The following is a 214809-nucleotide window of genomic DNA, read 5'->3' as shown; positions in this document are numbered from 1 at the left end:
CCCATTCTCCTATCTCTCCCTTATTACACCCTCAGTCCCCTTTCTTATTTCTCTTATTTCTTCTCTCTCCACCTCCTCTCCCTTCTAATCCAGTGCCCACCCTCCTATCTCCTCCCCTATTTCTCCTTCTTTCTTCTTCTTATAATCTCCTTTCCCTCCTCCTTCCTACTATTCCATATCTTTCCCCTCCTCATTCTTTCATCTTCTCTTTCCTTCCCAAGCTCTCTTCCTCCCTTTCCTTCTTCCTCATCTCTCTCACCCCAAAGCCTTTCTCCCTCTCCCAGATCCTCTCACTTTCCACTCTTCTCCCCTCCATAGCCCGTCTCCAATTCATAGTCAGGTGCTTGGGTAATGAGGTGGCTAAGAAGAGAGATAAATAAATTGAACCTCTGATTATGGGACTCTCATTCTTTACAGGACCATAAAATTAGATCTGAAAAAGATTTCAGAGGCCATTGAGTTCAACGCCTTCATTTTATAAATTTTTTTAAACAATAGCTTTTTATTTTCAAAATACATGCAAAGATAAGTTTTCTATATTCACCATTGAAAAACCTTGTGTTCCAAAATTTTCTCTCTTCCTTCCTCCCTAGATGGCAAGCAATCCAATATATGCTAAATATGTCCAATTCTTCTATATATATCTCCACAATTATCACACTGCACAAGAAAAATCAGATCAAAAAGGGAAAAATGAGAAAGAAAACAAAATGCAAGCAAACAACAAAAAAAGTGAAAATACTACGTTGTGATCCACTCAGTTCCCACAGGCCTCTCTCTGGGTGGAGATGACTCTTCATCACAAGACCATTGGAACTGTCCTGAATCGCTTCATTATTGAAAAGAGCTACGTCCATCAGAGTGGATCATTATATAATCTTGCTGCTGTGAACAATGTTTTCTTGGTTCTGCTCACTTCACTTAGCACCAATCCATGTAAGTCTCTCCAGGCCTTTTAGAAATTCTCCTGCTATTCATTTCTTATAGAACAATAATGTTTCATAACATTCATATAATGCAACTTATTCAGTCATTCCCCAGCTGATGGGCAGCCATTCAGTTTCCAGTTCCTTATCACTACAAAAGGGTTGCTGCAAACATTTTTGCACATGTGAGTCCTTTTCCCTTTTTTATGATCTCTTGGGATACAGGCCCAGTGGAGACACAGTTTGATAGCCCTTTGGGAATAGTTCCAAATTGCTCTCCAGAATGTCATTCCCTTCATTTTACAAATCAACAAAGGTTGATGCAGTGAATTTACTCAGTCACACAAGTAGCATTTGAACTCAAGTTTTCCTTACAGCAAGCTGGGTCCTTGCACAAGTTCGACATTGTGTGAGAATGGGACACATAGAATTTAAATACAAGGCAAAATATAGTTGGGACAAATTAAATTGAGAAACAAGGAATGTTTTAAAGGTCAAAAGATGAGGAATTGGCATCTAACTTGAGTGAAAGGGAGGTAGGCTATGGTAGGAATATAAATGTCTTCCTAGAGGAAATGGCATGGATTCAAGCACTGAAAAATGGGCCTGATTTCAACCGGCAAAGCCAGAATGAAGGAGGATATTGTAGGTTGGGATAGAAAAGCTCCTTTTAATAGAACATATATATGACCTGATGGGGAACAGAGCAGTTGGAAGTTAAGTTAGAGAAGTATTTTAGGGTCAGACCATAGAAGGTATTGAATGCCATATGGAAGAATTTGGACTTTCTCCAGTGGATCATGGGGAACCATGGAAGTTGTTGGACTGATGCAGGTAATCAGGGTTTCAGTCAATCAATGGATATTTTTAAAGAATATACTATGAGCTAGGCATCCAAGCCCTGGAGATAGAATGAAGAGATTCTGGTAAGATGACTCTTAGTTGGGTTAGATAGGAGAGTGGGGGAGGGAGGGAATGTAGAGGACCATTTGATAGGGGTCTAGAGAAAGAGGGCTGGGAGGCAGCTGGAAGAAAGCCAAAGAACAGGAATTGGGAACTGATTGGATGGGCTGTTCTCTCTCTATTTCTGTTTCTATCTCTTTCTTTGTCTCTGTCTCTATCTCTATCTCTTTGCCTGTCTCTGTCTTTCTCTGCGTCTCTGTGTAGGGATGGGGATTGGCGTTCAGCCTGGGACACTGGGAGATTGATGGATCCGGTGACAGTGACAGATCATCTCCTATGGGGGAAGGGACAGTGCCAAGAATCAAGGGATGAGCTGCCTGGGTAGCAGGCATTCTCAGTGTTTCCAGAGGGGTCCGTGCTGGGAAGTACAGGCCTGGGAGTGGTGGGAAATGTGAAGGGGAGCCCACCCTCCCTGGCCCCCGGAGAGGGTGGCCCAGGGGCGCCGCGTGCCCTCTGCTGCCAGCTCAGCTGAACCATTTACTGTCCCCACGTTGGTGGGTTGGCATGGGTTCAGTCGGTGGAAGGGAGAAAGCCCCTATTCCAAGGGGTGGGCCGGGGGCGCCGATGCTCGTCGGGGCTCCAGGAGACTCCTCTCCGAAGGGCATATGGTAACGGGATGGGATGGAGGGAACTCCGGGTGAGCGAGGCCCGAAACCGAGAGGGCAGCGCGTCCCCCGACGCAGTGCCAGGTGGGGCGGGGCGGGGAGTTCCTGCGATGACTGCACCGCCGCCTGTTTACCTCTGGCAAGTTTGCCGCGGCGCAGGGGCTGGGCAGGACTGGGCTGTCCCGACGTGACGTCCGGCGCCCCGGACCCGGGGCCAAGGAGAAGAGGCTCGGCTTCCATAAATAGCGCGGGGAGGGAGCGCCCAGGGAGAAAAGGCGCCGCCGTCTAAAGTCTTTCGGGCTCTCTCCCGGGCCAGAGCCGGACCGAGCTCAGCGCAGCCCCGCTAGCTTTCCGCAGAGACCCCCACCCCCCCGGACCCGGGCGCGGCCCCAGTCGCAGCCATGCCCTTATCTCGCGCCTGTGGACTGATGCTCGCCTTGGTCTGCCACCTCGTCAGCGGGCAGAGACAGGCGCCAGTGGGTAAGCGGGGATCCGGGGGCGCCACGAGCCCGCACTTCTGGAGCCGGCTCGTGCTGGGCAGGTCCCCCGACACGATCAGGTCTCCTCCAGCCCTAAGCTTTGGATCTGGGGATACTCCAAGGAGTTCGGGGGGAGCTCCTGGAAAATGCTAACGGGGACCCTCGCGCCACACCCCAAACCTCTGCAGCCGGGACGGGGGTGTGGTTCTCTGTGCATGGTTCAAAATTCGCCGAGCCCCGGCAGGTTGTGAGGTGGTAGGAACAGCCTCCGTGTCCGTGAGCTTCCCAGCCCAACCTGCTGCCCCTGGAAGCCCAGCATCCTTGCCCTCTCTGAACCACTTTAGCTGGGAAGGACTTCAGATCCCTGGGAGGGGTATTTTCCCCAGCTCCAATCCCAGACGTAGCCATCTCAATCAGGAGTACCCGGGGAACCCAAGAAGCCGGCCAGCCCCGAAGTTAGCAGCCAAAGAAGTCCCCAGGCCGAAGGCTGAGGGAGAGGGACGTGGTCGGGGGACGGGAAGCCCACACTGAAGGGGAGCTGAGTTTCGGGCCGCTTGCGCCCACCTGACAGAGGATTGAGCTTCAGTCTCTCGCTCCCATCAAGGTCCCCAGCCCTGTCCACCATCGCCCACCCCAACCATTACCTCAGCCCTGGCTCCCCTCCTCCCACCCCCGCCCCCCGGCCACAGCAGCTGAGCACTAAGTACAGTCTCTACCCCCTCCCAAGAATCCTGGGATTTCCCCCCAGGGGAGAGTCCTATCTCACCTCCGAAGGCTACCAGGAGTAGCCTCCCCCCCACCCCCCCCAGCAAGGCAATGTCTTTCCCGGATACCCCATACCCCCAGACTCCGCCCAGCACTACAACGGGTCCTTCTCTGCTCAGGGGGAGACGTGGCACCCCAGATGCTCCGGGAGATGAAAGAGACCAATTTGGTACTGCAGGAGGTGCGGGAACTTCTCAAACAGCAGGTGAGGAGCCGGCCGGGCTGCCAGGTCTCCCAGAGCCCCGGGGCTTCTTTTCCCCCTACTTCCGGAATGGAAACAGTCAATGGTAGCTTTTCATGACCGGGCCGGGGGAGGGGGGGGGCCGCAGCGCGACTCTTTTTCCCTTCTCTGGCATCCTTCTCTCCAGGTAGGCTGAGGTTACTAGAACCTCTCACAATCCCCGGCCCACAACTTCTCTATCTCACCTCTTCTTCCAGGTTAAAGAAATCACCTTCCTGAAGAATACGGTGATGGAGTGTGATGCTTGTGGTGAGGGCCCAAAGGATGGCAATACTGGGGGGGGGGGGGGAGGAGACACAGAGATGGAGAAAAAGACATGGAAAGGAAGAAAGACAGGGAGAACGGTCAAAAGAGATAATGGAAGGAGAGTTAAGATAGAGGAAGGAGAAATGGAGAATTATAAGGGAGAAGAAAGGGGAGAAACGATACAGACACCTAGAAGTTAAGGGTGAGAGGGAGAGGAAGATAAAAAGAGGGGGAAAGAGAAGAGTAGTTAGACAGCAGAAAGCCAGACCACCAGAAAGTTAGACCAAAGCGTGTGTGGGAGAGGGAGGAAGGGAGGGGAGAGAGAGGGAACGACAGAGACAGACAGAGACAGAAAGACAGACACAGAGACGCAGAGACAGAGAAACAGAGATAGAGGGAGATACAGAGACAGAGAGAAACAGAGAGAGAGAGAGGATAGACCCTCGGCACAGAGAAACAGGCACATAAAGATAAAAGCAGAGGTACAGAAAAGAGACACAGGCACAAAGAGAGAGAAAGAAACGCGATAGAAAGACAGGCAAAGAAAAACAGGTACAAAGACAGAGACAGACATAGATAAACCCACAGACTAACATACAACCACAGATAGAGATATACAGAGACAGAGACGGAGCGGGACAGACACAGGCAGAGCGAGAAGCCGAATCCGAGGGAAAGACACGGCGGCAGAGGCTGTCTCGCACCGAGCCCGGGACCGGGCGGGACGGGGCGCCCGGGTGACGGTGGGGGTGGCTCTGACCGGGCTGTGCCCCGCTCGCCCCTTGGCACCTCCAGGCATGCAGCCCGTGAACAGCCCGTGGACGAGCGTGCGGCCGCAGAGAAGCTGCGAGCCCGACTCCTGCTTCCCCGGCGTCACCTGCACCGAGACCCCGGGCGGCGGCTTCCGCTGTGGGCCCTGCCCTCCGGGCTACTCGGGCAACGGATCCCACTGCACCGATGTGAACGAGGTGGGTGGGGCTTGGGCCGAGGGCGGGAGAGATCCTGCCCGGAGGAGATGAGCCCGGGGGGCTGCGCCAGGCTCGGCCGCTGCCCCGCCCCTCACTTGGCCCCTCTCCCCCCAGTGTAACGCGCACCCCTGCTTCCCCCGGGTCCGCTGCATCAACACCAGTCCGGGATTCCGCTGCGAAGCCTGCCCTCCCGGGTACAGCGGGTCCGCCCACGAGGGCGTGGGCTTGGCTTTTGCCAAGGCCAACAAGCAGGTAAGTGCCCCATGCATGTCCCTAGAGGTGGGAGAGGCTGTGTCCGTCACCTTGAACTTGGGCCCAGAGCCCCAGTGGATTCATTACCTTGAGCACGGGTCCGGGTGGGATCCCTACAACTCACATCCCACCCCCTCCAGTTAAGTCAAGTCCAGACCTTCCAGTGATTTATACCAGCTCCTGTGCCGGCTGAATAGTTCAGCCTCTCATACCAGCTTCTGGGGACAAGAGTCTCTGCAATTAGGCGGTGATAAGGGTACAGGCGCCCTTACATCCAATCCTACTCCATTCAAAGCTTCTAGAGCCACAGAATCACAAAATGGAAAGAATTGCAGAGATCCTGTACTCCAGACCTTGTTTGAAACATGAATCATTTCCCCACAAAAACATTCCTAAATTACGGAGCCAAGAAAGACCTGTTTGTCCTGAGAGTGTTGGAAAAGTATTAAATGACAGCAAACCATTGTATAGGTTAAAAAATGTCAGATCTGAGAGAGCCCTTAGAACCCAGAACTGGGAGGGCCCTAAGAACACAGTATATCAAGGTTGGGAGGGCTTTTAGAACCCAGGTCAGAGCTGGGAGGGCCCTTAGAACCTGGGATGTCACAACTGGAAGGGCCCTCAGAACACAGAATGTCAGAGCTGGGAGGACCCTTAGAACCCAGTGTCAGGGCTGAAAGGATCTTATAACATAGAATGCAAGAGCTGGGAAAACCTGTAGAAATTTCAAAGTCTAAGCATCTCATTTGATCATGTCCTCAAGGCTCAGGGTTATACAGATAGCCAATGACAAAGCTTTGACTCGGATCCAGGTCTTCTGATTTTCAGCCCAAGGATTCTACTGGGCCAGGCTTTGAGGAATTAGGCTGGAACCTTTACACCAATTGCCTCCATATTCTGGCTGGGCCATCTAACCCATCTGAATGGGTTAGATTTTGACAATCAAAGAAAGTCTTCTGTTCGAGGGGGCAGGGAAGGCTACAAAGTGCAAAGGGAACAGTGATTAGAACTGTGTTTCAAAATAAGGGAGGAGATTAGGGGTCAGGGCATGAGGGGCTTTGAAAGGTAGGCTGAAGCATCTGGGACTTTTCCTTGGGCTCATGGGCATCTTTAGGAGGCAGAGAAGGAAATTCAGGTTTTGAGAAGATGTCTCTTGTAGTCTGTGGGAGGGAGGTTTTGAAGAGGAACAGAAGAAAGTCTGAGTAACCTGTTAAGACATCGGTAGAGGAGCAGCTAGTTGGTGCAGTGGGTAGAGCACCAGCCCTGAAGCCAGGAAGACCTGAGTTCAAATGTGACCTCAGATACTTAACACGTCCTGGCTGGGTGACCCTGGGCAAGTCACTTAACCCCAACTATGGGGGGGGGGAGAAGATATCAATAGAAATTCCAGACAGTAAGAGAGCTGGAAATGAATCAAATAATAGCAGAATTCTAAGAGATAAGAAAAATGCCTTAAAGATGAGAGGTGTCAAAAGGAATGAGCTACATTGTAGGGAGTGAGTTCCTCATTACTAGAGGTATACAAAAGGACATGAGGAGTGTTATAGAGAAGTTTTGTAGAGAAGTGTTGTAGTGTGATGGTCTCATTATACTTGAGTCCCTTTCTAGCTCTGAGTTGGGGTAGGGAGAAGGGTGAGAATTTGGGGTCTTTAGACATAATCATGACTCATGCTTCCCACTCCAGGTTTGCACTGACATCAATGAGTGTGAGACTGGCCAGCACAACTGTGTCCCCAACTCTATGTGCACCAATACTCGGGTGAGGGGCTGAGGACACAGGGGAGGGAATCGACTGGAAGAGGGGAGGGATCAAGGGGGAAAAGGGAAAAGGATGGAGAAATGGGGAGCAGTGAGGGAAGATGAGAAAACAAAGCCAGGCCTTTCTGGGAAAGGGAGAAGGGGCAGCAGGAGCAGGGGATGCCCCCAGGAGGAGATGGGAAAAGGAAGGAACCCCAAGGGCTGTGGGAGGGAAGGAAGGGCTAGGGCACTGATACTTTCTCTTCCCCTGGGTGCTGAGGCAGGGATCCTTCCAGTGTGGGCCCTGCAAGCCAGGGTTTGTGGGAGATCAGGCCTCTGGCTGCCGGAGGAGAAATCAACGGATATGCCCTAATGGGGAGCCCAGTCCCTGTCATGAAAATGCTGATTGCATCCTGGAGAGGGACGGCTCTACCTCATGTGTGGTGAGACTTGGGCTCAAGGCCTGGGGGTGGGTGAGCACGGAATATAATAAGGAAGGGATGCTGTTTCTGAGAAGAGAGGATGGGGTCAGAGCCACAGAAGGGTCCTAGGAAAGCCAGAGGGACCCTGGGAGGGAAGGATGAGTATGTGGACGGGCCTGTGTCTACACCTGTCTGTAAGGGATCCACTTATGTGTTGGCCTTAGAGGGCAGGCTTTGGATCAGCCCCAAGGAGGGAGTGGGCACGGAAGAGGAGGGGGAGGAGAGGGAAGGGAAGTGTCTGAGGGCAGGAGGAGGCTTAGTGTCTCCGCGTGTGTGTTTGTGTGTAAATGAGAGCGCGCACAAAGCCGGGCAGGGCTGGGAGTGCGCTGGGCAGTAGGACCTCTGAGCCCCTTCTTCCCCTGCAGTGTGCTGTAGGCTGGGCTGGCAATGGGCTCCTTTGCGGTAAGGACACCGACCTGGACGGCTTTCCGGATGAGAAGCTGAGGTGCCCGGATAGGAAGTGCCGAAAGGTGAGCTGGGAGAAGGGCCCCTCCCCCTCCTGTCCTCTTGGCTGGCCCCTTTCTCAGAGTGGCCCAGAATTCCTATGCTTCCTCCCTCTTAATCTTTTCCAACCCTGAAGAGGATCCCAGAAGTGGGCGGATTTCTCCCCAACTTCCACCCAAGTAAGATTCCTCTCTGCGATATCTCTGATCCGAAGTCATCCAGGCTACGCTTGGAGACTTTCAGTGATGGAGAGCTCACTACCTGTCCAAGAAGTTCATTCTACAGTTGGCCAGCTCTGATTATTAGGAAATCTTCAAATTAGGCTGAAATGTCTCTCTCTGCAACTTGTAGCCCAGAGGAGTCCCTAGATCTCTGTCAGTTTGTGAGCTGGACCTACTTCCAGCTATCCCGACCTGTCCTGGTGCGGAGGACTTTTGAAGCCGTCTCTTGGTCCATCCCACCTCTTCGTTTCTTGTCCCCTTGCCCCAGTCCCCGAGCTTCTGCTCCCTCGCCAGCTCACAACCTCATGCTTCCCCAGGATAACTGCCTAAAGGTGCCCAACTCGGGCCAAGAGGATGTGGACAAAGACGGCATCGGGGACGCCTGTGACCCAGACGCGGATGGGGACGGAATCCCGAACGAGCAGGTGAGACGCAGGGTGGGTGCTACTGGGGAGGGAGCTCGGAAAGGAGAGGAGACAGGGAGGGGAGGGGCGCTGCAGCCACCCACTGCTCCATCTCCTCCTCCCCGCCGCCCTCCAGGACAACTGCGTCCTGGTCCGGAATCCGGACCAGCGAAACACAGATGAGGACAAGTGGGGGGACGCCTGCGACAACTGTCGTACGGAGAAGAATGACGACCAGAGGGACACTGACCGCGATGGCCGGGGGGATGCCTGTGATGATGACATCGATGGGGACCGTGAGCTTTGGCCGGCGGCGGGGGTGGGGGGCCTACGGGGATGGCCCGACCCCTTTCCCTTCTTCCCCGGGCCTTTGGTTAGAACTCAGACCCACAAAAATAATAGGACGTAAAGCAGAAAAGAGTCCGTCAACAAACTGCCGTGGACATTTATTAAGTGCTTACTGTATACCAGGCTTTGAGCTACAATGAAGAGCAAACACCTGATCCTTGGTCTCAAAGACCTAACAATCTAATGGGGGACGACATATAAATAACAAATAGTGTGTGTATGAATTAAATTGGGTGTTTTCCATTGAGAAAGGCCGAGCAAGCTAGCATTAAGGGAGATCAAAGGCTACTGCAGAAGGTAGAGTTTAGCTGAGATTAAAGGAAGCCAGGAATGGGGGCAGCCAGGGAGAATGACTGGGTGGTTTGTGAGAGGGACGTTCCAGAGACCAGTGCCACTGGCTCAGAGTATGTGGACGTGGGTAACATGGAAGAAAGCTAGAAAGGTAGAAAGGGACCACGTCATGAAGAGCTTTAAAAATCAGAAAATTTCATGTTTGATCCTACAAACAATAGGGAGCCACTGGAGTTTATAATATAGGGGAGGTGACCCTGGCCAAGATATGTACAAAGACCGCTTGAGGAAGATGGCTTTGACAGCTGAAGAGAGGATGGACTGTAGTAGACACTCAGATTTATGGCAGGCAGATCCATGAGCAGGCTACTCAGATTCCCAAGTACACAATGGAGAGATGGTGGCCAGACCCTAGTTCATCTGAAGATCTGGGGGTTCTGGTGGTCTGCAAGCTCAATATGAGTCCACAGTGTGATATAGTGGCCCAGAAAGTGAATATAACTTGGGTGGCAGGGAGGATTAAAGAGTCTGAGTTCCCACTGTCCTCTTTTAGGCTCTGGCCACCTCTAGAGGCCTGGACTTAATTTGGGGTGACTTTGAGATCTTAAAAAACTCAGAGATGAAATCAGCAGGCCTTGGCAATAGATTAAATACAGTCGGGAGGTCGTGAGAGTGAGGGGTCTAGGATGAAGTCGATTCTGAATGTGAGGAACTAATGGTAGTGAACTTGATAGTAAGAGGAGGTTTGAGTGGATGGAGACAAAGGAAAGGAGGAAAATGAGTTATGTTGCAGACATTTACTGGACATCTGTTCAACACATCTTATTGGAGATTGGAGCCTGGAGATCAGGAGGGAGATTAGGAGCGTAAAGATGAATTTTTTTCATCTATGGGCTGTACCAGATGGTCTCTGAGGTTAGAATAGAGCTGACAAATCTCAAATCTTGTGATCCCATACAAAGAAATTGTATGTTAGGGAATGTAAGGATGAATCTGACAATGTAGATCTATTTCACTGGAATAGTGTACAGATTCATAAACTGAAAGGGAGAGAGGTCTGAGTTCAAATCCCATCTCTGAGACTTACTAGCTACAGGAGCCTACCATTTCACCTGCCTCAGTTTAGCTATCTGTAAAATGGGGATAATTATAACACCTCTCAGAGTTGTGAGGAACAAATGAGGTAATACATAAAACACTTAGCAAACCTTAAAAGGTTATAGATTAATGTCAACTAGATATTATGGATATTAGGAACATCCAAAAGTTGGAGTTGAGCATCCCGCCCTTTAGGATGCACGGTGAGTGTTAGGGGAATGTTGGGAATGCAATCCAGATTCCCAGAACAGAAGCTCCTTGAGGGCAAAGACTGTTACATATTTGCCTTGTACCCACAACACCGAGCACGTGTCTCAAATACATCAAGTACTTAACCAATTCTTGTTGGTATTCTAGTCTGTAAGAAAGTGTAGCAGGTGTAGACATACTCCAGAAGGAGAGAAATAGTACAGAAATTCAAGAGGAAGCACAATATATGAAAAATGATTTTTAAGAATTTGAAAAAAAAACACTAGACATTTGTAATAATCTCACAACAATAATATTCATTATATATTAATAATATTTATGTCATGTTTTAGATTGCAAAGTGCTTTCCATGTTTTAGTCTTACCACAACTATTTCAGGAAGGAACTATTATCCCTTCCATCTCATGGATGATAAAACTAATACTTGGAAAAGAGTCTGGCCTGCCCAAGAGGCTGTCCCACCAGACTCCCAGCATCCTCCATATTATTTCCAGGGGTTCCCTCCTTCGCCTTCCCGCAGATTGGCCCGGCCCGGCCCTCCTGATCCTTCGGGTAACATCTCTCTTTTTCTCTTCAGGGATCAGGAATGCTGCCGATAACTGTCCCCGGACCCCCAATCCAGACCAACGGGACAGTGACAGAGACGGGGTGGGAGACGCCTGTGATAACTGTCCACAAAAAGGCAACGCTGACCAGGTAAGTCTCGGGCGGGACTATGGGAGCCACAACAGCGCCGATCTCCGACCACAGCAAAGCCCCCCGGCTCCTTCCCTTCCCTTCCTTGAACCAATTTAGAATTTTTAGCCCCAGCCCGCCCTACACCTCGGCCCCTGACCAGGTTAGTCTCCCCTCCCCCAATCTGTGTGACCAGGTAAAACCTCCAGGTGAGGGCCAGCTTAGACCCTCCCCACTTCCCGGTCAGAGCAGAGTCCCTCCCCGCCTTTCTCCGTGAGATGAGCCCTTGGTCTTTACCATCAAAGTTCCCAGTTCCTAGCCGGGGGCCCGAGAAAAGGAGGATTGGGGGGAGCTCAGTAACGGCTGGCTCTCCAAACGCCCCGTGGGTTGTTTCCTCAGAAAGATGTGGATCACGACCTGGTAGGGGACGCGTGTGACAGCGACCAGGACCAGTAAGGAAACGGGGTCTATACGGCTGGGGAGGGCGTTGGGGAAGGGGCGGGCTGGAGCGTGGGAGGCTGAGGGGAGGCAGCCGCCCCTCCCCCCTGACCCTTGGCCCTGCCTCCCTCCAGAGACGGGGATGGTCACCAGGACTCTCGGGACAACTGCCCCACCGTGCCCAATAGCTCCCAGCAGGACACGGACAAGGACGGGCTGGGCGATGCCTGTGATGACGACGACGACAATGACGGCGTCCCAGACAGCCACCCCCCGGGGCCGGACAATTGTCGCCTCGTCCCCAACCCGAACCAGGAGGATGCTGATGGTGAGAAGGGGGGGTTGGGGGAGAGAGCTCCCGGGGGACGCCCGCGGACGTCCGGGAGGAGAGGGGAGGCCGGCTGCGGCGAGAGCCGGGGGGCCCGGATCTCAGCTGGCCGGAGGGCAGCCGCGGGCTTCACGACCCCGCTCCGCAGGCGACGGCGTGGGCGACGCCTGTCAGGGCGATTTCGATGCCGACAAGGTCGTGGACAAGATCGACGTGTGCCCCGAGAACGCAGAAGTCACCCTCACGGACTTCCGCGCCTTCCAGACGGTGGTCTTAGATCCGGAAGGAGATGCGCAGATAGACCCCAACTGGGTGGTCCTCAACCAGGTGCGCTGGGTCCCAGGGCTGGTGATGCCTGAGGAGGAGGGGCCTGGAGGGGGCGTGGCTTATGAAGGGGTCTGGAAGGGAGGGCGTGGCTCATAGGGAGGGCCTGAGAGGGGGAGGCGTGGCTCTAGTGGACCAGAGTCCGGCCTGCCTTCCCCTCTTCCCTCCTCCCTTTCCATCTGTCCCTCTGCAGGGGATGGAGATCGTGCAGACAATGAACAGTGACCCAGGGCTGGCTGTGGGTAAGCCCGGGCGGCGGGGGGGCGCTGGGGCCCAAGCTGGGGGTCCCCGATGCTCAGCCCAGGGCCCTCCCCGCCTTCTCTCCCTTCCAGGCTACACGGCCTTCAACGGGGTGGACTTCGAGGGCACGTTCCACGTGAACACCCTCACGGACGACGACTACGCGGGCCTCATCTTCGGCTACCAGGACAGCTCCAGCTTCTACGTGGTCATGTGGAAGCAGATGGAGCAGACGTACTGGCAGGCGAACCCCTTCAGAGCCGTGGCTGAACCCGGCATCCAGCTCAAGGTGGGCCCCCGCTGCCCCTCAGGGCGCCCGGGGCCCGCTTCTCCAGGGCCCCTCAGACGGACTGCTGACCCTCTCCCGGGGCCTCCTTTCATTCTCCGGGAGCCCTCACACCTTCTTACCCGAGCGCCCAAGTTTTCCTCCCAGAGACCGCTCTAAGCCACTTTATATAGGCCCCCAGAGGACCTCCAAGATCCCCAAAGTCCCCTAAAAGACTTAAGCTGAGACCCCAAATCTACCCCTAGAGTTCCCCACCGGCCCGGATTCCCCGGGGCCCCCTGAAGAATTCTCCCCCCTTCTGCTGCCTCCCAAATGGGCTGCTCCGCAGCCAGGAAACTCCCTCCCTCCTCCTGCCACACTCTGGGAACCCCTGCTCTCACCCACTTCACCCCCTCCCTCCTTCAGTCCTCACAGATCCTCCCTATTTGTGACCATTGAAAACCATCCTGATTCCTCCCCGGAGGCCTGAGGGGGAACAGAGCCCTTCCTCACGGTTCAGCGGGCCTTAGGCTCTCAGAGTCTAACATTTTAGGGATAAGCAGACTGGGACCCGAGCAGCGCCTTGCTTCGGCAGGAGGCAGTAAGGAGCGAGGCTGCATTTGCAGTCGGGGCCTCCTAATCTCAGCTCATGGGCGTTTCTGTGTTGGGGGCCAGGCAGTGAAGTCATCCACAGGCCCGGGAGAGCAGCTGCGGAACGCCCTGTGGCACACGGGGGACACCAACGATCAGGTGAAGCTGCTCTGGAAGGACCCGAGAAACGTGGGCTGGAAGGACAAGACGTCCTATCGGTGGTTCCTGCAGCACCGGCCGCAAGTGGGCTACATCAGGTGAGACTTGAACCCCACTCTTGACCCAGCCTCCACCCTGATTCACTCCGATCCGACCATCAGGGGTGATCTAATCCTGACGCTAACCCTTATTTTCTACCCCAACTGTAGCTGCAATCCCAGTCCTACTGGAACCAATTCTGAGCGTAATCTTTGATTCCCCAAATCCTTAAGCTTGAACCTCAAAGCCAATCCGTGACTCTGGGAACTCTGGTCCCTTCTCCACCAGCCCTTTCTGACCTCTGCCCTTCTCCTCACTCTTGCCCAACGCCATCTTCCCTCTGGTATTGGGGAGGGAGGAGATGATGGTTTCTGAGGGATCTGCCTGAGCCCTGTGCTCCTATTCCAGGGTCCGCTTTTATGAGGGTCCTGAGCTTGTGGCTGACAGTAACGTGGTACTGGACACAACCATGCGAGGAGGCCGGCTCGGCGTCTTCTGCTTTTCCCAGGAAAACATTATCTGGGCCAATCTTCGTTACCGATGTAATGGTATGAAGGGGATGGGGCACTGGGGGAGATAGAATCCTGGGGGTGGGAGGGACAGGACCAGAGTCTTGGGAAAGGAGGCACACCAGAAGGGATCATGGGAACCCCCATAAGCATCTCCTGGCCCAAGATGCAGTAGCTACAGGGGTCAAATGAGGACTTGGGTTTGGGGTTCCCAGTGTGGGGGGCAGATATTGGCCCAAGTCTCAGTGGTTCCCGGTCTCTTGTTCTTGCAGACACAATTCCAGAGGACTATGAGACCTACCGCCTACAACATAACTGAAGTCAGAGGAAGGGGGTGGCCACCTGCTCCTGGCCAATGCCCCCCAACCCTTTTACCTACACACCACTAACCCCAGCCCTGAGGGCTGCAGGAGCCCCTCTAACAGCGGGTCCCGAGGGCAAAGCCAACAACCCCCGGCAACACCCTCAGTGCCCTGTATTCTCTGCAACAAGGATGGGGGAGAGCCTGTGGGGGTGGCCACCCCCTCCCTATGGAGGGGGAAGGGAGAAAGCAGGAAGGACAATAAAGACCTCAGTTTATTCCCACTGCTGTAGTGGTCAGTGCTGGGTGGGGAGGGGGACACTGCACAGGACCCCTGCCCCCCATGGCTTCCCATAGCTTCCGGTTTATGAGCCCATGGGCCAACATGGGCCTCTATGTGCCTGCATCTGCATGTGGGCAGCCCCTGTGTGTGTTTGTGTGGATGCGGCTGAAGCCAGAAGAGAGGAAAAATGGACTAGCCAGAGACGAAAACATTTGAATTTTATTACATTTCCTTTACAAAGAATGCAAAGATACAAAGACAAAGCGTCCACAGGAAAAAGAGAATGGGGCTGAAGTGGGGGGGCCAGGGAGCCCGGGTACAGTCCAGATGGGCTGGGCCAGGCCGGCCGGGCGCCTGCAGCCTGGCCTGGGGCAGACACAGATGGGGGCCACCTCCAAACTCCCACTTCTACCTCCCCAGAGAGCTCTGGAGCCCCGGGGGCCGGAGGGTGCAGACGGTGGACAGAAGGGGTTTTGCATATATCAGTGAGACCAGACACAAGTCCTCAGTGCAGAGACAGGCTGTCGGACCCTCTGAGAGAGGCAGCTTGTCGCCATTTCTGAATCCCATTCATTCCTCCCCCCAATTCCTTTTCCTGTTTGCTGGCCAAAGGCAATCAGGGGCTCCGGACTCCTGGGGATGGTCTTGGATAGAACCACCTGGGTCTTCGACTACTCGCCCTGGCTGGGGCGGGGGGAGCTTGGGCCTTCCCCTCTCCTCCCAAGGAGACAAGGGCAGGGCCCAGCACCAACACTGACCTATTCCCAGCCCCCCCCCCCCCAGGCAGCCAGGCCAGATGGAAATGGAGCTCCTCCCAACCGGGCATGGCCCCAGGACTAGGAAGAGGAAAGGTCAGCACCTGAAGGAGCCCTTCCCAATAGGGTGAGGGGTTTAGAGGTGGCTATACCAACCAGCCCCATTTCTCTGGATGTGGCCACAGGGGCTGAGGAATAGTAGTTTAAGGCCTGACCAACAGCTCCAGGGAACTGGGGCTTCAAGACCTGCCTGCCCTGTCCCTGGGAAGTCTCCGGCTTCCCAGGACAGGAGGAGGAGAGCCCCCCCATGTACCCCTTTTGCCTGATTGAGCTGGAGTCTCGTTTTCTTTGTTCCCATGGGCCCAGCTGTATACCACCTTAATTCCCTTGAGGGTAAAGGCTAGTCCCTTACCTAACCTAAGTGAGAAGGAATTAGGGGGTGGGACTCAGTGAGATTAGGACTGTGGGATTCTACCTATGGACTCTCCCTTTCACCCAGTCTAAGTTCCTGCCACTGACTGGGCCTCATTTGCTCCATTGGTAAAATGGGGAGAACCAGCCCCCAATTTTGTAGCAAAGGAGCAGGGAAGTGCATAGATCCTCTGAGCTCTTAGCACGTAGGTCCAGCCAAGGTGAGAAGAGGAGGGAGGAGAAGGGGACGAAGGATATATTTAACTCTATCCTTTGGGGGCTGATTCTCCGATTTATAATGAGGGCTTTTTGTTTTTCTGCCTGCCCACCAACTCCTCAGAACATAGGGTGGCTGTCAGACAGAAAAGAGGCTTCCATCCCTGGAGGTTCTCTGGAGGTGGCCATGAGGCTGGGGGACCATGCAAGCTAGCAGATGAGCAGATGGCATCCCCTGAAAGCTGGGGCCCTCTCAAAAGGCCAGCCGGAACCAAGTCTTAGAATTCTAGAATGTCAGAGATGTGAGGACCTTAGCAACAGAGATCGGCAAGCCTAACCTTCTACATTTATAGACAAAAAGGAGATCACAGGGAGGAAAAGGACTTTTCCAAGTCACCTAATGAGCTGTGGCAGAGGCGGGAATCTCCGACCCCAAGTCCAAGCCTCTCCTTACCTCACAGCCCGAAGTCCCAGGCCCGGGCAGGGAAACAAAGCTGGCGGCTTGCCTCCACCTTGACCCCACGAGGGCTCTCTTTCCTCTCCTCAATAGACCTTTGGCCCTCCTGCCAGCCTGCCCCCCGTCTCCCCCCAGCCAGGGGAAGGAAGCCTTCCTAAACCCTAGACACTCCATGACACAGAGAGGGGACGCCTGTGGTCAACTCGGTCAGAAGGGGCCCAAGACAGGGACTGAGGGTCAGGCTAATGAATCAGTAAACGCATTTGGGTTGTCAAGGCCAGGCCTGGAGGAAACGGTCCCTCTTGGGGTTAGGACTGAAGTTCTGGGAGCTGCCACTAGGTGGATAGCAGTCCTGGGAGATCCGGCAGGCAGGGGCATTGCCCGCTGCAGATGCTGACAGCCAGGCAAGCCCAGGTGCTGAGCTCTCAGGGCAAGAGGGCACTTGAAGAAGTCCCCTGTGCAAAAGGATACTAGAATGTGGCGAGCCTCTTGGCTCACCTGGGCAGCTTGGAGGGCAATCCCCCGGGGAAATGACAATTCCCACCTGCTGAGCCAGGCCCGGCTAAGGCAGGATGCTCTAGTAATCCAAAAGGAGCCAGTTTGGTGCGGAGAATAGGGCCAGGACAAGGGGAAGGAAGGAACCCCTAGGTTCAAAGCCTGGCTCCGGACTTATGGTCTGAAGGACATTGAGTAAATGACCTCCTGTCCCTGAGCCTCAGTGCCTGAGGGCTGCGGTTGAGACCCCCCCCCCAGCACTGGCCAGCTCTGAATCCTTGGCTCCCATCAGCTGGGCCTGGACCCCAAGTGGGCAGGCCCTCACTGCTCCCCGTTCTTCTGGTCCCGAGCTACGTCCTCCAGTCTTCCTGCCCCTTCACCGAAGAGGGAAGAAGCCGGGGGGTGGCGGCTGGAGACCCAGACGCAGCATGTGTCCCACCTTTGGCAGAAGAGTGAAAGAGGACTGAGGCTGATACCAGCAAGTAAGCAAAAGGAAGGTGGGGAGCAGGGCTGTCAGTCAGGATGCCAGCTGCTTCCTGCAGCAATAGGGGCAGGGCATAAGGCATGAGAGATGCCAGAGGAGGGAGCTCCAGCGAGGGACAGAACTGTCCCTGGACCCTCAACTCAGCTTCCCTTTCAGGATGGAGAGGATGAGGGATGGCCAGTGTCTTTGCAGCTCTAAGGGGCCAGTAGTGTTCCCAGTAGGGGAAGAAGCCTAGACTATTCAGGACCAAAGGAACCCACGGGCAGGATGGGGTGCCAAAGGGTCTCCCCAGAGCTCAAGGAAAGTAGGCCTGATAGCATCCACTGCTGTCAAAGGGTCTTTTACTTGACCACCTTTCTGGAAGAAATCAGTATTCAGACAGATGACAGGGGGCTGTCCCAGTCAACAGGTTGAGGGGTCAAGGTACACCTCAGTAAAAATGACCAGTCAGGCAAGAGTGAGTGGGGGAAGAGGAGTGAAGGGCCTTTTTTGCAAGGATAATTCAGCAGACTGTACTGGGGACGTTTGGCCAATAGGAGGGAGGGAAACTGTGATTCACAGGATTTAGGGGGGAAAAGGCCTTTTAGGGATCAATAGTCCAATGAGGAACACGGGGAGCAGCAGAACATCTGCTCCCAGAGCTACTACGTGGACCCCAGTGCCCCTGTGTGTTGGCTGCCCCAGAAAAGGAAAGGAGAGGGGACATGGGAACAAGAGTTTCTTTCTTCCTTTCCCCCTCCTCAGCTTGGGCCTGAGTCACCCAGCTCCTGGATTCTCCAAAGGAATTGAGGGTAAGGTAGGACAAAAGCGTGGGCTGCCCTGTCTCTGTGTTCTTGGAGAGGGAGCTCAAGACGGAACCTAAAAACAGGTCCGACTGACATCGGTGAGTGCAGCAGGAAGGAGAGAAGTTGTGTTTAGATCTTCAAGGGCCTCAGGTACAGGTGAGCAGACTGAGACCCAGAGATTGTCAATGGCCACATGGACGTCAAGTGGCAGAGCTGGAATTGACCCCAAAGAACAGTTTCCAAAGCCAGCCTTCTCTGCCCTCACCCCCGCAGAGCAGGCTCAGCCTAAGAAACCCAGCTCTCGGGCTTGACAAGAATGCCTCAAAGTTAGGAGGCTGACCACCCAGATCACAGGATTCAAGGATAGGGAGTCTGTGGTCCAGGGCTTCTCCACCAGGGGTTTGCTAATGTGCTTTTGGTAGAACTGGTTTCCTCATAATGGCCCCAGTGGAGGTGCCATTCAGGACGGACTTAGGCCCGTCCCCCCAACACGGACACAGCTCACTGCGTGGCCAGATTTGGAATGAAGACCAAAGTCTGAAGCCCGGCTCCAAGCACTGAACCTTGTAAATGGAGGTGGCTCCCAATGGCTCTTGGCCCCTGCCACAGGGCTGCTGTGGGGAAAGTGTTGGGAAATCGGGGCCGTCATCATATGCGAGCTGCATATCTACCCAGAACTCTCCCTTCTAGCCCTACCTGCCAGCTCCAAGGTGTTGCAGCCTCTCACCCAGAGCTCAAGGGGGCTGCCGATTTTCCTGCCTGTTCCAAGAGAGGTGACAGATGTGTCACAAGACTTAAAGCCAGAAGGGACCTTCCTGACCATGTGATCCGACTCTCTCCACAGAAGACTCTTAGACCCAGAGAAAGTAAACCATCTGCCTAAACTCACCGAATCTGAACTTGGCTCCTTGAATCCAAACTCACTGATCTCTGTGTCAACATGGACACCTATCATCCAACCCCTGGTTGCCACCCCCCACACACACACACAGCTATTTCTGCAGACAGTGCTGATCTCCACTGTTCTCAACCCCACAGACCTCTGCAGATAACCTCTGCCATGTCCTCCCATGTGAGGGGAGCTGTCTGGCTAACCTTCCACTGCGTCAAACCTGCCCAAGCACTTCATGAAATACTGCCCCCCAACGTCCCCCACACCTCCCTGACCCGACCCGGCTGCCTTCCTCAATCCTGTGCAAGTACAAAAAGCAGATCCACAGGAAGGAAGGGGCTGGCTCTGTCTACAAAATAATCCTCCCATTGGCTTCTCAGCTCCCTGAGGGAAAGACACCTTAGTCAGTCATCTCTGTGTTCCCTACAGCACAGGGCACTAGAAAAAACAAACATCTGTGTCCTTAATGAGCAGCACTCGGAAAATGGGGAAAAGAAATGTTGGGGGTCGTGGATTTGTGGGTTCATTAGCAAAGATGAGTTGAAGAGTTCAATGCTCCTCAGAGAACGTTCCGCCAATCTTCCCCTCGCCTTCCCAGAGTTGCTCAAGTCCCTACTATAATACAAGCAATAAAAAGTATGAAGAAATTATTTGGGGGGAGGGTGCTGTCTCTTTTTAAGGGAATTCATCAGTGGCCCAAGAGAGAACCCACAGATGTGAAGGATCTTTATAAAATATGGAATCCAGCAGACAGACAAGCCACAAAGATGCTGGAAATCCAAAGCCTGATGAGGAGGGGGGGGGAAGAAGGGAGGGGCAGCATTTGTCAGCCTTATGTCTACCTTGTACCACATGGCCCAGGGACACAAGAGTGACAGACGGGGCTTTCCAAATGCCACGATTATTTCATGATCCTGTATTTCTAGGAGAGCTCTGCTAGAGAGACAGGCCAGACAGCGATGGCTAGTCTTCCCAGGGGCCAGTGTTTGCCCTGGAACCTTGCAGAGAAGGCTTCTCAGCACCTAGACACACACCGTGGTCCCATCGGAGTACCTGAGAGTCATGTAAGTGCCCTTGACTTTTGATGGGTGTGGGAAGCAGGAAGGGTGGGGAATTTGGGTTATTGGTTTTGTTGATTTCCCTTAAGAAAAACATTTAAAAACTTCTAGCAGGGGAGGTGGAGAAAAACAGACCTTGAGCCATTGTTCTGGCTCTGTCATTAATGAAGATGTTTGACCTGGGTAAGCGACCCCCTCCTGTGGATCTCAATTAAATAAGGGAAGTTGAACTAGAATTGAATCACCAAATCACTAAGGTCCTTTCCTGCTAATTTGTAATTAGAAATTCCTCCCAGCACTGACACCCTGTGTTCTAAGGCCCTGCCAACTCTGACATCCTGTGTTTTAAAGTTCCCTCCCCCAAGTAGCACTGACTCCCAGTGTTCTAAGGTCCCCCCACAGCTCTGACATCCTGGGTTCTAAGGGTCCTGCCAGCTCTGCCATCTAGGATGTTCTGGGTTGCTATGGCTCGAGGATACAGGAGCCAGAATAGTACCTACTCTCTCTCCAAGAGGAGTTCCAAAAAACCTCTTTTTTACAGGAGTTCCCTCTGTCCAGGAAAAGGTTTTGAGCAGCAGCACAGGACACTGGTCATGAGCTTATTAACATGCGGGCACAGCCCCGAGACATGTGTCCTGCTGCTGCCTCCAGTCCCATGCAGGTCTCATGCAGGCAGCACAAAAGTCAGCCGGTGTCGATCCAGGTTTACAGAGAATGCAGACATCAGTATTATATACATGATGCAAAACAACACCCCCTCCCCACCCCAGGTTCCTAGACAGTAATAAATAGCAAAAATCTACAGGGTCTCTTTGTAGTCACAGTATTTTCTACATGATGAGAGTGCAGTTTCCATTGGTTGGTTGCTTTTTTGCAAAAAAAGTTGGCAAACACAACAGTCTTTCCTGGGAGAATGTTAAAAAAACCAACTAGAAATCCATTGGCGGGCAACAGTGTGGGAATTAACCCTTTGAGACTGAGAGAATGAATGTCATTCAAATGTCCTCGGCACCCAAGTCAAAAGCAAATGGTTTCATTTTCTCCACTCAAGCAATTTCCTCATTGGTGGCTGGGGCTCCTATTTCCTGCCTCAGGCAGGTCCAGCAGCTTTAATTTCTCTGGCAGCTAAAAATCGAAGCCCCTTAACTTCCATGCCAGTCCTTGGTGCTGCTGCTCCTTTCTCTGACCTTCCCCATTCACCAGGGTTCAAAACCACCCCCAAACTAAAAATTTTCCAAAGAGGTTTTTTAATCCAAAAGCTTACATGGGTGACAAAAAAGAAAAAAAAATTTATCAAACCATTCGTCAGGTGTCACCCATTATCCCAGTGGTGGAAGGGTGCTCAGTGGGCAAGATATGGAATATTCTGGCCGCAAAATCTATCTTCAAAGTGTTAGCAAGATGGCACCCAGTGTGACATTCAATTTCTCAAAGGGTTAATACAAGTAGCAGGACTGCCTTTCTCTTTGGGGTTGGAGACAAGGAATTCCTGTCTGTGCCTGTCATCCCCTTCCACATCACACACTTCCAGAAAGGGACCAAACACAAGAGAGAGAAAAAGAGAGAAAGAGAAAGAGAAAGAGAAAGAGAAAGAGAAAGAGAAAGAGAGAGAGAAAGAAAAAGAGAGAGAAGAGAAGAGAAGAGAAGAGAAGAGAAGAGAAGAGAAGAGAAGAGAAGAGAAGAGAAGAGAAGAGAAGAGAAGAGAAGAGAAGAGAAGAGAAGAGACAGAAAAAGAGAGAGGCAGAGACAGAGACAGACAGAGAGACAGATAGATATTGGCTAAATTAGATGGTCCCCAATGCCTTGTCTGAGAATTGCATCCAGATGGGTTATTTTATTAAGGCCATTTTTTAAAAGTTCTACTTACAATTCTAATAATAAACAAACTCTCTTATGTACATGTAGTTTTGTCTTTGTTTTTTTGTTTTTGTTTTTTAAAAAAAAGACCACATTCTCCAAGGTGGCATTTAGCAACATCGTGTCCCTGTAAAAAACTACCCACCACACAATCTGGTTAGTGAATTGAACAAATACCTTCCAAACTGGATGCTTCATTAAGAGACAGTGGTTTAAAAAATATAACGTCTCACAAACAAGCATTTTCGTGCACAAGGTTTGGCTGGCCCTATAGGTTGGGGACACCAAGTCAATGAACAAACAGAAATTATCAGGGAGCAACAAAACTTGCAGGAAGCACAGAAAATTTGCACAATACCTTTGGCTGTTCTGAAGGAAAGGACTGGGCTCGTCTTTATGAAAGTAACTCAAGCTCTTATGGGTGTATGCCTCTTCCATTGGAAATGATCATTTGGGGGGGGTAGGAGTAAGGGTAGGGGAGGTAAAAGTAGAGAAAAGAAAAAACAAATACAGCATTAGCAGAGGAAAACAAGCAGGTGGCAGGAGCGTGGTAGTTAGAAGTGGGCAAGATTTTTTCGAGCCTTAAATGGAGGAGATGAAAAGCCCTCCCTACTCTCCAGGAGAGGGAAAAAAAATATTTCAGAAATTCCTATTTTAAGAACAAAATGATCCCCTTCATGTCACCTTAGTGCAAACGGTTAGAAAATAGTCCAGAAGCATGAAGGAGGAAGGTGGTTATGGCCAGCATGGCTGGAGGTATGGTTAAAGAGCTCGGCCTCCCCTGGATTTCTTGAAGCACACAGAAATTGAGCTATAACTCATGGCCTCCTTGGACTCCCCAAAAGGTTGCCTCCTTCCCTCTCCCAGTTCATTTCAAACCAAAATGGGCTGGGAAGAGTTTGACAGTGACCGCTCCTATGGAATTCTGGTCAGCAGTATGGGGAGGGGGGCAAGGAGGAGGAAACACAAAAGTAACTCTGATGTAATAAAGTTAAAAAGGCTTTTTTTTTTTTTTTTTTTAATTTTGGGGCAGTGGTATACATTTGACAAAAATCATATTGGAATGAGCTGCTCTCTATGTATTCTTTTCATGAGCATTTACTACCAACTAGCTAAAAATAACACAATTCAAATGACAAAGTTGGGGGGGCAGAAGAAGGGTCATAATTTGTCAAATCCCATTATGGCCGACTGCTGAATGAAAAAACCAGCTGGAGGGTTTGGGGAGTCTTGGTAAACAGTTAAAAACAAAACCAAACCTCAAATTCTCAAGAGTTTCATAATCCCCCCTCATCTGTCTGGTCTGGCAAGCCCCGAGTCTAAGAGTACATGGAAGTTTCAAACAGGAACTTTTGGGAGTCAGAGAATGGAATGGGAAGAACAACTGAGCCACAAGCAGGAGTCCCAGCTTTTCAAGCTGTGATCATGACTTCCAATGGGACCCCAGCAAGTCCTTGTTCCTGTAGGTCTCAGTTTCCTTCTTTGTAAAAAGAGGAGTTAGACTAAATGAAGAGTTCTGAATCTGGGATCCATGAACTTAAAAACAACAACAACAACAACAACAACAAACCCTTTGCTCACTCTATTTCAATATAATTGGTTTCCTTTAAATTGCCACATTTTATGTATTTAAAAACATGATTCTGAAAAGACTCCACAGGCTTTACCAGACTTACTGCCAAAGGGGTCGAGGATACAAAAAGGCTGAGAACCCTTGGGCCACAGCGTCCCCCGCATCTGGGGCTCTATGAGCCTATGGGAAGTTCTTCAACTGGTTCCACTATGGGCCTTCCCCTAGCTGTCGGCTGTGCTGCCATGCACCCAGGGGGCAGGACTGGGGAGACCAACAGAAGCCCGGCCTGTGCAGGCCTTGACTCACTCACCACCTTCTGGCGTTGGAGACAAGGAGAATTTGGCAGGGCTGATCACTTATTTGGAGACATCAGAAAGGTAACATTCTTTATTTAGACTTAGACGTTGATGTGATTGTTTCTGGTTGAGAATTGTTTAAAATTCCAGTTGGTTTAAAAATATAGACTATGATGCATATCGTTCGGGGAATCAAAACACAAGTAGATGCACTGTACAGACATACAGGGCATCAATGGCTCCATGGAGTTCGGTTACGTCTCGACTATCCAAATACTTAAATACAAAACAAAACAAAAACAGAAAAAAAAATCACAAATTCCTTAAATAACAGTATGTAAAGTTAACTGAAAACACATAACAGGTAATGAACAATAATAAAAAATAGGTCAAAAACGCCCCACCTTTTCTTGGACTCCTCCCAAGAAGGAGATCCTTCCATTCCTGCCCAGGATTTGTACCACCAGGGTAGGACTGGAAAGGTTTGGCAGGAGGGGGATGGGGAAGGGGATGAGGATGGGGAGAGGGATGGAGATGAGGTGGGGTGGAAGATGGGAAGAATAACAAGGAAAGGGAAAGCAAGTAAGTCTGTCCAACTTGGCCACAGAAGTCATTCTAGCTGCTTTAAATCTTCCGTTCTCTCCTTCATTTTCACCAGGTAATGAATTATAGTACTTTTTGTGTGCTCAGAAATATAAAAAGAAATCTCTCAAAATAGTGTTTATGTTTTGCTTTTTCACACCCTCTCTCTTTTTCTCTCTCTCTTTTTGGGGGAGGGAAGCACCCATTCAGCAAAGCCCTCTGGGATGGGTCTGCTCTAGCTGCTGCTCCCCGGTCTCAGAGAACACCGTTTTGCCAACGGCTTGAGAAAAGGCAGTGAGGGCTGAACCAGTGAGGAAACAAATCAGAAAACGCACAAAGCATATCCACATGGGGAAAGCTCCGTTACACTAGGAAGCGGCTGCAACCAAGTAGTCGGGGAGTCAGAAACCCCGAGCTCTGCTCTCTCCACCTCGGGGGCTTGAGGAGGGGCACCGGAGTCATCAGCCCGGAGACCCAGAGCCCGAAGGCAGGAGGGATAGGAGGGAGGGGGGGAGGGATGGGACGACAGTGGAAATGGCAACTTGAGGAGCACAAGGACGCCGGCCAATGGTTTTGGTATCTTACAGAGGGAGACTGCTCAGGTGGCGGGCACGCTGCTTCGTGGTGGGGGCCACATATACCCCCCTCCTAGTGCAAGAACACATTCACAACCTCACGCTGGGACTTGGGCGGGAAGGCGGATGCAGGATCCAAACTCATTCAAATGGCAACGAGTAGACTGAACCAGAGGGTCCAAGATGGCACCGGGGGGGTGAGGCTGGGGGTGGGGGATGAGGAGGTGGCAGCACTGCAAGCTTAGAAAGACAAGCTTTACTCAATTGAATGGGGCAGAGCGGCTGCTCTCAGGAACCCTGGAATCGGACCCCACTGACCCGTGGCTGTGTTCAGTCCGGCTGGGCGCCAGGAAGGTGGCACGCTCCTCGGCTCGAGGTGTCCGAGCCCTACAGCCGGTCCATTCGGAAAGTGTCCTCTGTGGCGGGGTCAGTGAGGACCATGTCGGGATCGTTGAGCATGTGAAGTCCATCGAGCGTTAAAGGGTCAATCTTGAGTTCGTCCAGGGGGAACTGGGAATCGGAATCAAAACTCACATCGCCGACTCCTGCCAAAGTGCTGGTCAGTTCTTTTGATAAACTGGGGGGGGACTCCCCTGTCACTGGAACGGGAGACACAAAAACAGGGTTAGCTTCTCCACATGGAACACCCTTGTCAGAGGAGAGCGGGCAGACCCAGCGAGAGGCTTTGCTCGCTGCCATCTCCGGCGAGCCCTGGGACAAAGAGAAGAGTTGATCCCAATGAGGCAATATCTGGGCTTTTTCACACCATGCTGCGCTGGGCCTAGGGGAAGATGTGATTGTCTTTCACATGAGGAAGACCTCCGGCCTTGGGGAAAGAGACCGGAGTAAGGGCCGAAACTGCGCCTGGAGCTGCCTCTTTGTGAGTGAGACCCAGGGAGAGGGACCTCAGAAAGGTCATTAGAACACACACAACATGGAGAATATAGGGCTGTTAGACAGCCAGGGCCTGGCCAGGAAGGAGCCTTTACAGTGACCCAAATTGCTCTTGAGTCCTGAGCCGCTTCCCTTAAGATAAAACACATGTGTTCACATAGAATCAAATGAGTCCAGGGAAGTTCCATTCTTTCCTCTACAAAATCAAACCCCTGGCACAAGGGGTGGGGTTTGCTGTCAGCAAACCATGAATTCTCTCTGCCCGCACCTGGTAATGGGTTAAGATGGTGCTCATTCGACTACAGCACTGCTCTGGTGGGAGCGGTCTTTTCCTCCAGGAGACCGTGAGACACTACATAAGAAGCCCTGGCCTGGGAATCCAAAGACCCACTACACTGACTCCTAGGGGCAAGCTCTGGGCAAGTCTCGGTGAGCTTTGGGTTCTTCATCTGTAAAACACTTACCAGATGCCAGTTCCCAGGCTTTTCTTCAAATTGAAAATCCGGGAACCTGGTCTCTGGGCAGAGAAGCCTGCTGCCCCAAAAGAGGGGCCAGAGCGGGCCACTGCTCCTCCACGCCAGGAATGCAGGCCCAAGTCACCCAGGCTTTAAAGGGTGCCATATACAACACTTTCTCCAAGAAGTTTCAGCATATTGGTACAAAACCAATTTCAAGCCCAACCCCCAATACAACTCATTCCTATGCCAACAACTTGACAGGCAGACCAACAGAGAGATGGACAGACTGATAGATAAACCAACAGATAGATAGATAGAACCATCAGCACAATCATTCCTATGCCAATAGACAGATGGACAGACAGATTCCGCAGCACAACTGATTCCTACAGCACAATTCAACGCCAGCTAGATACAAGGCACTGTATTAAGCATTAAAGAAAAACAGACAAAAACAAAAGTCCCTCAAGAAGCTTATTTCCTACTGGGAAGAAGTAACAGGTTTGTTAATTCATCATCATCATCAAAAATACAACCAGCAGAGTGCTACACTGTAGGTGACTGCTTAAGGAACAGTAGACTACAGTGTAGCACTCTGTTGTATTTTTGATGATGATGACGGTGATGGATGCTGGTAACAGGTGAAGATGGTCAATGGGAGGGATGGTGCTGATGGGGAAGGGATGGTACTGGTGGGAGGGGATGGTGGTGGGGGAAGAGGTAGTGTTGATAGGGTAGCAGGGGAAGGTGCTGAAGGTGACTGGGGATGGCAAAGAAGGAGGGCTATGGCAGTCTGGTGTCAGGTTCTAAGGGGAGAAGGAGAAGCTTACCTGTAAGGATGATGTTAGGGATGTTTCCGTGGCTTGAGTAGTTTAGCTGCTGCGAATCTTGAAGGCTGCTGTGACTCCCCGTCAGTCCCATCATGGCAGCCTGGGAGTAGTTAAGTGTGGAGCAGGGGCTGTACAGGCTGTTAGAGCTGATAGCGTTTTCAATCATATTAAACTGTTCCAGCTGAAGATCAAAGCACAAACCAAGCGTTACCCCAACCACATCAGGCCAGAGAATCTTGCTGCCATGTCCAGCTCAGACTGTGAGCACAAATTTCCCCCAGAGGACAAGCCAGTACATGCTCTAACGGGTTTCTAGGCTCTTTTTGACCCGTGTCTTTTTCCATCCAATTCAAGTGGATTAAATGTTTGTTCAATGAATGAATGAATGAATGATGAGGATGGGTTCTGCTGGTATTTTTAAAGAGTTGCAAACCCTACTTTTTCCAGAGTAGGAAAGGGCAGGAAATGCACTGCCTCAGGGCGCTGTTCTGGCATCTCTCGGCTCACGTTCGCACCAAAGCAGACGTGCCCATGGGCTCCGGCCCCAGTGCCCTCTGGGAGAGGCTTTGGACCCGACTCCTTGGAGGACAAGCTACAGACGTGGGGTGCCAGCTGCCCGAGGGAAACAAAAACCACCCACGTGGTGCCCGTTGTCCAGGAGACCTCTCACCCTCCCCACTTACAGAGTGCTCCTCAGATTATGCCCCACTTGGCCCTTCACAGTTCAGCCCAGAAGTGAGCAGGGATCCAGATTCACTTTGCAGATAAGGAACTAGAACTCGCTCACTCTGGGTTAAATGACTCAGCCACGGTCACAAAGCTAGAACATGACAGAGCCAGCACTTGAACCCAGGTCCTTGGATTCTGAGTCAGAGCACCTCCTTGCCATCTCCCTGACTCTCATGAGGTCCAGCAGGCCAACTCTGACATCAGGAAGCGGAGGGACTTTAGAGAACGAGCCTTTCTGAGGCCCAAGGAGGTCAAGCATTCCTGGGAGCACAGATCTCAAGCAGATGCACCTTGGAGGCCCAAGGCCACTTAATAAATGAAAAGACTGAGTCCAGAGTCCCTTAACTTCATCTCCCCTTAACCCCACCTCATGGCTAAAGAAGAGCCTCATATTCCCTAGGATGACATGGCCTGGGATTCAGGAGACCTGGGTTCCAATATTGATTCTGCTATTGCGTTCATAGCTTGTGACTAAGTTGCCAGGCCTCTATGGGCCCCTGTTAGACTAGGGGATTTCAAAGGTCCTTTTTTCTGGCTATCAAAGCTTCTCTTTCATGTGACAACCCTCCTAAGGGAAATATGACAGCCTGGAAGTTGGGATCAGACCTCGTGGTCCAGGTTTGGCGGCCACAGCCATGGAGGGAAGCAGAAAGTGGCCATTCTGAGCAGGAAGCGTACAGGGCTCACCTGATGGGACAGGGCATTAGCCTGCCTCGCTGTCATCTGCTGATCATAAAAGGAGTCCCCAAAGACGCTGCCCAGGACGGAAGAGTGCTGCAGATAAAAAAGAGTCCTGCTGTGGTGAGATCCCCCACACTTGGCAGGCCACTGACAAGAGGGCAGGCCGCTGAAGCCACCCAGAGCGGCCCTGCTCTGAGGCGGGCTCAGCCAACCTAACGGACAAGGCTCACTCAGACTGCCGGCCCAATGAGGGCCGGGACAAAAGACAAACGTCCTTCAAGGAGCTTACAGCTGCTGGGAAAGGGCTGGTTCTTCACTAACTATGCTAGCAGAATGCTACAACTGCTAGTGTGGAGAGAGCCACATTCTCCCCCAGGGCACAGAGCAAGACTAGCCATCTTTTCTACAGAGGTGACCCTCCCACAGCCCCTAACCTCATGGGCAGCTCTGGCAAGGCCACAAAGGGTCTTTGGATCAGGTTGCTGCTCTGGGGACTGCCTGCTAAGGGTCTCACTGGCTCAGAAGTCAGCTCGGCCCATGAGGGTGCCTAGCACACGCTCCTGGGAGAACAGCCCAACTCCCTGCAATCTCCAGGAAGGAAAGCCTCCATGATCTTCAACCCATCTTTTCCATCTCAAAATGTACAGGATACTTCAAGGACAGAAACGGATGAACAAAGAGGTGACAGCTGAGCTCAGCCACTCAGGAGGAACTGTGCCATCTCCGTAATTTCTGACTTGATAGAAAACTCATCATTCAAACACTGGCTACCAGCCTATCCCTTTCGCCCCAAGGACTACCCCACAAATGATGAGCCGAAGCAGCTCCTCCTGCTCATGTACTCTACATTACGATGGGAGCTGTAGAGAATGGGTCTAGAAGCCTGGAAGGGGAGATACTATCATGGCTTCTGACATCCCTGAGTCCTAGATCTACAGCCTGAGGCTTGAGGAATTCCCTGTTCAACATCCTTGACAAACTTGAAGAACTCCAGCTGTAGGGAGCTCACTACTTCCCAAGGCAGGCAGTCTCTTCGTATGAGAAAGCTTTGATAGTTACAAAGCTCTCTTTCATCTGGAGCTGGAATCTGACTTCCTCTTACTTCCCTTCTTCCAGTTAAAATGACTGAGAATCCAACCACAGCCTAAGAATTTTTCCTTCAATGATCAGGATAGAAATAAAAATTTTAGAAACTATCACCCACCTAGCAAAGATGAACATATAATTCAGGAACAGAATGACACTGTGTGGCCACATTGCAAAGATACAAAGATAACAGGATACAAGCACACAGTTAAAGACCATGAAGTCATTTCAGCAAACAAAGGCTAGGAAAACATACAGCAAACTTTCTTCCAGAATTCTTCCCTCTAGACTGCATGTACGCGCGCACGCACACACACACACACACACACACATACACACACACACACACACACACACACACGAGAGTTGTCCAGGAAGGTCTCTTCCAACAGCTCTTTGTAAGAGGGAATTGATGTCAAGCTCACAGAACACCTGCCTTTACAGAGCTATTAAAAAGAGAGAAAGGAAATCTGTCTCCCAACAAGTGAAGCCTGATGAAGGACACCCATGCTTGGAGACCCGTGGTTTGGGACAAACAGCTCATGTCCTAGTCCTCCTGAGAGGCCCAGGCTGAGCCGGTGAGGTGGGAGTCAGGTGCTCTCTGGGTGGGCAGGGGTGACTGGCAGTGGTTCCCTAGAATATCAGATGGTTATACAGGAGACCCAGGAATTCATAACCCAGACATCTGATTGGAATTCCAGCTGAATCTCTAAGGCAGCCAGTACTGGGACAGGGTGCTGCTGGAAAGGCCCGGGAGAAGGCCCTTCCCAGAGAGGTCACTTTTCAAGCTTGACTCAGCCCAAGCTACAGTTGAATGCTCCAGGAAAGGGAATCAAAGTTAACGGACAAAGATCTGGGTCCAAATCTTGGTTCTATCACTTACTAGGAATAGGACTTTAGACAAGTCCTTGTTCTCTCTCTCTCTAAGCCTCAATCTGTTAAGAAAAGATGGACTGAAGATGACTGAGGTAGCTTGCAGCTTTACAATCTTAGGATTTCAAGAAACTTTTCTTCTTTTTCACCCAGTTCCAGAATCATAATGGCTAATGGCGGCTTACAATTTTCCAAGTACTTTCATATATTAACCAGTGTAACTTTACTTGCAGCTTTCCATCTCAATCCTAATTGGGATGATTTTTCCAGGGCTTCACCCAGAGAAGGGAGAAACAGTTGTAGGGATACCACAGGGAACACTGTACTGCTCAGCCAGGAATGGCTGGCACTGAATGTCAACTTCAACTCCGATTTTTGTGACTGTAGGAGAAGATAAGAAAACTCACTGACTGGCTCGATTGGAGAGAGTAGCCATCCTGGCCATCTTTTTGTCCTGTCTCTAGAATGGTTTTCTTTAGGAAGATGGCATATCTCCATGAAGAGGGGATAAGAGGAAGGATAAAGAAGGAGAAACTCACTCATGATCACTAGGTACATTACAGGAGATGAGAGACTATGAGCTTTGGGTCTCAGAACACAAGATAAAAGTCCTGTCCAAGAGCATGCAACAGCTCCAGGGCAGGGACTGTGACCGCCTCTGTTCTTGTCAGCCCAAAGGTTATTTCAGAGGAGACCCTAATAAAGGTGGTGAATGACTGAATTGGTTCAAATCTCCTTCCTTCTGTTCGGCTACAACACAGTCATAGCATGCCGATGTCTACCTACCCTGAGTCCAAGATGTGGCAATGCTTGTTTGCCAAGTTCCCCTCAAAGGCCTAAAGGGCTTAGCTTTCCAAGCTTACCCTTAGTTTGGTCCAAAGCAGGGGCCTGATGTAACATTGTTAAATATCCCAAAGGCACTAAGGGGCACAGGAAGTGGATGCCAAGCCTGTGAACTGGCTAGTTGGTACCTGATCCAGTAGCTGACACAATGCTCTCACCAAATTGATCATGAGTGAGGTCGGGATAGATAGGCTAGAGCCATGTCTGGAGACAAGATGAAGCAGATCAGATTAAGAAGGGGTGAAGAAAACAGAAGCCATTAGGAATGCCAAGTGGGCAGGAGTTGGGAAGAAAGGCTGTGAGATATTTCCCTGCACTTACCCCCTGGTTACAGCCTAATTTCTGTCTTTAATCCTAAAGCTAAGGACTCGCCTCCCAACAAAGTTTGACCCAGCCACTTCTATGATACAAATCCATCCCAACTTACCCCATAAGAGGCAACTAGGACTGGATAACTTTTCTTTTCAACTTTGCTGCAAAATTAAACAGGCTCAGCAAACAGACTGAATATAGAAGGCTGGGGAGAGTGGGAGCAAGCTGAGAGAAGGCCCTGGCTTCAGCACCAGGGAAGGCTGATGCCAGGAATGTGATTGAACGAACTTCCTCCCTAGGGAAAAAGACCCAACAGAAATTCCCATCCCTTCCTTGATATTTATTCACCTTTTGTCATGAAGGTGGAGACAAAGGTAGGGAGTCAATAAGGAGCTTCTTGACCTCATGCATTTACTCTTGGAGTAAATCAGAATCATGAAGTACAAGGTAAAGCTGTGTGGATTGGGGCAAGAAGTTAATTGTTTACTGCAAGACACAACCCCAAGAGAGATCAAGCTAAAATCTTACGGGGGCAGTACCTCCCGGTCTGAGGATTGTTAAGTCAAGGTTGTCTGCTAAAATAACCCCCATTCACATTTCCATCTGGGGCTTGCAACTTTGGAGCAGGAAGAATAAGGTCTTTCTATAACTTTCAATCTACCATTAACCCAATGAGTGATCCTGGGCAAATCCATCCCCCTCTCAGGCCAGTTTTCTCATCTGGAAAATGGGAGTTGCATTAGGTGAGCTCTAAGATACCATCCAACTCTAATGCCCTAAGGTCTAAGACCTCTTCCAGCTCAGACAAGAGAACTTCCCTGAGCCTCTTGTCTAAAGGCAGGGGAATGAATGGATGGACACACCACTTTCCCAGAGTTCAGCTGAATAAAGATCCAGAAAGTTAGAAAACATTCTATAACAGCCAGAGCTCAGAGGATTTAGTCGATGGCATCAGGCTGACCAGCACTATACAAAGGTTTTCATTGGGAAAGTTCCTTCCAGGTGAGAAGTAGATGTCAGGAAAGAACACAACCAGCAAACAAAATGGAGAGAGAAAAGTAGCCCACTTAAAGGCACATTTTCCACAAATGTATCTATCTGAAGGAGTCACAAAGGCTTGGAATCCAGATGAGGATGCTCTAAAGGCATCAAGCCCTAAGAAAAACCAGAGGGAGGACCACTGCTCCTCTAGAAGTTATTCCGTAGCTCAGTGGAGAATGTGATGGATATTAGATACCGACTGGACAGTCTTCATCCAAATCTCTCCTTTCAATGAAACCACTGAATGAAACCTACCTAATAGATGTAATCTTCCAGCTTTCAAAAAGAACTCCAGAGCAAACCACTGACTAGGTATAGGGATCAGGCAGGCTTCCGTAAGTGCCCTTCCTGTATTTTGGGAGGTGTTAGTCGGTGGCAGGAGATAAAGAGGGGAAAGGGCAGGCCTTATGACCTAATGGAGGGGAAACTCAGGTCTTTGTGTGAGTGAAGATGAGCTGGGGGCTCCTCTATTTGGACCATCCAGTGTAAAGGGTCTTAAAGCCCACCATAAGAGCCATCCCTTTGGGTTAACTAATGGGCTTTCAAGAAATCCCCAGGGTGGGGAGTGAACCTTGTGATTCTGCTGGACTGGTTTCAGAAAGGATGAGGGCACTAAAAATACGAGCCTTATCTACTTCAGTTGGATTGCGACAAGACAACACTGAACAGCTCAAACAGTGAAGTCTGCCCAATGAGCAAAGGGGGAAGCATGGTCTATTGCGCTCTTCTGAGGTGGCAAGGAGAAGCGTCTCCTCGTTTCTCTTAGTCTGTGGGAAACAGAGCCAAACAAAGTTGCAGCGTTTCAGTCTCAATGGCCAACATCAATGCTAGTCTAGGACTTCCTGAGTTTGCCTGGCCTGTGGGAAATAGAGCCGGACATAGCAAAATTATAGCGTTTCAATGTCAAAAGATTCTTGGTCAAGTAGCAGTTCAGGAAAAGAAAAGGCAGGCAGAACCCATTAGCATGGGGAGTGGGGAAGAGAAGATGTGTGACCTCTGGGAATGTGTATGTCAATGGACTTTTTTGGTCTATCTCTGGCATATACCCCAGGAGAGGGAAGGAGAAATGGAACACCGGGACCAGGATGACCCTGAGCAATCTCCCTGGTTGGATGCACAAAGTAACACTGCTTACAAACCCCCACTAATTAAAACCTGGGATCCAGAAGTTGGATCCTGGGAAGGAGAGAGCCTTCCAGCATCTTGGACACACCATGGCCAATGGCCACGAGGCAGCTATCAGAGCAGACACCATGGCAAGCTGGGGAGTAGGTACAGAGGCTTGATAAGTATTAGGAGTCACTGGATGGAGGATCCACGCAGCTTGCAGTGATAACTCCTTTGTGATTCAATTCTTCTGCAGGCCTGCGTTTGTTCTAGACCAGTTCTTTGAGTTTAGCTTTCTGTACCGTAGTTTTCTCACTTTTATCCTCAATCTGTCTAACGCAGTGGCTCTTACAGAAACTATTCTACTGGGTTGGTGATGTCATCAATTTGGAAGTTCCTTCCAATGATGCAGATCCCAACAGTCTTGTTATAAAAAAAGCACTTCAGGCAATAGAAAGCACTTGTAAATGTGGGCTGGTACTGGTAATTATGACTCTTGTTAATAAAACCCCAAAAAGAGCCAGGTATGGCTTGAGATTGGTCCAAAGGGAAATGCATCCTTAGTGCCACAAGAACCTTTTGGACAAGACCCTGGGCGTAGAGAAGTGTACCAGTGAGCCGAGTCTGCCTGGGCAATGGCTCTGGGACCACAGGGCAACCAAGGGGGTGCTGGATGGCCAGGCCTGGGCGCTGAGGCTCGGGCAGGCCTGCAGACTCCCAGCTGATCAAAGCAGCAGTAAGTGGGGCCAGAAGCCTGCATCAGGGTCCTGAGTCCCGGGCTGCATTGCTAGGTGCTGAGGTCTCCATTTCCTCAGATATCATATCAAATGGGGACAGGGACCCTGTTACAGCTCTTTTCCCTCAGTCATTGGGAGGAAGTATGTCTGAGAAGCCCAAAAGCACAAAGACAGCTCTTTTCACTGTTCTGTGATCAGATCTGCTTTCTCCAGCCCCTCACCTCTCCTCTCTCTCTCAGTGGTCTTGCCTGATAGGATGTAGCAGAGACAAGCAGAAGATTCCCTCACCCTCAGCCTTTCTAGGCCCGATTCAGGCCTTGAAACCTCCTCTACTGAATCCCAGAGACATCCATTATACAAGGATTAATCAGTGAGGCGGAACAGGGCACGCAGGCTGGCGGGTGGCTGCAATGACAGCACCTGGGCCGTGTGCTGGTGTAGAAAAGGCAGACGCATCAGAACAGTCTTGACTGACACAATCAAGTTCCAAGCCTCGACTTCTGGTTCACAGCCTACGCTGTTTGTGAGTGTCATTGGTAAGGTCCCTAGAACCGATGGTGTCATGGACACCATGGGATTTAGGGCACCATCCCAGTTGAGAAGAACAGAAGCCTGGTCTCCTGAGTCCTGGGGCCAGGAGCCAAGGCCCTTCTTCTATGCTCTAGATCATTCTCATCCCGTGAGAGCCCCTAACTTTTGACATCATCTTTGTCACACTCCCAAGCAAACACTTCCTCTTTCAAATGCTCCTGCGGAGGCCTAGGGTCAAGAGAGCCCAGCCAAACCACCTTTTCCCAGTGCGCGGGAAGAAGAGGCCTCGTGGGGCTAGGGAAACACTCTGCATCTCAGTGACCAGACAGGATGAGACATCAGTGAACATGAGGCACAGACAGTGACAGTGAGTGACCATGGGTTGGCAATGGACATACTGGAGACGAGAAGCAAGGCTTGTGGAAGCACAGAGTCCCTTACTTGAGGGGAGCTGCCAGGAGAGAAGCCTTGATTGGAGACAGGAGAAGTGGGAGACTGGTTGGCTGGGGAGCCAGCATTACTGCGGTACTGCTGGAGTGAACCCTACAGAACAACACAGAATTAAAGACCATGGGATCGATGGAAGGTTGAAAGGTTACATGCTTACTGGTGCAGAGCTGGAAATTCTAAGCCTGGAGGATATGGCCACACACTGGCGGGGCCAGTGGGTCAGGGCAGGATCTCAATTACACGGCTCATCCAGGACAGTAGAACCCCATTATCACATTCTTTTCTGGCTGTACTCTCACAACAGTGCTTAAAAAAAAAAGCCTGCTACAGCTATCACACATCTGGCTACAAGGTAGGACTCGGAGTGATGTCACTGATACGAGATCAGAAAGGGGTTCTACTGTGTGTACAGCCTGCTGGCCAAGAGAAGCTGGGTACAGTCCAAACTCTCAATACCTTTCACTTCCAGTCTGTCCCAGCCCCCCCCTCCCCGCCCTCATCCTGCTTTCCCCACCCCTTCCCACTCCTCTGTGCTTCAAAGACAGGGCTGAGCACCACAGCAAGTCCCAACACATACACTAATTCATTTAATACACACTAACTCCAAAGTTTTACAACACTCTTCCCACCTAGAGGCTCTACTGATGGTGCTTTCCAAATTCCACCCTTTATACTTGAACATATTTTAACCTGTTCCTTTTGATATCCTTTTCACAAAGGTCCCTTTTGTCTCAAAGCGGCCACAGCCAGCACTTAGGTGGCCAGGTTATTCAAGCACAGGGTGAGTTAGGTTTAGGTAAAGGGCCCAGGGTTGAAATGATTTCTCACATTCTCTCGGAGGCTACTGGGAATGAGGGTTCGTTCCAAGGTACCTAAGGCAGGGGATCCCCAACCATGTTGAAGCTCCCTTCTAAGACACTGCTCTGGGAATTCAGGTACAAATGGTTTATTTGCAAATGGGAAATTTTACAAGGAATCAAACTACTTTCACACATGTCTTCCTAGGAGAAAGCAAAGTACCATGTGGGAGCAAGCCCACTCAGTGGTAAACAAGAATCAGCACTAATTAAACAGGTAGGAGAGTTCCTAGAAGCTTCTTCTTGGGACTGCTTGGAACTGCTTGGAACTGCTCCAGATGAGGAGAGCTCTCTATCAGAAGCTGGTGAAAGAAATGCCTAAGGACCTGCAGACCCTTCAGTGATTCTTTATACACTATCCTAAAGTCTCCTTCAGGATTTGAAAATGCTACAGATTGATTCCAGTTATCTCCACAAAATGCAGAGAGCTGATCTTGGAAAGATCTGGATTCAAGTTTTGTCTTCGACACCTGTGGGCTGATTCTGGGCAAGTCATTTAACCCTCAAGCTCTGTTAACCAGAGGTGCCGGCCGGCCTTGAAGAGCCAGTTTCCTTATGCCAATGAAATCACAAGTCCGATCCCTGTCTCTATATCTGTATCATTTCCATTACTTGAAAATAAAACTCAGAAGCTCTGAATTTCTAGGATTTGGCTCTTTTTATGTGCGAAAAGATTGAAAGGAAATACAGAACATTTTGACTGGATTCTGCAAAAATTTACACCTGGATGGGCCAGTATGCAGGTTCAGATTTGTCCTGTATATTTTCCCCAATACCTACTCTCTAGGGCTGGCCAAAGCAATGGCTACTTATCTCTTATCAGAGACCAAGTGAAATGGTGGGCTCTCCTGTCAAGGGAAAATGGCAATTCCCTTCACTCCTGTATCTCTCTGGAGCTGCCTAAAAAAGCCCTGGTGGTTGGTCTACAGCAGTTGTCATTTGCCTTCCCACTGAGGATAGTGGAGAACAAATAAGTCTATGATTCAGAAGAAATGGGGCACAGACCAAGTGCCAATCAAACTCTCAGGTTTTGGTGGGCACTCCAAGGTGGAGACTTTGTACTTTTTTGTATTCTTTTGTGGGACATTTAGCCAAAGGAAAGGACTCTGTGCATTGTAACTGGGGAGCTCGCTCTGATATTCTCTCTCCTTTCCTTCTGAAGCTCCTTCTCCCTAAAACTTTCAGGGAAGCTCCCAGGCACCTTAGGCAGCCCCTAGCTCCTCTAAGAGCCAATTATTGGAACCCTGCCCATCCCTAGGCAGCCCAAAGAAAACACCATCCTAGCCGGTTCTTTGATGGCAGCCCGGGCCCTGACGCTGACCTGTCTGCCTGTTCGGTGAGATGCCAGCCTGGTGCTGACTTCTGACAACGATCTGCATGCTGGTGAGCCAGAAAAAACACTCTGAGTCAATTTTAAGAAGCTGCCATTATCAGATGCATAGTAGTGACTCACTGTGTTTAAAATTAGGAACTTGACAAACTTTAAAAGCCGTTCCTCACTCCGCAGCCACAATTGATCACAAACAGAACATTCTAATGAGCTCTGGGGCTTGGATCGATTCTGTGCAGCAGTTGCTAGTACACAGCACAGGAAGTAGGACACTAGCACCAAAACCTAAAGGGATCTAATTGCACTCGCTAGCTTAGATTCCACTCTGACATCCCCTGTCCCCACTCGGTGACTCCCCCATGAGCTGGCTCCTTTGGGAAGTCACTGGCATAAAACCAGCCAAGGGGGCCTCGGGTCCACTGTCCTATCACTGGCCAGGGGAGGGGTTTCTCAAAGGTGGCAGTCAGTCATCCCTGATAGCCACGAGGTCACAGAAGGACCCCCCATGCAGCAGTGGAAAGAGTCCCCAGTCTGACAAAACTATGCCTCTTCTGACCCCCCCCCCCAAAGGAAGTGGGAAAGAGTGAAATGCCCCCATAGAACTAGGCATTGCTGGGAATGGCCTCGAAGAGGGCAGAGGCAGGATCTCCCTGGCCCGATTCTGTCCTCACGGTGCTGGCTCGGCTGCAAGGCCCTCCACCCCACCCCGGTACAGACACACGTCTTTTACCGTCTGTAGCCCCAGCCCAGAGCACCGCCAACTTACCGAGGTGATGTCTATCCCCATGGATGGCTGGGCCTGGTTGCCTGGAGGGGACTGGGGGATGGTAGATGGTACTGTGACTGAGAGGGGGGGGAGCGGAGGCCCCCGCTGTAAACCCGAACTCGCCATTAAGGGGGTGGTCTGGGAGAGGCTGCTTGGCACCTGGGGCTGCTGCTGGGGCGGCTGCGGCGGCTGCGGCTGTGGCGGCGGCGGCTGCTGGGAACTTGCTTGAGTGAAAAAGGAGTACGGGAGCTGCTGTTCCAAGGACAGGGCGTCCATAGCCACAGCCTGAGGAGGGGAGACACAAGACAGCAAAAGATATCAGGCTGTTCTGGCAAAAGCATCCGCTAACTACAACATGGGCAGTGAGGGCGAGTGAGCACCTTTCAAATCCAATCCACACACAATGTATGGGAGTCTGGGCTGACTAGCTGATCTCCAAAGCTGTCTGTGAGTCAACAAGCCCAGGGGAAGGGTTCTTATCTGCAGAGGCCAATGTCGTCATCTGAAAAATGGCACGGACAATAACCACAAGCGTCATCAGAGGTCACAGTTCTAAAGCTCCTCTCCTGGGCCAGGGCCTCTGCCTGTTCTGTCCTCTGACCCTCACAAGATCAATGAGGTTGGTCGCGAGTCCTAAGACTCCATGAGGGGAAACAACTCCCCTGGAGTCCCTGGGCTAGAAGCAGCCTGGAGGCCTGTCCTCACCAACCCGTCTGGCCTTCCTGAGCCAGGTAAAACCCAGCCTGGGCCAGTCCCTCCACCCCAGGTGCTAGGAGGGAGCAGTGTTCCCACTCTCACAGCAGGACCTTGAGGCACAAAGGTTTTCTCGCCCCCATCTCCCACCAGCTCCTTCCTGAGGCCTGGTGGGGATTCAGGTTCCCTAGGACGGGCCTTGGCCACTGAGGGCCTCCCTCCATGCTCTCCAGGACCCAGCTCGCGAGCTGCCATGAAGCTCACCCTCTCCTTCTATGGCTCAATGCCGTGGAGACACTGACCGGGCACAAAGCTAGGAGGTATCAGGGCTTCCTGATCCTAAGGCCGGAATTTCCTCCACAGGGCAAAGCTGACCCCCTTGCTCTCAGTGACACTTCAGGCTTGCTGGGCTATGGACCATACTGTAATTTTAACCAAAAAAACCACCGAGGAGGTTCGATTCACTGAGAAAAGTTAATCACACAGTGTATTCCAAATGCAAATGTGGCAGGGTTTCAGTTTCCCCATCAGCAAAATGAGAATAATCATTTGATTTCATAGCTTTAAGTGAAGATCAAATGAGAAAATGCATGAAAGGCACAGTGCAAGCAAGAGCATCACATATGTCTAAATTATTATCAATATTATTGACTTGGACAGGGCAACTATGAGCAAGTTGTCTTGTGAACTTTAAAGTACCACACAGTGAAAGGCACTAAAATGGTCATCAATCCCTCTGGGCACACGATATGGCCGGGCGGGCAGGGCAGGAAGGTCTATTTCAGTCTCGTGATGGATGCTAGCTAATCAATGCGAGCAAGACGCATATTTCTTCCCACTCGTTTTCTCAGTGAGAATCAGAAGGGATGTAATTCAAGAATTTCTTGTGAGACTCAAATAGGGTAATGTGTGTATAATATACACACTTTATAATATATATTTACATTCAAGTGCTAGGTCAATACCAGTTATTTACATTATTCCATGGAGATAGTTGAGAAGAGGCTGCGCCAAATAGCAAGAGGAGATGCCTCTTGGGAGCAGGTGCCATTCTCTGTAGTGCCCTTCCTGGTGTGGATGTGCCACAGTACAAGGACACGGTCAACTTTCCACACTGAATGTCCATGGCCATCCCAGGGTGCACCTGGGAGTGGGAAGCAATTCTATGCTGGTGTTTAGAATGGCATTTAAAGTCTGAAGCCATGAGGATTATGGGGAATTCTGGAATGTTGGGCCTGGAAGGGACCTTAGACATTATCTATCCAGTCCATTACTCCCATTTGATAGAAAGCTTACATGCATATGGCTTTAAAGATGCAGCAACCAAAGCCTGGGAGAGGAAAAAAGAGATACATATGGGCTGGGATTAGAATCTACAACTACTGATCTTAAGTCCAGGCCATCTCCCACAATACCAAGATATGCTCACAGGACAGGGCACACTAGAGGCACTTAAATATACAATGAGTAACAGCTTTCATTCTTCCTCTGGTATTGGTTTTTCCATGGACTATCACCACAAAAGCCCTCTAAGTGCAAGTATTATTATGCCCATTATACAGATGAGGAAACTAGAGTTCAAACAAAGTTTAATCTGGTTTGCAAGCAGCAGAGCCAGACCTTGGAACTCTCTTCACTACCCCACCCTGATGCCCTTAAAACTTCTGAATCTGGGCTCAAACACCAACTGGGACAAAAAAAAAAATCGCCTTTTGTCTCTTCTCGTGCAGACCTAACAAAGGTGCTCTTTCTAAGGTGGCAGCCTCCCGTGTACCTGAGTGATTGGCGACAGAGGGGAGAGCGTGGGAGACATCTGCTGGTTCTGCTGCCTTCTCGACTCTGCGTTCAGGGAGAGGGGACTGACCGTTGGTTGATGGTGCTGTTGTGAGGAGCCTGGAGTCGCCAGCATGCCTGAAATGCAAGAAGCACCCGGCTCATGGGCCTGGGGCCAGAGCCCTCGTGGATTCATTACCTTGAGCACGGGTCTAGGTAGGATCCCTACAACTCACATCCCACCCCCTCCATTTAAAAGTAAGTCAAGTCCAGACCTTCCAGTGATTTATACCAGCTCCTGTGCCGGCTGAATAGTTCAGCCTCTCATACCAGCTTCTGGGGACAAGAGTCTCTGCAATTAGGCCGTGATAAGGGTAAAGGCACCCTTACATCCAATCCTACTCCATTTAAAGCTTTTAGAGCCACAGAATCACAAAATGGAAAGAATTGCAGAGATCCTGTTTGAAACATGAATCATTACTAAAATTCCCCCACAAATTACAGAAACTGAAAAGGTCCAGTTTATCCTGAGAGTGTTTGAAAAGTATTAAATGATAATAAACAATTGTATAGCCAGATTTGAGAGAGCCCTTAGAACCCAGAGAGTCAGAGCTAAGAGGGTTCTTAGAACATAGAATATCAGGGCTAAAAGGGCCCAGAACCCAGGATGCAGAGCTGGGAGAGTCCTGAGAGATCATTTAGTCTCACTTCTTTTTTTTTTTTTTATACCTGAGGCAAATGAGAACCAGAGAGAAGCGACTTGATGAGGGCCACACAAATAACAACTGGCAGGCCTTGGACTTAAACCTGGCTTCTCCCGGCTCCAAATCCAAGGCTTTTCTCTGCAGCTTTAATTTCTTTGTCTTTAAGAAAACATCATCTAAATTTAATATACATCAACAAAACAAGCAAATTGCCAACCAAATAACATAAATTCTCATTAAAAATCTTCCATATTTAACAAAATTATACCAAACAAATGTTGTTCAGTCATTTTCATCATGTCCAACATGATCCCATTAAGGATTTTCTTGGCAGATACACTGGAGTGCTTTGCCCATTTCCTTCTTCCGCTTATTTTACAAGAGTAAGTGACTTATCCAGGGTCATGCGGTCAGTAAGTGTCTGAAGCTGGGTTTAAACACAGGAAGGTTAGTTTTTCTCACCCAGGCTCAGCAAATGAACAAAGAGTAAAGAAATGCCAGTGGATTTGGCCTGTGTATGAGATTCCTTCCAGAACTTAGTCTGATCCCTTTCAAATCAAGTTCTGCTTCCATCAGCTGTGCTTTCCTCAGTTAGCCATAGCTGCAGACAATGTGCATTCGGTTTCTGCACTGCTGATTTGCTTTCTATCACTTTATCCAGGTTTTGTTATGCCTCATCACTCTTTTGCTTAGTGATCTAACCAGAGCCCTTATTTCAGGCTGTGTGGGCCAGACCTATAGGATACCCTGGTACTCCTCTATGGTGCAGGGATGACCCTGGGCTCTCTGAAGCCCTCTACCAGAGCACAAAGCCTCATTCGCCCTAAAAGCAACCAGGGGACGGGTTGGGGTCCGTCCCAGGAGGACTGGCCTAATGGAATAAAGAGAGGCTAGTGCCCAGAGGCTGGGCTGCCAGGGGACAAATCTCCTGAAGCAGTGGGGTCACAAGTCCATGGACTCAGAGGCAGGTAGGCAAGTTGGGGGCCTGATGTGGAGCAGGCAGCCTCACTCTGAGTGCAATCTCTGAGCACATTAGTTCAGCGTCTTATTGTTACACCTGTCCCCTTCTGTGAGGTTGCTCCAAAGCGATATCAAAAGAACAGATGCTCTGGGAGACAGTTCTCCCAACTAAGAAAGGTCTCTGTGGGGAAGGAGGGGGGGGCAGGCCCAGGCTGTGGCTGGTGAACATGTGGAAGCCTGTGCCAGTGCTCAGCTTATTTCCTGCTCCCGCCCTTGCAGCTTTCAGAGAATGCCAAGGGGTCATCGCCCTGGCTGAGGGCTCTCCACCTTGTGACAGGGACAAGAGCACCCCTGGATACAGACACAGCATCCTGTCAGGAGGGTCAGAAGGCCCTTCAGGAAAAGATGTGGAACAGGGACGAATGATTTTATAGAGCTCTGGAGAAGGGAGCAGCTGGCTCCCTTGAGCCATGTGAGTCACCAGTGAGCCATGGCGAGAGACCTCAGACTCTTGATGACTTGTCTTATTTCCTCTATCAAGCACTGCCACTTTCTGATGTTCTTCTATGAGCCACACCATTTTTGCAGTTGAAAGGGCCCCTTAGGTGGAATCCAGAACAGGGCTTCTCCTCACTCCTCCTCACTCCTCACTGCACCTCTCCACCCCTGCAGCAATGGCCATTTGGGGAGGCCTGGAGGAGAGCCCTTCACAGAATAAGGCTTTTAAAGCCATAAAATAAAAAACAGAGGGTTACAAAGGAAATCAATCCTTTTGAAATACAAATATTTAAAGAGTTCTTTAAGAAGCCCTCATCTATCATAAAAAAAGGAAAAGGACCCATATGTGCAAAAATGTTTGTAGCAGCCCTTTTTGTAGTGGCAAGGAACTGGAAACTGAGTGGAGCCCATCAGCTGGAGAATGGCGGAATAAGTTATGGTATATGAATGTATGGAATATTATCTTTTTATAAGAAATCTGATCTCAGAAAAGCTTGGAGAGACTTATATGAACTGATGCTAAGTGAAGTGAATAAAACCAAGAGAATATTGTACACAGCAACAAGATTATGTGATTATCATTTCTGATGGACATGATTCTTTTCAGCAGTGAGGTGATTCAGGCCATTTGTGATGGAGAGAGCCATCTGCATCCAGAGAGAGAACTATGGAGACTGAATGTGGATCAAAAAATAGTATTTTCATTTTCTGTTGTTGTTGTTGTTTGTTTACTTGTTTTTTTTCCTTTCTCTTGATTTTTTTTCTTTCACCTTGCACAACATGACAAATATGGAAATATGTTTAGAAGAAGTGTACATATTTAACATATATTGGATTACTTGCTGTCTAGGGGAGAAAAGAGGGAGAAAAATCTGGAACACAAGATATTGCAAGATGTTGAAAACTATCTTTGCATGTATTTTGAAAATAAAAAGCTATTAAAAAAAAAAAAGAAGAAGCCTTGATCTAGAAAATAAAGTCCAATTCTCCTTTTCCACACAGGAAATGGCGACTTAGACTAGAAGTGTGTTTTGCCCAGGGAGGATCACGAAACAAGTAGGAAAAGAGCTGGGATCTGAAGCCAGACAAGGTCTTATTCCCAGGTTGCAGCTCTTTCCGGGGTGCAATACTATCTCTCTAATAGTCACAAGGGGGAATAAAAGACTTCATATTTGAAGCCAGACAGGTTTCTAAAACGACAAGAGCAAAGTGCTGGGCTGTAAAGCAAGCTGAAGCAGCCTTACATCCTTCCTGACACAACCTGAAATACAACTTAAGATATAGGGCTAGATTCTGGACCTTAGAATTCACTGTAAGTACTCAAGTTATCTCTGTAAGATGACTAAGGTGAACTCAAAGAGGAGTTCTAGTAATGACAGGAGGGCCTTAGAATCTTATTGGAAGGGAGCTTGGAGATCAGACAAACTCAGTCACTTTGCAGTTGGGGAAACTGAGGGATACATAGGCTAAGGGACTTGCCCAAGGTCAGACAAAGTTTTTTGACTTTAAATATTCTTTCTACTCCACATCAAGCTACTCTACTTGACTGCACAAAATATGTGCTCAAGGGGCCCACCCAGAACATCCCCCTGCCCAGGAGAGCATTTCCACCCTCTAGTCTTTAACCATTCCCCAGCCGCCCACCCACTTTCAAACTGAAGATTTCACAGCTTTTACGTTTCTGGTGAGGGGCTGGAGGCAGGATTTCACCAAGCAAGGACAGAAACCAGAGAGCAGCTACATCGCCTCCAGGAGACACAGGCCTCTTTCTTCTTTGTTGTCCAAGGACCTGAGTGGCTGGGCTGGGCGGTAAGTACAGTGTGTGCCAGAGGCCAGCAGCTCTCGCTTGATTTAAAATGCAAAAAACCTTGCCAAGTGACCTGTTCTCTCTGGCAAATGCACAAACAATCAAACATATGTCAAACATTATGAGATTCTACTCTTTTTACGCTAACAAGCAGGCCGCCCTTCAGTGTGTGAGTCCTCCTGCTAGGTACAATGCAACATTCTCAAGTCTATTATTTTCATATGTGTATATTCTACTCCATTTGTTTAGACTCAGTACAGTTTTGAGGTACATTATCCTTGGGACTGCTTTGAAAGGATTGCCAAGGGCACTCTGGCAAAGGCCCTGAATGAACACTGCTGGAGGCTGCTGCAGATTCGAGCTGATAAAACGAGGAACAGAAAATAGAAGGTGTCTGTAGAAGGAGATCAAGAGACTCAGTGAAGGCCCATCTGACGTGCAGACCTCACGCACGGCACCTCTTCTGGGAGCTAGCAGACTTCCATGGGAATGTTCAGATGCTGGTGCCCTGAATCTCAGGGGAATGTGTTCATCTAATTAAAAAAGCCCTTCCCATCAAGCCATCTTCACATCTTCCAGGCTGCATGGCAGCCACCAAAAGGGAAAAGGCCCCCCTGCATTTGGCCAATGTCACAGGAATCCATGTTGGACCAAAGCTTAGAGAAGTGAGGAGAATTTAAGAAGTAGGACAGGAATTTGAATTCAGAACCTTTGACTCCATATAAGCCAGATAAAACAACTGGCAAAAGCTTTTCACCCTGAGCTCAAAACTCCCCTAAGCCTGGTCCTGAACGAAATGTCCAAGTCCTCACATACAGATAGGACTGCCAGAGGGCAAAGTAGGGGGAGGGGACCACCAGGCCTTTGGAAGCTGTCTTCAGAAAAAGAAGCCAGTTTCAGACACATCTAAGTTCCAGTGTATATATCCTAAAGACCGGGACAGAATCAGATGGCACAGTCTGGTGTGCCTCTAGTGCCCTGCGATAGGAGCAGCTTTGGACAGTCTCCACAGGTCACATGTAGCCCCAAAGTATGTGTTCACAGGTTAGGTTAAGCTGGTCCTATCTCTCCACTTTTATCTTAGGGCAAAAAAGGCCCCGGAGATCAGCTAATCCAATCCCTCCCTGAAGCAAGCATTCCCTCTACCACAGCTTCCAAATCTGCTTCCCTAAACAACCCCTGCCCTCTCTCCCACCCCATGGATCCCAGGCCTCCTTCGAGGGCTAAGCAGAACAAATTGGATCCTTCTTTCACTCAGAAGTCCTTCAAATATTTAAAGACAATAGAAAGCCCCTCTTGGTACTCCCTTCTCCAGGCACACAGGCCCTGCTTCTTCCGGCTGCCCCTCACAGGGCATGGCTCTGAACTGCTTCTGCACTCACTCCAGCTCACCAACCTCCCTCTTTTAAAATGTGGTCTCCAGACCTGAGCACAACTCTCCAGATGTGAGCTGACCAGAGCAGAAGACTGCCACCTCTCCTCTTCTCCAAGAAAGCAATAGAGCAATTCCAGACTTGGAGGTTTCTTTGAAAGTTCTGTGAAATTCAGGGCCAGAGCTCTCTTTCAACAGGCTTCTGGGATGATATATTCACCTGCCTAATGGTCTGTCGTTGCTCCAAGCAAACGAGCAACATCTAAACGACTTTCTCCAGATGCACGTTACATCAAAACGCCCACATCTGTAGAACACCCTTCAACCCCAGAACGGCTGAACTGCATCTACACATGCATATGCAGTGGAATCCCCACCCGCCCCACCCCAATCATAGCTGCCCCCCACCCCAGGCTACTCTGCACACCTGGGCTGGCCGGCCCTTCCTCAGGAGCCCCTCAAGTCTATGCCTTACCCTGACTGGCTGTGCCGATGCCCAGGTGCGTCAGGTTGGCCGCCAGGTTGCCAGTGCTGTTGGAGCTGCTCAGGGCTGGAAACGTAGACTCCTCTGGATCCAGAGGGGTTGGGAGAGGAGAAGGGAAATGGATATTCGTCAGGTCAGGGAGGGAGCCCCCTGTATTATGGGTAGCAGGAATTAGGGTTGTAGTGTTTTCCTGGTCAGTAGACGGGAAGATGCTAAACGAGAGAGAGAGAACACACAGAGAACAGCAACAGTGAGCTTGGGGAGTTGCCTGTTTTCTTCTTCCAGGATCTAATACAAAAGAGAATTTAGAACCACAGAAGGTTAGTGTTCTAGCAATGATCTTGGCAGGGCCCTTAGAAGTCAGGGGGGCCTCAGAGCCCATCCACACCAACTCTTCCCGTCAAAGTGAGCCAAGGAGACCAAGAGGGTTTAAGCAGTTTGCCTTTGGGCCTCACCTTAGTGGCAGAGCTGGAACTAGATCCCCAGCCTCCCAACCCTCCCTTTAGTTCTTTTTCAATGTAGAAACGAGGCAGTTCTTACAAAATAATCAGAGATAAGAAATGATACCAATGCTGTCGGCTACCACCTCTCCGCTAGCATACTTATCACATGAGCCCAAAGTCAGGCTGTACTTTTGTCCTCAATCAGACTTGCAGAGTGCCTTGATGTGGTTGCTAGTGTCCACCTATACATCTTATTTTTTCCCCAAAGAGATTTCCTTTTGGCAGCACAGTCTCTATTATTAATAAATAAATAAATCAGCCATTTTAGCCGTTTCCCAGAAAATCATGTCTTTCTTGAAGCCCTATCTAGGCCCAAGTGGCCCCCTTTTTGCTCTCCCCCAAATCATCTGGGCAGTCAGAGGCAGAGCAGGAGGCAGCAGATGGGGCTGCAGGCCCTGCCTCCCCCCACACCATTATCCCCTAAGGAAGGGGCATCCAACTCCACTCCATGCAGACTCTCATCACCTGCCAAGTCTCACTGCTTTTAAAACTGGCCTCTAAGTGGATGTTTTAAGTGAAAAACAAACCCTGGCATTGGACCAAGGGTGCCCCTCACTAAGGCTGCAAGGTGCTGGCTACTGCCTCCCAACCTATTGGGCACAGACATCTGGGGTAAAAGGTGCCGTGCAAGGGCCATGGGCATAAACCAAGGCACTTCCAAGACTTACTTGATTCCTGGGACTTCACAAGACTTAGGTCTTGACGACCCTGTCTGAAATAAAACACAAGATCACAATGAAAACCAATTTGAGAAGGCTGTGTGCATTCCTCAATACCCATGCCGTAACCCACAGTATCCTTAGTCTTCCATGACACTTTGAGGTCACCATATCTGAGATAACAGAATTAAGAATTTTAGAGCTGCCAAGGCACCCTAGAGATTATCCCCTATCATTTTACAGATGAGGAAATTGTAGCCCATACAGAAAGAATAATTTGCCCAAGGTCACACGGCTCATGAGTGCAAGAGAAACCGGACTCAAAGCCAGATCATGTAAAAATAATCCATCTCCTGCCAAAAAAAGCCTGCATTTTCACACTCCTCAGTTCTGGATGCACAGCACAGAACATATGGCAGTGTGCAGACCACATCCTGAGCCCCCAATTCTGGCTTTCCCAAGGGGGGGCACCATAAAGAACTGGTTTGGCTCCCTAAAGACCCGGAACCAGGATCTTTCAGAAATAAGTCAATTCATAGTCTTTAACCTCTCCCCACTAAATATAAGCTCTACCCACTAAAATGTCCAGGGGGCAGCAAATGGTCAGAAAGACGTAGGACCTGGGACTTGTCCATTGCCCAATCATGGGGAAGGGAAGACAATGCTTTAGGAAAACTTCAGCTCAGACTACAGCCACTGAAGGAAGGGGAGCATTTTTGCTCTCTACATAAGGAAGTCTCCAAGAATAAGTTACATCATCAGAAAAGAAAGGGTCCTAGGAAGGGGTAATGAAGCCAGCTTGAGGAAGAGCAGGAGTTCCCAAGCAAAAAGCTCCCAACAATGTTTCTGACTACTTGCTCACTGCTGCTCACTCCCTGAGTGCAGCACTGTGCCCCTGGCAGGGGAACTTAAGCCCCTCTGAGAGGCAGCTGACCTCCAAGCAGTGGGCCTAGCTTGTGTGAGCTAATGGTAGCCTGGGATAAATGCGGCATCTGAGTTCCTAAAGAAGCATCTCTCTTGTCTCACTCTGTAAAGAAAAGACCCCTAGATTCAAATGACCATTTATTATATGCCTGCTCTCTCCTTGCTACCGGCTGGCCGCCAGAGAGACAAAGATAAGAACAGTTCAGTGCTTGCCCTAAAGAAGCCTACATTCTACTGGAATGAACTGACATAAACTCCTACAAGACCACCCATAGCTCTATGAAGTTGGGGAAGGGTAAAGGCAGCTGAGAAGAGATCTTGTCTGCAAGAGGCACTGGAGCCAAGGCTGCCAGGAGGAGGGAGGGTGTTCTAGGCCCAGGGCAGAGGGGGATGACAAGCATGGAGCAGCAGATAAGAGGCTGAAGTTAGGAAAGACTAGGGACGATGGAAGGGGCTGGCTTCCGGAGCAGATGGAAGAGGACGGGATCCAGGGCCCAAGGAAGAGGCTGGCCACAGCCAAGAGCGTGGCCACTCCCTCCCCCGAGCCTAAAGCAAGAGAGAAGAGGGAACAGGTGGAGATGTGGAAGAGGGAGAAGAGGGAACATGGAACAGACGGTTTCTATGTTCTCTAGAAAAGATGAAGCCAGGCCCGCTGCTGAGAATGAGGGGGTGGCATGAGGGGCCTGGGAAAAGAAAACCAAGTTTAAGCAGACGCTACAGGAAGTGTGGAGTCATGACAGAAGAGCAAGGGCTGCCCCACAGCAGCGAGGAGAGGCTTGCCCTCCCAGGCCCCAGCTAAAGAGCAGGAGAGGACCCCATGAGGCATCTCGTCAGCACTGGGGGTGCCGGGGGGCTAAGTCACATGGCCCCTGGCTGAGAAGCAGCAGAGCTGGCCAGGAGCCTGTCCCTGGAGCAGATTGCACCAGCCCCACGGCGTCTCTTCCCGTCGGCATGGCAGCACAGGAGCAGAAATGAAAGGGGGGCAATCGGGGCTTCAGTCAGAGGGGGACGACTGCTTCAAGAAGGCAGCACAAAACTGACCAGACTAACACTGGATAAGAAGGCCAGGGCGGGGCTGGTGGGCCTAAGGATAAAGGAAAGGTTGGGAGGAGGGAGGGTGAGGGTGAGACGGGAGGCTGAGTGCTGAGGAACTTCCCCAGTATGGGGTGATGGTGACGTTGAGGTTACGGTGACCTGGGTGTTCGGGGAGAGTGAAGGTGAAGGTCACAGTGGCTGGGAGGCCAGTTAGGGGGCAGTGGCAGGGATATTTTGGATGGGGACAGAGAGAGAGAGAGACTCCTTGAGAAACAAAGGAAAATGATGAGGGGACTGGCAGATAGCAGCACCAAGAAAGTCCAGAGGCTACCTCCCGACATTGTAAACCCCAGCCTGGCTGTGGAGGCTCAGGTCTTAGCCAGCCTGTTTTCCTGAGCAGGAGGAGGAAGGGGCTCACGGATGCCTTGTAGGGGGAGCCTAGGTTTCCAAGCCTCGGAAGGAAGCTCAGGGCCAGGGCTGCTTGTGATTCCGGGTGGCTGTGGTGGTGCGGGTGCCAAGCACTGCTGCCCGGTGACGGGCCTTTTGGGAACAGTTCTACCTCAGACACAGCCCTCCTCAAAGGGACGAGAAATCCTGTTTCGCTTGTGAACGGCTCAACTGAGAAAGCAGTCTCCTCCCCCAAATGCTCTTGTAGGCCAGAGCTGGGTTAATAATAGTTGATATTTCCAGTACCACTCAAACGCCTCAAGCTTTCAAAAACAAAACACCCAAAGCAGCCCGAGATCAACAATAGATTGTTTGAATCGATTCCCATAGCAAAGCAAGAACCGGAGCCTGTGTTTTTAACACTGGAGCCACGTGTTCCAAGCCTGACACAGCTGCTCTCCCAGGGATCCTTCCTCAGCCTCCACCCCCACCCCCAAGCTGCCCCTCCCCAATGCCTTCTGGTGGTACCAGCTCCGATCTCAGATCACTGCAAGCTGCATTTACAGACTGACTTTCCAACAGGTTCCAGGCTACGAGTAGTATCTAGGTCCAGCCCTTCTATTTTCCCTAGAACTGAACATAAGAATACCCAGTGCCCAACTCAGGAAGCTCCTTAGCTGTTTGTTCAGTAACAGAAGTCTTTCCCACCATCTCATAAACAAAACATGAGCCAACCTCTAAAAAAGGGATGGATCAGCCATGGCTCCTCTATGATCTAACTGTCCCCCCCCCCCCGGGGTCAGAAATACAGCGCCAACGGTGAGACCCAAGGGGCCGGGGGCACAATGAGTGGCTTTCAAGGCTAAAAGCCGGCATACCCCCTTACATTAGTGATGTGAAGCGAGGTCAGGAGAAGCCCCACCCTGGGGCATGACTGGGAACTCCAATTCACCAAAGCTCTCTTCTCTCCCATTTCTCCATTTTCCTTAGATGCCCTTTTGAGCTGATGTTTTCCTGAAGGATTTGCTCAGAAAATGATGCCGTGTTCGCCAGCATTTCTGACGTGCCTCCTGTACGGGGTAAGTCAATCATGACTGTTTTCTTCTATGGAGGGCGAGAGTGGGCCCCTACCCATCAACAAGCGCTCAGGAAGCGCCCACACTTTAGGTGTAGAGTTAGTTCACAGTCTTCGAGAGGAGTTACAAACCACGCCAGATGCCCCAAAAGTATCTCTTTTCTCTCATCTTCAATCTTTCCCTAATTGTAAGCTCACTCTTCTCTGCCTGCAAACACGCTGGTGCCTCAAACCAACTGAAAGCTCCAGGCCAACCCACCCCTCCATCCCTCCATATTCCCTCAGACACAAAACCCTAGAAAATGCAGCTGACACCCCCTGTCTCCTCCTCCCTCCTCCCACTCTCTTCTAAACTCCACAGTCCAGCTTCTGGAGCTGCCCTCTCCAGAGGGCCCCCGACCAGGGGCCTCTGACAATTGCTGCTTCTTCATTCTTCTTGACCTCTGCAGGGGCTTGCTGACCAGCTTCCCCTCCTAGATCTTCTCTCTCTTCTGGGCCGACCTGCTGGATGATCATCCACATCCTGGCCCTTAGCCATGGGTAAACACGAAGGCTCAGTCCCAGGTCCTCTCTCCACATGGTCACCCCAGATTGATTTATCCAGCCTTAGTCTCTCTCATGGCCCTAGGCCCACGTCATCACTGCTTGCAGGCATCATGAACTGGCCGCCTGGTCAGCACGAGCCCAGGACCAGTTCTTCATCTTCCCGCCCCCCAGAGCTGTGACTCCTCCTTCCCGCCTACCTGTCAGTGCCCTCAGCATGCATTCTCTGCCCACATGCCCGACTGGCTGCCAGGTCTTGCTGCCTCAACCTTGGGAGCAGCTCTCAGATTAGCCACTTCCTCTCTCCTCTCATGTGACCAGGAAACTAATTCAGGCCCTCATCAACTCACCCCTGGGCTAGAGTCCCTCTCTGGTCTCTCCTCCACACACCTGCAGGAGGGACACTCTAGCCCCAGGTGCCACGTTTACTCCCTTGCTCACTAATGCCTCCTCTGGGTCACTTTAGGCCTCTGGGCCAGTAAACAGCCTGCCCAATCTCCTGTCAGCTTACCTTACCAGCCTCCCTCTCCCTCACGCTGCAGTCCAACCCCATGGGCCTTCTCCCTCCCAGCTGGCTGTCCCCAGACCTGGCGTGTTCTCCCTCCTTTCCTGTCTCTGAAACTCTAGTTTCCTCCACAGCTGAGCTCAGACACCCCTTCTAGGAGGCCTTCCTTGATTTCTGGCTGCCAAAGCCTCACCTCTGTTTTATACTGATTTATTTTGCATGTTCTTAGAGGCCTCTATCTCTGCTCTCTCCATATCCTCCTTGAGGGCAGGGACAGGCCCAACTCTGTCTCAGACTCCCCTCAAATGCTTGCTGATGGAACGGTGGCCCAACTATTTCAATGTAGAACAAACAAAACCAAGAACCTATTTGAGGCCAGTAAACTGAAAAACACTGTGCAACAACACAAGTCGCCAACACTTTTCTATGGGGGCCTTTTTCTTTTCTTTTTATCCAGATTCTGCCTTTCCTTCACAGCCTGCCTTTTCCAGGAAGTCGTCCTCAACTGCTCCAGCCAGTGCTCTTGCCTTTCCACCTCTCCTTACAGTTGAGCTAGGGTGGCAGGGGGGGAGGGCACCTCCCTCCAATGGCATGTCCCACCCTGTAAAATTTTTACAGAAGTGTCGTAGGGAAGTCGCACTTTGTCACATCTCTGACAAAGCACCGTCTAGCCGTTGGGAACTCGCTCGCTCCAAAGCTACTCTGCTCTTTCTGGGTCTTTACCTGTCCTATGTTACTCTGGTCCTGGGCTCAGACCCTCATGTCCTTTGGACCTCTGGGTGGGGGGGGGGGTCTGCTGAAGGCTATGCAGCTTTACTCAGAGCCATGTTTTAGACACAGAAGGTCACAAAAGGAAATAATACTTCTTGAAAGAAAGATGACTTTTTTTTTCCCATTCAGATTCTTGGAAATCTCCACACAGACCCCTCAGGCTCTCACTGGTAGCCTTTTCTAACTTTCCCCTGCAGCATTATGCTCTAGGAAAAAGTTCTGTTTTCCAAATCTCAGAATCTCATAAATTCTTACCTTTTTAGAATCCCACACTTGTTTTGAGAGGTTTTTGTCTGTCTCAGAGGTGGTTTCCTCCATTCCTGGGACCGTCAATAATAAGACTGGGGTTGGAGGAATTGAGGGGAGGGGAGGGAAAAAAAAAAGAAACATGAGACAAAACCTGCTAATTAACTGCTTGGGGGCCTTACTTAAGAACATTACCTATAGCAGCAGACATTGTTCTTACACAGATCATGGACATACTGAAATTACTGAAACAACAATAACTCCTTTGGGTAAGAAAAAAATCCTATAAAAGAATTTGGTAACAAAAAAATCATAGAAACTACCATGCATTAAAGGAGATGGAAAATGTTAAGTCCTTGAGTCGGGAGAGCTATATATGTTTTATTCTCTATTTAACCCAATCTAACCCAAGAAGGAGACAGAACATCTGGCAGGCCAGATGTGCTATTTACCTTTAGAACCCATGGAATTGACCCTGACACTAGGCAAGTGTGATGAGGAGTGACAGTAAAAGGGAAATTCCTACCTCTTAAAATCTGGTGTTTGCTACAGCTCTAGCTGCTCCCTTTCATGATAGGGGGGGTGGGAAAGGCCCACTTCTAGCCCCTTCCCAGAAGACCCTCCTACACCTGGAAGGCTGTCTCTGCCCATGAACAACAGGAGAAGAACTTAGAAATGGCTGCTGAGGAATGGGACAGATACTTCTTGCCATCTCCTTGCTCAGAGGCAAGGCATGGCAGCAGCAAAGGCACCCAACTGGGTGAAGGGAATGCCAGCATCAGCTCGCTCCAGCTAAATAACCTTAGATGAAACTCCTAAACCTCAGATATCCTCAGTTTTCTCATTTATGAAATGAGAAATCTGGATCAAACTGAAAAAGAGGAGACAAAACAGAACTAGGCAGCAGTGAATGGCTGTAAGGAGTCCCATGCACCTTGGAATTAGGGGAGAAAAGCCACCCAAGTGCCTTCAAGAAGTCAAAGACAAACCCTATGTCAAGTCCCACAGGAACTAAAACATTCATAGTAGCTCAGTGAATACAATGGGTACAACATAGCAAGTCAGGAATAAGGAAGATCTGAGTTCAAATCCAGCCTCAGGCACTACATACTATCTGTGTGACCCTGGCCAAGTTCTTTTACACTCTGTGAGCTTGTTTCCTCAAATGTACAATGTGAGTCAGAATAGCACCTCCTCCCAGAGCTGTGGTGAGGAGCATTTAGCATCCAATACTCAGGAGATGCTTAATAAAAGCTTACTTCTTTCCTTTCCTTTCCTTTCCTAAAATTCTGAACTTAACTGAGAACAAGTAAAACTTGCATTTTCCTCCACAAGGAAGAGTGGGAGGATGAGACAAAAATCTCCATTCCGCTGCTTTCTTAGGAGTTGCCAGGGCTCCTGACTGCCAGCTCCGGTGGCCTCTGCAACCTGTGGCACAGCTGACTCCCTTCTAGATGCCTTCTCTCTTGCTTTTCTTCCTACCCTTCTGCTTCTTCCTGGTCTCCTTTGTGGGATCATCACCAATATCCCAGCTCCTTACTGGGGGGGGGTGCCCCAAGGTTCTGCCCTAGGCTCTCTTCTACACCACGGCTTCTTAAACTTTTTCTACACGTAACCCCTTTTCGAAAACCTGAGAAATTTTTATATGATCCTGGATATATAGGTATTACTGGTAACTTATTGGTAATAAATCAGAATTCTATGCCCTCCACAGTGAGTTATAAGACCCTATAGGAGTGCTGACTCACAGTTTAAGAAGTTTTGCTTTATACCCGCTCACAGTGACTTCATCAGATCACATGGGACCTCCAGCTTCTACCTCTCTCTTGAGCTTCAAAGCCACATTACCAAAACCCCATGTAACATTTCAAACTGGATATGTTCAGCCTGTCCAAAACCACTCCTGCTGCTCCCCAAACTCATGCTTGAGCCCCACTTTGTCCCTCTGCTGAAAGTACCACTGCTCTGGGCCCTCTCCTTCGCCCCATTTATCCAGGCAGTCGCTATGGCTTCTCACTTCTCCCTCGACCACATCTCTGCAGCTTTCTCTCCATTCGCCCTGCCACCACCTGGCATAGGGGCTTTTCACTTCTCACCTTCACTGCTGCAATGGCCTTCTGCTGGTGGGTCTGCCCTATCTCAAGTCTCTCCCAGTCCAATCCCACCTCTGTGCAAATGCCAAAGGGAGTTCCTAAATCACCATTCTGACTGAGTCACTCCCTTGCTCAATTAGCTCTACTAGCTGGCTCCTTCTTTCTTTTCTAGCCTTATTATTCCCCCAGTCCAGTCCCTCTGCCCTTCGTGCTGACCCTCAGACAGGCTCTGCCTTCTTAGAACACCTTCCAGCCTCAGCTAGTGACTACCTAGTCCAAGAAGCCTTCCCCAGGGCTAATGCCCAGACCCTTTGACACTCCCTTGTACTGTGGCAGGTGGATGTTATCTACAAGGAGGCTTCTGAGAGCAGGGGCTGTTCCACTAGCACTCTGTATTCCTATATCCAGCCCACTATTCAAATCCAGCTGCAGCCCTCCTTTCCCTGTCCCCCTTAATCCTAGGGCCTTCCTATTATTAATTATCTCAAATTTATCCTCAGCCTATCTTCTTGGCATAGACTTGCTTACATGTTGCCTTTCCCTTTATTCTGAGAGCCCCCTTAGAGAAGAGCCTGTCTGTGTATCCCAGAGCTCAGTACAGGGTTTGGCACACAGTAGGCACTTAATGTTTGCTGACTGCTGACTGACACATGGTACGAATTAAGGGGAGGAAGGAATAAGCATTTAGATAGCACCTAAGTGCACTAGGCCAGGCCCTGTGCTAAACATTTTACAAATATGGTTTCATTTTATTCCCAACACAATCCTGGGAGGTATGTGTTGTTGTTGTTGTTATTATTATTATTCCCATTTAACTGAGAAAAACAAAGGTAAAGTAATTTGTGTGGGGTCCTCATGTAGGGTAACATTTGAACTCAGGTTTTCCTGACTCCAGGCCCACTATTTTATCCACTGAACCATCTAGCTGTCTCTAAGTAATAGATGTTGACTGAAGGATTGATAGAATGATGTTTAAAACACAAAACTAAAGTTAAATTGAACCCTGAATAAGTATAATGATTAATCCTGGTCCAGAGAATGGATGATAAACTATACCTTTCTCTTTTCAGAGGAGGTGGGAGATCATGGATGTAGAATAGTACACACGTTTATTCACTTTATTCACTGTACTGGACGATTTTGCTTAACTTTTTGAAAAAAACTTTGTTTTTTTCTTACAAGAAAGGGTTCATAGTGAAGGGGGAAGAAGAAAGGGCAAATTCAGAAATGAATATATTAGGGGAAAAAACACCAATAAACTTTTGAAAAATGTGGGGTTATAATATTTATAAGATGTAAAATATATAAGATATACTGTAGTTCATAGCATATATAATATCATAAAACTTAGAATATGCTACCTAATTCTGGGGAAGCAAATAAAAAACAAACAAACAAACAAACAAAAAACACTGGTTAACAGGAGCTGCCAACATAAAAAGGTAATAGAATAACAATAATAATAATGGTATAAAAATTTAGCACTTGCCAAATATCTCATAAGACATGGCCTGGTGGTTAGGATTATATATGCCAGAAACTCCCTCCCTTTCATAGGCTTACAATAACTACAAACAGAGACCTCAAAAAATCTGAAGATTTTAACCAACAACTTGTGCTAGACCCAGATCATGGTCACAGTCTATAAAACTTAAGAAAAAGGATTTTAATAGTTCTCTCTTCAATCCTCAGCTTACACAAAACAAAAAACTTTCAAAGTAGAGAGAACAGACACAATGCTGTGGTTAAAGGGTGAGGTGCTCTAACACCCACAGTCCTTTCCGTGAGCCTATGGGGGAATAAGCTTATAACCTCATGTTTTTATTCAACTATAAAAAACAGGTATTTTAGCCACTTAATCAGAAGTCTGTAGAATACTGAATATAAAGGAACAATGGCAACATAGCAATTTATCCCAGGACAGTTTCTATTTGAACCTCATATTGTGAATGAAGTAATAGTAATAATGTTAATGATACTAGTAATAACAACAGAGTAATTTGTAAAGAGTAATAACTCTTTACAAAAGTCCTCCTCTGTCTGAATGCAGACTAAATTCAGCACACTACTTTTTACTTTCTTTATTATTCTTGGGTTTTTTGGTTTGTGTTTTCTTTTGCAACATGGTTAATATGGGAATGCTTTGTATAACTGCATGTATATAATCTATGTCAAATTGCTTGTCTTCTCAAAGATTGGGGAAGGGAAGGGGGAATGAAAAAAATTCAGAACTCAAAATTTTAAAAAATGAATGTAAAAAAATCTTTATATATAATTGAGGAAAAAATTAAAATTAAAAAGTAAAGATAATAAATATTAAATAACTGCATGCAATAAAAAATAATTAAGTTTTCGTAAGCAAAAAAAAAAAAAAATCTCTCCTTTGATATTTCATTGTGGTGTGAAATTGACTGGACTATGTCACCAAAGACCAAGTTCTAATAGGTCCCATTGAGCAGGAAAGATATTTAATATCAGCTCAAGAACAGACTGTGTATTCTCTAAGGATCACCATAGGTCATCTCAAAGAGGATTATACCAAATGAATTCCATCTTTTAAGGAAGAGGGGCTACAATCAGTGCTGGGAGAGAAAACACTCTCAAAAACAAAAGCATCCCATAACTGTTGAAGACAATAATAAGGTTCACATTTTCTAGAGTATTCTCCGGTGTGTGAAACATTCTGGGGACAGAAGTTTAGTGAAGCAAAAAATACAAATAGTACTATGCCCCTGTTTTATAGACAAGGAAACTGAACAGAAGGGGCAACATGACTTGCGTAGGGTCACACATCTAATAACTGTGGCAGCTGGAACTTGAAGCTCAAGCCTACCCACTTTGCTGCCTTTCTGAGGTACTTGTCTTTATTACTGCAAAATGGTTTGTAATAATCTTGTTTCTATGATAAAAACTTCTCTTTTCAAAATTCTCCCACTCTTCTGAGACACCAGAGCAAAACTATTAAAGGGGAAAACAAAACAAAACAAAACAAAACAAAACAAAACAAAGACCAAAGGAAAAAAACAAAAACAAAACACTTTCTCAACAGAATGGGGCTCTTGTTCATGCTTTGAAGTGCAAAAATCAACCTGTATATTTCCACATACATTGTGATTAGTAGCAGAGAAAATCAAACATTTCTTCCTTAAGAGCACAACTGTCTGCCTGATAAGTCAATCGCTGCAGGAACGTCAGGTTTCAGAGCTAGCTAAGTGGGTGGGCAGGCTCCCTGGGCTCCTGTAAAGGGCCCTCTGCTGACGTGCATTTACCTCTTTTCTGTTGGATATCTTGGGAGCCTCCAGCAAAGGAGTCTGGTTGAGCAGGAGTCATGGTGCTCTGGTGTAGGGCAGAGTCAGAATTGGTCCTGGCAGAAGATGAGACAGACTGTTAGCTTCTCCCACTTCAAAGAGGCTGGAGCTAACAGGGCTCTTGTTGCACTGTCCAATTCCCTCCCCTGCTCTGCCAACACCAACCCCTGTTATCAGCCAATTGAACCCAAATACCAGGGCCAGACTTCAATTCAACTCAGCAAACACTTTTTAAACTCTTACAAGATGCCCATTTGAAGACACAAGAGTTTCCGTCTTCCAAAAGCTCACCTTCTACAATGGAGGAAAAACACATTCCCACTAAGTAAATGCAAAGTAATCAGTGAAAAATTCTTGGAGGAGAGGGCACCAGCCCTAGGGAGAATCCAAAAAAGCCTATATTGAAAGATGGCACGGGACTGGAGACCTGAAGAAAGTGGGAAATTCCAAGAAGCAGAGATCAGGAAGAAAAGCACTTCTCACTGCCTATGTAAAGGCCATCGTGACCGTAGCGGGGAATGATGGGACACAATCCACTAATGGGGACTTTGTTCTGGGTCCTCTTCTCTTCTCCCTCTGTACACTCTCCTGGTGATCTCATTGGCTGCCATGGAGTTAATTATGGTCCTCAGATTACTTATCCACCCCTAACTTCTCTTCCGAGGGCTAGTCTCACATCTCCAACTGTCTTCTTCCCATTTCTCACAGGGACTGACCTCATTATCTCTGCCTCGGAACTTCTACCTCCTGGCTCCTCAGGGCCCTCTCTCTCTATGTCTTCAGTGGTCGGTTCTATGGTTTTCTCTTTCATATCCTCCCTCTATGCCATAGGCCAAAGCAGGCACCCCATACCTGACTAGAGAGAGCTGCTGCTACCTGCGTGTCCCCCCCCCCCACAGGTTTCTCCCTATCAGTGCCGCCTCCACTCAGCTGACCTTTTTCTTCCTAAAGCCCAGGTCTGGCTCCTGTTCCTGTTGAGTTTTTTCAGACATGACCGTGTGACAGGCTAAGGCCCCTGGGGAAGCCCCTAGGAAATCCTCTCCCCACCAGCACAAGGCTGCCATTTTCTGCTCCCCCCCCACCTTAAAGCAGACACCAGAAGTGGGGAAGGAGAAAGAATAGAATGTCTATCACACACACACTTTACATTTCTCATTATAGCTGACAGTCAGCCTCTTTGTATTTCAATTTTAGCTCAGGGATAATATCTCCTCCTAGCCAATGCATAAAATACTCTCAAGATGAGATGATACCAGGAAACACTAGGGTCCAAGTACGATAGTATCAGCACAGAAACACACTGGGGACCAGTCTCAATGATTAAAACCCCTCAGGTCCTTCCTCTTGATGTCAGGGTACCAGACATACTGGGCATTGATCCCCAGAATGCTCACAAGCCTCCTGAACCTGGTAACACGTGCCTCAGAAAAGGCTCAATGAGAGGCCAAGTCGAGCTGACAAAAAGGGGCCTCTAATAAATCAAGCATGCATTGGCCAGTGCAAACAGATCATCAGCCCGATAAGAGATTAGGGCCCAGAGATTCCAAGTGAGAGCTGGGACATGGATGTCTCAAGTGACACCCTTTCCCTGAACACATGATATCACCATGGGAGGGCCCTGGCCCGAATCGGGTTCCCATACACACGTGCGCCCTCACCTTCTCCAGCTTGTATCTGATGGAGGAGACAGATAGACAGTTCCATACGGACAGCTGTCCATGTGATTTAGGGATTTAAGGAGAAAACCACCAAAGAGCCCATGCTTAGCCTCCCTGTCTGACCCTGTATGTTTTCAGTCAAAAGGACAGAAAATCACCTCCCCATAAGGGCAGGCTTAGTCTAGCTTGGCAAGCTCACAAGCTAAGGCACCAGGAGAGAAGATGGCAGAGCACGTCCAGGGCCGCGCAAGTACCCAGAGTGGGAGCTGCTTAAAGTCTGAGGCGTCTTCCTCCTGGCCCTCTCCTTTTGGCTCCAAGCCCTTTCTCCCTATCCACCACTACAATATGTTTTCCCTGGTGGTACAACTCGGTTCCGCCTACCACTCAGCACTCTCCTCCTGTGAACACACATGTGTGGGCTGCAGCCTTTCCAGGCAAGGGGAATGTGGTCATGAAATGTGGGGCCAGGGCAGCAGGGAGTCTGGGTTCAGCTGACTCCTTCTTAGGGGTCTTAACCTCCTTCCCAGTTCTGAACTCAGGCTGCCGGCATGGTCCCCCGGGCAGGAGAGTTCTGTTCAGGCCAGCGCTTTCGGCTGCTCCTGACTGGCGGCGAGCTGAATCTGCTGCTGGAGAAAGGGCTTCTGGGCCCTCAGGTCCAGCAGCCCGAACATGAGACTTTAATATTGCTCACACTACAGCAATGATGGGGAGCTCCTGGTCAGGGGTGGCCAACCTAGGAAAAGAGGCAGGGAAAAGAGCTGGTCCCACATCTACACAGCAAGGTTTGTAAAGGGTCTAGTCTGCCATCACTGCAAACTGTCCTGTGTTCTTTGGACTTCAGGTGCTTCTGACTAGAATGGTTTCTAATTTTTGGATGGTTAACCTCTGCACTAAGGTCCCTTTGCATTGCTGAAGTTCTATGCTCTAAGATTTTTTCGTTCTCCACTGTTCTAAAGTCCTTCCAGATTTGACGGTTTATTCTAAGGGTCTCCCAGTCCTTTCATTGTAGAGTGCTACAATAGCACCTCAACTGGGTTGCTTGCTCCCCCAACACTCCAAAGAAAAGGATATCTGCCGTCCATGTTTATCCACCGACAAGGGGCGCCTGTGAGGAGATCCAAGACGGTTGCGGTCCCGATATACTCTGTCCACTAGACCATGATGCCGAGTTGTCCGGCTGGTATCCAGGCCTGATGACTGAAAAGGTGTCTAGGAGGGAAGAGAGAGGAAACAGAGAAAGAGAAACCCATACAAAGTTATCAGCTGCAAAAGGCAGAGAAGAACAAGCCTCCCTCCTCCCTGTTTAGCTGAATGACAGAATTCAATTTCCTTTCATAGTTCCCTTTCTTACCTCCCCCAGCCCCACCCCAACCCTTTCAAAGCTCTGTCTGGCCTCTTCTGGTCTGGATCAAATGCAGGAGATATCCAAAGGCCCTTGAGCAGAATGCATCCCCAAGCAGAAAGAGGAAAACAGATGAGGTCAGGTCTCCTTCCACATACATCATTTCTTCAACCCTCTAAGATAAGACCCTCAAACCCTTGAACAAACTTGGCATGGAAGAAATAGAAGAAATAGAAAGTTGCCCAGGAATCTGCTGAGAGCTGGTGCATGGAAAGGATGGGGAAAGAAAGTAGGGTAAATAGGGCAGGGCAAGGCTGGACCAGGTGCAGAAAGCATGCACGGGGCAGCGTGCATCTAGATGGAGCATCCAGATGGAGGCAGTTGGAGAGTACCATCCTAGAATTGACAGCAAGAGGGGTAGGAAGAAATGAAAAGGGGCCCGAATGCCTTCAACACCTTCTGCAAGCTAACTCCTTGGTGGGATGCTCTCCCTTTTTCTGGTGTATTTATCTCTCTCCCCCTAACTTCTCCCTTCTTTTCTTCTTTCCTCTCCCCTCATAACCACAGTATTCTCAAGTCTCTAACAAGACACAAAGTTCTTTGTGTTGGGAGTGGTCAGTTGGTATCTGCAGTTCTCAGGTTCTGGGTGAAATCCAAGCTCTTCAGAGGAAGTTCAAGGCCTAACTTCCTAAACTATATATTCTGCTGACTATTTTTTCTTCTTCTTGTTCTTGTTCTTCTTCTTTTTTGCTGAGGCAATTGGGGTTGAGTGACTTGCCCAGGCCACATAAGCTAGGAAGTAATAAGTTCTGAGGTCAGATCTGAACTCAGGTCCCCTAACTTTTTTTTCTTCTTGAATTTAGAAAATAAAGAGTGCTCTTCAATCTTTGTCCCCAATGCCCTATTTCTAATGGGTCAAGGGTAGAGGGTTTTAGATATTTGCCAGGCGTACAACCCTTGACTTCTTCCCCCAGGATTGAAGTCCTGCAACTGGCAGCCGGCTCCTAGCCCAGTGAGTTTTTCCAAGTTTGAACATGTAACTTCTGATGCATCTCCTGGTCATAACCTCTAGTCAAGGGCTGTGAGCCCATCTCTGCCTTCTCTCCAACTGCTCCTTGCTGTCAGGTGCCATGATGTGTACTCCCTCCCTCTTGCTGCCATGCCAAGAAAAGAAGTAAGAGGAGGCCCTGGTCTTCACCTGGAAGTCTGTAAATTCTAAATGTACTACTTTCATTTAGGGCCAGATGAGACAAAGCTCGTCTCTCCTACCATCTTGCATGACTTTAAGCTTGATGTGCTTTCTCAAAACTGTAGGCAAAGATCTATTTCAATAATAAAGCTTTGCTCCCATTTTGTAACAATGATTTTGATTTCTGTTCTCCATCACAAATGAAAGCTTTGTTCTTTCTCTGTAGAACTGATCTTTTTATATTTAGCAAATTCTGATTCTCCTTCTGCCCCAACATCCCTCCAACACACCTCTTCTGTACTTTTAATAAAGCAGAACCCCAAAGGAACACTCCCTCCCATCTTGTTTACATCTCTGTCTGTAATCCAGCACCATGAAGAATCTGAGAGCAGTTGGAATGTCTATGTGCTGCTTCCCCCAACCTCCTACCCTGCCTCTCCATGGAAAATTCCCAGCTGCCTTTTAGGGGTTCCAGAAGGATGGGCACTCTCCGGTTTGTAAGGTCAGAATCCATAACTTTTTCACCAGGAGTTCATGGCAAACTAGATTACAAGAGATCCAGTTTCTTTTAAATTAAAACCACTCATTCAAACCTAGGCACAGAAGGAGCAGACATGGGAGAAAGCCTCAGGGAGAAGAGGGAAGTTGTGACTATCACCCTGTATTGGCTGTTGTGTTCTTCCCAGGTTAACCAGAAGAGATTTAGCTCTTCCCCATGATTTTTTTTTTTTAAAGAAAAACATGCCAACATGGTGCACATGCTTAGATGCTGTCTGATTAAACCATGGGCTAAAACAGCTCAAAAAGAGCTGCTGCTGTCCATCAAGGAAGCAGGGAATGTGGGATAGACTACAATTGGGTCCAAAGAGTCTATCAACTAAACAATATGCATTTTTCAAAATTGGGATGCGGAGCAAATCCATTTTCATTTGACAAACCAGAACAACTCTTTGGGAGCTGTAAGGGTGCGTCAACCAAACAGGGCGCATACCAAGAGAGAGAGAACAGGGAGTGTCCAAATACGTATCTGCTCAGGGAATCTCAAGCCAGTCCCAAATACGTATTGGCACCAGCCTCAATACACGTTTACCAAAGAGATAGGAGCTGCTCCCAAGGTCTCTCCAAGAATTCCGCTGCACTGCAAATGCAAAGAACCGAAACATTCAGAGATCCTACTCATCCATCCACCTCCCCACTTTGGGTACACCCGTGGATCTGTATCCCTGCCCTTGCCCCCACCTGCTCATCACTGCACACAGTTTCTCCCAACCTTTTGGCTATGGCTTAGAAGGGGAAAGCAGCCAACCCACCAAAAACTGTGTGGTGCTATGGCTGCTCCAGCAGAAAGCCTCAACTTAGAGTGTTTGCCCAGGCAGTATTCAGTAACTTCATAAAAATGCTTGTTTTCTTGGGGAATGACATGGTGGCTAGTGAGAACAATACAAAGAATACTAAAATCCGGGAAGGAAATTTGCTGGGATAAGGACTAGGTGGGAGGGGAAATCAAGAAAGACAATTTTAAGGAGATCTAAATGATTTAATTCAAACTCACTGAGCAGTGTGATAACATAAACATATCTAAGTAAATCATTATTCACATGAAGTTACCTGGGGGTGAGGAATGAGAAGAAACAGGTCATTTGGAACTGGATCAAGAGATCCTCAGGGGGAAAAGGTCAGGAGTTCCTGAGCAAGCCCTATTTGCAGCTTTCTGCTTAGCCTGTTACTATGGACTGCTAAGCCTGAAGATCCAAAGACTCAGCCTGTATATGCTGAAATCATTTTCTAGCAGTGGGAAAGGTATGGCTCATAAAAGGAACAACTTATTTTCTAATTAGTCATGCCTCTGTCCAAGCACAGCCCAAAATGTTCTCAAACAGGACCCCAGGCCATGGCCCAGTTTTCACACTGCTCCCCCAACACATACATCACCTCCATCTGCAAGTCAGTAAAAGAAGGAATGAGTGAGACCCAGGTTGCTGGATCTGAAAACAGCTTTTCCTTTGTTTTAGTGAGTGGAATTTGTCTTTAATTATCTATAACACAGACAGTAAGGTGCTAGAACATGCTCTGTAGAATAATTTGTTAGGGCAATGACATCTTAGTAACAAGAGACTTCACTAGAGGGATCTGCCAAGAAATATTTGCAGAGAAGTGGGGTCAGGCTGCTGGGTTTTTCTTCTGAGAATTACAGGGCTTGTGGATTAGTCAAGAAAGAAGAAGCCAAGTTCCAAAGTCCCCAAACAGTTACTGCTGCTGGTAGAAACTGACCAACAGGTGTAGTGGCTGCTGAAACACTCTTGTGCAAATAGCATTCTCACTATGGATTCTGTTGACAGGGAAAAGACCCAAGGAGGATCCGGGAAGTCTTAGCCAAAGCAGAGACAGCCCCTGGCTGGCTGCACTCTGAGGAGGAAGGCTCTTGCAATCATATGGAGACCCCCAAAGTCTGAAGCGTTTCTTTGGGCCCACCAGTTTTGGATGCAGACACACACCAGATTTGCGCCGTTCACCACACTCAGCCAACCTGGGTCATGGAGGCTATTGATGGGCAGGAGGTCAACTTCCCCAATCCTTGGTGGACTGGAATGGAGAATTGAGGCTTAAAGAGCAGAAGCAAGAAAGGCCACTTACCTGGAAGGGCAAGTCCATGGAGCTGCTCCCAATCTGATTCACATTGGGCAGGGACCCTCCATAGTACTGGCCTCGGCTCTGTCCCAGCTGTAGATACTGTGTTTTCTGTAACTGTAACTAAAAGGAAGAAACACATTGCAGCTGCAACAAACAGGGAATGGGCTCAAGTCCCCAAACACACCCCAAATAAAATGCAAGATTGAAAAAAGAGAAGACGGCTTAACCTGACTGGAAAGGCATGTCCCAACATACTATGGAGAGAAGAAAAGGGGGAAGCAAGAACTTTGACTTCTATCTCTGACCTGCCACTGATTCATAAGGTGTCCCCCCACTTTGGGGGTTCATTCTCCTCATTTGTAGAATGGGGCTGGATGCAGTGATCCCCACAGTCCCAACTGCCTCTAGTTTGTGTTCCAAGGCCCCTGCCAGACCAGATCTAGCTGTTAAGTTCCCCGATGGCTTTTACATTCTAGGAGTCTAATCCAACAGATTCAATTACTAGATTGACTATTTACACAATGATAAATAAGGAATGCAAGCAAGAGAGATATTCCTGACATCCTTTGGTCTAATCTCACATATGCTAGCTTTATGGTTCCTCCTGAGATTCTGCTTCAATTCTGATCCCAGCTACAGCTGTCATACTCTACAAAATGGCACTCTTTTTCATCTCATTGCAGAAAAGAAATTGAGTAGCAAACTTTGGACAGAGACAGCAACCAAGTCCCAGATAAGCCAAAAAATGCCAAGGGCCAGGCTCTGTTTTGTACACCATCCTATAAGAGCATGGCTTCCTTTGCATAACATGGACATTTCTGGATGGATGCAAGATGCAAGCAAGCTGAGAGAAATATTACCAAGAAGGCCCTTCACCCCAAGGAGCCACTTGAATGGCTATAAGACAAGGCCGAATCTGAATTTGAATGCCTTTGATATGGAAGAAACAAACTTTTTAATGACAGCCTAAGTCCAGAGATAGAGGAGATATTTTGCTTTGAAAGTACTATACATCTCTTTAAAAAAAAATACACAAATATACACACACCTGTGTCCTGTGTCTGCATCTATGCAGATTAACATACATTAATCAGCTCAAAAGATGTATTTCTAAGGAAATCAACTCTATCCCATCTAACTATTTCCTTGCCCGTCTGTTCAATAAGAAACAGACTCTTCACTTGTTATCCACCTCTCTCCTTGTTGCTAGGTCACGTTTGTTCTTCTTTAACCCAAAGAACACCATGCCCTTCCCTTGCTGTGTGCAGCACTCTTTCCTTTTAGCTCAGGCTCCTCACTGTTCAGCCAGCAGGGCCTCACTGCCAGTCTGGAGACCCTGCTTCCCAGCCCACCTGGCTTAAAGCACTTTAGAGATCCTCTTTTTTTGAATCATTTATTCATCGTTCTATCCAAGGAACACGATTGCCTGACTGATAAAGTACTTTAGAATCACAGAGCATTAACATGAAGGAACTTCAGAGTATCCAAGTCTCACCTTAAGCCTGAATCAGTCTCTCTAGAGTCCTTGACAACAATGAAGCTTTTATAGGAATATTTCTAATGATAGATCATTTGATCTATCATTCTATCATTCATTATATTATCAATCTATCATTCTAATGATAGACCTATCGAGGTGACACCTTTTATACAGCTTGTCCCCATTAGAGGCCTGCTGTAATATAATTAGAGTTCCTCCTAATATTAAGCCCTAATCTGCTTCTCTATGTCTTCTCTTCATTGACTTAGTTCTGGGGCCACATGGCCCAAAGTCCAATCCTTTTGCTAAATGGCAGACCTTCAGGTATTTGAAGACAGGGATCACATTTCCCCTGCCTATTTCCCAAGTTTTCTTTCCCAACCTAAGCATCCTCTCAATTGATCTCGTATGTTTTTAGTAGCTCATGTATGAGTGGCCAGTCTGGTCAATAATTCCTCATCAGGCTCAAAGGGATTATTTCTCTCTCTCTCTCTCTCTCTCTCTCTCTCTCTCTCTCTCTCTCTCTCTCTCTCTCTCTCTCTCTCTCTCTCTCTCTCTCTCTCTCTCTCTTTTAAACTTTCTCAGCCTCTAGTAGCAAGACATTTAGAGATAGGTAGTGATAAGTCTCTTATAGTCAGAACGTTCAATTCTTGGACACTATGCAGATTTGGTTGCTAAGGTACAACACTGTGTATATCAACAAAACTGTCTCAATTTCCCTCACAAACAGATGCTGCCAGTGCACTCTGTGAGCAGCCTGGGGCTGCTCACAAACAAGGCTCAAAAACAATCTCTTTTAAAAATAAGGCATCTCAGTCACCGGTAGCCCGAATTGATCCAACTTTACCAAAGCTCTCTTGCTGACTTCCTAAAGGACGGGCCTTTTCTAAGCTCAGCTGCTGACTATAAACATGGGACTTGAATTCCATCAGGATGTCTACAAAGAGTCAACCATTCTTGGAGGTAGGTAGTACAAGAATTATCATCACAATTTTACAGATGAGGAAACTGAGGTTTGAAGAAATCAAGTGAATGTGCCAAAATTACTAAGTGTTTGAGGCAGTATTTCAATCTGGAGTCAACATTCTACTGGAAGAACGCAATTATATCAATATTGACATTCTTACCAATAAATAAAACCAAACAAATAAATAAAACCAAACAATATAAAGAAGTTGAAGCACACATTACCTCTGGAAAGACTATATAGTCGGTAGAGCTGGTTTTATAGTGATCACAGACAATCAGAAACATAATCTCAAGTTATTTGGTCAATTCACTTCACAGTACCCATAGGAAATATAAGAAAAAGGTCGTCACTACCAACACCATTACCACCATGCAGGTTATATACCAAAAGGATAGCTACCAAAGATAAAAGGGTAGAAAAATTTTAGGAAGAATTCTAAAAGACTCTCCAAATTATATCAACATATACTTTAATATTCAGTGATTTCCCTACAAAAGTGGACATGGGAAGGGCAACAAAAGTCAGAAAATATGAAAAAAGACAAAGAAGTCAAAAACATATATTAAGATTATTTTCTCCAAAAAGAGAATCAGGCAGTTTTAAACATAGCAAACAGCAAATATCATCAAAAAAATATCTTAAGGGATTAAAAAAAAGACTACTGATATGGAGAATGATTTCTGAATCAGCTGTATATATATAGTCACACCATCAACTCATTAGAGAAAAGATCAAAATCAATACCAAATTAGAAAAAATAAAAAAGAGATGTAATGTGAAAACAAAACAATGCTGGCCTTCTTGGCAAGATGGCTGCCCTAAACAGGAGGCAGATGGCGAGCTCCCACATACCTACTACAACAAAAACCTGAAATCCGCAGGAGGATGAATAATGATCAAGAAATCTAAAGAGAAACTACAATAAGTGATTTTTTTCCACTCTAGAACTGCACAAGTCAACCAGAACCCCTCAGGCAACAGGAAATAGGATCACCAGAAAAGACAGCAATACATCCCAAAGTAACCAAGTCTGTAGCTTCCCAAAATAACTACATGGGCCAGAAACATATATAGTCTTCAGAGTTCTGTGTTCAGAAACAGCATGAGGAGAAAGACTCTCAGAAAACCCCAAAAAGCTCCATGTTGGTTAAAAAGCTCAAGGGTGGGGAATTTGGAAACCACAGGTAGCAACTAGCACATGACCTAATGCCCAGACCAGGATACCTCAAATCAAGAGGTAGTATTGTCTTCCACTCCCACCCCCCCACACCACTCCTACTCCAATAGTATTTTATTTTTTCCAATTACATGTACAGATAGTTTTCAACATTTATTTTTATAAGATCTTGAATTCTAAATTTTTCTCCTTCCCTTTCTTTCCTCCTTCCCTTCATTTCCCTCCCCAAGACAAGAAATCTGATATACGTTATACATGTACAATCATGTTAAACATATTTCCACATTAGTCATGTTGTGAAAGAAGAATCAGAACAAAAGGGGAAAACTGTGACAAAGAAAAAACAAAAAAGTGAAAATAGGATACTTGGATCTGTATTCAGAGGCAACAATTCTCTCTCTGGATGTGGTCAGCATTTTCCATCATGAGTGTTTTGGGATTGTCTTAGATCACTGCATTGCTGAGAAGAGCCAAATCTATCATAGTTGCTCATTGCACAATGTTGCTGTTACTGTGTACAATGTTCTCTGGGTTCTGCTCACTTTATTCAATATCAGTTCATGTTAAGTCTTTCTAGGTTTTTCTGAAATCCACGTCCTTATCATTTCTTATAAAACAATAGTATTCCATTACATTCACATACAGGAACTTGTTCAGTCATTTCCCAATGGATGGACATCCCCTCAGTTTTCAATTCTTTGCCATCACAAAAAGAATTGCTATGAATGTTTTTGTATGTAGCATTCTGCATTGGGAGAGAACTGAAGATAGAGGACTCTGAATTTCCATGGGGGGGGGATCTGATCCTAGGCAGACAAAAGTCAGCACTGAAATCCAGATGAAACAAGGCAAAACAAAGTAAGGGAAGCCATCCCTCTCAAAGTGCAGTAATATATAAGATAGAACCTGGCACCGGCAAAAAGCCCCAATTGAGAAAATAAAGCTGAAGAGACAAGTAAATCAAAGAAAAAACAGTATAAAAATCTAGATCTACAGCACTCCTAAAAGAAGGAAGAGGATAAAAAGCAGAGACTTCAAAGGAAAAAATGGGTTTTTTAATACCTTAAAAAAAATGAAGCAAGAGATATAAAAATGAAATAAAAAGCACTGGAGCAAAGAATTTGATGAATTAATATCTGAAATTTTATGTTTTCTTCTATTTTTCTTTAAAAAAATCTTTTGATTTTTGTAATATTATCCCTACTTAGTGATTCCATTACTTGGGGTAAGGTTTACTTTCTCTTCATATCTACTTCTTGTTCCCATTCCTTCACTGTCATACTCTGAAATCAAATGCAAGATCACTTATCCCTACTCCTTACTCCTATCATTCATCTGACTTACCTCTGACTAGCTTCTAGTTCCATCAAAAGATGATTTATCAGACCTGAAGAAAAATCTAATGCTACAGTGGAAAGAAGAGTGGATCTAGAGAAAGAGGAACCAACTCAATTGATTCCTTATAGCCTCTAGGATCAAATATAAAGTCTTTTGTTTGGTTTGGAAAGTTCTTAAGACACACCACCTTATGCCTTACTCCCCTCCACATACTCTCTCTCATTCAGTGACCCTGGTCCCTTTGCCATTTCATGAACAAGCTTACATTTCCCCTCTCCAAGCATTTTCACATTTTCATTTCCCCATACCTGGAATCCTCCCTCTTATAGTCTCAGCTTCCTATAAGTCTCAACTACACTCCCTGCAAGAAGCCTTTCTCCTGAAAGTACCAGCTTCTTGAATGCTAGTGTACCTTCCCTCCATTAATTATCTTCAATTTATTCTGTATATCTTATTTTTAAGTTGTTTCAATGTTGTCTCCTCACACTGTATTGCAGGCTTCTTTAGGGTAGGGACTGGGTTTTGTCTGTCTTGTTTTCCTCATGGTTTAATATAGTGCCTGGTAAATAGTAAGCACTTAATAATTACTTGGTGACATCTCAAATTAGGCTTTATGTGAATAAAAAGGTCTTCTGCATCTAGAATGGCCAGTCTGCCTCTATTGTGCAAACTTTCAAAGCAGCTATAACCAACTGGGACATCCCTCTTCTATAACCTCAAGTCTTCTGCAAGTGAAATATTGTTAGTTCTTTCAACTGATTTGCATATGGCATGGTTTACAATTCCTAATCTTGAAGATCAACTTTGGAGGTTATTTGAATTGTTGCTTTTCCTGCTAAAACCGATATTCAGAACAGAGCCCAATATTCCAGAAAGGTTCTGTCAGATTATAAGGAGACAATCACACTTTGGTTGCTCAAATATACGAAAACCATGTATCAAGTTAAAATAATGTGCCATCGTGATCAAAACAAAATACTTTTAAACAAAACCAGGAATTATCATCCTATCCAAATATCTAAAAATCAGGGATCAGGGGAAAATTTCATTAATCTCAAGATGAAACAATACCATTTCAAAAACACTTCAATGTTCAAAATCTCATCCTAAGTCATCAGTATTCAGTAATGAAAAATTTAATTTAAATCAGTACTTTTCCTTTACCACTATACAACTTGGGAAGCAAGGTAGATTATAAAAAGCATTAAAATGGAAATCAGAAGAGTCTTAAGTCTCAGCTCTGTCTCTTATATGCTATATGGCTTAGAATCTCCAGTTCTTTCCTATAAAATGAAGGGGTTGGATCATCTCTAAGGTTACATCCAACTTCAAACTTATTCTCTATTCCTTTTCCTATGGCATTCTCTAATTTTCTATTCCTGTAGTGAAACAAGGTTGCCCACTATCACCATTACTATTCAATATAGTACTAGAAACTCTAGCCTTGGCAATAAGAGCCGAGAAAGAGATCCAAGGAATTAGAGTAGGAAATGAAGAAATCAAATTGTCACTTTTCGCAGATGACATGATGGTATACTTAGAGAACCCCAAAGACTCTGCTAAAAAGCTATTAGAAATAATTCAGAATTTTAGCAAAGTCGCAGGATACAAAATAAATCCACATAAATCCTCAGCATTTTTATACATTAACAACACAATCCAACAGCAAGAGATACAAAGAGAAATTCCATTCAAAATAACAGTCGATAGTATCAAATATTTGGGAATATATCTACCAAAGGAGAGTCAGGAATTATATGAGCAAAATTACAAAACACTTGCCACAAAAATAAAGTCAGATTTAAATAATTGGAAAGACATTCAATGTTCTTGGATAGGCCGAGCGAATATAATAAAGATGACAATACTCCCCAAACTAATCTATTTATTTAGTGCTATACCAATCAGACTCCCAAGAAACTATTTTAATGACCTAGAAAAAATAACAACAAAATTCATATGGAAGAATAAAAGGTCGAGAATTGCAAGGGAACTAATGAAAAAAAAGTCAGAGGAAGGTGGTCTAAGTGTACCTGATTTAAAGCTATATTATAAAGCAACCATCACCAAAACCATTTGGTATTGGCTAAGAAATAGACTAGTTGATCAGTGGCATAGGTTAGGTTCCCAGGACAAGATAGTGAATAAAAATAGCAATCTAATCTTTGACAAACCCAAAGATCCCAAATTTTGGGATAAGAATTCATTATTTGACAAAAACTGCTGGGAAAACTGGAAATTAGTATGGCAGAAACTAGGCATGGACCCACATTTAACACCACATACTAAGATTAGATCAAAATGGGTCCAAGATTTAGGCATAAAGAACGAAATCATAAATAAATTGGAGGAACAGGGGATGGTTTACCTCTCAGACTTGTGGAGGAGGAAGGAGTTTGTGTCCAAGGGAGAACTAGAGACCATTATTGATCACAAAATAGAACATTTTGATTACACCAAATTAAAAAGTTTCTGCACAAACAAAACTAATGCAAACAAGATTAGAAGGGAAGTAACAAATTGGGAAAAAATTTTTACAGTTAAAGGTTCTGATAAAGGCCTCATCTCCAAAATATACAGAGAATTGACTTTAATTTATAAGAAATCAAGCCATTCTCCAATTGATAAATGGTCAAAGGATATGAACAGACAATTTTCAGATGATGAAATTAAAACTATTTCCACTCATATGAAAGAGTGTTCCAAATCACTATTGATCAGAGAAATGCAAATTAAGACAACTCTGAGGTATCATTACACACCTGTCAGATTGGCTAAGATGACAGGAACAAATAACGATGAATGTTGGAGGGGCTGTGGGAAAACTGGGACACTGATGCATTGTTGGTGGAGTTGTGAAAGAATCCAACCATTCTGGAGAGCAATCTGGAATTATGCCCAAAAAGTTATCAAAATGTGCATACCCTTTGACCCAGCCATACTACTACTGGGCTTATACCCCAAGGAACTACTAGAGAAGGGAAAGGGTCCTGTATGTGCCAAAATGTTTGTGGCAGCCCTTTTCATAGTGGCTAGAAGCTGGAAGATGAATGGATGTCCATCAATTGGAGAATGGTTGGGTAAACTATGGTATATGAATGTTATGGAATATTATTGTTCTATAAGAAATGACCAACAGGAGAAATACAGAGAGGCTTGGAGAGACTTACATCAACTGATGCTGAGTGAAACGAGCAGAACCAGAAGATCATTATACACTTCAACAATGATACTGTACGAGGATGTATGCTGATGGAAGTGGATTTCTTCAACATAGAGAAGAGCTAATCAAATTCCAATTGATTAATGATGGACAGAACCAGCTACATCCAGAAAAGGAACACTGGGAAATGAATGTAAACTGTTATTTTTACCTTCTGAATCCAATTCTACCTGTGCAACAAAAAATTCGGTTCTACACACATATATTGTATCTAAATTATACTGTAATATATTTAACATATATAAGACTGCTTGCCATCTGGGGGAGGGGGTTGGGGGAGGAAGGGAAAAAATCTGAATAGAAGTAAGTGCAAGGGATAATGTTGTAAAAAATTACCCATGCATATGTACTATCAAAAAATGTTATAATTATAAAATAAAATAAAAAATTTAAAATAAAAAAAAAAAAAAAAAAAAAAAAAAAAAAAAAAAAAAAAAAAAAAAATTTTCTATTCCTGTGACATTCTATAAGGTCTTCCCACTAATCATGACATTAGGCTTTGTAAATCAATTTTTATCTTTTTTTTTTCACATTACCAACATTTCTCCCAGTATCCCTCTCCAAGAGATAACAGATAAAAAACTATATTTTTTCAAAGCAAAAAAAGAAATCAATACATCAAAAAAAATATATGCAATAATAAACTACACCCAAGGACCTCTCAGCTCTGCAAAAGGGAGGATATATCTCTCTCCTTTGGGGCCAGGCTTATTCTTTATAATTTTTCAACATTTACTTCTGATTGTTCTGTAGTGGGTCTTTCCATTGACATTGTTGCAACCATTGTGCATGTTGCTTGCTTGGTTCTTCATTCTGCATCAGCTTCTGTCAATCTATTTTCTCTGTGTCATCATATTTGTCATTTTTTTTTATAGCAATGGTGTTGAACTCAAGCAAAAACCAATTCCTGCAGCCACATACTGACCTAGAAATCTATACATGAATATTATCTGTGTTGCATTATCAGTGTTGCATTATGTTTTTTTTTCTATTTTGTTAAACATTTTCCAATGATCTTTTTATCTGGTTCATTCCTGAGTCTTTTTAACAATGAGGTGAGTCACTGGGACTCTTTTTTGCCTTGCTGTCTACCTTAGAAGTCTATGTTGTTTGTCTGTCACTCTATGCTGACATTGACTGGAAAAATGATTTCTTGTGATTAATGATTTTCTATTTACTTGCCTATTATACATACACACACGTTATCTCTTCCATTAGATTATAAACTCCTTGAGGATAGGAATTATCGTTTACTTCCTTTTGTATCCTTAGTTTTTAGAATAATACATTGCACAGAGTTAAGTGGTTAATAAATGTTTATTGATTGGTTAAAAAAAAAACATAATGAGGTGATTCACACCAATTCCAATAAACTTATGATGGAAAGAGCCAACTGCATTCAGAAAGAGAGCTGTGGGGACTGAATGTGAATCACCACATAGTATTTTCACCTTTGTTGTTGTTTGCTTGCTTGCTTTTTTTTTTCTTTTTCATTTTTTTTTTCTTTTTTGAGCTGGTTCTTCTTGTGCAGCATGATAACTGAGGAAATATGTATAGAAAAATTGTACATGTTTAACCTATCTGGATTACTAGCTGTCTAGGTTTCGAAAGGGGCAGAGAAAATTTTGGAATACAAAGTTTTGTAAAGGTGAATGTTGTGTATTAGTTTACCTGCCATCTGGGAGAGGGGGTGGGAGGAAAGAGGGGAAAAATTGGAACAAAAGGTTTTGCAACTGTCAGTACTGAAAAATTACCCATGCATACATCTTGTAAATAAAAAATTATAATAAAAAAGGTGAATGTTGAAAACTATCTTTGCATGTATTTTGAAAACAAAAAGCTATTATTAACTAGTTCCTTGAGGAGTTTGACATCTTAGAGCACAATAATATTCCATTATATCCATGTAACACAGTTTGTTTAGGCATTTCCTAACTAATGTTCATCACCTTTGCTTTTAATTCTCTGTTACCTCAAAAAGTGTATCATAAATATTTTGGTATATAAGGACTCTTCCCTTTTGTCAATGATCTCCATGGGACATTTGCCCAACTATGGAATCTGGGTCAAAAGGCAGGGACATTTTAGTAATTTTATTTGCAAAATTCCAAACTGCTTTCCAGAATGGAAACCACTACTTTACTAAAAATGTAGTAGTGTGACCTAACATTCTTTTGAAGGATTCTCCTAGCTCTAATATTCTTTAGTCTATGTTCTGAGATCTTTCTCAGCTCTGACATCTATGTTGCAAAGTTTCCTCCAGCTCTAAAGTTTTATATTTTATGACAGAAGGGACCTTAAAATTCTAATTCTAAAGTTATTTCTAGATCAAATAAATTCAACTCAACATGCATTTTATTACATATGTGCTTACTACATATAAGTCACTGTTAGGTGATACTTGGGATGCAAAGACAAAAGTGAAAAATTATCCCTATCTTCAAAAACTCACAAGAAACATAACATGTAAACAGTTAAGAACATAAAAAATAATCTGAGGACAGCTCTAATCTTCTAACTCCTCTAGCTTCAACCTTTCATGTTTTACAATCCTTCCAAACTCTTATATTCTCTCCCTTAAAAGTCCCTCTCAACTCTGATGTTTTAAATTCTTTTTCACCTCCGATCTCATTTTTTCAAAAGTTTCTTCGAGCTCTGATATTTTATATTTTTTCTTCATTTTTTTTATTACAGCTTTTTATACACAAAACATATACATGGGTAATTTTTCAACATTGACCCTTGCAAAAACTTCTGTTTCAACTTTTCCCCTCCTTCCCTCCACCCCTTCCCGTAGATGGCAGGCAGTCCCGTACATGTTAAATATGTTAAAGTATATGTTAAATACAACAATAAATACAATATTTCTTGTTGCACAAGAAAGATCGAATTTAGAAAGAGGGTAAAAATAATAGAAGAGAAAATAAAAATGTAAGCAAACATTAATAGAAAGAGTGGAAATGTTATGTTGTGGTCCATACTCATTTCCCAGGGTACTTTCTCTGGGTGTAGCTGGTTCTGTTCATTACAGATCAATTGGAACTGATTTGAATCCTCTCATTGTTGAAGATGGCCACGTCCATCAGAATTGATCATCATGTAGTATTGTTCTTGAAGTTTATAACGATCTCCTGGTTCTGTTCATTTCATTTAGCATCAGCTCATGTAAGTCCCTCCAGGCCTCTCTGTATTCATCCTGCTGGTCATTTCTTATAAAACAATAATATTCCATAACATTCATATACCACATAATATTTTATATTCAAAGATGCCTTGAAACCCTAGCATTCTATTGTTCTAAATTTTCTTACCAGATGACATTCTATGTTCTAAGGCCATGATTCCAGTTCTATAAAGATTAGAATGTTACGGTTCTCCCTCAGATATTGATGTTCATAATTTATATGGTTTCTTCTCCCTTCCTTCAACTCCCTCTATACTCTAAAGTCCTTTCTAGCTCTGACTTCCTACATTTTAAAGTCTTTTCCAGCTGGGATGTTTTGTTTTTGAGATTCCTTCCAGGTCTAAAAACTCTATGGTATTATGGTTCGCAGAAGCATTTTGTATAGCTTAGCTCCTCCTAACATTTCCACTCATGAATTATCCGGGGAGTTTTTCTCTGCATGAAGGTATTAAAAGAGCATTTCCACCCAGCCATTACAAGTCTGTCACTTCAATCCCTTCCCAGCCCTGTTCTTGACCTTTTGGACTTTAAAATCAGGCTTCTTCTGCTGTCTTGTCCTGGACCTTCCCTCAGCACTCTGGAGTCTCTTAGCACCCTTCTCAATGTTATGTTTTCTAACTTTCTAGACTTCAAAATCATGCTCCTCCACAGGTACCCTCAGGTTTTCCTCACCCCCTATATTTTCAGCTCTCTTTCTGTGTTAGAATTTCCCACTAGACTATGCACTTCTTTGAGAGCAGAGATTTTTTTAACCACATTTAGCTTCCTTCCTTCATCCTCTCCTTCCAACCACATTTCTCTGACCCAGTCAGAGCCAGCTCCAGGCAGCATTATCTGTCCTTCTCCACTCCACTCTGTGTGACTTTGTAGTAAGGATACCATTTAAAAGGTCAGAAGCCAACAAATTTCAAGTCTCTGGTGACTACCATGCCTATGTCTCCTAGCAGAAGATTAGGTATTCAATCAAGAGACATGAAATTGGCTTCCTATTTCAATCTCTAAAACGACCACTTCAAAAGCATGGGACTCTGGAGTCAAAGGCTACACAGAAAAGAGAGAGAAAGATATTTCCAAGCTGTCCTATGATTTTAAAAAAAAGTTGTCCTTGTCCTTGGATATCTCTAGTTAAGAAGGAAAAAGAAAAGAAAAAGGGAAAGGGAAACTGTAGATTCATACTCAAATGTTGGCAGAATCAAAGGTTCATCTCCCTAGGGAGTTGACTGGCTAAAAGGTCAATACTATGCCATTACTAGGAGCCAAGCAAAAAGCAATGAACATCACACTAAAATATCCAGGCAGTACTTCACATGGTGCTTGGCTGGCTAAAATAGCTAGTGTTTAATAAATATTTTTCTTTCATCCATCTACTCATTTCAGAAAGCCTTATTTTAATTTAAAGAATTACAGAATCCCAGAGCTGGGAGGAACTTCAGAACTAGAGGAAATGTACTCTGGAACACAGGAAGTTCAAGCTGGAAGGAAACAGAAAAATAAAAAATAAAAACTCACAAAAGTCCTTGATTTTAGAAATGAGGACATGAAAAAGAAGTAAAGAAGAAAAGCAATTTGCTTGAATCACCCAACAAGTGGTGGAATGAGAGCTCCCAGCCAGGCAGGATAGGGCAGCCCCAGATAATTCTAAGCACTCTCAGCTTTGAGTCAGAGCACTGGTGAGTGAGTTCCAGCTCTGCCAGGTGGTACTGCAACTTTACTGTCTGAGTTGGGCAAGTTACCTCACCTCTCTAAGGTCTCAGTTTCCTCACCTATAAATTAAGGAGGTCTGAACTGGCTAACTTTGAAATGTCCTCCAGTTGTGACATCCCTCACTAGTACCTACTTTTCCAAGTTGTCAGATAACTTTGGGCTCTTCCCAAATAGACAAAGGTCCTAGAGGCCCCCAAGGATCAGCTGGATTCTCTAAGAGGCTCCAACCTTCTTCCTCCTCCAGATGGAATCTTGTTTTTGATACTATGTATGATTATTGTCAAGTCTCAACTATTTCCATGGCAACATCAGCTTTTTCCTTCTAATGAGATTAAAGTAAATTAATGGCAGGCTTTCTTGATTGCTGAACTTGGCCAACCAAATGTTTGGAACTTTCCTTGCCGAAGCAGTAAAGAGATGTTGCCAATGAAGACTTCCTTATTAAGACCCCAGGGGAATCCCAGCACTGGAAGGGTCCTCCAAGGCTCTCTATTCAGTCCAGGTTTGAAGCAGAGAATTCCTCAACATCCTCGAGGGAAGGTCATCCTATATCACACAACACTTCTGGTGACAAGACACTCATTTAACAACTTATTCCTTTGTGAGACAAGACATTCTCTCTTTTAATGACTTACAATTTGCCTTTCTGTAATATCTACCCATTAGTCTTATTTCCACCTATGGAGGCCAAGCAGAGTTAAGACTAATATCTACTCTTTCCTGTGATAAAATGCCACATAATTCAAGAAAGTAAATTTGTATCTAATCCCCTGCTTTCCTCTCCACTCAGTGTCTATTCGCCAAAAGGAGCCATTCATTCTCTGTTCCTCCCAGTGATCTTCACTGAGCACAGCTTCATCATTCTGCTCACTCAAGCTTGGCAATATTCCTCCTAAAGTGCTGCCACAAAATAAAAACACTAGTGATAAACTAACTTCTGAGGTTAAAATGTTGGAAGGCACAATGCTACAGACAAAAGGGACTTGGCGCCTACATTGATCTGACTAGCACATTTTGTATTCCATTTTGAATTATATTTATTTACATTTATCATCCCCTCCTGTAGATTCTAACTTCTTATATAGATCCTCTACATCTCCATTTTTCTTCATGCCCACAGCACAGTGCCTTACCTAAATAAACTATCAGTAAGTATCTGCTGACTGAATAAATGAAGAGATCACACTATCCCCAAAGCCTTGGAGATCTCAGAGCCAGCAACAGACACTTGGGTTTCTTTAGGAGAGTTTTTGACTAACTCAGTTCTAAAGAATGAAATGGGGAAAGCAATCTTAGAAGAGTGAGGCAAAAAGGCAGGAGAGGGAGGTTAGGGAACTGACTCTATTCTGGCCTACTCAGAATGGAAGTTCTAGAGGGGTGCGAGAAGGCATCGTGGGAAGGGGTGCACAAGAAGGGAAGAGACAGGAAATGCTAAGCTCAGTAGTTCCCATTTGATTCAGAAGACAACTGGAAATAAGTATAAGGTTTTGAGAATGGGATTCATATGGCTGAAATACCCTAGGATTGCTCTGTGTAAAATAGGATAACAATGAACTTTGGAGTTAAATGATCTAAATTCTAATCTGGGGCTGTTGATAACTTGCTATGTGATCTTGGGTAAGTCACTTCATCAAATTAATGAACAAATAGTTACTTAAAATGAATTATTAAATAAAAATATTATATCCTCATCTCTAGGTGGCAGGGATATAAAAGAAAAAACAAAACAATTCCTGACCTCAAGAAGTTTCTATTCTATTGAGGGAAACAATTCAAGCATATACAAAATACAGAAAAAGTTAATATAAGGTAATTCAAGGTGTCCCTTGCGAGGAATAGCACTATAGCACCTTGGGAAATCAGAAAAAGGATCTCTGAAATTTCTCCCTGTGTAAAATGGGGAGAGTGACATACAGCTATTACCTCTATTATAGAGTGTTGCAATAAATGAGATGGACATCCCCAATAACAAATGGTGAACCCCTGCAAAAGGGGTTCCTCTTATGGAGGAACAAATTGGCCATGTTTCAACAGAGCAGGTCAGGGTTTATGCCAATCAGAAATGGGATTGGGCCCACAAATAGCTGCCATATTTCTAGTTTATGTGAGAGAGGAGATTCAGCTTCATAAAAAAAAAATCAGTTCTGATATTATGTTTTAATTCTTCTAGCTTTAATATTCTAGGTACTAAGGTCCCTTTTCTCTTTTTTCACTTTAAAAGGAAAAAAAAAAATGGTGCCTTTTGCTTTTTTACATCACCTAAACCTTCTTTGTAACAAAGGAAACAGGTAAAACAAAATCTACCAACAAAATTACTATATCTGACAGAGTATGCAATGTCTTATGTTCTCAAGTTCCTCGGTACTTTAATGGAGCATGATTGGTAACAGCAGATTTAGAGTTGAAAGAAGAGAGCTAGGTTCCTATCACATATGTGTGAATGTATATATGCTCACATGAGATTATTCAAAAGGGAAAACCTAAAAGGAAACTGAACACAATAGCTCCAGCCTGCCCATGGAATTCTGGAGACAGGGAGAGCTACAGAAAAAGTATCTGCTTGGCACTGACTCTCTAATAGCCCTTATCCAGAGAGGAAGATTCTGGGAATTGAGAGTTTACAGCTTCCCTCCTCCTTAGCAGCTAATTGCTGCCAAATGCAAACTCAGAATAAAGGTCTTCTTCCTTCAGAGGAAATAGCCCCAGCACATGTGGTCCGTGGTCTTAAGCTTCACCATAAGCACTCTTATCAACATGGTGTCACTCTCTATGATAAGGGTGGAGTGTACTTCTAAGGAGATCTCTAAGATATGACCCTCTAAAATAAGTGAAGACAGGAAGCCAGTTTTCACAAAGTTGCTAGCTTTGCAGTTTTCATAACTAATTTTTTTAAATGTATATGATGCTTAAATTTTCTAGCTTTAGAATGGCCTTAGAATAAGTGAAACATGGTGAATAACATACTAGAGAGATTCTTAGAGAAAGGTTACCTATAATTAAATTTGGATTATAGTTCAGGTTCTGCCACTAACCAACCAATTGCATGCCTTAGGGCAATGGATTGTGCTGGATCTCAGTTTCTCTATCTATAAAACAAGTTAATCTCTAAGGTTTTTTTTATTCTACAAAAATCACAATAAGTCAGTCAGCTAGAGTTCTTTAAGCACCTCCAATGTGCTAGGCACTGTGCTTAGTGCTATAAATAAAAATAGAAAGAAAACATCTGCCTTCAAAAGGCTTACATCCTAATGGAGAAGACATACATAAAAAGAAGCTGAAAAGGAAGGGTTAGAAGAGATCTGGGGAGACAAAGGTACCCATCAGCAGTGGAGGGTTGGTTAGAGAGAGAGTGGAAAGTACAGAGTGCAGCTTGGAGAAGAAGGATCATCGCAGCCTGAGATAAATTCAGATGGAAGGTTCCTGTGAGTTCTCACATTCAAACCTTTAGGGTCTTTTTCAGTCTTAACATTCAATGTTTTAAGGGTTTGGGTTTTTTTTTTGTTGTTGTTGTTGGTTTTTTTTCTTAGCTCTCCTATTCAGTGTTCATAGATCCAGAGCTGAAAGGAACCTCAAAAGCCATGTAGGCTAATGTCCCAAGGCCTAAATCACAATCCAGAAAAGCCTTGAGACAGATCTTGAACCTGAACTCTGATATCCAGAATCCTTACCCACTGAATTCCACTGCTTCCTTTTAAATGTGCCTTCCATTTTTTATATTATATGTATAATTCAGTCAACTCTAAATGGTTCATGCTATTTTTTGAGCAACATATAACTCTCTCTCTGTCATCTCGACATGTTGAAATACTATTTATTTTTCTAAACCCTGTCCTATTGGCACTTCCAGCAAGAAGTGCTTTTGCAGACCCTTTAGTTCTTTCCTCAGCCCCTTCCTAAGAAGAAATATCTCCTTCCTGGTCTTTGCAAAGCACTTTGTGGGCATCTCTTTGTTTCTTTATATTCCATGGTAAAACATAGTATCTGTCCTATCCTTGTTAGGCTGGAGACCCCAAGAGGGCAGGTCTGATTTATCTTCTTTCATCCTTTTTATCCCATTTTGAAGGTCCTCAAACAAACATCTATTGAGTCATAATGAACCATTAAATAAGGCTTTGAACTGGCCTTAGCAGCCCAAGTCCAACCTGTAACATAGTCTGAAAGAGGCCAGCTAGTGACCTTTCCCCAAAGAGCCCATTTGCAGTCAGTCTTCCAATCTATTCTTGACTACTGAGCCAGGTCCAAGGGTTAAGGCCCCAGGTCTATAAATATCTGAAAAGTTAAAAACTTTGGTTCAGAAAGAAAACACAAGCAAACTGAGCTATCACAAGTTTTATGTATTCTGATTTTTCTGCTTATGAAAAGACACTGCCAACATCAGCAAGCTCTATATTAGACACTTATTATGTGCCCAGGATTGTGCTTAGGAGACAAAGACCTAAGGAAACATGTACGGGTGTGTGTGTGTGTGTGTGTGTGTATGAAGTTTGTAACAATTCAACCAAAGGTAATATGGAAATAAAAGCATGTTCAGGAAAGGCCTTATATAGGAGGGGGCATTTACGGTTATTCTTTTTAAAGTGTTTGGAAACCAGCCTAAATCCCTTTCAAAAAACGATCAGATCCTAAAGCCATTAGCACTAGTAATTTTGGGAGAAGCAAATCTATTGCTCCCTTCCTTTCTTCTAAGACAGTTGTAAGGAAAGCACTTTATAAACTTTCAAATAAGCACCAGAGAAGTGCGAACTGCTGTTATTACTCCAAATCAAAATTGCTCAAAATCATAATCAAGAGGATATCATCCCTCAGTATGGCAGAGTAGAAAAACCTCGATGTAAAAAGACCTTCAGCAAAAGACCTGGCAAAACCCCCTTGCCTCGCTATCCATTTCAGTTTCCTCATCTATAAAATGGGAATATCATCCATGCACGGAGAGATTGAATAGGAGGAGAGCACTCTGAAAATTACAGAGTGCTACAAATGGGAGCCATTCCGAATTATGGCAGCCCTACCCACAGCTGCCCTTCTCTAGCATCTCCTCTCTGCAATGAAGGGAGGCTTTCAGATGAAAAACAAATCTTGCCTACTTCAGCTGTGATCACAATGGCATCCTCAGAATCACAAAATCTCAGCAGTCAAACCACCCACTCATCCCCTCCCCTCAGAGGAAAATTACAAATCCCAGTGAAAGAAGTCTGTGGGTTTTCTTTTTCTTTTTTATTATTCTCTAGATGTGTAAATGGTAACATCATATCAGGCAGCTGCACAAGGTAGACCAGACCACCTGCTAATCAAGAGTGGGAATAACCACAGGAACATCAGCTCTTAGAGCAGAACAAGACCCCAGCATGGAGAAAATTGGAGTTAGAGGATTCTGAACATAGAATGTGAAAACTGGAAAGGGCCTTCGAGGTCAAACTCCACCCTCTCATCTGTGAGAGAAGGGAGGAAAATGAGACTTTTGGACTTATTTGAAGGTTTATAAAGTGCCTTCCTTACAACTATCTTAGGAGAGAGGAAGGGAGCAACTGATTTTCTCCTCCCAGCAGTGCTAGTGCTAATGGCTAGAAGTCTAAAGATGATTAGGCAGAAGCCAATTTGGAAAATACATACAGGACAACATTTCCAAGTTCCTACTGACTGAGCTCTCTTAGGAATCCCCTCCAAGTTTCCAAAGGAGACAAATAGACAGAGCAAGTGTGTACTGGGCTCAGGGTCAAGCCACTTGGGCTCTCCTACTGACCCTGTCACTGGTTACATGTGCAAAACTAAGCCAGTCACTTCCTCTCCCTCTAGGCTATTTGGGGTTTTCAGAAGATATCAGGCCCAACCTACACCTGAGCTGGAACCTCAGTGATAGGGAACCCACTACTCCCAAGGCCCTCAGCTTCAGTCTCTCCCGGCTCTGCTCTCTTCTCCACACAAGTCAGAGGAAGGGCCAACCTCAGCTTCAGGCTTCTATCTGGATCAAGTATCGGTTCTGCTGTTTAGCATTTAAAACCCTTCACAACCTGCCCTAAGCCACCTTTCTAGTCCATTCCATTTACTCTCAAGAACAGACTTTTTGCCTTTCTTCACGCATGATATTCTCATCTCCCTTCCCTAGGCCTTTGCACTGGCTGTGCTGCCACACCCAGAGGGTTGTTCTCCTCACCTCAGCTTTCTAGAATTCCTGGCTTCGTTCAAGATCTAGCTCAGGGGCCACCTTCTCTAGACCTGTCTAGCTGCTGCTGCCTTGCTCTTCAATGACACAATTATGCTTTTAGGCATGTATATGTGGAGATGAAGGGAGAGAGAGAAAGGGAGAAGGAGAGACTCCCTCATTAAAATGCAGGTTCCTTGAGGGCAGAAACTGCCTTTCATCTTTGGACAAAGTGACCCAGTCCCTACCTAACAGTGCCTGGAACAGAGCAGGTACTTAACAATTAATTGTGAACTGATTAGAAAATCTTTCCTTGCCAGAGGCCAACGTCTATATAATATACCTCTTAACAGGGCCTAAAACTTCCATGTCAAAATTCATAATGATAGTCTCCCCTCCTTCCCATACCTATGTACTTTACTTTTTGAATCCAAATGTCATACTTTACATCTGTTATCCTTAAATTTCATCATATAAAGAAAGAAGGAAAACAGAACCAAAGGTGGAAAAACTTCAGACAGTCCTGGAAAAAGTTACTGAATAAATGCATTTTCCTTATTTGTTGGTTATATGTTAATTTAAGAGGCTATGATTTTTACCCTTTGTTTTATGTGCTTATTTTGTTGATATTCAGTAAATACATAATAATAAAAAGCTTTAAACTTTAAAAAATTTCATTATTTTGGATCTTAATTCCTTCATTCAATAAAACACTTATCTACTCTACCCTCTGTTTATATCATACCCAAATCAGACAAGCAAACTGTATTTAATTATCTTTATTTAGATGACTCCCGGAATATGTGTATCTCTAGTCTTCTCTGAACTTCAGTCCTATAGCATCATCTCCTTGATACATTTCACCTTGCTAGCCCACTAGCATCTCATCTTCCTCCTCCAAAGATATTTCTGTCAACACTATCAACCCTCAGAAGTCAACCAAATTTGTAACCTCAAAATTATCACTGGCTCCTTTCCTCTTCTGTACTTCCCAATCTACCACCTATCAAATACTCTTGATTCTTACCAAATGCCTCAAATCTTTCTTCTGCTCTTTATTCACACATCCTTCACTATAGTTATACTAATGACTTCTACATAGATAACTCTAACAGCCTCCTAATTGGTCTCTCAGCCTCCAATCTTCTACAATAAATCTTCCTAAGGCACAGGGTTGCCTATGCCATTCCTTTGCTAGAGTAAATTACAAATTCTGCAATTTGGAAGGGGCTGCACAATCAGCCTCCAACCCACCTTTCCAATCTGATTTTACTTTCAAACACTCAACATTCCAGCAGTAACAGTAACTATTCTCTAACCTTGGTGTTCCACTTCAGAGAAGAGAGAGGGAGGGAGGGAGGGAAGAAGAGGAGGAGGGAAGAAGGAAAGGAGGAAAGGAGGGAAAGAGGGAGTGAGGAAGAGAGTGCCGACCTCGTGATATTTTATCTTTTTGCCAGTTTTATGATCTGCTTCTGGAGGTCATTATCTAATTCCTCCTTCTAGCCAGGTGGTACCAGAACAAATCTTTCTGTGAGTCTTACCCAAGTACTCTCTACCATGCTTGCTTGCTTCCTTCCTTCAGTTCACAGATTCCTTATAGAAAGTAGGATTTGAACCCAAGTTTCTCTTGACTTCAAATTCAGCCTTTTTTCTATATCACATGGCGAGTCTGCTATTATTGCTTCTTTATAATCTGTTCCTTTTGAATAAAGCATATCCTGATCATGAATAATACATCTCAGTATATCTGTTATACCTATGTTTCAAGTGCCCTCCCAGCTCTAACACTCTTGTGTTCTAAAGCCTCTCCCAGATCTGATAGCCTATGTTATAAAGGTCTAGAATCTTCCTGCTTAGATAATCTATGATCTAAAAAATCTAATCTATGATTTAAATTTCTAGAGCTGGAATCCTATGTTCTGAGACTCCTTCCAGACCCAAAGTTTTGTCATTTTGTAAATTGCATACAGAGTAGTTCAATAATCCACAAAAAAATAATGATCCTAGGTTTATTGAAGGAAAAAACAGAAACAGAGTCAATTTTATAAGGACAATTTAGTTTACTAAACAATTTAGTTTGCAGCTTTCTAAATGTTCGTGTGCCCCTGATGACAGGAACTGGCAATAAGAAGCTATCTCATGTTCCCTGTGTAGACACTTCAAAAACAGCACGTATTCAGCTAATGTACTGTCTCCTTAGAGGCAGAGAGTGAAGTAATGGGCAACTTGAGAAGGGTTTCTTCAGAGAGCATTAAGTCTGTAAGAGTCGTGGCTTTTAACTACAGATTTAGGCACAAGTTCCACCTGTCCCCAACTGTACTTTCTTGTACTGACAACCTTTTGTCAATCATCACATATGCAGTATGGTATTGCTAAATTTGTGGGTTGGAGATGCTTTTGAAACAGAAGGCTTGAGCAAACTTTTCCATAGAGTATATGTTACAGGCATCTCATGGTATGTCAAGGTTGGTGATCATTCAGACTTTTCTTATTTTACATGTCAGAAAGTTAGGTCCCAAACTAACAAATTCAGAAAACTTCAAGGTCACATGGCTAGTTTAGTGGTAGAACCAGGACCAAACACCCCATTCTCTTTGTGGCCAATAACAATGATAAATATTTTTAATCTCAAAAAACCTACTTTGCATCTGCAGCTCTGTTCAATCGTTTTCTGTCATGTCCAACTCTCTGTGACCCCAGATGCAGTTTTATTGGCAGAGATTCTGGTGTGGTTGGCCATATCCTTCTCCAGCTCATCTGACAGATGAAGAAACTGAGGCAAGCAGAGTTAAGTGATTTGTCCAGGGTCATATAGCCTGGAAGTATCTGAAGTTCGATTTGAATTCAGCCTCAAAACTCCAAGGTCTATCTATGCAGTGTGCCACCTAACTGCCCAAGATCTGCAATTCTGTTTGCTCTCAACTCATTGGAACAGAACATCCTTCCCAGGACAATCTGATCACCAGAAATCTCTTTATCAGGCTATTTAACTCAATCTTAGATATATTTAGCACCTTCCTACCTCCCTCAATCTCCTCTCCCCTCTAACTGGAAGATTGGAGGGTAGAGCACTCAACTCTACCCAAAGCCTTCCTTTATAGGTCCTAGACTTTCCAACTCACTCCATTTTGAATGTGCAGCTCTGTTTGATCTCAGCTTCACAGAAAATAATGCCCTTTCCTAGTACTCCCCGGTGATTCCCCCTCCTCAGCATTCCTGCCCACATTTTCCAACTTCCTCTTATGCATTATCTCCCTTCCCCATTAGATTGTAATCTACTTGAGGACAGGGACTTTTTTCCCTTTTTCATTTGTATCCCTAGTGCTTAGCATAGAATCTAGTACAGTACTAGGTAAAAACTTAGTAAGTATTTATTTGAATTTAACTAAGTTGAATGATTACACAAATATGAATATTTTCACTCTGGATAAAGATTATAATATCTCTAATATAGTCTCTATAAGTGGAAGTCAAAAAAAATTTATCCCTTTGTTCATCAATTAGGGAATGGCTAAATAAGTTATGGTATATGAATGTAATGAAATATTGTTCTATAAGAAATGATGAGCAGGATGATTTCAGAAAAGTCTGGACTTATGTGAATTGTTGCTGAGTGAAGTGTGTAGAACCAGGAGAACATCATACACAGTAACAACAAGATTATATGAAGATCAACTATAATAGACTTGGCTCTTCTCAACAATGCAGTGATTTAAGACAATTCTAACAGACTTAGAATGGAAAGTGCTATGTACTTCAGAGAGAGAACTATGGAGGCTCTATGTGGATTGAAGCATAGTACTTTCACCTTTTTTGTTGTTTACTTGTTTTTTTCTTTCTTGTGCTTTTCCCCCTTTGCACAATATGACAAATATGGAAATATGTTTAAGAGGATTGTACAAGTCTAACCTAGATCAGATTGCTTGATATCTCGGGGAAGAGAGAGGTAAGGGAGGGAAAGAAAAATTTAGAACACAAAATCTTTAAAAAAATCAGTGTTGTAAATTATCTCTATGTATATTTGAAAAAATAAAATGTTACTGAGGAAAAAAAAAATATCTCTTAATAACCTCCACAGATTCAACTAGGGTTTTCTTCAGACAAGAGAGTAAGTCTTACACCTGAAATTTTTCTGTTCTTCTAGGATTTTTTTATAACTTCCATCTCTACTTCCCACACACAAAAAAAGGATTTTAATGAAGGACATTTAGCTTAGAGAAACAAAATCCTACCCAGCCAGTAGACTCTGATTTGCATCTGCTTGAAAATAAGGAAAAGGTACTACTGGAAAAGAAAGGTCAACTATAGCTAGGCATTCCCAGCTGCCAGAGCTCATTACACCCTTCTATGCCACTCTTATTCTTAAACCAACCTCACCAGACCAAAGAGACATTTAAAATGAAGTAGGGAATAATGAGCATATGTCTGACCATTCTTGAGTTTCCATGAACTATTGCAAAGCAGGCACATGGCCTAGCCTTTGACATCAAGTAATTCCCATCTCCCCTGACTCTCAGAGCCCCCTGGGGATGTCTGAAAAGAGGATCTGCAATAAAGCCTTCCTTGCCAGTTTTTTTCCCCAAAGTATAACTGCAGCACACAGAGAGAGAGGGCTGATGATTTGTAGGGGTCACAAGAAACATGGATAAAATCTTCTCCCATAAATTCAATCAGCACATCTGAGTTCAGAGTAATAGACTTCCATTTCCAGCAATAATCCAATGAGTCCTAGAGCTGACCCCTGGATTCTTGATCGGTCTTTCTCAATTTAATATATATACCACCACTACCCTCTTTCAGTCCAATGTAATGCTATTTAGACTTTCTCAGCATATAACACAACAAAGAGAAAAATAGGGGCAATTCCAGAAAGCAGTGACTATTGCAACTGAATTTCAAATCCAAGTCCCCATTCTAAGCAAAATCAAATTCTTGCTGATATGGATTTAGTCATTTTGGATGAAATAGAAGCTACACTTTCTTCCCAAATTGGGTTCACATAAAATCTCAGTCCAAGGAAAAGACATGTATTTAATTTCATTCATTTTTGCTAATACTGCGTTCTTTATGACAAAGACAATAGTAATGATAAAGCATATTTATTTATATAAAAGAAATATTTTAAAACTCTTTTGCTGTAATGTTTTTAAAACCATAATTTTACATCCCTACACTAGAGCTATTGCTTTCTCATGGAGTAGAAATGATTCTGCTCTCCAAGGCTCTGCTAGCAAAGCAATCATTATGATAGGACTTAGGCCATACCGGAAGGTCTCCTGTCTGCCAAATCAAGGATCAGCAGAGATTAATACTGAAAGATTGGGCAGCAAGTGAAGAAATTATATGGCTACAGGAATTCATAAAAATCATTTACTAAGGCATGGAGAGGATGTCATGTGAAATAGTACAGGATTTCTAAAAATAATTTTGTTTCATTATGTTTTCTTTTTCTTTTTGAACTTTACTTTTAGGAATGTCACTTACATTCGGGGAGGTCCACATCTGTACTAATGCCGTATGGTGTACCTGGTAGCTTTCTGCCTCAAAGGATGAAATTAATTCTGATACTTAAGCAGGTAGTACCCAGAATAGCCAAAACCCAAGTTATTCTTTATTCTTTGCCACATATTACAAAGCATACATCTGAAACTGCACGGGGGCCTTAGACAATTCTGAAAACACAAGCCACTATCCAAGCAAAAAAAGGCACTTTTAGTACACCGGAATACCTCAATAATTGGTTCTGCAAAAGAACAATTTCAGCAAAATAATATTATAAAGGAGTAGACAGATGTTCAGCTGGGCCTCAAGTACTGCTCTTGCCCTTTGAGCCTCGAGTGATCAGCTAACCAAAATCACAGGAGGGTTTCATAAGGTTTTGGTCCAGGAGGGTTTGGTTAGGAAAAATGACTGTCATGATTACAATTCAACATTGGTTGGGATGGTCTTTGCAGAGTACGTTTTCCACAGTGCAGAGAAACCAAGCGGCTGTGGAATCTTCTCTCTAGACGTAACAAAGGGCCAGAACGCTGATACCAGTTCTCCAGGCTTAATGGACTTCATTGAGTCTTGAAGCCTGGTACTTCCTGAGCCCCAGGAGCAGGATAGGAAGCAGGCAGCAGGACCAGTTTCGGGTAATGTAGGCTCTGAGTACCCAGTCCCAACGTGTGGATTACTTCAGGGCACCAAAGGAAGAACGGAGGGAAAGGAGGAGGGAGGGAATGGTTGAAGAGAGGAGGAGACACTAGCTACAAATGCTCTCTCCTTCCTCTCCCCTGTTTTTCCCTTGTCACTGGCAGGAAGTGGCGCAAGCAAGCCAAGATTTTTCAAGTCAATGATTGTGCTGCAGTCCTAATGCTGATCAGACAGCAGGGTCAGGCTCCAAATCCACAGCTGTTCCTCCAATGGGGCTGGCACAGGAAATGAAATCCTGAAGTACAGAGCGTAGCTCTAACCTGCAGTGACAGCAGCTGCTCCCTCCAGGGCAATCTGGGGATATAACACATTATGTTTCCCACTCCCACCCCATCCATATACTGAAACACTTTGTAACAATTTAACTTTTCCTCTGAATTTGAGTGTTTTATTTTTTGGTGCTCATAAAAAGGGGAGGCTTAAAAAATATGCCACTTAACCCTAGGTCTCTAACAACAAAAACGTTCTCCTGTGTTAAAAGACTTGGCATGGCAACAGCCCCACTAGGGCCAAAAGGGGAGAAGGTCACAGTCTGTCTCCTAGATGCAGACAGAGAGAACATCAGAACATCTGCACAAATTTCCAAGGCCCCAGGAATTCTAGTTAGTTGATTCAGGGCTTACTAAGATATCTGGCCCTGGGCCAAGTGTTAGGGATCCCAAGAAATGGGAAAACAGCCCCTGACTTCAGGGAGCTGATAATCTAATGGGGAAGAGAGCTTGTAAATAACTAGTAAGAAAGGACTGTCTATAGAGTAGCTGAAAGAAGTCATCTCAAAGGGGCCCAAAGACCTTCCTGGAGCTTGCAAAGTCTTAAAGGAAGCCAGGGAACTGGGGGAAGGGGAGGGGAGAAGAGAAGAGGAAGTGAGAGAGCCAAGAAGATCCTTAGGAGGCAGCTGGGTCACAAAAACTCAGAGACAAAACCTCCAATAGAGACAGTGATCAGCAGTGTCAAAGGCTGAAGAGAGGTCAAGAGGGCTGAAATGAAGCTATGCGATTTCCCAATCTGATCATTGTTAACTGTGAAGTTTCTGTTGAATGATAAGGGCAGAAGCCAGATTACAGAGTGTTTAGAAAGCAGGTGGAGGGAGATAAAAGAGGAGGTGGAGGAACACAAGCTTGGACAGTTATGGCTTCTCCAAGCCAATATGATCAACATTTATTAAGCACCTACTATGTGCTAGCCATTCAGCAATCCAAGCACCAAATGCTCTGACCAAAGGAGTTCCCTGGTTTCACAAGCTGACAATGTTGACAAGTTCCTCTAATGGAGAAACAAGAACACGAAGGAAAAATCAAAATCTACCATCCTTTCCCAATATAAGGTTTGCAAAACTTATTATAAATATCTCTCACTTGGTCTTCCAAAGAAACTAGGGAGGTAGGTGCTATCATTTTCTTTAGTTTACAGATAAGAAAGTTTCTCAACAAATTTTTTCTGATGTTATCCACTGAACTTACAGCTTTAGATGTCATAAAATACGAATAATGCAGAGATCACTGATATTGAGATTTTAAGGGCAGAAATCCGGGGAGCCCATAGCTGCCCTCTTTCACAAAGGAGTCAATTGGTAATTCATTCTTTTCCCCAGTCAGATCCTAGACACATTCTTGGGGAATATGAATGTATTCCTAAATTAAACTACTAAGTTTGTACTTGTAACGTCCTGGACCATCAGCAATCCCCAGTTCCTCTGTTAGATCCTCATTAGAAAAGTCAGACCCTAGGGCCCACATTCCTTCCAGGAGAACATACTGAGAAATCTGGATGATATTTTCTCTGGATGTCTTCTGGCATTCTTTCTAGTCTCACAGATTTCTCCCCTCTCTCCAGGAGATGCTGGACCACCTTCCTATCCAAAAGAAAACTACTTCAAACTTTGGTGGAGAAGAGTGTATTTAGAGTAGCTGACCTTCCTGGGATCTTGGGTACTCCTTTCTCCAATCCCAGCTGAGTTCTAGATCCTGCCATTCCGAGTAAGATTCATGTCTTTGGAAGCTAGAAGAGGAGTGTGTTTGATTTTTTTTATTTTTTGCTGGACTTAGGCTACAAATGTTTCTGGTTTCCTCCAATTTCTGCTCAAATAAGGAAGTTCTCTCAGCTTCCCAAGCAATTAGCCTTCAAGAGTATTCAGGTTCAAATGCCCCTGAATCTGAGTTTAAAGTAATGAGATGAATTTAGAAACTGTCGATGGTTGACATGGCACAAGTCCCCAATAAGAGGGCTCCTCTGGGTCCTGCTGCTGCTACTCTGACTTCAATCCCAGAGAATTCTAGGGAACATACAGCCTTGTGGGTACCTAGTACATAAATGTCACACAAGGATTCTTGCTGGTAAAGAATTAGGAAGTAGCCACTGCATGTTCCCCCTTCAAGTACTTTTCATGGTTTCAGTAAGAATTTCTAGGAATGCTCTTCCCTTATCCTCCAATAATTTGGAATTTATGAGCCCAGCAGAAGAGTTTAAAGTGCACAACCTTGTCTCTGTGAGAGGCAGTTTTTTTTTTCCAAAAGTCTGAGACCAAACCTCAAAAAAGCTTGTTCTCTAGTGGCTAAATCCAAAGACTTAGTGGGCTTTCCCTTTCAGGACCATGTGCTGATCAGAGCCAAAAACAAAGACACTGAATGACTCTGCCAAAGTTGAAGAGGAAAGGCTGGAAGTTGGGATATTCCAGACATTTCAAGAACACTTCTTATTGGATTTCTTAATCATTATTTGGTCTGGTACAAATTTCAGGTTTCTCCAGAAAAGTCTTTCTCCCTTGAAGGAGGCCAATGACAAAAATATCAACCAGCACCTTCTAAACAAGGCTGTTCCTGAGCATTCCACTTGCTGGTCTCCTTGTCCTCCTTAATTACCTTGGATTGATTTTGTATTTAGCCCATATATATGGAAACCCTGATAAAATACAAAACCCTTAGCAGTAAGAATTTTTCATTTTTTGTTTATATACTCAATCTCTGACACAGGGCCTGGTACGCAGGGGCCATAAGTGCTTTATGGACTGACTAGATAGTTCGTACACTTCTTCAGTACTGCACACCTTTTAAATACATGATCTAATATCTACAGGGCTTCCATCCTGCCAGGCCCTTGGTCCTACTGGCCCAGAGAGATCCATATAAAGGATCCCCCAAAGTGCTTTCCCTTTACTGTCTGTGGGTACCAACATAACACTTGGCTGTCCAGCTGTTCTCCCTTTTTGCACCATGGGCTCACTTCTTCTGCACAGGTCATCTTTAGAAAGAGGTTCCAAAGGTACTTGATGTAGAACAAAGAACTAGAAATAAAGTAGATGTCTGTCTTACAGGGAATGGCTAAACAAATTGTATAACACAAATGCAATGGAGTATGGTGCTATAAGAAATTATAAATATGATAAATATAAAGAAGCATGGAAATATTTGCATAAACTAATCCAGGAAAATAACAAACCAAAAGTGTCAAACTTGGGCTGCAAAATTCCCCACCCAAATGGTAAAGTTTAATAAAATAAATAAAAACTCAATATAGGAGGGATAGTGTTAGCTTCTGGATTTTGAAGTCAATATGCAGCCCACTAGTTCTATTTGGGCTTGAAAACCACTCAAATACACAATGACTACAACAATATAAATAAATAAAAATCCACCCCAAAACAATCAAAACTGTATTTTGCAAAGTTACATAGAATAATCTTGGCCCCAAGAGAGAGATATGAAGACTCATCCCCTGCTCCCCTACCTAGGTTGGGTACCACAGATGAGGAGGAATTCAACAACTTTTTTTTCAATGTGATGATAGGTTTAGTAAGTTGATTTCCCCCCCTTTCTTCCTCTTTTTAAAACATTATTTGTCTCAAAAGATGACTAAGAAGAGGGCATGCAAGGGGAAATCTAAGTGATATAAAAACTAAAAATATCAATAAATTATTTTTTAAAAAGAAACATGATGTAGAAGGAGAGAGCCACATGGACCTGGAACTAATTTTTTATTTGTCACTATTTCGTGGGTTACCATGGCCAAAGAATTAACCACCCAGTGGCCAATCTACTCTATAAACTGGGTTGGTCCTTTGATGACTGACTCACAAGGAGCCTATTCAAAGCCTTTCCAACATGATACAACCATATCGGAAACTCTGGAACCAAAGTTTCTCATTTGTGAGTGTGGTGATTACTTGCTTAGAACATTATTTTTAGAAGAGTATACAAACTGTACAACATTGGTGAAGGGAACAGTAGTCAATACTGCCCTTATATCCCAAAGAGATATTAAAGAAGGGAAAGGGACCCAAATGTACAAAAATGTTGGTGACAGCCCTTTTCATAGTGGCTAGAAAGTGGAAATTGAAGGGATGCCCACCAATTGGAGAATGGCTGAGTAAATTGTCGTATATGAATATTATGGAATATTATAAGAAACGACCAGCAGGATCAATGATGGACAGAAACAACTACACCCAGAGAAGGAACACTGGGAAGTGAATGTAAACTGTTAGCACTACTGTCTATCTACCCAGGTTACTTATATCTTCAGAATCCAATACTTAACGTGCAACAAGAAAATTGGATTTACACACATATATTGTATCTAGGTTATACTGTATGTAAGACATGTAAAATGTATGGGATTTCCTGTCATCTAGGGGATGGAGTAGAAGGAGGGAGGGGAAAATTTGGAAAAGTGAGTACAAGGGATAATGTTATAAAAAAAAATTACTTATGCATATATACTGTCAAAAATTTTATAATTATAAAATAAAATAAAATTTAAAAAAAAAAAAAAAAAAAAAAAAAACCACCAGCAGGATAAATACAGAGAGTCTTGGAAAGACATACATGAACTGATGCTGAGTGAAATGACCAGAACCAGGAGATCATTATATACTTCAACAACAATACTATATGATGATCAATTCTGATGGACGTGGCCCTCTTCAACAATGAAAGGATCCAAATCAATTCCAATTGATCTGTAATGAATAGAACCAGCTACACCCAGAGAAAGAACACTGGGAAATAAATATGGACCACAACATAACATTTCCACTCTTTCTGTTATTGTTCTCTTGCATTTTTGTTTTTTCTTCTCAGGTTATTTTTACCTTCTTTCTAAATCCAATCTTTCTTGTGCAACAAGATAACTGTATAAATATGTGTACATGTGTACATATATTGTATTTAACATATACTTTAACATATTTAACATGTATGGGACTACCTGCCATCTAGGGGAAGGCGTGGAGAAAAGGAGGAGAAAAGTTGGAACAGAAGGGTCAATGTTGAAAAATTACCCTTGCATATGTTTTATATATTTAAAAAAACTATAATAAAAAGTTTAAATTTAAAAATTAAAATTTAAAAAGGGAACAGTAGTCAAATGGAAAGGAAGATGCCCTTTGGATGAACTAAAAAAAATGGCAAATACAGATCCAGAAGAAGGGTAATGGCCAGAGATAAAAGAAATGCCACTGCATCTCCAATCCCATCTGTCAACTGAAAGGGTTTCATAACCCCAGTCGTATTACCATCCCAACATGACATTAGTAGGCCCAATAACTCCCTAGTGGATTTGGTTTCTTCCATGAGTTACAGCTCGCTCCGAGACCACAACCACCTCTTTCAAGGGAAGTCTATGCCTAGAATCACAGCCCTGTCCAAGTCCACTCCAAAAGCTAGCCTGGGCCTCCAGGGAAGATGGGCATATGGAAAGCTGGAAGACAGTCAATCCTGAAAGAAATTTTCTTCATTTGATGCAGAATCATGAGTTACAAAATTTTCACAGGATTTGGGACTTTATGTCCCTGTTTCTGCTATGGATTTGTTTCTCCACAAAAATCATTTTTTTCCTAGTAAATTTATTTTAAATACACATTCTTTTATGAATAATGTTGGGAGAGAAAAATCAGAGCAAAAGAGAAAAACCATGGGAGAGATTAAAAAAAAAAAAGTGAACTTAGCATGTTTTGATTTACATTCAGTCTCCTTAGTTGTTTTTCTGGATACAGATGGCATTTTCTATTGGATTTGCTTTGGATCACTTAACCACTGGGAAGAACCAAATCTTCCACAGTCGATCACCACACATTCTTACTGTTATTGTATGCAATGTTTTCCTGGTTCTGATTGTTTTGCTCAATATAAGTTCCATGTAAATCTTTTCAGGCCTTTATAAAATCAACTTGTTTACAGAACAATAATATTCCATTATCTTCATGAACCACAACCTGTTCAGCCATTCCCCAATTGACAGGCATCCACTCCTTTTCCAATTCTTTGCTACCACAAGAAGAGCTGCTACAAGCATTTTTACACATGTGGGTGCTTTTCCCTCCTTTATGATTTCCTTGGGATATAGATCTTACAGGTGGTAACACTGCTGGATCAAATGGTACCCAGTTTGATAGCCCTTTGGACATAGTTCCAGATTGTTCCCCAGAATGGTTGGATCCTTTCACAATTCCACCAATGCTTTAGGTAAACTAGTTTTCCCACATCCCCTCCAACATTCATTATCTTTTCCTGTCACTTTAGCCAATCTGAGAGGTGTGAGGTAATACCTCAGAGATGTTTTAATTTGCATTTCTCTAATCAATAGGGATTTAGAGCATTTTTTCATATAACTATAGATGGCTTTAATTTTGTCATCTGAAAATTGTCTGTTTATATCCTTTGACCATTTATCAATTGGGGAATGATCTGTATTCTTATAAATTTGATACAGTCCTTTATATAGTTTAGAAATAAGATATTTATCAGAAACACTGACTGTAAAGATTTTTCCCAGCTTTGTACTTCCCTTTAAATCTTGTTTCGATTGGTTTTGTTTCCATAAAATCATTTTAAATTATTTAATTAAAAGAGAGAGAGAGAGAGAGGTCAAGAATATCAAAGGAAGCAATGGGGGAAAAAATGTGAAGGAAGGTAGTTTCGTTGCACCACATCTCAAACTGTATTACAAAGCAATAATTATCAAAACAATCTAGTACTGGCTAAAAATTAGGGAAATAGATCAGTGGAATAGATTAGGTATACAATACATAGTAGTAAATGAATGTGTAATCTCATGCTTGATTAAACATAAAGATCCAAGCTTTGGGGATAAGAATTTGCTATTTGATAAAAAAAAAACAAAAACAAAAACTAGAAAACAATATGACAGAAACTAGGTATAGACCAACATTTTATACCATATACCAAGATAAGATCAACAAGAGTACATCAGTTAGATATAAAGGGTGATACCAATAAGCAAATTAGAGGATCAAGGACCTGTCAGACTATGAATAAGGGGAGAATTTATGATCAAATAAAAAAGAGGCCATTATAAGATGTAAAATGAATATTATATTATATTAAAATGTTCTTGCACAAACAAAACCAATGCAATCAAGATTAGGAAAGAAGAAAACTGGGGAATTTTCCCCAAATTTTTCTCAAATATATAGAGACCTGAGTCAAAATTATAAGAACATAAATCATTCCCCAATTGACAAATGGTCAAAGGATGTGAACAGTTTTCAGAAAAAGAAAACAAAGCTACCTATATCATATGAAAAAAAAAAAATGCTCTAAATCACTACTGATTAAATAAATACAAATTAAAAGAACTTTGAGGATCACCTCCTACCTGTCAGGAATGGCTGATTTGACAGAAAAGGAAACAAATGCTGGAAGGGATGTGGGAAAATTGGGAAACCAATGTACTGTTATTGGTGGAGTTGGGAACTAATTCAATCATTCTGAAGAGAATGTAGAAGCATGCCCAAAGGGCTATACAACTGGAAATACCTTTTGAAACTCCAATACCAGTAAAGGCCCTCTGCAGTTGTCTTGATCTATATCGTGCAAATGGTTCCAGAGGAGAAAGTGAGGCTGGTTATCTGTCCAGGCCTTCCTTCACTCAAATCCAATTCACTTGCATGTCATGGTCCTTTTTGATGCCAGGGTCCTCTTCGAGAACAAAGGACAAATAACAAAAATGGCAAAACTACTTTATACCAATGAGATTTTTTAAAAAGGAGAGAGATTTTTTAAAAATTATATATACAAATATTTGTTGCAGCTCTTTTTGTGGTGGCAAAGAGGTGGAAATTGAGGGGATATCCATCAACTGTGGAATGGCTGACCAAGTTGTAATTGTGATAGATGAGTCAGAACCTGGGAAGACTTACATGAACAGATGCAAAATGAAGTGAGCAAAACCAGAACACTATATATAGTAACAGCAACACTGTTGCTGATGATCAACTGTGAATAATCTGGCTATTTTCAGTAATACAATGAACTAAAACAATTCTGAAGAATTCAGGATGAAAAATGTTATCCACTTTCAGAAAAAAAAAATCGATGGGAGTAGGAATGTAGATCAAAACACATTTTTGTTTTACATTGTTTGGGGGCTTTTTTTTTGTCTATATTTTCTTCACAACATGAATAACATGGAAATATTTTACATAACTACAAGTGTATAACTTATATCACATTACTTTCCATCTAAGTAAGAGGGTAGGGAAGAGAAGAAAGAGAATTTTAAACATGAAATTTTTTAGAAAACTAATATTAAAAATTTTACATATAATTAGAAAAAATTATTTTTTTAAAGAAAGCAAGAGAATTTAGAGTACCCTTAACTTCACAATGTGGCAAGAAAATAAGACTTCTTAAAGGATACTACTATTATTAATCTCATACCTCCCACCAGCAAGATGCCAGATCAGACATTTTCCTTTAGTTACCATTAACTCTCAGAGCAATCCAAATGCGTCACAAGTAGTATAAATGACCATATAGGACCAAAAAGATAGAACCTCACTACAATTAACATCCTTGTGAATTAACACTGGAGAAATCTAATTTTCAAAACATTCACTAAAAATAGCCTTCCATGCTCCTGTGCTACAGAGACATAAAAACTAGGCTACAATACATAAGGAACAATATTGAGAGCCCTTCTTTAGCAGAGACTTTATCAATATATCTCAAGCCCTAACCACTTCTTTTCCCCAATAAGCTATAGATATTGATGCCACCTGGTCAGAGGAATAGAAAGTATAGAAGGGGAAAGCACAAGCTGCCTTCTGCCTGGGGCAATTCCCTAGTTAGGGAACCCTAAGGTCTATGGGCGCACTTTCTAGAACATCCCTCCCAACATTGCAAGAAACAGCAGATGCTGATTCAGCCTAGCCACAGAAGGAAAGGAGGAGAGCCAAGGGAGGAAGTGGGGCAGGAGGCCAGCAGGCCTGGCTACACTAAGCCTAAAGAAGGGGGACTGAAAACCAGCTGGGGCCAGTGCTCTCCCCATAGAGCATATTTAGGACAGGGACCAGATTGGTGAACACTAAATCCCCCAACCTAGGAGAAGACTAAGCTCTTCAGACTAATCCCAAGGCAGTAAAGGGAGAGGAATCAGAAATTGAGTGATGAGAGAATATAAGGGGGAAAAAGACTAAAAGGAACAAGATTTTAAGAGTCAGAAAACTCAAATCACAAGGAGATAAATCAACAAAAGCAGTCCTAAAATTAGAAAAAAAAGGATGAGTACTAAGCCCTAAAAGAGATTACAAAACTCTCTTAAATATTAAAAGAAAAGGAAAAATGAAGCAAATGAAACATAGAATCTTATAAAGTCTCAAAAGAGCATGGAACAAGAAATTCTAAAATGGTTCAAAAGAGAAAAATTCATAAGAGACAATAATATATGAGCATATATCATGAGTTGTAACTTTCAATGCAATAAATAATCTACTGCAATAAAAAACTAAATTAAAAAAATTAATCCAGAGTGAAGAATTTCTCCTGAAGAAAAATGGAAATTAAAAATTTGAATGATTAAAGTTCTGAAGTGGAAGAGAATTGGTAGAGAAGAAAGAAGGACATTAAAAGAACACATGATCTCTATATAAACAAAACCATTGACCTTGAAAACAGGATACCAACTTAAAAATCCCACATTTCTAAGATAAAGAAAACTGATTTAAAATTATAAAAATAAGAGTTATTCCCCAGTTGATAAATGATCAAAGGCTACAAAATGGGCAGTGTTCAGAGAAAGAAAACTAAATTAGCAATAAACATGTGAAAAAATGCTCCAAAACAGTGGTGTCAAACTCAAATAGAACAGATGCCTGGGCTTCTTAAAAAACCACAAATTAACTTTCAATTGAGTCTGACTCTGTGATCCTCACAGATTTTGTTCATGGGATTTTTTGGGTAAATATAATGGAGTGGTTTGCCATTTCCTTCTCTAGTGTGTTCACATTTTATACATGAGAAATTGGGGCAGATTAGGATTAAGAAAGACTTAAGAATTCTAATCAAAATACTGACCCAACAACAATCCCAGAGGACTAATAGTGAAGCACACTACCCATCTCCTAGACTCAGAGTACAGATCAAAATAGGTTTTTGGACATAGCAAATGGGAGAATTTATTTTGCTTGACTATGAATATTTGTTACAATGCTTCTGTTTTTCTTTTCTTTTTTCCCCAATGGAGAGAAAAGGACAGATAGAAAGTAGATTTTTGTTCATTGAAAAAAAAATTAAATTAATTTTATTTTATTATTATAGTTTTTTTTTAATTACAAAACATATTCATGGGTAACTTTTCAACAATGACCTTTGCAAAATTTTCTGTTAAAACTTTTCCCCTCCTTCCCCCCCACCCCCTCCTCTAGATGGCAGGTAGTCCAATATATGTTAAATACGTTACAGTATATGTTAAATCCAAAATATATATATATATGTATATATATATATAATATAGTTATCTTGCTGCACAAGAAAAATCAGATCTAGAAAGAAAGGAAAAAACCTGAGAAGGAAAACAAAAATGCAAGCAAACAATAACAGAAAGAGTGGTCCACACTCATGTCCTATAGTTCTCTCTCTGCATGTAGCTGATTCTCTTCAAAAAATTAAATTTTTCAAAGTTCTGATACCTTCTGAATGGGATCACTAAAGAATATGAATATTTCTTAGAACTTATAGCACTTTCCCCAAAATAGACCATGTCTTTGGGTATATATAACCTGCAAATAAATATTAAAAAGCAGAATTACTAATTTTTTTTTATAAACCATAATGCAAAAAAAAAAAAAAAAAATGCAAAGTGTTACAAATTATAAGAGTTCTATACCTGAAGTCACTTTGGGTATATATAACCTGCAAATAAATATTAAAAAGCAGAATTATTAATTTTTTTTAATAAACCATAATGCAAAAAAAAAAAAAAAAAAAAAAAAAAAAAAGCAAAGTGTTACAGATTATAAGAGTTCTATACCTGAAGTCAGGAAGACCTAAATTCAGATCCTGCCTCAGACTCACTAGCTGTATGACCCAAATCACTTAACCTCTTTGTGTCTCAGTTTTCCAGTCAGTAAAATAAGGAAAATAGCAGCATTTACCGCAATTTAAAATTTAAATTAAATTAAATTAAAATTTGCGCATTTAAAATGAGATTATTTGTAAAGTACTTTGCAAACTTTAAAGTGTTATGTAAATGCTAGCTATACTGTTGTTATTGTTATTGTTATCATTGTTATTATTAAACTGAGCTAGATGATTCAGTAGATAAAAATGTCAGAAAGACCGGAGTTCAAATACAGCTTCACTTACTAGTTGGGTGGCCCTGGGCAAATCACTTAATTCTGCTTGTCTCAATTCCTCATCTATAAAATTACCTGGAGAAGGAAGTAACAAACCACTCCAGCTATCTTTGCCAAGAAAACCCTCATTGAGAGGCAGCTAGGGGGCGCAGTGGATCGAGCACCAGCCTTGAATTCAGGAGGACCCGAGTTCAAGGTTGGTCTTCCTAGCTGTGTGACCCTGGGCAAGTCACTTAACCCCAGCCTGGGGGGGGGGGGGAGGGGGGGAGAAACCCTCATTGGGTCATGATTGCAAAAAGTAAACAACAGGAAACCTAGGTTTGATTCCTTTCTGTGTCTCTTAGAAAAGTTCTTTAGTACCCCATGCTAGTCATGTAGATCTGGGTTCAAATTCCATTTTATATATATATATATATCTATATATCTATATCTATATCTATATCTATATCTATATCTATATCTATATCTATATCTATATATATCTATATCTATCTATCTATCTATATATATATATATCTATATATATCTATATATATATATATATATATATATATATATATATACTAGCTTTGTGATATATACTAGCTTTGTGACCCTAGGGCAAGTAACCTAAACTCTATGTGCTTCAGTTTCCTCATCTATAAAATGGGATGGATTATAAGAGATGGTTCTTTGAGACAGGTAATGAGGGATACTATGAAAAATGCAGGGGATATAAAAAGAAGAGATATGAATAAAAGTCTATTTTAAAAATAAATAAAAGAAGAACCCTTTACTAAGGAAGGTCTCACCACAGCATGGAGCTGATCCTAAATTCTTGAAGATCATGCCAGTGAAAGAGTTGTCAATCCTTTATAAAGGCCTTAGCTATCATCCTTTGGATTGTGCGATTTTTCAGAGATGAATCTAGCTAAATGGCTCAAAAAAGGTAGCCTTCAGAGAATGTCTTTCAGTCAACACAACCAACTAACACTACTCAAGTTTTGAGGACCACATCAAATACAATGAGAAGAACTGTTCTAGCTCCACCACTGAAATCACATATCTAAGAAGGGAGTACTAGCTTCCATTTTCAAAGCTCTCTAATTGATTTTCACAGTCACTATCTGTAGAGGGCCAGTGGGTGAACTCTAGGTGAGGTATAAGATCCTTCAGCCCAGAGGGAGCTTGCTGACAATGTCTGGTTAGGCTCCCTATCTCCCCTAAAGGCTCTCAGCCTTCCTGAGAAGTCAGAGGCGGTGACAATCTGTGTTGTGATTGAAGCAGAGTGATACTAGGTGGCAAACTACATATAATAGCAAGTTTATGTGGTCCCATGGGCACTTAGCACATGCCCAGTGTTGTTTTGGTTACATAAGGGTATTAGGGCATAAAAAGGGGGAAGACCTTGGAATAAACGGATGCCATATTTCCACCATCCTTGGGAGTCTCCCCTTTTTACTCCTCCACTAACATGGTATATTTTAAATCACTCCAGCATGGTAAGTTTTGTCACCCCAACTTGGGGGCTCTAGAAAGCAGGACACAACAATTATCTTATTTGCTTCAAAAACCAACCCAGGGAGATGGACAAAACTGGTATTACTACCTCCAGTTTATAGAGTACTAAGGGACTTGCCCTTAGCTAAAAGATTACAAAGTGGAAAAATCAAGATTTGAATCCATCTCTCTTAACTCTGAGCTCAAGATTTTTTCCATTGTACTGTTTTGTCTCTCAAAACAAAGAAAGAGTACAACAAACATTTCCCAAGTCAAGCTTTAATTCCTTCCTTTGTAGGAATGATCACCAATTTAGCAAAAGAGAAGAATGCTCATGAGCCATCTCTAATGTTCCTGCTCCCAGAGAGACCCTAAATGGTCTAGATCTACAAGCTACAACCTCTTGAGGTGAAAGATAGGTTCTCCCCTTGGAGGGGATCCTCCCTTCTGACCCTCATGCCCACCACCCCCTTTCACTAATGCTCTGCAGCAATTGACAAGTGGACCTTCAGGCCAAGCATAGGGGAGTAACTCTGAAGTGTTTGAGCCTCTGGACTTGTTCTGGTCTACTATACAGCGGCTCCAGCAGCAGCTCCAACCCCAGCAGCCCCAGCAGCAGCAGCCCCAACTCCAGCAGCTCCAGCCCCAGCATCCTCAGCAGCAGCCCTAGTTCAGCCCCAACAGCAGCCCCATCCCAGCAGCAGCAGCCCCAGCCCAGCAGCAGCAGGAGCCCACAGCCTCCCAGTTTCCCCCAGGCTAGGCTTTTCACGATGATTGCTCGCAGGCTCCCTTAATCCTGCTGAGCCAGTTGACATTGGCCAGGACTAAAGACAGCTATTTCAGGCCTGTGAGAGAGAGTACAACTCCCCCATTCCTATTCCCTACCCCTCCGACCATATTTTGCAAAGTAGTGGTGTCAAAATTTCCACACTAATCCCACAAATCTGCCCACTTGTTCCTAAATCCTTAGAGTTCTTTGCACATCCATATGCTACTTACAGGAAGCTTAGAAAAGTGAGTAACTGAAGGTATGTATTGATCACAAGATTGAGGCTATTCCAGAATCCTAGATTCTCATGGTTGAAAGGGAGCTGAAAGGGCACCTAGTCTAATCCATACTTTAACAGGAAACCTCTTCCATAACATCAAGAAATCATCGAGACTCCACAGAGATGCCTCCAACAAGGGGGAATCTACCACCCTTCTTCCGTGGGCCTCTGAGCTCTCTCTGATTTTTGGAGAGAGTCTCCTCATAGCCAATGAAAATCCACCCCTCACAAAACTTCCACCTACCTTCCAATAGAATTAAGTCCTATTCTCTTCCAAAAGAGAGCCTTCAAACATTGAATGCCTCCAAGTCTTCCCTTCCCCAGGCTCCACATCTCCGGAACTGCTCCTTAGGGTCCCTGGCCTTCTTACTATCCTCAAGCCCTAGCCCTCAGCTCTGTCAATGTCCCTCCACAAAGGTGGGTCTGGAAAGTAGACCCGGCATTTCCAACAGGTTCTGACCAAGGTAGAGAACTTGCCTGTTCTTTCTTTTTTTGGCTGGCATGTCTCCATTCACCACTCACTGATATCACCTCTACGAAAATCCCTTTACACACAAACAGCTGAGGAGCCACAAACTTTACGAATCTTAGGCTTTGGCAGCTAAGTTTTTGAACCCAAGTGGGGAACTTTACATCTAACTCCATGTCAATTCCCTTCCATGATGACTTCTATCTGAATTAGGGCATGCATGAGCTCTACAGAGAGGGTACTAGGTGAGCTACACGTAGCTGGAACACTCTAAAGGGTTTGTGAGTTCAAGGAAGTAATGGGAAACATTTCAATATAAGGAATCTGCTCCACAACAGAGTGGCTGCTTCCAGAACGAGGTAGAGTATCATTCATAGAGGATAAGGAGCCAAAAAGTGCTGTGATTTCAAAAAGAGTGGCTTGAAGTTAGAGATCTGGGCAAGAGGCTGAAATAGATGGGCCCCCAAATCTCCACTTCATGCTAAATACAGGCTATAGGACATTAAATAAGATAAATAAGAGACAACCCTACACCTCCCATGGGAAGATCTGCAATCTACCTTACTATGGGACTCTGAGGGAATTGTTTGCCCTTTTCCAGGCAGAAAAGATGATCTCTCAACGTCCATCCCTTCCAGATCTAACAACAACCCCCCATTGTAGCCCCAGTTTCAATATTCCCTTCACTCTTCAGAGTAATACTATTTGTACTTCCTACTTTACAGAGCTTTGGTGACATAAAAAAAACATATTATAAGCTGTAAAAAAGCACTTTACAAATTGTGTTTGTAAAGTGTAAAAGTAGTTTACAAACTGTAAACTACTATCAAAATGCCAGCAGCTTGTTATACTGTAACTTTCATGAATTTAACCCACAATATTTCCAACTGCTTCTAGTCCAGCAGAAAGAGCACTGGAGCAGATTTCTGAGTGTATGAGTTCAAATCCGAGGGTCTTTCACTTACTACCTATGTAGCTTTGGAAAAGTCAATGTGTGGATTTTGGGTCTACCTCTATAAGACAAGGGCTTTTGAAAATTCCCTAATTCAGTGATAAGATCCTAGGAATGGGGCTGCTCTCCCACATCAAAGTTGAAAGGGACTTCTAGGGTCACAATTTCATCCATCTACGAAAAAAAAAAAAGATCAGTCATCCAACCAGCGCTTCCAGATCCCCAGGGTCTTTGAGGTGACCCTTCCACCATGCCACAGGGCTGAAGGTTGGGAAGCTCTCCTTCCTCCAAAATTCCTTCTGGTGACTTCTACCCATTGGGAGAAGCTCTGTTCTGAGCCCAACAAATCTGATTTCACATGACGGCTAATCAGATATTTGAAGGTGAAGGAGCTTGTCCCCTGCCCACTCCTCTCTCCTTTCTTTCAGATTTAGAGATAGTGACTGAGATAAGGACTGTTTGTACCTATGATTTCATTTAGTAGCAGGAACTCCCCGAAGAGGGAATTGTTTCTACTAATGTGAAGTCACTACCCTCGACTTGTAGTTTAAAGAGTTGTCCACAACAGAGATCAAATTCATGAACAAAATTCTTAAAATGGTAAGTGGGAAATCTTTAACAAAATAAATATAAATACAATAAAACACAAATAATGTTAATTTATGGTTTTCTGAGTTATTTTAAAATGGAACAACCATTCTTGGCTCACAGCCCTAAAAAAATTTTTTTTAAATAGAAGGGGTAATGGGAGGAGGATGCCCACTCTTCAATTCAAGACTCTCACTACTATGCCCCTGCCTCTCATTAGAATATTTAATCCATGGCTTCCGAGTTAAGTGTGTACCAGATTATTTGATATATTTTGGTTTTTCCCATGTACTCCATAGAAATGAAATTCCAAACCACTTCCTGGTTACAATTCCACACTGATCTTTTTTCACCTAGATCTCCATCCCTTATACATTAAGCAACTAAACAAAAACAGATTTATTTTACTGGCTCTTTGAGTGGAAATATTTTGCTTATAGCCTAAACACTGAAGCACTGATCTGGTGCAGGTGAAGTTGAAAGGGAAACAGGATGAAACCAAAGTAAAACCTTTTAAGCATCTGCAACAAAATGCCACATTCCCACAGCAAACACAGTGCTATGTAAACGAGACTTCATTTCTTTTATGGGTATCATCACATCGTACTCTACAGGATGTGAATAAAACATAAGTCTATTAGGAAGCCATATTTATGAGAAAAATATCCATGGTTGAAACAGAGAAGTACAGCAGAAGAGGCCTTGGCTAGTAACTCAATCCATGACACTGAGCAAATTCACTTCTAGTTTGCACTTTCTTCATCAGGAAAATTAAGGGATCTAAGTAGATGATCTCTGAGGACCTTTCCTATGATAACTTTTTATTTTGTGGTCCATTCCAACTCTGAAATTCAGCATTCTCTTGGGGGCAGCTAGGTGGTGCAGTGGATAGAGCACCAGCCCTGAATTCAGGAGGACCCAAGTTCAAGTCTGGTCTCAGACACTTAACACTTCCTAGCTGTGTGGCCCTAAGCAAGTCACTTAACCCCAGCCTCAGGAAAAAAAAAAAAAAGATACGAGAAATTCAGCATTCTCAGGTCCCTTCTAGCTCTGGCATATAATAACAATAATAATGGTGATGCTAACACAATGGCAAAAATAATAGGTAGCGTTGATGCAGCACTTCAAGGTTTCAAAACAATTTACAGGTATCATCTCATTTTATTCACACAATAATACCAAGAGTTAGGTGGTATTTATATTCACATATTAAAAATGAGGAAATTAAAATAAAGATTAAGTAACTTTACCATATAGCTAATAAGTTTGAGGAAGGATTTGAACTCAGGGCTTTCTGACCACATTCTCAGGCCCAGCTTGCCAAGGTTGGGAAAGTGCTGGATTTGGAGTCAGAGGCTCAATTCTGGCATTTGCTATCTCCATGACCTTCACTTTACTGGGGCTCCACTTTCTCCCTTCCAGGTATAAGTCACAATTCTATTATTGCATCTATGCTGTTTTTAAAAAGGTACCATGATTCTAATGCCTCCAAGCTGCTCTATCTCTAACAACGTGTCTCAGAGAGTCATCACTGGCTATATGTTGATATTTCCAGCCAATTGCCTGTCATCCAGACAACAGGAATTCTTCATCTACTTGTTTTTCTTGTGTGGCTAATAAGGCTGAACACTTTTAAATGACTACAGATCTCACTTAGGAAGCTTTCCAATGCTGATAACAGTCATCACAATGTCATCTGCAAACAAATATCACACTAGCAATAGACTTTAAATTAATGAAATCAAAACTTCAGCTTTACTTCAAAAATGCTACCATTAAATTCACATATTTTTCCCTACTATTTAACCACATTTCTAATGCTTCTAGTAGAAAAGGGGAACAAATTCTTTAAAGTTTAATTTTAAACCTAGTCACAACTGAATAACACAAAGCAGAACAAAACCAGAAGATACTACAACCAGCCCCTTTAAATAGGGACTAATCTTCAGCATGCTGCTCTAACCCTGGGCATGAAGCCAGCTTCCAATACAAACCAAACCTGATTTGTGCGGTGTTGGGAACACAAGCAGACCCAGTGCCAGTCTTGCAAATGTCAGCCTTTGCTTCTGACAGGTGTCCAACCAAACTGGAAAATGTTTGCCCATTAATATTACAATCGAGACCCTCCAACTGGACTCTAAGAGGCAGAAAACTCCTGAGTTCTAGGAGGTGGAACTGGACAGCCAGTTTGAGATAACACAAAGTGATACCTAGAGCCACTGCCAGAAGGTACTTTTGGCTAAATCAAAACAAATGAGTTTTTAAATGAGGCTTGCTGACACAAAACCTTTCTTGCATTCTAGGATGACATATGGCTTTCAAATACCTGCTCTTTCTACCCTATCTTGCTCTTAAGATGGAAGTGCCTAAGGAAAGATGAAACAAAAGTGGAGATGCCCTCATTAAACAAGACCAAAATAGCTTTTATGCTCCATTTTGTTATTTTTAGATACAGAATGACGATTCTGTTATATAACAACATTAAAAATGTTTCATAATCATGGAGGCTGCTCCTTGGCTGACTAGGGTGCAACCTGTGATCCTTAAGCAACACCCCCCCAAATCCCCCAGATAACAAATCTACTAACACTGGCTATTTAACAAAATCCAAAAACAACACAAGGAAACCCAATGTACACTCTGACATACCTCTCCAAGGTCCTCAAACGGTACACTGCCTTTTAGTGTCAGAGAGACAGCAAGCGAGGCCCCCAAAAGTCATCTGCTCTTCACATTCAGAGCTCATGTTTAAACTATGCTTTTCATAACTTTACTGAATGTTTGAATTGAAAGGCATCTTAGAATATGGGACAATTTCAAAGTCAGAAGGGTCCTTAGAACACAAAATGTCACAGCTCAAAGCGGCTTTAGATTGCAGAACATCAGAGTTGGAAGGAACCTTAGAACACTGAATATTAAAACTGCAAGGGGCCTCAGAATACAGAACAGAGAAAATTGGAAAGAAAAGAGACATCACAATCATCATCATAGCTGAGATCTGTATAATGCTTTAAAGTTCAATTCAATTAAACAGTAAAGTTGTGTGTGTGTGTGTGTATGTGTGTGTGTGTGTCTTATTTGATCATAAAACAGAATGTCAGAGCTGAAAGAAACCTGCGAATTGAAAACACAGAACTTCAGAGCTGGAAGGGGCCTTAGATGGGAGGGCCCTTCAAATCCGTGAACATCAGTGCTGGCAGGGGCCTCAGAATGGATGCCAGGCCTAGGAGAGATTCTCCAACAATGAGCCCAGAATGTCAGAGCAGGGAGGCACCTAAAACACTGAATGACAAGAGCTGGGAGGAAGATTCAACGTCCTGATCATCATGAAATGGAGCAAATTCTCCAACTCTCAATCAATGCCAGAAACTCGGGACACACAACAAACAAGCCCATCCCCCAGTTAGTATGGCTGTTCCACTCGAAGGCTTTTTCTTCCCCACACTGACAGAAGATCTCCCCAGCAGGGAGCAGAGGGCAAGGCGTCTTTCTAGAAGTAGGCGACTCGTCTCGGCATTCAGATCCTTCCATTAGTGAAAACTCCACTGAGTCCATAACAGCCCAGCCAATCTTTGTGTTCACCACGAGGAAACCTTGTACGTGAGCCACTCCAGAACTATACTACACCCAAGAAAAAGACTGGGACCACGCCAACCAACTTTTCTGTCTTCCATAATAAGTCTGCAATTAGGGAAGAAGGTCTAGAATCCCTTCTAGCAAAAGCAGTAACTCTGCCTGATACACTCCCACAGAACCCTCCATATTTTTGCCTGCCATTTGTTAGCTGGGTAGCATAAAGAAGAAAGCGCCAGGGCCGGAGTCAGGAAACCCTGAGTTCAAATACTACCTCAGATTGGTTGGCTCTCTGGACAAGTCATTTAACCTTCTCTCCCCTAAGTTTCCTTATATGTAAAATGGGGTTAAAAATAGCAACTGCTTCCCAGTGTTATTGTGGGGATCATATCAGAAAATATCAAAGAATTTTTGCAAACTGTAAAGCATTATATAAATGTTATTATTAATTTTTGTTGTTCATTTGACTCAATCATGTCTGATTCTTCACAATCTACTTGGGGTTTTCTTGGTAAAGATACTGAAGTCGTTTGCTATTTCCTTCCCCGGTTCATTTTGCAGAGGAGAAAACTGAGTTAAATAGGGTTAAGTGATTTGCCCAGGATCAAGTGTTTGAAGAGGGATATATGAACTTGGGTTTTCCTGAATCCAGGCCTGGCATTCTACCCATTATGTCACTTAGCTAGGCAACTGACATATTATTAATAACAATGATTAATAATAACATTGTTTTTAACATATGAGAAATTTAAGTTGAAACAGTTTCCAAATGGGGGACTAGAGAAGCCATTATAGAGGAGGTAGAAGGGACCAGAATGCATCTGGAAGGAAAGGAGGGAAGGGCTTCAATAGACCCAGGGAGAGGGAGCCTCTAGTAGAGGTTTGGCCTGGCAGACAGAAGCCAGGATGAGACCAAGAAACAGTGAAGGTATGGGACAGAAAGGAGAGCATGAAACATGGTGAGGCAAAGAGCCCTGAATGTCAGGGTGAGAACTTCGGCCCTGCAGCTGACCAAGCCTTACTTTCCAGCAGTGGTGGCACTTTCACCCATTCCCTCAGGGCTCCCGGACACTGCAGCTTCCAGGACCTCTATCTCCATCACTAAGCTTTGTCTCTTATTCAATCCCTCCCTCTCATCCAGTCAAAGTTTGGGCAGCTGTTGTGTGCTGGCTTCCAGGGAATTTCCCTTCTTTCTTCAGAAAGTTTTGTGTTTGCCTCCCAGGGTTTCCTCCTCACCTCCTGTCCTCACACAAAGGACTTCTCAAGCACACTAGTACTTCCTCAGACACCCTAAACCCCCCCCAATTCATTTTCCATGGCCAATTTCTTCCCCCAACCGTGGCCACACACCAAGGCGCTCATACCCTTGATCTTGCCATCCCACACAAATGCACCACTTCCATGTTCAGGGACTCTGAAATCACTTCTCTCTCTACTTTGCTATCTTCCTCCTCACCATGACCTCCAATTCCTCAATTCTTTGGTTCTTTCCCAGGCCACCACACCTGTGCAGACCAATCTCTCCTGCCTTTCCTTTTCTTGACGCTTGGCAAACCAGGTCAACTCACCGTCCCTCTGTCTGGAGTCCCTTGTTCTCTTACCCTTCTGAAGATCTTGTCCTGACAAGGCTCAGCCTTGGATCCTTCTCACCATTCACTGCAGTTGCAGCTAAATTCACTAGAGTAAATCACAGAACCATTCTGACTGTATCCAACACAAATTTGTTACCTAATTTAAACTGAGCCCTCACTGGGGTAGGGTGATGCTTTTATACCACCCATTCACCCCAGGGGCTTTTTCCACTTTTTCCTTGAAATCAGCTCTGGATTGTTTTTTGTTTTGTTTTGTTTTGTTTTGTTTTGTTTTGTTTTGTTTTGTTTTGTTTCTCTTCCCAGATTATATTTACCTTGCAAATACAATCCTTCCTTTGCAACAACAACAACAAAATGCGGTTCTGCACATATATATTGTACCTAGGATATACTATAAGATATTTAATATGTATGGGAATGCCTGGGAATGCCTGCCATCTAGGGGAGGGGGTGGAGGGAAGGAGGGGAAAAACTCAGAACAGAAGGGAATACAAGGGATAATGTTGTAAAAAAAAAAAAAAAATTACCTATGCAAATGTACTGTCAAAGAAAATGTTATAATTATAAAAATTAAAAAAAAAAAGAAAGAAACCAGCTCTGGCTCTATTACCTCTGGAAGGAAAGCTTTGCTGGAAAAACTGAGGCTTGACCTCAGTTCACCAAGACACCTGCTTGCTCCTCTCCTCTCTCACATCCCTCAGATGTACACTCATCCCTATCTCACAAGAAGAAATGACCACCTTCCCCTTGCTGAGGCAAAGCCCTCCCCATGCACAAGTGTGCCCATGACGGCCTGACTTCTCCAGCCTTGATCCTTCCTACTCTGGCCCTTACCTCTAATCCCCCCCTTGCCTACTGGATGCTTCCTTCGTGCCTACAAATCTGTCTTTGTCTCCCCATTCCCCCGACTTCATCTATCCTTCCCCAACAGCTATCTCTCTCCTCCCGTTTGTGATTAAAGAGAGGCCTATCTGCAAGGGAGACCCCATTACCTTTCCTCTCATTCTCTTAATGTACAGTCCAGTTTCCGACCACTTTCTTTAAAGTTACCACTGATCTCTTACATGCTAACTCCAATGGCTTTTTCTCAATCCTCCTTCTGATGCTGCCATTCACCTTGATTATTCTCTTCTCTCCAAGACTGTGACACGGTTCCTTCCCACTGTTCTCCCATCTCACCTTCCTCCTGAATTTCCTTTGCTGAATCTTCATTCAGGCCCTACCAGTAACCATGAAGGGGCCTCAGTACTCTGGTCTAGTCCATCTTTTCTTCTCTATATATACTCTCTATTTTACTTGATAAGCTTAGTAGCTCCCCAAGATATTATTATTTCTCTATTATAAATCTACTGGTCCAGTACTAGCTTCTCTTCTAACCTCCAGATTCAACTCTCCAAGTATCTGCCAGACATCTACAACTAGGTGTACAGTAATTAAGCTCAACATGGCAAATCTAAACTTATCTGTTGTCCTAAACTTTCCCTTCTTCCAAAAATTCCTTATTATAGCCAAAGGCACTGCCAAGCTCCAGGTCAGCCTAGCTTACAACCTTGATGGCCCCCTTTTGATTCTCAGATCCAGTCTGTTGACAAGGCCTGTTGATTTTACCTTGGAACACCTCTCGAATACACCTCTTCCTCTTGTCTGCCTGGACTTCCACCCTGATTCAGACTCATACTTCACAACTGGACTGATGCATTGACCTGCCAGGGGGTCTTCCTGCCAGGTCTTCCTGCTCCATTCATCCTCCACTCAGTTTTCACACAGATCTTCCTAAAGCAAACAACTAACCAAGTTCTCTCCCATTCCTTTCAATTGACTCCAGTGACTCCCCATCACCTCTAACCTTAACTCTTCTCTGACATTTAGGCTCCCTTTAACTTTTCCAGAAATTCAGTGACACTGGCCTTACCATGATATGCCCAAGACCCTCCATCTCCTGGTGGGCTTCTTCACTGGCTGTCCCTTATACCTACAGCCCTCTCCCTTCTCATCTGTCTCCTGGCTTTCTATGCAGGACCCAGCTAAAATCCCAGATACTACAAGAATCTTTTCCCAGATCTCCTTACTGCTGGCACTTTTCCTTTGAGATCACCTCCAACTTAGTTTATATCTTGTTTCTCCAAAGTTGTTTGCATGCTATCTTGCTTATTAGAAACTGTGAACCCCTCGAGACCAAGGGCTGTCTTTTGCCTTTCCTTGTATCTCCAGAACTAAGCATGGGGCCTGGCACATAGTAGGTTCTTAATCAATGTTGACTGAATCACTGAGAAATACATCATTTACAGATGGCACAAGATGAGAGACAGATAATCTGGATGACAGGATTAGGCTCCAGAAAGACCTTGGCAGGCTAGAATATTGGAATGAATCAAGTAAGATGAAATTTAATAGGATAAACAGTCTTACATTTAAGTTAAAAAAATCAGCTTCATAGGTATAAGACAGGGAAGGCGTGGTCAGAGAGCAATTTATCAGGGAAAAGAGGTGAGGATTTTAATGAACTGAAATATTCAATATGAGCTGGCAGTGTGACAGAGCAGCCAAAAGAACTAGCAGGATCTTGGGCTTACATTAAGACAGATGGACAGAGATGGATAGATCAATAGCTAGAAAGATAATTTATTAAAGCTTTCTTACCCCAGACCAGGCTTGAATAAAGACCCATGGCACACACACACCATTGGGGGCAGTCAACATATAAAAGGGTGATGGGAAAGAGTGAGCAGGTGGTCTGCAGCCTGAGTACAAGCAAGTGAAGGTGAAAGACAAGGGCAGAGCCCAAACTTCTGGTGGGAACCAGGAAGAGGAGAGCAAGAGTATCACAGAGATGATAATACAGTGGCCTAAATCCCAGAACCAGAGAGGGCACAGCTCTTTTTGAGTGGGACCTGGGCAGGCCCCAGCTGAAACACTGCTAGGCTCCACTGCATGCACCACAGCTGAGGAAGGACATGTATCTATTAGATAACAAAAAAGAGGGAAAAGTGGAGAGTGAAAGGCAAATTTAGCTACTGAAGGAACTGGAGACTTTAAGCCTGGAGGAGAGATGATTTAGGAGAGATAAACTGCCCCTCCCTCAGAAAGTGAATCTAGGAGATGAGAGTTTTGTGATCTCTGGCCCCAGAAGATCTAGGAGCAAAAAATGAGTAAATATGGCAAAGAAGCAAATTGTGGCTTAATATGTTTAGTAAGAACATTAAATACCAATGAAGCACTGAAGATAAGAAGGAAGGGAAAACTAGTCCCAGTTTCTAAGGAGCCCTGAATCTAATGGCCAAGCAAAATGCAAACAGCTCTTTGAACAAATAAACTACATACAAGATAAGTGGAAGGTTATTTCAGAAGGAAGGTACTAGCATTAAGAGAGATCAGGAAAGATTTCCCGTAGAAGGTGGAATTTTGAGAACATTTCCCACAGGACTCCCATGGTAAGGAGGAGGGAGCCAGCATCCCTAGACTGCAGAGTAAATGTGTGGAAGGGAGTAAAGGGTAAGAAGACAGAAGTTACAAAAGGACTTATGAAAGCCTTTAAAGGCTCTGCCTTGCTGATACTGGAGCTAATTGGGACTTACTAGAATTCTTTGAAAAAGATCAATTTGCCAAATGAGTGGATGATGGGCCACAGTAAGGAGAGATTGAAGGCAGACTCAACACAGGCTAATCCAATAGTTTGGTTGAAAGGGAAAAAGTATGACTCTCTAAGAGTGGAGCTGTCTTGAGAGCTAGTGGCTGCCCATCCCCTAGGTCTCTGGAGCAAAGGGGAGATAACCACTGAAGGGGCAGGCTGTAATAGGGACTTCTAGTCCGGAGTAGATTGGACTAAGGGACCTCTAAGTTCCCTTCCATCTCTGAAATTCTGTAGTCCAATGATTTCCTTATGAAGAATCAATCAATCATCAAAACATTTATTTATTTAGGTGATACAGTGAATCACCTCAGTTTAAATCCAGCCACAGACACTTACTAACTGTGTGACCCTAGAAAACCACTTGCTTCAGTTTCCTTTACTGTAAAATGGAGATAATAACAGCCATAAGGCTGCCTCCCAGAGTTGCCATGAGGATCAAATGAGTTAACAGTTGCAATATAGTAGTCGCTAATAAATACTAGCTATCATCGTTATTATGTCTGCCACATTTTAGGCACTGTAATAAACACTAAAGAAAAAAAGATAAAAACGAAAAGGTCCCTACCTTCAAGACGCTTACACTCTCTAATAGAGCAGACAATGATAACTAGCATTTATATAGTACTTTTAAGGTTAGCAAAGCACTTTTCAAATATTACCTGATTTTATTCTCACTATAACCTGAAAGAGGTGTTATTATTATCTGCCAGATTGCTCAGATGAAAAAAACTGAGGCAGGCAGGAGATGAACTGAACTAACCAGGTTCATGCTGTTAGTAAGGATCAGAGTCTTCCTGACTCCAAGCCCAGTGTTCTATCTACTGGGCACCTGGCTGATGATTAGATTCCCTTCATATCTGGGCTGTTCAGGTCACATCTGGACTAGATAATCTATTTTAGAGTGGAACAATGACCAACTACCATGTGATCAGAGGAAGCTGAGTAACACGAAAACGCAAAACCATGCTATGTGATGGTCAGCTGAAGCAGCCAATGATGTTGTAGCCTATAGAAAGGGCTTAGAAGAAACGGGCTTTCAAATGTGTGAAAACAAGTCATAGAGAAGAATTATTAGATTTGTCCTGCTTGCTTCCAAAGGGAAGAACTAGGAGTGGAAAGTTACAAGGATGCGGGTTTCTCTTCATAAAGAAGAACACCCTAAAGATAATAGCTGTTTGAAAAAAGTCTGCCTGGTGAGGTAGTAAGTTCCTCATCCCTGGGGGTGGTCAAGAATGGGGAGACTCCAAACTGCAAGTTATGCCAGAGTCAATTCCTGTCTCATGCAGGGTTTGGACTAACTGAACTCCAAGGTTGTTTCCAGATCTAAAATTCTGTCATTTTAAATCAGTCCCTGGGCTAACTGTCCCTTGGCCTAAGAGAAATGAAACTCCACCTGCAGATGGAGAGCCCGGGCTTAAGTCCCAGCTCTGCCACATACTGCACGGTCAGTCATTTAACCTTGCTGAGTCCCAGGTTCCTCATCTAAAATGGGGACAATAAAACCTACCTCCCAGTCTGTTAAGCTCAAAGTAAATAAGCTGGGCAAAGTGTATACACACACACACACACACACACACACACACACACACACACACACACACACACACACACACATTTATAGCATTATATGAAAATAAACTAAGGATGTTGATGATTGTTATTATTTCGCTAAGAAATGTTTTCCAGGTTCCACAATCAAGTTCTTTCCAGATGAACTTTTAGGGCTCTACCACTTAGTAAGCTGGGGGCAGCCTATATATGAAAATGGAGAATTTCCTGTAAAAAGTACAATATTTCTATTGTAAATTTGGCTTTCCACAGTTGAAATCCTTCTTACTACATCCAGCCCATTACAGGAGAACAGGGCAGCCATCACTGGCTCCCATCAGGGCTCACGGCCATTCAGAACACACCACCAGAGTGTTTGCTCAAAGATCTTGATTGCTACAAAACACACACACACACACACACACACACACACACACACACACACACACACACACACACACACACACACACACACACACATAACACAATATCTTCCCCAGTTACTGTAGAGACTTCAAAAACCAATTTCCCAGATGGACAGGAAGGTTTTCCTTCACCCAGGCTGAAGCCTCACACCCCACTTAGACCCAGGGTCCTGCTGGCTGCTATCACCTGTGATTAATCATCAATTTGTTCCTGAGTCCTCAGGGGGTTGATCTTTTTAATTCAACAAAACCAAAAGTGTGTGACAGAGGCAAATTGACAACAGGTTATGAACAATACTAGGCCACCAGGGGAACACAAATCCTCCTATTTGGTATTTGCACAGAATCTCTCCCTGCAGCCCTTAGGCACTTTAGATCATAATTAGATCAGCTTTTTTTTTCTTGTTGTCATAACCAGACACATGTTGCAAGAAATTGAATTCCCTTTTGCTGATTGTGCAACTGAGGCCTGGGGAGACCAGGTGCTTGCCAAGTCTCAAATATCAGATGATAACCTGGCACACTAACCACTGGCCCACACTCCCTGCTGCTTCAAAGGTTACAACCCTGTGAGGCAGGTTCTGAGGGACAAGTCCTATCAGTCGCATTGGCTTACCCACAGACTCACAAGGAAGCAAAGAACTAGAATGCAAACCCCTGTCCTCTGAACCCAAGTCCCAGTATAAAACCCCCAACCTCCCTAAACTTTAATAGCCCATAAGCTATGCTTAGACATCCACATTCTAGCTTCTCCAGCTCAAACATTTGTTCTAAGGCCACCTGGAGCATTGAAAATCTGTGTTCTAAGGTTCCTTGGAGCTTGAAAATCATATAGCAAACTTTCTTCAGTAAACTTGCCATCCACAGGCTCAACAAATGCAAACCTCAACCTCCCCTACTTGACCACAAAATGCCATATGTAAACCACATGGTCATATTTACACTGACTGCACACTGTATCCTATCACGGACTTTCATGTTTAAAAATCTAATTATCACCAGCAGTATCTCATTGTCCATGACCTCACGTCACTTCAAGCACAGCACTAGGGAGGCAATATATATCATAAACATGAGATTTTTATACAAGAACTAAATCAAAATACGATAAAAATAACTAAGAAAGTCCATCGTGCTATGCCAAATTCAAGAAAAAAATAGATTCTTTCTACCTGGGAGCATTTAGGAAAGCTTCTCAGACAGTGGTATTACAGCAAGACCTTGAAGCATGATGGGTAGAGATTCAACAGGTAGATTCAACAGGATATGAGAGAGGGGAGGAGATAAAGGAGGGCTTTCTGGGCACAGGGAACTGTGTGAACAACAGCAAAGCCTTTTCTGGGCTGTGTTCACGGGCAAAGGAGCAAGAGTAGATCATGATGCAGCAAATACTATCTCCCAAGCTGCTTCAATTTGGCTTACTACACACATCCCATCCTCAGTACTTGATCTGATGGAAACAAAAAAAGATAAGCTAAGGAAGTGCAGCAATTTTTTTAAACTAAAAATTTAACACAAGAAAAGGGAATAAAGAACTGATCACCCGGTGGAGACAGAATCTCTTCAGTGTAGCAGCATTCTGGTACCAGATCCACCAAACACTTGGATTCCACTTCTCTTAGTATTGGAAGCAAAACACAGAAGACATGGCAGAGGCTTTGGAGCCAGTGATCCTAGCTCTCCCACTAACTGTCTGACCTTGGGCAAATAATTTTACTTTCCTGAGCCTCAGTTTCCTTATCCTAAAACACAATGACACTGGTCCTTGATTTTGTACGAGATCATGAGACTTCTAATGCAGGCCTACCCTCTCTATAAGTTAGGAAGTAACTTTGGACCAATGTTTTTTTCCAAATTTCTCTTTGCAGAGCTCTTCAGGAAGGAAAACAATATCCCCATTTGGGAAGGCTTCTCCAGCCAGAGAGGATGCCAGCTGGTATTCCCATTGCTGACATTCAATAAATATTAAGGCTTCAGTATTGTCACCACACATCAAGTCACAGGTTTGGGGGATTAAAAGGGACCTGAGGAGGAAGAGAATTTGAAACTCAAAATCTTTAAAAAAAAAAAAAAAAAAGACATTAAAAACTATTTTTACATGTAATTGGAAAAATATATTTATTTTTTTTAAGGGACCTTAAGGGATTATCTAGTTCAATCCAATTTAATCCACTTCAGCAAATATATATATATTAATTCCCTACTATGTGCAGAACATTTACTGAGCCTAACTACAAAACACTCATCTAAGCTCCAAAAAGAAAATACAAGTATCGTTCCCCGCCCTTAGTCTAGTAGAGACAATACAAAACACACACACATACACACACACACACACACACACGTGCGCGCACACACACACACACACATGCACACACACGCACTTAATGCAAAAGTAAATATAATTAAATACATTAAATAATTACAAAGAATTATGCAAGATCCAAGGAAGAACTTTTCTTTTTTTATTTGGAGGTTAAGAGGTTGTAAGGAAAGAAACAGAGAGAAAAAGGTAAGGCTTCACAGAGAAAGCGACATTAAGATGGATGTTAATGGATGAGTATGATTTCAGACAAGGGAAACAAGCTTCTTGTGGACAGGGACTATTTGCTCTCACTATTTTTCTACAATGAGCACCTTCTTTTCACTCAGGTAGTATTTTGGGCAAACAATTGAATTGAATTTGCTCACCTTAACCCCAGGTAGAGGAAATGGCTCACAACATATCACAGAGCTAATGGCAAAGATACGACTATCCTCACCTCCCTTTCAACCTTTATTTCCATCACACCATTTATATATATATATACGAAATATTCAGTTCTACAATGTCTTGGAAAAGGCCATAGAAATAGGTACCATTCCTGACTAATTAATTTGTTTTCTAAAATCAAAAATGAAAAACACAACATCAATACAGACCATATACATTAGAAGATGAATAAGAAAAAGTCAAGAAAAGGTCCATCATCTGTCCTACAGGAGGTAACAACAATGGTATCAATTAAGTTCATTTGCAGAGTGTTTTCCTTACCAGAACCATGCAAAGTCACTGTGAGGATAGTACCCAAACTGAGGAGGAGGAAGCAGTAGCTGAGGGAGGGGCCAAAGTCGGGCCCAAGATGCCAAGGCCAGTGAGGGATGAGGCCAGTCCCTAAATCCAGGGCCTCTGGCTCTAAAACCAGTTAATCCAATACCCTACCTCAAGATATTCAAATGGAACCTCTCAATATTCCCTAGAAGTACTAAAATGACAAGTATGATTTAACCCAAGCATAACAGCAGGAAAGCTAACTAAGCTGCCCCACAGTGACAAAACGGAAAACCAAGCCAAGATCTCCTGCCTCCTGACCCAATTCCCTATACAGGAGACCATAAAGCCTAAAACAATATCTCTAGTATGAGTCTGAGGCTAAGAAAGGATGTAGGTGTGAATATAGCACCAGGAATGAGTCCAAGGGATAAGGGAACAATGCATAGAAAAAGTATCCATATGGGCCAAATAGCACATGGGTCCACTCCTAGCCAAATTCCCAAAGTATGTTTACTGTACTTCCTCCAGACAATTAACTATTAGAAGTCTTTAGGGTCCTTTCTCCCTCTCTAGAAGGCATTGGGACCCAGTAACCTTAGGCTAGCCACTGCTTCCTATTCTGGACCTGGCACCTTCCTCTGTAAAAGGAAAGCTCTTGTGATCACTAGCTAGGTGACCTCAGTGATTCACATTTCCTTACTATTGTGCTGTATCTTCTCAGGTCCCTCCCACTTCTGACATTCAGTGTCACGAAGCCCCTTATAGCCAAGGCACTATCTAACAGGGTCCAAGGTCCCTTCCAGCTGGGACATTCTGTGACTCAGTGCTTCACTCCTGAAGCTGGCCATCAGGGAGGAGGTGGCTGGCCCACAGGAGAGGCTCCCAGCCGAGCTGCCATGCCATCCTGCTGCCATTCCCCCTCCACCAGGCTCCAGCAGCCCCCACACAGTTTGGGGAACAACTAAACATAGCCGCCGCCCCCCACTGCTTGGGGGTGGAGCATGTGGACTGGCTCTTCTCTCACTTCTCTGCCAAGCCAGCCCAGAGCTGTCAACCACGGCCTAGTCTCTTCTCCAGCCTCTGTTACCACAACAGACCAATGAACTGCAGACTGGCCCGGGCATTCCCCGGCCACGGCTGGTCTACAGGAAACATTATTGGGCAGCTGCTATAGGAGGAGGACTGGGCTCAGTGCTGGGGAAAAGCACAAGGATGAAGGAGGTGCAGTCTCTTGCCCTCATGGAGCCTATAGTCTAGGCACAGGACAAACGATGGTACTTTGATACCCTGATGGATTTATGATCTCATCAACATGAGGACAATTCTAACAGCACAGATTATAATTCGCTCATGGCTCTTCATCCTGGTTAATCTCACAGGTTGCCAAAGAAAGCCAGGAGAAGCCACACAATTGTGCTGGCTGGGTGAATTACAAAAGGAATATCATCTAAGCAATTATATACAAATGTATATAACTGGGCCTTCAATCCAGCGAGGAGACCCTTCTATCTCCACCCTAGTTAATTCTTTATCTCCCTCCCCAGAGAAATTATTCCAAACTTCCTCTCCTCTCTTCAAGCCTCCAATAAGTTCCCTTACTTTCTCAGCAGAGGATTTCACTCATTACTGAGAAAATTGAGGTCATTCTATGTGAGTTCCCTTTTCTCCCATTTTCTTCATCTCAAAACCCCCTCACATCACCTTCCCCGCCTCCTCCTTCACTCTAGTTTCTGATAATGAGATAGCCCTTCTCATGCCATGGCCAATTTATCATGGGCCTCAGCCACTTCTTCTCTAGCAGACTGACCACTCAGTCAGACCCATCTTCCTCATTTTCAGGCTCTCCTTAGCTATTAGTTCTTTCTCTGTTGCCTTCAAACATGTCTGAGTCTCCCCATCCTTAAAAATTTTTTCACTAAACATGTATAACCTATTGCTTGCTATCTTAGGGAGGGGGAGATGAAGGAGAGAGAAAAATTATGGAAAACAAAATCTTACAAAAATGAATGTCTAGAACTATTTTTACATGTAATTAGAAAAATAAAATACTAGTGAATTAAAAAAAAAACTTCACTAACCCCAATATCCCCTCAAATTATTATCCTATATCTCACCTTTCTCCCGCAACCAAATACCTAGAAAAAGCTAAGAATATTGCTATCATTTCTGCATCATTCAACCAAAACTTTTCTCCCCAAAGTTAGCCCTGACCCCTTCCTGCTAAATGGGTCTTGTGTCTCAATCCTTATCACTTTTGATCACTCCCCTCTATACAAACCTTACAGGGGAATTAAGAGCTAGCCACTGTTCTCGGCTCTTGCCTAAACTATCCCAGGGACCTCCTAACTGGTCTCCCAGTCTCAGGTCACTTCTCACTTTAACTCATTCTCCAGGACACTGCCTAACTGTAAATCTGACCATGTCATTCATTGTGCTACCCATGCCCTCCATGCATGGAATGCATTTCCTCCATACTTTCCCCTTCAAGACATAATCCAAGCCCTACCTTTGACACAAAGCCTTTCCTACCCCCACCCCACTGCCACTTGTTATTGTTGTGGTTTGTCCTTTGCTCTCAAAGGAGACCATGACAGACGGGAGGGGATGCCATGATATGCTGTGAAGTGGATCTGAGGGAGGGAGGAGTGGGCTTCTCTTTCCCTCTAGAGCGACCTGGGTGGGTGACCAGACACAAATCAAGAGGTCCTCTCATGTAATGACAAATGTACCTGTTGTCTTTTCTGACAGAATGGAAACTCCTCAAGCATGGAGAGGACTTCAATTTTTGTCTCTGCATCCCTGACACCTAACACAATGCCTAGCCCACAGACTAAGGACTGGTGGAGCCTGATTCTGATTCACATCCTCCCAAGCATCCTCATCCCTCAACCTTGTCTGGATGGACCCGGTGGAATCCCAGGACTCACTTTCTTTGACCCCTCACTTATGCCAAATGTCCAACCTAGGGCCCCTTGCAATCTTACAGTTGTCTATACTGATGACAAATGCAGTTCAGATCCATATGGTATTTGAAGGTTTAAAAAGCACTTTCTTCACAAATGTCCTGTGAGCCAAAAAGGACAAAAACCATCATCCTCATTTTATGGATAATGAATCTAAGATACAAAAAAAGGGACACTCTACACAGCAGCCAAGCCAAGGCAGGATTCAAATTCAAGCCTCATAAGCCAGCACTCCTGCTACATTACAATATAACAAAGAACAACAATAAAAACGGTGCATGATAAATGAGTAGGGGAGATGGCAAACAGAATTCTGGGGAGGAAAGAGGAGGGGGAGGACAGCTTCTTCAGACTATGGGGCCAGACAAGGCTGAGCTGAGTGTTAAAGGATGAGCTGGATTTCCACTGGGCGGGTGGAAGGGAACTGTAACAGGAACAGCCTGAGGAGAGTAAGCACGATCCCTGTCCCACATTCTGAATTCCATGTTCCGGTCCAATGGCAACATCTGGACAAGATGGGATTTCATTCTCATTTATGATGAAAACCTTCCTGGGCAGGTGAAGTCGGCACTCTCCCACGGCTCAGGAACCATGTTTTTCCAAGAAAAAGCAAAGTAGGGGAAGTCACCAGTTCAGCTATTTGTAAACAGAAAGATTAATATTATTCTACTTCCAGTCTCCTAGCCAACTTTTATGAAGGAAAACTATGCATTCATTTTATTATTTTCTCAAATAATATTCCAAGTTTACTTTTCTCCAGCCCCTCATACTTTGCAAAGTCCTTTCTTTTCAATAATCCTGTGAAGTAGGTAGCACAAGGATTATGATCTCCATTTTACAAAGGATAAATTTGAAGATCAGCAAAGTGAAACAATCTGCTATCTGTGATTCCAAGGATTGTAAAGGCTGTGAAGTTCAAATGAGAAAGTACATAAGACTCTTTGCAAATCTTAAAGTGTTATATAAATGTCAGTTATTAAAGTGCAGGCTGAGAGATAGCAAGAAGTGCATTTCAGAAGTAATAAGGGAAATGATCAACAATGCTTAAAGCAAAATGAACTAATAAATGAATGAAAAATAGTTGCCGATTCATTCAAGATATAACTGGGAGCCACTCAGGGGCTTTGAGAAGGACTTCACTCAGGTAGCCAGAACAACCAAGCGGCCCATTTTGTTAATATATGCATAGAAGACATAGAAGGAAGAGCATGGTTCAAGGAAAGAACAAAAACACTCAAGTTCGAACCCCAACTCTGTCACTTGCTAATTCTGTGACTATGGACACATTATAGGTCACAATTTCTTCTCTCTTGAAAATGAGGGAATTGGACAAAGCTTTTTCCTTAGGTCTTCCTCAGCTTTAAAATTCTGTAATTCATGGTAGGAGATTTAGAGCCATCCTTAATTCCCCTGACTATAAAATAGGAATCCTTCCTGGCAAAGCACCTCATTATACCTCTTCGCACTTCTTCCAATCTACTCTGTTACTGCACTGATAAATCACTGTAGCACCCTCCCTCCGAAGCGCATGCGCGCTTTCTCTCTCTGTCTGTCTGTCTCTCTCTGTCTGTCTCTCTCTCTCTGTCTCTGTCTGTCTCTCTCTCTCTGTCTCTCTTTCTCTCTCTCTCTCTCTCTCTCTCTTTCTCTCTCTCTCTCTTTCTTTCTCTCTCTCTCTCTCTTTCTCTCTCTCTCTCTTTCTCTCTCTCTCTCTCTCTCTCTCTCTCTCTCTCTCTCTCTCTCTCTCTCTCTCTCTCTCTCTCTCTCTCCCTCCCTCCCTCCCTCCCTCTCTCTCTCTTTTCCCTCCCTCCCCCTTCCCCCTCTCTGTCTCTCTCTCTTTCTTCTTTATCTTTTCCCTTCTCGCTCTGTCTTTCTTTTTCTCTGTCTCCCTTCCTCTTTTTCTGTCTCCCTCTATCTCTCTGTCTCTGTCCCTCCCTCCATCTATCCCCTTCCCCTCTCCTCCTCTCTTTTCCTTATGTTGGGTGCTTCACAGACTCTGGCTGAGTCTACTTGTTGAGGTGAACAAAGAATACAAGACATGGTCATATGGATTATTTCCCTTCCAAAACTCACACTCTCTCTGAAAGAGGTACCGGAACAGTAACTTAACTCTTGTGGGAAATTTATTTTCATGTGATCTGGTGCCATGGCAAATTCCTAGGATCCTAGAACATAAGTAACTCTTTCACTTTCAGCCCCACCATGGTCCTGAACACCAGAAAGGGCAGGGACCTTGCAAAACCAGGATACTGGCGCCAGGCACACTGACTCCTCAGATATTCCTCCTCCAAGCTTTCTGCTGCAATGACCAGTTAGGACATACTCACAGTTTCAGGTACTCATGGTACCAGCTTGGAACAATCAGGAAGAAGAAGCCTACAAAGTTTTGGATTTTTACTTCTACGCTGAAATGTTTCAAATAAATAGTGTATTTCTTTTCAGTCAGCAAAGAAAGAGACTTTTTATACAGGTTGGGTCAAACTAGATATTTATACTTAAATGAGGCAGAAAGAGTAAAGGTAATAGCCAGTAGTTTTAATAACCCCTCTTCTCCCCCTGTAAATGAGACACCAACAAGCTCCTCAAAATCACTTTACACACAAGTAATCTCTGCAAATGTCAACAGTACATTCAAAAACAATTAAAAAGTGCATGAGACTAAGAGATACCCTATAATTATTCAGTGATTGACAAAATGGATATTGACAAACAATGAGTTCACTGCTATGATGGAGAACATTGTACTTTCAGTCTCAAAGCACACCATGCCACTTTATAGGTACAATTACAATTATTAGCAGAATAACAGGCTAGACAACTAAAACAATAATTTTGTTTATGAAATTAGAACCTAAATTGGTTTCCAGAAAAGACTCAAAGCACTTCTCAGGTTGCTAAATCAGAGAATAAGTCCTTTAATAAGAGTATTTTTCTCTACCACTCTAAGTTACATACTGTGCTCTGGGCAATCAGAATTATTACAAAGCTTATTCAGGCAACTCTTGCTGGCTTCTAGCCCAATCCACTCAATGAAAACAACCAGGGTCTCAGCTGATAACACTGAGCTAATCGTTCTCATTTAAAGCAACTAATAATACTAATTCATAGGATTCAGAACTGGAAGAGCCCTCAGAAGTAATCTATCCCAGGCCACTCATCTCACAAACAAGGAAAATAAAGACACAGAGTCTTGGAAGAGGTTGTTCCACTAATGACTTACCCACAGTCACACAGGCAAATAGCAGAGCAAGAATCTGCACTCAGTGGTTCCAACTCCCAATCCAGGGCTCTTCCCATTACACATCGCTAACAAAGCTTAAAAGATGTGATTTCATCCATCACACTAGTAAACGCCTAAGAAGGCTTTCAGACTGTCACTACCACAGTGATAATAATTACTCCTGTTTCTAAAATGCTTTACCGTGGTGCCCTGTGGTCCATACTGTCTCTGGGATTTTCTTGACAAAGACACTGGAGGAAGAGAGGAGGGTTGCCATTCCCTTCCTCAAGTGGATTAGGGCAAACAAAGATTAAATGACCTATCTAAGGGCAGATTCAAACTCAAGTCTTGATTTTCTAGGAAGGACTATCCACTATCCACTGAGCCACCCAGATGCCTCCACAATTTGACAATAGCTCACGTTAAATGTAAGACTGTAAAGTCTGAAGAGAACCTGCTATAAGATCTCATGTGATTCTTTCCCCAGCACAAGGATTAACAGTCCCACGTAAACAATGAGTAAACTAAGTCTCTGAAAAGAGAAGCTGATTCCATCATGGTCCTAAAGGTAGGAAGAGGTGGGATCTGTCTTGAACCAGCGCTTTCAAATCCCAGGCTTTTCCACCATTCTGGACTGAACAGAACAAGACTGCCCAGTCATAATCTACAGAACTTTCCCAATGATTCAACAACAGTTTTGGATTTATGGCAGCAACATCCATGCAGAGGGCCAGACTCCACACTGACAGGGGTACTAGGCTCCAACCCAAATGTCTTTTTTAAAAATATATACCAACTAAAGCAACTGACTTATAGGAAACCTGTTAGGTTCTTACTAAGTACTAATGAGATAATGAGATATTAGATTCTTACTAAGTGCTAAGTCGGTACTTGACAATTCTCTAGTTCCGACCATGACTGGGAGTTTTACTTGTGAATTTCTGGGGAAGAGCTTGCATGCTTAGGAAGAGCAAGTTCATTGGTTGAAGTAATTTTTCCCAGAAGCCCTTGCATTATCCCACACCCATTCTCTGGGAGGATAAAAGAGGGAAGTCACTACTCTGGACCAGAGTTAACAGCAACTGTCTGGAGACAACAGTTCTCTACAGGAAGAAGAATCTGTCCGGAGAGATTTGAGTTGACACAGCAGATCTCCTCCCAGAGAGCGATCGGCAGCTTCTGGAGACAACAGCACATTACAGAAACCTTTGTTTTTCCTAATTGTTTGGCCTTTCTGATGCTTAAAAATCTATTCCAGAAGAACAGGCCATGGATGTACACTTCTGAAATAATGAAACAGTACATAGAAATGACATCATATTTTCAGAATAATCCCACCCAAGAGCACAGAAAGGCACTCCTTTCTTCCCATTTAAGTCCATTCCCTTTTTACTCTCAGGATGACTTTAAATGAAAACAGCCCTAGTCTTGGGAAGCATTACTTGATGGGGAGAAAAAAAAAAAGACCCACTCAGGGGCATCAATGGCTGGAAATCCCAGAATCACAGAACTAGAAAAAATCTTGGAGATATTTAGTGACAGCCAGAGTAGTCTAGGTCATGCAGTTAGCTTCCAATCAGGCCCAAGTTCTAAGTCAGACCTCCTGACTCCTCTCCTTTCACCACATTTCCTCAGCCCCTATGGGATCTCCTTCAGCTTGGTCTCCAATTCCTTCTCACTGAGTCTCTGGACCCATTCTCCAGCCTGTCCTATAATAACTGTACACACTTTTGTAGCGCTTTAAGGTCTGTGAGTCCAAAGTGAGACCAGTATCCATCTTCATTTACACCTGAGAAAGGCTTCAGGGAGGGGAGATGACCACAGTTTTTCTAATTCCCAGGCCAGTAGCCTCTCCTGGAGTCATTCCAGAGAAATCATTTGATGGCCTCAGATGATTTGGAGGCCTCTGGGATTCTAATCTGGAATCCGACCTGAGGCAGAGAAACAATGTCCTCCAACTGCTGGTGGCCTTTTTGCTTCTTTTTTGTTTTCCTTTCCTAGAAAGCTAAGAAAGTCCTCTGTTTCCTAAAAACTGAGCTAGCAATCTTTGCAGTCCAGTCCCCCAGGACCAGAAGCCACAGGAGGGCTTTTGGGAGAAGAGTGGCCCTCCTAGTGCTCTGGAATCTCAGCTAGGGCAGTTTCCTCTAAAATCAACAGAGGCAACTGAAGATGCTACCCTAGGAGCCCCTCCTTTTACATCCGGCAAATGATAAATATTGACTTTTTCCACTCCTCCCCTGGGCAAAGCCTTTTATTAGCTTCCCTGTTTGTGCACCTGGATCACCCACCCAGCCAGAGATGGCTGAGGAAGGCACAGTCCGTGTGGGTAGCCAGGCACTCAACACCTAGCCTTCCAACAGCTGGTCACCGTTGGAAATCACATCCTGCACCCTGTGGAATGGGAACCAAAGATGGCACAAACAAAAAAAGGAAAGCAAATTTGAGTCCATGCCCTTTCTGTTGGGGAGCAGCTCCCTAGGGGAAGAGAGGACAAGCCTTTTCCTATAGTCACCCTTTTGTGGAAACAAAGAACAAAATATCACAGCAACACAATGCCATCCATTCCCAACAGCATTATTTCACAGATGAGGAGAACCACAATGGTTAACTGACTTCCCCTTGATCTCAGTGAATTAACAGCAGAGCCAGGGCTAAAATTCGGGTCTCCTGATGGCCAGGTCAGGGCTTTCCACCCCCCAAAACTATGATCACCCAATTTCACCAGGTTCTTATCACACACTGATTTGTAATAGAGTTACCTATGTCAACATCTCATTACCCCAAACTAGACAGTAAAGTCCCGGAGGGCAAGAGCCATCATATATCTCTGCATAGCATATAGCAAGCTTTCACTGCTATTTTGTGATTGCCTGGTTTTCCATTCCACCCTGAATACACTACATAATAATTTAACTTTCTAAAAGGTCTTTCATTAAAATAAAAGCATATCTTAGCTGAAATCTGCCATCACCATTTAAAATACCAAGTATACCAATGATGGATATCTTCAGACCTTTTCTCACCTGTCTGTGCCAGGAGAGCCACAAAGTCCATACCAATGAGAAAGGAAGCTTTCTCCAGGGTGTACCTAGAATGTGTCCCTCTTTATTTCTGCCTTTTAACACCCCTTGTTTTCTTCAAAGCTCAGCTCAAATTCATCTCCAAAATGACCTCTCATGAACTACCTACCTGCTAGTGCCCCTCCTCTCAAATCACCTCATAATTTAATCTATATAGGCTCATATATACGTACATGTTTTCTTCCCCTGAACGGAGGGTTTATTTAGTCTTTCTGTCCTGAGGGTGCTGCCCAATGCTTGACCCATGAAAGACACTCATAAATGCCTGTTGATTAACTGACAACTTAAGACAGTCTCCAAAGGGAAATTTGCACAATCTGTACCCAAAATCCATTTCAAAAGCAATAAGGCAATCAATATACAAAGGAATTACAAATTATACCCTTTAGCCTCATGATCCTGCTAGACCCTAAGGATGTCATTTAAAAAAAGGCCTGTCTATACCAAATGCATTCATCACAGTTTATTTGTAATAACCAAAAATTGAAAGCAACCTACGTGTCCAACAACTGGGGGAATGGCCAAACAAACCAATAACTCCATATAATGAAGTATTATTGCACAGTGAGCAATTACAAACATGAAGACTAAAGAGAAATAGTGGGCCACAGAGCAAAGCAAACAGAGTCAAAACAGGATCCCCAAGGCTTATGACTACACACAATTAAATAGTAATGATCACAGCACCAGATTTTCTTTCAATACACAGAAATAAAAGAGACAGGAAGGAGGCATAGAAGCAAATAACCTTTCTGTTATCAAGTTGAAGTTAATAGGCGATGTTTAAAAACATAGTACTTTGGAACTTACTGTTGTCAAACTAGTGTTTCCTTTTTAAAAACGTCTTTGAACGTTTTAGTTGAAATACTAAGTTTATAATAAAAGATTGCTTTCCTCTGACCCTCTGTCCCATCTCTTTCATGGGCTGCTCTGGCAAGGGGCCTAAAGAGTGTGAGCCTTCTTCAGTAGATGCCCAAGCTCCCTTTCAACTGGGATTCACATAAGAGGCTTCTCTTCCTTGGCTATGATGCTCCTTAGCCTGGCACTCGAGGCTTCTACCATCTGACTCCCACAAATGAGCAGGGCCCTCTGAGTCACTAAGCTTGGCTTCTTGTGGGCCTGACTAATGACAAGTCACTTCCCACTCAGGGGGTCAGTTTGCTCATTTGTAGAATGGAGAAAATAAGACTACTTATCTGGGAGGAGTTTTTCAGTCAGTCAATGAATAAGGCTTTATTAAGTATCTATGTGTAGGTACTGAAGTAAGCCCTAAAGCTCCAAAATCAAATCAAAGTTTACTTACCCTCACAGAGCTTACAGTCTAGTCACAGAAGACAACACCTAAGTAGACAGGTATGGACAGACAAAATAGACTTCAGTTGATCTGGGGGGAGGGGAGGGAGACACAACTTGCTGAGGGAGAGGGGGGTAGAGGAGAATCAGAGAGAAATGACCCTTTAGATGAGATACAGAAGTGAGGAGGTCTTGCCCAAGTATAGGGTAGTCACAAGGAAGGAGCTTACTTAACTGCAAAGTGATATAGAAATAAGTGATATTCTCATTATTTACAAAGATGGGGATTTCACTAAGATGAGGAACTCTTAGATGAGAAAACTCTCTTTTTACCAATGCAGGTAGATACCTTCCTACAACTAACAGTCAGGGAATTTGCCTAAAATACTGAGAAATTAATTTTCCCTCTTGTTTATGTCCTGGACTTCATGATTTCCAGAAACCAATCATTCTGCAGGATGAAATCCACTTGGGAGCTCAGATCTTCTCAGCACTTCTGCCCATCCTGGTTCGGGGTGGGGAGATATCTGGGCACTCTCCCCAGATCCTCCACTCAAGGAAAGTGCCTGGGACACTTACCTCATCACTTGCTAAGTGTCTGCCTTACTCTGCAAGACGAAAAGCACACTATAACTTAGACCTCCTCAAACTCTGCCTCAGCTCCCAAAAGTACCTCCCCTTTTCTGCTTCTTTTGGATGTACAGTCTCCCTCACTAGATTCGAAACTCAAGGGCCTTTCTTTGTATCCCAAGAACTATGAACAGGGCTTGGAATACAGTAGGTGTTTAACCAATGTTTACTGACTCTCCTGAGGTTAACTGGTTTGTCAGTGTATGTTAGAGGCAGGACTCTATCCAAGACATCACAATGTGTCTTGTTTGGGTTATTTTTGTTTTGATTTTCCAGTCTTGTTTACAAAGCCCCCTTCACACACCAGACACCACAGCCAACCTGGCCAACTTCTTCAGTCATTCTTTTTTTCCTTCTTTAGCCTTTTCTCACTTAGTTTACATTATCCCTCCCTTGGCTGGAGTAGATTTTTACCACTAGCTCCCCTCCTCCTACTTCCATCAGTGGATTTATCCATCCTTTCATGGCCCTTAGCAGATACTGCATGGCTTCTTCCAGGAAGATTTTCCTGAATCATTCTTCTTCCTATCACTCCCTGTCATAGCACCAGACTCTGAGCTGGAAGGAATCTCAGGCCCACCCACACCTGTACAGGAAATCACATACAAAATTCCAAACAAGTGATCATTCAACCTATGTCTGAAGACCTTTATTGAAGGAGAAGCTACTACCTCCTGAGGCAACCAATTCTACTTTGGAACAGTTCCAGTTATTAAGAACTTTTTCCTCATACTGAGCCAAAAAAAAAACCAAAAACTCCCCACAATTTCTACCCATTGCTCCTCCTTTTCCCTGGGGCCAACAAGAACAAATATAATCTCTTATACTGTAGCCTTTCAAACCATGAACGTTATCCTTCAAGGGGAGGGGAGGGCTGCTATAGCAACCATTTGGTCTCTAAAGAACCAGCTGGACTTCAACAGGTAAAGAGAGAAAACATTTGTGTATATATATCTTATCTCCAATAATGTTGATAATCAAAGGATGGCCCTGATAATGGGTTCTGTGCCTTTCATTCCAATAACAACTAAGTTCAGGGATACTATTGCCAGTATGGTTGCAGGAAGATAAATTTTTCAGCAATAGCAACTCTCAAAGACAAGCTGTCTATTAAATCAAAAAGGAGTTGTAATCTGCATCAGTGAATGTACGTTGAGGAAAACCACAATCGCTGATGTATTGAAAAATAACTCCATTAAAGCAAGCTGCTTCCCTTACTAGATTCTAAGCTCCTTGGAGAGGGAGGCTGCCCTATTTCATCTTAGAATTTATTCCCAGCATATAGCACAAGAGTTCACACTTATTGGAATCAAACCTAGAGAAGAAAAAGATGAGAAAATCACCTCTGAAAGGTTTCTGGTTTCAAAGTTTGAATACAAATTCTGTTACTAAGAACAGGGACATATCTCTCATCTGCAGACGCTAAGAATACAATAGACCCAATAGTTAACACTGGAAGATATTCAGCCCAATGCCATGGAATGGAAACTTTTGATCTGGGTCACAAAACTGAGGAACACATTATCAAATCAAAAACAGGAGTTCTTTTTTGTAGCTGAATCTTCTTTAGACTGAAAATCACCCAAACTTCTTTCGTTAACTGTCCAGAGCTCCAGCTTCCTGCCTTTTCTGTCTCAACTGCTCATAGGCCCTTATGGGAGTCTAGGTAAGAATTCACCTGCCTGAGCAGATAGAATTCACAGAACACATACATTTTAGGGTTCGCAGGACTAACAAGAAGAGCTTCAATAGTTTGACAGGCAAATTGCCAAGTGGGTATTCATTTGGGAGGTATTATGAAGCTACCAGTCAGTTTAAGGAAAGTCCTCTGAAGCCACACAAAATTGTGGAAATGCCCCTGAGTTTTCAAGAACACATGACACAGGAGAAAGAGCACAGGCTCCGGAATCAAAGGACCCAGATTGTACAAATCTCATTTCTACCAACTTAGGCAAGTGACAGAACTTCCTTGGCTTTGGCTTCCTCATCTGTAAAATGAAAGGGTCGGACCCCAAAATCAAATCTGTGATCTACAAGCAAGCTAGAAAAACAACATATCCAAGGTGCCCATCAATCACTAAGCACAGACAAACTGCCTACAAACAGAAAAGTGGGAGAGTCCACACCCTGAGAGCTTACATTCTATCTAGTGGGCTGTGCACCAGCTTCACAGACATACCAATTAATGCTTTATAAAATATACAAAGTACTACGTGGAGAGGGACATTTCAAACTGGAGGAATCAGGAAACGCCCCTTAAAGGAGGGGGCACTGAGCTGGACCTTGAAAGAGAGTTCCAAGGGGCTGGAATAAGGAAGGAAACTGTTCCATACACGGAGAACAAGCCATTCAAAGGAGATAAAAGGATATACTGAGGAAATGGAAAGCAGGCTGGTCTAATGAGAATAGAAAATGGATGGAGAAGAAGTGAAAGAGAAAGGCTTGAGATGCCAAATAGAGGAGTTTGTATTTGAGCCTAGAGGCAAATGGGGAACCATAGATAGCTCTTAAACCGAGAAATGAGATGATCAGGCCTTTAGTTTAGGAATATTAATTTGGCATCAGTGTGAAAGATGGATTGGAAAGACTGGAGGCAAGAAAGCCGAGTAAGAAGTCATTGCAATAATACATGTGAAAGGTGACAAAGATCGGCACTAGTGGGGAGTTTGTGATGTATGTGTGGTACAAATGACTGATTGGCCTTGAAGGCGGAAAGTGAAGAATGAAGCTGACTCCTGCATTGTTAACCCGGATAGCTAGGAAAAAAAAAAAAAGGGAATGCCATCAGTAGAAAAAAAGGATGATGAGGAGAAATGGATTCACTGGAAAAACTAAGGAGTCTAGCTCCTGATGGGCCATAGTTGTGGTGAGCATGTCCCTCTCCCCACGATTGTGTAGCTAAGTGCAGAAAGGATCAAACCAGGATTTTGGGGGTGGGGGGGAGAGGAAGGGGGGTCAAGGAGCTCTAGGGGCTTAAATTTTCAACCACAGCCTCTTACATTCCTTCCTAAGTCAAAAAGTAATTGGAATCTTCATCAGGGAAAGACATGTCCAGAAGAACAAACTAAAAAATCCAGGATGCCCTAGAACAAGTGCCCACAAGCTGCTAATTATTGAATAGACTATAATTTAAAAGAAGGCACAGTCCTGGTTCATCTAATCAGTCTATTTTTTAATAATAATAATAGCTTTTATTTTTCAAAATACATGTAAAGATAGTTTTTATCATTCACCCTTGCAAATCCTTGTATTCCAAAATTTTCTCCCTCTTTTTCCCCTTTCCCCCTCCCCAATCAGTGTAATCTATATGCAATTCTTTAAACATATTTCCACATTTGTCCATGCTGCGGGAGAAAAATGAGGTCAAAAAGGGGGGGGGGAACATGAAAAAAAAAGCAAACAATAACAACAAAAAGGTGAAAATTCCATGCTTTTATCCACATTCAGTCCCATAGGTCTCTCTCTGGTTGCAGATGGCTCTTTCCATCACAACTATTGCCTGAATCACCTCATATCCAATCATTCTAATAGCAACTTAGGACCACTGGAATTCTAAGGATTGCAAACTGAAGTGCTACTAACAAACATGTCACAGAATCATTCAATGTCACAGTTGTAAGAAACTTTTGAATCAGAACCTAAGTGTCAAATCGAGAAGGAACCTTAGAACAGAAAACACAGAATGTCAGAGATGAAAGGGTCCCTCAAACATAGAACAGTCAGTCAATCAACATTTACTAAGCACCTACTACATGCCAGGCACTGAGCCAAGCATTGAGGATACAAAGAAAGGTAAAAATACTGTTCTTGCCTTTAAGGAGTTCTTACAATATAATGGGGAAGAAAACATGCAAATAACAATGGAAATTCCAGATACATATTATGTAAAGGGAAGATAATCTCGGAGAAAGAGGCAAAAAAGGAAGAGAGGAAAGGGAAAGGCCTCCTTTAAAAGGGAAGATTTGAGCTAAGTGTTGTAGGAAGCCAGAAAAATTGGAGGTAGAAGTAAAGAGGAAGAATATTCCAGCCAGGAGGGACAATGAGTACATAGACATGGGGATGGGAAATGGAGTTTTACATGCAAGGAACAGCAAGTAAGTTAGGTCGATCAGAATAAGTAAAGTATAAGAAGATTGGAAATGTGGAAAGGGGCCAGATTGTGAGTCTGTACATGACAAACCAAGAGTCTTAGATTCAATCCAGAAGTAAAAGAAAGCCAATGGAGTGTGCTGAGTAGGAGAGTGACATGATCAAACCTGTGATTTAGGAAAACTGCTTTGGCCCCTGGGTGGACGACGGACTAAAATGGGGAAATATTTGAGGCTGGGAGACTTACCAGTAGGCTACTGCAGTAGTCAAAGTGTAAAGAGATAAGGGTCTATACTAGAGTGGGGACTATGGCAGTAGAAAGAAGGAACAGAATTACTATTGTAACTCTGTAGGATTACTAACTAATTAGTTACATTAGTAACAGAGTTACTAATAACAACACACAGAACATGTGGAGTGATTACAAATGAAGCTTGAGGAGGAGGATGGTGGTACCCTGGACAGTAATTAGAAAGATGGGGACATGAACTGATGCTGAGCAAAACAAGCAGAACCAAGTATACATTGGACACAATAACAGCAAGAATGGGCAATGATCAACTAGGAAAAACTTGGTTCTTCTCAATTATTAGTGATTCATGGCAATCCCAATAGATTTTGGACAGAAAAGTGCCATCTGCATCCAGAGAGAACTCTGGAGAGTGAACATAAATCAACACATGCTATGTTCACTTCTTTTTTGTTTTTGTTTTTTCTCTCTCTCCCATGTTTTTTTTTGTTCTGATTTTTCTGTCCCAACATGATTCATAAGGCAATGTGTATTAAAAATTAATTAATTAAAAATGGGGAAAGGGAGAGTTTGAGGGGAAAGGTAATGAGTTTGGTTTTGAACATGTTGAATTTAAGAAGCCTAAGGGGCATCGATATTTAGATGCCCAAAAAGGCAATTACTGAGAAAATCAGCTTAGGACTTACTTCCAGAGAAAAATTAGAGCTGGACATATAGCTCTGGTTTATTTGCATCAAGATGACCAGTGAAACCACAGGATCTAATGAAAATACCAAGAGAGAAAGTCAGAGCTGGAAAGAAACTTTGACCATGGAGCACAGTACATCTGAGCTGAGAGACCCTAGAACACAATAAGTATTGAGAAATGTCAGCAGTGAAAAATGTTCCAAGATCATAGAGTAGTAGTACAGACATAAAGGAACAAGTAGCAGACATGGTATCAGAGTGACCCAAGTTAAAATTCCAGGATCATATAAAGCAATCCACTACATTACAAATTCTAAAGTTCTATAGAAATAAATGCTTTTTTGCTATTATTCTGTCATTTGGGATTTCCATGGCAGAGAGACTGGAGTGCTCGGTTTGCCATTTCCTTCTCCAGGTCATTTTACAGATGAAGAAACTGAGGCAAACAGTGTAAAGTGACTTGCCCAGATTCACACAACTGACCCTGATGTGGTTGGGTTGTGGAGGACAAAAGGGGAAGAAGGACAGGACCAGGCTTTTTCCTCCCTCCCAGCTTTTATGGTCTATATGCTACAGACTCATTGATGGTCCACTGGCAGGCACCCCAAGGATAACTTACCTGGAACCTCCTCTTTTTACAAGCAAGGAATCCGAGGCTCAGAAAGACTGGAGACTTTCCTGAGGCTATAGGACTGATCAATGCTGGAGCTGACACTGGAGCCCAGGGCAGGGAGTCCTTCCCTGGAGCACTGTCTTTATGTTCAAAGGCCCAGTTTCCCCCCAGCCTCCTAGGACTCTAGATCACCAATGCTATTCCCATACATAGCTAACAACCAGCCTGCATGTTCTTTTTTAATTCAATTAAGCCCCTACTATGTGCAAGGCATTATTAATAAAGTAATAAGACCAAAGTTGGCAATCTCAGAGATGAGCTAGTCGCTAAGAAACAAAATCTCTCCTAGCCCCTGGCTCCCCACCAGCAGATGGCCAAGAAGTCTTAACCCTTTCTGACCATCTCCTGACATACACAAAACACATGGCATAAAAACCTGGCCTGACTACGAGTGACAAAATATACCGCAATGTCTAATTATGGTGTTTCCTAAGGCTAGAAGCAACTAAAAGCACACTAATTACAAGGGATAACAATTAGTAGAACATAAGAGTAACAGTATCAGTGACTCCAACCTCATGACTTCACTTGGCTTACACCTGTTCTAGGTAGAACGACACTGTTTACAGAACACTTCCAAGGAGGGGCACTGGAGATTTAAAATCTCTCCCCACTGGCCCCAGCCCTCAGACTTTCACTACAGACCCCCTGCCTGGGGCCCCCAAGAAGGTAGTAGGCAGAAACATGAGCCAGGAGCCCCTCCATTCTCATACTAGCTCTGACAATCTGTCCAATCTGGACACAGCAACTCTGCAGAGTTTGCCTTTCAGCAGAGGGGAGGGCAGCACAAAAAGCACATAAAAATGTGGAAACAGTGCAAAGATTTAACACGCAACTTGCATTAATTAAGCACCTACTTGGAATTAAGACACTGTACTGAACCCTGATGAAAAAAATGAAAAAGGACTATATTCTGCTCTCCCTTACCCCTCACTCCAGGAGTTTACAATTTAGTGGGGGGACAGGATTAGGTCATGTATACAAATGAGTATACTGCAAGGCAGACTGTGATGGGGGAGAGATGCAGCTTGGCACAGGAAATAGAGAATGGGCCTCTACACCCAGCCCTGACGTGCACTGATTGAGACTCTGAAAAAGTTACTTCACCTCTCGGTGGCCTCAGCAATACTCCAGGATCCCAGATTGCAAAAGAGGTGCCTGTCAGCCCTGGGGTAGAGATCCCCCCCACCGGAAACCCCTACACCAATGAAATCACAGGCCTAGGAAAAACAAATCTGAGGAGCAAGAAGAAAAGTTTTGAGGGAGATGTCAGGGAGGAGGCTGAGAAGAGAAAAGCTTTCTCCACGTGAGATTAAAAGGACCGTGCCCTGCCACCCAGTGCCACCAGCTTCCTGGCTGTTCCTGAAACCCAACATTCTAGGTCCCAGCTCCACATCCCTTCCCCCCTTTCCCTCATGCCTGGAATGCTCTCCCTCCTTATTTCTGCCTCTTTCAAGTTCCAAACATCACCTTCCACAAGAAGCCTTTCCATATTCTTCTTAGTGCTCCCACTTCCCTATCATTGATGAATGTTATTGAGTCTCTTCAGTCATTTCCCACTCTTTGTGACTCCATTTGGGATTTTCTTGGCAAAAATGCTAGAGTGGTTTGCGGCTTTATTCTCCAGCTTACTTTACAGATGGGGAAACTGAAGCAAATAGGGCTAAGTGACTTGCCCAGGATCACACAGCTAGCAAATCCCTGAGGCCAGATTTGAACCAAGGAAAATGACTCTTCCAGATTCCAAGCCCAGTGCTCCATCCACTGCGGCACCTAGCTTAATAAATGCTTACTGACTGTCTAAAATGGATGACAATCTGTATGAATAAACAAGAAGATGGTCATCAACCGACATGAGTTTACTAAGTACTTGCTCTGTGCCAGATACTAGAGATACAAATACAAAAATAAAATAATCTCTATGTGTAGGGAGCTTCTAATGGGGGAACTATATACATCTATGAGTACAAACAAGATAAATATTAGGTAATTTGGGAGTGGGGACAACAAGAAAGCATCTTGGAGAAAGTGGCTCATGAGCTAAGCTTAGAAACGAGTCAGGGCTTCTAAGAAGCTGAAGGGAAGAAGAAGACCCAGAGGCATGGAGAGGTGAGGTGCCAGATAGGATGTACTTTTAGAAGGAATGGAAACTGAATGGAAAGGGGAAAAGGTGTAAAGGAACCTAGAAAGGTCAAGTATGGCCAGGTGGTGAAGAGTTCTGGTCTGCCAACTGTCCATATTTCATTCTCAAAGGCTTGAGCGCCCCTGAAGTTCATGGAGAAGGGGAAGGACTGTGTCCAACTTGTGCTTTGGGAAGGCCAATTGGGCGGTATGTGGGGGATGGGCAAGAGTGAAGGAGGAGAGCCCAGAAATGCTGGGGCGGCCAAATGGAGGTCCGTATCACAATAATGCGAGTGAGAGATCTGCAGGCCCTGACAAGTGTGAGTGGGCAGAATGGACGTGCAGAGTGCATGAGGGAGAATGTGAAACAAAGCTGGTAAGACGGGAGGAAGCCTGATAGGAGGGAGGCCCTCCTGTGCCCAGGCTGAGGCCTTTGTCTTTGAACCTCTGGGCAATAAGGAAGCCAAAAGCCTCCTTTAAAGCCCAGGAGTAATATAAGTAGACGCATTCAAATGGTATTTGTATACCTTTCCTATAATAAATATAGCTAATCTTCACCCACAGCTCAAGCCCATAAGAAAAAGAGAGGGGGAGCTACCACCACCACAACAAGCATTTATATAACACTTTAAATTTGGGGGCTTTACACTCATTCTCCAATTTTTATGAAACAACCCATTAAGACAAGTAGAACAAATGTTATTGGCTTCATTTTACAAATGAAACAACTAAGGCTCAAAAAGTGGAAGGGTCACAGAGTTGATTTCTTTATATTAGAAAGTAAGCGCCTTAAGGACAGGGACTAATTTTTTTTTTTTTTTGTCAATCCTTGTATCCCCATTGCTTAGCACAATGCCTGAACCAACTGACTGACAATATGCTGAACTGAGGCTCAAACCCAAATCTCCAGACTCCAGTTCAATGATATTTCCACTACCAAGTGGTTTCCTTGGGTAACCAGCCTGCACCTGCTTCACTGTGGAGATATCAAGGGGCGAAACTATGAGCAGGCAACCCCAGCCAGGAAGGGGGCCAGATGCAGACCCTCCTGCCTCCCAGCTATCACTGAGAACGATATAAGACCCGGGTGATGCTCTGTAAAATTAACGAGACCTTACACTACTATTATGTCACTCTGAATCTTTCAAAGCTCTCTCACCTCATTTTCTCATTCATTGCCTCACAAGGGCCAACAGGCAGAGAAGACAGTGTAATCTGATAGATGAAAGAACCAAAGCACATGTTTGCTAAATGGCTAAATATACAATTAACAAAAGGGCTGGGGGAAGAAAAAGAAAATGGATTTCCTGACTCAAATTAGTCTAGTAGTTTCCAGTCTGCCGGCGAGGTTTTTGGGTGGTGGAGGGTGGTCACGCGTTATTAGCAGGAAAGGCAAGGGATCATCAAATCCGTAAGTAAGCAAACAGACCTTTTATAGGCTGAAAAACTGTTTCTTACATATGTATTTTTTCCAAACAGGTTAGATGCTCCTGTGATTAAAACACAGTCATTTAAAAGAGATGCTGAATTCACAGTGGATTTTTGTCATTATTCTCTCAAATCACTGGGTACAAATGATCCATTGACATGATTTGGGACTAAGAAATTTTTTGATATTCAAAGCCTTGGGCAGCCCTACTCTGACCGGCCGCGCTCCCGCCCGGGAACAGGGTATTCTCCCGGAAGGAGACCCCCGAAGGCACTGCACCTCTCCCCCACCCCAGCAGTGCCCAATAGGAGCAGGGCGGCGGGAATGCTGGAGCTCCCCTCCCGGAGCCGGGGCGGCCCCTGCTCCGGAGCACTCGGGAGGGGCACAGCCACCTGCACCTGTCCCCACACCGGGGAAGAAGGCGCGGGGTCACCAGAGCCTTGGAGCCTTCACGGGGAGCTTGACTCCGCACAAAATACACACCTACAGACGCTAAAGAGTGGAATTTTCTGGTAACAGAAATAGGCACATCAATTAAAAGTTGCATTTTTACACGTCTCTCGCAGCGCTCTTCTGCAAGTTGTGCCTCAGAGGTGGCGGCTGAGCTGGACTGCCTAGCCCTGGCTCGGCGTTAGCTCTCCGGGCTGGGGACACCTGTCACCTCGGGATGCTGTGGGGGAGCGGGGGCTTCTCCCACCTGGGGGCAGGGACCACCTGTCTCCCCACTTAAAAAATAAAACCTAGCGCTGCTTCCCCTCCAAGGCTCCCAGGGGGAGGGCCCACCTGCTTGTCCCCCCACCCCAGTCCCCTGCGGGGGCGGGGCCCACCTGCTTCCTCCTCCAGACTCCCATGGGGGAGGGGCCACCCGCTAACCTTCAAGACCCCTCTACTGGGGAGGGACCCCTTGCTGCCCCAAAAAACATCCCATGGAGGAGGGCCCAAAGATCCCCCTGTGAGGGAGGGGTTACCTGATCCCCCCAAGACCCCCGTGAGGGAGGGGTCAAATGTTTACACACACCCCCTGGACCCACGGGGGAGGGGTCACCTGCTTCGCCAGTTCAGAGTGGGTCACTCCCCCGGCGCCCCCCGCCCCCATCCCCGCGGCCGTCGGGGCCGCGCGCGTTCCCGTCTCGTGCCCGCGCACCTTCCGTGCGCGCCCCCGCTGGGGGCGGGGAGGGGGAGGATGAGAATGATCGGGGGAGGGATGAGCGGGGGTGAGGAGGGCTGAGGAGGGGGCTTCTCTTACCCGGGCCGCCCGCGTCAGGCTGAGGTCCTTCATCACCTCCTCGAAGGCCGCCGTCTCCTCTGCCTGCTTCTGGTTGTGCAGAGCGATCTTCTCGCTGAATTTCCGCGGATTGTTCGAAGTCGCCATCTTCTCCTCCCCTCCCGTCTCCTCCTCCTCCTCCTCCTCCCCTTCCTCCTCCTCCTCCTCCTCCACCTCCTCCTCCTCCTCCTCCTCCAGCGAAGGCCACCGCGCAGGCGCCGGGCCGGGCCGCTGGCGGCCGCAGCGCGCAAGCGCCGCCGGCGGATTCCTCGCGCAGGCGCACCGGGCCGCGCGCAGAGCCGGAGGGAAGACGCCTGCGCGGCAGGGAAAAGACGGAGAGGAGAGGGAGGGAGAGGGCGCTAAGCGCTAAGGCGCAGGCGCCAGGGCTCGTCTGTGGCGCCAGCCCGGGCTGTCGGCTGGGGGCCGCAGCCGGGGTTCTCTAGCTCCAGGCGGGGGCGAGCGGGGGCGCGGGCGCGCGCCTTCCTGCCTTCTCCGCTTCGGGCCACCTGCGCGCTCGCTCCCGCAGCCCCAAAAGTGCCGCCGCTCTGTCCCGCCTGTGGGTTCTGCTCAGCGCTCACTGCACCTCCCAGCCCTCACCCGGGTCTCTTCCCTGCAGCCGCCCCTTAACAGGTGCGCGGCCCGTCTGTCCGCCGCACCGCGGGTGCTGGGGTCAGGCCTCCGCTCTAGAACCTCTGCGGCCCCGGATCCAGGCCCCCCTCCCCCAGCGAGGGGTCGAGCCGCGTACCGGACGCTCCGACACTCCCTGACTCGAGTTTCTCCCAACTCCAGAGTCCCCGAGACTCCAGCTGAGAAATAGGCTTAAAATAAAAACCCGTTCTAGGAGCGGGCCGGCTACCGCCTTATTCCAAGGACCTAACTACTCCCCGGCCCGCAGCGAAGCTCCCGTCGGGGAGACGCTCCTGTCCGGGTGTTCGCTTCTCGAGAACCCGGGAGTGCGCCTCAGTCTCCCCATCTGTTAAATGGAGGCTCTGGCGGGCACCTCGCAGGGTCATGTGAGCGCTGGTAAAAGGCACATATGGCTGCTGGCGGTTACAATGTAGCGCTGCGCTCTTGTCGCTCTCTGGCAGATTAATGAACTGAAAACTCTGGGTCACAGAGCAAAGCAATCCAACTTCTCCGGAGGATCTCCTTGGGGGGCCTCCCTCGTCCCTGGGTCGTGAAGGCACCTTCCTAATGGTTCGGGAAGCCTGGGGGGGGGAGAGCTCCATCAATTGGGGAATGGCTGAACACGAATGTGATGGAACATCCGAGCTTGGGACGCCCCCATCCCTTCCTCCGGGACTTCTGTCCATCAAGAGGAAAGTCACATTCACAAATAAGCACCGTCCAAAGCCAGTGCCGTGTGAGCGCCATGGAGGAGCCCACTACCCTCTGCGGGGGGAGTAAGGGAGTGTGAGGACCGAGGTTCCACCCTGACGCCCCCCGCGTGACTTTGTCCAAACCACGTCTGAACCTCGGTTTCCTCTTCAGGAAAGCTGCACGTGATGGTGACTAGAGGGTGTCGCGATAGAACGCCGGGCCTGGAGTCGGGAAGGCCTGCGCTCACTTTTTACCTCAGATACTTACTCGGGACCCTGACAAATCACTTCCTGGTTGTCTCCATTTCTTCAGCTTAAAGTGGAAGTAACACCACCTGTCCCGGTAGACGTGTGAGATGTTTGTGAAGCCTGGGACATGTGTGTTTAATAAATGCTTGGTCGACTGAGTGACTTCGTGTCACACTGTGGGTGCCCAATAAATGTCCTTTTACTCGGTGAACGAAGACTTTTCAGAGGGCTTTAAAGGACGAGCAGAACTCCAGCAGGTGCACGGACAGTGGGGTGAGGAGGGGGTGGATTATTACTAGACTCTGAATTCCTTGTGAGCGGAATCCTAATTTATCTTCCCATCTCATCCAGCATGGAGCAACAGGGCTCTTCACAGCCTAAAAAAAATTGGTGACTTGAAGCCACAACTACGAGGAAGTGGGGGGGAGTGTCAGGGGAGATCCAGCTTTGAGCCTGCATAGGTAGGAGCGGCAATCTTCTCTCCTCCCCCTCCCCCCCTCCGTTCCCGTCTATGTCAGGCATTCTCACTTCTTGGCCATCTCCACCTTCCTCTGGCCCTGGGTCAGCCATAGGAACAGATGTACCAGCATCTTCTGTCCAGGACGGACGAGCTCCGCCCCATCAGGTCACCCAGGAACGGAACCCTTGGAGACAAACTCCATCCACGTGAGAGGTTCATGAACTAGACTGAATCCCCTGCTGGATGAAGGCTCCTTTCCAGACAGGGCCCCAGGGAGACCTAATTAAAACCATCTCAGCCCCACAAGTAATGAGGCCAGGAAAAAGATCCATTTCCTTCCTTTCAAGGCCAGACCCGGGAAGGTTCCATCACCTCCTCCTCCTCCTGCTGCGGAGGTCCTGGAAGAGGGGCCAAAAGTGGTGACGGGAACCTAGTAAAAAGGAAAGAGAATGAGTGGCCCGAAGCAAGAGCCGGCTGGGTGTTCAGTCATCAACCTTCTCTGGTCTGTTCCCCCATCTGCAAAAGGAGAGTTAGACTAATCTCCAAAAGCTCTTCCCATTTCAGAACCTGGGGAGCCTTTGAATCTAAGTAGCCCTGAAACAGAGGGGCAGATGGGCCAGAAAGGTGATACTCTGATCTTTGGGTTTAGCCTGGGAAATTGCTCTACCAGCACAAGGAAGAAGATCTGGCCCTAGAAACCACCCCCCCCCACCCCTGTGGGCAACCCCAGGGAGATTAGGGACCCAGAAACTCCTAGAACTGAAGGAAAATGTGGAAGCAAACCCCAGATTTGGGAGTGGGAAAATCTCCATTACAAACCTCCCCCTGACACTTACATGGAGCTATGTGACCTTGGGCAAGGATGTAACTTCCCCCTCTTTTGGCCGGAGTGTCTTAATCTATAAAGCAAGGGGTTTGGACTCCACGTTCTCCAAAGTCCCTTCTGGCTCTGACATCCTGGCTCTAGCTTCCTAACACATTACTCCCTTTCATGAGCTCTCCAGTCCAGCCAAACTGGCCGGCTCTGCTGTCCCTTGACATCCTCTCTTCTCTCTCCGTGCATTTGCACAAGATGTCCCCCACGCCTGGGAGGGCTCACCTCCTCATCGCTGCTTCCTTGTCCAGCTGAAACACCACCTCCTTCCCACCATGCATGGGCCCTGGCTGATGCTCCAGGTGGCTGGCACCGTCTCCCTTTGTTTCCCCCACCCATAATTGCTTAGTATGAATTCTGTGTGCCTTAAAGAGGAGCTGGATGGTGTGATGGTTAGGGAGCTGGCTATGGAGGGACAGGGGAGGTGCTGACTTGGGCTGGTTCCAAAAGAGTTTCCTCATATGAAAGCTACCTGTTTCAAGGAAGTGAGGGACAGGTCTATCTTTACCTGATTGGTGTGTTCTATGGGGCCTCCCATCTCTGACCTTCTGTGTTCTAAGGGCCCTCCCAACTCTGACCTCCTGGGTTCTAAGGAACCCTCCCAGCTCTGACATCCCATGTTCTAAGGCCCCTTCCAGTCCTGACATTGTATCATCAATTACTTTTGAGCTCAATATTTTTTATGATTGATGAGATTTTAAAGCTGGATGGCACCTTGAAAATTACTTTATAGATTAAGGGGAGTGATTTGCCCAAGATGACAAAGTTATTCTCTCTAAAGCCAGAAGGAAGCAGCTCCCCAATTCCCACCCATACCTTCCTGCCCAAAGAGGCGAGAGCCCTCCCTCCTTTCATTTCCAGCTTGTTTTATAGACATTCCCAGGCACCCAAAGCATCTGCGCCCGAGATGACAGCTCCCTTGCGGCAGCAAGTGGCGGGTGGGCAAGCGTGGGCAGTCCGTGGGTCCACAGAGTGACTGCTCCATCTGCTCCAGTGGGCTTCCCTGTGCCAGCCAGGTACTTCCCGGGCCTGTAGCACGATTTCTTCTCAGTACGACTGCAATGACTCATAGTTACTTGTCATCATATACTAGGGCTGATTTTTTTTCCCCTCAACAGTGGGAGGGGGGTGGAGGAGGGAATGAGGAAGGAGCAAAGTCCTATCTCCCAGGCCCACCAACACCCCCTGCCCTGATATCTGGGCACCCAAATTGAGCAAGGGCTGAGAAGGCAGGAGGCCTGAGCTGCCTCTCTGGTCCCAAGGTTACAGCTTCTCACATCCTTCTGAGCCTGGACTTCTTAAGGATTCTGGAAACATCAGGGAAAATTACAGCAAAGTCTTGGAGATCAATGGAGCATAATCTGTTCTCAGCCTAGGAAAAGGTGATGGACAAGGGGAGGAAGGGGATACAAACAATAACTTGGACCCCTTTCTCTAAGGAGTCTAGTAGGATATAGTAAAAAGATAGTAGTGAATTTTTTTTTTAATAAGACACATTGACTTTTAGCTTTGCCATTCATTAGCTAAATGATGAGGTGAGGGAGAGGGAAAGAAAGGGAATAAACGTTTATTAAACACCTATTATGTGCCCAGGGACTAATGCTTTATATCTCATCTGAGATAACAAGGTAGGTGCTATTATTATCCCCATTTTACAGTTGGGGAAACTGAGGCAGAGATTAAGTGACTTGCCCAGTGTCACACAAAAAGGGAAGTATCTGAGGCTGAATTTGAACTCAGGGCTTTCTGACTCCAGGACCAGCACTCTATCCTATCCACTAGAATTAAACAAGTGTTCACATTAATAGAGATTAAGACTCACATAGAACTTCCCTTACAAAAATCCAGAAAGGTGAGTTAAGTGTACAGATGAAGAGATTAAGGAAACAAGGATACCAAGTTTGGAAGCATTAAGACCTAAGACTCAAATTCACATTTAACTCAGTTGCACTAATTCCACCTACTGGCCACTGTACCCTTCAAATCCTCTCTTTTACAACTTCTGCCATCTTGGTAAGTCTCTTGCATCAACCTGAATCTCAGTTTTACCACCTATGAAATGGTTTTTTTTAGAATTTTTTTTCCACAGTATATATGCATGAGTAATTTTTTTTATAACATTATCCCTTGTATTCATTTTTCCAAATTATCCCCCCCCCCTTCCTCTACTCCCTCCCCTTGATGACAGGCAATCCCATACATTTTACATATGTTACAATATAACCTAGATACAATATATGTGTGTAAATACCATTTTCTTGTTGCACATTAAGTATTAGATTCCGAAGGTATAAGTAACCTGGGTAGACAGACAGTAGTGCTACCAATTTACATTCACTTCCCAGTGTTCCTTCTCTGGGTGTAGTTATTTCTGTCCACTATGAAATGGGTTTTGCTAGATGGCCCCTGAAGTCCCAAACTCATGAGGCTGTACTGGTCCTAAGTTTCCTGCTTAAGCCTGTGTCCCCATCTATAAAATGGGGGTGACTACCTCATAGAGTGGGTTGAGGATGGAGTTTGCACATGACAAGGTGCTACGGATAATTATTGTTAATATTTGCAGGTTCTCTCAAGAATTATGGGTAAGATTTTTCTTGTGCAGCAAGATAACTGTAAATACATGTATACATAGATTGTATTTAACATATATTTTAACATGTATGGGACTACCTGCCATCTGGGGGAGAGGGTGAAGGGAAGGAGGGGAAAATTTGGAACAGAAGGTTTTGCAAGGGTCAATGTTGAAAAATTACCCATGCATATGTTTTGTAAATAAAAAGATATAATAATAATAAAGAATTGTGGGTAAAGGTAAAGGGCAGGGGACTGCTCATTTTTGTCTTGGGACCCTTAGCACCTGGCATGGAGTTGATCTGAATGGCCTCTGGAGGGTTTCTGGGCAGCATGGAGCCAAAAAGCTGTACCCAGGTGCCCCACTGCTTCGCATGCGCCCAGTGCTGGCCAGAAAGCCCATTGGAGCCCTCCCCCCTCAGCCTCCTCTGCCTAGCACAACAGCTTTCCTCCCCAGCCCAGCCCATACCAGAGCCAGGGCTGGACTCAGCGCCAGTGTGGGGGGTGATGGGTGGATGGGAAAGGGCGGGAGCCCTCTCTGCATCAAGCTGGCCCAGGGACACCCTGCATTTTCCCACAGCCAGAGCCCAGGTGCAGAGGGAAGCTTCTGCTCTCCCAGAGCCCAGAGCTGCGCAGAAACAGGACATCTGGAATGGGAGCGTTCTCGCAGCCTCCGTCCCCAATCAGGACAGCCATCCGTTCCACAGCCCCTATGTCCATCAGGGATAGTCAGGAGGCTAGAAGCCCCTAAATCCTCCCTCTGCACTAACATGAAGAGAAAAGCTTTAAAAAACAATTGCTGGTGGTTTGGGGTAGATTTTTTTTTTTGAAGGACACAAACGTTTGCAAAGTTAAGTTCCAAGGCAGTTTCTGGTAAATTGAAAACAGCTTTTTAGCTTTTAAAGTTTACAGTACAAAAAATAATTTTCCCTTCTCTTCCAGGGGGGAAAGGCATTCCACCAACCAGGCGAGATTGTTCTGCACAATCCCTGGGTAATGGATCTGCCCCTAGATAGGAAGGCCCCACCCCCACACCTCTGCCAGCTGTTAGGGAACAAGATGTTCAGAGGTGCGAGCTGAGCTGGGGGACTCAGACCTGGCAGGGAGGCCCCAGCCCCGCCAAAGCGACCAGCGCCCTTTACCCCTTGCAGCTGAAGGATGGCTCCGGGGGAGGCACCCCCTGGGGCTCCCCAGCAAGCACCCCCACATGAGCCTGAGATCAAGACCTAGAAGCCAGGGTCCCCCGTTTCGGCCCCCAGGGGCACTGGGCCCACTGCCTGGGAGGGCCCAGCCTGCTGGCACAGGGTCTTGTGTGCGGATGTATGCTTCAGAGCAGGATCCCAGAAGCATTGGTCTTGGAAGAATGTCCATGAATGTCAAACATTCTCGAAAAACATGTAACCAATAAGTTGCGTGTTCTCTGCAGATCAGCAAGGAAGGAGGCAGATCATAAAAGGGGTGGGGGGGGGGGACTTTGCTTCTCTCTTGCACAGAATATCCCTTCGGTCCATATGGAAGGACAAATGACTTCATGCTTGGTTTGGGGCCTGCCCAGTTTCTCCAACCTCAACCTCCTGGGACCAGGCCAGTCCCCCATCTCCTCCCCCGCCGCTTCAGCCACCCCAATCTGAACTCACCCCCCCCACCCCACCGGGCCTCTGGAGCCAGAACCGAGCCAGCTCTGGGAGGGGGAGGGAGTGAGTTGTGCCCCCCTAGACACCCAGTGATGGGCATGTGGCGCCACAGGGGGCACCTCTCTCTGGGTCGAGTGGCAAAGAAGAAAAGGGGGGAAGGGGAGGGAAGAGAAAGGATCAACATGAAAACGAGGAGAGGAATTTTAACAACAGAACATAACAGACATTAGATGAACCTCCAAAAACAAAAGTCTGAAAATAATATTGCCGCCAGAGATTTCACCCTTGGATAAGAATTTTATTTGACTGCATTTTCCAAAAGTTGGCAGAGATCGCTCAGGGTGGCTGCAGCTGCATTGCTAGTGCCCCTTAGCCGGGCAGGGGCTCCCCCAACCACCTCTCTTTCCATGACACAGGATCCCCGACATGCTGAGAAGGGCGAGAAAAAGAGCTGGGGCCAAGCATTAGCAGACCTTAACGATGGAGCCGCACAAACCGGAAAAAAATAGACACGGGGAGAAAAAACGACTCCAGAAAGACAGGAGGTACCTGGCTGCAGAGAGATCTTATCCCTCAAGTACTGGTATCAAAGGAGACATCCAAAATTACCTCAAGAGGATACAAATTTTTATTTAAGTGACATCAGGGTCCATCCTTGAGAGCCTTGGCCAACAGAACAGAGGTGGCTAAGAAATGGGCCGGAATCCTTGTAGGAAGAGAAGTCAGAAACATTCGAGGGATTCCTGTCCATTGCACCACAAGAGAGAAGAAAAAGATCTCGGGATCCAGGGTCCCAAATTCAAGTTCTGAGTCGACAACTCACTAACCACCTGAATGCACAGGAGATTTCCTTGTTTCCGAACCTCATTTTCCCATCTATAAAATGGGGTTAAAAATACTTGTGCTCACTCAGTGGTTGGTAAAAACACTGCTTTGCAAACCTTGGAGAGCTATCAAAATGGGAGGGGGGCGGGAAATGAGGATGAAGATGATGATGAACGAAAGAGAAATCAGTAAGGTTTTGACCCGAAGGGGATGTGGGAAGGTAACTGAAAGTAAATGGGACATAGGAGAAAGAGCCGGGTCTCCGGGGGTTGGGAGACAAGCTTCTCCGTTGTTCCCCATTAAGACCCCATCCAGAACTTACTGGGGAAGTTTAAAAACAGATTCAAAGCAATGACTTTTGGGGACTTTGGCCATCTGCAGAGCTGTCTTTGGTTGTTCGTTTTGCACTGAAAAAAGTGGGTGAGGAAGGCGGCTCTGAAGCCAGGCAGGGACCAGGTGCAGGCTGCGGAACGAGCCGGCCCCTCCGCTCATGACCGCACTCTGCAGAGAGACATCTCCATGCATCTCAGGCATCGGGGGAAAATCACTTATTGAGAGGCAAGAATGTGCTTTCATCATCCATAAACCTCAACTATTTCAGTCTCTTTCTGCTCCTGGAGGTCCGTATGTTATAAAAGTTTTGGTTAAATTTATTTTAGAAACACACGCACAAAGCAACTTGGAATGGAGGGGGGGAGAGACAACTTTGGGGAGCCACTCAACACTAATGAAATCATGTCTGGACTCATTCGGAAACAACGGGGCCGAAAAAAAGGACACAAAGAAGCAAAGTAAAACCAATGGCCTGAAACAAAGGTCGGGTGGGAGCTCTCTCATTGGTGACAAAGTGGAGAAGAGGAGCGAGAGGGGCGGGGGAGAGGGAGCAGCCCGCGGTGTGATTTTCAGCCATGACACGTTCGGCCCAGTGCCCTGGCAAGGGCTCTCGGCTCCCCCGGCTGCCAAATCTTAGACAAGAGGAAGAGGAAGGACCCCGGGGACGGACATCAGCACTCCTGACCTGAGCCCTCGCTCTCCCCTGGCCTTTGGCACAGAGAGTTATCAGCAAAGCGAGACAAGGCCCACAGAGCCCAAAGCCGCGTGCGGATGGCAAGACGCGTCCGGGCCCGGGCCCGGGGGCCTCCCAGGGCTATCTCTGCGCAGTAATCTGCGGCAGGAGGACGGGCGCGCAGGCGATGCCCGCGAAGGACTCAGGAAAGTGCATGTCCCTCTCCCACTCGTCCGTCTCCGTGTTGTACACCTGCACGATGCTCGTCACATTGTTCAGGTGCCAGTTGTAGCCCCCCACGATGTAGATCTTCCTCTCCAGGAGGCAGCAGCCAGCCTCCGACTGGCCGGCCCGCATAGGGCTCACCGTGGTCCACTGGTCGGCCTCGGGCACGTAGTACTCCACGGCCAGCACATCAAAGCAGCGGTCCACGTGGTCCATCCGGCCCCCGAGGGCGTAGATGCGGCTGCTGGTGCTGACCATGGCGTGCAGGACACGGGGCTCATTCATGGGGGCCTTGAACTCCCACTGGTCCACCGAGGGGTCATAGCAGTGCAGGGCCTTCTTGTCCTCCACCGAGATGCCGTAGCCCCCAGAGATGTAGAGCCTCCCGCAGACGGCGGCCCCAGCGTGGCCCCATGTGCGGCGCTTCAGCGAGCACACATAGGACCACTCGTTCTTCCGAGGGCAGTACTTCTCCACCGAGGCCAAGCTCCCAGCCCGGTTCCGCCCGCCCGTGGCATACATCATCCCGCACAGCACATTGAGCTGGAACTGGATCCGGCTCTCCTGCATGGCCTGGATGCGGAGCCACTGGTTCAGGTGGGGGTCATAGCGGTAGCAAATGTCCACGGCCCCCTCGCCACTGCGGTACTGCAGGTGCTGGCCCCCGACCACATACACGAAGTTGTCCAGCACGGCCACACAGGTGTGGCTGCAGCCCACCTCCATCTCGGTCAGCTCCTTGAACTGGCGGCAGCCAGGCTCAGGCAGGTGGTACACCTTGCCACTGACTGTGCGGTCGTTGTCCGTGTAGGGCGTGCCCCCGAACGTGATGAGGGAGAGGACGTCCGAGCGGATGCTGGTGCGCGGGGACTGCATCTCGTGCTGGCGGAAGGGCAGGATCTGGTAGTTAAAGGCCTCCAGCAAGTACTGGCGACAAAGCACGTCCTCCACCATGATGTCCAGAGTCTGGACGCTGTCCACCAGCTCCGAGGACTTCATGAGCGGGAAGCGGATGTGGCAGAGCACCTGGCTGGCACCCGGCCGGCGTGCGGGATCATACTGCAGCCAGCGGATGGCCGCGCGGAACAGGTCAATCTCACTGCAGCTCTTCAGCTTATTACTCTGCAGGAAGAAGACCAGGCGCTCCAGGGGCAGGTGCAGGAAGTCCTCCTCCTCCGAGATCTGCAGGAAGTGCCGGAAGGTGAAGGCGTCCACCGACTCCTTCAGGGAGGCCAGGCTGAAGGTGGTGGCCATCTGGCCGATGTTGAGGCAGGTCTCCACGCTCATGGCCGACTTCAGGAACTCCTCGCAGAGCTCCACCACGGGCACCATCTGCAAGAAGACCGCGGCGCCCAGGACGTCCTGGATGCAGTCCAGGTCCAGGGTCACTTCAGCGCTGTAGGCAAAGTCGATGATGTGCTTCAGGCCCTTGGCGGACACCCCCTTCAGCTCGATGATGTCCTGGCTGGCTTCTCGCATCCCACCCGTGAACATTGCCCTGGAGGTCAGAAACAAAGAGCGGAGTTTGGTCGGTCGCCACTCACTGGACAGGCTCAGGCCCTGCGGCCCAAGGGAGGCCAAGGGACAAGGGACCATCAGCCTGGCGGGAGCACTCCTCCCTAAACCCTGTGTCCCCTGGAAGCTCTCCGGCCCAGCCTGCGGCCTGAGGCGCTCCACTCCATCCTGTTAATTATTAAACGGCCACTCCCGATACCCAGCTACAGCTGAAGGAAGAGGTTGCCAACCATCCCCGGAACCCACCATTCCAAGTCGGCTCCAGATCCAGACTTATGAAAAGCAGCCCCATGGGCCCGGGGACGGCCACGGCCCACTAGAACCAGAACCAGCTTCAGGAGTGGCCCCTGCCAGCTATCTATCTATTATCCAGGAGGGTTCTTCTGAACTCTCCCTACCAGCCTGTGCACTTCAGAAGGCAGGGCAGGGACTCATTCTTTCATCTGTGCAGCCTCCAACATCAGGGACCTTGCAAAGAGCAGGCACTGGATGAGCTGTCAGGAGGTCCTCAAAATGGACGGCCCTCCTGTGACCAGTGAATTCCTCACCTCCAGCCCCCCCACAGCGGACCTCAAGACACAGGCAGATCCGATCCCTAAACTAGGGCAGTGTATGAGCAGACACTGAATGATCATTTGCCAAAGGTACATAAGAAGATGGAATCAAAGGCAACGTGGTACAGTGGTGTGAGCCCTAAACCCCAGCAGAGAGAGCTGAGTGCAAACCTTGCCTCTGAAGCTTAATGCCCCTAAGCTTGGAATCAGTCAAGAAAATGTAGGGGATTGAATGCAGAGCTTATTTGGTTTCTCTCTGTGTCCCTGCGCTGTAGCCTAGCACTGTGCCTCATACACAGAAGGCAATAAATGGACACTTTCTCAAGCCCTGATGACTCTGAATCTCAGTTTCCTGACTTGTAAAAGGGGGACAATAATATCCATATGATTTCCATCCAAGGGACAGGGAGAGGAAGAGGGAAAAGAGGGGGAAGAAGAGGAGGGAGAAAAGGGGGAGGAAGGGGATGAGAAGGAAGAAAAGGAAGGATGAGGAGGGATCCCTGACTCCAGGGCCCCTTTCTCCTGGACACCTCCCCTGATCCATCCCATGAGAACCAACTCACTTCTTCAGGCCCTACCTTTGTGTAGGGACTATTATGTTGGATATAAATAAAGCCTTATGGGCTAGTGCCTTAGTTCCATGAGGGCAAAGATTACCACTGGGTCTCACTCTAGGAGTCAGCAAAGTGCCCTGTATGAACGTAGAAGGCATCTCAGAACTGTCTGGGGTGTAACAGCAAGATTTTGTGAGGATCGACTAAGATAGCTAATTAGCTCTTCCCAGCAGTGCAGCAATCCAAGACAATCCCAATAGACTTGGGATGGAAAATGCCATTTGCCCCTAGAGGAAAACTATGGAGATTTTCACCTTCATTTTGGTTTGCATTTTCTTTCTTGTGGTTTTCCCTTTTGTTCTGATTTTTCTTTCACAAAATGACTAATATGGAAACAAATTTAAAATGATTGTACATGTAGAACCTATTTCAGATTTCCTGCTCTCTTGGGAACGGGAGGTAAAGGAAGAAGGGGGGAAAATGTGGAGCTCAAAATCTTACAGAAATAGATGGAAGTGGATATCTTCAACATAAAGAAGATCCAACTCACTTCCAGCTGATCAATGATAGACAGAAACAACTACACCCAGAGAAGGAACACTGGGAAGTGAATGTAAAATATTAGCACTACGGTCTATCTACCCAGGTTACTTATACCTTCGGAATCTAATACTTAATGTGCAACAAGAAAATTGGATTTACACACATATATTGTATCTAGGTTATACTGTAACACATGTAAAATGTATGGGATTGCCTGTCATCTAGGGGAGGGAGTAGAGGGAGGGAGGGGAAAATCTGGAGAAATGAATACAAGGGATAATGTTATAACAAAAATTACTCATGCATATATACTGTGAAAAAATGTATAATTATAAAATTAATTAAAAATAAAAATAAAAATAGGCTTGAATATGAAAAAAAATCTTACAGAAATAAATACTAAAGACTATCTTTACATGTAATTGGAGAAAAATGTTATTAATTAAAAAAAGAGAAATGTCTGTGGTATTTGTATTCTCAGGATGCCTTTGTTCTAGGCACCTCTACACAAATGAGAACTTAGTAAACATCCCAAACAAACATTTCTGAGCTTCCTAAGCTGTTCTCAGTCTGAAGAGAAGCCATGAGTACCGAGTAATAGCACAAAAAAAGAGATTTTGGGGGCACTGAGTCCCAGAGACAGGGGGCTGAGCTAACCTGGACCAAACACCAACCTTTCTTCTGGAAATATGACCAGTGCTCCTGCAGCACCCAGGAAGTGGAGAGAGCCCAGAGCTTTCCCATATGCACCAGTGGAAGTGATTACTGCCAGAAGACACAAGGCATCCCCCCTTTAAGAACTGTCCCCAACACTGTCAGAGAGACCACAAGGCTAAAAATAGTGGCCAAATCCTCCCCATTAGTGCATTTGTGGCCTCTAGAAGTGGAGATGATTAAGTTGAAAAGGGTCAGGCAAGTCCACCACCCATTTAGAAGGTAAGCAATATGATATCAATTATATATGAGAAGATGTGCAGAACACCTTTTCATATGAGCCATATTTTTTTAAAAGGGGGAGGAGATGGGAGGATGGGAGGAAGGAAGGATGAGAGGAAGGAAGGAAGGGAGGAAGGAAGGAAGGAAGGGAGGAAGGAAGAAAGGAAGGGAGGGAGGAAAGGAGGGAGGGAGGAAGAAAGGGAGGGAAGGAGAGAGAGAGGGAGGGAAGGAAGGAGAGAGGGAGGGAAGGAAGGAAGGGAGGGAGAGAGATAGGGAGGGAGGAAGGAATGAAGGAGGGAAGGGAAGGAAAAAATGGCCAGAGATGACAACAACAATAACAAAAAGGTGTCTAAGCTCTATCTTTCAGGAGGAGAGCCAGTCTTTTCTCCTTTGCTGGTCTCACCTGAAATAGTCACTGCAGGCAGCTAAGACCACCTTGTGGACTTGAAATGCTTCATTGTTGATGGTGAGGATGACATCCAGGAGCTGGCCCTGGGCTCTGAGGGTGGCGAGTCCCTGCAGGAGGGTCGTGCTGTGGCCAGGAGCAGAGAAGGTGCATTTGAGGGCCCCATTCTTGTCAGCCATGCTGCATAGAAGGAAAAAACAGAAAAGAAAAGTCTTCAGAAATCCCACCTGAGATTCTTAGGAACTTGATGGCCCAAGGTGCTCTGAAAGGCAGAGCCATTTAGGGAAAGCAAGAAAAAATCATGTTAGACTCTTCCCAATACCCCTTATCAATCCCCACATCCAGGGCCTCCCATTTGGAAGACTGCTTATACTCCATGGACTCTTAAACAGCCAAAACTTTGTGTTTTAATGTCTCCAGAGTAATTTCTGCCCCCACACCTGTTCCTTCACCTACATTCCAGCCTTTACAAACTACTACCTACTGGGGAGAGAGAAGAGTAGGAGAAAACCCCTCTGAAGTTTCATAAATTCAAAATTTCTAGGCAGTCACTGAACAACGAGGCCTTGTGCAAGTCCCTTGCCCTATATAGGTCTGAATTTCCTCATCTATAAAATGAACAAGTTAGACCGAGTGATTCCTTACCTAGATGTTAAGATTCCATGATATTAAATTTGAAGATCTTATCTAAACTCTGACATTTGCATTCTAAGGGTCTTTCTAGCTCAAACATTTTATATTCTAAGGGCTCTCCCAGCCCTGATATCCTGGGTTTTAAGGGCCCTCCTAGCTCTGACCTCCTGGTTCTAAGGGCCCTCCCAGCTCTGACATCCCGGGTTCTAAGGGCCCTCCCAGTTCTGACCTCCTGGTTCTAAGGGCCCTCCCAGCTCTGACATCCCAGGTTCTAAGGGTCCTCCCACCCCTGACCTCCTGGGTTCTAAGGGCCCTCCCAGCCCTGACATCGTGGGTTCTAAGGGCCCTCCCAGCCCTGACCTCCTGAGTTCTAAGGGCCCTCCCAGTTCTGACCTCCTGGGTTCTAAGGGCCCTCCCACCCCTGACCTCCTGGGTTCTAAGGGCCCTCCCACCCCTGACCTCCTGGGTTCTAAGGGCCCTCCCAGCCTTGACATCGTGGGTTCTAAGGGCCCTCCCAGTTCTGACCTCCTGGGTTCTAAGGGCCCTCCCACCCCTGACCTCCTGGGTTCTAAGGGCCCTCCCACCCCTGACCTCCTGGGTTCTAAGGGCCCTCCCACCCCTGACCTCCTGAGTTCTAAGGGCCCTCCCAGTTCTGACCTCCTGGGTTCTAAGGGCCCTCCCACCCCTGACCTCCTGGGTTCTAAGGGCCCTCCCACCCCTGACCTCCTGGGTTCTAAGGGCCCTCCCACCCCTGACCTCCTGGGTTCTAAGGGCCCTCCCACCCCTGACCTCCTGAGTTCTAAGGGCCCTCCCAGTTCTGACCTCCTGGGTTCTAAGGGCCCTCCCAGCCCTGACCTCCTGGGTTCTAAGGGCCCTCCCAGCTCTGACATCCTGGGTTCTAAAGGCCCTCCCAGCTCTGACCTCCTGGGTTCTAAGAGCCCTCCCAGTTCTGACCTCCTGGGTTCTAAGGGCCCTCCCAGCCCTGACCTCCTGGGTTCTAAGGGCCCTCCTAGCTCTGACCTCCTGGGTTCTAAGGGCCCTCCCAGCCCTGACATTCTGGGTTCTAAGGGTCCTCCCAGCTCTGACATCCCAGGTTCTAAAGGCTCTCTAGCTCTGACATTCTGTGTTGTACATTCTAAGAGTCCTCTGATCCTTGACATCTGGTATTCTAGATTTTCTGCTATAAACTCCCCTTTAGCTCCAACAGTCTGTATTCTTTTCTAAAGTTCTTACCAGATCTGAAATCTGAGGCTTCTTCTAGGAAGAACTCCCACAACATCTCCAAGCTAGGAGACTCAGGCTGTCCTATTTTCTGTCCCACACATCTACGGGGAGTCCTCCCCCAAGCCTGCCTAGGTTAGCACGCCTGCCCCACTCCCTTCAACCATGGAGCCACCTACGCAAATGAATCCTCTCCATTAAGCTGCTCTTTGCACTTTGGCCAATAATTCCCAAATTAATTTCCCTGATGTGGCGCTATTTCCATTAAGGCCGAGCACTTCACATAGCAATTTCCATCTTCAACTGCACTTGACCAAAAGCCATAAATTGCCCTAGTGTCTTTTCAAGAGAATTAAACTGACAAGACTGTCATATCCACCACATGCCTTGGAAGGAGAGCCTGTCAACAGCTAAACCAAGCCCTCCAGGAGAATAGAGATCAGTGGCTTTATAATAATAATAATCACAGCCCCCACAGGCAGTGGGAAGGTAGCACAAAAGAGTGCTTTGCCTCTGAAAAGTGCTGGATCGCCCCCAATTTCAAGATGAGGAAATTGAGAAGGGAGTGAGCCCTTGCCCAAAGTTATACAGAAAATTCGTGCCTGAAAACTCACCCCAAAGCTGAAGACTCAAACCCCAGGCTCATCATTCCCAGCACAATGCTTATATACAATCAAACGTAAAAAAGCAGTCGTTGCCCACCAAGAGTCTTATAGTAGCCAACTCATTTAATAAGGAATTGAATTTTAAAGCCTTAGAGGTGAGATGTCTTTACAACTAGGAAAAGGAACCCCTTTTTCTTTTCTTTTTAAAAAAAATAAATCAATCCCATCTGCTGGAAAAGACCTTTAGACCTTAGTGGACCACCCCCTCCCTCAAAAAATCAAGGAAGGAAGTAGCTGCTAGAAAATGTGTTCCTAAAAATGTAAACCTCTCTCTCCCTATTTGATTTTTAAAGCAAAAAATTTTTTAAAAGTATGGACTCCACACTGCTGGTCTTTTCCCCTCTCCAATCCATCCTATATTCAATGTATTTTGACTGGAAAAGATCTTTAGATCTTAATGGACCATCCTTCCCACACAAACACACTCCAGAAATCAAGAAAGGAAGTACACTTCTGGTCTCTCCCTTCTCTAATCCCTCCTATATTCAAAAAGCCAGATTATTCTAAGGCTAACTTAAAAATAGGCTAAGGCTTAACTCAAAATCCCCTCACTCAAACATCTTTAAAGGCTCCCTATTGACTGTAGCATAAAATAAAAGCTTCACATCCTGTTATTTCATGCTCTTCAAGAGGGCCAAAAATGGTCTCCTAGTTGCTTTTGGAACTCTACATAACTTTCCTTTCTTTCTTTAGCATTTGAAAATGCTTTTTTAAAATTCTGAATTTAGCAAATACCAAGAAATGAGCATTTTTATCTATAAAGAACAGAAAAAGAGGCCGGCATCAGCACCACAGAGAGCATGCTTGTCTCTCTAAGCACAACAAATTCAACACATCATTTTCAAAGCTGTCCTAAGTCATCAGGGTTTCTTCCTGACTTTCTGCCCATTCTCTTCTGGACATCTTTGAAAATCAGCTTGTCATTTCCCACTTCAAATGTTCAGACAAGCCTTTCCCAAGAGGCTGAAAATGTACTACTCTTACTACTAAAGATGTACTCCATCATTACAAAGATGGAGATCTCTGACTCAGAGACTCTGATCTCTTTTTAAAACTTACTTTCTCTATGACAATTTCCCAGGTCTCCCTCTTCAAATTCCTTAAATTCACTCTGTCCTTGTTCCTTTGCCTCTCTGGGACAGAGTAAGTTACCCGAGAATAGGAGCTTTTTCTGAAATTTGTGCCTTCCAAGACTTAACCCAATGCTTGGTATACACACAGCAGTTAATGTTTGCTAAATTAAATTGAATCTTTCGTGGAGAGGAGTGAACTTCTGCTATATACACAGCACTACATCAGGTGTCTGAGATATAAAAAAGAAAGTCAATACTGTCCCTTCCCTCAAGGTACTTACAGTCTAGTGAGAGGAGAGGAGATGAGGGTTCTAAATTACATATAGAAATAACTCTAATGCAAGTTAGAAAATGGGTAGTTCAAGTGATGAATTAAAGTCTCCAGACTCAAACAAACTGCCTCTTCTCCTGATCAAAGACCTGGAAGGTGTGATTCCCGTGCCTTTGAAATATCTTGGAGAACACAAGTAATACGGAAGGTCTGGAAAAAGGAAAATGTTCCAGTCTTCAAAACTGGAGGGGCGGGGCAGCTAGGTAGCACAGTGGATAGAGCACCAGCCTTGAATTCAGGAGGACCAGAGTTCAAATCTGGCCTCAGACACTTAACCTTTTCTAGCTGTGTGACCCTGGGCAAGTCACTTAACCCCAGCCTCAGAGGAAAAAAAAAAAAAAAAAAAAACTGGAGGGGCAGTGGGGGAGGGGGGAAAACAATCGCCAAACTTCCTTTGGTTCAAAGATTAGAAATATGACTTCCAATTCCTAGCAAAATTCTAGAGCATGCTACTCAATGAAAGGTTTATGGACCATTAGGAAAGGAAGTATCAATCTCAAGGAATGAGTACAATCTCCTCAGAAACAGGTCATACCAGACTAAGCCACTTCCTTTTTGGACAGGGCTAATTGGGAAATCAGGGGAGTCCTGTAGCTATAGTTTATCTAGATTTTGACAAAGTATTTCATGGTCTTTCAGGGCATTTTTATGAGGAAGATGGAGAGACTGGGCTCAAGGAAGGTATGACATGACAGCCTTAGGACTGGTTGAATGAGCACCCAGATGCAAAATATAGTCCATAATGTCAATGTCCTTTGGAAGAAAGCTCAGGAAATCCCTAGTAATCTGTCCATAGCCCTATCCTGCTTTAATTTTGTTATTATTGTTTTTTAAAAACATATTTATTAAATTTCATGTAATAAAAATATTGTCACAAAGTACCAGACATGACTGAAAAAGCCTAAACAAAACATACATAAACAAACATACATAAACATAAAAATCTAATCAAAACATAAAAAGGGACAGTTGTCACATTAGATAAGTTAGGATCAACTGAGCTCAATCAGCTGCAACACTGAATAGCATTAAATCAGTTAACATTTAATAGGGATAAATGTTCTACACTTGGATTCAAATAATCAATGTCAGAAGTACAAGATGGCAGAAAAGTGGCCAGAACAACCATTTGTCTGAAAGAGATCTGGGTGTTTGAATGAATGGTTGACTAGCTACAAGTAGTGCAAAGTTAATGAGGTTTTTGGTGCCAAAAATGAGGAAAGGGACAAGTCCTCTTGACTTCTGGCCTGGCTGGAAGACACAGGATCACAGGCCTAAAGCTGGTTGGTCCTTAGAGGCCATCTATTTTAATGTCTTCATTCTGAGGCAACAAAGGGGTGAAATCACCTGGCCAAGGGAACAAAGGTAGTTAAGTTGTAACATTGCAGAGATTCGAATCCAGGTCCTCTAACTCTAAGCCTCAGGTTTTCATCTCTAAAGATTTGTTTGCCATGTTTTAGGAAAAACATCCCAGTGAAAGATAATCAGGATAGTGACAGGTTTCAAGCTGATGCCATAGAAGGACTGGTCATCAGAACAAGGGATGATCAACCTGGGTAAAAAAAGAAAAAAAAAAAAAAAAAAGATTTAATTTTATTTTTATTGAAGTTTTTATTTTCAAAACATATGTAAGGATAATTTTTCACCACTGACCCTTGAAAAACCTTGTGTTCCAATTTCCCTCCCCCAGATGGCAAATAATCCAATATATGTTGAACATACTTTAAAAAAAATGTAAATCCAATATAGGCATATGTATTTATACAATTATCTTGCTGCACAAGAAAAATCATATCAAAAAGGAAAAAAAAAGGGAAAAGAAAACAAAATGCAAGCAAACAATAACAAAAGAAGTGAAAATGCTGTATTGCTGTATTGTGATCTACATCATTTACCACAGTCCTTTCTCTGGGTGTAGATGGCTCTCATCATCACAAGATCATTGGAAGTGGCCTGAATCATATCATTGTTGAGAAAAGCCACAAAGGTTTTGATTTTTAAAGGGAAAGGAAAGGAAAAGGGGAAAGGAAAGGGGAAAGGAAAGGAAAGGGGAAAGGAAAGGAAAAAGAAAAGGAAAGGAAAGGAAAAAGGAAAGGAAAGGAAAGGAAAAGTAATACAATGTTTGTCCTCTACAGAGTTCTTCCATCTAAGATTGGTGCCAACTTGCTGAGGCGTTACAGAGGTCATTCCAGGAGGGGGGTGTCCAGGTTGGACTGGGGCTTTGAAACCCTTTCCAACTTCCATTCTCTGTGATTCTTATACTGTTCTAAGTGAGGCAGAGGACAAATTCAATGGACTAAAAGATTCAAGGAAAGAAAGCAGTACTTCTAAGTGCATAAGCCTTGCTAGAGATAAATGTCATTAGTTAGGTGAAGGATATCAACAGATCTTTTCCAGATGGTCTCACATCCCCCCCTTCATTTCCCAAAGACAGAGCTGGAGAAGTTACCTTTCCATGGAGCGTCCAGTCATTCAGATCCAAAGGACCACAGATCCAGAGGTGGAAGGAATGGCCATATTTAAATAAAACAATTAAGATTAAGTAAGCCCTTCCTATGTTCTGGACACTGCTCTAAGCACTGGAACATAGAGAAAACAATCGAGTCTCATAGGATGGGAGAAAACTTGTCCTTTTATAGTCATGACAAAAACAGGGAGCAGTTAGGGGGTGCTCAGTCTGAAGTCAGGAAATCTCTTCTTCCCGAGCTCAAATCTGGCTTCCGGCACTCACTCACTACCTGGGCAGCTACTTCATCTGTTTGCCTCAGACTCCGCTAACTTTAAACAAGTTGGAGAAGGAAACAGCAACACCTTTGCCAGGATATTGTCACAAAGTATCAGACACGATTGCAAAAGTCTGAACAAAACACACAGAGTGGGTACAAAGTAACCTTGCAGGGGAGGTATTAGTAGAGGCAGGACTGGGAAAAGGAGCATGGGGCAATGATCTGCCGGCACTTAGAGAAGGCCAGGGTATATAAGTGGTGGACATGAGGAGGGAAGGCAATCCAGGAAGGGGAAATGGAGCAGTGTGAGAGGGAACAGCAAGTGGGCCAGCCTGGATGGACCTCCAAGGAAGGACTGCAGATTTCAAGGCTCCAGGATATTTTCACGGGGGAACAATCCCTCCACTGGGTCAGTTCTCAGATCTTTCAAAAACACCTTACAATCTCATCTTTAGGAGTTGCTACAATTACAAAATTCCCTCAAAGTGCAAAGTAGAGATGAGCCTCTCTGAATTTAACTAGATCGGTTCTCCAGTCTACATTCTGTCCATCACAGGGCTGGTCTTCAAAGCCCTTCCAGCTTCCAGCAGCTAGGACCTGCTAGAACTAGAGTCCTACTGACAAAGCCTTCAAGAACCATTCCAGTTAGAGGAATCAGAGGAGGGCTTTAATAGCAAAAGTGTAAAATAAATGGCAATAAATGAGAAGCAAAGCTGTGCTTTCATTTAGGAGACCTGCAGGCCCCTGCTCTGTCATTTCTTAGAAATACTTTCAAAGTCCGGGTTCACTCTTAGCTGACTGAACTGGGAAGTCTGGGGGAACCTTGGACTCCTGAGCATCCCCAAAGCCAGGAAAGAGGCCCATTAACATTAAGACCCTTTTGATGTCCATCAGTTGGAGAATGGTTGGGTAAATTATGGTATATGAAGGTTATGGAATATTATTGCTCTGTAAGAAATGACCAGCAGGAGGAATACAGAGAGGCCTGGAGAGACTTACATGAACTGATGCTGAGTGAAACGAGCAGAACCAGAAGATCACTGTACACTTCAACAACAATACTGTATGAGGATGTATTCTGATGGAAGTGGAAATCTTCAACATAAAGAAGATCCAACTCACTTCCAGTTGATCAATGATGGACAGAGGTAGCTACACCCAGAGAAGAAACACTGGGAAGTGAATGTAAATTGTTAGCACTAATATCTGTCTGCCCAGGTTGCATGTACCTTCGGATTCTAATGTTTATTGTGCAACAAGAAAATGATATTCACACACATGTATTGTATCTAGGCTATATTGTAACACATGTAAAATGTATGGGATTGCCTGTCATCGGGGGGAGGGAATAGAGGGAGGGGAGGATAATTTGGAAAAATGAATACAAGGGATAATATTATAAATATATATATATATATATATATATATATATATATATATATATATAATAAAAAATTATTAATTAAAAAAAAATTAAGACCCTTTTTTAAAAATCCAAACCAGAAGGAGCTTGGAAAAAGAGAAAGAGTTGAGAAAGGAAGTGCTAGTGGATCAAAGAGTAGGTTTGGGGGAGTAAGGTGTAAAGAAGGCCAGAAAGGTTGTGAAGGGCTTAAAGCATTTTGTAAAAGCTCCTGGAGATGACCAAGAATCACTGAAGTTTATTGGTCTGGAAGGGGGCCACGTGATCAGACCTGAGCTTTAGGAAAATCACATTAGTGACTGAAAGGAGCATGGATGTATTTGAAGGCCAGTCATGTCTTCTTGTTCTCCCTGGCCCCAGCGGGTGGAGGGATGGCTGAGTGGGCTGAGCTGCTGATGGAGATCTACACTGGGGGGCTTCGGGGCTGCTTGCCACGGGGGTGGTACAGTTAATCCAGCACAAAGCTAGGTTTCCTCTGAGATCGCTTTCAACAACGCCTGAGTCCTGTGATTCTATAATCAGGGTACCAGACGCCAGCTCAACAAAATATCAGATTGGACTAGGGGAAGCTAGGGGAGGGAGTGGGGGGGAAGGAGGGGAAAATATGGAACAAAAGGTTATTTGAGGGTCAATGTTTGAAAAATTACCCATGCATATGCTTTGTAAATAAAAAGCTTTAACAATAAAAAAATAATAAAATTTTTAAAAGATATTAAAGCACAAAATTATACTAAAAAAAAAAAAAAGAAAGAAAAAAAATCAGAATCCCTCTATGGAAGTGAGGAATGGACTGGCATCTGGCCAGCCAGGATCTTATCTCTGATGGGGCACAAAGAAATGGTCTATTGTCCTTCCTAAAACGGACCTCAAATATTAATAACAATATAATGGCTAATATTTATATGGTGCTTACTAGGAACCAAGCACATAAGGGCTTTATCATTATCATCTCATTTGTTCCCACAACCACGTGGCATGGGGGAAGAAGGTACTATTAATGTGCCCATTTTCCAGATGAGGAAACTACCGATGCATCAAGTGGGGGTTAAGTGACTAGCCTACAGCCACAGAGCTACTAAGTCTCTCAGGCTAAATTCGAATTCCAGACCCAGTACTCTACACACTGAGTCAACTCAAAGGTTAGAGGTGTTCCCCAAATAATCAAGCTCCCATTATTGACCTACTGCCGGGTCTGTCATCCAGCAGCTGCCTTCAACTCTTGATATCATGTAACAGTGGAGAGAGTTTAAATGCAACCTCAGAGCCTTGGCCAACTCATCTAGAACTGGTTTCTTCTTCTGGAAAATGATGTTAATAATCGCACCTACCTTAGGGGGTTGGTGGGGAATGAAAAGTAGATAATGTAGGTAAGGATTCTGCACACCTCAAAGCACTACATTAATGTCAGCCTTTTTTAGCTATTACTCTTAACATAAACACTTTTTATTTTTTTAATTTAATTTAATTTTTTCCTGAAACAATTGAGGTTAAGTGACTTGCCCAGGGTCACACAGTTAAGTGTTAAGTTTCTAAAGCCAAATTTGAACTCAGGTTCTCCAGACTTCAGGGCTGTTGAACATAAGCACTTTTAAGTACCTACTATGTGCAGAGCACTCGGCTTGGCCCTGGGATGTTGGGAACATCCAATTTTACAGTTTCTAAAGCACTTTCCTCCAAACAGCTGAGATGGTCTCCACCTTACAAATGATGTTCTTGAGGCTCAGACTGGTCAAGCATTTTGTCCAAAGTCACACAGTGGGGAGCTGCTGGCAGGGATAGAGCTGGTACTTCAATATCAGTCTTTGGACTCCAGGCCCTTCACTAGGGCTTTGCTCATGTCAAAGTCTTCCTAAAGAACAAATCAAGCTTGTGTAACTCATGGGATCTTAATAGGGGAGAGAGGAGGGAAGCTGAGGAAGGTGAGGTGGGATGAGATGAGAGCTATGTACAAAGGGCCAAGTGCTGAGGAACAAACCTACCCAGAGGAGGGAAGCCGAAATCCTTTCTGGCTGTTGCTAAAAGGGGTCAAAAAAGTCAGGAGGAAGAACTGTTTCTTCCAAGCTTTCCCCAGAGCCAATAGTTAAATTCTCAGTATGAACAGAAATTGGCAAAGTACATACAGATCAAGGCCTGATTTACTGTTGTTGTTTTAAATGTTAGATTTAAGAAAGTGAAGTAGTAAGACATCTAGCAGGACTGAATGAGGATAACAACATAGTATTTTCACCTTTTTGTTGTTGTTTGCTTGCTTTTTTTCTTTCTCCTTTTTTTTCCTTTTTGATATTTTTCTTGCACAGCATGATAAATGTGGAAATATGTTTAGAAGAACTACATATGTGTAACCTATATTGGATTACTTGCTGTCTAGGAGAGGGTGGAGGTGAGGAGGTAGGGAGAAAAATTTGGAGTACAAGGTGTGCAAGGGTGAATGTTGAAAACTCTCTTTGCATATATTTTGAAAAATAAAAAATGATTATAAAAAAGAAAATGGAGAAAATACTAACAATGTTAAACTTCAAAATGTGACTTTAGCATATTTTTGTTCCTCTCCCAAAAAATAAAAGTGGATTGTTAAGTATTTTCCAGCCCACTCCCAGCTTGAAGGATTAAAAAAAAAAAAAAGGTCAATAGTAAGAGCTGATGGAAGGAAGTAGGGGAAAAGGTAAGTAAATGAGCAATAAGTACCAGGGGTCACTATCACTGATACCCATGTTTTATATTTAAAAGTTTGCAAAGCACTTTATATGTTTAAATCCCTCAACCATTCTGTTCTGTACATCAATCTAATTTTACAGAAAGGGAAACTGAGGCTTAGAGAAAGATTAAATGATTAGCCCCTGGTTATATTGTATATAACAGAGATGGGATCTGAACTCAGATCTCCTGACTTGGAATCTAGCACTCTATTCCCTCTATCATGCCGTCCCTCTAGATGGGGGGATGGTAAATCGAAGTCCATTATCTCCGAAGGATTTTGTATTTGGGAAAAAGAAACACCTCATTCCCTGATCACGGAAGTCTCTCCCTACATGGCCCCTTTTTTCCTCTGCCCTCCAACTCCACAAGGAGCAGCTTTTTCCTTCTGCCCTCCTGCAGACCTTCCTGCTATCCCTGGAGAGTCCACACAATGGTCTGGCACACAGTGAGGAGAATATCACCTTTGAGTTCAATGGTACAGGGAACTCCCAGATCAGGGAACTCCCTTTTCCAGGAAAGGAGATCACCCCACAATCTCAAAGCTGACTAGAGCATTGAGAGTTAAATGACTTGCCCAGGCTCACACAGAGACTGGGCTTCAACTAAAGTCTTACTGGATTGGAGATTTCTTGCCCAGCACATAGTAGGTACTTAACAGATGTTTGCTGGTAGATTGACTAAGGTAGGGCAAATAGGGCTTTATCCCAGGGTGCTGAAATTTCAAAGGTGTTAACAGTACCTGTGCACCTTTAGCAGGCAGAAGGAAATGAGTTTAATACCTTGTTAGCAAGAAGAACTAGTTAATAAGAAACTACCAGAAGTCAGGCTTCCTTCTCCAGTGGCTGAAATCCTAGTAAGCTGTTCCCAGGACTAACCCTGAGATTCCTCCCTTCCCTGCAGTGACTTCCCCATGACCTCCCCAGAAGCAAACTCACAAGTGTCTCAGAGTCTCAGTCTTGAACCCCCCCTACCCACCACTGGACCTTGTTTCTAGAGGCCCATAAAATCTCCCTTAAGTTCTTTCCCTCACTACAATAAATTTGTCTTAAGAAGTTGATTTGAATTTGAAGGAAAAAAAATGTTAACAATGTTTTTACATGTAATTAGGGAAAAAATAAAATATTAAATTACTTTAAAAAAAAAAAAAGGAAGAAGAAGCTCATTTGAGAGCACTTTCTAGGTACCTGCCCCAGGTACATTGGGTTGTCATTGCCCAAATTGCTAGAATTGTTATAGATGACACTACCTCACTTTCCCTACCTATAAAATGGACATGATATTATTTTACTGTCTATTTCACAGTATTAGTGTAATCCTCATTTAGCCACTGACAGGCTTCCAGATCCCTCTTCCCCCTTTCAGAACCAGAATCACAGTCTTGCTCTCATACTCTAAGGACCTCAAGAGAGAATGATGATGTTCCCCCATCTCCATTTCCCTGGCCTCCCAATTCATGACAATTCCACGATTTATGTCTTCATTTTGCCTTATTACCCATAATAGTGTCACCTCCTCAATCCCCACTCCCCCCCCTTCACAGTTCTGACTCTACAGTTCAAATTCCATGCTTCCATGTCCTATCACTCATAACTCACACCTTGCAAACCCTATTTTTTGGAGGCATTGGGGGCATGTCACTCTTCTTCTCACACCATAATACTGGCTCAATAAATGTTTTTTGTTCATTCATTCATGAGACTCCGACATCCCTTTTAGATCACTTACTTTACTTTCTGTCTTGGACCCCATTAGCAATCTAGTGAAACCCATGGTCCCTTTCTCCAAATAATGCTCTTAAATACAGAAAATACAGCACCTAGGGTTGCTCAAGGAAGCTAACTATATTTAAATATAGTAACCAAGATATTTAAAAAATAAATTCACAGACTCTAAATAAAGCCAATCCTTTTTATGTTTTAGCAAGAAATAATTAAATTTGATGCTTTAGCAACAAATGGAATAAAATAAAAGGGATCTATATTCTCTATTTCAATTTCCTCATCTCTCATCACTTTTCTTTCTTTTTTTAGTTTATTTTTAATACCATTATTTTATAAATTATGTTGGAAAAGAAAAATCAGAGAGAAAAACCCCATCACTTTTCAATGCCTTGCAATCAAACAGCTCTTTCTATGGTGACCCATTAATGATTTCTCAATTCCTAAACCTTCAAGTCTTTTCTCCAGCTGCATCCTTACTCTCTTCTCTGCAGCCTTTAAGACCTTTGACCGTCCCCTCCTCCCCAATGCTCTTTTCACTTGGCTTCTGTGACACTGCCCTCTCCTGGGTCCTCTGCCACCTAGCTCCTGCTTCTCAGTCATCTCTGCCTATTCATCTCTATCCACTGGATTCCTAAGGGCAGGTATCATGCAAAGCTCATTTATAAATTTCCCCCCCCCCTCTGTGTCCCTCTCTCTTCTCTCTCTGTCTCTCTCTCTGTCTGTCTCTCTGCCTCTGTCTCTGTTTCTGTCCTACTCTCCTCTCATGGGCTCCCATATTATATTTCCATACAGCACCCCATATCACTCCCCTGAACACTACTCATAAGGCCAAATGGAACTCAAGTCTTCAGGCCTGGGAGCTCACTATGTCTAGTTGACAAGGAGAGAGGGACAAAAACAAACAGTCTCTGCCCTGAAGAAGTGCTATGGGTTCCACTGCCTCTCCAGTAACCCACTTTTGGAAGCTCGGAGTTACTCTTGGATCTTTATTGCTTCATCTCCTATAACCACATGTCAAACCTTCAGGATTCTCCCAAAATAACTCATCTTCCACCCATCCTCTTCCCTTGGCTCATGGGCCACTAATAGCTTCCCTAGTTCTCCCCCTACTCCACCGCCCACCCAGACGGTCCTCCCTACACACATCAATGTCTAATCCAACAATCTTCAGTAGCTCCCAAATGAATAAAGTTCATGCTCCTTGGTCTGGTACTTTAAGAGCCATCCAGTTTCCATTCAAGCTGCCTTTCCCCACATTTCATATTCTATATCTCCATACTCTCCATTTCCAGCAAGCTGGGCTGACAGCTGTCTCCCCACAGTGAATCTGTGCATGTAATTCAGGTCCTCCAAGTCTTCTTCAGGCTTCCCTTAGCGTTTCCTGACCTCCCACTACAACCCCGATCTCCACCCCTGGGAATAAAAGGCTCATTTACTAGTCATTTACTTATTTATCTGTGTCTGCTGAGAGGGATGGAACTGTCTCCTTTTGTATTTGTAACCCCCAGAACCCAGCACAAGACTTTATTCATAGCAAGCTTGGAATCTTCAGGCACAGTAATGAGGGACTGAATAATGTGTATTTCAGACCAAAATAATATTTTGGAGAAATAAAAATTCATCTTTCAGACCATCATTTCTGGGTAGAGAAGACCTTGCATCTATTTATTTCCTCACAAACTCAGAGTGGGAGCCTTCTCCCCCTCCCTCTAAACATGTCAGAAGTCCCCAGAAGCTGGGATCCCCATCTTCTCCACTGGTGCACTCCCATTGCCTAGAAGATTGCCTTACACACAAACACTTAATAAATGTCTGTTGAATTTGTTTTAGGACAGAATTCTGGTTTCCTCCACCCAGAACCTTTGGGAGGAGTCGGAGGACACGGCCACTTATCACTTCAGTGACTTTGGTCTGACCATCGAGTCTCTCTGTTTCTCAGTTTCTTCATTTGTAAAATCAGGGGCTTGGTATAAATTTTAGCACTAAGTCCTATGGCTTTTTATCTAGACACTGGCTGCCTCTGAGTGCCCTTACTAGCTGCAGAGAAATGGATTCTGGTGCTTGGAAGGTCAATGTTCAAAGGGCCCTTAGAACTCAGAGCTGGAAACCTGCCAGATCTACAAGAACTTCAGAACACTGGACCTTCATTGGGCCTTCCAGTGAGACGGAGCCTATTATAGGTGCTAGGGGGTTACCTGAAAGAGAAAAAACAATGCTGGCCCCCCACAGACTGGTGCTGTAACTAGGGATCAAGACTTACCTATAGCCCGACACCGTCATCACGGAAAATACCTGAAAAATGCTAGCTGACAATGCAAGACAAACAGACTCAAGCATTAGACTGTGAGGTAGATTCTAAATTGGAAGCAGAATCATCACTTCAGGTGCAGGAAGACTTTCTGGAGGAGGAGACATTTGAATTAAGTCTTAAAAGATGAGCAAATTTTTGAAAAAGGCCCAGGGGAGACATCCAGAAACCTGGGATCAAAGGTATGGAGCAAGAAAGGAACTCAGAGATCATGTAATGCAAGCTCTTCATTTTCTCAATAAGGAAAGGGAAGCCCAGAGAGATTCATTGAGTTTCCCCAAGTTAAACAACAAGTAAACAGGAGAGGTGGGATCAAATCCCTCTAAGGCTAAATCTGCTCTGTCTGTTATATGACCCTGAAGGACCCAGATGGACCCATTCTCAGATGACAACAACGTTGACTGTCTCATGCTTCAGAACACTATCAATGACTTCTCAGAATAACTTGGTTTAATAATCCACACAAGAAAACTAAATGGATAAAACAGATGAGAGGGGGCCTTGAAATCTTGGGGTACATGTTCTATTCAGCAGGTAAGCACAGACAAGAGAGGTGTTGGAGACGCTCCGAGGAAGGAAGTTACTGGGAACATACTAGGCAAGATGGGGTCAGATCTAGGAGCTGCTGACCATTATTACAGAGACTGTCCCCAAGAGCCCTATTCTCTTCTCCTCCAAGCTGATTTCATCAGCTCCCATAGATTCAATTTTCATTTCTACACAGTTGAAACTTCAGCTTTATTCATCCAGCCCTAACCTCCCTTCTGATTTCCAGACATGCACTTCCAAATGCCTATTGGACATCGAGCACTGGATGCCCCATAAATTGCTTCTTTTTTTTTTAATTATTTATTTTTAGCTATTTTTTTTTTTACAATTATGAGTTCTGACTTCTCTCCTTTTCTACCCTTCTCCATCCATTGTGAAGGCAAGAAATATGATATCAATTATACACACAAATATCCTACAGACATTTTAAACACAACATGTCTGATATTAAACATTCTACTTCACCCCCACCACTCCCTACCTCCAAACTTCCCTATTACTAGCACTCATTCTCCCAATCACTTTGGTTCCCAACCTGGACTTGCCCCCACATCCAAGCTGTTCCCCAGGCCTGTCCAATTTCTCTGCTGACACTGCCGTGTCTCTGGTCCTCATACATGCACTGTCACACTAACCTGCTGGCTAGGCTCTACCTCAAGCCTACCTCGGCCTTCCGACTGATCTTCCTTAGTGGCTCTTACCTCCAGGATCCATCGTTTGCCTTTTACAGCCCTCCATAACCCAGGCTCTTCTGGTACTTCCACTTTTCTTACACCTGACTCCCCTCGACATACTGACACTGACCCCCCAATTCTGGGTATTTCCTCTGGCTGTCTCCCACCTCTGCAGGCTCTCTTACCTCATTTCCACCTCCAGGATCCCACAAATATCAGTTAGAATCCCACCTTCTGCAAGAAGCATTTCCCAGTCCTCCTCGATGCTAATGGGCCTTCTCTGAGTTTATTTAACCCATGAACATCCTATAAAGTTGTAGATCATCTCTTGCATTTGGTCGTGAGCTCTTTGAGAGCTGAAATTGCTGGGTAAGACCCTCCAAGGGTCTAGCTTCAGCTCTGTTCCCAGGTGACCCAAGTCCCTCCCTGACATGGTAAAATGTAGGGGCTCTTTCCAGCTCAGACATTCCATAAAGTGAAAGGAGCTGGATAAGTGGGCAGGGAGCTCCAGCTGCAGGATGCTTTTGAAGGAACCCACTTGCCTCGGTCCCTTTCAGCTCTGGGACTCCATGACCTCTGAGGTTACTTCTCACTAATTCCATGACATTTCTGGCTCCGTGCAGGGCTCATGACTAAGAGGGCTCAGTTCTGGTCTAGGATGCTTATCTCTGGCTTCCGCCTGCCCAAGGACCAGGCCAGGCTCATTACTCACAGTAGCCCATTCGCTCTCTCCATCACTCCCTCCCTCCCTCCCCAGGCTGGGGGATGATGATGGGTAAGGATGACCACACCCTGAGTCCCCGAGTGGGAGAGGGAGGGATGTGTCTAAGGTCACACAGGAAGCTAGCTGGGGAGAGAGTCTGGGGAGGAGGACAGGAAGGAGCCTCCATACTCCCAACGCAGTCAGCCCACTCAGTCCTGCTCTGCCCCTGGTCATTATGATGGGCCTGGTTAAGTCATCTCCCCATGAGTCAGGAAAAATCAATTTGGTCTGATCTCTGAATATTTACTAAGCGGCCCTTGAGGTCATGGAGGGAGACTGAACCCAGGGGCCTGACAGAAAACAAATGTCTCCCCGGCCCAGATGCCTCATTTACCATGATTACTGTTATATGACTGCTGGAATAATAGCTCCTCTTTTTATATCCCTTTAGCACCTACAAAGCACTTTCACCATAGCCCTGGGAAGCAATACTAGGATCATTATCTCTATTTTACAAAAGGGGAGACTGAGGTACAAAGAGGTGACTGGCCCAGATGCACACAGCTATTGAGTAGAGAAATAAAACCTAAAGGTGAGTTTCCCGACAGAGATGTCCCACTTATCCAATCTGGAGGCACGGCCGAGCTGGAAAAGACGGCAAACATACCCAGTGACAAAATCAGAATGGGAAAAGGGCTTGATGGACTAAAACACGGGGTCAATCCAATAAGATGAAATCTAAGAAGAACATATGTAAAATCTTACATCTGGATTTTAAAAATCAATTTCAAATCACATTAATTCCAAAAATGGGGCTTAAACAACTCAACTTTACAAGATGGCACTAGGGTAAGCTCAGTCAATGAACATTGTAATGGGGCAGTGATCAGGAAAGCTGGGGCAGGTTCCGGCAGAGCTTCCAGGGACGAGGAGGGAACAGTAGCATCCTATCCTGCCCAGAATGGAAGCCTGGTCTCATCTCTGGGGAGGGGAGGGGGGAGAGGAGGGGAGGGGAATTAGCAAAATGAAGAGTATCCACAGAGGGGCAACCAGGATGTCTGCAACATAGATGTAGGTCAGGGAATGGGATATAGGAGAAGATCATTCTCACCAGAGAAATGGTCCATCTTCAAATACGTTTCTCAAATAGTAGCCTGCCTGATGGTCAGTGCCCATCTCCCCACTACCCACTGGGCAACTCACAACTCCACCTGTGAGGAAACTAGATTATTTACTACAACAGGCTGACTGCTGATGATCTCGTACTGCGATAGAAAGCCCTGGCTGGGCATGAAACACTATACATCACTTAATGCTCAGAACAGGCAAAAAGGGGATCACAGCCCCTACTCCACAGACGGACAGCCAGGCGTGCGGAGGATGGAGCTCTGGGGCTGGAGTCAGGAATGACTCAGACACTGACTAGCTGCATGACTGTGGACAAGTCACTTACCCCCATATGCCTCAGTTTACTCATCTGTAAAATGAGCAGGAGAAAGAAATGGGACACCCCTGCATTATCTTTGCCCAGATGAGACAACAAAAAGTTGGACCCAACAACTGAACAACAAACTGAACAGCAGATGAGGAGATTGAATGGGGAAGTGACTCCCTCAGAGTCACACAATTAATCATTAACAGGGCTATGTCTTAAAGGCAGGTTTGTGATCCCTAGGCTAAGGCTGCTTCCACTGTAGCACACGTGTACACACACACACACACACACACACCCCTCTTCCTTACACCACAAATCTCCTTAACTTTAACTTTGTTTTGATTTTTTAAAATTTCCACCTCTTGGATTCACAGCAGCCTATTCCCTGGCCCATGTGGCCATCCTCGGTTTCCCCCCAGGATATTTCCAGACTCCGGTCATGTTTGGTTTTGAAAAGCTGCAGGGGAAACTCGAAAGTCCCCCAGCACTTCTTTTCATTAAAATGTCAGAAAAATTCACAGAAAACAAGTCCTGAGGGGGTTATAAAAATCCTTTCCCATCCCCACAGAAGGCCTAACGCAAGGGGCCAGAGAGAAGTTTGACAGTGTTGCCCCTTTAAAATATTGTCCTACATTCAAATTCCCTCACTTCCCCTCCAAACTGTGAGTACTTCCACTTCCAAAGCCAATTCTGGTTTTTATTGTCCATGTGGCTCTCATGGAAGACGGAAAGAGGCTGCAGCTGGGTGGCACTGTCCCAAGACTGACTGTGTACCACTGGGTCTTCCTGCTTCCGACACCTCCCATCAGAACCGTGGCGGGCATCACTGAACAATGCCCAGGGACTCTGACGTAGGGGGATGGCCGGCGCTGGCTAGAAGCGGGGCCCAGGTCTGGCTCTCCCTAAAACTCACCATTCTTTCTGCCAGGGAGAGGTTCCCAGGGGCCAGCCCAGCAAGCAACTCCCCTCCTTGGCCCCTGACGCCAGAGGCCTTCGAATCACAGCTCCTCGAGGGGCTGAACCTACTACAGCTTTCATATAATTCACATTTATGTTGTATTCTTCCTTACAACAACTCTGGGAAGGAGGGATGTAAATGTCCCTAATTTTTGGAGAGAAAAACTAAGGCATCAAATAATTTAAAAAAAAAAAATAGTTCATCCAAAATCACAAAGCTAGAAAAGTCTCCAACTCGGACTTCTGTACTGGAAAAGCAAGACTTTCCTTTATGTAAAGCTGCTGTCTCTCAGATAAAGAGATCATCTAGAGTAGATTCAGGAGAGGTAGTTCAAGATCAGCTCTCCACAGCCTTAATATTATCCTAAAGGAACAGAAGGTCCTGATTCTGGAGTCCTGGTCCAATCTCCGCACTCTGCAAGCCAGGGGAAGAAATGGCTTGCCAAAGCTTACACAAGCAGTAAAAGGCAAAATTTGAACTCGGGCGTGAATTCCAACTCCACCTTCTTTTATACACCATGTATATATTTTATTTATTTATTCATTTATCCATCTTCTCCTACACAAGAAGTTGGGCCCAGTGGTCTCTGAGATCCTTCCTAGATCGAACATTCTGTGGCCTACAGCCCCCTCCTTGCCCTGACGCATTGGGGTGCTGTGACTTGACAAAAGGGGAAGCGAAGGCCCAGAGGGAGAGGGCTTGCTCCAAGTCGACCAAAGGGGGGGATCAGATGGAAGCCCCCCAGGGTCCCCTCCCCTACCCGCAGCTCAGGGTGCGAGAGCATAATCCTGCCTTTCATGAGGAGACGTGCATACCCCCAAAGGACGGCGGAGAACTTTATTCCTAACCCAGAGCGTGATGAGAAACTGCTTTCTTTCAAGTCCTTGAAAGCTGGAAAAAAAGCCAGCCGTGCATCTGCAGCCTTCTCCTGCGATGCTTTGCATTGCCGTGTGTAAGAGGTACATTAGAAGTCTGATTCCGACACTACAATTAGACTCTCCAAACAAAGTCAGCCGCCCTCGTATAAATCCCTGTCGCCATGGTTACCATAATATTTTACAGCTCTGGGTTTTGTGCTCCGAGCCCAAAATGATAAAATCACCATATTTTTGGCACCTCGCTATCACTGCCGCATGCTACTTGAGAGCAAGAAGGTTAAACATGGCTCTGACGAACGCTGGAGTGGCTGAGGTCATGTCAACACTCTTCCATTTCTGAACTGTTCCCTGGGCTCTGTTCCCCCTCTCCTCCTCCCACCCTCGGGCCAGAGCAAAGCAAAAGCAGAGCATCCTTCTCAAGCCAAACTGACTGGATCTGGAACTTCAAGTGGGATGAGAGGAGGGCTCCGGAGACGGTCTGCCGGGGGAGGCGGAGGGGAAAGGGGGGGCTGGCCCCCTGGGCTCCAGTCCCAGCCCCGCCACCTACCAGCTGAAGGCCCTGGAACAAGCCCCCTCCCGCCCCAGCCCCGAGCTGCCTCTTCTGCAGAATGAGAGCAGGAACACTTGCCCCAGCTACCTCTCGCAGCCTTGTGAGGACCCTGAGAGAGAAAGGAGGAAAATGGAAACCTCCATGTTGACATTTTGCAAGATATGCTGAAGAACGTGAATTGCCAAGAAGCTCAAGACTCATCCATTAACCCTCAAAAAGCCAATGGAAACAAAAGGAATTGGGTTCTTCTTCCAGATGGAAGAAAGGAATTGGCCCAATGTGCCCTTAGAGGCAAAGCTCCCAGCTCTGACATCCCGGGTTCTAAGGGCCCTCCCAGCCCTGACATCCTATGAACTTAACAGTACAGGAGATGGATTGCACTTTGGTCTCCCTGCTGACTACTGATGAAGGATGACCTGCCAGTTACTCCCTCCTCATTGACTAGGCTAGGGGACACCCAATGGTACCAGATTCGTGACAAGTGCCCTAGTGGCAGAGAACCACTGAGCCCACTGAGAATCCCATTCCCAGCCCAGGGGCAGCCGTTCTTTCCAATTTGGCGTGAACGATTTCGCTCCTTATTCTGCTGCTTTTTCATCACAACGGTTATTTTCCTAAATCTCCAGTGATAATTTAAAACAGAAAACCAAGTGTTATAGCAACTCAAGACAACATGTGGGTGTATTGGAAATTTCTGCTGTTAAGAAGCAGGTACTAGTAAGGAACAGGGAGGCAGAAAAGCCAGAGATGGAAGATTCTGAGCAGTCAGGACTCCTCGGAAGTGGTACCTAACCCACCCAACTGCAGGCGCCCAACCGGAAGCCTGCTGACATTACCATCACTCCCCTTCTCCAATAGATCTGGAACAAATTCAGACCCCTGGGGGCAACACTTCTGTTGGGCTTCTGCCCACTGGGAATGGCAGATGTTACCCAGTGCAACAGAGCTAATGTCTGCACTTTCAGGACACAGGATGTCAAAACTTGAGGGGCCCTTGGAACACAGAATATCAGGGCTGGGAGGCCCTTTAGAACCCAGGAGGTCAGGGCTGGGAGGCCCTTTAGAACCCAGGAGGTCAGGGCTGGGAGGGCCCTTAGAACCCAGAGTGTCAGGGCTGGGAGGGCCCTTAGAACCCGGGAGGTCAGAGCTGGGAGGGCCCTTAGAACCCAGGAGGTCAGAGCTGGGAGGGCCCTTAGAACCCGGGAGGTCAGAGCTGGGAGGGCCCTTAGAACCCAGGAGGTCAGAGCTGGGAGGGCCCTTAGAACCCGGGAGGTCAGAGCTGGGAGGGCCCTTAGAACCCAGAGTGTCAGGGCTGGGAGGGCCCTTAGAACCCGGGAGGTCAGAGCTGGGAGGGCCCTTAGAACCCAGGAGGTCAGAGCTGGGAGGGCCCTTAGAACCCAGAGTGTCAGGGCTGGGAGGGCCCTTAGAACCCGGGAGGTCAGAGCTGGGAGGGCCCTTAGAACCCAGGAGGTCAGAGCTGGGAGGGCCCTTAGAACCCAGAGTGTCAGGGCTGGGAGGGCCCTTAGAACCCAGAGTGTCAGGGCTGGGAGGGCCCTTAGAACCCAGGAGGTCAGAGCTGGGAGGGCCCTTAGAACCCAGAGTGTCAGGGCTGGGAGGGCCCTTAGAACCCAGGAGGTCAGGGCTGGGAGGGCCCTTAGAACCCAGAGTGTCAGGTCTGGGAGGGCCCTTAGAACCCAGGAGGTCAGAGCTGGGAGGGCCCTTAGAACCCAGAGTGTCAGGGCTGGGAGGGCCCTTAGAACCCGGGAGGTCAGAGCTGGGAGGACCCTTAGAACCCAGGAGGTCAGAGCTGGGAGGGCCCTTAGAACCCGGGAGGTCAGAGCTGGGAGGGCCCTTAGAACCCAGGAGGTCAGGGCTGGGAGGGCCCTTAGAACCCAGGAGGTCAGGGCTAGGAGGGCCCTTAGAACCCAGAGTGTCAGGGCTGGGAGGGCCCTTAGAACCCAGGAGGGTTGGGAGGGCCCTTAGAACCCAGGAGGTCAGAGCTGGGAGGGCCCTTAGAACCCAGGAGGTCAGAGCTGGGAGGGCCCTTAGAACCCAGGAGGTCAGAGCTGGGAGGGCCCTTAGAACCCAGGAGGTCAGAGCTGGGAGGGCCCTTAGAACCCAGGAGGTCAGAGCTGGGAGGGCCCTTAGAACCCAGGAGGTCAGAGCTGGGAGGGCCCTTAGAACCCAGGAGGTCAGAGCTGGGAGGGCCCTTAGAACCCAGGAGGTCAGAGCTGGGAGGGCCCTTAGAACCCGGGAGGTCAGAGCTGGGAGGGCCCTTAGAACCCAGGAGGTCAAGAATTAGCCCTTAGAACACAGACTATCAGACTTGAAGACAACCTTAGAACATGAGACAAGGCTGTTCAGAGATGGGAAGAAATCAGGATTTCAGAGGTAGAAGCAACCTTAGAACACAGAAGAACTGGAAAGGATGAAACATGGAATAAAGGGCAGAGTACTGGACTTGAGGCCGAGAAAAAGGTGCTTCGAATCCCACCTCAGACCGTAGCTGGGGACTTGTAGGATTTAACCTCTCTGTGTGTCTTAGTTAATAATCCATAAACATGTTGGGGTAACAGGGGCTTTTCTCAATGATTTCTCAGGCCCTTCCAATGCTAATACTATGACTCAAAGATCAATTTTCCCTCCTCATCATATAAAGAAAACAGGTCCCAGGCAGGACCCAGAGAAAGTGAGTGAGAGCGCCGATATCAATATCAAGTAGCTCGTGCCAAGTGCTAGGTCACACAAGAAATGGGGGGAAAGCCAGGCCCAGAACCCTGCTCTCTCAATGCTTGCTCTAGAGCCCTCTGCATTCTGCTGGAAGAGAAGGCGCCCCTGCCGTCCCCCCCGCCACTTCCCAGCCCTGAGCTCCACATCTGCGGCTGGGTCAGGCCAGACCCCAAGTGCCAGGCAAGCCAAGGAATAAGGTTTTTGTTCTTTCTAACACTCCCCTGGGGCTTGTTTAAAGCAAGAGTAAATTCCTCCACTTTATCCCAAAATGATTTGGAAACACTGCCACTTTAATAAGTAAAATCTCTTCATTTTTTACAGCGTGGGCAAGTGACTGCATGAGCGTGCAGCAGAGAGAGTAAGGGTGGTGGTGAGCATCAGGAAATCCTGTTCTCCCTCCGCTCCCTGCCTTATGTAAGCTCTGGAGTTAAGATTCAGGCCGCGGCAACAAAACAGAAAAGAGTTCTGGACCGGGCCAGACAGCCTAAGCTCCAGTCCTGGCTCGGCTATTGGCTTGCTGAGGGAGTCCTTTCCCTTCTTTCTGCCTCATTTCCCCTACTTGTAAATGAAAAGAGTTAGAGGGGTCTTTTAGCTCACCCCATTCCCAGCTCTCACATTCCATTCAAGGTCTCCCCTCTACTCTGATATTCTAAGTTCTCTTGTAACTCAAGTACTGCATTCTAAGCTTGCCCTAAGTCTGACACCCTGAGTTCTAAGGTTCCTCCCAGGCCTGATATTCTATGACCTAAGGGCCCTCCCAGCCCTGACCTCCTGGGTTCTAAGGGCCCTCCCGGCCCTGACCTCCTGGGTTCTAAGGGCCCTCCCAGCCCTGACCTCCTGGGTTCTAAGGGCCCTCCCAGCCCTGACCTCCTGGGTTCTAAGGGCCCTCTCAGCTCTGACCTCCTGGGTTCTAAGGGCCCTCCCAGCCCTGACCTCCTGGGTTCTAAGGGCCCTCCCAGCTCTGACCTCCCGGGTTCTAAGGGCCCTCCCAGCTCTGACCTCCCGGGTTCTAAGGGCCCTCCCAGCCCTGACCTCCCGGGTTCTGAGGGACCTCCTAGCTCTGACCTCCTGGGTTCTAAAGGCTCTCCCAGCTCTGACCTCCCGGGTTCTAAGGGCCCTCCCAGCTCTGACCTCCTGGGTTCTAAGGGCCCTCCCAGCTCTGACCTCCTGGGTTCTAAGGGCCCTCCCAGCCCTGACCTCCTGGGTTCTAAGGGCCCTCCCAGCCCTGACCTCCTGGGTTCTAAGGGCCCTCTCAGCTCTGACCTCCTGGGTTCTAAGGGCCCTCCCAGCCCTGACCTCCCGGGTTCTAAGGGCCCTCCCAGCTCTGACCTCCCGGGTTCTAAGGGCCCTCCCAGCTCTGACCTCCCGGGTTCTAAGGGCCCTCCCAGCCCTGACCTCCCGGGTTCTGAGGGACCTCCTAGCTCTGACCTCCTGGGTTCTAAAGGCTCTCCCAGCTCTGACCTCCCGGGTTCTAAGGGCCCTCCCAGCTCTGACCTCCCGGGTTCTAAGGGCCCTCCCAGCTCTGACCTCCTGGGTTCTAAAGGCTCTCCCAGCTCTGACCTCCCGGGTTCTAAGGGCCCTCCCAGCTCTGACCTCCTGGGTTCTAAGGGCCCTCCCAGCTCTGACCTCCTGGGTTCTAAAGGCTCTCCCAGCTCTGACCTCCCAGGTTCTAAGGGCCCTCCCAGCTCTGACCTCCCGGGTTCTAAGGGCCCTCCCAGCTCTGACCTCCCGGGTTCTAAGGGCCCTCCCAGCCCTGACCTCCCGGGTTCTAAGGGCCCTCCCAGCCCTGACCTCCCGGGTTCTGAGGGACCTCCCAGCTCTGACCTCCCGGGTTCTGAGGGCCCTCCCAGCTCTGACCTCCTGGGTTCTAAGGGCCCTCCCAGCTCTGACCTCCTGGGTTCTAAGGGCCCTCCCAGCTCTGACCTCCTGGGTTCTAAGGGCCCTCCCAGGTCTGACCTCCCGGGTTCTAAGGGCCCTCCCAGCCCTGACCTCCCGGGTTCTAAGGGCCCTCCCAGCTCTGACCTCCCGGGTTCTAAGGGCCCTCCCAGCTCTGACCTCCTGGGTTCTAAAGGCTCTCCCAGCTCTGACCTCCCGGGTTCTAAGGGCCCTCCCAGCTCTGACCTCCCGGGTTCTAAGGGCCCTCCCAGCTCTGACCTCCTGGGTTCTAAGGGCCCTCCCAGCTCTGACCTCCTGGGTTCTAAGGGCCCTCCCAGCCCTGACCTCCCGGGTTCTGAGGGACCTCCCAGCTCTGACCTCCCGGGTTCTGAGGGCCCTCCCAGCTCTGACCTCCTGGGTTCTAAGGGCCCTCCCAGCTCTGACCTCCTGGGTTCTAAGGGCCCTCCCAGCTCTGACCTCCTGGGTTCTAAGGGCCCTCCCAGCTCTGACCTCCCGGGTTCTAAGGGCCCTCCCAGCCCTGACACTCTGGGTTCTAAGGGCCCTCCCAGCTCTGACCTCCTGGGTTCTAAGGGCCCTCCCAGCTCTGACCTCCCGGGTTCTAAGGGCCCTCCCAGCCCTGACACTCTGGGTTCTAAGGGCCCTCCCAGCTCTGACCTCCCGGGTTCTAAGGGCCCTCCCAGCTCTGACCTCCTGGGTTCTAAGGGCCCTCCCAGCTCTGACCTCCCGGGTTCTAAGGGCCCTCCCAGCTCTGACCTCCCGGGTTCTAAGGGCCCTCCCAGCTCTGACCTCCTGGGTTCTAAGGGCCCTCCCAGCCCTGACACTCTGGGTTCTAAGGGCCCTCCCAGCTCTGACCTCCTGGGTTCTAAGGGCCCTCCCAGCCCTGACACTCTGGGTTCTAAGGGCCCTCCCAGCTCTGACCTCCTGGGTTCTAAGGGCCCTCCCAGCTCTGACCTCCTGGGTTCTAAGGGCCCTCCCAGCTCTGACCTCCTGGGTTCTAAGGGCCCTCCCAGCCCTGACCTCCCGGGTTCTGAGGGACCTCCCAGCTCTGACCTCCCGGGTTCTGAGGGCCCTCCCAACTCTGACCTCCCGGGTTCTAAGGGCCCTCCCAGCTCTGACCTCCTGGGTTCTAAGGGCCCTCCCAGCTCTGACCTCCTGGGTTCTAAGGGCCCTCCCAGCTCTGACTCCCGGGTTCTAAGGGCCCTCCCAGCTCTGACCTCCTGGGTTCTAAGGGCCCTCCCAGCTCTGACCTCCTGGGTTCTAAGGGCCCTCCCAGCTCTGACCTCCCGGGTTCTAAGGGCCCTCCCAGCTCTGACTCCCGGGTTCTAAGGGCCCTCCCAGCTCTGACCTCCTGGGTTCTAAGGGCCCTCCCAGCTCTGACCTCCTGGGTTCTAAGGGCCCTCCCAGGTCTGACCTCCCGGGTTCTAAGGGCCCTCCCAGCTCTGACCTCCTGGGTTCTAAGGGCCCTCCCAGCTCTGACCTCTTGGGTTCTAAGGCCCTCCCAGCTCTGACCTCCCGGGTTCTGAGGGCTCTCCCAGCTCTGCCCTCCTAGGTTCTAAGGGTCCTTCTAGTTCCAACACTGTGTTCTAAGACAAAGGTGGCAAACATGGAAACATAAATAGGAACTATTTAACAAAATAAACATACAACAGAATGTAGATAATGTTAATAACGTGTGGTTTCTCCTATTTATGTGTGGTGTAGTGATCCCCATTTCTATTTCATTCTGACAGCACTGTTCCAAGGGCCCTCCCGGCTCTGAAAGTCTATGTCCAGAGACACAGTTTTAAGTTTAATGTAGCAAAAAGCGTGACAATGAGGGCTATTCCAAAGTGGAGCAAGCGGACTCCTCCCTGGGGTCTGGCTGGAGCTCCGAGGTCCATCACATTGAGGTTCTAGGGTCCTTTCTGTTTCTCACATTCCAAGTTCTAAGGTCCCTTTCATCTTGTCCCTCCACCCTTCTAAAGAGCTCGACCGTCATCAGTTCCCAAATGGCCCCGACTCTGGGCCGTGTGTGGGAGATAACTAAACCCAGATTGAACCCTGTCTGCTCCCGGCTAACAATGGAGGGGCCGCCAGGAGCCACAATTGGGTTACTTAGACTTTCCAGAGAAAAGGTCATTTGACTTCCTATGCTCTTGACTGTGAAACTGTTCGGCAGTTGTAAATGTGAAAATCCTGGAAAAAGCATGAGTAAAGTTTAAACTACAGGGTCTGAAGCCTCCTCCGGCTCAGAAGGCATTCAGTTTCTTCCTTGGCAAAAAAAGGGAAAAAAAAAGACACAAGACACAATCATTTGTGCGGGTGACTCAATTGTAGCATAAACATTTGTACATTTTCTGTCTCCCCGAATTGGCAGGCAAGGCCAGCTTTAACATTATGACACAGGGTGCATGAATGAGGCAGCCTGGGAGGGCGGAGGGGGGCTGCTCCCGCCACTGACCAGACCTCATTAACTAAAATACAGGGTTAGATCTTGAACTCCAGCCCTGGAAGTTTGAGGGGATCTTCCCCCAGGAGTTGGGAAAGATGCTTTCTCTTGATGAAAGATGGACCAGTCTGGAAGATTTTTAGGATGCAGGGTGGAAGAGGGGAAGTTTATAGCAGTCCCAGGGCAGATGACTGGATTCCAGGCGTTCTTGCCACCTGCCCTTTTTGGCAGGCTGTCCCAAACCCCAACATCCCCTGGAAAGGAAAGAGCCGCAGGACATCCCAAATCTCACGCCCATCTCCATCCTCGTGGAGTCCAGCATCCTTTCCCTTGGAAGCCGACTTCCTCCTGGATCCTCAAATGACCTCCAGACTTCCCATTTCCCCATTTCCTCTCCCTAGGCTGTGAAGGGCTGGCAAGGTCCACGACTCAGGATTTTCTCCAGCCTGAGTATGTTCAATTCTAAAATTCTAAAATTTTCTGACCAGAAAGGTCTTCAATTCCCTCAGGTGACAGTTCCAGCCTCCGCAAGCTGGGCTCTGGCACTGTGCAATTAGGGGCTAACATTACAAGAAGGATGTGTGGTGCCAGTTATTGCTGCTCTCCCTCCCAAGGTCACACACACACACACACACACACACACACACACACACACATATAATTTTTTTACATTTTTTTACATGGTACAGAAAAAGAAAACTCAGTACAGATGATCAATTATCAATCAGAGCTGTTTCTTACAAAGAACTGGAAGGGGTAGGGCAGGCTAAAGTCCCCAGTATTAATAAATCCAAGGATATGGTAACCACAGATGCAAAATCTAAGGAATGGGGACGAAATCGAGAGGGATGCAGCCAGCAGGCTTTACAATTTGGGATCTGACTAGACACAGTCTGAGCTCTCTCCTGACTCTAAGATTGTAAAGAAGAGGTGATTCAGATACTTAGATCGACACTATCCTTCTGGGATCTGCAGACTCGGGGGAAGGAAGTTTCAGCCTGCATCAATCATTTTTTAAATCTCAAATTAACATTCAATTCAATAAAAAATGATTCATCTATTAAGGGTACAGACACTGTTCTGGAAGGGGGAAATACAAAGATAAAATTAAAAAGTGGCTGCCTTCTAGGAACTTGCATTTTAATTCGGTTCACTTTAATCTTGGAGGATATGAATAGAAATCTAGTATCCCCCTCGTCCCTACCCCTAGGAAGGAAGATAACCTTGTTTTCTGTCTGGGTCAGATAATATCTGGAGTATTGAGCTCAGTTCTGGGTCTCCATTTTAGGATGAACAAGGGCACCCGGAAAGGAGCATGAACACAATGCCTTCTTAAGGATTTAATGGAAGGAAGTGAGAATGTCGGAATGGAGAAGAAATCGGGGAAGGAATGATTTCTCTTTTCAAATATTGGAAGAGACATGATAAGAACTCTGATCCGCTCTTTGTGGCCCCAGTAGGCAGGGCTAAACCCAGCCTAGGATGGATAGAAGGGATAGGGAGGCAGATTTGGATACCAATTAATGACCCAAGCCATTAATGAACAAGTGGTTTCAGGACACAGTTGGCCATCAGAAGTCTTCAAAGCAGGTGAAGATGTGTGGTTTCCTGTCCTCCAGGACTTTGCTCACTGGTTCTTGGTCTCCTTCGTTTCCCCCCCCCCCCACGTTCTATTCTACATCAGTCCTTTTTATTCCTCTCAGAGATGGCCTCTGCACAGAGGCCTCCCATAGTCACACAGCCAGCCCCTTCTCTGCCCTCAGCCGCGGTTCACCTCTCCAATCCCTTTCGAACATCCCCCTCTATACCCTCACAGCATCTTATCTATAAAGCTGATCCCATCTTATTCCCCAAACCTGCCAAACTCATCCCCCGGGATTTTTTCTGTTTATGGCACTCCCATCTCGCCAATCCCATGGAATCCCAAGTGGATTCCATCTCTGATTCCTCTCTCTCCCCCTGTCACGTGCGATCAGCTGCCAACTTCTCTTCATCCCACATCATGTCTCACATATCTCCTCTCCAAATCCATAACCACTGCTCTACAAGCCATTATCACCTTTCACCTAAACTACTGTACCAGTCTAGCTGGTATCCTGCCAACAATCTCTACCTTCCTTCGCGAAGTTGTCAAAATATTTCTAATACCTGGCCAGATCTCTCCTCTACTCAACAATCCTCAGTGGTTCCCTATTGCTTACCAGATAAAATACAAATTCCTCACTCTGGCATTTAAGCTTCTCCACAATCTAGTTTCAAGTCAAGTCAACAAATATGTATTAAGCCCCACAATATGGCGCAAAACAAAACAAAACAAAACTGTGTTAAGTTATGGATGTGCAAAAAAGGGCCAAAAATAGTCCCAGCTCTCATTGAGTTCAGAGTCTAACAGAGAAGATAAACTGGAGATTACCCCAAAGGGAAGAAAAACAATTAAGGAGACTTGAAGGAAGTCGGGAAGCCACGAGGCAGAGATGAGGATGGAGAGGCATGAGAGACAGCCAGTAAAAATGCTCAGAGACTGGAGACAGTGTTTTTTGCTTGAAAAAAGGTCCCTATCACTGGGTCACAGATTACGGGGAGCAGACTGGAAAAGTAGGAAGAAGTCAGACCACAGCAAGCTTTAAAAGCCAGAACCTTTCTCTATTTTAGAGCTTCTTCAACTTTTTCCTTTCTGCCAAAGAAATTTTCACACAAGCTCGAGCATACAGCATATATAAAATAGGTGAACAAATCAAACATTTAGTGGTAATCAAAATTTTGCAATCCCCACATTCAGTCACTTGACCCCCATGGGGTCTCGATCCACAGCTTAAAAACAGCTTTGCTGTATTTGATCCTGAAAATACCAGAGCACCCCTGGAAAGCATGAATACAGGAGTCAGGACTATAATTTAAGAAAGTCAACTTGACAGCCAAGTAGAGGATGGATAGGAGAAGGGAGAGCCAGGGAACAGGAAGACCCATTTGGCAGGCTATGGGAAGAGTCCAGCTCTGAGCGATGAGGACCTGCCAGCCCCGGGGTGGGGAAAGGTTGGAGAAGAGGGTTATAAATCGCAGGGATAGGAGTGAGAAAGGATAGAACGTGGCAAACGATCAGACACAGAAGTCCTGAGTCTGGGATGACTCCTTGAATGACTGGGAAGTAAAATGGAAATTAGGAAGGGAAAACGATAAGGAGGTCAGATGTTTATGGGATATCCAGGTCATAATGCCCAGCAGGCAGTTGGAGATAAGAGCCTGGCGAAGAAAGAAGTCTTTGCTGTTCAAATCTACCTGAGATTCATCAGCACAGAGATGAGAATGGAAAATACAACCACCCAGGACAGGATGCTAACTTCTGTGACATTATTCCCCTTCAAGGGACACTGGATTCCAGCCTAAATGTTCCCTGAGCTCGTCGTCTCCCCTGAGAACCACCCCCCACGCCTGCTTCTACATCCCTACCTTTCCAAAGACCCAGATCCTCTCAAGGGTCAGTTCCGACACTGCCTCCCAGTGAAGCCTCCTGAGATCCCCCCCCGCAAAGTCTCCCCCAGTTTTCCCCGAGCATTGAGTCTGTATCTCTCTTGAGCCCCACCACATCCTCTATCCTACATGTGTCCCCACAGGGAGCTCCCTGAGAGTTAGGTCCCATTTGCCCCTGCACAAAGCCACAGATGGTTGTACAGAACAGCCTCTTGATTTTGTTTGCTGAATGCATTCTGAGCCGAGGGCAGGGGGATGATGTCACCCCTATATCTCTTCCCAATGCATGTGTCTAGAGCTCTGGGAAAGGTGTTCTGGCCGTCGGCTGCCCTGCCCTGAAGCTTCCTGTCTTGGCTCTCTGCTCGAGCCTGAGGAACATCTTCATGTCTGAGTCCCCGGAGATTCATGGCCAACACTTCAACTCCAAAAATGAATTCCCTCTGTGTAAGCCAGCCTATATCACTCTTAGAAGAAGCAACCAAAATGGTCAGCGGGCTAATTTATGTTACTCTAGGCCAGGAATTCTTTTTTTTTCTTTTAATTAAAGCTTTTTATTTTCAAAAACATATGTACAGATAATTTTTCTTTTTTTAAATTTTTTATTAAAGCTTTTTATTTACAAAACATATGCATGGGTAATTTTTCAACATTGACCCTAGCAAAGCCGTCTGTTCCAAATTATCCCCTCTTTCCCCCACCCCCCTCCCCTAGCTGGCAGGTAGTTATGGATAATTTTTCAACGCTGACCCTTGCAAAAACCTTGTGTTCCAATTTCCCCCCCTTCCTTCCACCCCCACACTTCAATGGCAAGTAATCCAATATATGTTAAATATGGTAAAAAAAAAATGTTAAATCCAATATATGAATACATTTTTATGCAAGTATCTTGCTGTACAAGAAAAATCAAATCAAAGGGGGAAAAATGAAAAAGAAAATAAAATGCAAACAAGCAACAACAAAAAGAGGGAAAATGCTATTTTGTGAACCACGCACAGTTCCCACAGTATGGCTCTCTCCATAACAAGATCAGTGGGACTAAAGGAGCCACGTCCATCAGAAGAGATCATCATATAGTCTTGTTGTTTAGGCCAGAATTCTTATTTTTTTGTGTGTGTTTTTTGCTGAGGCAATTGGGGTTAAATGACTTGCCCAGGGTTACTCAGCCAGGAACTGTTAAGTATCTGAGGTCACATTTGAATTCAGGTCCTCCTGACTTCAGGGCTGACACCAGGCCAGGAATTCTAAAGCAATGGTTTAGTTACTTTGTGTTTTGTTTAATTCTGATAACTACATTTCATTGTAATTGGTCTCCTCTGTGGTCCTATGTGTTTTATGGTGTGCCTTTTTAATGCATGATTCTCCAGAGTCCACAGGCTTTCCCTCCCTGGCTGCCAGAGGGACCAGAGCAAGGGTAAATCCCCTGCTTGGGGCAGCTAGATGATGCAGGGAAATCAAGTGGAGCCGGAGTTCAAATGCAGCTTCAGAGGCTTCACACATCCTAGCTGTGACCCCAAAAAAGTCCTTTAACCTCATTGTCTCAGCAAAATAAGAGCCCCTGGATAAGGCGGATTGGAGCCCTGAGAGCACAGCTTTCTGACCCAGACAAGGCAGAGGACGTGGAGAAGGGGCCCTTTATCCATCTCCTACTTGTAAGATGCCAAGGGTCTTCTCAACAATGGCTCCCTCAGACCGCCAGACACCTCGCTAGGTATCGAGATAACTGGTCCTCCCCCTCCCTTTCTCTCCCAGATCTCAGGAAGGACAGATTTCTTTCACTTTTCGGAATGTACGTGCACAAGTTCCACAAACATCTCCCAGGAACTCGTCACGACACGGATCTAACCCTGTTTTTTGTGCCAGCGAAGACAAGCCCTGGCAGATCCTGCCAAGAAGGAAAGCTCCTGAGGACGGGCCCATGAGAAAACATGTCCGTCATCTGGGGACCAGCCAGACAAATCCCAGGGAAGCTGACCCAACAAGGGAGGAAGAAGCTGGCCAAATCATTCCCCAAAACTAACAAATTAAAGGGGTGAGATCTGGGCCCAGAGATTTTTTTCCCCCACCGGCAAAAAAACGAGGTGGTGAGAAAGCCTTGCGCATGTGTCCCCAGGCAAAGGAACGATAACTAAGGAAGAATGGCAGAGGGTGAGGGGAATAGCACAGATCACGCTGCCTGGCAGGCTGCCTGGGTACAGCCAACGGCTCCTAAGAGCCTCAGCCTCCAGTTCCTGACTCCTATCAGCTGGGTCAGAGCCATGAGGAGTCTCCCTCCCAGAGGCCTGCCCTGCCAAAGTCCCTTCTGCAAACTCGGATGTCCTAGGGCATCAGGAAGCTGAAAGAACCGGCTTGTAAAATCCATACCTGCCACTAGTTTTCCCAAAGGCAGACCTCCATCCCCTGCACACCTTCCCCACCGATAAGCCGGGTCACCAAGATGGGGAAGGGTCTCCCATCAGAGGAGGAGCAACAGTTAGTCAGGAGAAATGAAAATGGGGGAAGGGGACCCACAGGGAGAAGCAGATAAGGCCCCTGGAGTGTCTCTGTCGCAGCCCCACACACTCCCCTCCTTCTCAGAATCCCCAGGTTCATCCAACAGCTCCCCCTTCAATAGGAAGCCCCTTCCTGGCCCCTCCACTTTATCGTCCAGTTTCCTAAAATCCAGATCTGAACACTCTCTTCTGGGTATAGTCTGACCGTGTCAGAGGGACAACCTCCTGCCTCATTCTGGACAGCCCAAGTTGCTCGTGCCAAAGCTTGTGGCCTATTTATCACCTACCACCTTGTCCTTGGGCAGAGAGTTTGGTGAAGTCCTCGGGGGCCCTTCTCAGAATCGCATTTTAAATGCCCCAAATGAAATACCTAGGACTACAAAGGAAGGCAACTGCCGTACACTGTACACATTTTCTAAAAAATAAGCTCATAGATACCCAACCCACCTGTCGGATTGGCTAAGATGACAGGGAAAGAAAATGACAAATGTTGGAGGGGATATAGGAAAACTGGGACACTGATGCATTATTAGTGGAACTGTGAATGGATCCAGCCATTCTGGAGAACAATTTGGAACTATGCTCAAAGGGCTATGAAACTGTGCATACCCTTTGATCCAGCAGTGTAACTATTGGGCTTATATCCCAAAGAGATCTTAAAGGAGGGAAAGGGATGTGTATGTGCAAGAATGTTTGTGGCAGCCCTCTTTGTGGTGGCCAGAAACTGGAAACTGAGTGGATGCCCATCAATTGGAGAATGGCTGAATAAATTGTGGTATATGAATGTTATGGAATATTATTGTTCTATAAGAAATGACCAACAGGATGATTTCAGAAAGGCTGGGAGAGACTTACATGAACTGATGCTAAGGGAAATGAGCAGGACCAGGAGATCCTTGTACACAGCAACAACAAGACTATCTGATGATCGATTCTGATGGACGTGGCTCTCTTCAACAATGAGATAATTCTAACCAGTTCCAATTGTTTAGTCATAATGAGAGCCATATACACCCAGGGAGAGGACTAGGGGAACTGAGTGTGGACCACAACATAGCATTTTCACTCTTTTTATTATTGTTTGCTTGAATTTTTCTTTTTTCTCATTTTTTTCTTTTTGATTTGATTTTTCTTCTGCAACAAGACAACTGTATACATATGTATACATTCACTGGATTTAACATATATTTTTAATATTTTACTAGCCATGTGTGGCTATGTATGGATGAGAGAAAGGGAGGGAAAATTTTGGAACATAAGATTTTGCAAGAGTCATTGTTGAAAATTTATCCATGCATATATTTTTGAAAATAAAAAGATTCAATTTTTTAAAAAAAGTTAGGTATAATGGACCTTTGGAGAAAATTGGGAAAAAAAAAAAAACTCATGGGCCCCAAGTCAAGAACTGATCTTCTGGGGCCAAAGTGCAATCTGGCCATACCTTATCACATTTTACTTAGGAAGTAGTTGTGGGTTTTTTTGTTGTTATTGTTGTTTTGGTTTGTTGTTGTTGTTGTTGTTTTTACTCACATTTGCTAGGTTTTCTCATCTCTCCAATGTGTTAAATCTCTATATCAGCTTTATGCTGTGGGGAACTTGATGTACATACCACTTCTGCCTTTTTCCAAGCCTTTGTCAAAAAAAATAGATTAAGCAATAGTCCAATAAAGAGAAAAGATCCCTTGGGCACTCCACTATAGACCTTCCAAAAATCAGCTACTTTTTGGGTCCAGCCATTCATCTAGTTTTAAATCGGACTAAGTGCACTAACATCTTGTCTACAGACTTGCATCAGACTGCTGAATTCACAAAGTGTTTCCCTCACCAAAAAAACCTCTATAAAAAGGAGTGAAAATAGTATTATCCCCATTTTATAGATGAAAAAAGTGAGGCTGAGAGACAAGATGACCTGCCTGCAATTACACAGCTGAGCCAAGTCAGAGGTGGAATACATTCTTTCAATTATATTATACAGTATCTCAGAGAACAACCAAACAAATAAAAAAAAATGGGAGTTAAAAGGGACCAAAAATGACAAAATATAGCCCAGCAAGTCATTGCATTTTGAATTTGAAACTGTAAGGACCCCTAGAATACTCCATAGGCAAAGTGGTGAGCTGAGCCCAGCCCCCCTGCAAGGACTAAGGTCCACAGGGATACTCTTTGCCCCATGGAGGGTCCCACATTCCCCCCCACACCCTCTCTTCATGTCTCAAGAGTGCTCACACTCAGAGCATTCAGGAGATTCAAGCTCCCCGCAACTTACAATTGCCCAGGACAGGAGAGGCACATCCCCTCATTTCTTCTCTTTCCTGACTTTGTGGCCTTCTCTTTCATTATTCCCCTCCTGCGCTCTAAGATCCAGCCAGAGGTAAGGGTCTCACCTGGGAACTGTTTTCCCCCTACCCATTCCATCTCACTAGCCACTGAGGACCAATGAATCCCATACCCAGAACTTGAGAGGCAATCTAATCCAAAACTCTCAATTTACAGATGGGGAAACTGAGGCCGGCCAAGTAAACTGACCTGCTCAAGGTCATCCAGATAATCAACATGAGGCAGGGTTTGAAACAAGGTTCTCTCCCCTCAACAGCCTACAGGCTCTTTCCACTGTTCATCCATAATCTAGGCTCCAGCCAGACCTTTCCTTTCTTCCAGAAACCCTTCTACATCTGCCCTCCTCCATCCCTCCCACTGTATTCTCTGACCCAATGACACTGGCTGTCCTAATTGCTTAACCCTGGACTCCTGGTATTTTTTCGGACAGCTCTCCCTGCCTGGAATGCTTTCCAGGGCTTCCTTCAAGTGCCAGATAAAATCCCACCTTCTGCAAGAAGCTTTTCCCAATCCCCCTAAATTGGATCATCTCCAATTCATCCTGAAGAGAGCTTATTTGTATATAGCTGCTTACATGTTAACTTCCCATTAGACTAGAAGCTTTTGCCTTTCTTGGTATTCTTAGCACTTTAGTACAGTGTTTGGCATATAGTAGGCACTTAATAAATGCTTGAAGTTCCATCTCCTTCAGGGAATCTTCTCCAATCCCTTCCCTTCCTGTCCATTCTGTCATAAATATTGGTTTTGATCTTCTCTATACATTTTCCTCCTAAATTATTTGTGCAAGCATGGTTTTCTTTCCTACTAGATCATTCACGGTTCTGTATACTATAGGCACTAAATAAATATCTGAACTAAACTGTGACGCCAAAGAGTCCACAAAGTCTTGAGTAGGAGAAGGTGATTATGAATGTTACCTTGGTTCTGATTCACAGGCTCAGTGCTACAGCTGGATCAAACTGTCAGAAGTCAGCCAGTCCAAATCTCATTTTATAGAAAACTCTTACATTTTACAGAGCCTCAGTGACTTGGCCACAGTCACACAACAAGTGACAGAGCTGGAATGCAAACATAGCTTCTCTGACCTCAAATTCCAGGCCCTTCCCACTGAACCGGAATGTTTCCCAATAGGAAGGAGCACTATTTTCCAATTTTGGATGGGCAATAATGCCTGCTAAGCGCTCACATTCCTATATCACTGCATCCTTTAAGAAGCCCTCAGCCTGCAAGTCAACCAGTCAGAAGTAGGCAGAGCCAGGGTCATCAGATCCTTTTTAAAAATGAGGAAATTGAGTCTCAGAAAGGAGTTATTTGCCTACAGAGATAAAGGGAATACTTCGGACCTTTAGAGGTATTCAGATGTTCTTTCCATCCCACCACAGTCTCTCCTTGTATTTTTAAAAAGGTCCCATTTATAATTCCAACTCCCGGGGAGACATTACATCTGATCATTCTCAGTGGGAATATCTCTGTGGCCTGCCAGACCCTTTCTGGCCCTGGACTCTCCTCACCACCCATGAACAGCTCGATTTATCCCTGCAGACACCAGTGCCGGACAACATCTGAAAGGCCTTTAATGATGAAAAGGACCCAGAGGAATCCCTGACGCTCGGCTGCCTGCGGTACCTCACTCAGATGGTATTTCAGTTCAGGAGGTGTGACTCCACAGGGAATTTCTCCTTCCCCTCCACAAATCCCCTTCCCAGCCTATGGAGCAAACATCCTCTTTTTCTTGGAGAAGCACTGGACACAGTCAACACCTCCCCTCCAAAGAGGGGGAGGTTCACTGGAGAACAAGTGTCTTTTGTGTGGATTCTCCAAAACCCGTGGGACAAAGGGGGGAGGGCTGAAAACCTGCACTGGGGCCCCCACCTCCCTTACGCAAACCCCCAGCTCAAGCAGCTACATTCAAACTCTCCCCAAGGCTTCCAGCAGGGTTTGGTTCAACCATTAACGACTGTTCTACTAGGCAACCGATTTTTGTTGTTCCCCAGAGATGAGAAGGAGAATGAGCTCTTTTCTTCCCCCCCCCCTTGGTTGAGGAAAAAAAAAAGGATGTTAAAACAAACATGTTATATAACCTTTGGGGGGAGTGGGCTAGAGAATTCCTTTGCTCTTAGAAAACAGTACTTTGCATACAGTAGGTGGTTAATAAATGATGGTTGTTGCTAATAAATTAAAGCAGTCCCTTGAGAAAAGGCAGTGTGGAAAGAAAAGAAGGAAACATGCATCTATTAAGCATCTGCTGTGTGCCAGGCACTGTGCTAAGCACTTGTAGATATTAACTTAGCAACAATCCTATTTTATAGTTGAGGAAACTGAAGAACAAGTAAACCGAAGCAAAGTAACACAGCTAGGATTTGAATCTGAGTCTCCCTGACTCCAAGTCTGCACCATCCGGATAAGCAATAGAAAGAACTGTGTTTGGAACAAAAAAGGAAACTGAGGCTAGAGATGAGATGTCATCCATGGTATTGGCAGGGATTTTGTACACACATCCTTATTGGAGCCGGCACCCTTTCCACCATACATAATGGCTTCCAAAAGCCTAGATTCTAACCAGGGGTTGTCATCTGGAGACTAGCCCAGCTAAGCTGAGCAGAAAGTTGGCTGGGCACTAAGTCATGAGGACTTTTTTGCTTTTACTTTTTACAGTGGGGAAATCTGTTTCACCAAACATCTTGCAGCAATGACGTAAAAATTATGCAATCTCTAATTTTTTGACTAGTCTTTCCTGTTTCTCCCCCTTTTCCCTTGCCCATTCCAAAACTGAATTCCAATTATTTATAAACTCTAACAATGATTTTTTTTCCTTGGCCCCCGAAATCCAAAAAGCCATCTCTGACATGGAAGGATTGGGATCAAATCTCTGAAAGGACCCAAGCATCCAGGACTACTAGGAAGATGTTTTACAAATTGTAAATTTCTATAGAAACTTAATGATTTGAAGGAAAAAACCCACTCTCCCTTCTCCAATTCACCCTCCATTCAAAGCTAAAGTGATTTCCCTAAAGCTCAGATGTCATTTCCCTCAACTCTGTCTCCTCCACCACTCAATAAACTCCAATGGCTCCCTATTACCTCCAAGAACCAATGGTAAAGCCTCTGGGATTTAAAGCTCTCTGACACCTGACTCCTTCCTACCTTTTCAATCTTCTTAGATTTTACTCTCTTCCATACTTTTAAAGTCCAGTAATACTGGCCTCCTAATACAAGAGGACCCCAGGCCTTTGCATGGAGTTATGGACCATCCTCTCTGCCCCTGCCCCAGAGTGTTCTGCTTCCTGGCTTTCCTCAAGACTCAGCTTAAAACTGGACTCCCTTCTGGAACTTTTTCCTACTCCCTCTTTCCCCTTGCCCTAGTACCTTCCCTCAGAAATTACCTTCCATCCCCCCAATGTACCATATGTCTTCATATACACCATTATTTACATGTTGTCTCCCCTGTGGGGACAAGGGCTGGTTTTGCCTTTATTTATATCACACCTGGAACACAGTAATCAATAAATAAATGTTGACTGACCAGAATGCCTATAAATCTCACTTTGCAAATATTCCAAACCAGCCACCCCAACCCAGACCTGAGCAAGCCAATGGTAGAGAGTAAATCCAAATAATGCTCTTCCCTTGATTCAGCATTTATTAGATGTTTACTATTGCCAGGTACCAAGAGGTAAAATAACAACAAAGACAGTTGAACTCAGTCAAGAAGACTTGCTTCTAAACACATAGCCCTGGACAAGGAAGTCCCTTAACCTTTGCCCATCTGCGTCAGGAAAAACAGTCCCCTTTTCCAATTAAATCACAGGTCTAGTTTTTTGGTTTTTGTTTAAAGCTCGGAACTTGGGCCATCCGAAGTAACTGCTCTCCTGCCTGCTTTGATCCCCATCATTCTCATTCAGGATGGCCCCATCCCAGACTTCATTGGGAACTTATTAGCCTTCTCATCCATACCCTAAACAGATAATATTGTAAATTCCTATTATCTCTTTTAGTGTCTTCTGACGGTGCTGGCAAGGGGGCTCCATGAAGGGAGGGGTACCATTTTACCTAATGTGCACATTTATTCAACGTTTCCACAGATTCCCCAGTCCAACATAGAACTCCAGCACAGAGGGCGCGTTTAATGAAGGGACACCAAGTGTTTACATTCCTCACAGCAGGTGGTTTGGGGGGGGGGGCTCCAAAAAAGTGTCTACTGACACCAAACAAGAAGTCTAGTAACCTTGGGAAAGGTTTCTCCATGAATCCCCAAATCCCCCTGAGAAAAGGTCCACAAGCGAGAGGACGGGAGGGGAAGAAGGGAGCACACCTGATTCAGCTAGAAGGGGTGGTCTCTTGGGATGGTAAGGCTTGGATCCTACCCCAAGAGAGGGGGAGGGGGGAAAGATGGAGGGGGTGGGTGGGGGTCCTATCCCTTGCTGAGAGGAAGGGAGGGAACCCTGTTTGGAAGGTCTGGCCTGTAACAGGAAAAGAACAGGGTGAGGGAGAGAAGGGGACCTGGGGAGATGGCAGGGAAAGTCTGGGGAGTAAGATGCTCCCTCTCCAAGGCCCTCGTCCGGAATTAAGAGGGTGCGGTTGGCAGGTGAGGGCGGGGGGAGCTTGGAAGCTCCTGCCCCCGAGGAGGGGAAAAAAGGCTCCAGCGCAGCGCGGAGAGGGCAGTCCTGCCAGCTGGTGGTTGGAAAAGGGGGAGGGAGCGCTAAAGGAAGGGAGTGAGGTTCTTCCTGGTGGCAGTTGGCATTTGGTGGGAAGGGTTGGAGGTTCTTGTCCCGCAGGGGAAGCAAAGGATCTCGTTCAATACTGGGGGTGCGGGGGCTGGGAGGACTGGGGGCGGCGGAAGCGAGCGCAGAGTCTCGTAGGGGAAAGGGGTGAGGGGAGGTCCTGCCCCCGGGGGCGGGGGATGGGAGCTCCTGCCCGGTAGGGAGAGGGGGAAGCAGCTCCTGCCCCTCTCCCCGGGAGAGGCCAGCGCCGCAGTGGGGGCATCCCCCGGGCCTGAAGGGGACCTTCCCCGCCGCCCGCTCGGGAGGAGTCGGCGCCAGGCCGCTGGAGAGGAGGGGGCAGAGAGCGTCCAGGCCCCAAGCCGCCACCGCCTCCGCGCCGCCGCGCACCCACCTGCGGGGCCTCTCCGGGCCGGGCTCGGCGCCTCCTCCGCCCCCGCCTCCTCCGCCTCCGCCTCCGCCGCCGCCGCCGCCGCCGGACTCCGCCATCTTCCCGCCGCCGCCTCCGCCTCCGCCTCCGCCGCCGCCGCCGCGCTCAGTGACGGCGCGTCCCGCCTCCGACGCCCGGCGGCCGGTCGGCGGCCCCGCGCGTAGCCGGCGGCCTTGGCACGGGCAGGGGCGCGCGGAGCGGAGCGCGGGGCGCGCGGAGCGGAGCGCGGGGCGCGCGGAGCGCAAAAGCCGCAGTGCGCAGCTCCAGCCGTGCGCCCCGCGGCCGAGCCGGGCCCCAGATCCCGCCTCCGCCGGTGACTGGCCCGGGCTCCGGGGCCGAAGGCGTCGCCTCTCCGAGCCTCAGTTTCCCCATCCATAAAACAAGATGGTTGGAGCAGAGGGTCCCCGAGGCCCTGATCCCGCAACCCCCCTTCATCTCCGAACCCCTCGTTCCCTCCATGTAACGCCTGTAAAGCGCCTGCTACATGCGGGAGGACTCTGGGAAGGCCAGACAAAAATGCAGCGGCCTTCGCCTCCAAAAGCTTACATTTGTTGGGGGGGAGGGGGGCACAAATACGAAAAGAAACGAGCGCAAAGGAATTTAGACGGGAGGACAGCAGTCGGGAGGACAGCTTCCGCGTGAGCCGAGTTTCGATGGAAGCTGGGGGTTCTAAGCATCGGGCCCGCCAAAGCGGAGGCGCGAGGCCGGTCTGGCCGCGTGCAAGAATACCTGCAGACAGCGATGCGTAATTAGCGGGGTGCAAAGGAGCTTGGAGCCAGGTTGGAAAGGTCTTTAGATGAGGAGGAAGAGTTTGTATTGGACCTGGAGACAAAAGGGAGTCCAGTTTTATGGAGAAGAGCCGAGGGCCACGGGCCGCTCGGGGCTTTAGGAAGATCCTTCGGCAGCTGTGGAGGGAAGGAGACTTGGGCAGGACTACCTAGTCAGCACGCTCTCAGTAGGAGACAGGAAAGGAGGCCCAGACTAGGGAGAGGGAGCCTCGGGAGCAAAATGAAGAGACGTGGTGGTCGCCAAGATGTCGACTCTGGGAGTCGGTCCTGATTGGATTGTCAGCCACAGGAGAACGGACCACCTTGTGTAAAAGGAGGGAGGTCTCCTTGGCAGAAGCCGGGAAGCTAAGAAGGCGGATCCGTTAGAATGAAAAACTAACGGGTTCGATTTCAGATACGTCGGGGGTAGCTTGAAGTGGCAGCTGAGGGTGAACAGCTGGAGCTCAGGAGCCAGGCTGGGGCTGCGTCTACAGTACAGACCTGGGAGTCAGATGCCTAGAGATGACAATCAAACCCCGTGTGCTGGTAAAGTCTCAGAGAGATGAGAGAAGAGAGGAGGGAAGGGGAGAAGAGCGCCCAGGGCAGAGTACAGGGAAACACCCACAACTAGAGAGATGCAAGGGATGCGGATGGAGCGAAGGTACCCGAGGAGAGTCCGAAACTGAAGAGAGGTCGGAAGCCAGGAGGGAAAGGAGAGAACTAGGGGCAATGCTTGTGGGCAGCTTTCTCTCCGGGGTTCACCTCTTTTTTCACAATAGCTTTAGAAGCTTTTTGTCACTATTAGCCTTCAAAGCCAGCCTCAGCTAATTCCGAGCTTCCGCTCTCCCGACATTTCTCCAGAACTGTGACAAACTCATCCTCTGGTACCTCCCTTTGTTTCCTTGTTCTATGATTCTCAGGAAAGAAGCATTTAGTGCCTCCCCTCCTGCTCCGGAGATATCACTGTATGTGTTACATACACACTCAATATCAAATTGCTTCCCTTTTCAAGGAGTAGGGAAAGGAGGAGCGGACAGAATTTGGAACTCAAAATTATAGAAGTCAAATACTGAGGGCAGCTAGTGGATAGAGCCTGGACCTCAGGAGGACCTGAGTTCAAGGATGCAACTTTTATTAGCTGTGTTATTTACCCTAAATTGCCAGAAAAAAATAATAAAAAATAAAATCTTATGACTAATATGGAAATATTTAAAATGATTGCACATAAATATATAACACCAGATTGCCTACTGTCTTCCGGAGGGGGTGATAAGAGGGGCAGAAATTTGGGGACTCAAAATCTTACAAAAATGAATGTTGAAAACTATCTTTACGCGTAGTTGGAAAAAATAAAATACTATTAAGAGAAAAAAAATCAAATGTTAAACAACTTTTTACATAATAAAGTATTGATATCTAAGGCCTTTTAAAAATCTGAATTCCCTAAACATCTCCCTGTCTCTTCCCTTAAGTTTCCTCAGACTCTACACTTCAGTTCTCAGTCTCCTTTGTTATCTGAGACTCAGATTTCTCCCTTTCAGTCCCCTCTGTCCTTCTCTCCCAAAATCCTCCAGGTCAGTCTGTCTCTTGGCCTCCCATTCCCCCACACACAATGACCCCATTCTCCTTGAGCCTTTAGTTCCCTTCAATATATCTCAATCAACTAGGCTCTTAATACCTCCGTTGAAATCCTGAAGCAGTAGAAAATGCAAAGATATTGGGATCAAAATACCTGGAGTAATCTCCACAGTCTTTGTGGTCTCAGGTAAATCAAGACCTCTCTGCCCACCATTATCTGTATCTGGTCTTCTTATCCATAAAATCAGGATATTATACTTGGCCAGAGGCAACCTGACCCAATGGAGATGGTGGGCTTAGAATCCAGAAGTCCTAGATTCACATCTTGACCAAGTCACTCAATGGGCTTTGTGATGATCTTTAAAATGGGCATAACAGAACCTGCTTCACAAGCATTGTTGTGAGGATGAAAAAAGATAAGGTTTTACCAAATCTTTCAGTGCTAAGTAACGTTGACTTTTATTATTAAATGACTTTCAAAATCCCTTCCAGCTCTCAGTGTCTGATCTTGTCAAAGTTCCTTGGTCCCATATGTCTTCTCCACTCCCTGAGTCTCTTCTTTCCTCATTTTTCTACTTAACCCTTTCATTCTCTCAATTCCCTTGTCTTCATATATCTCTCTCTGATCTTCCGTCTTTCAGTTTCTGAGACCCCTTTGGATCCCTCAGGGCATGTAGTTCCCCCTCAGCCTGAGCCCCCAACTTTCCCTCAGTAGGCCCCCTTAGTCCCTCAGCCACTAAATCCTTCATTCTCTCAGTTCCCAAAATCTTCTTTTTTTCCTTCCCTGGGGCCAAAATCTGCCTCTAAATAATTTCCCTTGCGCCTAGATCTGCTCTCCAGGGCCAAGTGGAACAATTTAATCCCTCTTCCACATGACACAAAGACGGTTATCATGTCCTTCCCATGTCTTTTCTTCTCCAAACTAAAGATCTCCAGTTTCTCAAGTTAATTCCTCCCAGGCTTCTTCCTCCAGGCCCATTGCCATCCCAGCCAACATCTTCTGGATATACTCCAGCTTGTCAAGGTCCCTCCTAAAATGTGGCTTCCAAAACTGAAAACAAAGACATGTTCTAACCAGAGCATAGTTCAACAAGACCATCCACTCTCTTCTTAGGGAGAAAATGTCTTTCTTAAACCAGCTACAACTGCAATACATTTGAAGGAATGATATGTCCTACTGCTGACTGAGCTCACATGCCTGACTATCTAACTGTGTAGTTGATTTTTTGAACCCAAGGATTAACACTTTACATTTATCCCTGTGATGTTTCATTATATTAAGTTTGATCCATCATTCTACCCTGTAGAGACTGTTTGGATCATGAATACCCTAGGTATTTCTCTCAGCTTTGTGTCATCTGGGAATATGTTTTGTCTTCAGCTTAATCATTAATTTAAAATATTGAAAAGAATAAAGGATAGAGTCTTGGATAGAGACTTCTGAGTTAACATTGATCTATCTATCCAATACATGATGGATCTAGTTATTCAATCAACTCTAAATTAACCTAACTTGTACATTTTTTAGCTCACATCTTTCTACCTTATTCTCAAAGATAGCATGAGAGAATTTGTCAAATACTTTGCTAAAATCCATGTCTCTGGCATTCCTCTGACCCAGCAATTTAGTAATGACATGATGAAACTATACTTAATGAAACCATGCTAATTCTCATGATTACTACTTTATTTTTTAAATGCTCACAAATTCTCTTCAGTGCTATATTCTGTAATTTTTCTAGGGATTAAAGTCAATTCCATGAGCTCTCTACCCTCTTCCTTTTTTAAAAAACAGCATATGTTTGCTAGTTTCCCATCTGTTTATACCTTTCCCATCTACATTTCTTCGAAGATTGTCTCAGCAATTTTACATCTGCCATTCTCTCGGTAGCCTGGAATGTATCTTGAAAATGTAATCCATAGCTCAGTCCCCCCTCCCCAAGATTCTTGGCAAACACTGACCAGATTCAGTCCTGGGGACTAATCCCAAAAGGGCCAATTTCTCTCTCTTACTCATTTTCCCCACCTTGAGTTACTCCAGAAAAATCTCCTCATGGTACTTAGGGTTCCTCAAATATAGATAACAATGTCCCCAGATCCTGAACAAGTTCTTGAAATAATAAATGCATATAGGATAAAACATCTTTTATTTTATTTTGCAGAAAAGACGGAAGATTCACCAAAGAATTCTCCAAAGGCCATAAATAGACTCAGAAAATACACAGAGTACTCAAATAGACCACCAGCTTCCTGGGAAGAGATTTGAATTTAGGATTGTTAATGAAGCAATCCTTTGACATTCTAGTAAATCCTTCTTTCATACAGAATCCTACAGAATCCCTGTTAGGCTCCTTCTCCCTTCATCTACTCCTCAATCCCTGGGTAAACACACTATACTTTGGAGACTGATGAATAAACAATACCCTTACTCATTGGACCTGTACTGCCATGGTATCTCATGGTAAAAGCAAGGAAGTAGCAAGATACAGGTCACCAGATTGAGGCAGCTAGATGGTAGTGAATAGAGCACTGCACTTGAAATCAGGAAGACTTGAGTCTCAATCTTACCTCTGATACTTCCAATTGTATGACCCTGGGCAGGTTACTCGCTGAGCCTCAGTTTACTTGTCTGTAAAATGAAATAGTTGGGGTTGATGGCATCCCTTCTAGTTCTAAATCAATGATATTGTAATCCTGCCCCCTGCCATCCCGCCCCAAAATGTGATTACAATACTTTAACTGAAGGGGACACATCAGTGGATTCTCCTTCTCCAAGAAACATGTTATTGAGGAAACATCCAAATATCATTGCTATAAATGCTATCACAATAATTTTATTCTTAGGGTCCTCCCTTACTACCAGGGAACAGGAATTCTTAACCTGAGGTGTGAGAATTTGATTTTTAAAAAAGCTGTATTTCAGTATAATTTGTTTCCTTTGTAATCTTTTGTATTTTGTTTTAGGATTTAAAGCTATTATTCAGAGGAGTCCCTAGAATTCATCAAACTGACTGCCAAAGGTGTCTGTGACACAAAAGAAGTTTAAGAACCCCAGTTCTAGAAGTTTGGGACCCCCAAAATCTCAAACTTGTCACTAACAAGGAACTTCCCAAAGTTGAGGGCAACTGTTGGTCTGCTCTTGCCCTATATTTCTTTAGGAAATCTGTCTCTGCCCCCAGGCAATATCTCAGGCTGGGGAAGTCCATCATCCAGTCTTCGGTCTCTGGCTTGTGCTCAGGAAAGGAAATAGCAGCCAGGAACTTAAGGTCCAGTAACTCCCCTCTCAGGCCACCTGGGAGAGCACATGCAGCTCTCCATGAGCTTCTGTCATAAATTGCCCATTGTCATTAACTGCTCCTGGGGTGGAAGAAAACTGTGAATAGACATAGGTTTCTTTTATTCTCTCTCTCCCTTTCTCTCCCTCCCTTCCCCCCACCCCCCCCTCTCTCTTTTCTCTCTTTTCCTCTCTCTCTCTCTCTCTCTCTCTCTCTCTCTCTCTCTCTCTCTCTCTCTCTCTGTCTCTGTTTCTGTCTGTCTTTCCTTCTCTGTGTGTGTGTGTGTCTCTCTCTGTCTCTCCCTCCTTCTCTCTCTCTCTCTCTCTCTCTCTCTCTCTCTCTCTCTCTCTCTCTCTCTCTCTCTCTCTCTCTCTCACACACACACACACACACACACACACACACACACACACACACACCAGCCCTATTTATGAAATATGAAAGTTGACTTTCCATTTTTTTAGGACTGTGGAAGGGCTGTAGAAAGTCATCAGCCTCACTCTTTCTTCCAGAATCATTGGAGTCTAGTGGCAAGACACAGATCAGGATGGCTGATGATGCCCAGATGCAGTGGAAAACCCTTTTTAAGTTAAGGTCTTCCCCAAGTCTCAGTTTATCCGAGGCAACACCCATTCAGTGATTTAAAAAACTAGATAAGAATTGAGGCAAATAAAAGAAAAATCTAGCCAACTTTTAGTCCCCAGAATCCTCTGGGATGCCAGCAGATATATCCAAACTCCATGGGAAGGTGACCTTCAGGCCTCTAAATAAAGGTCCACAACCCTATAATCTCATCACATTAATTGAAAACTCATCAATTTGACCAGAGATTACCTTGATCAAACAACCTTAAATAAAAAGCTGCTGAACTAAAATCATTAAGGGTTAATTGATTGTTGTCCTTCATTCTCAAAGAGAACTTCCCTATGTGAGAGTCAAGTTAAAGTGTGTCCAACTGTGGCTGATCAGACCAATATGACCTTGGAAGGCTGTACCACAAATGAGGTGCGAATAGTCCTTGTGAACATTTGGGGTAGATTCTCTAAATTTGTGCATCTCACTGAGTGTAGCCAGGTGCTTTCTTCCCATCTTCTCATTTCCCCTGGGTTTTACCTTCCTATTAACTATTTAATTCTATCCTTTGATAGAATTCTCTTTTGAAAATAAATACTTCAAAATTAAATATGTATGCAAGTGTGTGTGTATGTGTGTTTGTGTGCCTGTATAAGGGGAAAGAAAAAGGATTTGTGCATAGCATCAAGAATAAAGGGAAAGGCCATCACTTCTCCAGTCATACTAAATCTCCTTGAGATTTATTGAAATTAAAATAAAAAAAATTCAGAACTGACAGGGATGTAATAGGAGTTGAAAATAATTTATTCACCCCAACCTAAATATTGAGGAGCTTCTCCCAGTGTGGCTAGAAAAAAATAACATTAACATCATGCTCATCAAAAGGGTCTTTTTTTGTTTGTGGTGTGACTGGAGGCATGATTGACAAAATCACTGAAAATAAGTTGATTAGCACCAGGCATGTTGACTAGGAAGTCTCACAGAAAAGGTTAACGCTCCCTTTGAGGAAGGAAAGGCACGGACAATAGACAATAATTCCTACAGATGACAACCACAACTCATCAGAGGAGCAGAAAAGGAATAAATAACTTTCACAGGCATTTAGGAACAGCAGCTGCAGTCAGGATGGGGAGCAGCAAAGAGGGACCAGCTAGTTCCTGGTAGACTAAGCTGTAAGATATATTCCAGCTAGAATAGAATTCTATTAAGTATGAGTTTTCCAGGGAGTTTCTGTTATTAATCAGGCAACAAGCATTTATTAAGCACTTACTATGTACTAGCACTATACTAAATTCCAGGAATACAAATGCAAGTAAAAAGAAGACATTCTCTGCCCTTAAAGAACTTATATTCTAATGGAAAAGACAACACATAAAAAGAAAGTAGAAGGGGATAGGGAAAAGGTATCAGATGTATGATAGAGAAGTCCTGGGTGCCCACCTTAAATGGAGGTTCTGGCTGGAGCTGAACCTTCAAAGGAAGAACCCAGAGACAAAAGGTTTACTTGCTCTGCTGAAGGGACCTTCCAGGAAGAAGTTTCTGGGAAATAATGGATAATTTCAGAGGAGTATAGCCTAGTGGGAAATTAAGAGTTTAGGAAAGATCATATCTCTCTATTCAAAAGGGAATTTTCTCTTTTGCTATTCTGTACTAGTAATTTGTACAATTGTAACTAGTAATTTGCCAATTATTTATTATATTGATCTGTGAAATAGAAAATTATCTAGATAGGAGTTCAAACCACATTTACAAAATACTCCACATTGATCTTTGGATATATAGAGCTTTCAAAGTTATATGAGATTAATATTATATTAAAACTGGTCAATGAGGCTACCCCCTTCATTAATGAAGATTGTAACCCTTCTAAAATTCAATCAATTAAGCAATTGAGTTGCTGTGGTCAAAAAATCACTCTGCAGTCAGCCTCAGGATGAAACTTTCTGTAGCTTAATTGGTTCTTGGACAAATGGACCATCATCGAGTCCACCTTAGAAGCTTTTCCAGCTTATCCCACTTTCTAGACTTACTAGCATACCCCTTGAGGTAAGTCCCAAGTTCACTTCCATGCCAAGAAAAAGCATTAAAATAGATCTTTAATGGAAGCTGAATTAGAACACAGAATTATAGTAAGGCTTCAATAGTTCTTTCTTCTCTATCTTAGAAGAGTTCTTCTTCCATCAACATTGAGTAGCCATTTTAATTCTTTCTTTAGATTCCCTTTTATCTAAGACACAGCCAAAAAGACTTAATTATCCTTACCTTCCCCCAACAGATTCAGCTCATTCTTAGCTTTAGTGCTCCTAACACTTCTTAAAGGTCCAGAGACTTTATCATCTTCATATATTGCCTCCTACTTCCATCTTCATAGAAACATCACATATGTATTTTTGAAATAGGTACATTGGTCATGAGTTCCCTGGGCAGCCACATGAATATTTCTAAAATATGTCCCCTTTTTTTCATCATCATAGCAACAGAAAATTGCAATAGAAAATAGATCTAAAAAGTGTTCCACAGGGAAAACATAGGACCAAGTCAAAACCTAATGGGGTTAAGTGTAAAAGTCTTAAATTTGGGTAAAAAAAATCAGTTTTGTAAATATGAGATAGGATAAATATGGCGTTACTAAATAATTCATTTTAAAAAGATAGGCAATTTTAGTGAATTGTAAGTTTGTGTTTTGTAAGTGGTGAAGTGGATAGCGCACTAGCCCTGAAGTCAGGAAGACAGGACTTCAAATATGACCTTAGCTACTTAACACTTCCTGGCTGTGTGATCCTAGGCAAGTCACTTAACCTGAAATGCCTCAGGAAAAAAAAAAACAAAAAAAAATTTTGTCCAAACTTAGGAAAACCTTCTTCCACAGATAAAGACAGCTAGCTCATTGATAATTTGTAGTCTTAAATGGCTCCCTATCCCAGATGACCAAATTGCCCATGATGACATAGCTGTCCAAAACAGTATTGAAGTCTTCCTTGCCAAAAGCCAGCCCTCTGACCACTGTTCTTCACTGTCCTGCATGAGTGTGGTAAGGCATCCCAAAAAAAGGCAAATAAAATTTGAGTTTGCATTAAGAGAGGTCTAATATGCAAGAGTTAGGATGTGACTGTCCCACTTTCTCTGTCCTGGTAAGATCATTTCTGAAATATTTATTCAGTAAAATGAAGTACCCCAGTTCTAAGTACCATATTTTAAGAAAAATATTGATAAACTAGAGAATGTCAGAGGATAAACAGAATACTGAAAAGTCCCAGGATCAGGATATGAAAGATTCAAATGAAGGATCTAAGGATGTTCAACCTGGAGAATTGAAGATTTACAGGACTCATTAGCGGACTTAAACATGAGGGTGGGATTGTTATTCAGAAGATAAAGTAAAGTTCTTTTGCTTGGTTCCAAAGAGACTTACTGAGAACAACTAGGTAGAGAATACAGAAATAGATTTAGTTATACTGTAAAAAAAAGCTTCCTAATAAGAAGCTTCATACAAAGGTAGATTCCCTATTTCTAAACATCTTCAGGCAAAGACTATGAGTGACCATTCATAAAGTATACTAGAGAAAGAATTCTTTTTTATATTCTAGTTCTACTAAATGGTAGGAAAGAATAAGCATTTATTAAGTATCCACTATATGCTAGGCTCTGTGCTAAGTGCATCACAGATATTATCTTGTTTGATACCCACAACATCCTAGGAGATAAATGCTGTTATTGCACCCATTTTACAGTTGAAGAAACAGAGGCAAACAGGATTAAGTGACTTGCCCAGGGTCACATAGCTAGTAAGTATTTAAGGCAGGATTTTTCACTTTAGGCCCAGCATCCTATCCACTATGAGATATAGCTAATTTTAGTTAATTAGCTAGCTACTGCTACCAAGATAACTTCTGAGATCTTTTCCAACTTTGATATTATGAGATCTTTTATTTCCTGGATTTAATTATTTAGAGCTTTACATTACATTGGACAGACTTATAGATCACTGTATTCTACCTATCTTTTCTCTTAATCCCTTTGAAATTCATTCTCTGAAAATCTAGAACATGTGTTAACCTATCCTACACAAAGTCCTACTCCAAAGCCTCTTTGTGACATGATGATAACTCTGTGTTGTAGGAGGTTTTGCTAATGGCAAGTAGAAATGCAAACCTCAGTTCACTGGTGAAGTGGGTAATTATGGCTATAGAAAAATTCATATAACTATTAGATTAAGTCAATTTATCACTTAGTTTTGTGAAATCTTTTTCTTCTGTTAGTAGGACATTTTTGCTGCCTGTGGGAAAGGATATATTCGCTGTGACAATAATGTCATATAAAACAAAAAATCCTCAAATACTGAAAGAGCTTAAATGTATGGATGTGTGTGTGTGTGTGTGTGTGTGTGTGTGTGTGTGTGTGTGTGTGTGTGTGTGTGAAAGAGAGAGAGAGAGACAGAGAGAGAAAGAGAGACAGAGAGAGACAGAGAAAGAGAAAGTGAGAGACTGATAGACTACTTTGAGTGATACTTGAAATATGGTGAAAAACAAGAGAAGTGCTATGAGAATTGAAAATATACAGATGTCCTGCTTTTCAAGAAAGGGAAGAGAAGGAAAATTGCAAATTATATCTATCACTGGTCTATATATATATATACACAATATATGTATATATGTATATCACTGGCCAAAATACAGCATCAGACCTAGGAAGTTTAGCTGCAGACGAAGTTACAAAAACCTCTTTACCAAAGAAGCTCACTCCACTTCTGGATTTCACACACTGAAACTACCTTCTACCTCCAGCTTCTCCATCTGATTGACTGGTTCCTCCTGAACATTTAAAGAAGATGCTTAAGTCAGTCATGTCTTTTTTTCTCACCAGGCTGAACTCCTACCTCTATTGGACTTTATAATACCCCACTGTGGGATACTTTCATCTCTTCTCTTTCCCCCTCCTACTCCAATTTTTATTTAAGCTTCCTTTTATGTGTTCCTCAGTCTTCCCATCTGTAAAATGAGCTGGAGAAAGAAATGGCAAATCACTCCAGTATCTTTGCCAAGAAAACCCCAAATGGGTTAATGAAGATTCACAACTGAACAAGAACAAAACGCATTGTCTGATAGCCATTAGAATGTAAGCTTGTCTAGGGCAGGTACTTTCTGCTGGTATTTGTATTCTCAGTACTTAGCATAGTGCCTAACACACAGTGTTTATTTATTAGACTTGATTTATTAAAGCTCAGAATGAGGGCCAAACGGGTGGAGAACAAGATGCTGGTTTTTTCACTGAAATCTTTTACTCTGGTTCAGATTCTTTTGTAAAGAATGCAAAAAAAAAAAAAAAAAATCTTGGGAATTTGTATTTTAAATAGATTTTTATTAATATTATCTGTTTTATATCACCTAAATGTTCCCCCATATCCTTCTCCTTGTACCTTTCTCAAAGTAATCCTTTTAAACAAAGTTTGTTTGTTTTTTCATTTTGTTTTGTTTTGTTTTTTTAAGAAAAAAGTAAAGGAGAAATTTCATTAAGCAAACAAATCTTTGGCATGATGGGTTTTGTTCCATAACAATGGGCCCCTCTTCCCACCTCTCCAGTGGAGTTGGAAGAAGTGTTTTCTGACATCATATCTTTGGGATAAAGCTTTTTCTTAATGTAACCCCTATACCAAAACCCATTGGGACTCTGGGTATGGAACTCTGATAGAAATAAAGACCTTGCCTTTATCATGATGGTCAGGACAGAGTTGGTGCAAAGTGGGAGAACTCCAATTGCCTTTGGGATTCACCAAGCTCCTAGTATTCTTTGGCACTTTATACTTCCATCACTTTGGGCACTTCCTGCTTTGAGAGGAAAAAGGAGAGAGACCAATCCCATTTGAGTTTGCTGAAGGAAAAGACTTAGAGATGGCAGCCCCAGTTGTGTCCATATTCCCAGCTCATTACAGTAGAGACTGCAGAGTTTAAATACTCTAGGTAAGATCTAGGAATCTCTTTTTCCCAATGGGAGAGGTCTTTCATTCTGTATTGTCTAGCAAATGTTCTTCTATATATATACCTTCTCAGTATCTGTTCTGCTAGGATTTGGATATATTGCATTCTTCTCTATTCATTATTTGTGTTCATTGTGTAACTTGTATTTTGTGGGAAATGAGTCAGGCTTTGGATGTGAACGTTAAAAGTCTCCTCAATTATAATAATGGTGCAACAATTGGAAATTAGAGTGGACCTAATAATATTTCCTAGATCAACAATATTTAAGGGAACAGATGGATATAATTTTACCTCTGTATCCTCTCTTTGTGAGAAGAGCATAATAGTGTTTGACTCTACTCTATTTCTTCCCCTCTTAGCAGAAAAAGGCTAGATTATTTCCTGCTTCCCTTTAAACCACACAAGAATATTCTTCTATATGTGAAGACTCTTCTGCTACATCTATAATTTTACATTATTCATTTTCTTTTTTAATTGATATATTTTTTAATCAATTAGATTTCTCTGTATCACTCCTTTTCCTCTCAGAGAGCCATCTCATAACAAAAGGTAAAAAAAAATATCAGCAAAGCAAACCTGTACAATAAAAATTTTTACAATATTTGCAATATTCTATACATCTTTGTTTCTTTTTTTTTTTTTTTTTTTGTTGTTGTTGAGGCAATTGGGGTTAAGTGACTTGCCCAGGGGGTCCCATAGCTAGGAAGTGTTAAGTCTCTGAGGTCAGATTTGAACTCAGGTCCTCCTGACTTCAGGGCTGGTACTCTAGCCACTATGGCACCTAGATGCCCCCTATACATCTTCTTTCATACTTGTGAGCTCCCTCCTCCACTTCTACAAAAGAGTGAGAAGAGATATGTTATCACACCCCTTCTTTGAGCCCAAATTTATTCTTTGTAATTTTGCAGTGTTAATTTTCAATTGTTTTGAGACAATTGTCTTTTCTATTTATATCATTGTAGTCATAGGTCCTGCTTATTTCACTTTGCATCAGTTCATATAAATCTTCCCAGAATTCTCTATTCAAATTGCTTTCAACACAATTTGTTTAGCCAGTCCCCAATCAGTAAATATCTACTTAGTTCCCATTTCTTTGCTATCTTTGGTAACACAAAAAGTGCTATAAATGTTGTAGTATAGAAGGAGTCTTTCTTTTTTGCCAATGATCTCCTTGGGGTATATACTTAGTAATAAAATCTATGAGTCAAAGGGTAAAAGTATTTTAGCCATTTTATTTGCATGATTCCAAACTGTTTTTCAGATTATTTGTACTAATTGGAACCTCATGCTTGCATTTCTCTTATTATTGGTGATTTGGAGCATTCTTTCACATGGTTGTTAAACGTTTACAATTCTCATTTTAAGCCCTATTTGTTAATAGTCTTTGACCACTTATATATTGGGGAATCATAGATTTCTGTTAGTTGCCTATATTTCTTCGTTTACATTTCTCATTTTAAGCCCTATTTGTTCATAGCCTTTGACCACTTATATATTGGGGAATCATAGATTTCTGTCAGTTGTCTTTATGTCTTGGTTTTCAAATCCTAATAAGCGTATTCAATACAAATATATATTCCCAATCAACTGTTTCCCTTCCATCCTAAATTTATTAACTTTGTGAAGAAGCATTTCAATTTCACGTAATCAAAACTCTCTAATAATGTCTTTGTATTTGCTTCTATTGAGATTGGGAATTTCTAACTCTAAATCAGATAATTGTCTGGAACAAAAGATTATGATCTCAGTTCCAGATAATAGATTGAAGAAGAAAAAAACTAAATCTTTTGGGGGTCATTCTGCCTGGATTTTGAGCTGAATAAAGAGTTGTCAGTCAGCCTTTAATGGGAAGAGGTTTCTCTTTTGTCAGTTTTCCTTAGTAAATTGGAGATAAGGTAGCTGGTTGATGATTTTGAAGAGATGAAACTCAAGCTGTCATCAGGTAGCAATGCCCAGCAAAGAACATCAGCCCAGGAGATTGATACCTGATGGAGAGCAGAGCAGATTATGAGAGAGCAGGGGGAAGTAGACATAAGCAAAACACAATGCCCAGTAGGGAAACAACAAGAAACATCACCTAATGTCCAGGAACAGAACCAGGAGAGATTAGCACCTAGTGGGGGACAGACCCAGAAAGAACAGTACTATGATATCACCCAGAGATGACCCTAGAGAGCTGGAAGCTCTCCATGAATTGCCCTTCCATATGTGTTTTCCTGGCCACATATGTTCCCCACATGTGTGTCCCTCATGTGTTATCCCTATGCATATACTCTCTTCCCATTGATGATATGCATATTTGTGGAGGAATATGCTCTAGGTTGGGGAGGGGTGGGAATGTTCTATAGCTACTTTTCTTACTATGCTATTTCATTAAATGCCTTTGCTTTGAACTAATTGTGTCTTCCATCTGTCTAGGGGGAAAAAAAAATAAACACATCAGTAGGATGCCTGTTTGCTGTTGATTAACTGGGAAGCCACAGAGTACCTTGACCCTGAGACATCTATTTTGAGGCCCCCTTATGAGAAAGAAGGTTTCCTCAGGAGCTAGATATGGGTCATTGAGCTTGAATTCAATTACTATGAAAATTCTAAAATGTATTATCAAAGAAGTGACTGGTGAATATCTAGAAAAGAAAATGGAGAAAATAAAAAAATCTAAAAAAAGGATTTTGACAAAAAAAACCCATATTTCTTTTTTTAAAGGTTACTAAACTGTTAGATCAGAAGAATGCTATAGATTTATCAATTTACCAATGATATAGATTAGCTTACCAAGATTTTAACAAAGTATTTAACAAAACACCTCACATGATTTTTGCATAAAGATGGAGAATGAGAGCTAACCAATTCAACAATTAAATGGATTTATAATTGCTTGTATGACTGAACTCAAAAAATAGTCATTAATGGTTCTACATCAACATGGGTAAAAATCTCAAGTGAAGGATCTCAGATTTATGTTGGGCCCTATAAAGACAGAAAAAGAATAATTAGCAAATTTGCAAATAATATTTGAAAATATAACTAATGCAATAAATAATAGAGTCAAGATCCCAAAAGATCTTAACAGGTTAGAGAATTGAGCTGAATCTAATAAGGCAAAATTTAATAGGGGAAAAATATAATCTTACATTTGATGAAATTGATCTAAGTACAATAGCAGAGAAATAGCTAGACAGTAGTTTATCTGAAAAAAAAAAAAACAAACCTGTGGGTTTTAGTGGATTGCAAACTCAGTATGTTTGCCATATGACATGGAAGCCAAAAATGCTAAAATAAATTTTCATCTACAACAAGGGATTCCAGGATCTCATGAAGCTGAGTTCATCTTAGAGGTCCTGACCTGAGAAAGGAAAATCTCTCTCTTAATGACTCTGACCCTCCTCCACAATAACATGACAGGGTAATCTCTAAAACAAAAGTTAGGTAAGGCTATGAATAGGATCTCCCAAAAAGTGAGTGACAGAGGGGAGGATTTTGGGAAGGGGAAGAGTAGGTTGTTAAATTTCCTAAAAATCCTCCCAATTTCCTCCACAAATAGAACAGATTTGTGCCTTAGGATGAACAAAGATTGGTGAAAAACCAAGAAGAGTTGGGACAGAATGGGGATCCTCCCAATACAACACTAAAAGATTTTAAGAAAGACCCCTGGCCAGGATTAACCTGTCTGAAGTACAAACACCTCTGGGATAGCTCCTCAGAAATGTCAAGTAGGGAACCCTTAAGCAGTGGTCCTCAAACTTTTTAAATAGGGGGCCAGTTCAGTGTCCCTCAGACTGTTGAAGGGCCAGACTAGAGTAAAAACAAAACCTCACACTCTGTCTCCGCTCCTCAGCCCATTTGCCATAATTCTGCAGGTGGCATAAACGTCCTCAGCGGGCCCATCTGGCCCTCAGGCTGTAGTTTGAGAACCCCTTCACTCTCTAGTTGTAGCTAAAGCCTCAGCAGGAATCAGACACTTTCACCTTCTGGTTTGTTTGCATCGGGTTTGAGTGGGGGAAGACTAAGTGAACCTGAGCTGATTGGGAACACCAAGCTCACCTGTGCTGCTGAGACATCTCCCTGGGCAAGAAGGAATCAGCACCTGATTAGTGCAAAAACGTTGGGGCAGGGGTGCTGCTGGCTGTGAGAACTTGTAGGAGGGTAGAGCTCTTGGTTTGGGGTTCCTAGTCAGATGGAGAGCTAAAGAGAAGCTTGAGATACTAATACCTCATATTAAAAAAAAAAAAAAAAAAAAAATGAACCGGCAAAGAAAAAAACTTATCATTGAAACATTATGGGAACAGAGAAGACCGGGATTTATCTTCAGAGGACACTTTAGCAAAAAGAAAGCTTCTTCCCCAAAGAGTAATATGAAATGGCTCCCTGCCCAGAGAGAATTTATAGAAGAACTCAAAAAATAATTCAAAAATCAAATGAGATACATTGAGGAAAAACTAAAGAAATAAAAAGTAAATACATCCAAGAAAAACAAGATTATGAAAAAAAAAAAGTTAATCAATTAGAAAAGGAGGTACAGAATCTCAATAATGAAAATAACTCTTTGAAAATTAGAATCTGGCAATGGGAAGCCAACGAAGCTATGAGAGACCAAGAAATAACAAAACAGATAAAAAAAGAGAAAATAGAATAGAATGTGAAAAATCTCTTAAGAAAAATAACAAATCTGGAGAACAGATCAAGAAGAGAAAATATGAGAATAATTGGACTGCCAGAAAATTGTGACCACAAAGAGAACCTCCCCACAATAATGCAGGAAATAATCCTAGAAAAATGTCCTGGCTGTGATACAACATGAGGGGAAAGTAGAAATAGAAAAAAATCCATTGATTACCACCTCAAAGAGATCCTTTGTGGAAATTGCCGAATATTGAAACCCCCATATCAAAGAGAAAATTTTGCAAGAAACAAAAAACAACCAGAAAAATAAACAAAAACAA

At 45.1% G+C, this 214809-nt stretch overlaps 3 protein-coding genes across 21 annotated transcripts; 1 reads left to right on the top strand and 2 right to left on the bottom strand.

Annotated features, from left to right (window-relative positions):
* Nucleotides 1-2712: 2712 nt before the first annotated feature.
* Nucleotides 2713-14833, top strand: COMP (cartilage oligomeric matrix protein). Of its 4 annotated transcripts, none has more exons than XM_074302867.1 (19): nt 2713-2974; nt 3858-3943; nt 4177-4228; nt 5021-5193; nt 5308-5445; nt 7130-7204; nt 7467-7625; nt 8030-8134; nt 8647-8754; nt 8870-9029; nt 11258-11376; nt 11755-11807; nt 11928-12121; nt 12270-12448; nt 12639-12687; nt 12778-12974; nt 13626-13798; nt 14148-14287; nt 14521-14833. In XM_074302867.1, the coding sequence occupies exons 1-19, from the start codon at nt 2896-2898 to the stop codon at nt 14565-14567; spliced, it is 2286 nt and encodes a 761-aa protein (XP_074158968.1). In that variant the 5' UTR covers nt 2713-2895; the 3' UTR covers nt 14568-14833. The 4 variants fall into 4 exon arrangements, with proteins under 4 accessions (XP_074158968.1, XP_074158958.1, XP_074158948.1 ...); XM_074302857.1 differs by having other exon boundaries at nt 2764-2974; nt 8030-8165; nt 8624-8754; XM_074302847.1 differs by having other exon boundaries at nt 2764-2974; nt 8030-8165; nt 8549-8754.
* Nucleotides 14834-24187: 9354 nt separating this feature from the next.
* On the bottom strand, nt 24188-143141 carry CRTC1 (CREB regulated transcription coactivator 1). Of its 15 annotated transcripts, none has more exons than XR_012488247.1 (15): nt 142771-142836; nt 65957-66073; nt 61863-62000; nt 60792-60853; nt 59095-59189; nt 53742-53827; nt 48256-48299; nt 47076-47296; nt 41261-41397; nt 38794-39078; nt 35832-35933; nt 28867-28953; nt 27451-27631; nt 25587-25867; nt 24188-24387 (listed from the first exon to the last, which is right to left on the bottom strand). XR_012488247.1 is itself a non-coding variant. In XM_074302875.1 (15 exons), the coding sequence occupies exons 1-15, from the start codon at nt 143095-143097 to the stop codon at nt 25656-25658; spliced, it is 1941 nt and encodes a 646-aa protein (XP_074158976.1). In that variant the 5' UTR covers nt 143098-143141; the 3' UTR covers nt 24188-25655. The 15 variants fall into 15 exon arrangements, 12 of the variants coding, with proteins under 12 accessions (XP_074158976.1, XP_074158994.1, XP_074159067.1 ...); XR_012488257.1 differs by having other exon boundaries at nt 60792-60845; nt 61846-62000; nt 142694-142790; XR_012488258.1 differs by having other exon boundaries at nt 142694-142790.
* Nucleotides 143142-150373: 7232 nt separating this feature from the next.
* On the bottom strand, nt 150374-197727 carry KLHL26 (kelch like family member 26). Of its 2 annotated transcripts, none has more exons than XM_074302822.1 (3): nt 197663-197727; nt 156658-156840; nt 150374-153650 (listed from the first exon to the last, which is right to left on the bottom strand). In XM_074302822.1, exons 2-3 carry the CDS (start codon nt 156837-156839, stop codon nt 152069-152071), a joined length of 1764 nt encoding a protein of 587 aa, XP_074158923.1. In that variant the 5' UTR covers nt 156840; nt 197663-197727; the 3' UTR covers nt 150374-152068. The 2 variants fall into 2 exon arrangements, with proteins under 2 accessions (XP_074158923.1, XP_074158919.1); XM_074302818.1 differs by lacking the exon at nt 197663-197727 and adding an exon at nt 161931-162227.
* Between the last annotated feature and the right edge of the window lie 17082 nt (nt 197728-214809).

This window comes from Sminthopsis crassicaudata, chromosome 1, assembly GCF_048593235.1.
Source record: "Sminthopsis crassicaudata isolate SCR6 chromosome 1, ASM4859323v1, whole genome shotgun sequence".
Classification (NCBI taxonomy): domain Eukaryota; kingdom Metazoa; phylum Chordata; class Mammalia; order Dasyuromorphia; family Dasyuridae; genus Sminthopsis; species Sminthopsis crassicaudata.
This window is presented reverse-complemented; position numbering and strand designations above follow the sequence as displayed.

Coding starts and splice junctions, on each gene's coding strand:
- CRTC1 (XM_074302875.1), bottom strand. CDS start 143,097: ATGGCGACTTCGAACAATCCGCGGAAATTCAGCGAGAAGATCGCTCTG. Junction 62,001..64,412: donor GAGCAGCTCCTATCTCTTTG/GTAAACGTGTAT, acceptor CTTCCCTCCTAG/ACACCTTTTCAGTCATCAGG. Junction 47,297..48,255: donor TGTGAAGTCCCAGGAATCAA/GTAAGTCTTGGA, acceptor TCTCTCGTTTAG/CATCTTCCCGTCTACTGACC.
- COMP (XM_074302837.1), top strand. CDS start 2,896: ATGCCCTTATCTCGCGCCTGTGGACTGATGCTCGCCTTGGTCTGCCAC. Junction 12,449..12,638: donor ACTGGGTGGTCCTCAACCAG/GTGCGCTGGGTC, acceptor GTCCCTCTGCAG/GGGATGGAGATCGTGCAGAC. Junction 14,288..14,520: donor TCTTCGTTACCGATGTAATG/GTATGAAGGGGA, acceptor TTGTTCTTGCAG/ACACAATTCCAGAGGACTAT.
- KLHL26 (XM_074302818.1), bottom strand. CDS start 162,052: ATGTTTTTCCTAAAACATGGCAAACAAATCTTTAGAGATGAAAACCTG. Junction 156,841..161,930: donor ACCTTTGTTCCCTTGGCCAG/GTGATTTCACCC, acceptor CCTTCTATGCAG/CATGGCTGACAAGAATGGGG. Junction 153,651..156,657: donor GCCTGCAGTGACTATTTCAG/GTGAGACCAGCA, acceptor TCTGACCTCCAG/GGCAATGTTCACGGGTGGGA.